This window comes from Amblyraja radiata, chromosome 18 (genome assembly GCF_010909765.2).
Source record: "Amblyraja radiata isolate CabotCenter1 chromosome 18, sAmbRad1.1.pri, whole genome shotgun sequence".
Classification (NCBI taxonomy): domain Eukaryota; kingdom Metazoa; phylum Chordata; class Chondrichthyes; order Rajiformes; family Rajidae; genus Amblyraja; species Amblyraja radiata.
Genome location: NC_045973.1, coordinates 5,816,002 through 6,104,359, shown reverse-complemented (window position 1 = coordinate 6,104,359; position 288,358 = coordinate 5,816,002). Strand labels below are relative to the sequence as shown.

At 45.4% G+C, this 288,358-nt stretch overlaps 5 protein-coding genes and 2 long non-coding RNA genes across 8 annotated transcripts; 3 read left to right on the top strand and 4 right to left on the bottom strand.

The window, feature by feature from the left end:
• Positions 1-1,283: 1,283 nt before the first annotated feature.
• On the top strand, positions 1,284-17,528 carry thoc7 (THO complex 7). The gene is made up of 8 exons (XM_033036648.1): positions 1,284-1,394; positions 5,928-6,045; positions 10,152-10,279; positions 11,737-11,823; positions 12,440-12,497; positions 13,163-13,229; positions 13,319-13,388; positions 16,889-17,528. Exons 1-8 carry the CDS (start codon positions 1,379-1,381, stop codon positions 16,954-16,956), a joined length of 612 nt encoding a protein of 203 aa, XP_032892539.1. The 5' UTR covers positions 1,284-1,378; the 3' UTR covers positions 16,957-17,528.
• LOC116983079 lies at positions 15,682-31,541 on the bottom strand. Its single transcript, XR_004414603.1, has 3 exons — positions 31,502-31,541; positions 30,877-30,879; positions 15,682-15,867 (listed from the first exon to the last, which is right to left on the bottom strand). It is a non-coding gene; the product is annotated as an uncharacterized LOC116983079 (long non-coding RNA).
• c18h3orf49 (chromosome 18 C3orf49 homolog) lies at positions 19,676-27,041 on the bottom strand. Its single transcript, XM_033036647.1, has 5 exons — positions 26,664-27,041; positions 25,324-25,772; positions 21,730-21,860; positions 21,007-21,120; positions 19,676-20,010 (listed from the first exon to the last, which is right to left on the bottom strand). The coding sequence occupies exons 1-5, from the start codon at positions 26,783-26,785 to the stop codon at positions 19,819-19,821; spliced, it is 1,008 nt and encodes a 335-aa protein (XP_032892538.1). The 5' UTR covers positions 26,786-27,041; the 3' UTR covers positions 19,676-19,818.
• Positions 31,542-32,158: 617 nt separating the features above from the next.
• On the top strand, positions 32,159-37,657 carry LOC116983561 (cadherin-related family member 3-like). Its single transcript, XM_033037347.1, has 4 exons — positions 32,159-32,240; positions 32,758-32,960; positions 34,714-34,879; positions 37,611-37,657. The coding sequence occupies exons 1-4, from the start codon at positions 32,159-32,161 to the stop codon at positions 37,655-37,657; spliced, it is 498 nt and encodes a 165-aa protein (XP_032893238.1).
• Positions 37,658-61,538: 23,881 nt separating this feature from the next.
• LOC116983533 lies at positions 61,539-65,646 on the top strand. The gene is made up of 3 exons (XR_004414724.1): positions 61,539-61,569; positions 64,262-64,310; positions 65,341-65,646. It is a non-coding gene; the product is annotated as an uncharacterized LOC116983533 (long non-coding RNA).
• Positions 65,647-79,228: 13,582 nt separating this feature from the next.
• Positions 79,229-96,460, bottom strand: sntn (sentan, cilia apical structure protein). Its single transcript, XM_033037346.1, has 4 exons — positions 96,450-96,460; positions 95,227-95,267; positions 87,128-87,267; positions 79,229-79,387 (listed from the first exon to the last, which is right to left on the bottom strand). Exons 1-4 carry the CDS (start codon positions 96,458-96,460, stop codon positions 79,229-79,231), a joined length of 351 nt encoding a protein of 116 aa, XP_032893237.1.
• Positions 96,461-113,610: 17,150 nt separating this feature from the next.
• Positions 113,611-271,676, bottom strand: synpr (synaptoporin). 2 transcript variants are annotated; one of them, XM_033036645.1, is made up of 6 exons: positions 271,563-271,676; positions 271,303-271,368; positions 146,136-146,260; positions 138,432-138,630; positions 121,985-122,176; positions 113,611-115,744 (listed from the first exon to the last, which is right to left on the bottom strand). In XM_033036645.1, exons 1-6 carry the CDS (start codon positions 271,578-271,580, stop codon positions 115,424-115,426), a joined length of 921 nt encoding a protein of 306 aa, XP_032892536.1. In that variant the 5' UTR covers positions 271,581-271,676; the 3' UTR covers positions 113,611-115,423. The 2 variants fall into 2 exon arrangements, with proteins under 2 accessions (XP_032892536.1, XP_032892537.1); XM_033036646.1 differs by lacking the exons at positions 271,303-271,368; positions 271,563-271,676 and adding an exon at positions 169,244-169,744.
• Between the last annotated feature and the right edge of the window lie 16,682 nt (positions 271,677-288,358).

Here is a 288,358-nt window from a genome sequence, read left to right as displayed (position 1 = left end):
AAAACTGTACACAATGCTCCAGGTGTGGTCTCACTAGGGCTCTGTACAACTGCAGAAGGAATGTCTGTGCAGAACATGATGCCAAGACCAACTCTTATCTGCCTGCACCGAATGCACCCCCCCCCCCCCCTTCATTCCCTGCACATCAATGTACCCATGGAAAAATCTCTAAATGGCACTCTCGTAACTGCCTCCACTACCAACCCTGGCAGCGCATTCCAGCAATTCACCTGTGTAAAAAAGACTTGATCTTGCCATGTTTCATGATATTCACACGCTGGGCTCCGGCATGACTAATAGCGCTGTTTTTGCAAGTCCCTCTTTTTGCTCGCCTATCACACATCATTAAAGGACACAAGTGTTGGAGTAATTCAGCGGCTCAGGCAGCATCTCTGGAGAACATGGATAGGTGATGTTTCGGGTCGGGACTCTTCTTCAGGCATCACCTATCCAAATCTTCCCTCTCTCCCTTCCCCACCTCTTCTCCCCAATTCCCGGGAGGGCGGGAATGTCATATGTTGATAGAATGGAGCGGCTGGGCATGTATACTCTGGAATTTGGTAGGATGAGAGGGCATCTTATTGAAACATACAAGATTATTAAGAGTTTGGACACGCTAGAGGAAACATGTTCCCGATGTTGGGGGAGTCCAGAACCAGGGGCCACTGTTTAGGTATAAGGGCTAAGCCATTTAGAACAGAGATGAGAAAAAACTTTTTCACACAGAGGGTTGTGAATCTGTGGAATTCTCTGCCTCAAAGGCAGTGGAGGCCAATTCTCTGGATGCTTTCAAGAGAACGTTAGATAGAGCTCTTAAAGATAGCGGAGTGAAGGGATATGGGGAGAAGGCAGGAACGGGGTACTGATTGTGGATGATCAGCCATGATCACAGTAAATGGCGGTGCTGGCTCGAAGGGCCGAATGGCCTACTCCTGCACCTATTGTCTATAACCCCTTGACCTCACCAACGCCCCACCTCTCCCCCACTTTCATTACTTCCTTCCAAACCCACCGCTCCCCCTCTCCACACCACCCCTCTTCCCTTCCCTTCTCTTGTCATTCCCATACCATCCCTCCCAATCCGTCATTACCTCCTCTAACCCATGCTCTCATCCCCCACCCTCTAGAGCCCTATCCTCAACCCCCATCCTGTAAAGCAGCCACCCTCTCACCTCCATCCACTCACTACTATGTGCCTCCCTCCCTCCTCACACCTCATAATTCATCCCTCCCCTCACCTAATAATCCCATCCTCACTCCTTCCCTATTGCCTCCCTCCTCATCCCCCCTCCCCTTATTCACCCTCCCCCCCTCACTCCCCTCCCCCCTTCACTCCTCCCCTCTCTCCCGCGTTGTATTCTGGACCACACGACCCATCATGTCGGCGACAGACGGTAAGGAGTTGTTGTCCCGCCTCTTCTCCTCTATTTCTCTCTCTCACTCCCCTCTCTCCCCTCTCACTCTCCCCTCTCTCACTCTCCCCTCCCACACTCCCCAACTCCCCCCTTTCATTTCTTCTCTCCCCGCTGCTCCGACCAGGCCCCGGCCGCAGCCTCGGCCTCGATTTGTGTTCGGGGCCGGGGCCGCGGTGTCCGGGAGCTGTCGCTGCCCTGGGTCCAAGCGGCCGCCCTGTAGACACGGGGACAGAGGGAGGGAGGTGTGTGTGTGAGTGAGGAGTAAGGGATAGGAGGGTGAAGGGAGGTGAGTGATGGATAGGAGGGAGGAGGTGAGTGAGGGAGTGAGGGGTGTGTGTGTGAGTGAGTGGATAGGAGGGCGAAGGGAGGTGAGTGATGGATAGGAGTGAGGAGGGAGGAGGTGATAGGGAGTGAGGGGTGTGTGTGTGAGTGAGGAGTAAGGGATAGGAGGGCGAAGGGAGATGAGTGATGGATAGGAGTGAGGAGGAGGTGAGTGGAGAGGATGAGGGATAGGAAGGAGTGAAGGGATAGGAGGGAACGAGGGGTGGAGGTGGGAGGAGTGGGGGATAGGGGCAGTGAGGGGGTGGGTGAGGTAAAGTGAGTGTGGGATAGGAGTGAGTGAGGGGTGGAGGTAGGCATGAGTTCGTGAACATAGTCGTGGAAGGTCGTCGGAGTTCGTAGATGACCACAATCTTGATTTTTTTTTTAGGTCCTTTAAACTCGGCAGAGGTTTTGAAATAAGTGGGACAGGCCCTTTAGATTCCCAATGGTGTCAACTTCAGACACAATCCTTGCTTCTGAGCAAAGGTGTTTTTATTCCAGCGCTTGTATAATACAATTGAACTTTAAAATTGTGTCTCCCTTGATTTAAGAAAAAATGGATATGCGACATCTTTCGAAGTTCATCCTATTTGTAATTTTTACTGGTCTTTTAAGTTTTCGACATTTATAAAAAATTGTCTTCGCATAAGCTGTTTTATTTAACCACCTTCCCAAAAAAGATTTCATTTATTTTTTAAGTAGATATATCCATCTGCTGGGGCGGCACAGTGGCGCAGCGGTAGAGTTGCTGCCTTACAGCGCCAGAGACCCGGGTTCGATCCTGGCCTCAGGTGCTGTCTGTATGTAGTTTGTATGTTCTCCCTGTGACCGAGTGGGTTTTCTCCGGGTTCTCCGGTTTCCTCCCACACTCCAAACACGTACAGATTGTAGGTTCATTGGCTTCAGTTAAATTGTCCCTAGTGTGTAGGATAGCGCTAGTATATGGGGATCACTGGTTGGCCAAAGGGCCTGTTTCCACGCTGTATCTCTAAACTAAACTAAATAAATATTAATGGATTTAAAATAGAAATTGGGTCAATTAAAAAAATATCTTTCATACGGAAAAGAAATATAAAAAATATTTAATTTTTGTAAGAAAGACATCATGAGTTGACCGAACCTTTCAATCATAAGATCATAAGTGATAGGAGAAGAATTAGGCCATTCGGCCCATCAAGCCTACTCCGCCATTCAATCATGGCTGATCTATCTCCCTCTAAGATCTTTGCTCCTAACCCCATTCTCCTGCTTTCTTCCCATAACCTCTGACACCAGTAATAATCAATGTGATCATGTTACCGCTGCGTTTTAAACTAATTATGCCAAGAATAAAATAATTGTTTTGAAAATAACATTGTGTGCTTGAATGATCGATGTCATATTCATAATGATGCATATGTATTGATGAGAAATTACTTTAAATAAAGAAAAGGTGCAAATGATTATAAATGCATTGTTTCAGTTTAGTTTATTGTCATGCATACCAAGGTACAGTGAAAAGCTTTTGTTGCGTGCTAACCAGTCAGCGGAAAGACAATACGTGATTGTAATCGAGCCATTTACAGTGTATAGATACAAAATGAGGGAATGACGTTTAGTGCAAGGTAAAGCCAGCAAATTCCGATCAAGGATAATCCGAGGGTCACCAAAGAGGTAGATAGTAGTTCATGACCGATCTCTGCTTGTGATAGGATTATTAATCCTGGCTAAATTGGACCAGTCAGGACTTCAAAAAGGGCTTCAGATTCAGGGCTTGCTGGGAGATTTGGTCAAATTGGGAATGCTCTCTGCAGAGCTGGGGCAAGCTGCGAGAGGTGCCAGAGAGTCTGGAGCATAGATACAATTCATATGCAAAAAGGCAGGGAACCTCCAAGCCTTGTCAATCTGATACCAAATGCATAGAATGGATTGTGTGGTTGCAAACTAGATATACATTTTGTAAATAGGTTGTATATATTGTTGCAGAATCTGACTCTGCTGGATGTTATAGAAACGTACAAAATTCTTAAGGGGCTGGACAGGCTAGATGCAGGAAGATTGTTCCCGATGTTGGGGAAGTCCAGAACAAGGGGTCACAGTTTAAGGATAAGCGGTAAATCTTTTAGGACCGAGATGAGAAAAACATTTTTCACACAGAGTGGTGAATCTGTGGAATTCTCTGCCACAGAAGGTAGTTGAGGCCAGTTCATTGGCTATATTTAAGAGGGAGTTAGATGTGGCCCTTGTGGCGAATGGGATCAGGGGGTATGGAGAGAAGGCAAGGTACAGGATACTGAGTTGGATGATCAGCCATGATCATATTGAATGGCGGTGCAGGCTCGAAGGGCCGAATGGCCTACTCCTGCACCTATTTTCTATGTTTATTGGATGGGGTGTTAAGCAAAGATCCTATAGCGGAGCAAGATAGATCACTCCTGCTAAATGCAATGGGAACGTGGGCCTTTTTTTCATCCATTTTAGTAACCCGACCCAACTCGCAGTGTAATCAACGTTGCAGGGGAACAGTTTGTATTAATAAATTATAATTCTGAAAATGAGGAGAAGATTTTTACCAAAGAACTTTTATTTTTACGAGGATGTGTCTGTAACCGGCTTCCGTCTCCGCACTAGTATTCTATGGGATCTTTGGTGCGGAGACGGAAGCCGGTTACGGAAATGGGTCCTTAAATTACCCATGAATCTGCCCATGGCCGTACTACGTCTTTTTCGTCGAGCGATCTATCTTGCTTGCTATAGGGAGGTTTCACGGCAGTCTGGTCACGACCCATGACCCGTACTGTTGCTAGGCTACTCCAAATGGATTACACGCGATGAACTGCAGGTAGGCACTTACCATTGTTTCCAGCGTAGCGGGCCCGTTAAAACCCGCTGAAATTGTCAATTTTTGCGCTGTAAATAATTATGGAAATCGGGATAAGCATGTGAGACATTTATCCTACTTCAGAATTCCAAAAGTGAGGAGAAATGACGGTAGATAAAAACGAGAGCTGAAGGGACAACAACAGACAGAGTGCTTGGCGGACATTGGCCGTTTGCTCACTGCATTTCATCAAGTAAGGCATTATTTGTGTTTTTTCTTGATTCCTTTGGCATCTAAAAAGTTTCAGAAGTGATAAATCTGGCTGTAATTTTTTTAAATCGCCATGGTTCTCGTGGGTTTTTACATACAAAATGAAAACGCATCTGAAGAAAAATTTACAGCCAGATTTATCACTTCTGAGAATTTTTAGATACCAAAGGAATCAAGAAAAAACACAAATAATGCCTAACTTGATGAAATGCAGTGAACAAACGCGATAATTTCCAATATTTTCAATGTTTACCAAGCACTTTAGCTGCTGTAGTCCCTTCAGTTTTCGCTTCATTTCGCTTCACGTTTGGAATTCTGAAGTTGGGTACATGTCTCTCACACTTACCCCGACTCCCACAATTTTTTTCAGCGCATAAATTCAACATTTTGGCGGTTTTTAACAGGTAGGAAAGTACGCGTTTCTAGCATTAATAACATATACCGGAAGTGACGGATGTCTTCCAGTTGGATTTAGCGGCTCCGTGCGTCGAGCCCTATGACCCAGTGACCTTTCGTGCAACCACCCTATAGGATCTTTGGTGTTAAGCCTTGTCTGAGAGCTCTGTAAATCAGGGTAAATGTTTCAATAGTTGACTTTATCTCGAAGTCCGTTATGAATACAATGTATTGAGCTGTTGTATTATTGTGGTAGGGAACCGTCTGTTATGTATGGGGCTAATCGATATCTGTAATTGGATAATTGTAAGACAACCCCCTGTGTGGTTCGGTCCTCGGGTTCATGGGGCATATAAAAGGCCGTGATCACGAGGCTCAAGATCGATCTTCTGGAGTGTCTCTGTCTGCGCGAGGCCTAGAGGGCTTGAACAGACAGACGCAGGGATCGAACCCGCGGTGTTTGATCTGTGGCGCGCTTTTGGTGAAACAAACGTTAGTTATTTCAAGTGCTTGATTCAGTGTTTTTACTGAAACTAGACTGGGGGGGAGCTCAGAAACGAGCAATTATCAGGATGATACCGTTGCCTAATAACACCTGGGAAGTGCAAGCACATTTGAGTGCATTTAATCCTATTAAATTGGGTAATGCATTAAGCTTAAATGGAACCAATGTGATCAGAAAACAAGTGAATGTTATCACCCTGCGTAAAATAATTATCTTTCAGATGAAGTGATACGTAAGCGGCTTCTGATAGATGGAGATGGTGCTGGAGATGACCGGAGAATTAACCTGCTTCTGAAAAGCTTCATTAAATGGTGTAATTCTGGATCTCAAGAGGAGGGGTACGACATTAGTTTTAATTACGTTGCACATCCTTATCTGCCATTAGTGGAAGGATCACAAAGGAAGAGGTTATATTGTAATGTGTTAGAAACAATTTGTATAATTTTTTGCTGTAATCATATTTATCATAGATAATGATCTGTATCCTTTCATTAACTAATTTTAAATGTGTTTTAGGTCGATTAAATAAAGTTAATAATTAGACCTTTTGTTTTCATCGTGTAGTTATATAATAATTATCATTTCTGGAGCATTTGGACTGGTATATTTTATATTACAAGTACATTTGGGCATTTGCACAGGTACATGGATAGGACAGGTTTAGAGGGATTTGGGTCAAATGCAGGCGGGAGGGATTTATATAGTTGGGGCATGTCGGTCGGGGTGGGCAGGCTGCGACGAATGAAGCTTTGCTCAAATATGCTCCTAAGCTGCTGTAAAGTTGAAGAGGCAGTCACATTTCATGGGTTATAACTAGCCCCTTGATTCAAAGTTGAGTCTTGGGGGCAAAGTGAGAAGTCAGGGGCGGCACGGTGGCACAACGATAGAGTTGATGCCTTCCAGCACCAGAGACCCGGGTTCGATCCTGACTACGGGTGCTGTCTGTACGGAGTTTGTACATTCTCCCCGTGACACGCGTGGGTTTTCTCCGGTTTCCTCCCACACTCTAAAGACGTACAGGTTTGCAGGTTAATTGGCTTTGGTAAAATTGTAAATAGTCCCTAGTGTGTAGGATGGTGTTAATGTTTGGGGATCGCTGGCTGGCACGGACCCGGTGGGCCGAAGGGCCTGTTTCGGTGCTGTATCTCTAAACTACTTAAGCCCTTGAAAGGGGGGGTTGCAATGATTTTTGTATCTGATTCCAATGCCATCAGAAATTATTGTACTTAGACCTAGTGTTATTGAGTATTTTAATTCTGTAACTCAGAGCTGATCATTAAGATTAGGCATCGGAAATTTAACATAATGCCAGTTAAGGCTATTTCTTTGTATTGGTGGCGATGGCATAACTGAAGTGACAACGTCACGCCAACACTTCTACATACCAATGTTGTGACTAGGGCCATTGGAACTACATTGGAAATCACTGCATGGGATTACATAGGATTGCAGGATATTCGTTCCAACCATTCTACGTGTTTCACGTTTAGAGATACAGGTGCACAACCTTTTATTCGAAAGCCTTGGGACCAGACACTTTTCGTAATTCAGAATTTGTCGGTCTTCGGAATGGAAATTTTTTAGCGTAGATTTTAATGGCTGGCTCAGTGGTAGAGTGCTCGGCTCATATCCGCAAGGTCGCGAGTTTGCGCCTTGATCCCGGCAGTTACTCGGTCGCGAGTTTGCGTCTTCAATGTAGTTTTTTCTAGCAGAATAAATGTCTGTATGAAATGCAGTGTAGGAGAGGTGTACTGACTGTGTGGGCAGAACTTTGGAAGTGATTGCCCACCAGTCTAAAAAGCCGCTGTGTCTCCCTGTCCCTGGGATAGCAAGGGGCGATCAAACAGCACAATACCCTCCTCCCCCTCCAACTCCAGAGGAATCCGCTCCCCGATGGGCCGCTACGGCGACAAGTGGCAGTTCGCCCACAACCCGAGCTGCGCCCCCTCATCCGCCACCCCAAGAACAAGACGTACCTTGCACACCATCAGCTTCTGCCCCTACGTGTTCCTCTGGAGTTGGAGCGGGGCTGGGCTGGAGTTGCTGCTGGCTGTGGGTCTCTGGGATCTCCGTGCTTGCAGTGGGTCTGGGGGTCGGTGTCCCGTTGGTCCTGACGTCTCCGGCCACCCCCCTGGACAGGAGCTGAGACTGGGAACTGTACCGCCCTTGCCCCCTCCCTCTGCAACTGCAAACAACCCCACTCTCCTGCAAGGGCGGTACAGTTCCCGGAGGATGGCAGGTGGCCGGAGACGTCAGGACCAACAGGAACCCGCTCCCCGATGGGCCCCTACGACGCCCCGAGCTGCGCCCCGTCATCCGCAACCCAGGTTCCTCTGTAGTTGGAGCGGGGCTGGGCTGGGCTGCTGTTGGCTGTGGGTCTCTGGGATCTCCGTGCTTGCAGTGGGCCTGGGGGCCGGTGTCCCGATGAGGGGGCGCAGCTCGGGGAACGGCTTCTGGTGGTCCTGACGTCTCCGGCCAGTTTGCAGTTTTCCTCTGGAGTTGGAACGGGGCTGGGCTGGGCTGCTGCTGGCTGTGGGTCTCTGGGATCTCCATGCTTGCGGTGGGCCTGGGGGTCGGTGTCCCGTTGGTCCTGACGTCTCCGGTGACTGGCACGGTCCTGCTCAAAGATCCTATAGCGGAGCTATAAGATCTTTGGTCCTGCTGGCATCGCCGACTTGAAGACAGTGCAAAGCCCCCGCGCCGGTGCAATGGGCGGGGAGCTGGAGAGGGGAGGGAAGGGGTCACACACATGGCCGGGAAGCAGAGGGGTGTAGGTGGGGTGATACTGAAGGGAGCGACAATCTGCTGCTGCCTGCCCCGCTGAGTTAAAAAGTTCCCACGCAAGACTCACGAAACACTGTGTATCGTGAGTCTACCGTGGGAACTTTTTAACTCAGCGGGCAGGCAGCAGCATATTGTCAATTATTAACCCTCCCGCGCAATATACCCTCACCTTCTCTTTTATGAATGGGGATTTAGTTCCCCTTTCTTCGAGGACCGACCGGAGGTTCCGCTGTCACCTCTGCGGGCCGCCCTCGGTGAACGTTTTCAAGGACCTTTCTTCAAGGACCGAAAAAATGGCCGCTATTCGGAGGTTTTCGTTATTTGGATCTTCGGATAAAAGGTTGTGCACCTGTACAAGCATGAGAAGAGGCCCTTTGACATACCGAGTCCTTGCTGACCACCGATCACCCCGTTCACACCAAAGATAGACACAAAAAGCTGGAGTAACTCTCAGTGGGACAGGCAGCATCTCTGGAGAGAAGGAATGGGTGACGTTTCAGGGTGAGACCTCTCTTCAGACAATATTTCATAAGGAGGTTATATATGGCTATAATTGTGACATTTGGTGCATATATTTTTTTCATATGGATCAGTAGTTTTAATTAATTTATACAAAACAGACTTTAATCTGAGGAAGGGTCTCGACCCGAAACATCACCCATTCCTTCTCTCCAGAGATGCTGTCCGTCCCACTGAGTTACTCCAGCATTTTGTGTCTATCTTCAGTTTAAACCAGCATCTGCAGTTCCTTCCCACGCAACCCGTTCAAACCTGTTCTATGTTATCCCAATTTCGCATGCACTCCCTAAATGCTGGGGACAATTTACAGTGGCCAACTAACCAACAAACCCACACATCTTTGGGATGTGAGAGGAAACGGAGGAAACCCATGCAATTACAGGGAGAACGTGCAAACTCCACACAGGCAGCACCCAAGGCCAGTACTCCCGTCACCTGGCAATCACCCCCTTCCGCCCTCACTGAATTCCACCTATCACTGGCCAGGCTCTTTTTCCTGTCTCTTTTTCAGCTTTCTCTCTCCCTATTCCAAACAATCTGAAGAAGGATCCCAACCAGAAACGTCACCTGTCCATTCCCTCCCCAGATGCAGCCCGACCCACTGCGTTCCTCCAGCATTTTGTGTTTTGCTCAAGATTCCTGCATCTGCAGTCCCTAAGTTGAGCCTCCATCTATTATCTCAGCTGTTCACTAACAAAACCTACTGAGCCACACAGAGGTCTATCCTCGAGTTTTACTTTAGACTTTAGAGCTACAGCGTGCTAGTAGGCCCTTCGGCCCACTTTGTCCACGTCGACCTGCAATCACCCCATGCACTAGCATAATCCACATATTAGGGACAATTTGGAGTTTGTACCGAAGCCAATTTACACAAGCCTATTAACCTACAAACCTGCATGTCTTTGGAGTTTGGGCGGAAACCGGAGCGCCTGGAGAAAACCAACAGGCAGAACGTATAAACTCTGTACAGACAGCGCCCGTAGCCAGGATTGAACCTGGGTCTCTGGCGCTGTGAGGCTGCAGCTCTACCACTGCGTCACTGTGGTGCCCCCTAAAAGCTTATTTGATGAAGCTTATGTTCCTGCAGCTGATCCCGATGAAAATGGACAGTTGCTTTACAATCTTTACTTCTGTTCTTCAGGTATAGCCAGCACCAGCGGATGCTTGGCACCTTGGGCCAGTGCGAGTTTTCGATGGGAAAAACATTACTCGTGTATGATATGAACCTGAGGGAAATGCTCAACTATGAGAAAATATCTAAAGACATAGGTAAGAAAAAAAAGACCATTAAAATGGTAACATAAACATGCTGATCAACATTTAGTTACTGCTTGGATATATGGGTTGGTGCTGAATTAAACTGTATCCTTCAGTTCAGTTTAGTTTATTGTCACGTGTACCTTTATATAAATGTCACGTGACATTTATAACAAGAGGAATCGAATATAGGAGCAAAGAGGTCCTTCTGCAGTTGTACAGAGCCCTAGTGAGACCACACCTGGAGTATTGTATGCAGTCTAGGTCCCCTAATTTGAGGAAGGACATTCTTGCTATTGAGGGAGTGCAGCGTAGGTTTACAAGGTTAATTCCTGGGATGGCGGGACTGTCATATGCTGAGAGAATGGGGCAGCTGGGCTTGTACACTCTGGAGTTTAGAAGGATGAGAGGAGATCTGATTGAAACATATAAGACTGTTAAGGGCTTGGACACGTTAGAGGCAGGAAACATGTTCCCGATGTTGGGGGAGTCCAGAACCAGGGGCCACAGTTTAAGAATAAGGGGTAAGCCATTTAGAACGGAGAAGATGAAACACTTTTTCTCACAGAGAGTGGTGAGTCTGTGGAATTCTTTGCCTCAGAGGGCGGTGGAGGCAGGTTCTCTGGATGCTTTCAAGAGAGAGCTAGATAGTGCTCTTAAAAATAGAGGAGTCAAGGGATATGGGGGGAAAGCAGGAACGGGGTACTGATTGGGGATGATCAGTCATGATTACATTGACTGGCGGTGCTGCCTCGAAGGGCCGAATGGCCTACTCCTGCACCTATTGCCTATTGTGACGTCATAAGCTGCTAACTGCCAGTGCAGATGGAAGAAATATTTGTCAAACTGGGGTGTTTGTAAAGTTTAAAATGTGAATGACTTGTAAAATATACCATCAATCTGAACGAAACTTGATACAACACACCACAGGACAATGGTGAGTAAGGTGGCCCAAAATCTGTAGCGCTATTGTGTACCGTTTTGGCATAATTTCAGGACATCACAGACAAACAGACAGACAGACAGACACAGTCAGACAAACAAACAAGATGAGAGTTTTAGAGATAGATAGATAGAACCACAATTTTATGTTTTTATCTATCTATCTATCTATCTATCTATCTATCTATCTATCTATCTATCTATCTATCTATCGAATTTCAGAGTGTGAATCTTTCCTTATGATAAAGCATTATTCATCACTACTTTAGAACTTTCGCCTATAAAAGTTTATCTGGCATGCATCAGGGATTGTATAGTTAGTGAAAGCTCAAAGGAAGTGCCAAGAATGTCTAAAGAAAATATCCTGCCAACAAGTACACTGTGTCCTAATACTTCATGGTTAAAGAGTAACTGCTCTTATTTTATTATAACATTGACTGCCACAGAAGCTATTTTTTTGTGAGCAAAATAATTTATGTACATGAAATTTATTTTGATGCTTACCGAGGAATCTGTGTCACTTTCAGAAAGTAACATCTCAGCTGCTCACGACAAGATAACAGAATGTAAAAAACAGATTCAACAAGCAAAGCGAATTCGGAAAAATCGTCAAGGTAATATTTCTTAAACAATTCAAAATAAATTGGCGGAATGAAACAAAATGGCTTGGTGTTATCAAATGAGAGCGTGCACATGAATAACATAACGGGGTGTCAGTTTAATAGAAACTTTTTAGAATGGCTTGGATCATGCTGATGAAAAACATGACAGACTGGTATTGATGTGGGGTGGCACAGCGGTAGAGTTGCTACCATACAGCGTTAGAGACCAGGGTTCAATTCCGACTCACGGTGCTGTCTCTGTGGAGTTTGTACGTTCTCCCTGTGACCACATGGGTTTTCTCCTGGTGCTCTGGTTCCTTCCCACATTCCAAAGAAGGTTTGTAGGTTTAGTGGACTTGTGTAAATTGCCCCTAGTGTATAGGATAGGATGTGAAATTGGAATAACATAGAACTGGTGTAAGGGTGATCGTTGGTCGGCGCGGACTCGGGGTTTCCACGCTGTATCTGGCTGAACTAATATGCTGGAGAAAAAGGATGATTGATGCTTCGGGTCAGGGCCCTACTTCAGACGTTATTGTGAACTGAATGAGCAATAATCAGATAATTGTTTTTCATTTTTTTTACTTAAGCATCCCTTTTCAAATATTTTTGCGTTGTGCTTTTACAGAATATGATGCATTAGCAAAAGTGATCCAACAGCATCCTGATAGACATGAAACTTTACAGTAAGTGCTTTTCAATTGTGTTTTCAAATGTAAAGCAGAGTAACAAAAGTAATCACTAGTTCTGAAATTTTGGTAAATGGAATATGCATGGGAAGGCAGCAATTGGCCATGTAGACATTTGACTTGACTTGACTTAACAATGAGTAGTCCAATAATCAGTGGCTAAATGGGGGCACAGTGGCACAGAGGTAGAGTTGCTGCCTTACAGTGCCAGAGACCCGGGTTCAATTCTGACTACGGGTGCTGTTTATACTGTGCTGTGTCATGCGTGGGTTTTCTCTGGGTGCTCCGGTTTCCTCCCACGCTCCAAAGACTTACAGTTTTGTAGGTTAATTGACTGTGGTAAAATTGCCCGAATGTATGCTAGTGTGATTGTTGATCGGCGCGGGCTCGGTGGGCCGAAGGGCCTGTTCCACACTGTATCTCTAAAGTCTACTGGGGAGACCACCAGGGAACAGTTGTGCTGTTATGGAGCTGACAATTGCACGGACCATCATGCCAAGAACTTAATCGAGGACAATCAAAGATGGGAGGACAAGCCACGACCAGGGTGAAAGAGCAATGTGGAGAAAAAACATTTTAAACATTTCACTGTTAATCTCGGAACATGTTAAAAAGTCTTAAGAAAATGTTGTTCCTTGCTAAGTATTATGATTAATTTCTAGGCAATTGGATGCCCTGGGTAAGGAACTCGAACATCTTTCTCATATTAAAGAAAATGTTGAAGATAAGGTAATGTTATGCTCTGAGCACACCTTTCATGCTTTTTAAAAAAAAATCCCTCGAATTAGCATTTCTAACTACAATTCTGTTAATACTAGCTTGAATTGAGAAGAAAACAGTTCCACGTTCTACTCAGCACGATTCATGAACTACAGCAAACACTGGAAAGTAAGTTATCGCCTGTGTGTACACAAATGAATTTGTTCAATGCAGGTGGAATCCGTCATGTGATATTCAATATCTCGTAGCCAGAAACATGTGTTCAGTTTGGATGCAAATGGTCTGTACAGTAAACCCTTGTTTATACAAACATCTTCCTAACGGAATTTGGTTATTACGGACTGTCTCTTTAAGAACACCGCCGAGGCTATTGAAATTGACACGGCAATAAAATCGGCAAGGCATTGAGATCGGCAAGGCATTGAAATTGGCAAAGCATTGAAATCGGCAAGGCATTGATATTGGCAAGGCATTGAGATCGGCAAGGCATTGAGATCGGCAAGGCATTGAGATCGGCAAGGCATTGAGATCGGCAAGGCATTGAGATCGGCAAGGCATTGAGATCGGCAAGGCATTGAGATCGGCAAGGCATTGAGATCGGCAAGGCATTGAGATCGGCAAGGCAATGAGATCGGCAAGGCATTGAGATCGGCAAGGCATTGAGATTGGGAAGGCATTGAGATCGGCAAGGCATTGAGATCGGCAAGGCATTGACATTGACAAGGCATTGAGATAGGCAAGGCATTGAGATCGGCAAGGCGTTGACATTGGCAAGGCATTGAGATCGGCAAGGCATTGAGATCGGCAAGGCATTGACATTGACAAGGCGTTGAAATCGAAACAGCACTGAAATCAACAATCGCTTTGATCGACACTTAACTGTGTTGAACAATGTAACAAAGAGCCCTTAGTATTTTTAGTTTATAGTAACAAAAAGTACATTTTTAGCTGTTTAAAACAAAATGCATTTGGAAACAACCTATTGTTTCACGGAATGACCGCCAGGTGAGTGGAGCGAGTTATAGTGGACAATCGGTAGTAACGGACACCATTTCCCCACCAATGGTCCGTTATAACGAGGGTTTACTGTAGTATTCAGACTGACTGCGTACCCTTTGTACATAGTGTGGTAAAACGTAGCGTGGATTGTTAAGCTCAGGGATAGAAAGTTGAGGATTGTGTAGCCGTAAGAAGCGGTGCGGAGGGGGAGATTTTGTGACGTCTTTGTCCCATAATCATGTGTTTTATTGTCACATGAACGCAATACACGCAGATTGTCATATGTCCCAAAACAAAACAATGACATTCATATTTGTAGCAGCACATTGAATATATAAATGTAGCACTCAGTAGATAGCATAATAAACATGAAATTCGATACATTTAAAAAATCCACCCATAATAGTTCAGTTTAGTTTATTGTCACGTGTACCGAGGTACTGTGAAAAGCTTTAGCACCTAAATAGCATCCATTCAGATAATGAAGGGAGTGGACCAAACCTTGTTGACTTCTCCATATAAAGAAAATGTCCACGCAAGTTATTTCAAGTATTTATGAAGTGTTTAACGGCGCTTCATTGTCACGTGTACACTGCAGTGAAATACTTTTTGCATCGCTGACACATGCCCAGGATGCTATATTTGAGCGGCGTTTGCAAAACTCCAAAGTGCGGTCCACTCCCTGGATGTACTGGAGCAGCTCCTGCACCAGCCGAGGCCCAGGTTGCTGCAGGGCCTCCTCCGTCACCCTCGAACGGCTCGGCCCACCGACTGACATCCCTCTCCACGCCCGCCCGCCCGAGTCCAGGCAGCACAACCCACATTTAATCGCTGATATGGGACATTGAAGGAAATAACACTCCCTTAACACCTGAACAGGAGATATGCCTTTTGATTTTTTTAAATCTGTGTGTCGCTGGAATGAGCTTTGGTAGACAAGGCCAAAGAGTACAGAATAGCGGGTGCAGAATAGGTGGCGCAGCGGTATAGTTACTGCCTTACAGTGCCTGAAACCCGGGTTCCATCCTGGCTACAGTGCTGTCTGTGTGGAGTTTGTACGTTCTCCCCGTGACCTGTGGGCTTTCTCTGAGATCTTCGCTTTCCTCCCACACTCCAAAGACGTACAGGTTTGTAGGTTAATTGGCTTGGTGTATAAATGTAAATTGTCCCTAGTGTGTGTAGGGTAGTGTTAATGTGCGGGGATCGCTGGTCGTGGCGACTCAGTGGGCCGAAGAGCCTGTTTCCGCGCTGTATCTCTAACCTAAACTAAACAAAAACTAAACAACTGTGATTTGGAGGTCGACACAAAATGCTGGAGTAACTCACCGGGTGAGGCAGCATCTCTGGAGAATGGGTGACGTTTCAGATCGAGACCCTTCTTCAGACCCGAAACGTCACCCATTCCTTCTCTCCAGAGATGCCACCTCACCCGCTGAGTTACTCCAGCATTTTGTGCCTACCTTCAATTTTAACCAGCATCTGTAGTTCTTTCTTACACAAACTATGATTTGGATGCAGGTGAGTATTTTGGGGTTCAGTGCCTCTGTTGGTTGTTCTAAAGTTTCAGTCTGAGCATTTTACACGAGAAAGTTAATAGATTGAACGCTAGAGTCGGGAAAGTACATAGGCTCTTGAACAATACACAAAACTAACCTCAAACCATGAATATCTATGGGTTGTCTTTGAAACATAGACATAGAAACATAGAAAATAGATGCAGGAGTAGGCCATTCGGCCCTTCGAGCCTGCACCGCCATTCAATATGATCATGGCTGATCATTAAACTCAGTATCCTGTACCTGCCTTCTCTCCATACCCCCTGATCCCTTTTGCCACATCTAACTCCCTCTTAAATATAGCCAATGAACTGGCCTCAACTACCTTCTGTGGCAGAGAATTCCAGAGACTCACCACTCTCTGCGTGAAAAATGTTTTTCTCATCTCGGTCCTAAAGGATTTCCCCTTTATCCTTAAACTGTGACCCCTTGTCCTGGACTTCCCCAACATCGGGAACAATCTTCCTGCATCTAGCCTGTCCAACCCCCTAAGAATTTTGTAAGTTTCTATAAGATCCCCCCTCAATATTCTAAATTCTAGCGAGTACAAGCTGAGTCGAACCAGTCTTTCTTCATATGAAAGTCCTGACATCCCAGGAATCAGTCTGGTGAACCTTCTCTGTACTCCCTCTAAGGCAAGAATGTCTTTCCTCAGATTTGGAGACCAAAACTGTACACAATACTCCAGGTGTGGTCTCACCAATACCTTGTACAACTGCAGTAGAACCTCCCTGCTCCGATACTCAAATCCTGGTTGTACTAAAGACTACATTTTTTTTACTAGTATTGTGCTTATTAATTTATTGATTTTTTTTGTTATGTATTATCTGTGTATTGTGTTTACAGGCCGGTTATGCTGCTGTAAGTTAGATTTGTCGGGGTGCCAGGAGTTATGGGGAGAAGGCAGGAGAATGGGGTTAGGAGGGAGAGATAGATCAGCCATGATTGAATGGCGGAGTAGACTGACTTGATGGGCCTAATTCTGCTCCGATCACTAAAACAAAATGTGATTGTTCCGTTGTCAGTACATACGACTATTAAGCACTCTTTGTTTCTCGTTACAGTGTATGAAAAGTAACACTATTTGTAATATGGCTTTGTATTCTCATCTAGGTGATGAAAAAATGTCAGACGGTGAAGATTCTCCGGAAACACGGATGGAGATTCAAAATGGACACTAGTGAAGCTGTGGGGTTCAGTATTATAACGACATGTTATTTTATTATGGGGGGAAACATTTCATACCCTACCCTAAAATCCCCGAAGCTTTCAACATCCAAATAGGTAAAGAAATCGCACTGACTTTGTTCACTAATAAAATGATTTTTGGAACTAAATGTGGGAAATAAATATCAAAAACGTAACACATTAACTTACAGTGGAAATTTTACATTCTGTCCATTATTTTTGTGACGTACATTGAAAGTAAAAAGATAGTCGGTGTAAATGGGAATGAAATTATTATTCAGAAGAAAATCAGAATTTTTCCAAATGAGAAAGACACTTTTCTATTTTCTGTATATCTGACTTTGTTTGTTTTACCAGGTTTCTTAGTAAACCTGCGTGAACTGAAAGTTGAACCAGCTAGCGTTTATTTGCAGAAGTTCGCAGGTGCTGCGGAGACGATAGTGTGGTTCGCCCGGTAGAAACTACATCTTTTTTACTGTGTCGTCTAAAGAGTGGCCTGCTTCAAGTATTTTGTGTTGTGATAACGTTCGATAATAAAGGTCTTATGTTTTTTTAAAGAAAAAAACACACTTTGCATTGTCCTTTGTTTCTCTACTCATTATGGGCATTAGTATTCATGAAAGGAACATTAGGTAATGGGTAGAACTGGCGGCCTGCCTATAACTGACTGTGTTGCCTCTCTGTATTTATAATGCAGTCATTGTCAGAGCAATGCAAGTCATTTTGTAAGCATTGTTTGCGTCGTTTTATGTAGATGAACATGATAAAGTGGAACATAGCATTAAGTTTTTTTTAATACGGCTATTCAGCTATTAGTTTAGTTTAGGGATACAGTGCGGAAACGGCCCCTTCGACCCACCGAGTCCGTGCCGGCCAGCGATCCCTGTACACCAGTTGGCACAGCAGTAGAGTTGCTGCCTTACAGCGACAGAAACCCGGGTTCGATCCTGACTATGGGTGCTGTCTGTATGGAGTTTGTACGTTCTCCCAGTGACCTGTGTGGGTTTTCTCCGGGATCATAGAGTGATACAGTGTGGAAACAGGCCCTTCGGCTCAACTTGCCCACGCCGGCCAACATATCCCAGCTACACAGGTCCCACCTGTCTGCATTTGGCCATATCCCTCCAAACCTGTCCTATCCATGCACCTGTCTAACTGTTTCTTAAACATTGGGTTAGTTCCAGCCTCAACTACCTCCTTTGGCAGCTTATTCCATACACCCACCACCACGTGTGAAAATGTTACTCCTCAGATTCCTATTAAATCTTTTTCCCTTCACCTTAAACCTATGTCCTCTGGTCCTCGATTCACCTACTCTGAGCAAGAGACTCTGTGCATCTGCCTGTCATGATTTTATACACCTCTATAAGATCACCCCTAACCCTCCTGTGCTCCAGGGAATAGTCTCAGCCTACTCAACCTCTCCCTTTAGCTCAGACCCTCTAGTCCTGGCAACATCCTCGTAAATCTTCACTGTACCCTTTCCAGTTTGACAATATCTTTCCTATAATATGAAGCCGAAAACTGAACACAATATTCTAAACACGGCCTCCCAACTTCTATAATCATCCGATCTCTGGATCTCCGGTTTCCTCCCACACTCCAAAGATGTACAGGTTTGTAGGTTAATTGGCTTGGTATAATTTCAAATTGTCCCTAGTGTGTAGGATGGTGTTAGTGTGCGGGGCCCACTGGTTGGCGCGGACTTGGTGGGCCGAAGGGCCTGTTTCCGCGCTTTATCTCTAAACTAAACTAGCACTATCCTGCGCATCAGGGACAATTTACAATTATACCAAACCAATTAACCTACAAACCTGTACATCATTGGAGTGTGGGAGGAAACCGGATCACCCGGAGAAAACCCACGCAGTAACAGGCAAACGTACAAACTCCGTACAGGCAGCACCCGTAGTTGGGATCGAACCCGGGTCTCTAGCGCTGTAAGGCTTGATTCAACAATGCAATCATTGCCAATTTTGTTTTGCTTAAACGACAAAATAAAGCACATTTCATGATAAATCAAAAAATTAAATGTCAGGCAAAAATGTGTTGATCTCAGGGTTCATAAGATCATAAGTGTTATATGAGCAGAATTAGGCCATTCGGTCCATCAAGTCTACTCCGCCATTCAAACATGGATGATCTATCTCTCCCTCCTAACCCCATTCTCTTGCCTTCTCCCCATAACCTCTGACACCCGCACTAATCAAGAATCTTATCTATCTCTGCTTTAAATATATCTCCACTGACTTGGCCTCCACAGCCTCCTCTGGCAAAGAATCCCACAGATTCACCAACTTCTGACTAAATAAATTCCTCCCCATCTCCTTCCTAAAAGAATGTTCTTTAATTCTGAGGCTATGACCTCTAGTCCTAGACTCTCCCACTAGTGGAAAAATCTTCTCCACAACCACTCTATCCAAGCCTACTTCTCCAGTAATTATGGTGGCATAAGTCTCATTTGACGTTGAGCGCTTAGCGGCACTCCGAGAGGAGGTACCGGAACGTTCCGCCGGGGGTGTCGAGGCACCGGCCCGCAAGGTCGGCCTCGGAAGTCGGCAATAGGAACGGCTCTGCCGGCTCCGGATTTCTAGATCCTCGGCCGCAGGGGGCAGATTCCACCCGCCGATCGGCCGCGGAAGTCCCGATGAGGTCGAGAACGGCCGCCTCACCCGGCATAGGCGCCACATTTTCGGGTGTACATCTGGGAGGGGGGGGGGGGGATTTTAAGCGCTTTCTCTTAATTTTGTCTGGATTACAGGAGATCCCAGACCACCAGATGCCGGAAAACCTGGCGGGTGGAACTGTAGAGAAATTTACATCCACAAACATGTTACAAAAATGAAGAAGCTGATTTAGCAGCAGCATCCACACATCAAACACTTCTTCCATTTGTACTTCCGGGCACTCTTCCTGGAAACCCGCTGAAACTGTTTGGACGATTGTAGGATTTCATCTCCTAGATATTCGCACTGCTGGAGTTCTGCGTGCCTTTGAGCCAACAATTGCATTGACTTTTCGGAGACCGTTTCTATTAAATCGTTTACCTGCTTGGGGAAAAAAAAAAGTTTTAAAGATATTCCTTGACAAGAGGAATAATTATCTTATGCTATCTATGATTGCATGGATCTACTGGGTGTATATTCACTGGAAGTTAGAAGGATGAGAGGAGATCTTATAGAAACATATAAAATACTTAAGGGATTGGACAGGCTAGATGCAGGAAAAAATGGTCCCCATGTTGAGGGAGTCCAGAACCAGGGGTCACGGTTTAAAAATAAGGGGTAGGCCATTTAAGACTGAGATGAGGAAAAACCTTTTCAGCCAGAGTTGTGAATCTGGAATTCTCTGCCACTGAAGGCAGTGGAGGTCATTTCTCTGGATGTTTTCAGGAGAGAGTTAGATATAGCTCTTAGGCTAATGGAATCGAGGGATATGGGGAGAAAGCAAGAACGGGGTACTGATTTTGGATGGCCAGACATGATCATATTGAATGATGCTGCTGGCTCGAAGGGCCAAATGGCCTACTCCTGCACCTATTTTCTATGTTTCTATGAACTTGAATGATATGTTTCTATGATATGTGAATGCATGAAATGGCCTGAGGGTCCAATATCAGTTTGCATATTAGTGGTACTGCGCCAGAGATCAGGGTTCGATCCCGACTACGGGTGCTGTCTGTACGGAGTTTGTACGTTCTCCCCTTGACCTGCGTGGGTTTTCCCCGGGTGCTCCGGTTTCCCCCCACACTCCAAAGACGTGCAGGTTTGAAGGTTATTTGGCTTTGGTAAAGAATTGTAAATTGTCTCTAGTGTGCAGGATAGTGCTAGTGTACAGGGTGATCGCTGGTAGGCGCGGGGCCACGGGGCCTGTTTCTCTATCTCTAAAGTCTAAAGTCAGATATCCTGGACGAATGGTCTGGAATAAATGTCAGTGACAGGTTGTAGTCTTGACACAGGTGGCAGGCAAAACCAATGGCAGCAGAAGCTCTTGGTCATCAGCTTATGGCTCTGTGAAAATGACTAATTAATGCATTTGCTTACTTGGGCTTGAAGCTTTTCTACTGTTAAAAAAGAATGTCGCCTCTTTTGAACCGCATCATTTTTCTTTTTCTTCTTGAATATTTTTAGGTGCTGTCTTTTGCTTGCGTCGACTACCTGAAAGGAAATGAGCGTTAATTTGTTGTTCTGAGGGGTATTTGTTAAAAGGATATATATTTTTAAGGCCTGGATTCCATGTAAATAAGCGAGTTCGGTATTCCGACTGCGCATGCCCAGGTCATAGGTCATTCGCGATAACCATTCTTGTCAGCTGTGCTGCTGCATGTATACAGACCTGCGTTTCATCCGTAGTCGGGATCGAACCTGGGACTCTGGCGCTGCAAGCGCTGTTGAACTGTACTGGATGGTCCCCATCCCCTCCCGAGTGTCCCATCCCTGTCCGGGGTCGGCCTGAGATGTCCGGGGTGACCCAGGACTGACGGTACACCGGCCTGGAGCAATGGCGGCCCAGGCTCACAGCCAGCGCGGAGAATAAGCCCTAACTCCAGCTCAACTCTGCCTGTCCCATCGGGTTATCCGACAGCCCTGGACTGATGGGACACCGGCCCGGAGCAGTGGAGTCAGCGCTTCCTCTCCGCGCCGGCTGTAAGCCTGGGCAGTCACTGTTCCAGGCCGAGAATGTTTATCGCAAGTGACCTTTGACAAATCCCATGATTCCTTGCGTTTTTCGGAATACCGAACTCGCTTATTGCAAACTGTTCAAACCTTTTGCTGATCAGTGGAGAGGCTTGTCACAGAGACTCGACGGGACATGCGCCGAGATCTCACAATCAGGTTGTTGCCGATAAGACTCGCTGTTTCATCCTCCACAACATCCACATCAACTTGGATTCTTGCTGCAAAGAAAGTTGCCTCAGATTTATACATTTCTGGTAAATAATCTATGGTCCATTGACCAGTGTACGTATTTCTTTTAAGCTGTCCAAGAAATTTGGGTTAAAATATTGCATAAACTTCGCACTGATTTCACACAGGTGTATGGAATAAGTTGCCAGAGGGCGGCACGGTGGTGCATCGGTAGAGTTGCCACCTTACAGCGCCAGAAAACCGGGTTCCACCCTGACAACGGGTGCTGCCTGTACAGAGTTTGTACGTTCTCCCCGTGACCTGCGTGGGTTTCCTCTGAGATCTTCGGTTTCCTCCCACACTCCAAAGACGTGCAGGTTTGCAGGATAATTGGCTTGGTGTAAATGTAAAAATTGTCCCTAGTGGTGTTAATATGTGGGGATTGTTGGTCGGTGCGGACTCGGTGGGCCGAAGGGCCTGTTTCCGCAATGTATCTATAAAACTAAAAACTAAAGGAGATGGACCCAAAATGCCGGTGTCACTCAGTGGGGCCGGTAACATCTCTGGACAAAAGGAATGGATGACGGTGGCAGTGCAGGCTCGAAGGGCCGAATGGCCTACTCCTGCACCTATTTTCTATGACGTTTCGGGTCGAGACCCTTCTTGAGTCTGAAGAAGGGTCTCTCGACCCGAAACGTTACCCATTCCTTCTACCCAGAGATGCTGCCTGTCCCTGCTGAGTTACTCCGGCATTTTGTGTCTTTCTTTGGTGTAAACCAGCATCTGCAGTTCCTTCCTTCACTATGCAGATTTCCTAGTGTGTAAGCCTGCCACCTGGTGGCTTTAGATCAGAACTGCAGATCACAAACAGCCCTGAGAATTTGTGCAGGAAGGAACCACATATGCTGGTTTAAACTGAAGATGGACACAAAATGCTGAAGCAACTCAGCGGGGCAGGCAGCATCTCTGGAAAGAAGGAATGGGTGACGTTTCGAGTCGAGACCCTTCTTCAGACACCCTGAGAATTTGTACTACTTGCAGTTCAGTTCCCAAGAGGAAAAGATTGCCATTTTTGCTCCGGATTCCAGCATCTAGTCCTTTCTTACACATTTGAGCTAGACTTGGTGCTTCAATTGTATTTGAAAACCATAGATGAACATGACAATGATCTGCCATCAGTCTAGTCTTGTTTAGATCGGGTAGAAGCACAGTGTCTTTTACCCAGAGTAGGGGAATCGAGGACCAGAGGACATAGGTTCAATGTGAAGGGGAAAAGAGGGTGGTAGGTGCACAGAACAAGCTGCCAGATGAGGTAGTTGTTGAGGCTGGGACTATCCCACTGTTTAAGAAAAAGTTGGACAGGCACATGGATAGGACAGGTTTGGAGGGATATGGACCAAACACAGGCAAGTGGGACTAGTGTAGATGGGACATTGTTGGCCGGTGTGGGCAAGTTGGGCCGAAGGGCCTGTTTCCACACTGTATTAATCTATGACTATGACAGTGTGGAAGGATGACTCTTTTGGCCCATCGAGTCCGCATCGACCACCAATCACCCGTACATTTGTTCCATCCTACACAAACCGGAGCATCTGGAGAAAACCCACGCGGTCACAGGGAGAAACTCAGGAACAGACAGCATCCGCAGTCAGGATCGAACCCCCGTCTCTGGCGTTGTAAGGCAGCGACTCCATTGCACCACTGTGCCGCCATGCTAGTAGAATTTCAGAATACCTTTTAAATGTAAACAGAAATTTGAACAGTTTTACCTAGATCTTTAAAAATAACTTCTTCACTTTGCACAGGCGTGACGCCATAAGGGACGAAAAACATAGAAACATAGAAAATAGGCGCAGGAGGAGGCCATTCGGCCCTTCGAGCCAGCACCACCATTCATTGTGATCATGGCTGATCGTCCCCTATCAATAACCCGTGCCTGCCTTCTCCCCATATCCCTTGACTCCACTAGCCCCTAGAGCTCTATCTTAACTCTCTCTTAAATCCATCCAGTGACTTGGCCTCCACTGCCCTCTGTGGCAGGGAATTCCACAAATTCACAACTCTCTGGGTGAAAAAGTTTTTTCTCGCCTCAGTCTTAAATGGCCTCCCTTTTATTCTAAGACTGTGGCCCCTGGTTCTGGACTCGCCCCACATTGGGAACATTTTTCCTGCATCTAGCTTGTCCAGTCCTTTTATAATTGTATATGTTTCTTTAAAGCTTGACATCACGTGTATTTCTGGTCGCCCACATTACAGGAAGCTTGCGGTGGCTTTGGAGAGGGTGCAGAAAGAAAAGGTTTTACCAGAATGCCGCCTGGATTCGGGAATATTAGCACCAAGGAGAGTTTGGACAGACTTGGATCGTTTTGTCTGGAGGTTGAGGAGAGACCTGATGGATGTGATATAAAGTCATGAGAGGCAGAGATGGAGCACACAGTCAGAACATTTTTCCCCAGGGTGAAAATGTCAAAGACATGATAGCATCGCTTTAAGGAGAGGGGCAAAGTTCAAAGGAGGTGTGTAAGCTAGTTTCCTTCAACAGAGGGTACTGAATGCCTAGACCACGCTGCCACAGGGGGTGGTGGAGGCAGGTACAATGGTGGTGTGTAAGAGGCTTTTAGACAGGCACATGGAAAGACAATAGACAAAAGGTGTAGGAGTAGGTCATTTGGCCCTTTGAACCATTCACTGTGATCATGGCTGATCATCCACATTCAGTACCCCATTCCTGCCTTCTCACCATATCCCCTCACTCCGCTATCTTTAAGAGCTCTATCTAACTCTCTCTTGAAAGCATCCAGAGAATTGGCCTCCACTGCCTTCCGAGGCAGACAATTCCACAGATTCACAACTCTCTGGGTAAAAAAGTTGTTCCTCATCTCCGTTCTAACTGGCCGACCCCTTATTCTTAAACGGTGGCCCCCTGATTCTGGACTCCCCCAACATCGGGAACATAATGGATGGTGGGATATAGATCACGTGCTGGCAGATGAGATTAGTTTATCTCGGCGTCATGTTTGGCACAAACATTTTGGGCCAAAGGGCCTGTTCCTGTGCTGTACTGGGCAGCACGGTGGCGCAGCGGTAGAGTTGCCGCCTTGCAGCGCTTGCAGCGCCGGAGACCCGGGTTCGATCCCGACCACGGGTGCCGTCTGTACGGAGTTTGTTTGTTCCCTCCGTTACCTGCGTGGGCTTTGTCTGAGACCTTCGATTTCCTCCCACACTCCAAAGACGTACAGGTTTGTAGGTTAATTGGATTGGTATAAAAGTATAAATTCTCTCTAGTGTAGGGTAGTGTTGGTGTGCGGGGATCGCTGGTCGGTGCGGATTCGGTGGGCTGATGGGCCTGTTTCCGCGCTGTATCTCTAAACTGAACTCAAACAAAAGTGAACTAAAACACAGAATTTAAACCTCTTTGCAGAATATCCAGCATGTGACAGCTTGAAATATCATATTTACATTATCTGACCATGGAACCAATTCAGTTCCTATTTTAATTGCCCGAATACAAACCTGTTTTTTGTAGTTTCGCCTTGAACGTTGCAAATATCTTATTTGCCAGCTGTTTGACCTGGGTGGTGGGCGGGCTGTTGCCTCTGGTTCTGAATGAGTACGAGCGATTATTCTGGAGGCAGTTTGGTGCTTCCTCCGCCAGGAACTCCTGCGGAGAGTCAGTCATCCTGCTCATCCTCAGAAAACCATCACATTTCACCGGAAATCGCGAGACCTTTCTGTTCCTCAAAGCACTTATCCCGTAACTCCTTTCCATCTTCTTGTTAAAAGTCTTGCACTGTTTCTGCTGGCAGCGATGGGCGGCAAATCTTCCTATTATTTTTCGCACTTTACTGATGAAACCTTTCTTCTTGCCTTCACTGAATTCCGAGCCACTCTCTGTGGTAAAGTCGCCCTCGGGTGTGTAAACTGTAGACTTGACTAGTTTGGCGGAGGCATCCTTCAGCCACCTACACCAGGCAGTAAACAGAAGTGATTCAGAGTCATGTTACTCTCACAAACATCCGACCTCTCCGGCCATCTTTGATCGGACTTTACTGGACTTTATCTTGCACTAAACATTATAACCAAAGATCCTATAGCAGGCAAGATAGATCACTCGACGAAAAAGACATAGTACGGTCATGGGCAGATTCATGGGTACTTTTCGGCCCCATTTCCGTAATCGGCTTCCGTCTTCGCACCAAAGATCCCACAGGATACTAGGGCGGAGACGGAAGCCGGTTACGGAAACATCCTCGTAAAAATAAAAGCTATTTGGTAAAAATCTTCTCCTCGTTTTCAGAATTTTAATTTATTAACACAAACTGTTCTCCCGCAACGTTGATTACACTGCGAGTCTGAATAAACTAATCTAATTTGCCTGGACATGATCCATAACGCTGCCACACAAAGCTGGAGTAACTCAGCGGGTCAGGCAGCATCTCTGGAGAAAAGGAATAGGTGACGTTCATAAATTAATAAGTGATAGGAGCATACTTAGACCATTCGGCCCATCACGCCTACTCCCCCATTCAATCATGGCTGATCTACAGTATCTCTCCCTCCTAACCCCCTTCTCCTGCCTTCTCCCCATAACCTCTGACACCCGTACTAATCAAGAATCTATCTGTCTCTGCCTTAAAAATATCCACTGGCGTGGCCTCCACAGCCGTCTGTGGCAAAGAATTTCACAGATTCACCACCCTCTCACTGAAGAAATTCATCCTCATCTCCTCCCTAAAGGAACGTCCTTTTATTCTGAGACTATGGCCTCTGGTCCTAGACTCTCCCACTAGTGGAAACATCCTTTCTGCATCCACCCTATCCACGCCTTTCGCGGTTGGGGTCTGGAGACTCACCTGACTATTCCTTTATCTCTGTATTGAAGTTGTTCTGTTTCTCCTTGGACTAATCGGTCGCAGCCTGGATCTCGATGACAAACTCGTTGAAAGGGAAAGCGGCCCCTGAGGTTCCTCGGCATGCTTGTGACGAGGCAAATGGAGTATAACTGTAAACAAGCAATGCGCAGGAAGGAACTGCGGACGCTGGTTTAAACCGAAGCCAGACACAAAAAGCTGGAGTAACTCAGCGGGACAGGCGGCGTCTCTGGAGAGAAGGAACGGGCGACGTTTCGGGTCGAAACAACTTCTCCAGAACTAGCAATGGTGGTCTCAGACGCAGTCCCTGTGTTTGATGCTCAACTCTATGGGAAAACGGATAAATAGCTCAGCACAGCCCACATCGTCTTTGTACAGTGGCGACGGTCTCCGCAGTCATTTATGGAATAGGCCAGATTGATTCACTTGTATTCGTGAAGTGCATCACAGACGCACGGCAGGAAGACCAGGCGGATGACCAGGCGGATGACAAACCCAACACTTCCTTGTGAAATTCCCCAAGGAACTGCAAGGAAGGCAACTGATACGGAAGGCAGAGTGAGCAACATAAACACATTTTATCTTCTCAGAAGAGCGTAGGCAAAAACAATGCACTAGAATTTGCTGTGTGAAATCACCAAATCTCACATTGCAAATATATACGTAGACATATAGGGGGGTTGCACGTAAGGTCATCGGGTCAAAGGGCGTGACGCACGGAGCAGCTCAGTCCATGTGGAGGACATGGCAGCTTCTGGCACACACTGTTAACACACGGAACGCATACCTTCTAACCTGTTAAAATCCGCCGAAATTGTCATTTTTTGCCCTATAAATATTTGTGGGTGCTGTCATTGAAAGTGGGAAGGTATCAGTATCTTTGCTCTGAACCCGAGCACCAAGGTGTAAGCGGCCAAAGGATCGCATCCCTCGGGACAGCCCCCGCTCTCCCGCCGGGGTCAGCGCTGTCCGGCCACGACCACCCACCGCCCTGTCTCCATCTGTGGGCCGCACTGTCACGGGGCTGTGGGTCGGCAGCGCCCGCACACGGGGCCGGGTGGAGCGGGGCTGGGGTGGAGCAGGGCCAAGTGGTGTTGGGCCACGGCTCCGGGCAACGTCAGCTGCAGCAGAGTTGGGGACGGTCTGCTCCCTCCGCCCACCCAGAGTCACTGACCGTGCTGCACCGACACCCTGACCTCTTCCTCCCCCCCTCCCCACCCACCCCCCGACCACCACCACCTCCTCCTCCTCCTCCTCCTCCTCCTCCTCCTCCTCCTCCTCCTCCTCCTCCTCCTCCTCCTCCTCCTCCTCCTCCTCCTCCTCCTCCTCCTCCTCCTCCTCCTCCCCCTCCTCCTCCTCCTCCTCCTCCTCCTCCTCCTCCTCCTCCTCCTCCCCCACCCCCCGACCACCTCCTCCTCCTCCTCCTCCTCCTCCTCCTCCTCCTCCTCCTCCTCCTCCTCCTCCTCCTCCTCCTCCTCCTCCTCCTCCTCCTCCTCCTCCTCCTCCTCTGCCTTGCCCTCCTTCTCCTCGTCCTCCTCCTCCTCCTCCTCCTCCTCCTCCTCCTCCTCCTCCTCCTCCTCCCCACCCCCCCCTACCACCTCCTCCTCCTCCTCCTCCTCCTCCTCCTCCTCCTCCTCCTCCTCCTCCTCCTCCTCTTCCACCTCCTCCTCCTCCTCCTACTCCTCCTCCTCCTCCTCCTCCTCCTCCACCTCCTCCTCCTCCTCCTCCTCCTCCTCCTCCTCCTCCTCCTCCTCCTCCTCCTCCTCCTCCCACCCCTGGCCGCGGGGATAGACGGCCCGGGGTCCGCGTGCGTGCAGCCAGTCCGGATGCTGGGCCAGAAGAAGGGCCAGTCGTGCCGCCAGCCATAGTAAATGCTTACCTACAGTTCACCGCGTGTACTCCAGTTGGCGTTGCGTGGGAACATTACGGGTCACGGGTCGTGACCTCGACTGCGTGCAACCTCCCAATACGTCGAATGTAGGTTTGGGTAACTTGGTTTCTCTTGTAAACTTTCCTCTCCGAGCAGTTACAGAGTCGAGAAGCATTAAGCTGCCATGTGAGTTACCACAAAACACTTCGCACTCACTAGATATCACTTTTTACAAAATTGGTTGCTATTGAGATATTAATTAAATCACATTTGAATAATAAAAACATATAGTCACAGCATTTGGCCCATCCCGGCAATGCCGACCAAGATGTCGACTAAGCTAGTCCCATTTGCTTGTGATCTGGCTTTAATTTGGATTGAATTACTCCATGGTTTAACTTGGCATCAAGTCTGGCACAGAATGATCGGGCAAATGCACAACCTATTGCCCAGAGTAGGGGAATCGAGAAGCAGAGGACATAGGTTTAAGGTGAGGAGGGAAAGATTTAATAGGAACCTGAGAGGCAACTTTTTTTTAGTTTAGTTTAGTTTTGTTTTAGTTTTAGTTTAGAGATACAGAGTGGAAACAGGCCCTTCGGCCCACCGGGTCCATGCCGACCAGCAATCCCCGCACATTATCACTATCCTACACACACTAGTGACAATGTACAGCTATACCAAGCCAATTAACCTATAAACCTGCACGTCTTTGGAGTGTGGGAGGAAACCGGAGCACCCGGAGAAAACCCACGTGGTCACGGGGAGAAGGTACAAACTCCATACAGACAGGACCCGTAGTCGGGATCGAACCCGGGTCTCTGGCGCTGTAAGGCAGCAGTAACTCTACCGCTGCGCCACCGTTACATAAAGTGCGGTGGGTGAATGGAACGAGCTGCTGGAGGAGGTAGTTGAGGCAGGTACTATCATAACGTTTTAGAGACATTTGGACAGGTACATGGATAGGACACGTTGACAATAGACAATAGGTGCAGGAGTAGACCATTCGGCCCTTCGAGCCAGCACCGCCATTCAATGAGATCATGGCTGATCATCCCCAATCAGTACCCCGTTCCTGCCTTCTCCCCATATCCCCTGACTCCGCTATTTTTAAGAGCCTTATCTAGCTCTCTCTTTAAAGCATCCGGAGAACCTTCCTCCACCACCCTCTGAGGCAGAGAATTCCACAGACTCACCACTCTCTGTGAGAAAAAGTGTTTCCTCGTCTCCGTTCTAAATGGCTTACTCCTTATTCTTAAACGGTGGCCCCTGGTTCTGGACTCCCCCAACATCGGGAACATGTTTCCTGCCTCTAGCCTTGAGAGGGATAGGGGCCAAACGCGGGCAGGTGGGACGAGCGTAGATGGGACATGTTGGTCGGTGTGGGCAACTATGGAAATTTGTTATTATCCGAGATTAATTTCTTATTCAGCAGATGGCAGTAGAGACTGACAGTAAGTGTTCATATCGCGTCCACACACAAGGTTAGAAGGTGTCTGTCTTGTCGCTTCTTGTGCGTGTTGGTGGAATGATTGGTGAAAACAAGGCCGCGATGTCAACGCTCTTTCCTTGACCCCAGCAGTAATTTAAAATACCATTACAGCAATATCATGTGTATTAATGATCATAATTCACAGAAAGATTACACTAGATATAATTTATGGTCTGCATTTTATCCATCTTTAGTTTAGTTTAGAGATACAGTGCGGAAACAGGCCCTTCGGCCCATCGGGTCCACGCCGACCAGCGATCCCCGCCCATTAACACTATCCTACACACACTAGGGGCAATTTTTACATTTACACCAAGCCAATTAACCTGCAAACCTGCACGTCTTTGGAGTGCGGGAGGAAACCGAAGATCTCGGGGAAAACCCACGCAGGCCACGGGGAGAACGGACAAACTCCACACAGACAGCACCCAGAGTCGGGATCCAACCCTAAACATTCGAAACACTAAACATTAATAATAATAAAACATTAATGATAAAACACCATTGATCAAGCATGTGAACCAACAAAATACCAGATCAAATGGAGGCTACAGATTTTTGGCTGTTGAGTAGATGCTGTTCAGGTTCCTATTACATTTTTTCCCCTTCACCTAGAATTGTCTTGAAATACATTGGAAGAAGCTGTGTCAAATGTGTTGTTATAATTATTTAGGCAGGGGCTGCAGCTGAAGGCATTGATACAGGTGAGAGGGTCATATTTCTCAACACGCTGAACACACCACTCTGAGGGTAAGCTAGAACTGTGAGTGAAAGCCAACTCATAGACAGAGCTTGCCTCCGACAGCCAAATCATTCACGCATTCAGAGGGTGTAACCATCTATTGTTTGTGCTCGATGCCAGGAAACGACGCAACCTTTAAATTCCAAACAAATCAAACAGCCTTCAGGACAGTAGCTAAACTGATCAAACTTCCTACACACTGATTTTGAAGAAAATGTGGAGAGATTTGTTTGTCTTCTTTTTATTCAAATCGTTAGCAGGTCAGCATTTACCATTTATTAAATATTGCCTCCTGTTCTCAGTTTGCAAATGTTAGTCATAGTTATATTACCAATGGCTATATTACCAACGGAGTGTACAATGTTTGAGTGTAATGGCAAATCATCTGAATAATCTACTTACAGCAGAAATAGATAGTTAATATTTAAGTGTTGGAAGGAACTGCAGATGCTGGTTTAAACCGAAGATACACACAAAAAACTGGAGTAACTCAGCGGGACAGGCAGCATCTCTCGAGAGAAGGAATGGGTGACGTTTCGGGTTGAGACCCTTCTTCAGACTGGACATCTTTAGTTTATAGTTTAAGTTACATGAGGGGGAACTTCTTTACTCAGAGAGTGGTAGCTGTGTGGGATGAGCATCCAGTGGAAGTGGTGGAGGCAGGTTCGATTTTATAATTTAAAAATAAATTGGATAGGTATATGGACGGGAAAAGAAACAGAAACATAGAAAATAGGTGCAGGAGTAGGCCATTCGGCCCTTCGAGCCTGCACCGCCATTCAATATGATCATGGCTGATCATCCAACTCAGTCTCCTGTACCTGCCTTCTCTCCATACCCCCTGATCCCTTTAGCCACAAGGGCCACATCTAACTCCCTCTTAAATATAGCCAATGAACTGGCCTCAACTACCTTCTGTGGCAGAGAATTCCAGAGATTCACCACTCTCTGTGCGAAAAATGTTTTCCTCATCTCGGTCCTAAAAGATTTCCCCCTTATCCTTAAACTGTGACCCCTTGTTCTGGACTTCCCCAACATCGGGAACAATCTTCCTGCATCTAGCCTGTCCAACCCCTTAAGAATTTTGTAAGTTTCTATAAGAATCCCCCTCAATCTTCTAAATTCTAGCGAGTACAAGCCGAGTCTATCCAGTCTTTCTTCATATGAAAGTCCTGACATCCCAGGAATCAGTCTGGTGAGCCTGCTCTGTACTCCCTCTATGGCAAGAATGTCTTTCCTCAGATTCCTCAGAAAAGGATGGAGGGTTATGGTCTGAGTGCAGGTAGATGGGACTAGGTGAGAGTAAGTGTTCGGCACGGACTAGAAGGGCCGAGATGGCCTGTTTCCGTACTGTAATTGTTATATGGTTATAGTTTATGCGGCACGGTGGCGCAGCGTTAGCGTTGCTGCGTTATAGCGCCAGAGATCCGGGTTCGATCCTGACTGCGGGCGCCGCCTGTATGGAATGTTTACCTTCTCCCCATGACCTGCGTGGGTTTTCTCTGGGTGCTTCGGTTTCTTCCCACACTCCAAAATTGTACAGGTTTGTCGGTTAATTGGCTTGGTATAATTGTAAATTATCCCTAGTGTGTGTAGAACGGTGTTAGTGTGCGGGATTCGCTGGTCGGCGTGAACTCGGTGGGCGAAGGGCCCGTTTCTGCGCTGTATCTCTAAACTAAACTGAAAACTAAACAAAGATATTTAGTTCAGTTTAGTTTGAAGATACGGTGCAAACCTGCAACCCTGTACGTCTTTGGAGTGTGGCAAGGAAACCGAAGATCTCTGTGAAAATCCACGCGGGTCACGGGGAGAACGTACAAACTCCGTATCCGTACAAAGTCCGGATCGAACCCGGGACTCTGGCGCTGTAAGGCAGCAGCTCTACCGCTGCGCCACCCTGCCGCCTGTCTATATACTTGTCCATATACTGTAGCTGCTTTGAATCTTGACTTGTACCTCTCTTTCATTCATCCAGGTACACTGGGCGCACCAACTATCTCAGGTGTGAACCCACTCAACCTTGAGATCAGGGAGGATACGGCCGTGCATCACCTGCTCACCACCATCACCACTGCGGTGTCACCAGGGGATCACTTAGTCGGTGGCCCAATCATCATTAACGCTGATCCAGCGGAATATCCATTTGAAATCATTCCAAATGCAACAAATATGTGGGATGTAAGTTTTAGAGAAAGTCTTCTGTAAACTTGCTTGTATACCAAATGTTTTTGTTTAGTTTGGAGATACAGCGCGGGAACAGGCCCATCGAGTCCGCACCGACCAGCGATCCCCCGCACACTAACACTACCCTACTGCACACTCTAAAGACAATTAGATTAGATTAGATTAGATTATTTAATGACCACACAGTCAAGCTGGTGGAATTCAGGTTCAGTACAGGATGTTACAAGGTAGGCTGATTCCCGTCAAACATAACATAAAACACAACATCATACAATATACAGTACATGCATGGGGAGGATATGTGCTATTATCATAGTGTGTTCAGAATTCGGATTGCGTGTGGGTAAGAACTGTTTTTAAATCGAGATGTCTTGGCGGGCAGTGAGCTGTAGCGCCTTCCTGATGGCAGCAGGTGGAAGATGTGGTGAGCTGGGTGGGAGGGATCAGAGATGATTTTCTTCACCCTTGACATGGACCGTTTGTGATGGAGTGATTCTATTGGTGGAAGGGGAGTGCTGATGATTTTGGATGCTTTATTAACTATGCGTTGTAATTTATTACGGGAGCGAGTGTCTAAACTGCTGAACCAGACTGTAATTGATGAAGTGAGCATGCTTTGGATGATGGCTGTGTAGAATCGGATTAGGAGGTGTTTCCTTACTCTAAACTTGTTGAGCTGGCGGAGGAAGAAGAGTCTTTGGTTGGCTTTTTTGTAGATGTGATTTGAATTGATTTTCCATTTGAGGTTATTGCTTATGTGAGTGCCAATAAATTTGAATGAGTCAGTGGTGGATATGGGTTCGCCTGAGATGTGTAGGGGGGTCTTGGGTTGTGCCTTACGTCTGAGATCAATGATGAGTTCGTGTGTTTTGATGTGTTGAGTAAGAGGTTATTATCTGTGCACCAAGTGACTGCTTTGTGTGTTTGAGTGCGGTATTCTGTTTCATATCAAGCCAATTAACCTACAAACCTGTACGTCTTTGGAGTGTTGGAGGAAACCAGAGCACCTGGAGAAAACCCACGTGGTCACGGGGAGAACGTACAAACTCCGTACGGACAAGTAGCCGTAGTGGGGATCGAACCGCGGGTCACTGGTGCTGTGAGGGAACAACTCTACCGCTGCCCCACCGTGCCGCCCTTAAACAATGCCAGAACCTCTCCACAGATCTGTACAATTTCATGCTTTAAGTAACAAGAATGTACTGCTAATGTAGATGTAGATGGGACCAGTTTAGCCGGGACATTGTTGGTCAGTGTGTGCAAGCTGGGCTGAAGGGCCTGTTTCCACGCTGTATCACTCTATGACTAATGTCTGAAGGAGGGCCCCAACTCGAAACATCAACTGCCCATGTTTTCCAAGGATGTTATTACTCCAGCACTTTGCCCCTTTTTTTTGTTAGAATGCCTTAACCTGTTTGTGTTGCCTTTCAGTAACTTAGCAATAAATTTATATTTGTTCAAAATATTTCCAAATTGTAGAAAGGTGGAACTGCAGATGCTGGTTTAGAAAGAAAGACACAACGTGCTGGAGTAACCCAGAGGGTCAGTCAGTATAGGTGACGCTTTGGTTCTGAAGACCCAAAACGTCACCTATCCATGTTCTCCAGAGTTGTTGCCTGACCCGGCTGAGCTACTCCAGCACTGTGTGACTTACATTCACAAATGTTACCTGAAGAAAGTAGGTTTCTGAAGGCAGTTTTCATTTACTTACTTCTATTGATTACGATGCTTTTAATCTTTGTAACAGCTGGTGACAACAAACAATCCAAAACTAGACTTTGAAAGTACAAGTCGATTCACTCTTCAGCTGCTGGTGAGGGACCAGAAGGGTAGCTCAGCCTCTCAGACCATCATAGTGAAGGTTCTCGATGTAAACGAGCCGCCCGTATTTCTGGGAACGTTGGCCACTCAAGGTACGTTGGTATTTCAAGCAGGTCTCGCATTGTACACCTCACGCTGCCTCGGCAAGACCAGCAACAGAATCAAAGGACCGGTCTCACCCCCGGTCACTCCCTCTTCTCCCCTCTCCCCTCGGGCAAAAGGTACAGAAGTGTGAAAACGCACACCTCCAGTTTCTTCCCAGCTGTTATCAGGCAACTGAACCGTCCTCTCACCAACTAGAGAGTGGTCTTGACATCCCAACTAACTCATTGGAGACTCTTGGACTATCTTTAATCTGACTTTACTGGACTTTATCTTTCATTCAACGTTATTCCCTTTGTCATGTATCTGTACACTGTAGACGGCTCAATTGTAATCATGTATTGTCTTTCCACTGACTGGTTAGCACATGACAAATGCTTTTCACTGTACCTCGGTACACGTGACAAGAAACTAAACAAAAGTAATTCAACTCCACTAATCCTATATTCACCAACAGATATCAACTCCAAATCTCCCAATAAATAAGAGCTAAACTATGTAACGATCCACTAACCTTGCCTCACTGTGGACAGCTTGACTGTAATCATGTCTAGTCTTTCTGCTGACTGGAATTAACCTGCAAACCTGTATGTCTTTGGAGTGTGGGAGGAAACCGGAGATCCCGGAGATAATCCATGCGGTCACGGTGAGAATGTGCAAACTCCATACAGACAGCGCCCGCTGTCAGGATCGAACCCGGGTCTCTGGCACTGTGAGGCAGCAACTCTACCGCTGCGCCACCGTGGCATTTGGTTGTGCTATTAATTGAAAAAAATAATAATTCTGCCTTTCAAAGCTACAAGCAATAACCAGACATTCGTGAAAAATATTTATCAGATAGGCATGAAGATGCAAAAATGCTTCTTGAACAGATTATTAGCCGGTTATTTAGTGCGAGCCATGTTTAGCACAGGAGCGAGTGATTACTGCAAGAGATATCTGTGGCGTTTCCTAGCAACACTTTACAGAATGCTTCAGATTACGACTCGGAGCATTCATTTGTCCATTAGCTTCACCAGAGAATGAGACTGGCTTGAAAATACCAACACTGCTTCCTCGTGAACCAGCTAAATGAATGCTATGTAACTCTAGTTGAAATCAAAAATATCTCCTGGGGATCAAAATAATGGAAGGGTTATCATTATGATAGATGGTGCACGATCGCAGCCCAGATCAGCCCATCCATGTCAATCCCTCCCGCACAAACGTCAAATTCTGTTACTAGAGGCATGAAACAGTGTTACATGCATGGGCTGACACCCTACATGGTACAAGAACCAGATTCAAGCAGATGAAACATTTGCCTATTAATAGTCATAGAGTGATACAGTGTGGAAACAGGCTCCTCAGCCCAACTTGCCCACACCGACCAACATGTCCCAGCTGCACTAGTCCCATCTGCCCGCGTTTGGCCCGTATCCCTCTAAACCTGTCCTATCCATGTACCGGTACAAATGTCCAAATATACTATATACTAAATATAAATAAACTTAAATACTTTTATACTTAATAACTGAACTTGTTTTTTCATCATATACTTATAAATAATGATTTCTGAAGTATATTTGGGCATTTGGACAGATATATTTTATATTATAAAATCAGGAATAATGATAAATAATTTACTTATAAATAAATTACAATATGATGGAAAAAAGTAAGTCCAGTTATTAACCTTATTCAATTGACATAAAACACATTTAAAATTAATAATTGAAAGGATATGGGTCATTAACTATAATATGATAGTCCCTGTCTCAACTACCTCCTCCGGCAGCTCGTTCCATACACCCACCACCCTTTGTGCAAAAGAATATGTGTAAATTTGTGTAAAAGTCTCCCCATTTTCCAGGTTTGATTATAATTTTTAACCGATCGTTAAAGTGCATTGTTCTTTCGGGCTACTATAATATCACACAAATCATAAACATTTCATTGTAAAGAACTTGGATTTCGAATTTTAGAGCTTAACAATATTTTTTTAAACATTGTGTCTCTACCATTTTCTCTGGCAGTATTTTGCAAATACCTACCAGCCTCTGTGTGAAAATACCTGCCTATCAGACTGCTGCACCCCGGCCACTCCCTCTTCCCCACTCTCCCATCGGGCAAAAGGTACGGAAGTGTGAAAACGCACACCTCCAGATTCAGGGCCAGTTTCTTCCCAGCTGTTATCAGGCAACTGAATCATCCTACCACAACCAGAGAGCAGTGCTGAACTACTATCTACCTCTTTGGTGACCTTGAGATTATCCTTGATTGGATTTTGCTGGGTTTAGAAACATACAAACATAGAAAATAGGTGCAGGAGGAGGCCATTTGGCCCTTCAATCCACTTGCACTAAACATTAGTCCCTTATCATGTATCCAGACAATGTAAACGGCTCGATTGTAATCATGTATTGTCTTTCCACTGACTGGTTAGCACGCAACAAAAGCTTTTCACTGTGCCTCGGCACACGTGACAATAAACTAAACTGAAACTGAAACTTTAATTATTCGCCCTCTAGATCCGAGAATAAAGTTTAAAATTTTGTTATTAAACACTGCGATTCTGAATTTTGAAACCTAATCAATTTTGCAGTTGCTGAAATTTATGTTTCGGAAGATACACCTGTCAACACGATAATATACAAAGTTTCGGCAAAAGATCCAGACCAAAATGATGCTTTGCAGGTATGTCTGTGGTTTATTTATTTAAAAGGGTTCTTATTGTTGAAGAATACTTGCAGTCAGTGATGAAACACCATTTCATCGACCACAAGTGACGAAGGGTCCCGCCCCGAGACCTCACCTCTCCATCTGCTCCAGAGATGCTGCCTGACCCACTGAGTTATCCCAGCACTTCACAGGTTCATAAGTTGCTGAAGCAGAATTATTCAATTTGGCCCATCAAGTCTACTCCGCCATTCAATCATGGCTGATCTACCTCTCCCTCTCAACCCCATTCTCCTGCCTTCTCCCCATAACCTCTGACATCAGACGCTCATCATATCTTGGTGCCCTTTTGTGTGAAGCAGCACCTGCAGCTCCTTGCATCAACATTACATCGATCATTGCCTTGTTGTGCATGGGCAACATGCTTCTATAGTAACTGCAGGGAACAAGTTCTCACCGCACTGATGTGCCATTTCCATGTTGTCTCTAAACTCCTGGGGTGTGTTGGAGTGAGCTTGTTAATTTAGAGCCATGTTATTAACACGCTATAAACACGCATCCACTCATGCAACTGGATAGACTTGGCTTATACTCGCTAGAATTTAGGAGATTGAGAGGGGATCTTATAGAAACGTACAAAATTCTTATGGGGTTGGACAGGCTAGATGCAGGAAGATTGTTCCCGATGTTGGGGATGTCCAGGACAAGGGGTCACAGCTTAAGGATAAGGGGGAAATCCTTTAGGACCGAGATGAGAAGAAACATTTTCACACAGAGAGTGGTGAATCTCTGGAACTCTCTGCCACAGAGGGTAGTTGAGGCCAGTTCATTGGCTACATTTAAGAGGGAGTTAGATGTGGCCCTTGTGGCTAAAGGGATCAGGGGGTATGGAGAGAAGGCAGGTACGGGATACTGAGTTGGATGATCAGCCATGATCATATTGAATGGCGGTGCAGGCTCGAAGGGCCGAATGGCCTACTCCTGCACCTATTTTCTATGTATCTATGTATCTATGCAACCCCACGTCTTTCGGGCCACGGAGGAGGAATTTCCCGCCAGCCGACAGTCTTGGTGCTAAACCCCCCCAAAAAAGATGCAAAGTGCTGGAGTAACTCAACGGATCAGACAACATCTCTGGAGAACATGGATAGGCGATGTTTCAGGTCTGGACCCTTCTTCAGACTGATTGGATTCATGGAACTTTATTTGTCCCACATACAACTGCACTGTAAGAGTTTTTCTGCTTTTGCAACACGTGCGGGCACCGCCATTTCTTTGCACCGTTCTTCAAAGTCCAATGTCCGGTCGACCCATGTGCTCGATGTACTGGAGAAGTTCGTTGCAAACCGACGTCCCTCTCCTCTCCTCTCCTCGCCTGGCCATCTTCGTGTCCCTGGGGCGACCAGCAGCCGACCTTTATGGCGCTGGAGACATTGCCCCGGTTCACCCTCCTTACTCCTCATGTCCGACGTTCCAGTTCACTCCCGGTTACGCCGACCAACAAGCCTTCAGGTGAGGTCCCATTGACTGACGAGTCTTCAGGCGGGCCCCAGCGAGCTATGTGGTGGAGAGAAAGCTGGAGGAGTAGGGGCCGGACAAAGCCTGGCAGGTAGATACAGGTGAGGTGGGGTTTTTGGAATTGGAAGATGGTTGACAAAACATCCATCTACTAGTGTAGATGGGGCAACATGCCGACCAAGATGCCCCTTCCACACGAGTCCCACCTGCCCACGTTTGACTCCAATCCCTCTAAACCATTGCTCTGTTCACAATATGTTTAACACATGTAGCGCACTATGATGTATCTTTACTAAAGAAATTAAGTGTATGTTTTTCAATTTTATTTTCAAACATTTTAACTGCTGTTATTATTTTCAACAGTATTCACTCACAGGCAGCAATGACTTCCAGATAGATGTCACAGGCTCAATATTTGTAGAGAAGACACTAGATTACGAAAGTGCATCGAAGAGGTAAATCAAACACATGTCAGCGTATTTGCTTATATTTGCATTCCTCATACACTCAGCACCCTTTGCTTCCATCCCCTTTGTGTAAATGAAAGAAAAAAACAAAACAAAACAATTAAAAATGTGCCTGGAACGAGCTGCCCGGAGGAAGTGGTTGAGGCATGGACTATTGCAATGATTAAGTAACAATTGGACAGTTACATGGATGAGACAGGTTTGTTGGGATATGGGCCAAATGCAGGCAGGTTGGACTAGTGTCAATGGGACACGTTGGCCAGTGTGGGCAAGTTGGGCCGAAGGGCCTGTTTGCATGCTTCATGATTCATAAACAATAAAAGAGGCTAAAGAGAATAAAATAATAAAAGAGAATAAATGTTCTCCGAGCATCTTATCATATTTTTTATAACCTCATTGGAGTGCTTCATAGTCTGTTATTAACAGTGAAAGTGCAGTCTCAGTAGTTAGGAGAAATATCAGGCAATTGTAAGAAGCAAAATTCATTAACTCTAATGCATCTTTTAACTTTATTGTCGCTGAGGGGCAATAATGGTTCAGAAACATGTTGTCTTCTTTGGTTGCAAGTAGATCGCATGATGGTTTTATGCTTCAATAACTGTGAAGAAGGTTCAGGCAGCATCTCTGGAGATCATGGATAGGGAACGTTTCTGGGGGGGGGGGTGCGGAAAATCAGAAGAGGGGTGGAGGTGGGACAAAGTTTGGCAAGTGATAGGTGGATAAAGGGTGGCACAGTGGCACAGTTGCTGCCTAACATCACTTACAGCACCAGAGACTCCAGTTCGATCCTGACCACGAACCGAGTTAGTCTGTACCGAGTTAGTACGTTCTCCCTGTGACCACGTGGGTTTTCTTTGGGTGCTCCGGTTTGCTCCCACACTCCAAAGACGTACAGGTTTGTCGGTAAATTGGCTTCCACAAATTGTAAAATGTCCCTAGTGTGTGGCATATTTCTAGTGTGCGGGTGATCGCTGGTCGGCGCGGACTTGGTGGGCTGAAGGGCCTTTTACTACGCTGTATTTCTAAAGTCGAAAGTCTACAGTAAAATTGAGGAGGTTTGATTGGCAGATGGTTGGACAAAGGCCAGAGATGAAAGGATAAAATGGTGTGAGATAAGAAGAGAAGGGGAAAAGAGGTGTGAAATGTGAAGCTGGATGAAAGGATAGAGGTGGAAGGGAACAGGGGGAAGGAGAAAGGGGACGGGATTGTGGGAGAAATGGGTGCGCAAAATAAAGGAAAATCTGTGAGGAAATTCACTAAATGCAAGAATAAGGAGTGAATAAATATTCTCACATTCACTAAAAACCTGACTGAGTCAGACTGAAGATTAACACAAAAAGCTGGAGTAACTCGGCAGGACAGGCAGTATCTCTGGAGAGAAGGAATGGGCGACGTTTCGGGTCGAGACCCTTCTTCAGACTCAAAGTTCATTTGATTCACAGCTTAGAATGAGAGTCGTGGTCTTTCCCTCGCCATCTTGCAGTCACGTCCAGGCATCTGGGGTTTTATAGTCCTGCCCCCCTCCCCAGGGAAGGGGCGTTACCTTCATCGCTGTGATTGACAGGCGAGTGGATCTCAAGATTTTTTAAACATTCATAACTTTTCTATTTTTCATCGATCGGAAAAATCCTCGGGGCTGCCTCAGCGGAGTGGGACTGTGAGTAAGATGGCCAAAAATCATAGCACTATATGGTAGCGGTTTTTCTAAAATTAATATACAACGCAAACAGGAAGTGGTCAAGATGAGAATATTAATTATATAGATGTATATAAATATTTAATTATGAGACTTTTAATTATATATACACGCACGCACGCACACACATACGCACACACGCACACACACGCACACACCCACGCACGCACACACCCACCCACCCACGCACGCACACACCCACGCACGCACACACACACACCCACGCACGCACACACACAAACACACACATGCGCGCAACACACACACCCACGCACATACTGTACACACAAAAAACAAACAGCAAACAAATAAGGAACTGCAGATGCTGGTTTATACTGAAGGTAGACACAAAGTGCTGGAGTTACTCAGTGGGTCAGTGACTCTGGAGTATCTTCTGTACTGTTGTATGTTCTATATATTCACACCTACCTTGATATTCTTCTGCGATACTAATTATCATGCACAGTTTATTAGCGGCATTTATTTTAAACTAACACCAGTCTTTGCAATTTGAAGCTATTCAGTGGAGGTGAAGGTGAACGATTCGAGTGGTCTCTTCATTATTGGAACGGTGAAGATATTTGTCACTGACGTCAATGACAACAGTCCAGTACTATCTTGCACGTAAGTGTCAATACTTATTTGATCTGTAATATATATTAAGGGTAGTTTGTGGTGGTCCCACTGCCCATACCCTTCATACATCCAAGTTTTACCACGTTCTCACCCATGAAATTAATAATCGAGGGCAGCACGGTGGCGCAGCTATAGAGTAGCGTTTACAGCACCGGAGAACCGGGTTCGATCCTGACGACGGGTTGTTTGTATGGAATTTGTACGTTCTCCCTGTGACCACATAGGTTCTCTCCGAGATCTTCAGTTTCCTCCCACACTCCAAAGACGAGCATGTTTGTAGGTTAATTGGCTTGGTATAATTGTAAATTGTCCCCAGTGTGTTTAGGATAGTGTTAATGTGCGAGGATCGCTGGTTGGTGTGGGCTCGATGGGCCGAAGGGCCTCTCCAAAACTGAAGCCAAAACCAAATTGGAAAGCATGGAGTGGTTTCCAGCTTTATTTCTGAGTTGGGACGGAAAGAACCTGTGATGGAATGAATCCCATGTTGAATTTCCGATTGCTTCCTTAAAGCCCTGTCCCACGGTACGAGTTCATTCCAAGAGCTCTCCCGAGTTAAAAAAAAATCAAACTTGTGGAGAATGAACGTGGCGGGCACGTCAGAGCTCGCGGATGTCTCTTAGCGCTAACGGCAGGTGCTTGGGAAGACTCGCTAACGGCAGGTAAGCACGGGAAGACTCGTCCACGAGCCCCGAGTACCGACGAGTGGCCATTACCATAAATGGGACAAGGCTTTTAGCTGGAGTGGCTTCAGTTAAAAATGATTGGCTCAGCTATTTCACAAGTGAATGTACTTCAATATTTAAATCTCTGCCACTAAACATTATGCTGTAAAGCCTAAATCATCAGAATTCCCAGTTTGTTATGTTTTAAAGACAGATTAAATAGGGCCCCATTAACTTTAACACCACATTAAGTTGTTACTGTTATTCCACAAATGAAATGTAGTGTTTATTTAATAAATTCCTTAATTAGTTTTTATATCATTGACAAGCTTTATTACATCACTAACCTTTCAAAGATTTTATGCAGAATTCATTGTTGAATGTTGTTTTACCGGTTAATTTAACTTCATGTTAGTTTAATTTACTGATAACATGCGGACAAGAATAGTTTGCCTAATTTCCAATAAATTTCCAAACTGTTAGTCATCTTCAGCATCGAACAAATGGCCTTTGCACAGTTTATTTCTGAAAATATTTAGTGCATAAATAGGGCTACCAGATGTTTAAGTTTAGTTTAGTTTAGAGATACAGCACAGAAACAGCCCATTGACCCACTAAGTCCGCGCCGACCAGCGATCCCCACACATTAACACTATCCAACACACACTAGGGACAATTTACAAACTTTCCGTAGCCAATTAAACTACATACCTGTACATCTTTGGAATGTGGGAGGAAACCGTAGCTCTCGGGGAAAACCCACGCGGTCACAGGGAGAACGTACAAACTCCATACAGACAGCGCCCGTGGTCAGGATCGAACCTGGGTCTCTGGCGCTGCAAGGCAGTAACCATTAACGCTGCACCACCGCGCCGTTTTGTTGATGACCGGCACAATCATTGTGCATTTTGAATCTGGTTTAAGAATACTTTTACGGAATTTTGTTGAAAAATCTGCATGTTTTGCACTACTTCGGTTCAACTAAGATCATTTTGCACAGTTTCAAGAGTCTAACTAATGGCAAAGAAACTGAACTGAAAGAAGATTCCAACTCAGGAACGACAGCAATTATAGACTTGGATGAAGAGCTGGCAGTAGGGACAACTATTGCCACCTGCACAGCCACAGACGCTGATGTGAAGAGCAAAATCACCTTCCAGCTTGACCCTGCAAACACTTATTTCACCATTGATAGAGGTAAGTTTCTCTGCACTTGAAGAAAGTCTTCAACATTAATGCGTAGGAAGTAACAGGGATGTCATACTGAAGCTCTTTAAGGCGCTGGTAAGGCCGCATTTGGAATATTGTGAGCAATTTTGGGCAACATGTCTGAGGAAGGATGTGCTGGCTCTGGAGAGGGTCTAGAGGAGGTTTACAAGAATGATCCCAGGAATGAGTGGGTTAACCTATGATGAGCGTTTGTTGGCACTGGGCCTGTACTCGCTGGAGTTTGGAAGAATGAGGGGGGACCTCATTGAAACATACAGAATAGTGAAAGGCTTGGATAGAGTGGATGTGGAGAGGATGTTTCCACCAGTGGAGAGTCTCGGACTAGAGTTCATAGCCTCAGAATTAAAGGACGTTCTTTTAGGAAGGAGATGAGGAGAAATTTCTTTAGTCAGAGGGTGGTGAATCTGTGGAATTCTTTGCCACAGAAGGCTGTGGAGGCCAAGTCAGTGGATATTTTTAAGGCAGAGATAGATAGTTTATTGATTAGTACAGGGGTCAGAGGTTATGGGGAGAAGGCAGGAGAATGAGATTAGGAGGGAGAGATAGATCATCCATGATTGAATGGTGGAATAGAAAATGGAGGGATATGGGTTAGATGCAGACTGATGAGTTATCTGTGTTATCTGCCTGCAAATTACAGCAATTTGTAGACATTAGACTTTGGACTTTAGAGACACTGTGTGGAAAATAGACATTTTTATTTGTTTCGACTCATCGCCGACCAGCGACCCCCGTACACTAGCATGATCCTGCACACTACGAAATATTTACAATTTTACCGAAGCCAATTACAAACCTGTACGTCTTTGGAGTGTGGGAGGAAACCGGGACACCCGGAGAAAGCCCACGCAGGTCACGGGGAGAATGTACAAACTCCGTACAGACAGCGGCCGTAGTCAGGATCGAACCCGGGTCTCTGTAAAGGGCCTGTCCCACTTTCATGTCCTAATTCACAACCTTTTTTACTCGTGGACATTTTTCATCAAGTTGAAAAAAACGCCCCGACCTACTTGATGCCACGAGTACCCACGACTAGCATCATGACCTGCTACGACCTACCTACGACCTCCTACGACCTCGTGAAGACCATGCTGCGAGTATGAGTCAAGGGCAAACTCGGCAGAGGTCGTGAATTAGGTCGTGAAAGTGGGACAGGCCCTTAAGGAGCAACGTTACTGCTGCACCACCGTGCCTTTGCTATTGCTGTTTGACAATGAAAGCTCTTCTTCTGGAAGCTCTCTCCACAGGCTGTCACAGCCTAATGTCAGCCACATAAATGGTGGGAACTAGTTGTTACAAGCCTTTGTTCTTTATTTCTATGAAGCCGTCAGGTTGGGGTTTATATTTGTAAAATCACCCTCGAGGTATCTCACTTCCATCCACTTGCTGTATCTAAGGTGTCAAAGCTTAAGGTGTCAAATTAATAATTAACAAATCCAAAGTAACTATTTTTAGAGGGCTTGCAGACCTTAAAGGATTAGATAACTTTAGCTTAGCTTAGAGATACAGGGCAGAAACAGGCCCTTCGGCCCACCGAGTCCGCACCGACCAGCGATCACCCCGTATGCTAGCATTATCCTACAAACACACTAGGGACAAATTTTACAATTTTACCGAGGCCAATTGACCTGCAAACCTGGAGCGTGGGAGGAAACCGAAGATCTCAGAGAGAAAACTCACGGGGAGAACGTGCAAACTCCGTTCTGACAGCACCCGTAGTCAGGATCAAATTCCCGGGTCTCTGGCGCTGTGAGGCAGCAGCTCTACCGCTGCGCCACCGTACCGAGCATCGTCGGTTTGCGGGGCGGGCCAGTAGCATGCAACGTGTCTGTGATCATATCCGGCATGCCTATCAAGGCCGATGTAGCCTCATCTTTCTTCATCTTCCAGATACAGGGACTGTGATTATCTTCACACAAGTGGATCGGGACCAGAACGGGTTTCAGGCAGTTCAGACATTCTCCGCTGAAGCCTGTGATCAAGGCCTGAAGTGTGCGAAAATTCCAGTCAGAACAAACATCCTTCCAATTAATGACAATGTTCCATCGTGCGACCCGACTGTGTACAGGTAATTACTTTACACCAGCAGTTCATAAGTTCCAGGAGCAGAATTAGGCCATTCGGCCCATCAGGTCTACTCTGCCATTCAATCGCGGCTGATCTATCTTGCCCTCTCCACCCTGTTCTCCTGCCTTCTCCCCGTAACCCATCGCCCCACTTACTAATCAAGAATCACCAGTAGATCAAAGCGCAGGAGTAACTCAGCGGGTCAGACAACATCCCTGGAGTACGTAGAGAGGTTGGGACCCAACTCCAGCTCGAGAAGGGTCCCAACCCGAAACGTCCCCTACCCATGTCCTCCAGAGAAGCTGCCTGACCCGCTGAGTAACTCCAGCACTCTGTGGCCTTTTGTGTATCCCTGTGTCATTTGCAAACTTTCGAATCACGCCATCTCCTCTCACGTTAAGATTGTTAGTGTATAGCTAATGTCCCAGCAGAGTTTTAAGATACATTTGGTCTACTGTGTAATGCCGACAATGCTGACTCTACGCCTACCCAATATCTGTTTTTTTTCTATAATTTCCTTTTAGAGTTTCATTTCCTGAAGCGGTCCTTCGGGAGACAGTGGTTGCTACGTTAATCTGTTCCGACTCTGACGTCCCAACAGACACGTTGTCATATGTTCCCATTAGTGGGTCCCTTGGCCCTGGAAGTATCTTTGTGCAAAAACCTGGGGCTGCTAATGTTATACAGGTAAGGCCTCACTTAATTAGTTTGCAGTGGCTAACCTCGCATTGTGTCTTGTTACTGGAGTGGGTGATTTTATTAAACTCACTCTGTTACAGTTCCAACTAGGGAACTTCAAAATCCCATGGCGAAGGCACGCAGAAAATTAAATGACCTGAAATATTAAAAGAAAAACACTGAATATGCATTTCGTATCGCATAGGAAGGAACTGCAGATGCTGGTTTGAACCGAAGAAAAAACAAAAATGCTGGAGTAACCCAGTGGGTCAGGCAGCATCTCTGGAGAGAAGGAATGGGTGACGTTTCGGATGGAGACCCTTCTTCAGATTGAGAGTCAGGGGAGAGGGAAACGAGATATATATTACATATTTCATTTCATTTTGCATCACATTTCATATGACTATCCATTCACTCTGAGTGTGCAGCTCCACAATCATCTTTATCCCCTGGATCTATCAGAGTTTGATGAAGTTTAATTTGGTTCTAATCGAAACATTACATTGTGTTTCGACAGTTTTATTGCCAATTACTTTAGTACATAGGACATGGGGTCTTTTTTTGTTCTTTTTCTGCCAGAATCATAAATCATGAAATTTTGGCTCGATAAAAAGATGTATTCATTTCTAAAGTGGTTTTAATTATGCCTTATCCTTCCATAAATATGATACCAGCAGGTTTTACAACAGATTAAATAATGGCCTTTGTTATTGAATGCCAAAACCAAACTCAAATTATTTAAAAATTATTCTTAAGCAAACATTGCTGATTTTCTTTCGTGAAGAACATTAGTGTCACTAGAACAGGTTGACGTTTATTGATATTCTGCATTCATTATTGTTATTACCAAGACTAGTTTTAACTAGGTTTATTTCATTACCTGGTGAGGCACGGTGGCGCAGCTGGTAGACCCGCTACCTCACAGCGCCAGAGACCCAGGTTCAATCCTGACCTTGGGTGCTGTCTGTGTGGAGTTCCGACGTTCTCCCTGTGACCGCGTGGGTTTTCTCCGGGTGCTCCGGTTTTAACCCACCATCTAAGTACAGGAATAGCTACTTCCCCACAGCCATCAGGCTATTAAACTTGGCTCAGACAAAACTCTGAACATTAATAGCCCATTATTTGTTTATTTGCACTTCATCAGTTTATTTATTCATGTGTGTATATATTTATATAATGGTATATGGACACACTGATCTGTTCTGTATTCATGCCTACTATGTTCTGTTGTGCTGAAGCAAAGCAAGAATTTAATTGTCCTATCAGGGACACATGACAATAAACTCTCTTCAATCTTGAATCTTGACTTGTGGATTTACAGGTTAAATGGCTTTGGTGCGTAGGGCGTGGATGCGTAAGTGGGATAACGCACAACTAATGTGATCGATAGTCGATGGTCGAATAAAACTGATTGATTGATTGATTGATCGATAGTCGATGGTCGGTGTGGACTCGGTGGGCTGAAGAGCCTGTCTCCACGCTGTATCTTTCCATCAACGTCACCTATTCCTTTTCTCCAGAGATGCTGCCTGACCCGTTGAGTTACTCCAGCGTTTTGTCTCTATCTTCGGTTTAAACCAGCACCTGCAGTTCATTCCTACGCAATTCATTCAGTACATGGATGTAAGCATTGCAAATGCTTTGGTGAGATTCTAACCCAAATTCCATCGTCAATGGTGCAGTATTGTGTTGTAATTATATATGAAGCAATTTCTGACCTGATACCTTGGTTTCCAGGTTGGGACCAAGGACTTGGATTATGAAGATGTTGCCATCGCTGCTGTGGGTTACACATACACAATGTTGATAGCAGTGTCCGATTCCAACACTTCCACTCACACCGGTGAGAGATGTCCTTTCTTTATATACACCTGACGTTGCGAATCAATGTTTAATCATGCAATCGGGAAGATTTTGTTGAAGGACAATGTTTCCCGAAATAATGAATGCAACATGACTGAAGAGAATGAAAAATACAATTCATATACCTTGACTATTCCACTTTAGTGTTGTTTTGATGATGAGTTTGGGAATGGGCTTTGGGACAAATTGGTCGGTGTGGGCAAGTTGGGCCAAAGGGCCTGTTTCCACACTGTGTATCTGTGTGACTTTATTAATTTAAATTGTAGATCCATGATCCATGGGTTTTGTATTCCAGACACCAAACGGTTTCCTGCACATCCATTGAGATAAGCGCAAAGTAGATTTTGATTTTAGTTGAGAGATAAACAGACACTTCGGCCCACCGAGCCCGCACTGACCAGTGACATGGGCCAATGTGGATCAATGTCGGCATGGACTCGGTGGGCCGAAGGGCCTGTTGCCGTGCTGAATCTCTAACAGAAACACGCAAACCAAAGTACGTTCAGTGTGAAAGTTGAGAAGCTGATGCCAGTGAATCACTGCCCCCCCTGTGGGGCTCACTATTACAGTCAACATACAATTACAAATTTGGTGCAAACTTCAATCTTTCAGCTGCTATTCCTGTTGTTAAAAAAAACAACAAAAATACAGGTCTTGTTGAACGATGTGAAGCCATGTTCTTAACAGGTTTCAAAGACATAATTACTGTTAAACCATGACTTTAACCGTGACTTTGCCCCTGAAAACAGCTATTACTTCTCTCCAGAGATGCTGCCTGTCCCGCTGAGTTACTCCAGCTTTTTATGTCTATCTTTTGTATACGCAGAGTCCGATTTCTTCAAAGCCACTATTTTAAAAAATCACACGGCTTTTTAAACAGGGTAAACCCCTCGTTTATTGAAACATAGAAACATAGAAAATAGGTGCAGGAGGAGGCCCTTCGGCCCTTCGAGCCAGCACCGCTATTCATTGTGATCATGGCTGATCGTCCCCTATCAATAACCCGTGCCTGCCTTCTCCCCATATCCCTTGACTCCACCAGCCCCTAGAGCTCTATCTAACTCTCTCTTAAATCCATCCAGTCACTTGGCCTCCACTGCCCTCTGTGGCAGGGAATTCCATAAATTCACAACTCTCTGGGTGAAAAAGTTTTTTCTCGCCTCAGTCTTAAATGACCTCCCCTTTATTCTAAGAGTTATAACAGACCATAGGGGTGTAAAGTTGCCTGTTATTGCCGATTGTCCACTATAACTAAGTAAGGGGTTATCATAGTATAAGGTGATAACATCATGAGAGGAATAGATCAGATAGAGGCACAGAGTCTCTTGCCCAGAGTGGGGGAATCCAGAACATAGGTTAAAGGTGAAGGGGAAAAGATTTTACAGGAATCTGAGGGGTATCGTTTCCATGCAATGAGTGTATGAAACGAGCTATTGGAGGAGGTAGTTGAGGCTGGGATTATCGCAATGTTTAAGAAGCAATTAGACAGGTACATGGATAGGACAGCTGAGAGGGATACCTGCCAAATGGAGGCAGGTGGGACTAGTGTAGATTGGACGTGTTGGTCAGTGCGGGCAAGCTGGGCTGAAGGGCCTGTTTCTTCATTTCGGCCCCGAAACGTTGCCTATTTTCTTCGCTCCATAGATGCTGTCTCGCCTGCTGAGTTTCTCCAGCATTTTTGTCTACCTTTGATTTTCCAGCATCTGCAGTTCCTTCTTAAATAAAAGCTTGAATCTCACCAGATTCCAGCTCGGATTTTAGTGGTGATTCATTCATCTCTTTTATTTGCATTTGGTGTTTACAGTTCCATTTGTCGATGTGAATGCATTGACTATTTAAACCAGAAAACAAATGTTTCTGATAATTATTTCTATCTGGCTACAGAGTCATCATAAGCCATCGATTTAAGATATCGACCAGCTCTGTAATCCCAAATTGAAATTCTTTCTCACTTTAGCTGCCGTGCGGTCTGTGAGAAGATGGAATAGTTCGATTATACACTTCTTCTTATTAGACGTGAGACCAGAACATGACATTTGGAAGAGAATAACCTTTTGGTGAATGTTTTCTTCTGCAGCAACAGCCACAGTGATTGTGGAGATCACTCCCGTGAATGACTTTAGTCCGGTCTTTGAGATGAATCCCTATCGTTTCAATGTCTTTGAAACGGAACCAAGTGAGTTCTTATCCTTTGCCACCGCGGGAGATGTAACGACTGTTGTGCAATATCGACCATCTTAGACAATAGACATGCACATGCACACACACACTCACACTCACACCTACACACATGCGCACACACATGCGCACACACACACACACACACACATATACATTTTCATACACATGCACACACAAACGCGGGCACACACGCTCACACCTACACACATGTGTACGCACACGCATGCGCGCACACACACTCACTCTCGTATGCACTCACTCTCACACTCTCACACACACACACTCTCATCCACTTCATGTGTAGGAAAGGTTTAGAGGTATATGTGCTAAACGTGGGCAAGTGGGACTAGTATAGATGGGCCATCTGTGCCAGCATGGGCACGTTGGGCTGAAGGGCCTGCTACTGTGCTGTATGACTCTACGTCAGCAGTGAATATGTGTGAACCGACTCCATCTTGTCACGTCTTGTGCATTCTGGATGCTGAGTTTGTTTTACTTTGTCTTTTTATGAACAGCGAAACACAAGGTTGGGAGAGTTATTGCCACAGATAATGACTTTCCACTGAACGCCGTGACTTACAAAATAATCTCCGGGGACAAGCAGGTCATCAGGCGCTTCTGGATTGACCCGGAAGAAGGAATCCTAGAGCTAATAACACACTTAGACTATGAATCTGCCAAAGAATACACCCTCACCATCGAGGCAGTGGATAGCGATCCAACTCAGCCCAAAACTGCAGTTACCCAGGTGAAAGTATTATTTATTTTCTACCGTTATACGAACATTGGAAAAGACTTAATAGTTAAACTTAGAAACAATGTATTATTAATGTTTTTCTAGTTAAGTATCTCCATTAATGTTAAAGCTCTGTCCCACGGTACGAGTTCATTCCAAGAGCTCTCTCGAGTTTAAAAAAAATCAAACTCGTGGTAAGCACGGAGAATGAACGTAGCGGGTACGTCGGAGCTCGGGGACGTCTCATAGCGCTAACGGCAGGTACTCGGGAAGACTCGCTAACGGCAGGTAAGCATGGGAAGACTCGTGAAGATTTTTCAACATGTTGAAAAATGTCCACGAGAGCCCCGAGTACCGACGAGTGGCAATGAACGTAAATCTCCGAGTTCGAATCCGGGCAAACTCAGGAGAACTCTTGGAATGAACTCGTACCGTGGGACAGGGCTTTTACATATGTGGTAGAGTTGCTGCCTCACAGCGTCAGAAACCCAGGTTCGATACTGATCTCGGGTGCTGTCTGTGTGGAGTTTGCACGTTCTCCCCCTGACCACGTGGGTTTCCTCCAGGTCGTCAGTTTTAGTTTAGTTTGAAGATACAATGTGGAAACGGGTCCAACGGCCCACCGTGTCCACGCCGACCAGCAATTACCCGTCCACGAGTTCTCTCCTGCACACACCAGGGACAATTTACAGAAGCCAATTAACCTACAAACCTACATGCCTTTGGAATGTGGGAGGAAACCGCAGCGCCTGGAGAAAACGCTCACGGTCACGGGGAGAACGTACAAACTCCGTTTAGACAGCACCCGTAGTCAGGATCGAACCCGTGTCTCTGGTGCTGTAAGGCAGCAACTCCACCTCTGCGCCACCGTGCTCAAGATTCCCTTTCATGTCGCAAAGACGTGCGGATTTGTTGGGTTAATTGCCCTCCGTAAATTGCCCCTCGTGTGTAGGGAGTGGATGCGAATGTGTGATATCATAGAACTAGCGTAAGCGGGTGATCGATGGTCAGCGTGGACTCGGTGGGCCGAAGGGCCTGTTTCTGTGCCTTATCCTTCAATTAATCAATCAAGTGTTTGCTCTGACTTTACCTCTGGGATAATATAAATGCAAATATGCATTTCCGAATATTGATTGCATGATGTTTAAAAAAAGGCATGAGCAAGGACCTTGATCTGACCGTTGCAAGAATAAATCGAATGTCAGCCTTTGGACACCTAAGGGTACACGTACATAGTTCCTTGCTAGGCAACGCAGATAGAGAGGGTGGTGAAGAAGGCATAACATGTGCTTTTAGAATGGCAGTATACAGTATTTTGCTGAGGCCACAATACTGGGATATTGTGTGCGGTTCTGGTCTCTTTTGCTAAAAATATAATATAATATAAACTGGTGTAGAGAGAGTGTAGTGACAGTGTACATTCACAACTGGTTTCTGAAACATCTGATGTGCAGAAGATATTTACCAGGGTTTCGGCCCGAAACGTTGCCTATTTCCTTCGCTCCATAGATGCTGCTGCACCCGCTGAGCTACCTTTACCAGGATGCTGCCTGGATTAGAGGGCATTGTGGCGCCACCTGGTGGTCAGACCACTTACTGTCGAACCCGCCATCCAATCTTCCTTAACTATGGTGTAATTTTGTTCTCCTCTATCACGCCAACTCTTAGCTGCCTTTGCTCCAGAGAAAACAGACCCTGCCTATCCAATCGCTCATTGTAAATCAACCCTCCAGTTCAGGCAACATCCTTGTGGATTCTTCGACACTGGCTCTTGCTTAAGGGCCTGTCCCACGAGCATGCGACTGCATGCGGCACGCGCGACCAAACCGGAACCGGGGGCCGCGCGGAGGTCGAGTGATGCTGTACGAGTTGACGTGAAGCTCGAGCAAAGTCCGCGGGAAGTTCGCGCGTGACGTACGGTGTCAAGACGCTGCACATGCCCGTCGAGGCGGTGCGTACGGCCTCAATGCGGCTGCGGATCAGTTTTTCGGAGCCCCGTGCGATGTCAGGACCAGCTCCGCACAACTCCATTTGGCTCCGGAGATCGAAAGGGGACCGGCTCAAGCGACCACGTTAGGTCACGCTTGCCGCATGCAGTCGCATGCTCGTGGGACAGGCCCTTAAATCACCTCTCTGATGTGGAGGCCAGAACTGAACGCAGTGCTCCAAACCTGGTCTAACCAATGTCATGTACAATTGTAACATGGCATCCCCACGCTTGTACTCAATGCATTCAAAACCACCCCATTATATCATTGACTAACACTTATTCATTTATTTATTAATAAATGTGAAAGGATTTCTCTCAACACTAAAGTACAATCATGCATAAATGAATCTGTTCTGCTTCATAGATTTTCCTTCCCTTGTGCATTGTAAGTGCTCTCTATTCTGAAGAACAGAGTGGTCCTGAAAAGGCTCGATCATATCAAAGGAACTTCAATGAACGTAATGTTTGCGGACTTCACGACAGTCATTTTTGTGAAAAGCCCTCTGCTCATTGTACGCAGAGTGATAAGTGATGTTGTCATCTTTGTAAGATAGGTCAAAAAGTCAAGAGAAGAGACGCAAGGAACTGCAGATGGTGATTTGCAACAAAAAAGCCACAAAGTGCTGGAGTAACTCAGCGAGTCAGGCAGCATCTCTGGAGAACATGGATAGGCGACGGTTTGAGTTGGGGTCTGCGGAAGGGTCCCGAACTGAAACATCACCTATCCATGTCCTCCTGAGATGGTGCCTGACCCACTGAGTTACTCCAGCACTTTGTGTTAAAAAATCTAACTCTTTACAAACATTTAATTCTTTTGACAGAATGCAAATAAATTCAATGCTTAGTTTAGTTTAGTTTTAAGACACAGTGCGGAAACAGGCCCTTTGGCCCACCGTGTCCGCACTGGCCAGCAACCCTCGCACACTAACACTACCCTACACATATTTATACCAAGTCAATTAACCTACAAACCTGTACGTCTTTGGAGTGTGGGAGGAAACCGAAGATCTCAGAGAAAACCCACGCAGGTCACTGGGAGAACGTACAAACTCCATACAGACAGCACCCGCAGTCGGGATCGAACCCAGGTCTCTGGCGCTGTGAGGCAGTAACTCTACTGCTGTGCCACCTTGCCGCCCATATCTTTCACTGAAAGCGTTTTCATTGTTTCCAGAAAGAATTCAAGTGCAGAAATAATTCAACTGCCTCCTAATACGATTTTCCTGCCTTCTCCCCATAACCTTTGTCATCTATACTAATCAAGAATTTGTCTATCTCTGCCTTAAAAATATCCACTGACTTGGCCTCCACAGTCCTCCGTGGCAATGAGTTCCACAGATTCACCACCCTCTAACTAAAGAAGTTCCTCCTCACCTCCTTTCCAAATGAGTGCCCTTTAATTCTGAGGCTATGACCCCTGGTCAAAGACTCTCCCACCAGTGGAAACATCCTTTCCACATCCACTCTATTTATGCCTTTCATTATTCTGTAAATTTCAATGAGGTTTCCCCTCAACCTTCTAAACTCAATCTTCGGATAAACCAGCATCTGCAGTTCCTTATGTCTGACACATTTTATCCTACATTTTTTTAGATTTCATTCTGATCTTTGGGTTTTCTGAATAAGCCATTAGTGGTATAGCAGCAGATTTAGACTGGCTTCTGATATCAAATTTATTTCCTCTCGCTCTCTGTGTGATGAATGGTGTGTTCAGCTGGGATACCTGTGAAGGTGGATAAGGGGGGGGGGGGGGATTTTCAGATATAGCCCAACACTATCCACCTTGGAATGAAATATTAATATGACACTGATTATAACCCTCGGGCATTCTTCGTTATATCATTTACAGGGAAGGGTAGATATTCACATTCACGAACAAAACCCACAGCTTTTTGTGTGTTGAAACATTTAGACAGGTACGTGGATAGGATAGGTTTAGAGGGATATAGGCCAAATGCAGGCCAGTGAGTCTAGTGTAGATGCGGGCAAGTTGGACCTATTTCCACGCTGTATCACTCTTTACAAGGTTTGCTGCATTCTTTTTCCTTATTAATCTCTTGTCAAAGAGTCATAGTCATGAGTGATATAACGTGGAAACAGGCCCCTCGGCCCAACTTGCCCACACCGTCCAACATGTCCCACCTACACTAGTTCCACCTGCCTGCGTTTGGTCCATATCCCTCCAAACCTGTCCTATCCTTGTACCCGTCTAACTGCTTCTTAAATGTTAGGATGGTCCCAGCCTCAACTACCTCCTCTGGCAGCTTGTTCCATACACCCATCACCCTTTGTGTGAAAAAGTTACCCCTCAAATTAACCATATAACCATATAACCATATAACAATTACAGCACGGAAACAGGCCATCTCGACCCTTCTAGTCCGTGCCGAACACGTATTCTTCCCTAGTCCCATATACCTGCGCTCAGACCATAACCCTCCATTCCTTTCCCATCCATATAAATATCCAATTTATTTTTAAATGATAAAAACGAACCTGCCTCCACCACCTTCACTGGAAGCTCATTCCACACAGCCACCACTCTCTGAGTAAAGAAGTTCCCCCTCATGTTACCCCTAAACTTCTGTCCCTTAATTCTCAAGTCATGTCCCCTTGTTTGAATCTTCCCTACTCTCAGTGGGAAAAGCTTATCCACGTCAACGCTGTCTATCCCTCTCATCATTTTAAAGACCTCTATCAAGTCCCCCCTTAACCTTCTGCGCTCCAAAGAATAAAGCCCTAACTTGTTCAACCTTTCTCTGTAACCTAGTTGCTGAAATCTTTTCCCCTTCACCTTGGACCTATGTCCTCTGGTCCTACTCCAGGCCAGAGACTCTGTGCACCTACCATTGTACTACCATTGCATTGTATTTCTTATTCCATTTTTAAAATGTCCCTTGTTAGGTCATCATCAATATAATAGAGGAAAACGATGAGAAACCTGTTTGTCTTCCACGTACATACGAAGCAACAATTCTTGATACTATTGCCGTTGGAACTAACATCAATAGCTTCCGACTGAGCTGTCAAGATAGAGATTCCAGCTACAATGAATCACGGTTTCAGATCATATCCGGTATGTATATTACTTTAAATTACCGCACATGACTTAATATTTGCAGAACAGGTTGATGTGCAGAATTATTTTCTTATGAAACATTCAGCAGCAAACATAAAAAGAAAAAGTTCGCGAGAGTCCTGAGTTCCATCCTGACCCCGGATGCTGTCTTTGTGTGGAGTTTGCACGTTCACCCTGTGACCACGTGGGTTTTCTCCGGCTGCTCCGGTTTCCTCCCACATCCCAAAGATGTGCAGGTTTGTAGGTTAATTGGCTTTGGTAAATTGCCCCTAGTGCAGTGGATGGGAAGGTGGGACAACATGGAACTAGTGTGCGGATGATCGATGGCCAGCATGGACTCGATGGGCCAAAGGGCCTATTTCCATGCTGTAGTTCAAAACTTAACTAAACTAGACTCAAAGAATATTTTCAACAAAGCACAAAGTTCTGGAGGAACTCCACGGGTCAGGCAGCATCTGTGGAGGAAATGGACAGATGATGTTATAGTCGTACAGCGTGGAAACAGGCCAACTTGCCCATGCCAACCAACATGCTCATTCACACTAGTCCCACTTGCATGCATTTGGCCCATTTCTTTTTAAAACTATCCTATCCAGATACCTGTCCAAATGTTTTTTAACCATTATGATTCAACCTGATTCAATGACCTCCTCTGGCAGGTGGGTACAATCACAGCATTGAACAGACACTTGGACAGGTCCACGGATAGGAAATGTTTAGAAGGATAGGGTAGAGGCAAGTGGGATGAGCTTGGTCAGGGCCCTTCTCCAGCACTTTGTGTTTTGCTTAAGATGCCAGCATCTGGAGTTATTTCATAAGTCATAGGATCAGAATTAGGCCATTCGACCATTAAGTCTACTCCGCCATTCAATCATGGCTGATCTATCTTTCCCTCTCAACCCCATTCTACTGCCTTCTCCCCGTAACCCCTGACACCCGTGCTAATCAAGAATTTACCAATCTCTACCTTGATAATATCCATTGACTTGTGGCCTCCACAGCCGTCTGTGGCAATGAATTCCACAGATTCACCACCCTCTGACTGAAGAAATTCCTCCTCATCTCCTTCCTAAAGGAACATCCTTTTATTCTGAGGCTGTGGCATCTGGTCCTAGACTCTCCCACTAGGGGAAACATCCTCTCCACGCCCACTCTATGCAGGCCTTTCACTATTCGCTACGTTTCAATCTGTCATTTGGTTCTGAAACCGCGATGTTTTATTGCGGACCATTTTTCGTGCAGGAAATGTGAACAACCATTTTGGTTTTGACCCTGTCCGAGGATCTAACACCCCTAAACTGATCGTCACGGCTCCTTTTGACTTTGTGGGACAAGCAGACATTCAACACCAGTACCACCTCATCGTCAATATTATCGATGACAATATTAATAAAGTCAAACCAAGGACAGGGACAGTGCTGATCGACATTACTGTGGTTGAGACCAGAACGACAGCGCCTACAACAACATCTTATTACGTAAGTGGCTTATTTTGTAAAATAACCCAGATTAGTTCCATACATGCTGTCTCACCTGCTGAGTTTCTCCAACATTTTTGTCTACCTTCGATTTTCTAGCATCTACAGTTCCTTCTTAAACAGATTAGTTCCCCTTCGCTTTGTCATTACAATGTGTGTTATTACTAGTTCAATTCAGATGGATGTGTGTGTGGTGTTTAGTTAAGTCAAACCAGGGCAGGACTTACACAGGAAATTATATTATTGAAACATACAAGATTATTAAGGGCTTGGACACGCTAGATGCGGGAAACATGTCCCCGATGTTGGGGGAGTCCAGAACCAGGGTCCACAGTTGAAGAATAAGAGGTAGGCCATTTAGAACAGAGATGAGGAAAAACCTTTTCACCCAGAGAGTTGTGAATCTGTGGAATTCTCTGCCTCAGAAGACAGTGGAGGCCGTTTCTCTGGATGCTTTCAAGAGTGAGTTCGATAGAGCTCTAAAAGATAGCGGAGTCAAGGGATATGGGGAGAAGGCAGTACTGATTGTGGATGATCAGCGATGATCACAGTGAATGGCGGTGCTGGCTCGAAGGGCCGAAAGGCCTACTCCTGCACCTATTGTCTATTGTCTATTGGCCCTAGGGTGTGTTGTAGAACAGGGAGATCTATGGGTTCAGGTACATTGTTCCATGAAATGGGTGGCTGGGTTGTGAAGAGGGCATTTGGCACGTTTGCCTTCGTTGCTCAGGGTATTGGGTACAGGAGTTGGGATGGCTGGTACGTTGGTCAGGCCATGTACCGAGTGCCATGTACAGTTCTGGTCACACTACTGTAGGAAGGATGGCATTGAACTAGACAGTGTACAAACACAACACAAGAATCTGGAGGGTTTGAATTATAAGGAGAGGCTGGATAGGCGATGATTTTTTCCCCTGTAGTGCAGGAGGCTGAGGGATGACCTTATCGAGGTTTATAAAACCCAGAAGGGCAATGATGAGGTGAAGCGCGCAGCCTTTTCCCCAGGGTAGGGGGGGGTCTAAAACAAAAGATTTAAAAGGGATCTGAGGGATATATTTTTCATGAAGAGAGTGGCTTGTATATGGAACAAGCTGCTGGAGGACATGCGAGAGCTGCATACATTTACAACATTTAACAGACACTTGGACAGGTACATGTGTAGGAAATGTTTAGAAGGATAGGGTACAGGTAAGTGAGCCGAGCTCGGTTAGACAACTTGGTCAGCTTGGATGAGTAGGGCCGAAGGGTCTGCTTCCATGATGCATAGCTCCATGACTCTACAACAAGCCATGGTATTGGTGTCAGACTCTAGAAACCTAGTGCAGGGTGATTAATTGCCGATAGTTTCTACTAGTGGGAGAGTCTAGGACCAGAGGTCACAGCCTCAGAATAAAAGGATGTACCTTTAGAAAGGAGTTGAGGAGGAATTTCTTTAGTCAGAGGGAGGTGAATCTGTGGAATTCTTTGCCACAGACGGCTGTAGAGGCCAAGTCAGTGGATATTTTTAAGGCGGAGATTGACAGATTCTTGATTAGTAAGGGTGTCTAGGGTTATGTGGAGAAGGCAGGAGAATGGGGTTAAGAAGGAAAGACAGATTAGCCATGATTGAATGGGGGAGTAGACGATGGGCTAACTGCTCCTATGATTTATGAATTTATGAAATAATTCCAGATGCTGGAATCTTCAGCCAAGCACAAAGTGCTGGAGGTCCCAACTTGTTTTGTGTCGACCTTCGGTGTAAACCAGCATCTGCAGTTCCTTCCTGCATAATGAATGTCTCGCCTTCTTTAAACAGAAAAGAAAAGGACTGATTATAGTTGAGAATGCGGTGAATAGTTACCATGGGACAGACTGGTATGTTCCGTTCATCATCACACTGCTGGTGATCATGCTGGCTATCCTCTTGGCCTTGGTGCTCTATCTTATCCTGACCCGCACTAAGTGCATCCAATGCTGCCGAAAAGCATGCGCCAAAAAGCCCAAGCCACCTCCACCGCCACCCCCAAAGAGGTGAGTCCTTTAAAATTCATTACATTGAAATCATTTCATAGCTGTTGCATTGTGCGTTGTGTTAATATAAGGACTGTGTTTCACTTGTAGATGTATTAACATTTCCGCTTGGTGACGCCATCAAGGGACAGATTTTAACTGTCGTTGGTTAACTTGTGGACGCTAGCCAGTGTCCGCTCCACTGTGTAACCATCTTAATCAGCAGACACCGTGGTGAAAGTGGCCACTTACAGCAGAGGGGATGGGAGCTGATCATGTTCATAAGATCATAAGTGATAGAAGCAGAATTAGGCCATTCGGCCCTTCAAGTCTACTCCGCCATTCAATCATGGCTGATCTATCTCTCCCTGCCTTCTCCCCGTAACCCCTGACACCCGTCCCTGCATCTTTCACTGTCTCTTCGTATTTGTCTTCCAACAACATTGTCAGATGTTTTGTAATCTGTGCCGGACAGCCACTGGCCTCACAATGCCACAGAGCCCGGGTTCGATCCCGACCTGTCTGTGCGGAGTTTGCATGATCTCCCTGTGACCGTGTGAGTTTCCTCCGGGTTCTCTGGCTTCTTCCCGCATCGTAAAATTTGTCGGTTAATCGGCCCTCTGTCAGTTGCCCCGAGTGTGTAAGGAGTGGATGAGAAAGTGGGATATCTTAGATCTAGCATAGTTAGTTAGTTTAGTTTAGTTTATTGCCACGTGTACCGAGGTACAGTGAAAAGCTTTTGTTGCGTGCTAACCAGTCAGCGGAAAGAATGTACACAATTACAGTGGAGCCGTCCGCAATGTACAGGTACACGATAAAGGGTATAACGTTTAGTGCAAGATAAAGTCCAGTAAAATCTGATTAAAGATAGTCTGAGGTAGACAAAAATGCTGGAGGAACTCAGCGGGTGAGGCAGCATCTATGGAGGGAAGGAATAGCAACATTTCTGGCCGAGACCCATTTTCAGATGTCTTAACCCGAAACCTCGCCTATTCCTTCTCTCCATAGATGCGGCCTCATCCGCTGAGTTCCTCCAGCAATTTTTGTCGACCTTCGATTTCCCCAGCATCTGCAGTTCTTTCTTAAAGATAGTCTGATGGTCTCCAATGAGGTAGAAGATAGCTCAGGACTGTTGGCTAATTGATAGGATGGTTCAGTTGCCGGATAACAGCTGGGGGGAAAAACGTGCGGGTTTGCAGGTTAATGGTCCTCTGTAAATTGTCCCCTAGTGAGCGGGGAGTGGATGGGAAAGTGGGAACTAGTGTGAACGGGCGATTGATAGTTAGCGTAGACTCGATGGGCTGAAGGGCCTGTCTCTATGCTGTAACTGTAAACCAAAAACGAAACTATCCCTTTTAATTACCTTCCTGTCTGTTACTTTTACAGAGTGAAGATTTACGTGCCAGGTGTGTATCTTTTATGATAAATAAAACCCAGATGTTATTTATGCAAGTAATCCTATTTAATGAAGATAGACAAAAGTGCTGGAGAAACTCAGCGGGTGAGGCAGCATCTATGGAGCGAAGGAATAGGTGACGTTTCGGGTTGAGACCCGAAGGGTCTCGACCCGAAACGTCACCTATTCCTTCGCTCCATAGATGCTGCCTCACCCGCTGAGTTTCTCCAGCATTTTTGTCAACCTTCAATTTTTCCAGCATCTGCAGTTCCTTCTTAAATGATGTTGGTTTTGACAGGTTTTTTCTTTTTTTTTTCATTTCCTTAGAACCTAAAAGAAAGGTGGAAGTAGTGACGGTAAGTGTAAAATTTACCAACTGCGCAGAATGTCGACTCTTCGGCCCAACTTGCCCATGCTGACCAAAATGCCTCGTCTACACTAGTCCCACCTGTCCTCGTCTGGCCCATAACCCTCTGAATCTTTCCTATCCATCTACCTGTCCAAATGTATTTCGTCTGATGGAAGATTTTCGTTTCCCCATCCAGGATAGAGCAAATCTAGAGAGACTGTAGGAAACCAAATAGCAAATGACCAGATTGCTGCCCCGATTAGAGGGTTTCAACTCTCGGGAGAGGCGGGATTGGTTTCTCTGGAGTGTCGCACTTTGAGGGAAGACTTGATGGAAGTAGATACAATCATGAAAGCCTGTGGCCCCTGGTTCCAGAACCAGGGGCCACAGTCTTAGAATAAAGGGGAGGTCATTTAAGACTGAGGTGAGAAAAAACTTTTTCACCCAGATCGTTGTGAATTTGTGGAATTCCCTGCCACAGAGGGCAGTGGAGGCCAAGTCACTGGATGGATTTAAGAGAGAGTTAGATAGAGCTCTAGGGGCTAGTGGAGTCAAAGGATATGGGGAGAAGGCAGGCACGGGTTATTGATTGGGGACGATCAGTCATGATCACAATGAATGGCGGTGCTGGCTCTAAGGGCAAAATGGTCTCCTCCTGCACTTATTTTTCTATCTTTCTATGTTTCTATGAGAGGCACAGATAGGGTAGACAGTCAGAACGTTTTTCCCAGGGTAGCAATGTCCAACACTAGAGGACGTAGCTATATCGTGAGAGGGGCAAAGGTTAATGGGGATGTGCGGGGCAAGTTATTTTTTACACAGAGAGTGTTGTGGGCCTGGATCGCTCTGCCATGGGTGGTGGTGGAGGCAGACACGAGAGTGGCGTTTAAGAGGCATTTGGATAGACACATGGAAGTGCAGGGAAAAGAGGGATATGGGTCATGTACAGGCACATGGGGATCAGTTTAACTTGGCATCATGTTCGGCACAAACATGGTGGGCCGAATGGCCTATTCCTGTGCTGTACTGTTCTATTGTGGCGGCCTCTGGTGGTGGGCCACGCACAATACATAGCTGTGATGGTACACAAAATTGCTGGGGAAACTCAGCGGGTGCAGCAGCATCTATGGAGCGAAGGAAATAGGCGACGTTTCGGGCCGAAACCTTTCTTCATAGCTGTGATGTATCTGTAATATAAATGCCAGTGCCCCTTGTGGCCAAATGTGCCTGTGCCTCGTGATTGAGGTCAGGTGACCTTCGAGAAGTTTTCGCTGGCTGTTCAGATTAAATCTTACTTACAAGATGTCGGACGTGTAATCATTGTTAAGTGGTAAATAAAACAAAAAAACATGATTTGCGATGGATACTTTTTTGATTATAGTTACATGACTGATCATGCAAAAAATATATCCAAATTTCATGAATTTCATATCTAAATTCCATAAATATGGTTTGTTCAGATGTAATATTTTGTAACCTGTGGCAACCAGAACAGTCCAGCACGGTGAAGGAAGATTGTAAGCTTGGCACTGATGCACTGGCTAAATCTTTCACACAGTGCAAACTATATCTCATCAATAAGTACAGGAAAGATAGACTCATAGTGCTGGAGTAACTCAGCGGCTCAGGCAGCATCTCTGGAGGAAAGGAATAGGTGGCATTTCAGGTTGAGACCCCTCTACTGTCTGAAGAAGGGTCTCGACCCAAAACATCACCTATTCAGACCGAAGAAGGGTCTGGAAGTTCTCTGGAAGCTTTCAAGAGAGAGCTAGATAGGGCTCTTAAAGATAGCGGAGTCAGGGGATACGCAGCCCAGATATTGTTTTGATTTTTTTTTCTAGTTTAGGGGGTTTTGTTTTTCTCCTTTTTCTCTCTTTTTTTTTTTCTTTTTATCTTTTTGTTTTTATATAGACAAGTTTTCTTTTGAACACTTAACTATATTTACATAGAGACTGGGGGGTCTATACCCAATGTGTATTTTGACATTGGACTCATATTTAGGTTATACTTGTTATTAATGTAATCCTGATCCCTATGTTATGTTTATCTTTTTTTTTTTTGCTTTTTTTTTCCTTTGAAAAAAAATTAATAAAAAATTAATTAAAAAAATAATTTAACAAAAAGATTTTAAAAGAAAAGAAAGAAAGGGGTTTTGGGGAGGAGGCAGGAATGTGGTACTGATTGGGGATGATCAGCCATGATCACATTGAATGGCTCGAAGGGTCGAATGGCCTACTCCTGCACCTATTGTCTATTGTCTATTGAACTGAAACATCAATTTCTCCAGAGATGCTGCCTGACCCGCTGAGTTACCCCAGCACTTTGTCTCTATCTTCGGAGTAAACCAGCACCTGCAGTTCCTTCCTGCACCATTGGTAAAGGGAGTCGGCAGCAAGGTTACCTGGCAGACTTGGACTCACGGAGCTAAAACGCGTAAATGACTTTTTAAACTACTACCTTTACGGTGTCAGTGTGGAGAAGAGATTGTTATCTTGTCAACTCTACTCTAACATTAGCAATGCCTCCATCGGCTGCCAACTACTGATCACAACAGCCCGCACAGAGGATGTGAGCTCTCAATTATTTTAAGGTTATTATAGAGATTGGAAAGAACTGCAGACTAAAAGGTCACACAAGCAAAGTAAATATTATCAGCTTTTTAAATTTGATTAAATGCAACTTATGTTCACTCTTCCCAGGAAGTGACTAAGTACGACGCTGTTTTCGATGGGCAAGCTGTTGATCCAGGTAATGCCGTATAAAATACTTGTTATTAATGTAATCATAGTCATAGGGTCATTCAATATGGAAGCAGGCCCTTCGGCCCAACTTGCCCATGCTGACCAAGATGCCTCATCCACACTGGTCCCACCTGCCCTCGTTAGGCCCATAACCCTCTGAAGCCTTCCTATCCGTGTACCTGTCCCAATGTATTTTGTCTGAAGAATTGTCCCTAGTGTGTAGGATAGTGCTAGTGCTGGAGTACGGGGTGATCGCTGGTCGTGTGACGAAGGGCCTGTTTCTGCACTGTATCTCCGAAGTAAAGTTTAAAGTAAAGCTAGATTTTAAAAACCAAGGAGCTGAAACATCGCCTATCCATTCTCTGCCCAGAAATGGGCAGTTCTTCTGACAATGTTGTGTGTTTTGCTCATGATCCCAGCATCTGCAGTTCCTTGCATTTACATCCATCACTGTTAGGCTTGCCAAATTCAGTCATACAGTATTTTACTTCAGGTGGATAGACACAAACTGCTGGAGTAACGCAACGGGAAAGGCAGCATCTCTGGAGAAAAGGAATAGTTGACGATTCGGGTCGAGACCCTCAGTTATGGGGCTGTCCCACTGTACGAGCGAATTCAAGAGTTTCAAGGAATTCTCCCGAGTTTCCCCTGATTCGAACTTGGAGAATTACGGTAATGGCCACTCATAGGTACTCGGGGCTGTCATGGACATTTTTCAACATGTTGAAAAATCTTCACGAGTCTTCACAAGCTTAGCGCGTTTCCCGAGTACCTGCCATTAGCGTTACGAGCCGCTAAGAGACGTCCTGAGCTCCGACGTACCCGCTACGTATATTCTACGTGCTTACCACGAGTTCGATTTTTTTTAACTCGGGAGAGTTCTTGAATTACCTCGTACAGTGGGACAGGGCCTTTACTCCAACATTTTGTGTCTATCTTCGGTGTAAACCAGCATCTGCTGTTCCTCTTACACATGTTTATTCCGGTGTTGCAATGCATTTTGCTTAGTCCAGATGACCTTTGCTTGTCTTCTTCAGTGACCGGAAGGTTGTACAAGTTCAACACCGCGACGGGGGCCAGGAAATGGAAGGAAGACAAAGAACCAGAGGCGATAAAAGAGAACACAGCGCCAACGGAGATTGTCCAGCCTGTAAAACCCCCTTCGCCAAAGTAAAGAGAAATGATTACACAGAGTGAGAAGGGGCGTTACAAATAAGTGTGTTTCTTTGTACTGAATCAACATTTGAATGCTTGTTAGAGAGTTTGGTGAACAATTTACAATCAGAATGTAGAACATAGAACAATACAGCACAGGCAGACACAACATGCTGGAGTAACTCAGCGGGACGGGCAGCATCTCCGGAGAAAAGGGATAGGTGACGTTTCAGGTAGAGACCCTTCTTCAGACAAATGAGTCTGCAGAGGTGTCTCACCCTACAACATCATCCATCCCTTTTCTCCAGAGGTGTTGCCTGCCCCGCTGAGTTACTTTGTGTCTATCTCCGGTGTAAACCAGCATCTGCAGTTCCTTCCTAGCATGAGAACAGGCCCTTCAGCCCACAGTGACTGTGCCGAACAGGACTGTGCCGAGATCATTTCTTATCTGCCTACACACAATCTATATCCCTCCATTCCCTGCATATCCAGGTGCCTGTCCAAAAGCCTCTAAAACGCCACTATCGTATCTGCCTCCACCACCTCCCCCAGCAGCGCGTTCCAGGCACCCACCACCCTGCCCCACACACCTCCTTCAAGCTTTGCCCCTCTCACCTTAAAGGTAGAATGTTTCAGAAAGAACTGCAGATGCTGGAAAAATCGAAGGTAGACAACAATGCTGGATGGAGGAACTCAGCGGGTGAGGCAGCATCTATGGAGATGTGATTTTTTTCATCCTGATGAAAAAGGTTCTGACTGTCCACCTTATCTATTCCTCTCATAATTTAATACTGTAATTTTCAAAGACAACAAACATTCAGAATGTGTTAGAGTTTTATATTTTTTAATTAAAAATGTTTGGATTTTGAAATGTGATTAAAATCACTGATTTGTGTCTAATGTGCAACCAAAATATACAGAGATTATATAAAATGTTAACATTCAATCTTTAAATATATTATAAAACCACAATTTTGCTGTAATGTCGACGGCTGCTTTGCAATTAATCAAAAATTTAATATTTAAAGTGTTTCACAGGGCAATGAAGATAATGATAGCTTTAATGAATAAATAATAAAGCAATTTTCTTGTCACTCCTTGATTTAACCAAATTAGTGGGCCATTTATACAATCCATGCTATCGTTCCATCAAGTCATAACCTGTAGAGTCATCGTCTTAGAGTTATTCAGCAAGGAAACAGGCCCTTCGGCCCAACTTTCCATGTCAATCAAGATGCTCCTTGACTGAGGTGAGAAAAAACTTTTTCTCCCAGAGAGTTGTGAATTTGTGGAATTCCCTGCCACAGAGGGCAGTGGAGGCCAAGTCACTGGATGGATTTAAGAGAGAGTTAGATAGAGCTCTAGGGGCTAGTGGAGTCAAGGGATATGGGGAGAAGGCAGGCACGGGTTATTGATAGGGGACGATCAGCCATCGAAGGGCCGAATGGCCTCCTCCTGCACCTATTTTCTATGTTTCTATCTATGTATGCTAGAACCACCTGCCCATGTTTGGCCCATATCCCTTTACACATTTTCTATACACATACCTGCCCAAATGTCTTTTAAATGTTAGATAGACACAAAATGCTGGAGTAACTGGGCGGGACAGGCAGCATCACTGGAGAGAAGGAATGGGTGACGTTCAGTCTGAAGAAGGGTCTCGACCCGAAACGCACCAATTCCTTCGCTCCAGAGATGCTGCCTGTCCCGCTGGGTTACTCCAGCTTTTTTGTGTCTTTCTTCGATTTAAACCAGCATCTGCAGTTCTTTCCTACAAGTCTTTTAAATGTTGTTATACTACCTGACTCAGCTACCTCCAATAGGCAATAGACAATAGGTGCAGGAGTAGGCCATTTGGCCCTTCGAGCCAATGGCAGTTTTGTGGCAGTTTGTTCCATTTGCCTCCAGTGGCAGTCTGTTCCATATATACTACTCTGGGTAAAAGACGCAGATTTGGTTTAAATCCCTTGCTGGAGTTGGATGCATTTACTTACCTAAAGAAGGGTCCAAAACGACCCAAAACGTTGCCTATCCATTTTCTCCAGAGATGCTGCCTGACCCACTGAGTTACTCCAGCACTTTGTGTTCTTTGTGTAAAATCACAGCATCTGCAGTTCCTCATGCCTCTTGGCATGTGGCAGAACTATAAATATAAGATGCTTAGCCCCTGTTAAAATACCATTCTATAAATCGTAGATTGAGATCTGAGGTTCAGATTTAGTTGCCAGAAATAGAAATGATGACACAGACAAATAATAAGACAGGCATTGATACAGCCATGTTTGTATTCCTTGATGCCATTTCGATCAACAATGGCTGTTTTAATATCTCCTTATTTAGGGGGTAAAAACCTCATTGTCCTTCACTGTAAGCTCTTCATCTGCAAAGTAATTTTCCATCTTGGTCGATACTTCAAACCTTATTTCTGAAAAGATGGAGCTATTTCCATTACAGTCTGTTCGTGGTGTGAGTGTCTTTGGTTTTCCTCCACAACAAATGATGGCGAGTGCAGGCTTAGCACCAGGCCCGACAGTGGGGCAGCTGGTAGAGTTGCTGCCTCACAGCACCAGAGACCCGGGTAGCATCCTGACCTCGGGAGCTGTACGCTCTCCCCGTGACCGCGTGGGTTTAGTCCAAGTGCTCCTGTTCCCAACTACATCCCAAAGACGTGCGGGTTTATAGGTTAACTGGCCCTCAGTAAATTGCCCCTAGTTTGTAGGAAGGGTGGATTAAAGATCAGCTGCCAGAAGACTAAAACCATGCAGACTGGAGACCAGCAGCCAATAGACCAACTGATAATCAATGGGGAATCGGTGGAAAACGCCACCATATTTACCCATCATAGCAGCATGTTCACAGTAGATGGAGATTTGGAGGTCGACAACAACTCCCGAACTGGTAAAGCTGCATCAGTCTTCAGACGAATGCAGCCAATATGGTCTAGTGGTGGGATATCCAAGATGCTGAACGTCAAGCTCTTCCTGTCCGTAGTCCTCCCTACGGCCCTCTATGCCAATGACATGGAAAGTCAACGTGAAGATGAAAAATAAATTGGATGAATCCAACAACGCTGCTTGAGGAAGATCCTGAAGACCAGCTGCAGAGACCACATCACAAACGAGGAGATCTACCGTGAAACTGCAACAAAGCCTCTCAGCCAGGACATAGAGGGACGCAGGATGAAATCTGCAGGACATGTACTCAGAATGTCACCAGAACGTGCACCTATGATAGTAATGACATGGCAACCTGACGGAAGAAGGAAAAGATGCCGACCAAAACTCACATGGAGGTGAACATTCCAGAAGGATTTGGAAGCCCGGGACGCAAGCCTAACGAGGGTGGAAGACATCGCTCATGACCGAACTGAATGGCGAAAGCTTGCTGCCCAATGCACTCAACTGTGTGGCAGGAACTAAGTCTAAGTAAGTAAGTGTAGGAAGTGGATAGAAAGAAGGATAACATAGAACTAGTGTGAACTGGTGATCGATGGTTGGCTCGGACTCTGTGGGCTGAAGGGCCTGTTTCCACTTTGTATCTTTCCTTCATTCAATTCAAACCATTGAAATGTGCAAACTTTGACATCATTTTTTTTAATGAAACACCAAGGATACCCTAGGTTGAAACAGAGAAGCAAGAGAGCTCAGGGATGAAGTCAGTCAAGTACTGACTCCTACATCTACATCGATTTCCAACCCCCTTCTTGTTAGAACTCAATTCCTGAAGTGAGTGAAACGAAGAGAAAAAAATGGGCGAAACACCAAACGTTGTAGTAACTCAATGGGTCGGGCAAACACCTGTAGAGGGACTGTATCTGAACCCTTCTTCCGACCTCTGGCCGAGAAAAAATCATACATTATTGATTGTGCACGCCGGGTTCACTGCATTCGTCGAAACAGGGCAGGCCACGTGAAGGTTGCAATCTTCCATCCCACACTAGGGACAATTTACATTTATACCAAGCCAATTAACCTACAAACCTGTACGTCTTCGGAGTGTGGGAGGAAACCGTAGATCATGAAGAAAACCCCACGCAGGTCACCAGGAGAACGTACAAACTCCGTACAGACAGCACCCGTGGTCAAGATCCAACCGGGTCTCTGGTGCTGTGAGGTAGCAGTTCTACCGCTGCGCCAAATCAAAGTTGCACCAAATCAAAGCCACGTAACTGAGTGTGAACCTGCAGTATTTTTGTCTATTTCTACTACAACATTTAACAGGGGCGGTCATGGTGGCGCAGCGGTAGAGTTGCTGCCTTACAGCGAAGGCAGCACCGGAGACCCGGGTTCAATCCCGACTACGGGTGCTGTCCGTACGGAGTTTGTGCATTCTCCCCGTGACCTGCGTGGGTTTTCTCCGAGATCTTCGGTTTCCTCCCACGTACAGGTTTGTAGGTTAATGGGCTTGGTAAATGGAAAGAATTGTCCCTGGTGGGTGTAGGACAGTGTTAATGTGCGGGGATCGCTGGTCGGCGTGGATCCGGTGGGCCGAAGGGCCTGTTTCCGCGCTGTATCTCTAAACTAAACTAAACTACATACGACAAAGTCACACAGGGAAATGGCAGCTTGCAGTCACTTCATCAGATCTTATCTCCAATATTAGTTCCCGTTGATGTTTAATCATTCAGCAGCTTTGCATTCTGTGTTGAATCATTAGGATGTAATTATGGCCAAGGGCTGATACAAAAAAATAATGGAGTCAATTGTAAATCTGTCCACCTGGCGTGAAGCAAATAGTCGCAGTTAATAAAAAAAAACGAAAATAATCTTAAAGTCTGGAGGGAACAGTTGAAATTAACCTCATTATCACAGGCAGGGCAATCTTAGCAAATGGCTTAATTGGTATTTAACAAGGTATTTATTTAGGTGACACAAATTCACAGGGTGCAAAAAGTCTATAGAAATAGTTTGAAAGGTCAGTATTAATTGTAGACTTTGTAATCTACCGAGGGTCATCCTATCACTTTATTTCTGGCCATAAGCTATTAATTAAGATCCCTATTTATTTCAAATATTAATTTTATTAAGAATATACAAATAATACACAAAACGTAAACACATGGTGGCACAGCAGTAGAGTTGCTGCCTTATAGCGTCAGAGACCTTGCCCACGGGTGCTGTCTGTACGGAGTTTGCACGTTCTCCCATGTGACCGTGTGGGTGGTCTCCGGCTGCTCCGGTTTTTGCTCCCACATTTGAAAGACGTGCAGGTTTGTCAGTTAATTGGCTTCTGTAAATTGTCCCTAGTGTGTGTGGGATAGGACTAGTGTGTGGGGTGATCGCTGGTCACCGTGGACTCGGTGGGCTAAAGGAAATGTTTCCGCGCTGTATCTCTGAACTGAACTAAACTGAACCCAAAAAAAAGGTGCGCCTAAACTCTGCGCACATTCTCTGCGTCTATACATGCAATACTGTCATACCCAATGCTAACCTATTTTAAAACATGGCTAGAAGTCATGGGTTTAAGATGAGAGGGTAAAGATTTAATATGAACCTAAGTTCAAGTTCAAGTTCGTTACATTTATTGTCACATTCACCAATTGGTGCAGTCAAATTTGAGTTACCTACAGCCACATAAATAAAATAAACACAACACTGTAGAATTTAACATAAATCAAATGTGTTCCTATTGCATTTTCACACAGGGAGGTGGGTAAATGGAATGAGCGGATGAAAAGAAAGTTTAGTCAGACACTATAACAGAATTTAATAGATTCTTGTCAGTTATGTATTGCCTTTTTCACATCCACCACAGCCTGTTTTTCACTTAAACCTCTCTACTCCAGAACACCGTTTCTCTCTGTACTTTCCTATCACCCACCTAAACGTTTTCCTGCATTGTCTTGCCTCAAACATCTCCCTAGTTCTGATGGAAGATCATTCATAGTTTCATAAGTGATAGGAGCAGAATTAGGCCATTCGGCCCATAATAATAATAATAATAATATATCTTTTATTGTCATTGCACGTCAGTGCAACGAGATTTAGTGTGCAGCTCCACTGATGTCCAGGAAAGGTAAATAAATACAATACATAAATAAACAAGCTGGATTGATTGACGTGACCATCTGAGGGAGACTGTCCAAAGGGGGTGGGTGGGCAGTCTCCATCAAGTCTACACCGCAATTCAATCATGGCTCATCTATCTCTCCCTCTCAACCCCATTCTCCTGCCTTAGAAACAGAAACATATAGAAAATAGGTGCAGGAGTAGACCATTCGGCCATTCGAGCCAGCGCCGCCATTCAATGTGATCATGGCTGATCATCCAGAATCAGTATCCTGTTCCTGCTTTCTCCTCATAATCCCTTGATTCTGTTAGCCCTAAGAGCTCTATCTATCTCTCTCTTGAATATATCCAACCTTCTCCCCATAACCACTGACGCCCGTACTAATCAAGAATCTGTCAATCTGCACCTAAAATATACGCAATGACTTGGCCTCCACAGCCGTCTGTGGCAGTGAATTCAACAGATTCACTGCCCTCTGACTAAAGACCCAACTGATTATTTCCGTTCTTCTATCCAACATGATATTTATGTTCATTCAATTTTCACAATGGGATGATTCAATCTATCCACCTCCCTTTCTCGTTTACACACTCACTCTCTCTATCAACACACTCCCCCCTCCCTCTAGGTATTACTCTCATCCACCATCAAGCCGCTGTTATTTCCCCCGCATCTTTCATAAGCACCCCACAGACAGCCGTCTGTTACTACCATTGTTTGCTCTCCTCCCACCTCCTTCTGTTAGCATCATGGAGTCATACAGCGTGGAATCAGGCCCTTCACACCCATCTAAGCTAGTCCCCATTTGCCTGCCTTTGGTACATATCCCTCTAAACCTTTCCTATCCATGAACCTGTCATAATTACAATCATAATCATACTTTATTAGCCAAGTATGTTTTGCAACGTACGAGGAATTTCATTTGCCATACAGTCATACCAATCAAAAGCAGCAGAACACACCAAATACATTTTTAACATAAACATCCACCACATTGACCCCTCCACATTCCTCACTGTGATAGAAGGCGAAAAAAATTAAATCTCTCCCTTCTTTGTCCTCCAGTGGTCGGGGACCTCTAACCTTTTGTTGACGGGACGATCTTACTCCCGTAGCCGGTGACGGGCCTCCTCGTCGGGGCGATCAAGCTCCTGCATCGGGGGGGAATCTCAGCTCCCTCGCGCCGGTCGATCTACCCCGGATCAGGGCTAGTCGAACATCATGCATATTTTGGAGCTTCCCGACGTCGGTCTCAACCCGAGACTGCGAGCTCCTTGATGTTAAAGTCCGCAGGCCGCAGTTGGAGTGTCGATCCCAGGCAGGGGATCAGCTCCGATGGTAAGTCCACGCCCCGCGGTGAGGCTCAAAGTCAGTCTCGAGCAACACCGCCAGCTCCATGATGTTAGGCCGCAGATAGACCGGAGATACGGTCCGGAAAACAATCGCATCTCCGGCAAGGTAAGAAGGAGGTCCAATTGTCTTTAATAACACCGGCACCAATTACCTCCTCTGGCAGATCGTTCCATATACTCTCCACCCTCTGGGTGAAAAAAGTTCCCCCTCAGGTTAATATTAAATCTTTCCCCTCTCACTGTAAATCTATGTCTTCTGATTCTTGATTGCCCAGGTAAAAGACTCACTCTATCAATTCCCCTCAAGATTTTGTACACCTCCATAAGATCACCCCTCAGCCTCCTGCACTCCAAGGAAAATCTTTGAATGCGAGACTTCCCTCCACTCTGAATGCAAGTTCACGACATTAAAGGCGGCAAGGTGGTGCAGCGGTGAAGTTAGACAATAGACAATACGTGCAGGAGTAGGCCATTTGGCCCTTTGAGCCAGTACTGTGATCATGGCTGATCATCCACAATGATCCACAATTGCTGCCTTACAGCAGTTACAGCGCCAGAGACCTGGGTTCGATCCTGGCTGCGGGTGCCGGTCAGTATGGAGTTTGTACGTTCTCAGGTTAATTGGCTTGGTTCCTATCACTTATGACCTTAGGATCTGTTCACAACCTTCACGTGGTCCACCCTGTTTCGACGAATGCAATCAACCTGGTGTGCACAATCAAACAAGATCAAATAGAACAAGTTGTCCTCCAACTTTAGGCTGTGCACGCCATACGCAAGAAGAAGAGAAGAAGCTCTGTTCTCGTAATTTCCTTTGGTTCCTCAACAATGTTCACTCCTCCCCCAAGTCACTCTTGACTTTCCAAAGCAGGAAGAACCATGATGGCATGCCGTTGACCATGGCATTAGTTTTGCGTGTGCAAACTGCAAATAATCCTGCAGCATTTGATCGTGAGTGCGCGTTTGGATATTTTTGATTACATCATGAGGCTCAAGCAAACAACAGATGTAAATGATGATATTTTGAAAGTCAATGATCGGATACTGCCATTTATCACCAGGAAACAGATTTCAACGAAGTACATTCATGTTATTTGTTTTCTCTTAATAACTATGGTGAGCTGTTGGAAGCCTGTAGTATAGTTTGCTGGTGCGTAGTTGAACAAAAGGCGGCCCCTCCTGTTTTGGCAGCCGTGTTCGTTAATGAAGGTTTTAACGCTACAATGCTCTTTTTGTTGACAGAATAATTGGAGGAGACTTGAAGTGGATGCTGTGCTGTAGGTTCAATGCAGCTGTCTGCAATGAAAGTTTGTACAGTAACGTACACACATGCCATTCGGGCTTTGTTGTATGAAGAAAGGCTAGGTAGGCTTGCATGTGTATTAATAAGTCAACCACGTGGTACACAGAACGCAAAGGACGGTGGGGATCTAAGGACACCTCGAAGGTAGACAAAAGTGCTGGAGAAACTCAGCGGGTGCAGCAGCATCTACGGAGTGAAGGAAATAGGCAACGTTTCGGGCCGAAACCCTTCTTCTAAGGACACTTCAGAGGGCGGTGGAAGCAGGTTGTCTGGATACTTTCAAGGGAGAGCTAGATCGGGCTCTTAAAGATAGCGGAGTCAGGGGATATGGGAAGAAGGCAGGAACAGGGTACTGATTGGGGATGATCAGCCATGATCACATTGAATGGCGGGGCTGGCTCGAAGGGCCGAATGGCCTACTCCTGCCTATTGTCTATTGTCTACACAGAACTTAAGATAGTTTGGGCCCAACTTTGGTATTGGGATTTGGTATTTGGTTTATTTTTGCCACGTGTATCGAGTTCAGTTTTAGCAATACGATGTGGAAACAGACTCTTCGGCCCACTGCGTCCACGCTGACCAACGGTCACCCTGCACACTAGCACTGTCCTGCACTCGAGGGACAATGGGGAGGAAACTATAGCACCCGGAGAAACCCACACGGTCCCAGGGATAACATGCAAACTCCGTACAGACAGCACCCGTAGTCAGGATTGAACCTGGGTCTCTGGCGCTGTAAGGCAGCAACTCTACCGCTGCACCGCCACACCAGGTTTTCTTTAAGACTACATTCAGATGTAATACAAGTGTCCTGTGGCTGTAGTTTCCTCACAGTTACTGGGTTATTTGGGCATAAAACAGCAGATTAACCAGCTACTGGAATCGTTCTGTTACAAAACTGGCAGCTACCAAGTTAATGCCTGCACTTTCCAACACAAGACAATTTTTAGGGACTTGCAAGAAAGCATATTAGAACACAATGATCTGGCAGTGAGAAAGATTATTGACGTGAAACTTGAACTATGTCTCTCTCCACGGATGCTGCCAGACCTGCTGTACATTAAACATGCAGGTACAGCAGGCAGTGAAGAAACCTAATGGCATGTTGGCCTTCATAATGAGAGGAGTTGAGTATAGGAGCAAAGAGGTCCTTCTGCAGTTGTACAGGGCCCTGGTGAGACCACACCTGGAGTATTGTGTGGCGTTTTGGTCTCCTAATTTGAGGAAGGACATTCTTGCTATTGAGGGAGTGCAGCGTAGGTTCACGAGGTTAATTCCCGGGATGGTGGGACTGTCATATGTTGATAGAATGGAATGACTAGGCTTGTATACACTGGAATTTAGAAGGATGAGAGGATATCTTATAGAAACATATAAAATTATGAAGGGATTGGACAAGCTAGATGCAGGAAACATGTTCCGATGTTGGGGGAGTACAGAACCAGGGGCCACAGTTTAAGAATAAGGGGTAGGCCATTTAGAACTGAGACGAGGAAAAACTTTTTCTCTCAGAGAGTTGTGAATTTGTGGAATTCTCTGCCACAGAAGGCAGTGGAGGCCAACTCACTGGCTGCTTTCAAAAGAGAGTTAAGGGCCTGTCCCACTTTCACGACCTAATTCACGACCTTTTTTACTCGTGGACATTTTTCATCAGGCTAGAAAAACGCCCCGACCGACTTGATGCCATGAGTACCTACGACTAGCATCACGACCTACCTACGACCTCCCTATGACCTCCCACGACCTCCTACGACCTGATGACGACCATGCTGCGAGTACGAGTCAAGGGCAAACTCGGCAGAGGTCGTGAATTAGGTCGTGAAAGTGGGACAGGGCTGGCGGAATCAGGGGATATGGGGAGAAGGCAGGAATGGGGTAATGATTGTGGATGATCAGCCATGATCACATTGAATGGCGGTGCTGGCTCGAAGGGCCTCCTCCTGCACCTATATTCTATGTATCTATGCTTCTACATTTTGGATATTTTCTGGGGATTTTTCGGTTTGCAGTTATTGCGATATGTACGCAGTTGTGGCCGTTCATGAATAATCTATTGAATGTAAGACCGGTGTAAGGTTTGGGGGACAGGACTGCTGGTGCTATTTTATATTTTACTTTAAGTATTCCAGCCGCCAAGCCGGACTGGTGATCATTATCCTGCTGTAGTCCCGCAGGAAACACGGAGACTGGTTTTCAACATCTTCACAGCTAATTATAAGACTCTTTAACCCAGGCACACGTCAGGCATATAGTCGAAACGTTCAGACTTCTAAAAATGTGCAATACTTTCCTAAAGTGATGTTCTGCAATAAATAGATGGCACGGTGGCGCAGCGGTAGAGTTGCTGCCTTACAGCGCCAGAGACCCGGGTTCGATTCTGACTACGGAGTTTGTACGTTCTCCCCGTCACCTGCGTGGGTTTTCTCCAAGAACTTCGGTTTCCTCCCACACTCAAAAGGCGTACAGGTTTGTAGGTTAATTGGCTTGGTATATATGTAAACTGTCCCTAGTACTGTCCCAACGTATCTTGTACTTCCGGTGGCGCTGGCGTCAGCTGCCTCCACCTACAGCCCAGTATCTTTTTGTTTTTTTGTTTATTTAGTTATGTAAAAGTGTGTTTTTTTGTGTTTTTTTTGTGTTTTGATGTGGGGGAAGAGGGCACGGTGCGGGGGATACCGTCCTTCAGCCGCTTCCTGGTGAAGACGCAACTTTTATTCGAGTCGCGTCCTCGCCCCCCCCCCCCCCCCCACCACCAGCGGCCTACCTACTGGATTGGCGTGGACTTTCCTGCGACCAGAGCTCCAGCAGCGGCGGGACAGCGCTGATACATCGCGAGGCTGGCGATGCCTTACCGGGGATCGCCGTCAGGAGCCCGGAGTGCTGGACCTGCTGCACCGACATCATGGAGCTGCGGTTTGCGGAGCTCCCAACGCGGGCGGCGCTGATCAACAACGCGGGGTCCTGCGACTCCGCCCGGCTCGGCCTGCGGACTCGGGAGCTGCGGACTCCGGCTGCGGGAGGCGGCTGATCAGGAGGTCCGGGCCGCTGAGGAGGAGGATGTTCACCGTCGGGGTTCGGCGTCGGCATTCCACCAGCCCGGCGTGAGGGCCTGAACATCGGGCCGCCCGGGGCGGCGACTGCGGGTGCTAGGAAGGCCTCGACCACGAGTGAAAATCTGGGAAGAACGGAGGGGAGGCTGGCTGGACTATGGTGCCTTCCTCACCTTGGTGCCACTGTGTTATGTTGTGTCGTGGACTTTCAGTGTTTGTGCTTTTTTTTAAATTCTATTTTATTTTTAATATGTTTTATTATTTATTATTATTATTTATTTATTTTTATTTTTATGATACTGCCTGTAAGGGAAATTCATTTCGTTGTCTCTAACTGAGACAATGACAATAAATTTGAATACAATACAATACAATACAATAGTACGTGTAGGATAGTGTTAGTATGCGGTGATCGCTGGTCGGCGCGGACACAATGGGCCAAAGGGCCTGTTTCCACGCTGTATCTCTAAACTAAACTGAACTAAATTGTGGGTACGTCAAACCCGTTTAGTTCAGGTTTTGGTTTAGGATCAGGTTTATTATTGTCATATGTACCATGGGATGGATCAATCAGATCGGTTAATACTATACAATCAAGCCACACTCAACGTACAATAGATAGAGCAAAGGGGAAAGCAGGCAGTGCGCATTTGAGATTGTCTTTGTCAATAAGGTTTAAAGTTAGGTTGTGGTTTAGGTTTATTATCGTCACGTGTGCTGAGGTACAGGGAAAGGATTTGCTTCGCATGCTATCCAAACCGATCAGATATACCATCCACTGGTTCAATCAAGTCAAACTCAAGTACAATGGATGGAGCAAAGGAGAAGATACAGAGTGAATGAATGAATGAATGAATTTATTGGCCAAGTATTTACATACAAGGAATTTGCCTTGGTGCTCCGCCCACAAGTGACAACATGACATACAGTGACAGTTAGGAATGGTGCATAAAACATTAAACATTGTTGCAGGATACAGTTCTCAGCATGGTTGGTGGTGCATCAGTTCCAGAGACAAAGACCAATGTCTGCAATGGGATAGAGGTGAATCGGACAGCACCCCAGCTAATGGAAGAACCTTTCAGAAGCCTGATAACAGAGGGGATGAGGCTGTTCCGGAGTCTGGTGGTGCACGCTTCTCCTCTCTGGTACTATTCGAGTTAGGGTATAATGGATTGTGATCTATCCATTGAACTTTCTTTCAAATAAAATTTTCTTTATGTTACATCTTCATGCATGCACTGCTAGATTATTTATTCTTAATAGTGTTTCGTTTCTATTTTTATATTTGGAATCCAATGTGCTCCAATACATGCTTAAATAATGCTAATTTTATTAAAAAGCAAAGTTTTTAAACTTGTGTCTTTGAAAAAAAAGTCAGGCACAAAATGACACAAAAATAGTTACTGAAAACTGCAGTCTCATCGATTCAACCAGATGAGGTCTTTACATAACCATAACATGTGCGTCACGTTGGCGCAGCGGTTGAGTTGCTGCCTTACAGTGCTTACAGCTTATAGACCCGGGTTCGATCCTGACTACGGGTGCTGTCTATACGGAGTATGTACGTTCTCCCCGTGACCTGCGTGGGTTTTCTCCGAGATCTTCAGTTTCCTTCCACACTCCAAAGACGTACAGTTTGTAAGTGATTTGGCTTGGTGTAATGCCCCTGTCCCACTTAGGAAACCTGAACGGAAACCTCTGGAGACTTTGCGCCCCACCCAAGGTTTCCGTGCGGTTCCCGGAGGTTGCAGGTGGTTGCTGGAGGTTGCAGGTAGTGGAAGCAGGTAGGGAGACTGGCAAAAACCTCCGGGAACCGCACGGAAACCTTGGGTGGGGCGCAAAGTCTCCACGGGTTTCCGTTCAGGTTTCCTAAGTGGGACAGGGGCATTAGTGTAAATTGTCCCTAGTGTGCGTAGGATGGTGTTAATGTGCGCGGATCGTGGTGGAGCAGACTCAGTGGGCCGAAGGGCCTGTTTCCGCACTGTATCTCTAAACTAAACTAAGCTAAACTATCATCTGGAGTTAAAGGTAAACTGTTTGAATGAAAGTTATGTCATTGTTTCACTGTTACAGATCGTATCTCATGCATCTGATCTGACATGATGGTTAGACTTGTCAAAAGAATCATGAAATCTTCAAAGCCCAGCCTGGCGTCTTTGTATTCTTCAAGATCAGACAGAATTTCTTTGTATTTTGGTTTCAGTTCTTGGCCCTAAGGAAAAAAAAAATAGAATCAGGCATTTCATATTTCTGTAATTTCTATTTGCAGTTCCACTTTATCTTTTACTGTCTGAAGAAGGGTCTCGAACTGAAAGGTCACCTATTCCTTTTCTCCAGAGATGCTGCCGGACTGGCTGAGTTACTCCAGCATTTTGTGTCTATCTCTACTTTATCACCCTCTGCTGAGGATGTATTGCACAATGACATCAGCCTCGGCAATCAGATTTACATTTGGTGCCTCTTCCGGCAACTGAACCATCGTGTCACCAGCTAGCGGGCAGTCCAACCACCTCGCAGGAAGACCCTCAGACTATCTTTGATTGGACTTTACTGGGCTTTTATCTTGCACTCAATGTTATTCCATTTATCCTGTATCTGTACACAGTGAATGGCTGGATTTTTAATGTGTTGAAGAAGGAACTGCAGATGCTGGAAAATCGAAGGTAGCCAAAATTGCTGGAGAAACTCAGCGGGTGCGGCAGCATCTATGGAGCGAAGGAAATAGGCAACGTTTCAGGACGAAACGTTGCCTATTTCCTTCGCTCCATAGATGCTGCCGCACTCGCTGAGTTTCTCCAGCAATTTTGTCTACCTTTGTTATGCCCCTGTCCCACTTTGGAAACCTGAACGGAAACCTCTGGAGACTTTGCGCCCCACCCAAGGCTTCCGTGCGGTTCCCGGAGGTTCCCGGAGGTTTTTGTCAGTCTCCCTACCTGCTTCCACTACCTGCAACCTCCAGCAACCACCTGCAACCTCCGGGAACCGCACGGAAACCTTGGGTGGGGCGCAAAGTCTCCAGAGGTTTCCGTTCAGGTTTCCTAAGTGGGACAGGGGCATTAGTGTGTTCAATCTCTCCGCTGACTGGTTAGCTCGCGACAAAAATGTTGTTGGCTGTACCTCGGTACACGTGACAATAAACTAAACTAAACTAAACTAAACTACTTCCTAAGAAGATTGAGGGGATTCTGAATGTCAACGAATACTCTATTGAACTTCTAGTGGTGTATGGTCGTGAGTATATTGACTGGTTGCATCAGAGCCTGGTTCGGTAACGCAAACACCCAGGAACAAGGAGATTACAGAGAGCGGTAGACATTGCCCCGTCCATCAGAGGTACCGACCTCCCCACTGTCGAAGGAATCTATAGGAGGTGCAGCTTCAGAAAGGCAGCCAGCATCATCATGGACCCACACCACTCTGGCAATGCTCCCATTTCACTCCTATCCTCAGGGGAAAAAAGGTTCAGGAGTCTGAAAACCTGCCTCACTACACTTGAGAAAAAGAAGATTCTTCTGCAACTTAGATTGCATCTTAGATATTGGATCTTAGATATATATACATATAAAACTATAAAAGGGCTGGGGACGATCAGCCATGATCGCAATGACTGACGGTGCTGGCTCGAAGGGCCGAATGGCCTCCTCCTGCACCTATTTTCTATGTTTCTATGTTTCTAGATCTTAATATCATTAAAGGGCAGAGGTAGAGTTGTTGCCTAATGCCCCTGTCCCACTTAGGAAACCTGAACGGAAACCTCTGGAGACTTTGTGCCCCACCCAAGGTTTCCGTGCGGTTCTCGGAGGTTTTTGTCAGTCTCCCTACCTGCTTCCACTACCTGCAACCTCCGGCGACCACCTGCAACCTCCGGGAACCGCACGGAAACCTTGGGTGGGGCGCAAAGTCTCCAGATGTTTCCATTCAGGTTTCCTAAGTGGGACAGGGGCATTACAGAGCCAGGTGTTTTCTTGTCCCAGGTATGACACTGACCACAGGTGCTGTCCGTACGGAGTTTGTACATTTTTCCCTGTGACCTTAAACATAAATCTCAAATGCTTCAGACGGTTTTTAAATGATATTTTGATTTGCCGATGTTTTAATCTGTCTCTAGTTCATCTTCCTGCTCTCCTGACAATTCCTTCACATACACGCTGCATGCAGCAGGCATTCATCAGGCCATTCCCTGACCTCTCACCTCTGCAATGATCCATTTGTTGTCAGGAGTTAAAGACGAACCTGGGCCATCAATTATGACAAATGAAATTTAACGTGGTGGTGAGTGGAATTTGTCTTTTAAAGTTCATTCAAAAATATGTTTGCACTTATGAAATTGAATATAACAAACATCACCTTCGGATGTTCTCATTCAGATGAAGATAAATTGGATTTGGCCCAGCGATCACTGTACATATATAATTCATCCAAGGCCTCGCCTGCACAGAGCCAACACATCAACATTGTGCTGCCAGCCAACTCACCCACAGAGTATTATCGACAATGACTACCGCCAGATAATGCTTAGGCCAAACGCAAAATGTTGGACCAACTCAGCGGCTCAGGCAGCATCTCTGGAGAAAAGGGATAGGTGACGTTTTGGGTCGGGGCCCTTCTTGAGACGAACCCGAAACGTCGCCGATCCATGGTCTCCAGAGATGCTGCCTGACCCGCTGGGTTACTCCAGCACTCTGTGCCTTTCCTTGGAACTCTCTCCCTGAGTGGGGGAAGGAGACAGAGTCTCTCACATCATTTAAGAAATATCTCAACAAATGCTTGGGTTGGCAAAAGGCCGCAGACCAAATGTCCATTGTATCTATCTTTGGTGTAACCCAGCATAGAGTCATAGAGTGATAAAGTATGGAAACAGGCCCTTCGACCCAACTTGCCCATACCGGCCAACAATGTCCCAGCTACACTAGTCCCACCTGCCTGCGTCTAATGGTTGGAAAGGATTAGGTAGGCTGGGGCCTATTTAGTTTAGTTTAGTTTAGAGATTTAGTGCGGTAACAGGCCCTTCGGCCCACTGAGTCCGTACCGACCAGCGACCCCCGCACACTTTTTCACACGAGACTTGTGAGTCTGTGAAATTCTCTGCCTCAGAAGGTGGTGGAGGCAGGTTCTCTGGATACTTTCAGGAGAGAGCTAGATAGGGCTCTTAAAAATAGCAGAGTCAGGGGATATGGGGAGAAGGCAGGAACGGGGTACTGATTGGGGATGATCAGCCATGATCACATTGAATGGCGGTGTTGGCTCGAAGGGCCGAATGGCCTACTCCTGCACCTATTGTCTATTGTTTATTGTCTATTAACACTCACCTACACACACCAGGGATCATTTACAGTTTTACCGAGCCAAATAACCTACAAACCTGCTTAGGAGTGTGGAAGGAAACCGAAGATCTCAGAGAGAAACCACGCAGGTCACGGGGAGAACATACAAACTCTGTACAGACAGCACCCGTAGTCGGGATCAAACCCGGGTCTCTGGCATTGTAAGGCAGCAACTCTACCGATAGGACGACAGATGGCTCAATGGGCTAAGTGTTCGGCTGGCAACTGGAAGGTAGCCGGTTCGAATCCCGCTTGGAGTGCATACTGTCGTTGTGTCCTTGGGCAAGACACTTCACCCACCTTTGCCTGTGTGTGAATGTGTGTGAATGTGTGTGAGTGATTGGTGGTGTTCGGAGGGGCTGTAGGCGCAGATTGGCAGCCACGCTTCTGTCAGTCTGCCCCAGGGCAGCTGTGGCTACAGAAGTAGCTTACCACCACCGAGTGTGACTGAGGAGTGAATGAATAATGCGATGTAAAGCGCCTTGAGTATTAGAAAGGCGCTATATAAATCCCATCCATTATTATTATTATTACCGATGCACCACCGTGCTGTATGTCTCTAAGAACAGTGCTATGAGCTGTGCTCAAATGTTGACTAAAATTGTTAACAAGTAAATTCACATCACGAAATTGAAACCAAAATCTGAGCCGGTTGCTTGGTAAAATAGTGGATGCTTCTCGGTAAAAGAAAGGATGAAAAAAATATATTTTATACAGGTTAATCATTGATTCATTGTAAGAATTGACAATTTTCCATTGCGTGACTTTTCGATGAATCTCATTAATTATGCCATTAGAAAGATGGATGATAATTGATTTATGCTAAGGCTTTTTGAACAAAAAATAGTTGAAAAACATTATAATTGGATTCTTTCTCGATTTTCAGTCTTGTAATTGCTTTGAAAGGCTCATAACGTGAAGAGGATTGTGAAATGCGGGAGGTGCCGCACGATGGCACGCTCGCTAAAACGGTCTGTCTCGTCCTTCTAGTCTTTTGTTGCTTTTAGTCTGTTGTTAAATGTATGTTTTATGCCCCGTGTCCCACTTAGGAAACCTGAACGGAAACCTCTGGAGACTTTGCGCCCCACCCAAGGTTTCCGTGCGGTGGTTGCCAGAGGTTGCAGGTAGTGGAAGCAGGTAGGGAGACTGACAAAAACCTCCGGGAACTGCACGGAAACCTTGGGTGGGGCGCAAAGTCTCCAGAGGTTTCCGTTCAAGTTTCCTAAGTGGGACAGGGGCATTAGTGTATCTTCAGTTTTGTATTATGTGGAGGGTGGGGGTGGGGGGGGAGGTGGGGGGGCGAGAAACGTAATCTCTTTCCGTATCGTATCTCCGTCCGCACCGTGGCCTAACTTCGAGGAGCTGGTGGCCTCTTGCTGGGTATCGGCTGGTAGCTTCAACGGCCAGAGCCTGTGGACGTAACATCGTGAAGCTCGCGGTCCCTTTGTCAGGGACCGACTTCGGGAGCTCCAACCGCGGGAGCTTCGACTCCCCCGATCACGAGATCTTCGATCGCCCGCTGCGAGAGCTTCGATCGCCCACTGCGAGAGCTTCGCTCGCCCACTGCGAGAGCTTCGATCGCCCAACTGTGGATGGTTCGACTGCCCCAACCACGGGAGAAAAGGAGGGAAGACTATACTGTGGTGGATGTTCAGGTTAATTTTTAAGTAGTTGTGTGTCCTGTTGTTTTTATTGTATGACTGTATGCAAATCAAATTCCTTGGATGTCCTTACATACTTGGCTAATAAATTCTTTGTATCTTGTATTTGCATCATTCCAAACAAAATGGAAGGTTAATAACAACACTGACTGTTCTTTCTTTAAGAAGGAACTGCAGATGCTGGAAAAACCGAAGGTAGATAAAAATGCTGGAGAAACTCAGCGGGCGGGGCAGCGTCTATGGAGCGAAGTAATGGGTGACATTCATTGACTCTCCAATTTCAGGTAGTCCTTGCTTTCTCCCTCTTTCCCCTCCCCTTCCCAGCTCTCCCACTGTCTCCGTCTCTTCCTTTCTTCTTCCCGCCCCCACCACCCCCACATCAGTCTGAAGAAGGGTCTCGACCCGAAACGTCACCTATTCCTTCGCTCCATAAATGCTGCTTCACCCGCTGAGTTTCTCCAGCATTTTTGCCCACCTTCAACTGTTCTTTCTTGGTCTATTTTAAAATGACATCAAAAATAATTCATTTATGTAGTGCCTTTGGCAGCAGCGGGCCTTGTCTAAGTACATTACCATAAATAAACGACTCTATTAAGTGCCTCACCATTGTAATGCTGCGTACAGCGATCTCACACAAATTGATTTTTTAAATGATTGATTGAAAGATATAACATGGCAACAGGCCCACCAAGTCCATGGGAGAAGTGTCTCGACCTGAAACGTCACCTGTTCCTTTACTCCAGAGATACTCTCTGACCCGTTGAGTTACTCCAGCATTTTGTGTCTATCTTCTGATCATCGATCACCCGTTTACACTAGGTTTATGCTCTCCTACCAAGCCCGGCGCACCAAGGGTGATTTAGAGAGGGCCAATTAACCTACACACAAACGTCTTTGGGATCTGGGGGGAATCCAGAGCACCTGGAGGAAACCCACGTGGTCACAGGGCAAACTCCACACACAGACAGCATCTGAGGTCAGGATCGAACACGGGTCTCTGGTGCTGTGAGGCAGCAGCTCCACCCACCGCACCACTAGCTTACAGCGCCAGAGACCCGACGACCAGCGACCACAGGGAGAACATGCAAACTCCGTACAGACAGCACCCATAGTCAGGATCAAACCCGGGTCTCTGGCGCTGTAAGGCAGCAACTCTACCGCTGCACCACCGTGCCACCCTAACTCCAGGTCTCTGCCATAAAATGTTTATACAATATATAATTCATACAAATTGTGAGTGGTGAATGATCTAGCTATGCATCATCTCTCATGCGTTAAAAATGTTTGATGAATATTTATATGGTAGATTTGATTTTACTCCTCTGGTTAAACAATATTCACTTTGTGATTGCAATGCAAATAGTCAGTTAATGATCTCCCTCATAGGAAGGAAATGAGACCTCCGAGACCTGTGAATGGAAGACCAGTTTTGATTGAAGAGAAATGAACACCAGTACATGGTTGGCAGATCAACTTCCCTCCTGGGATAAATAAAGTTCTATCGCATCATAGAAACATAGAAAAAAAAGATGCAGGAGTAGGCCATTCGGCCCTTCGAGCCAGCACCGCCATTCAATATGATCATGGCTGATCATCCACAATCAGTACAGTACAGGGGTTCCTGCCTTTTCCCCAAAATCCTTTGATTCCGTTAGCCCCAAAGCGCCAAATCTAACTCTCTCTTGAAAACATCCAGTGAATTGGCCTCCACTGCCTTCTGTGGCAGAGAATTCCACAGATTCACAACTCTCTGGGTGAAAAAGTTTTTCCTCATCTCAGTCCCAAATGGCCTACCCCTTATTCTTAAACTGTGGCCCCTGGTCCTGGATTGTATCATATCGTATCATAGGGAGAGAGAAATGACTGGGGTACGTTTTAGTATTCTTTCTGACGTCACGAGAATGCAGACTTTCCCTGTACACTGGAGGAAGTCAACCAATAACACGGAGGCACAAGGGACTCAGCGAGTCAAGTCAAACATAGACAATAGGTGCAGGAGTAGGCCATTCGGCCCTTCGAGCCTGCACCGCCATTCAATATGATCATGGCTGATCATCCAACTCAGTATCCTGTACCTGCCTTCTCTCCATACCCCCTGATCCTTTTAGCCACAAGGGCCACATCTAACTCCCTCTTAAATATAGCCAATGAACTGGCCTCAACTACCTTCTGTGGCGGAGAATTCCAGAGATTCACCACTCTCTGTGTGAAAAATGTTTTCCTCATCTCGGTCCTAAAAGATTTCCCCCTTATCCTTAAACTGTGACCACTTGTTCTGGACTTCCCCAACATCGGGAACAATCTTCCTGCATCTAGCCTGCCCAACCCCTTAAGAATTTTGTACGCTTCTATAAGATCCCCCCTCAATCTTCTAAATTCTAGCGAGTACAAACCGAGTCTATCCAGTCTTTCTTCATATGAAAGTCCTGACATCCCAGGAATCAGTCTGGTGAACCTTCTCTGCACTCCCTCTATGGCAAGAATGTCTTTCCTCAGATTAGGAGACCAAAACTGTACACAATACTCCAGGTGTGGTCTCACCAAGACCCTGTACAACTGCAGTAGAACCTCCCTGCTCCTATACTCAAATCCTTTTGCTATGAATGCTAACATACCATTCGCCTTCTTCACTGCCTGCTGCACCTGCATGCCTACTTTTAATGACTGGTGTACCATGACACCCAGGTCTCGTTGCATCTCCCCCTTTCCTAATCAGCCACTTTATTGTCACGTCGTGTGAGAAGTCACAGTGAAATTCTTGCGTGCCCAAGGTATGCAAATAGTTGCTACATAAAGGACACCGACAAAGTTACAAAGTATCCCCGTGCCAGTTCCCCTTTTGTTCTCTCCCCCCCTCCCCCTCCCCCCTCCCCCCCCTCCTCACGACGGTTCCCCCCACGCTGGGTCTGCCTTAGTTCCCATTATTTTATATATGAAACAATTCATTTAACATTAGGATTTTCTTACCTTTATGAAACTCTGAAAATGGGTTGAAAGTAAATCTTTAGCCTGGCCTTTGCTGAGTTTGCCATCTGCAGCAGTGTGATTATTAAATACTATCACTATGGTAGCAACAGATTTCTCGAGTTCTGTGCACTTTCTTAACGCTGCAAATAATCAAGAACACACAGTTTTTAATTTTGTGTGCGTTGTTATCTACATTAGATTAATTACAGAATTTAACATTTATGAATGATCTGACTTACTGAGATATGACTATATGGAAATTCTCCCATGGAAATTTAAAGTGTCCTTACTTTCTTTTTCTTTCTTTTCTAGGGTCTACTTTCTTACTTCACTTCCTTCTCTAACTTCTTTTCTAAGGGGCTTTCTTTTCCCAACAATTGCACTTCACGACTCTTGCGCACCTTCTTTACTTTCCTTACTTCTATCTTTTTCTTAAAGCTTAAAAAAAAATGAAGCGGTACAAAAAATGTATTAAGATATATGTGTTGTGTGTTATTGTAATTTACCGTACTTCTAATTAAAAAAAAATTTAAAAAAAATTTAAAGTGTTTTTCAAAACAGTAACAATAATATTGTCTGAAGAAGGGTCTCAACCCAAAACATCACCTTTTCCTTTTCTCCAGAGATGCTGCCTGACCCGCTGAGGTACTCCAACATTTTGGGTCTATCTTCGGTTTAAACCAGCAACTACACAGTTCCTTCCTACACAACAGTAATATCAGTTCAGGTAACATCTAATGCCCCTGTCCCACTTAGGAAACCAGAACGGAAACCTCTGGAGACTTTGCGCCCCACCCAAGGTTTCCGTGCGGTTCCCGGAGGTTTTTGTCAGTCTCCCTACCTGGTTCCACTACCTGGAACCTCCGGCAACCACCTGCAACCTCCGGTAACCGCATAAAGCATCACCTATCTGTGTTCTCCAGAGATGCTGCCTGACCCGTTGAGTTACTCCAGTCCTTCTTGTAAACTAACATCGCCAGTTCTTCTAAAATATTTTATTTTCTGACTAACAATTGCTGACTAGCAAACCGAACACAGAAAACACTGAATTACAGATAACACCACTGCTGAAGATAATGGGTTATGGACACTTTTCCAAAATCCTACAACAGTTTTCTCCGACTGGTTAGGATGCAAATAAAAGCGTTTTCGCTGTACCTTGGTACACACGACAATAATCTAAACTAAAGGACACAGAGTGCTGGAGTAACTCAGCGGGTCAGGCAGCATCTCAGGAGAACATGGATAGGTGATGTTTCACAGAGTGCTGGAGTAACTCAGCGGGTCAGGCAGCATCTCAGGAGAACATGGATAGGTGACGTTTCGGGCAGGACGCTTCTTCAGACTGATTGTAGCTGTGGGGGAGGAAAGAAAACTGGGAGAGAGGAGAGGCAGGACAAAGTGTGGCAGGTAATAGGTGTACACAGGTGAGGTGGGGGGGGGGGGGGGGTTGATAGGCTTTTAGTTTAGTTCAGTTCAGTTTATCGTCAGGTGTACTGAGGTACAGTGAAAAGCTTTTGTTGCGTGCTAACCAGTCAGTGGAAAATCAAAACATGATTACAATCGAGCCATTTACAGTGTACAGATGCATGATAAGGGAATAACGTTTAGTGCAAGGTAAAGCCAGCAAAGTCTGATCGAGGATAGTCCGAGGGTCTCGGATAGTAATTCAGGACTGCTTTCTGGTTGTGGTAGGATGGTTCAGTTGCCTGATAACAGCTGGGAAGAAACTGTCCCTGAATCTGGAGGTGTGCGTTACATTGTTTTATTTCAATTTAATTCCAGAGATTTCCTACATTTACCTTATAGACAATAGACAATAGGTGCTGGAGTAGGACATTCGACCCTTCGAGCCAGTGTAATAACAAGTGTAATAAAACAAAGCACTTATATGTTGGCTCGACACTGCATGAAGCCCTGACCTACTTGTGATGTTCCTTTAAGCTTTCCCATACATTAAACTGTGTCTTCATAATGTGATCCTAATTGGAAAGGAGTGTTGTGTGATGTGTCTGCTTAGCAACAGTATTGCAGATACTAAGGGTGTGGGTTTTACAATCGCAGCGTGAAGTCGTAATATGTAAACAGTTTGTTTTAAAGTCTAACATCACCTAGTCCACATGTAAATGCATTGTCTATTCGTGCTGTCTCTGCCTTCATTCATTTATGAAGAAATTACTTTAGACTTTGGAGACACAGTGCGGAAACAGGCCTTTCGGCCCACCGAGTCCACGCCGACCAGCGATCCCCGAACATTAACACTATCCTACACGCACTAGGGACAATTACACACACACGCCAAGCCGATCAACCTACAAACCTGCACGTTTTTGGAGTGTGGGAGGAAACCGGAGCATCCAGGGAAAACCCACGCAGTCACAGAGAAAACGTACAAACTCCCTACAGACAGAACCCGTAGTGAGGCTGAAGGGCCTGTTGTTATGCTGTATCTCTAAAGTCTACATTTGGTAGTCCTGGCATTAAGTAACCATAGGGATATTTTCACACAAAGGGTGGTGGGTGTATGGAACAAGCTGCCAGAGCAGGTAGTTGAGGCTGGGACTATCCCATCGTTTAAGAAACAGTTAGACAGATACATGAGTAGGACAGGTTTGGAGGGTTATGGAGCAAGCGCAGGCAGGTGGGACTAGTGTAGCTGGGACATTGTTAGCCGGTGTGGGCAAGTTGGGCCAAGGGGCCTGTTTCCACACTGCATCACTCTATGACTCTATGATCCCATAACAGATGGGGGAGGAGTTGTACAGTTTGATAGCCACAGGGAAAAGAGCTGCATACTGCAATTAGCAATCAACAGACGCACAACCCCGAGGCAGCCTTCATTGTTGCGGGTGACTTCAATCACTCTAACCTGAAGACTGTACTCCCCAAATTCCACCAACATGTCTCCTTCCCCACTAGAGTAGACAAGACACTGGACAAAGTCTACACCAACATGGCTGAAGCTTACAAAGCCATCCCCCTCCCCCACCTTGGTCAGTCTGATCACGTCTCATTGTTCCTGCTCCCTAAGTACTCCCCACTCATCAGACGGGTTAAACCAACTGTGAGGACAGTTAAAGTCTGGTCAGAGGAAGCGGACTTCACACTTCAGCAGTGTTTTGGAAACACTGACTGGAAGGCGTTTGCAGCCCAGGCCACCCTTGACTCCCACACGGACATTGATTCCTACACATCGTCTGTTCTGGACTTTATAAACTCCACCATCAATAGTGTCACCTCCCTCAAACAGGTGACCATATTCCCGAATCAGAAGCCATGGATGAACAGCGAGGTCAGGCTACTGCTGAAAGCACGGGACACCGCTTTCAGGTCAGGCGATGCTCGAGCCTACAGTTCAGCCAGGGCTAACCTGAAGAGGGGCATCAAGAAGGCCAAGCACTGCCATAAGCTCAGGATTGAGGAGCACTTCAACAACAACTCCGACCCCCGACGCATGTGGCAAGGCATCCAGGCCATCACGGACTATAGACCCTCCAACACCACCCTCACATCCAGCGACGCCTCCTTCCTTGAGGAGCTTAATCACTTCTATGGCCGCTTCGACAGGGACAATCTAGAGACAGCCATCAAGGCTGTGCTCCCTGCCAATCACCAACCCCTCACACTCACCCCCTACGACGTATTTGTGGCACTGAGTAGGACTAATGCACGTAAGGCTGCTGGCCCTGACGGCATCCCCGGGCGCGTGCTCAGGGCCTGTGCTGCGCTGCTGACAGACGTCTGGACTGACATCTTCAACCTGTCACTTGCCCAAGCAGTTGTCCCCACGTGCCTTAAAACCACCTCCATCGTGCCAGTGCCAAAACACTCCACTGCGGCTAGCCTCAACGACTTCCGCCCAGTTGCACTTACCCCCATCATCACCAAGTGCTTCGAGAGGCTGGTCCTGGCACACCTCAAAAGCTGCCTACCCCCCACCTGGATCCCTATCAGTTTGCCTACCGCAAGAACAGGAGTACGGAGGATGCCATCTCAACGGCACTTCACTCCGCCCTCTCCCACCTCGACAACAGAGACACTTACGTAAGAATGCTGTTCATCGATTACAGCTCAGCATTCAACACCATTATACCATCAAAACTGATCACCAAACTCGGTAACCTGGGCATCGACCCCTCCCTCTGCAACTGGATACTGGACTTTCTAACCAACTGACCCCAGTCTGTTAGGTTAGACAAGCACACCTCTTCAACCCTCACCCTGAACACTGGCGTTCCACAGGGCTGTGTGCTGAGCCCCCTCCTCTACTCCCTCTTCACCTATGACTGCACACCTGTACATGGTACTAACACCATCATCAAGTATGCAGATGATACAACGGTGATTGGCCTCATCAGCAACAACGATGAGTCGGCCTACAGGGAGGAGGTCCAGCACTTAGCAGCACGGTGCGCTGACAACAACCTGGCCCTAACTCCAAGAAGATCAAGGAGCTCATTGTAGACTTCAGGAAGTCCAGGGGCGGCACGCACACCCCCATCCACATTAACGGGACGGAGGTGGAACGTGTTTCTAGCTTCAGGTTCCTGGGAGTCAACATCTCCGATGACCTCTCTTGGACCCACAATACCTCAACTCTGATCAAGAAGGCTCACCAGCGTCTCTTCTTCCTGAGGAGACTGAAGAAGGTCCATCTGTCTCCTCAGATCCTGGTGAACTTCTACCGCTGCACCATCGAGAGCATCCTTACCAACTGCATCACAGTATGGTATGGCAACTGCTCTGTCTCCGACCGGAAGGCATTGCAGAGGGTGGTGAAAATTGCCCAACGCATCACCGGTTCCTCGCTCCCCTCCATTGAGTCTGTCCAAAGCAAGCGTTGTCTGCGGAGGGCGCTCAGCATCGCCAAGGACTGCTCTCACCCCAACCATGGACTGTTTACCCCTCCTACCATCCGGGAGGCGCTACAGGTCTCTCCGTTGCCGGACCAGCAGGTCCAGGAACAGCTTCTTCCCGGCGGCTGTCACTCTACTCAACAACGTACCTCGGTGACTGCCAATCACCCCCCCCCCCCCCCCCCCCCCCCCCCCCGGACACTTATTATTATTTATTCAAATCATTTGCTCTGTCGCTCTTCCAGGGAGATGCTAAATGCATTTCGTTGTCTCTGCACTGTACACTGACAATGACAATTAAAATTGAATCTGAATCTGAATCTGAAGAAGGATCTGTTGTGGCGTTCTGTGCTGTATCTTGATGGAAACCAGTCTCATGCTGATGGTGCTCCTCAGGTTGACCAGTGTGTCACGGAGGGAGTGAACTGTATTGTCACAGTTTGAGGAGCATCCTCCCCTCCAAGACCCACCTCCCCATGAATCCAACTCCACCAGTGTCTTTTCCAAAGCTTAAACTTGCAATTGCATGACATTCATTATAAATATGTAGGTAAACGTCAGATATCCAATTGGAAGTTCTCAAGCAAACCCACGCATCTGAACTTGGTGACCACAATTTCACAGCCAATTTGTGACTCAAACGGTTCTAACAATTGAATAAGATTTAAGAAATGCTTCCTATTCGCTGCAACCATACATTTTTTCGCATTAGTTCGGGGTGAAGGAACATCGCTTCCTTGTATACATGACTCATGTTTAAATTGCACTTAATTCAAGAGCTGTAGAAAAGGCATAAATGTAGTAGGCAAACTTCAAATTGCATTTTGTTTATTTGAACATGTCAGAACCATGCCTCAAGGCGGCACTTCTTTAGACATCTTTCTTCCATTTCAGTACACGTACCATTTTCCTTGGTTTAATGTCAAGCATTATTGGGTTTGTCACCATTATATCCTCGCAGTGTACAATCTCGTGCTACTGTCCCTTTCAGTGCCACTTGATTAGCCACACCATATCCCATCAGGATCCCTGGAGATTTTAACACTAAAAGGCCAACGACCTACCTTTACGGCATACCGTGCGAGCTCAGGTCTGACACAATCATTTCTGTGTGGTTACAAAAGAGGCACCAAGTGCTGGAGTATACTAATCTAAAATAACGTCTAGCACGCAGAGTGGGGTGGCACGGTGGCGCAGCGGTAGAGTTGCTGCCTTACAGAGCCAGAGAACCCGGGTTCGATCCTGACTACGGGTGCTTTCTGTATGGAGTTTGTACGTTCTCACCGTGACCACGTGGGTTTTCTCCGGGTGCTCCGGTTTCCTCCCGCACTCCAAAGACGTACAGGTTTGTAGGGTAATCGGCTTCCGTAAAATTGTAAATTGTCCCCAGTGTGTAGGGTAATGCTAGTGTACGGGGAAGTCTGGTCAGCGCGGACTCTGTGGTCTATAGGGCCTGTATCTGCGTTGTACCTCTAACCTAGACTAAACTAAACTAAGAGTGTTGGTGGAACTCAGCGGGTTAGGCGGCATCTCTGGAGAACATGGATAGGTGATGTTTCAGGTCAGGACCCTTCTTCAAGTTTGTGTCACAGCTTCACGAGTTATAGGAGTAGAATTAGGCCATTTGGCCCATCGCATCTACTCCGCCATTCAATCATGGCTGATTCCCTCCTAATCCCATTATCCTGCCTTCTCCCCATAACCCTTTACACCTGTTTAAATCAAGAATCTGACTAACCTCTACCTTAAATATATCCACTGACTTGACCTCCACAGCCTCTGTGGCAATGAGTTCCACAGATTCACCACCCTCTGACTAACAAAGTTCCTCCTCACCTCCTTTATAAAAGAGCGCCCTTTAATTCTGAGGCTATGACCTCTGGTCCTGGAGTCTCCCACCAGTGGAAACATCCTCTCCACATCCACTCTATCTATGCCTTTCATTATTCTGTAAGTTTCAATGAGGTACCCCCTCATCCTTCTAAACTCCAGCGAGTCAAGTGACCTTTTTTTGTGAACCAGCACCTGTCGTTCCTTGTTTCACACAGTTTGCTTAGTTTGACCTCGTACAAAAGAGTTGTCAGAAATTATTCCCTGAATTCTCAGAAGAGTCAAATGAACATTCCAATTCACTTAAGAAGGGTCCTGACCCGAAACGTCATCCGTCGGGGCCTTTGAGCCCTCCGCAGTCACCGCTACGGGCGGCCCGATGTTCAGGCTCTCTCGCCGGGATGATCGGAACTCCGACGCCGGAACGGAGAACACTCTCAGCGGCTTGGAGTTTCAGAATGGGCCGCTTCCTACCGCGGCTCCCAAAGTCCACAGGCCGAGCTGGATGGAGCTCCAACACTGGCGACTCCCGGTAAAGGGTCCCAGGGCTTCGCGATGTTCGAGTCAGAGCCGCCCGCGGCTAGAAGCTCCGCAAATCACAGCTCCGCGATGTTAAAGCAGCAGGCCCAACACTCCAGCACTTTGTGTCTTTTTTTGTAAAGCAGCATCTGCGGTTCCTCGTTCCCCCTTTCTAAATTATTTGCAGTGCTCTCTTCATACCGGGATCACAGAAATAAATTAAAAAGTACATTTTTTTTCTTTCTCTGCAATCATTAATCCATGATCTTTAATGGTTCTGGTGTAGTTGGAGGTGATGATTAGTCAGTGAATTATATGGATTTAGAATCTTAGTATGATGAAGCTTTTTTAATTTATTTTAGGTTAGTTTGGAGATACAGCACAGAAACAGGCCCTTCGGCCCACCGAGTTGTTGCCAACCAGCGATCCCAGCACACTAACACTATCCTACACACACTTCTTCCGGCGACAATCAGTGGGAGCCATCACTAGTCGCAATAGATGATGGTGGTAGCAGAATTAGCTCAGGATACTTCCAGTCCCCAGCCCCACGATGTGGACGCTTCTGCTATGGGGACCCTACACACACAAGGAACAATTCACAATTATACCAGGACAATAAGCCTACAAACCTGTATGCCTTTGAAGTGTGGGAGGAAATCGGTGATCCCGGAGAAAACTCACACAGGTCACGGGGAGAACGTACAAACTCCGTATAGACAGCACCTGTAATTAGGATCGGACCAGGGTCTCTGTTGCTGTAAGGCAGCAACTCTACTGCTGTGCCACCATGCCACCTTTTCTGAAAGGCTGAAGAATTTGCCCACGTTGGCATGTGAACAGCGTGGGTTTTAGTGACACGTCAGACTCCAGAGGACACAAACACATACTCACTTTTCACGGAGCCCAGCTGCTTCTCCACCGAAGTCCTGCAACTGCGAACAGGAAAATGATCTGAGTTTTAGTAAAAATACAATGACACAAAGTGCTGAAGTATCTCAGCGGGTCAGGCAGCATCTCTGGAGAACGTGGACAGGTGACGATTCGGGTCTGGACCCTCTTTCAGACTGGTTGTAGGGGATGGAGGAAAGCTAGAGGAGAGGAGGGGCGGGACAACGCGTGGCAGTAAGAGGTGAACACGGGCCAGGGGGCTTCTCGATAGGCAGGCGGTTGGACAAAGGCCAGAGATGAGAAGAAAAGGTGTGAGACAGAAGGATTGAAGATTTGCGAATTGTGAAGCCAGAGGAAGGAATGTGGGGGAAGGGGGAGGGGGAGGGGGAGAGAGAGGGGAGGGGAGGGGGAGAGAGAGGGGAGGGGAGGGGGAGGGAGAGGGGAGGGGGGGGGGAGGGGGAGGGGGGGGGGGCGGGAGGGGGGGGGGGGGGGGGGGGAGGGGGGGGGGAGGGGGAGGCGGTGGGGGGGGAGGGGTGGGAGGGGGAGGGGGAGGGGGAGGGGGAGGGGGAGGGGGAGAGGGAGGGGGAGGGGGAGGGGAGAGGGAGGGGGAGGGGGAGAGGGAGAGGGAGGGGGAGAAATAGGTGCAAATCGAGGTGGGGCATCGTGGAGGTGGTGGGGGAAGAACATTTTTCAGGTATATATGTGAGGAGGAACTAGCTGGCAGTGCAAGTTAAATAGGTAAATACAAACGTTGTAAAGACAAGATTACCATACAGCATATTTTAGTTTAGTTTAGTTTATTGTCACATGTACCGAGGAACAGTGAAAAACTTTTTTGTTGGGTGCCATCCAGCGGAAAGACGACACATGATTACAATCAAGCTGTCCACAGTACACAGATACAGGATAAAAGGATAAACATTTAGCCAGTTGCCACTTTGTGCAAGAAGAATAAAACTCTAATGCAACTCAATAATACATTTCAGAGTTTTTGCTGAGCAAATGTGGTCAAATTCAATGAAGTAATTAGATGCAGCTCTGTAAAGAGAAGAAGGCAGGTATTAAATCTGAAGAAGGGTTCCAACTCGAAACATTACCTCATCCAGTTTAACACCATACCTTTCGGGAGCAGATACATCGGTAAATTTATTATGAAATATTTTTATTATGACATATTGTTACCTTAATAAAGTTTGCGATTAATGAAGAAAAATCTGAAATCTTACCATTTTAGCATCTTGATAGCAGCTCGATTCTGTCTATAGATGTGGCTTCTTCCGCGTATATTACCTCAGGCTTCACTGCAGTTGTTGGTACGAAAACTCGTGGCACTTAACGCCTCACGTTACAATGGCCCTTATGCACGCCACTGCAGTAAATTACTGCAAGACTTCCCCTGAATGAAATGTTTGCAGAAGTAGTTTGCAGGTTGGCTTTGAAAGGATGACAAGTCATGATTAATATTGGTGAAGTTACTAACGCAAGTTCCTGTTGACCACCTCTGCTCGGGGTAACAAATCCATCACCGTCAACGCTTGGACAATGAATGGGAAACGTCTATTCACCGTGAGGCACAAATATAGTCAAATCCATCACCGTGGCACTGCAGGTAGAGCCGCAAACTCTCAGCGCCAGGAACCCTGGTTCGATCCTGACCTTGGGTGCTATCTGTGTGGAGTTTGCACGTTCTCCCTATGACCCCGTGAGTTTCAGTTCAGTTCAGGTTAGTTTAGTTTATTGTCACGTGTACCGAGGTACAGTGAAAAGCTTTCGTTGCGTGCTATCCAGTCAGCAGAAAGACAATACTCGAGTACAATCGAGCCATTTACAGTGTACAGATACATGATATGGGAATAACGTTTAGTGTACGGTAAAGCCAGCAAAGTCCGATCAAAGATAGTCCGTGGATCATCTGCGGTTGTTCCGGTTGTACCGGTGTCCTCTCACATTCCAAAGACGTGCGGGTTTGTAGGTTAATTCGCCTCCGTAAATTGTGTGCAGGGAGTGGATGAGAAAGTGGGATAACATAGAACGGGGATGGGAAAGGTTTAGAGGTATAGGGACCGGGCGTGGGCAGGTTGGACTAGTGTAGATGGGGGCATCTTGGTCAGCATGGGCGAGTTGGACGAAGGGCATGTTTCTAGGCTGTAGGATTCTCTCACTGTGACAACTAGTGTGAATGGGCGATCGATGGTCGGTGTGGTCTCCGTGTGCCCAGGGGTGGTTTTCATCAAAGATAGAACAAAGTGCTGGAGGAACTCAGCGGATCAGGCAGCATCTGCGGAGATAATGATAGGTGATGTTTTGGGTCAGGAGCCTTCTTCAACCTGTCTCATCGTTGTATCGCTCAAGTATGATACGGCATGGTGGCGCTGCAGCAGAGTTGCTGCCTTCAGGCCCTGTCCCACTTTCCAGAGTTACTCACAAACTCTCCCGAGTTTTCCCTTTGATTCGAACTCGGGGAATGTCGGGTAATGTCGGTAGCGAGCTCGTAGGAACCCGATGGAGTCCGTAGATGTTTCGTCGCGGCCCGTAATGCCAGCCGTAGGAACTCGGGGCATCAGGTAAGCCGGAACTTTTTTTCAACATGTTGCAAAATGTCCACGAGTTTAAAAAATAGCCACGAGTACCTACGAAGGGCTATTACCGTAATTCTCTGAGTTCGAATCAAGGGGAAACTCGGGAGAGTTCGTGAGTAACTCGGGAAAATGGGACAGGGGCTTTACAGCGCTTGCAGTGCCGGAGACCCGGGTTCGATCCCGACTACGGGTGCTGTCTGTATGGAGTTTGTACGTTCTCCCCATGACCTCATGGGTTTGCTCCGAGATCTTCGGCTTCCCTCCACACTCTGAAGACGTACAGCTTTGTAGGCTAATTGGCTTGGTGTGTGTGTAAATTGTCCCTAGCGTGTGTAGGATAGTGTTAATGTGCGGGGATCGCTAGTCGCTGCGGATTCAGTGGGCCGAAGGGCCTGTTCCCGCACTGAATCTCTACACTAAATTAAACTCTACTATATGGAAAATGATGATCTCGTGTAATGTCTTGTGGTCAACAACAAATATTGAAGGCCATTCCATCCAGCTTCATTAAGGAGCATCTTAGTTTTACAATGTTTAGTTTTTACAGTGTGGAAACAGGCCCAACTTGCCCACACCAAAGAACATGTCCCATCTACATTAGTCCCACCTGCCTACATTTGGTCCATATCACTCTAAACCTACCCAAACATGTACCTGTCCAAATGTTTCTTAAACGTTGGGATAGTCCCAGCCTCAACTACTTCCTCCGGCAGCTCGTTCCATACACCCACCACCCTTTGTGTTAAAAAGCTACCCCTCAGGTTCTTATTAAATCCTTCCCCCCTCGCCGTAAACTTATGTCCTCTGGTCCTCGATTCACCTACTCTGGGCAAGAGATTCTGTGCGTTTACCCAATCTATTCCTCTCATGATTTTATCACGTATTGAAAGGGATCTTGGTTTCATGTTCTGGGCAGACTGATCAGTATTGGAGTCACGTGCGTTTTACGCCCGGATTCCTGTGAGAAGTTTGAGTGTCTCAATCGCCTTCATTTTCTCAGGCTTTCTCCTGTTGCTTCTTGTCTGTCTGCTGTAAGTAGATATGAGAAAGCTGATGAACTGATCCATGTGCAGGAAGGAACAGTAGATGCTGCTTTACACCGAAGATAGACACAAAATTGCTAGAGTAACTCAGCGGGACCGGGCGGCATCTCTGAAGAAAAAGGACTAGGTGACGTTTTGGGACGAGGCCCTTCTTCAGTCAATGCTGTTGGCTGGCAGCTCAGGCCTCATTGAAACGAGCTGTAAGCCCTGATATGGGGACTAAAGGCCACAGCACATCCATTGGCACAGTCCAAATTCTCCCATCTATCCGCTGTGGGCAAGCCCTCATCTCCAGGGCAGTGGGACTAAAAATCCAATTTTAAATAGGTCTCACTTGAGTCGTTAAATTATTGCCACCTCATTGTAGAAATAAATTTTCAACAATCACATTGCTAGTGATTAAATATCCCTAACGTAGAATGTCTTGTTGACAATCTGTTCAATCTTTTATCTTTACATAAACCCCCTGTTTGGACTCATTGATAGATGGCTGTCAAAGTGGCATGTTGGTGCATGCATTTTGGCATTGCTCTGTGTAAGTGTTTGTGTGAACAAGCAAACAGATCAGAATCAGAGTCACATAAGGTTTATTGTTGATACTGAGTGAAGAATCACTGCCCATTATGTACTTCTTCAGGTTGCCCCGAATGTTTTAATGACTCCATTTAACAAATTGACAGCTAAGTACATAAGGTATGTTAATGCACAAAGGGCTGGAATGCTGGCCGACACGGTGGCGCAGCGGTAGAGTTGCTGTGTTACAGCGCCAGAGACCCAGGGTTCGATCCCGACCACGGGTGCTGTCTGTACGGAGTTTGTACGTTCTCCCCGTGACCGCGTGGGTTTTCTCCGGGAGACCTCGTTTCCTCCCACACTCCAAAGACGTGCAGGTTTGTAGGTTAATTGGCTTTGGTAAAATTGTAAACTCTCCTGAGGGTGTGTAGGATAGTGTTAATTGTGCGGGGATCACTGGTCGGCGCGGACTCGGTGGGCTGAAGCGTCTGTTTCCGCGCTGTATCTCTAAACTGAACTATTCCATGTCCCACTTGCCCAACTGGTCAAGATCCTGCTGTAATCTTCTCGGTCTCAAAACCACTTGCTTTGATGCCTTCTGCAACCATGGCCATTAAACTGATGATTCTTGGAGATAATCTTGAACAACGGCAGAAGTGAAATTAGTTCAAACAACCAATAAGTGGTCAACCCATGTCACATCTTGCCCAATATTCGTTCACATTGTCAGCATTAAAAGTTAATATCCAAGATACTTCTGAAGGCTTTGTAAAGTAAGTTTTAATATCTTAGCAAACAGTATATACTGGAGATCAGTTTCTGGAACATATTGGTAATTAAATTTTCATTATAATCTTTCATTGTTAACAATGAATTATTTGTTAGGCGCTTTATTCTGAAGATTTTTTTGGCCTTCACATAACGGCATGCACTTTGATAAGCATCAACATCCATAAGCCAGGTTATTAGAATAATTTTAATTGTTCGTGTAAAATCAAAATAATTCAAAATAGATTGAAAATAGTTGAGTGATAACCATTGCCAATTACATGTGACAATTCATGGACACTTCTATTAGAATCTCGTTCTTTCACTTCATACAGAACTCATATATAATATATCAAACCATACTGGATAATTTAGGAGATTCCGTGCAGTTTGCATTCCTTGGAGATGTGCCAACAGGGCCATGCCCATCTCGTTATTTCACTGCTGCTTCTACTCCTCTAAAGTTCTTCCTGGGCTTTGATCAACATGCGGAAACCTCTAAACAGAAAGATGGTTTTTAATGCGCTGATCAAAGTTATCCAGCTTAGTTCTGGGCCTTTTGTATCAGATCTACGGTGTTAGTTTCTAGAACTTTGATCAGTGAGTTACAAACCATCTTCCTACAATGCATTCAGAAAGTATTCAGACCCCTTCACTTTTTCACATTTTGCTACGTTACAGCCTTATTTTAAAATGGATTCAATTATTTTATTTTGATCATCTAGCTACACATTATACCCCAGAATGAAAAAGTCAAGACAGGTGTTTAGAAATGTTTGCAAAGTAATTAAAAATAAATAACTGAAATATCACATTTACATAATTATTCAGACCCTTTGCTATGACACTTAAAATTGAGCTTAGGTTCATCCTGTTTCCACTCATTATCCTTGAGATGTTTCTACAACTTGATTGGAGTCTACCAGTGGTAAATTAAATTGATTGGACATGATTTGGAAAGGCACACACCTGTCTATATAAGGTCCCACAGTTGACAGTGCATGTCAGAGCAAAAACCAAGCCATGAAGACAAAGGAATTGTCCGTAGACCTCCGAGACAGGATTGTGTCGAGACCCAGATCTATGGAAGGGTATAAAACAATTTCTGCAGCATTGCAGGTCCCGAAGAGCACAGTGGTCTCCGTCATTCTTAAATGGAAGAACTTTGGAACCACCAGGACTCTTCATAGAGCTGGCCGCCCGGCCAAACTGAGCAATCGGGATAGAAGTGCCTTGGTCAGGGAGGTGACCAAGAACCCGATGGTCACTCTGACAGAGCTCCAGAGTTCCTCTGTGGAGTTGGGAGGACCTTCCAGAAGGACAACTTTATCTGCAGCACTCCACCAATCAGGCCTTATGGTAGAGTGGCCAGACGGAAGCCACTCCTCAGTAAAAGGCACGTGACAGCCCGTTTGGAGTTTGTCAAAAGGCACCTAAAGGACTCTCAGACCATGAGAAACAAGATTCTCTGGTCTGATGAAACCAAGATTGAACTCTTTGGCCTGATTGAACAGGGAAAGTGCTTAAAAATGCTTAAAGTCCTCTTCATGTGTTATAATAATAATTTGTCATAAGGAATGTTGAAACTGAGCCTGTGTAAATGATGCTCACTGCAGTCAGCTTTAGTCTGATTCTGTTGTCTGGTGTCAAAGGACAAGTAGCAATGTTACAAGATTTTGAGATTTTAAAAATCAAGTCTTTAATTTATCCCATCAGATAAAGCATAAAAATAAGTTTAATTTGACACCTAATTCACTTTCATATCTTCAGTATTATAAAAGTTATGGCCATTTTCATACTCGGAAATTGGCATCTTGTTCCCTATTGCTTTTTCATTGACTTAACACAAAAGCTGTGATCGAGAACATTTAAAAGCCGATAACTTTCTTAAAATTTAAGAGAACTGAAGGAAATGTCAGTTATTATAGATTGTAGCATTCTGAAACAAATATGAAACAATCTTACTTAGATGACTTGAAATTAAAGCATATAATTAGTTAGTTACTTAATTGTAGCTAATTACAAAATTCAATTACTAGATCTAAACATCTATCCATTTCTTAAGAATAGATTAACATTTTTAAATAGCCTAAGTGTCCAAATAACATTCACACAAGAATTCAGAATATAACATGATTTTTAAATCTCATTGTCATGGGTTTATAGGCCAAATGGAAGGAATTTAATGTTTAATACCTGTAAATTAATGGCCATTTAAATCAGCTTGCGAGTGGGATTTTCTGGAACGGGACCATTTGGAACGTTCAGGCTGTGGTGAATTTAGTCCCCCATATCGGCAGCAAATACACTGCCGGTTCTTCGGGGGGAAAAATCACCGTTTCGCAACTTAAAATGTGAATTAAATACATCTTAAGAAACACTTTTATACATAAAAATAAACTACTTTATTTTACCTGGTCCTCCATAAAATCCGTCCCAGTTGTCGGCATTGACGGCTTCAGAAGCTGATTTTAAAATCATACCAGCGATTAACTTGTCGGGTGAATTTTTTTAAACAACACACAGAACAGCCGTAGGAACGATTCTTTAGCAACATCTTGCACTCCAACAAAATATAATTCAGGTCGGGAAAAAACCCCGTTTTAACCCCGCTCCCCCCTCAAACGCGCCAAAATCACGCACACGGCCAGTGGCAGAATTGCAGCGCCGCTGAAGGTAAGTTTTGTAACATACCTAACAAATGGTGATCGTAAAACAATAAAATAAGGTCGAAAGGGTAACAGGACATTTGCTTATCTGTAATAGTGTGGAATTGGGCTGTGTTTACTCTGCTGTGTCTTTCGGGAGGTACACGGTGTATATTTGTTATAAGACCATTTGGAAGAAGGAACAGTTCTAAAATGCCTTCCGCAATTTAAAAAAAGCATCAGTGGAAAACTCTGTATATTCGTAGATGAATCTTTGTTCATTGAGCAATCTCCCAGTGGTCTCTGCATTTGGTGCTCTTAAATAAAGTCTTGGCCGATCTTTGTGTTGTGTTTTAAAGTTTTCTTTAACACCACCAAACCCCACATGAGAGAAATTATGTAAATTGTAACAAGGGCCAACGTTATTCCAACTCTCAATTTTATTGAATGCACTGTTTTGATTGTAATCGCCTTAATATAATAGGCAACGATTTGGGTTGAGACCCTTCTTCAGTCTGAAGAAGGGTCTCAACCTGAAACGTTGCCTATTTCCTTCGCTCCGTAGATGCTGCCTCACCCGCTGAGTTTCTCCAGCATTTTTGTCTACCTTCGATTTTCCAGCAACTGCAGTTCCTTCTTAAACCTTTAATATAATAAACTATTTCAATGCCCCATGTCAGCGCCATAAAGGAAATGTTCTAAATGTTAAGAATTACTTTGTGCTGAGTCTTTGGCAATGATGTCCATCTTCATCACACACCTTTGGCATTGAATCCATGACAGACTCATTGTGTTTGGACTTGACACCAATGGTGTGAGGCACATGCTTTTTTTTTTATATGGTTAGGCTTTATTTGAACCCATTCATGAGGTGAAGTGTTGAGTGAACGGCGATCAAACCGGGGTCCCTGGCGCTGTAAGGCAGCAACTCTACCGCTGTGCTGCCCGTGAGCAGCCATGATTGATTGTCGGTGTAGGCTCGATGGGCCGAATGGCCTGATTCTGCTCCTCTGCCCTTATGAACACATAGTTTCTTTACCACTCTGTCTACTTGACACAAACACCAACTCACAATTGGATACCGGGTAATTTCAACGCCTTGTGTTGCTAGGCAACGAGGTCATGATCCGAAAAAAATGCTGTGAATTTTATGTTCATATCCCAAAGACTGAGCAGGATAATATTTCACACCACACTCTCTATAAAATGTAAATCCCAAATGCGTTCCTTCATCAATTAGTTTGGCATCGTTTTGCTTGGACCATGTGCAGTAAAAATGTCCTTCAATCTGACTTCAAAATGATCTCTGTATCTGTTAGGCTTTATTCCAGTTGCTGCATTAATCATTTGGCTAATATCACCATTTCCAAATAATTTACCTCGTTTTGTATTAATTTTAGATAGTGGGCTCTGGCCTTTTGGGGGCATGATAACACTGATATGAAGCAGCTTTATTGGAAAGTAGTGTTGTAATTATTGTGAGGCCGTCGTTCCCACGCAGCAGTGAGATATCGCCGTCAAAGGATAGCTTAGCTTTGCAGTTGATAATTAATATTCTAAAGCAGGGGATCATTTATCACAGAAGAACACAGGCATAGAAGTGTTGGAAGCAGGATTCCCATCCCATCCCATGCCAGGGGACTTAAGCTGCTGTTATTCTTCCTCCGCACAGTTCGTAATAACCAACCTGATCTCCCAGCACTTCAACTCCCCCTCCCATTCCGAATCCGACCTTTCTGTCCTGGGCCTCCTCCACGGCCAGAGTGAGTCCCACCGCAAATTGGAGGAGCAGCACCTCATATTCCGCTTGGGCAGTTTACGGTATGAACATTGACTTCTCCAATTTCAGGTAGTCCTCGCTTTCTCCCTCCTTCCCCTCCCCTTCCCAGCTCCCCCACAGCCCACTGGATCCGCCTCTTCCTTTCTTCGTCCCGCCCCCCCCCCCCCCTCCTATACATCAGTCTGAAGAAGGGTCTCAACCCGAAACGTCACCTATTCCTTCGCTCCATAGATGCTGCTTCACCCGCTGAGTTTCTCCAGCATTTCTGCCATTATTCTTAGTGTTTATTAAAGCACGTAATTAGAATGTGGGTTCTGATTATTACGTCTTCCTGCGGTGGTGGTGACCCAGGAAGTCCCTTGTTAATTTTAGTTTTTAGTTTTAGAGATACAGCGCGGACACAGGCCCTTCGGCCCGCCGAGTCGGGGCCGAACAGCGATCCTCGCTCACTAACACTATCCTACACACACTAGGAACAATTTATATTCATACCAAGCCAATTAACCTACAAACCCGTACGTCTTTGGAGTGTGGGAGGAAACCGAAGATCTTGGACAAAACCCACGCAGGTCACGGGGAGAACGGACAAACTCCGTACAGACAGTGCCTGTAGTCGGGAACCATCCCAGGTCTCTGGCGTTGTAAGTCAGCAACTCTACCACTGCGTGCGAAACCATGCCGCCCTTTATTATTCTAGATCCGATCAAGGATAGTCCGAGGGTCACCCAAGAGGTAGATAGTAGTTGAGGTAGATAGTAGTTTAGCACTGATCTCTGGTTGTGGTAGGATGAGTTATGCCCTCTACTCTTTGACATTTTCACCCTCTGTCCTGACTGTCTACGCTATCTGTGCCTCTCAGCATTGTATATGGGGTTGGGAGATTGCAACCTTCACGTGGTCCACCCTGTTTCAACGAATACAATCAACCTGGCGTGCACAATGAAATAACATCAAATAGAACAAGTAGTCCGACAACTTTAGGCTGTGCACGCCATACGCAAGAGGAAGAAGCAGTGTATATGCTGGCCACACCAATGAGTGTGTGGATGGCAGGAGGAAGTATTTGGGTTCTTCATACCATCCCATGGCTTTAGTTCACATTTCTGCAGCCAACCAACAAATCTCTTGAGTTCAGTTTCACGAACTTGGTGTTTGAATTGGTCATCCAGTGTTTATATATCAATGTTGTGTTGCATCAATGTGTGTGGTAGGTTACAGCAAGTACATACAACATGGCACATGGATATGGAGGGACAGCACAGCAACAGGCCCTTCGGCCCACAATGTCCATGCCCAACATGGTGACGTTAAACTGTGCCAAGTTAAGGGTGGCTCAGTGGCTCTGCGGTAGAGTTGCTGCTTTACAGCGTCAGAGACCCGGGTTCGATCCTGACAACAGGTGCTTTCTGTACGGAGATTGTACGTTCTCCCCGTGACCACGTGGGTTTTCTCCAGGTGCTCCAGTTTCCTTCCACACTTGAAAGATGTACAGGTGTGTAGGTTAATTGACTTCTGAAAATTGTAAATTGTCCCTCGTGTGTAGGATAATGCTGGTTACAGTACGATCACAGGTCGGCACGGACTCAGTGGGCCGAAGGGCCTGTTTCCTACGCTGTTTCCCTGCAGTCGAAATTCCAAAATAGAGTCTAAACCAAACTTGATCCATATTCCTCCATTCCCTAAAATAAGAATGTTTAGGAAAGAACTGCAGGTGCTGGTTTAAATCAAAGGTAGACACAAAATGCTGGAGTAACTCAGCAGGACAGGCAGCATCTCTGGAGAGAAGGAATGGGTGACGTTTCGGGTCGAGACCCTTCTTCAGACTGATGAGTAAGGATGTCGTGGTGTTCTTGGCACATATAACAATTACACTCTCTTGACTTGAAATGGGGATGGAAGACCAGCTGCCCAGCTGCCCTGAGGTCATGTAGCTCATTTTGTAAATAAGATTACAGGGTCTGAATGCAAACTAAATTAATTATGCTAAAAATAATGAATTGCCTGCAGACACCAAGTTGAATGGTAGTCTATTAGCTAATCAAATCCAATTATTCTGATGCTAGAGGAAATGTGTAGGAAGAAACTGCAGATGCTGGTTTAACCATATAACCATATAACAATTACAGCACGGAAACAGGCCATCTCGGCCCTTCTAGTCCGTGCCGAACACTTACTCTCACCTAGTCCCATTTACCTGCACTCAGACCCTCCATTCCTTTCCCGTCCATATACCTATCCAATTTATTTTTAAATGATAAAATTGAACCTGCCTCCACCACTTCGACTGGAAGCTCATTCCACGCAGCTACAACTCTCTTGAGTAAAGAAGTTCCACATGGAAGTTTAAAGCGAAGATATCTGTGGACACAAAATGCCGGACAGGCTAGTTCCTCCAGCATTTCACAATCACAATAATACTTTATTAGCCAAGTATGTTTTGCAACATATGAGGAATTTCATTTGCCAAGTCATTTTGTGTCTATTTTCATGGTAGAACGTGATTTACCTTCGGGTAGGAAGGGTTTAGAGGACTATAGGACAATTGCAAGCAATTAAGTCCAGCCCAGTATGTTGGCATAGACAAAATGGGCCGAAGGGCCTGTTTCCATGCTGTCCTGATCAATGGCTCTATAGAAAACAAAAACAAAACATCTGAGATGAATCCTACGTGAATTATAGAAGGCATAAGCATTCTTAGTTGATGGAGTTGTGATTATATCAAGTTCTGAAGTGAGTTGATGAAGGTGGTATTGTTCCTAGTCGCCATAGATCACAGTCTTGTGAAATACTGGTGCTGACATCTTGCTCAGTGACCCCACTTTGACCCAGCTATAGAAAGAAGGTGATTTAGTTTAGTTTTAGAGATACAGCAGGGAAACATTCCCGTCAGCTCACCGAGTCCATGCCGACCATCGATCACCTGTCCACACTACTTCTATGTTAAGTAAGTCATAACCATAAGTCATAGGAGCAGAATTAGGCCATTCGGCCCGTCGAGTCTACTCTGCCATTCAATCATGGCTGATCTATCTTTCCCTCTCGTCCCCATTCTCCTGCCTGTTATGCCACTTTCACATCCACTCCCTACACACTGGGGGCAATTTTACAGAGGGCCAACTAGCCTACAGACCCAAATGTCTATGGGATGTGGGAGGAAACCGGAGAACCCAGAGGAAACCCACCTGGTCATGGGGAGAACGTGCAAACTCCACACAGACAGCACCTGAGGGCAGGATCGAACCAGTGGTGCTGTTCCACTGTGCCGCCCAATCCTTGAGGACTGAGCATGCTGATCTGTGCAAATGCTGCTGGTCCCTCAACGACCCAATTCACTCGCCTTGAAGAAGGTGGCAACACAGAGGGAGCGCGTGGGTGAGGAACCAACTTCAATGCCTCATTGACTTGGACGGATGGGCCAACTTGTCACTTGGTTTTTGGCCTGGTAACTTCCATTGCAGCAACTTCCAGAACTGCCAGCATCTGAACCAAGAGATACTGTAGTTCCTCCAAAAGTCAAAGCATTCCTAGTTGGAAGACCAGTTCACCGTAGGTTCACAAGGCTAATTCCTGGGACGGCGGGACTGTTATATGTTGAGAGAATGCAACGGCTGGGCTTGTATACGCTGGCGTTTAGAAGGTTGAGATATTGAAACATATAAGATTATTGAGGGTTTGGACACGCTAGAGGCAGGGAACATGTTCCCAATGTTGGGGGAGTCCAGAACCAGGGGCCACAGTTTAAGAATAAGGGGTAAGCCATTTCGAACGGAGACGAGGAAACACTTTTTCACACAGAGTTGTGAGTCTGTGGAATTCTCTGCCTCAGAGGGCGGTGGAGGTTGGTTCTCTGGATACTTTCAAGAGAGAGCTAGATAGGGCTCTTAAAGATAGCGGAGTCAGGGGATATGGGGAGAAGGCAGGAACGGGGTACTGATTGGGGATGATCAGCCATGATCACATTGAATGGTCTACTCCTGCACCTATTGTCTATTGACCACTTTGGTTGACCACAAAGGGTTATCTTCAACTGTGTGTCCTAGGCAGCTTGTATGAAATGGAGTATTCAATACAGTATTTAACACATCACTGTAGAAGAACAAGGAAGAAAGATACAGTTATAGCGTCTTACAGCATGGAAACAGGCCCTTCAGCCCAACCTGCCCAAACTCGCCAACAGGTCCCAACTACACTAGTCTCACATGAATGTGTTTGGCCCGTATCCCTCCAAACCTGTCCTATCCGTGTACCTGTCTAAATGTTTCTTAAACGTTGCGATGGTACCAGCCTCAACTACCACCTCCGGCAGCTCGTTCCATACCCCCGCCACCCTCTGTGGGAAAAAGTTATGAGCCACAGTGTATTCAATCATTTTGTTCAAGTGTACTCTGGCCCAGGCTGGAGCTGTCGTTGCAGAACTAACAGCCGTTTGTTGTGACAGTAACCACGGGAAGCCTAGTTTTGCTGGGCATGAAGTAAGAGTCTGGGTGGGAGGGAGGGGCAGTCATTCCCATGACAAATAGATTTGTGTTTAAACTCCGTAGTCCTCACAATCCAAATATTGGATTGGAAATGGATTCGACAGCAATCAGCCAGATATCAGTTTCAGTTTAATTCATTGTCACGTGTACCGAGGTACAGTGAAAAGCTTTTGTTTGGTTTAGTTTAGTTTAGAGATACGGCGTGGAAACAGGCCCTTCGGCCCACCGTGTCCAAACTGACCAGCGATCCCCGCATATTATCATTATCCTGCACATACTAGGGACAATGTTTACGCTTACACCAAGCCAATTCACCTACAAACCTGTACGTCTTTGGAGTGGAGTTGTGTGCTGTCCAGTCAGCAATAGACAATAGATGCAGGAGTAGGCCATTCGGCAATTCAAGCCAACACCATCCTTCAATATGATCACGGCTGATCATCCACAATCAGTACCCTGTTCCTGCCTTCTCCCCTTATCCCCTGACTCCGCTGTCTTTAAGAGCTCTCTCTAATTCTCTCTTGAAAGCATCCAGAGAATTAGCCTCCACTGCCTTCTGAGGCAGAGAATTCCATGGATTCACAACCCTCTGTGCGAAAAAGTTTTTCCTCATCTCCGTTCTAAATGGCTTACCCCTTATTCTTAAACTGTGGCCCCTGGTTCTGGACCAGCAGGAAGACAATACATGATTACAATCAGGTACTGATTTTGGATGATCAGCCAATGATCACATTGAATGGCCGGTGCAGGCTCGAAAGGCCGAATGGCCTACTCCTGCACCTGTTGTCTATGTATCTATGCAATCGAGCCATTTACAGTGTATAGATACATGATAAGGGAATAACATTTAGTGCAAGGTAACTTAGCATGATAGAGTCATACAGCACGGAAAAGGGCCATTCGGCCCAACTCGTTCAACCAACCAAGATGCCCCACCCTATAAATTCCCCTCATGATTTTATGTACTGACAGTTTAGTTTAGTTTATTGTCTCGTGTACTGAGGTACAGTGAAAAGCTTTTGTTCTGTGCTAACCAGTCAGCAAAAAGACAATACATGATTACAATCGAACCATCCACAGTGATAAAGAGAATAATGTTTAGTTTAGTATTACAGCGTGGAAACAGACCCTTCGGCCCACCAAGTCCCCGCCGACCAACGATCACTCGTACACTAGTTCTACATTCGGGGCAATTTACAGACCACGCACTAGGGACAACTGACAGAAGCCAATTAACCTACAAACCGGCACCTCTTTGGAATGTGTGAAGGAACTGGAGCACCCGGAGAAAACCCACGTAGTCACAGGGAGAACGTGCAAACTCCGCACAGACAGCACCCGTAATCAGGATCAAACCCAGGTCTCTGGCGCTGTAAGGCAGCAATTCTACCGCTGCACCACCATGCCGCCCTGTTTTTAGATATTGAGGGATTTAAAGATGTTGGTGTTTGGTGAGTTCTGAAGAAGGGTGTTTGACCTGAAATATTAATTTCCTCAGTATACAGATGCTGCCTGGCCTGCTGAATTCTTCCAGCAGGACTAGAGGTCACAGCCTCAGAATTAAAGGACGTTCCTTTAGGAAGGAGATGAGGAGGAATTTCTTTAGTCAGAGGGTGGTGAATCTGTGGAATTCATTGCCACAGAAGGCTGTGGAGGCCGAGTCAGTGGCATTGTAAGGCAGAGATGGATTCTTGATTAGTACGGATGTCATTACTACTAGTACGGAGAAACGGAGAAAATATGAGCAGGAGTAGGCTTTCAGCCTCTCGAGCCAGCATCGCCGTTCAATATGATCATGGTTGATCATCCAAAATCAGTACCCCCTTCCTGCTTTTTCCCCATATCCCTTGATTCCGTTAGCCCTAAGAGCTACATCTAACTCTCTCTTGAAAACATCCAGTGAATTGGTCCCTGTGGCAGAGAATTCCACAGATTCACAACTCTCTGAATGAAAAAGTTTTTCCTCATCTCAGTCCTAAATGGCCTACCCCTTATTCTTAAGGGAGAAGGCAGGAGAATGGGGTTAGCAGGGAGAGATAGATCAGCCATGATTGAATGGCGGAGTAGACTTGATGGGCCGAATGACCTAATTCTGCTCCTATCATGGTGGCCGATTAGGAAAAGGGGAGATGCAGCGAGACCTGGGTGTCATGGTACACCAGTCATTGAAAGTAGGCATGCAGGTGCAGCAGGCAGTGAAAAAAGCGAATGGTATGTTGGCTTTCATAGCAAAAGGATTTGAGTATAGGAGCAGGGAGGTTCTACTGCAGTTGTACAGGGTCTTGGTGAGACCACACCTGGAGTATTGCGTACAGTTTTGGTCTCCAAATCTGAGGAAGGACATTATTGCCATAGAGGGAGTGCAGAGAAGGTTCACCAGACTGATTCCTGGGATGTCAGGACTGTCTTATGAAGAAAGACTGGATAGACTTGGTTTATACTCTCTAGAATTTAGGAGATTGAGAGGGGATCTTATAGAAACTTACAAAATTCTTAAGGGGTTGGACAGGCTAGATGCAGGAAGATTGCTCCCGATGTTGGGGAAGTCCAGGACAAGGGGTCACAGCTTAAGGATAAGGGGGAAATCCTTTAGGACCGAGATGAGAAGAAACTTTTTCACACAGAGTGGTGAATCTCTGGAACTCTCTGCCACAGAGGGTAGTTGAGGCCAGTTCATTGGCTATATTTAAGAGGGAGTTAGATGTGGCCCTTGTGGCTAAAGGGATCAGGGGGTATGGAGAGAAGGCAGGTACGGGATACTGAGTTGGATGATCAGCCATGATCATATTGAATGGCGGTGCAGGCTCGAAGGGCCGAATGGCCTACTCCTGCACCTATTTTCTATGTATCTATGTATCACTTATGACCTTATTGCCTGTTTTTATCCCGGATTTCTGGCATCTGCAGTTGACATTATTTTGGTGTTTGTTTTTCACCCCACAGTACAGGCCACCCAGTTTCCAGCAGTCTTACAATAGCGTTTCTTAGCTGCCAGCCCAAGTCACAAACACAATACCTCGGAGGCACAAGAGACTGCAGAAACAGAGTATCTTCACTTGAATGCAGTATTGTACTTTAATTTGATAATATAGTTGAAATCACAATGTATGCTACTCACAGCGAACAAAGAAATCACATCCAGATACAATGAACATCAAACAATAATACTGCTGCTTGACACCAAGATTAAGCATTAGCCAAGTAAACAGTTCAGCTTTTTGTTAAAAAAAACTGAATCTAAAGGTTTTGATGAGAGCAACACAAAACTTGTCATTTTTAGTTTAAAAATTTGTATGAAATTATTTCATAAAAATCCCATTTTAGCCAAATACTTTCTTTTTTTTCTCTCTTGGATTATTAAAATGTTAATCGGACACAAACTCAACAATGTCACTGGTTTAAACTCTTGTTTAGTTGAGGCAACTTTGGTTCTGGGCAGTGTGTAATAGTGTTAGAAGAAGCTTTAACATTCTGCTAATTGTTAAACAATTTGTTCTGGTGCAGAGGAAAATAGTGATGTTACACTTGTTGAAATGTATTACCACACAAGAGGCCATTTTAAGCTATTGAGCCTGAGGCAGATGGAAGAAGCAATAATAGTCTACTCCCACCGTCGATCACAACCTATCACAGTTCATAAGTCAAAGGAGTAGAATCAGGCCCATTCGGCCCATCGCGTCTACTCCGCCATTCAATCATGGCCCATCTATCTTTCCCTCTCAACCACATTCTCCTCTCTTCTCTCCACAACCCTTGACTCCCGTACTAATCAGGAATCTGTCCGTCTCTGCTGTGAAAACACCCACTGATATTCTGTGGTTCGTCATTCAAGCATTGTTCAAATACGGTGAAGGCATCTGCCTCAACCATCCTCTCAGATGAAGTAGGGTCTGAATTTTCGGTCTGAAGAAGGGTTTCGGCCCGAAACGTTGCCTATTTCCTTCGCTCCATAGATGCTGCCGCACCCGCTGAGTTTCTCCAGCAATTTTGTCTACCACCTTTTCAGATGGTGTATTCCAAACCCCTTCCTTTTGTCCTCAATATTCCTCTGTTCCCTCCATTCACTACCTTAAGCCTCCTGATTTATAACCCCTCTATGCAGCGATATAGGCCTCTCCAGTTCAATCATTGTGGACCTTACATTGCTGTCGAGAGTATACTGAACTCTCCGAGTCCATTTATGTCCCAAGTGGCAGATCGCCTGTACGGGCTGATGTGATTCCAACCAGTGATGTGGTGTATCTAGGCCCAGCGTGAACATGGTCAGCAAGGTGGGTCTCCAGAACCAAACAGATTTAAGGATTGTACAGTTAACAACACATTGACTGAGAATGAAAAGTCAATTAAAGAGACTGAATTTAACTAAAATCAGGTACAAAAAAAACAGAATACAAGATTAGCCTAATAAAAAATTAAAACAAAATCTATATCCTCTCACTTTTAGAATCTGACTGAGTTATGCTCCATCCCTGGAAAAAAAGATCATTCTAGGGTTAGGGGTGGAGACAGCATAGTGATACTGAGATTAATTAATGCTTTATTGTTACAGGGGAACCCACTGACGTCATAGTGTGGAAACAGGCCCAACTTTCCCACATATGTCCCAGCTACACTAGTCCCACCTACCCCGCGTTTGGTCCATATCCCTCCAAACCTGTCCTATCCATGTAGATGTGATGTGAATCCTGACAGCAAGTTTAGCTTGTGTAAAATACAGCATGGCTACAATGTGTAACACAGTGTAAATGTGTGCTGTTTGTGCCGGGCGAAACTCAAAGTGCTACATTTCAGTTTGAAACAGTTTGTTCCCCATTGTAACGTTGCCCCTCATCTATAGCTGCTGTGTCGTTCTTGTGTAGATAATTTTGAGCACCATTGCGAACTCCACGGATGATAGACACAACATGCCGGACGGGGTAACTGAATGGGTCAGGCAGCATCTCCGGAGAAAGGAATAGGTTGAGATTCTTCATCGACCTGAAACGTCACCTATTCCTTTTCTCCAGAGATACTGCCTGGCCCGCTGAGTCACTCCAGCATTTTGTGTCTAGCTTCGGAGTAAACCAGCATCTGCAGTTCCGTCTTACACACGAGGAACTTCACGATTGTTTTGACTGTAAATATGGTCCATTAGGATCTGGTACGACACGACACATATCGCTAGGACGTGCGGATCATTAAGATTGTCCTGTGTAAATCATGCAACTGATTATAGAGGTTTGCCAACTGATTTACATTGTTTGATCAATGGTTTGGTCACATACACTAGAGATTACGTTGAATACATTCACACACCTACTTTCAACATAAGCACGATACCTCAGAAACTAAACGTTGGAAAGACAGTAAGGAACAATAGTCGCGTTGTGCTTTAATATCTGTAGCTAGTGCCAAAAGATCTATGTAATATATTAACACTTCTACACACATATATAAATCCAGTACTTCTATAACCACTGCTTCATTAATGTGGTAACACAGACACTACATTGCTAGCAGTTACATAACTGACTGCACCAAGGATTCACCAGATGGTCTAACTGTGGCAAGCTGCAGAAGTCGGCTGTATCTTTCATTCATAAAAATTAAGCCATTTCCATCGTAAAGTTCTCAATAGTTTAGGATTGTCAGATGCAGTCATTTTAACCACTGCAGTGAATTAGAAGATAGTACAAATACACGCTTGCATGCTGGATAAAACCACATTTACAAATTCCTTACTCATAAATAAACAAAAATATATTTTCAATTCAAACATGTAAAGACTTACTTTTTTTAACAAAATGCATTCATTAAAAGTGAACATACAAAGATAAGTCTTATTCTACTGTAAACATATTTGTTCTACTGACATCACATAAGGTGCCTTTAAGTATCACCACATCAAAGTAGGCCACGGAGTGGAAAAGGTACAATAATTTTCATGCATAAGCTATTTTTAAGTACAATGCAATGTATTTTTAACAGTCAGCAAGGGGAACATGAACTTCTCACCCAAATGCAACTAGATTCATTCAACTTGACCTCGGTTTGCTTTGGGATAGTCTACCACAGACGGCAGGAATGAACAGCGAACAAGCAAAGCACAGCTTGTGCGTGTTAACAGGTTTCACCATTTCAGTACAACATTTAAAAAAAGTGACGATCACCACAGAGGTATTTGGTAAAGCGGAGTTTACCCATTGTAACAATCAATACTCAAATCACCATATTAATATTTGAACACCTGGACACCATTATTCACAGATATTTGAAACCACCATCACTTTCTACTGATATTTCTCAATACCGATATGAATGCCATTTTTTGTGAATGGACTCTAACTGAAGACTTGGCACATGGAGGTCTGGGATTATAAGCACACCAACATGGCACTGGGGGGAGGGGGGGTTACATTTGATTTGTGAAAGAGGTTGGAGGAGGCTGTTGGTTGTAGCCACCCTGGCTGTAACCTCCAATTTGACCGTAAGATGCTTGTTGGCCAAAGCCTGGTTGCTGTCCGTAGCCAGGCTGTTGGTTGTATCCGGCAGTTTGACCAAAGCTCTCTTGATCGCTTGAACCCTGGCTGTAAGGTTGGTTGAATCCAGTCGGGGCGGGCTGCTTCTCCATGGTGCTTTGGGAGTGTCGTGGGCCTGATGCGTGCCAACCCGTCTCCTTAAAGACAAACCAAATGTTGCCAGCCCACAGGATGAAGTTAAGAAATCCAAACACCTGGGGAAGCAAGAGGACATCAGTTTAGTTTAGTCCGATTTTTAGTTTAGTTCAGTTTAGAGGCACAGGTGCGGTATCAGGCCCTTCGGCCCACCATGTCCGCACCAACCAGCGATCCCAGCACATTAACACTATCCTAGAGACAATTAACCTACAGACCTGTACATCTTTGGAGTGTGGGAGGAAACCGAAGATCTCAGAGAAAACCCTCGCGGTCACAGGGAGAACGTACAAACTCCGTACAGACAGCACCCATAATCGGGATTGAACCCAGGTCTCTTACAACTCTACCACCGAGCTACAGTGACATCCTATATGTTCTAAGATGTTTCATTTCCCATCAGGAATGATATTTCTTGCATCAAAACATGGCGCCTCTTGTATGTAGGCTCAGTGGGCTACTCCTCTACAGTTTGCTATTCGGGCTATGCTGTTGTCAGGTAACAGTGGTGCAGCAGTAGAGGTGCTGCCTCATAGCACCAGAGACCTGTCTGTATGGAGTGCTGTCTGTACGTAGTTTGCACGTTCTCCCTGTGACCACGTGGGCTTTCCCCGGGTGCTCCGGTTTCCTCCCACATTCCAAAGACGTGCAGGTTTGTAGGTCAATTGGCCTCTGTAAATTTTCCCTCGAGCGTTGGATAGAACCAGTGTCGGGGGTGATTGTTGGGGCAGCGCGGACTCGGTGGGCCGAAGGGCCAGTTTCCACGCTGTGTCTCTTACACAAAACTAAACTAAACGAGAGCGCAGTCCTGAGCTACTGCCTACCTTGGTGACCCTCGGATTATTGTTGATCAGACTTTACTGGACTTAAGGGCCTGTCCCACGAGCATGCGACTCCATGCGGCAAGCGGTCCCGACATCGCGCGGGGCTCCGAAAAACTGACCGTGTTCAAAAATTCCGCACGGCAACGGCCTGCCGGCCCGCAGCCGCCTCGACACCATACGCACCGCCTCCACGGGAGTGCGCAGCATCTTGACGCCGTACGCAGCGTCTTGACGCCGTACGTCACTCGCGAACTTCCCGCGGACTTCGCTCGAACTTCACGTCACTCACTCGACCTCCGCGCGGCCCCCGTTTCCGGTTTGGTTGCGCTTGCCGCATGCAGGTCGCATGCTCCTGGGACAGGCCCTTTAATCTTGCACTAATCAATATTCACATTATTCCCTTTATCATGCATCTGTACACTGTGAATGGCTCCATTCTCATCATGTACAATCTTCACGCCGACTGGTTAGCACGCAACAAAAGCTTTTCACTGTACCTCGGTACACGTGGCAATATAAGCTAAACTGAACTAAACAAAGCTTAGTTATGGCAACACTCTACAGGACAGTTTGTAAAATAATAATTTTGCAGTGCATTTGCACGTGACAATAAAGCACCTTTCAACCATTTGGGCAGGAACCGTCCACACCAACCGTCGATCACCCGCTCACACTAGTTCTACGCGAAGGTACACAAAATTGCTGGGGAAACTCAGCGGGTGCAGCAGCATCTATGGAGCGAAGGAAGTCTTCTTCAGTCTGAAGAAGGGTTTCGGCCCGAAACGTCGCCCATTTCCTTCGCTCCATAGATGCTGCTGCACCCGCTGAGTTTCCCCAGCAATTTTGTGTACCTTCGATATTCCAGCATCTGCAGTTCCCTTTTGAACACTAGTTCTACGCGATCCCACTTTCGCATCCACTCCCGACACTCTAGGGGGCGAAATAACGAGGCCAATTAACCTGCAAACCCGCACGTCTTTGGGATGTGGGAAGAAACTGGAGCATCCGGAGGAAACCCACGCGGTCACAGGGAGAACGTGCAAACTCCACACAAACAGCAGCCGAGGTCGGGATCGAACCCGGGTCTCACGCGCTGTGAGGCAGCAGCTCTACCAGCTGCCCCACCGCGCCACCCACCAACCTGTAATTGCTATTATTAAGTCATCAACAAAATCAGACCTTCGAAGACAACCAAAAAAACCCAGAGATCAGCAGGAAAACAGTCGTGTCTTTAGAAATTACTCCCGCTATGTACATACCGTAGGTGTATGTGACCTTTAGAACCATTTATCATCATACTACTTAGCAAGTTGAAATGACAAACATAATGTTATGTGCCCCAGCATAATTATCTTTAGTAATTGAACCAATATAATTGCTTATTATCATTCCCACCACATCCCTACATTGCATTCTTGTTGCCTTGTTATTCAGTCAAAAGTGTAAGCTTAATCTTTGGGTAAAAGTATGTGAATTATTGAAATTATTGAATGCTTTGGAGAGGAAGATTGCCATTCTATTGCGTTATTGGTGATCTGTATTCTGCCGCAAAAGAAGCATGATTTATCAATCCCGTTCTGTCTCTTGCCCGTGTTCATTTATCACCGGCCATGTTCTGTCCTGCCCTTCCTCTCTTCCAGCTTTCAGTCCCACCCTCCCTGCATTCAGTCTGAAGAAGGGTCCCGACCCGAAACCAAAACATCACCTGTCCATGTTCTCCAGGGGTGTTGCCTGACCCGCTGAGTTGCTCCAGCTTTTTGTGTCTCACCCAGAGGCACGAATCTAGCTTTGTCATGTCAAATAAACGCAGAAATTAACGCTGTTATTCGTAAGGATTAATTTTACGTGCTTTAATAGAAGGACTTAATAAACAAAAATATGTAGTATTGAGAATACTGCGGCTTGGGGTAATGAACCTGGGTTGTGCAGTGGCACAGCAGTAGAGCTGCTGCCTCACAGCGCCAGAAACATGGGTTCGATCCAGTCTACGGAGTTTGCACGTTCTCCCCGTGACCTGCGTGGGTTTCCTCTGGGTGCTCCGGTTTCCTCCCACATACCAAAGACGTGCGGGTTTGTATGTCAATTGGCTTCCCCAGTGTGTGTAGGATGGAGCTAGTGTACAGGGTGATCGCTGGTCGGTGAGGACTCGATGGGCCGAAGGGCCTGTTTCCATTCTGTATCTCCATTTATTATTGTGCAAATTAGTGTTGGCTTTTTCTTCTCACCTGCCTCACCTTCATATTTTTCTCATCGATTTTTCGCTGAGTTGTGTTCATTTGCCAGCTTGATATTTAATATTACCTATCACCACAAACCAGTAATGCTATTTGATTCAGGACAAATAAATCTCAAGCACATCGCAGCAGTGGGAAATAATTGCTTTTGATTAATGGAGCTTATTATAAAGCTTACTAATCTTTTGCACATTAAAGGAATTGTGTTGGACTGTTGTACTGCGAGTTGAACTGTATATTTCTTTGTCTGGAGAATAATACCAGCTTTGACAGCAATTAAAAAGTTATTTTACCTGTAATTTGCAACTGTGTACCTTCGAAACTGAGTGGATTTGAAATAATGCATTTTGAAACGAAGGCCCTTTAATCGTCCCCGTAAATTAGTCTTGCAAACAAACAATGATATCAAAGGCACCTAAACACTGCGTGCATGTACTGCACACGTAACATGAATTCGATATTCTGATCTGTTCTGAATGCTTAGTTTCATTTTAGGTCATTGTCACGTGTACCGAGGTACAGCGAAAAGCTTTTTGTCGCGTGCTAACCAGTCAGCAGAAAGCCTGTACATGATTACAATCGTGCCGTCCACAGTGTACAAGGTGTGTAGGAAGAAGGGTCACGACCCAAAACGTCACCCATTCCTTCTATCCACACATGCTGCATGTCCCGCTGAGTTACTCCAGCATTTTGTGTCTATCTTCAGTGTCCACAGTGTACAGGTACATGGCAAAGGGAATAATGTTTAGTGCAAGATAAAGTCCAGTAAAGTCCAATTTAAGAAAGTCCGAGAGTCTCCAATGAGGTCGATGGGAGGGTAGGTTCGCTCTCTGGTTGTGGTAGGATGGTTCAGTTGCCTGAAAACAGCTGGGAAGAAACTGTCCCTGAATCTGGAGGTGTGCGTTTTCACACTTCTGTACCTCTTGCCTGATGGGAGAGGGGGGAAGAGGGAGTGGCCAGGGTGCGACTCGTCCTTGGTTATGCTGCTGGCCTTGCTGAGCCAGCGTGAGGTATAAATGAAGTCAATGGAAGGGAAGTTGGCTTGTGTGATGGTCTGGGCTGCGACCACAATTGTCTGCAATTAGATATCTGACAAATGTGTGTGGTGTTAGAATTCAAGTTGACTTAGTAAACAGTGGGGTCTAATAATTTTTGTGACTGCACCATTCTGTGATGTTGTCTAAGATCATAGATAGTTTCTTTAAACTGCATCCGAGATTGTCCCCAATAGGACAATTATTTCTTTCAAGAAAGCATTGGATCGATCAAATTGAACTAGCAAGGTACAACTTTTTGCTGTTTAAGAAGGAACTGCAGATGCTGGAAAATCGTAGGCACACAAAAATGCTGGAGAAACTCAGCGGGTGCAGCAGCATCTATGGAGCGAAGGAAATAGGCAACGTTTCGGGCCGAAACCCTTGGGTTTCGGCCCGAAACGTTGCCTATTTCCCAAGGGATTCGGCCTGAAAGGTTGCCTATTTCCCCAAGGGATTCGGCCTGAAATGTTGCCTATTTCCCCAAGGGATTCGGCCTGAAACGTTGCCTATTTCCCCAAGGGATTCGGCCTGAAACGTTGCCTATTCCCTTCGCTCCATAGATGCTGCTGCACCCGCTGAGTTTCTCCAGCATTTTTGTGTACCTACAACTTTTTGCTTCTCAGTTCTTAGTTTCGCTTAGTTTAGTTCAGAGGTACAACGGGGAAACAGGCCCATCGGCACACCGAGTCCACACCGCACATTAACACTAAAATGGTGTACAGGTGCACCGGTGGACAATTTTACATTGACACCAAGCCAATTAACCTACAAACCCGCACGTCTTTGGAGTGTGGGAGGAAGCAGAAGATCTCGGAGAAAACCCACGCAGGTCTTGGGGAGAACGTACAAACTCCGTACAGACAAGTACCCGTAGTCAGGATGGAACCCGGGCCTCAGGCGCTGTAAGGCAGCAGCATAACCGCTGTGCCCCGTGCTGCCCGTAGCTCTCCGGCTATTATACGGGCTGCATTGTCACTGTCTGAGAGGGGCAGATGGTTGGGGTTGGAAGTGGATTTTGAAGAACCAGCAAGTTATTTTTAGATGATCCATATAACCATATAACAATTACAGCACGGAAACAGGCCATCTCGGCCCTAAGAGTCTGTGCCGAACAATTATTTTCCCCTAGTCCCATCTACCTGCACTCAGACCATAACCCTCCATTCCCTCCAGATCCCACTGCTCTGAGCTAGCTATGTTTAGTTCCGCATTTTCTGCCCCGAAGGACTCTGGGATTTGGGACGCTACTTCACGGAGGATGCAGGCATGGGCAATCCCTTTACCTCCTGTCGGCCCAAGAAATGGCGGCACAGTGGCGCAACGGAAGAGTTGCTGCCTTACTGCACCAGGGACCTGGGTTCAATCCTCACTACAGGTGCTGTCTGTACGGAGTGTGTATATTCTCCCCGTGACCGCGTGGGTTTTCTCTGAGATCTTTCCTCCCACACTCCAAAATTGGCTTGGTATAATTGTAAATTGTCCCCAGTGTACATAGGATTGTGTTAGTTTGCGGGGATCGCTGGTCGGTGCGGACTCGGTGGGCCAAAGGGGCCTGTTTCCGCGCTGTATCTCTAAACTAAACATTAGCAGATCACTATGTCCCTCAGCCAAATCAGCATTCCTTTAAAATCAACAAAAATGCTTCCACCAGCATTTTTGTCTACCTTTGACTTTCCAGCATCTGCAGTTCCTTCTTAAACATATCCCTTTAAGATAAGTTCAGTGTAGCTTATTGTCACATGTACCGAGGTATAGTGAAAAGCTTTTGTTGCGTGCTATCCAGTCAGCAGAAACAGTACATTATTACAATCGAGCCATTGACAGTGTATAGATACATGATAAGGGAATAATTTGTTTAAGAAAGAACTGCAGATGCTGGAAAAATTGAAGGTAGACAAAAATGCTGGAGAATCTCAGCATAAGGGAATAACGTTCAGTGCAAGGTAACATAGAAACCTAGAAAATAGGTGCAGGAGTAGGCCATTCGGCCCTTCGAGCCTGCACCGCCATTCAATATGATCATGGCTGATCATCCAACTCAGTATCCTGTACCTGCCTTCTCTCCATACCCCCTGATCCCTTTAGCCAAGCCAGCAAAATCCGATCAAGGATTGCCCGAGGTTACCAAAGAGGTAGATAGTAGTTGAGGGCTGCTCTCTGGTTGTGGTAGAAGAGATAGATATTAGTACCAGTAGTCTACTCACAACAGAGGTGTTTAATCCTGACATTGCTGGGTCTCGGACAGGTAAGCATTTGTTGCCTTGCAGTTTGCAAGCCGACATTAGTAAAAGCACTTCATCAGGGTCCGTGGCAAACTTGACGTCCGAGAGACCCTTTGCCCAAGCCGACGATCCTACAAGCCACAGGAACGAGAAGACCACAGTCACAATGAAATCCTGAAAAAGATTTTTAAAACAATCACTCATACAGTTGCATCATTTTGCTGTGAAGGCACACAATAATTGCACATTGTCAGAGAGACATACAACGTGGAAACATAGAAACATAGAAAATAGGTGCAGGAGTAGGCCATTCGGCCCTTCGAGCCTGCACCGCCATTCAATATGATCATGGCTGATCATCCAACTCAGTATCCTGTGCCTGCCTTCTCTCCATATCCCCTGATCCCTTTAGCCACAACATGCCCCATCTATTTTCCGGGGTTACGTCCGTGGGGTTAGAAAGGGAATACGCCCTGTCCACGGACACCCTGGGAGAGTTCCGGGACCGCTGGGCTCCGCAGGGTGTTGAATGCATCCTTGACAATGAGTGTAAAGATAGCTGTATAGTAGTTTATTAAGGATATTTGTTTTGTATTGGATTATGGTGGTGGTGTTCTGGTTTGTTTTATTGTGTGTAATATTATTTTTTAATAATTTATACATTTTTTGAATAATTAAAAAAACGAAACAAAAAAAACCATGCCCCATCTAAGATAGACACAAGAAGCTGGAGGGACTAATCGGGTCAGGCAGCATCTCTGGAAAATGGAATGGGTGATGTTTCGGGTTGAGATCCTCCTTCAGACTGTGAGTCTGGGGAGGGGGAAATGACAGATATGAAAAGGGAACATATGAATGAAAGATATGTTAAAGAACACAAAACCAGCAACAAATATTGAGGATCGGCGGACGCCACAATGATCCATGTTTGGCTGTGGAAAGGTGACAATGAGTGATCCCAAGCATGTCCCATCTATACTAGTCCCACCTGCCTGCACTTGTCAATTGGGGAAGCTCCTATGCCAAAATATCTATTCATTATAACCATATAACCATATAACAATTACAGCACGGAAACAGGCCATCTCGGCCCTTCTAGTCCGTGCCGAACACTTACTCTCCCCTAGTTCCATAACAACTATGACAGAATTTAATATACATTTGGACAGGTTAATGAACAGGAAAGGTTTAGAGGGATATGGGCCAAACATGGGCTGGTGGGACTAGTGTAGATGGGGCAAGTTGGGCAAGTTGGGCTGAAGGGCCTGTTTCCATGCTGTCTGACTCCTGTGACTCTATGACATTAGGTTAAACATTTAACTAACTCTGAATATATTGAATTCTTTAGAATTGATGTAATCTCATACAAATAAAACAATTAATAACTTTGGAATAATATGCAAAACCGACATTGGATAGAATTCACTACGTTCTACCAAATTAGATGATTAATAACAACAGTTCCCAGTTTACAACAGTCATAGTCGATAGAAAATTACAGAGAAATGGAGAGAGATTATATTATACAAATTACTCGAATCAAGAGAGTTGGCAAGTATAAGATCAATTAGGAAAATTGATCCAGCAAGTACATGATCAATTGAGAAAAAGACATAAATGCGCAAATACCAGATGAAATATGGGAGGAAAGCCTCAAACTTATACATAGGTGCTCAAACAATGTTGGACACTGCCTTATATAGTTCAATATTATACATAGACTTCACTACTCCAAGGCAAAAATACACAGTATATATCCAAATGTTTCTCCTACTTGTCACTCCTCAGATGCTACTCTTTTTCATAACTTTGTATCCTGCCCCAAACTCACCTCTTTCTGGTCTGATATATTTAAGAATATCTCAGACATTGTTAACATCCCATTAAACCCAGAGCCCTTATTAATCATATTTGGGGTATCAAGACAACTCACAACTGCTCAACGACAATTCCTCTCCTACTGTCTCATTACGGCAAAGAAACTACTGCTCATGTCATGGAAAAAAACAACAGCTCCCAATTCCCGAATGTGGCTTCATGACTTGACCAGTACGTTACATTTAGAAAGAATTAGATATGTTCTAAAGGATAGAGTCAACCAATTTAATAAAATCTGGCAGGTACACAAAATTGCTGGGGAAACTCAGCGGGCAACCATTTCTGGCAACCATTTATGTCATTTCTTGCATAGAAGAATATTGACACATAACACAAACCTATCTACACTCTAAACCATCCATTTTAATGAAATTCTGTGTAAGGGATAGAAGACACGAGAGTTAGAAGCTTTAAGGGCCTGTCCCGCATGGGCGTCATTTGCACGTCACGCAGATGGCACGCGAACATTTTGTACATTCCAAAATCCTGGGGCGCCGCGCGCGACTGTGTTTCACTGCCTACGTCACCATGCACATGCGCGCGTAATGCGCACCATGCACGCATCACGTGCGCGGCGACGCGTAAATGATGTCGCATAAATGACACGCAAATGATGCCCAAGTGGGACAGGCCCTTCAGAAACAAGAATCCTCACAAAACATTATTCCACCGAACTGCTCCTTATGTACTGTAGTCACATTCCGCATTTATGTATTTATTTATTTTAATTTGTATTATTCACCTTTTTTCTTTTCACCCAATATTTATTTATTTATTTATTTATATTTGTAATGGTGTTTTTATAAACATGCCCGTCCATATTGTTTGTATAATACTCAAATGTTCTGTTTTGATATGTACATTTGGAAGAAATGAGCTTGGATATGGCAACGTAATCTGTACCCAGTTTTTGATGGCTCAATAAAATGTATTTTAAAAAAAAGAAAAAAGAGTGTTTTATTGTCATATGTCCCAATAAAATTCTTATTTGCAGCAGCACAACAGAATATGTAAACATAGTACACTGTAAACAATATTATAAAGGAGAAAACAAGTTGAGTGTGTGTATGTGCATATATATATATACACACACACATACTCAACATATATATACATATATATTGGGGAGTCCTGAACCAGGAGTCACAGTTTAAGAATAAAGGGTAGGCCATTTAGGACTGAGATGAGGAAAAATGTTTTCACCCAGAGAGTTGTGAATCTGTGGAATTCTCTGCCACAGAAGGCAGTGGAGGCCAATTCACTGGATGTATTCAAGAGAGTTAGATTTAGCTCTTAGGGCTAACGGAATCAAGGGATATGGGGAGAAAGCAGGAACTGATTTTGGATGATCAGCCATGAACATATTGAATGGCGGTGCTGGCTCGAAGGGCAGAATAGCCTACTGCACATATTTTCTGCATATATACATATATATATATGCACACACAGATATATATACACATATAAAACAAACAATAATAGTGCAAAAGGATAAAATCAATTCCCCCAAGTCCATGTAGTTCAGAGCTTATTGGTTTTAGTTATTGATAGCCTGACAGCTGTTGGGAAGAAGCTGTTCCTGAACCTGGACGTTACAGTTTTCAGGCTCCTGTACCTTCCTCCTGATTTGTATTACAGTCTTGAATACGCATTTAAAACAAACCAACAGAAAGTGGCCAGCCTGGATTCTGTCAGTCAGTTTTCCCCAGGATAATGAGTGTAATTGGCACTCTGGTGATTGTGTGCTAATCCTTTCCAGCTGGGCTTAATCGATGCAAACATGCAGATGTGTGGTAATTACAGTCCGTGATGTATTTGCCATCAGTGGGACAAAACAACGTATGTGGTGCTCAGTCCTCTGACAATCACCTTCATTATTAGGTTGTCAGTAACTGTTAAGTCTCAGCCAAATTCTCAATGTCCTGTATATTATTGCTCATGAAACAGACTGGCACTGTAGAAGTGTGCGATGAAGGAACAAGAGGCGAATGCACAAACCTATTCTTGGATGCAAACTGATCCTTCATAAGGGCAACATGTCAATAGACAATAGACAATAGGTGCAGGAGTCGGCCGTTCGGCCCTTCGAGCCAGCACCGCCATTCAATGTGATCATGGCTGATCATCCCCAATCAGTACCCCGTTCCTGCCTTCTCCCCATATCCCCTGACTCTGCAATTTTTAAGAGCCATATCTAGCTCTCTCTTGAAAGCATCCAGAGAACCTGCCACCACCGCCCTCTGAGGCAGAGAATTCCACAGACTCACCACTCTCTGTGAGAAAAAGTGTTTCCTCGTCTCTGTTCTTAATGGCTTATTCCTTATTCTTAAACTGTGGCCCCTGGTTCTGGACTCCCCCAACATCGGGAACATGTTTCCTGCCTCTAGCATGTCCAAGCCCTTAACAATCTTATATGTTTCAATCCAAGCCCTTAACAATCTTATATGTCTCTTTTCATGTCATGCCATGTACACACGGGAACCGTTCTATATCTACCGTCTGCAGAACCGACTCATAAAATCCTCAGATAAACACAAAAAGCAGTGGGACCGGCAGCATTGGGTCACCTATCTCCTTTTCTCCAGAAACACAGTGTTATATTTTTTGCTGCAGAGCCTTAAATGATCCAGAGTTGGAAGCACAGTTTAAAATATTTTTCAGCCTCCATACCAAATCCTCAAACCTGGCATTAAATTGCCCGCCCCTACAAATGTTAACGACTTTCCTAGTCCTCGTAGTTAAAGCCCTGTCCCACGGTACGAGTTCATTCCAAGAGCTCTCCCGAGTTTGCCCTGATTCGAACTCGGAGATTTACGGTAATGGCCACTCGTCGGTACTCGGGGCTCTCGTGGACATTTTTCATCATGTTGAAACATCTTCACGAGTCTTCCCTTCCTTACCTGCCGTTAGCGAGTCTTCCCGAATACCTGCCGTTAGCGTTAAGAGACGTCCCCGAGCTCCGACGTACCCGCTACGTTCATTCTCCGTGCTTACCACGAGTTTGATTTTTTTTAAACTCGGGAGAGCTCTCGGAATGAACTCGCACCGTGGGACAGGGCTTTTAACTGTTTTTTTTGCAAAAAGATGATCCTTTGGAGCATTGAGAGCAATTAGGTAAATTTGCTATTGAAGGAAAACTATTTGCAGTCAGCTCACTACATTGCTGGTAATGTTTGTGCCAACTGTATCTCTCAAGGACAAGGATATTTACCAGCTTGGTCCATTATTAATAGGAATAATGAAAGGATTTCACTCTTGTTGTGGCCATCATCTGGGAAATCAGTGACATCTCCAAGATAGACACAAAATGTTGGAGTAACTCAGGCAGCATCTCTGGATAGAAGGAATGGGTGATATTTCGGGTCGACACCCATCTTAAGACACATAGTGCTGGGGTAACTCAGCGGGACAGGCAGCATCTCTGGATAGAAGGAATGGGTGGTATTTCGGGTCCAGACCCTTCTTAAGATACGTAGTGCTGGAGCAACTCAGCGGGTCAAAAAAAAAGAAGCAGGTCAGGCAGCATCTTTGGAGAACATGGATAGGTGACGTTTTGGGTCGAGAACCTTCTTCAGATATCTCAAATATTCTTGGAATAAGAAAGAACTGCAGATGATGGTTTATACCAAAGGTAGGTATAAAATGCAGGAGTAACTCAGTGGATCGGGCAGCATCTCTGGAGAACATGGATAGGTGATGCTCGAAGTATGAAGAATGGTCCCGACTTGTAATCTCACCTATCCATGTGCTCCAGAGATGCTGCCTGACCCGTTGAATCATTCCAGCACTTTGTGTCTATCCAAAATATTCTTACTCCCTCTGCAGAAAATGAAGCCAATGTTTTTTTATAAATCTTTAGCTCGTAGAGTAGTAGAAAGCCAGGTTTAGTTTTCTAGTTTAATATCCACAAGTACATCTAAGTAAACTCTGACATAAAATTGTTTAAGAAGGAACTGCAGATGCTGGAAAATCGAAGGTACACTAAAATGCTGGAGGAACTCAGCGGGTGCAGCAGCATCTATGGAGCGAAGGAAATAGGCAACGTTTCGGGACGAAACGTTGCCTATTTCCTTCGCTCCATAGATGCTGCTGCACCCGCTGAGTTTCTCCAGCATTTTTGTGTACCTCTGACATAAAATTCATGTCTTGAGCTGAAAGGCAGGGAGATTCATTTCCTCGCTATATTCTCATTAAACTAGCTTTCTTTGCAAATTTAAAGGAATATATATTTATCGTTGTTAAAATATATTATATTTTGCTTCCAATCCCCTGTTGACAAATCTTGATTTTTGTTTGTAATATACTGCAAAGAGCACATTAGTGGTGTTCTCATTATAAGCCAAGCACCTTGGGATATAGCCTTGGATGTAAATGATAATGTGAAGCAGAAGGTCACAAGAGCAAGCCAGCAATGTAAAGTCTGGCTGGCCAATCATTTGCAACAGTGATATTCCCTACACGTGGCTAAATATCTGGTCGTCTCCGATGTCTAACCTCTGCACACTCAAAACCCCAGGAGAAATCTACATCCCTCCAACTACAGTACAGCCCGGTGGCGCAGCGGTAGAGTCGCTGCCTTACAGCGCCAGAGACCCGGGTTTGATCACAACTACGGGTGCTGTCTGTGCGGAGATTGAATGTTCTCCTTATCACCCCCATGGGTTTCCTCCGGGTGCTCCGGTTTCCTCCCACATTCTAAATTTGTGCAGGTTTGTAAGTTAATTATCTTCTGCACTATAAAACCCCAGATGCCTGGACGTGACTCTGGAAGATCGCGAGGGAGAGGCCACAACTGTGATTCTAAGCTGTGAATCAACTGAACTGTGAGTCTGCAATGTACGTGCAATAAATGATTTGTTAGCCCTTAATGACAATGCAATTAGTTGTTTGGCCTGCCCTGCCTGTGCTTGAAACTGCAATGCAAAATTGGAAATGAAATTACAATGCCATGAGTTGTTTGACCTGCCCTGCCCGTGCTTGAAACTGCAATGCAAAATTGAAACTGAAATAACAATGCAATGAGCTGTTTGGCCTGCCCTGTGCTTGAAATGGATTGACTTGACTTGAAATGAATTGACTTCACGACTTGACATGACTTGAAATGGATTGTTGGCCCTGCACTCACTGTGCTTGACTTGACTCACAACACAACACCCATGCTAGCACTCCAGAAGCGCACCCCCCCCCCCTCCCCAGCAATATTGGAATTGGTGCAGAGGTGGAATATTGTGTTGGGGGACCAGCCCTCCCATTTGAAGCTGGGACCCAACGGGTCCCACTTAGTCTAGTACTAACTAAACTTTTACTGATATTTATATATTTATATATTTAAGCAATATTATGTCTACTGAACATAGCAGTTGGTTTGAAACACTGGTATTGAAACTACCCTCACCCCTCTCTGCCTATCTATTCGCAGTCTTGTTCTAGGATTCTAGATGACAGAAGTCCCAGATGAAGTGGCGATGACGGAAAAATATACGGTGGAAGTCTAGATGACGGGAAAAAAATACGCCTGCGGGCCGGATGATTTCGGGTTACGGGCCGGATTCGGCCCGTGGGCCGTAGGTTGCCGACCTCTGCTTTAGACAGCACGGAAATAGGCTCTTCAACCCACCAAGACTGTGCTGACCAGCGATCCCCATGTACACTAACACTATCCTGCACACTGGGGTTAATTTACAATTTTTCTACTGAAGCCAATTAACCTACAAACCTGCATGTCTTGGGATGTGGGAGGAAACCGGCGCAGGTGGAGAAAACCCACGCGGTCACAGCGAGAACGTGCAAACTCTGCACAGACAGCAGGTCAAACCCAGGTCTCTGGCACTGTGAGGCAGCTCTGCCGATGTGCCACTGTGCCGCCCTGCTATATTATAGGATAATATTATGTGGAATTATATATTATAGGATAGTATTTTGTGGAATTATATCGAACGCAGTATTGTGTGGAATGATATAGACTATCGTGGAGTTGTATAGAATATTGTGTTATGAGGAATTCTAAATTATATAGTAGTATTAATTGGCATAACATTTTATAATAATTTTCATTCCATTTATTAAAAAGTGAAATTATATAACATAGGAAGCAGTATAAGGACCTTTTGCAGGCTGGAAATGTCAAAGACTAGATGGCATAACTTTAAGATGAGAGTAGCAGTGTTTAAAGGAGATGTGGGAGTCAAGTTCTTTACACAGGAGCCTGGAACGCGCTGCCAGGGTTGGTAGTGGAGGCAGATACGATAGTGGCGTTTAAGCGGCTTTTGGATATGCTTATATCCATGTAAGATAACCTAACCAGTTAGGTCGGGGGGAGTTCCCCCCGCCACGGGTACCGTGTAATCCCGTGCTACCTGCTCCATGGTCGGATAGTCGGCGACTAAACCGTCTCCCCCACCTGGTTTGCCAGGTGAGGAGGGGGCTGTGGACCCCCAGCAGGACCAAAAACAAGACCTGTCAAAGGGCGGATGAGCTTCTAGTGAGCCAGTGGCCATCAGTAGAAGTTGCGATCACTGTCGTACATAGCATTGTAAAGAACGATGATAAAGCACACACACACACCACCAAAATCCTGTACTTCCAGCGGCGGAAGTCCGCAGGAACTGGAGGACAGAGATGTGTGGTGCGTCCGTCGCCGTTCCTGTCGGAAACCGGCACCACTGCGTCGCTAATGTTTTCAACGCTGATGATGATGACATGGATACGCAGGGAGCGGGGGGACATGGATCACGTACAGGCAGAGGAGATTAGTTTATCTTGGCATCATGTTCGGCACAGATATTGTGGCCGTCCCGATCTTCAATCTTGCTCCACTTGAGTCTGAACGTTGACATCCACAGCTTCAGGGCTCAACTGAAATGAATCTCGAGTGGGCAATAAATACAGTGTGTGTCTCTTAAATCTCATCTTTCAAACACATTTCATAATCCCCAATTCCCTGTGTTCCCTTTGTTCTGTTGCTTTCTAACTGTGTAACTCAATATCTACAGCCACCGTATTTCTCTATTTCTCGCACCCTGCCTCTCCTCCATTTTCATTCTCTTTGTTGACTGCACCTTCTCGCTTCTACACATTTCTCGCTCCGGCCAGGCCAGCAGCATAATCAAGGACCAGTCACACCCACCGCTCACTCCCTCCTCTCCCCTCTCCCCTCTCCCATCAGGCAAGAGGTACAAAACTGTGGCAACGCACACCTCCAGATTCAGAGACACTTTCTTCCCAGCTGTTGTCAGGCAACTGAACCATCCTATCACCACCTAGACAGTGGCCCTGATCTACCACCTACCTCATTGGAGACTCTCAGACTATCTTTAATCAAACCTTCTTGCATTAAACATTATTCCCTTTATCCTGTGGACAACTTGATTATAATCACGTATAGTCTTTCCGCTGACTGGATAGCATGCAACAAAAAAGCTTTTTACTTTACCTTGTTGCATGTGACAACTAACTAAACTTAACTAAACTAACCAGGGTGGGACAGTGGCGCAGCGGTAGAATTGTTGCCTTACAGCGCCAGATACCCGGGTTCGATCCTGACTACGGGTGCTGTCTGTACGAAGTTTGTACGTTCTCCCTGTGACCTGCGTGGGTTTTCTCCGCGTGCTCCAGCTTCCTCCCACACTCCAAAGAGGTACAGGTTTATAGGTTAATTGGTTCCTGTAAATCGTACATTGTCCCTAGTGTGGAGGATAGCGCTAGTGCTGGTCGGCACGGACTCGGTGGGCCGAAGGGCCTGTTCCCATGCTGTATCTCTAAAGTCTAAATCTAAAATCTAAATCTAAAACTAAAAGATGGTAAATCTTTCCAGAAAAATAATGGCTGTTGTTTCAATAATATTCTCCAGTGACTAATGTTGGATGATATACTTGGGCAGCTAGACTGCAACGCTACATAACATGCCTACCAGTAGAAATACAACCCAGCCGACTACTTCAATGCAGCGAGTACAGAAATGAAACCAGACAAGAAAGAAATGCCCGAGGTTTATGGAGCTCAACGCTACAAGACAACATGTCTACTTCAGTTACAATTGGATTTTCAGTGCAAAATAATAAGAAGCGAGTTTGTTTATACACAATATATCAATGCATGTATAATTTATGCTGTGGGATAAGATGAAGCTTTCTTTAACCGGAGAGTCTTTGATGAAATTTAAAGCAGGAGACTATAATATTCACACCACCTCCAGTGAAAGGGATTAAACGCAATCACGGATGAACATCAGAAGAGTTCACACAACAGGAACAAGGGATTTGATGAAACACCACCATTAACTCAAGCTCACAACATCTATAATGAAATGCACTTACCTACTGCTTGGTCTGATTTATCATATCCACCTCATCAGCCTTCTGTGGTGCATTATTATGAAACTCTTACTTTCTTAGCAAAAAAACTCTTTTAGATTCCTCGTTTCATTTCGACCCATTACATGTAAAGTTTCCTTGAAATTGGATGTCTTCCTACTGCACAATATTGTGTCGTTAATCTCTGCTTTAATCTCGATTAGACCAACGTGAGGATGTTTTGTTGTAGAGGACAAATGTTTTTTCTTATAGTTTTAAGTTTCCTTTATGATTTAGAGTGGAATTTGCATCACTGAGTTTGATGGAGTCTACAAGTTGTATATTTAGTGGCTATTTACCTTGTTGTTGGGTACCAAACCATTCTACAATCCTCACATACCCTTCCTCATCTGTGGAAGCTAATTCCAACTATCGATAGTACTGAGTACTATGTTGTATACTGTATCTGTGGTGCTGCTGTTAGTAAGAATTCCATTGTTCCGTTTCGGGACATACGACGATAAAACATGCTTGGTTCTTCACTCATGAAATTCCCATTGCTAGCACAATCTTTCTGTCTATGGATAATAGTGGCTTTGTTTTCCCCATGTGATTATTTTGCTCTGTTCACTCTTCTTTCAGACTAGCCCCATTATCCCCTCGCCTCTATCCTTCACCTCCAAGCTCGAAAGGGCACAGAGGATGTCGCCAGGACTTGAGGGACTGAGCTATAGGGAGAGATTGAGCAGGCTAGTAGTACTCCTGCCTGCATTTGGACCCTATCCCTCTAAACCTGTCCTATCCATGTACCTGTTTAAATGTTAATTAAACGTTGTGATAGTACCTGCCTCAACTAACTCCTCCGGCATACACCCACCACCCTTTGTATGCATAAGTTGTTCCTCAGGTTCCCATTACATCTTTCTCCCCCTCCCCCCCCCCCCCCCCCCCCCCCCCCGCTCACCTCGGTACTCCTACACTGGGCAAAAGACTATCTTATTCCTTTCATGATTTTGTACACCTCTATAAGATCACCCCTCATCCTCCTGCATTCCAAGGAATATAATCTGCTCAACATCTCCCTACAGCCCAGGCCCTCGAGCCCATGAACAAAAATCACGATGCTTTCGATAAAATACGTAGAAACTGTAAATTGTTCGTAATGTGTAGGATAGTGTTCGCTGGTTGGCACCGACTCGGCGGGCCGAAGGGCCTGTTTCCGCGCTGTATCTCTAAAACTAAAAACTAAAATTACAAGGGACTTCCTGGGTCACCAACACCACAGAAAGATGTAATAATCAGAAGAAATACAACCCACATTCTAATTACGTGCTTTAAAAAACACTAGGAATAATGGCAGGTAGACAGAAATGCTGGAGAAACTCAGCGGGGTGAGGCAGCATCTATGGAGCGAAGGAATAGGTGACGTTTCGGGTCGAGACCCTTCTTCAGACTGATGTGGGGGTGGGGGGTGGGAAGAAGAAAGGAAGAGGCGGGAACAGTGGGCTGTGGGAGAGCTGGGTAGGGGAGGGGAAGGAGGGAGAAAGCAAGGACTACCTGAAATTGGAGAAGTCAATGTTCATACTGCTGGGGTGTAAACTGCCCAAGCAAAATATGAGGTGCTGCTCCTCCAATTTGCGGTGGGACTCACTCTGGCCATGGAAGAGGCCCAGGACAGAAAGGTCGGATTCGGAAAGGGAGGGGGAGTTCAAGTGCTGGGCCACCGGGTGATAAGGTTGGTTAATGCGAAACGAGCGGAGGTCAGATAAAAGGTAACTGCCAAAAGAATATGAGTTGATTTGTGTTTTTTATACATACGATTATTGTGGTTTGCAATTCACTGTCAGAAATGTAGGAGCATCCAGATTCATAATTAATATAGTTGAATACATAAACGGAGTGGAGAAAATAGAAAGCTTGAAGTAAAAAGCCCGGGATTGACATTTATTACAGTTCTACAAAGAAAAATGTAAACAATGCCGTCTGAATGGATTCCCACTGGGCCGTGTAATTTTGAAGCACCATTCTTCATTACAGGCCGGCGAATGCACCTGTCTAGAAGATTTAAGGGCCTGTCCCACTTGGGCAGCATCTTCAGCGACAGCCTGAGAAACGGTTGTCGCGTCGTGGTCGGGACGTGACGCGGGGTGACGCATGTGGTGGCGCGCGGTGTCTCCCTGTCGCCCCTGGATTTTGGAATGTTCAAAATCTCCAGGCGACATCTGGGTGTCTTATCTTGTCGTGCGCCCTGTCACACGCTGACGTGCGCTGTCCTGCGGGTGGCGCCCGGTGACGCTGACGTTAAATAAACAATTATTAAGTTATTAGATCTTAGATTTATTGTAGATAAGTTCATTTCCAATTATACTTCAATGTAACCTTCTTGTGTTGTGAAGGCGGGTGACGCAGAGTGTCGTAGCGTGACGTGAAGGTGACACGGCGTGTCGTACAACTTGACGGTTTTTAAGCCGTCAGTCGCTGACGTTCGCAGTCGCCGAAAAAAATCGCAAAGTGGGACAGGCCCTTTAAAGTTGGCGGAGATCTGATAGAAGTCTATAAAATTCTTCGAGGCTTGGATAGAGTTGATGTGGAGAGGATGGTTCCACCAGTGGGTGAGTCTAGGACTAGAGGTCCGATCTTCAGAATTAAAGGACGTTCTTTTAGGAAGGAATTTCTTTGTCAGAGGGTGGTGGATCTGTGGAGTTCTTTGCCAGAGAGGCCAAGTCTCTGGATATAATTAAGGCAAAGATAGATAGATTCTTGATTAGTTCGGGTGTCAAGGGTTACGGGGAGAAGGCAGGAGAATGGGGTTAAGAGCGAGAGATAGATAAGTCATGATTGAATGGCAGAATAGACATGATGGGCTGAATGGCCTAATTCTGCCCCAATCACATAATCTTATGATCTTATGAAAGCTATGAGAGGGGTAGACAGTCACAGCCTTTCCCTCTGGGTGAAAATGTCAAAGACTAGAAGGCGGAGTTATTCCAGCATTTTGTGTCTATCTTCAGTGTAAACCAGCATCTGCTAGGCACAGGCTAGAAGGCATGGCTTTGAGATGAGAGGAACAGAGCTTAATGGTGATGCGCGAGACAATTTTTTTGTCACTGGGGGTGGTGAGTGCCTGGAACATGCTGCTGGGGTGTAGGAAGAGGCGGACGCAACAGGGGCATTTAGGAGGCTTTTGGAAAGGCACAAGGACATGCAGGGAATGGATGGATATGGATCATGTGCAGGCGGAGGAGATTGGCTTAACTTGACATCATATTTGGCATGGACATTACTCCTGTGCTGTACTGTCCTATGAAGATAGACACAAAAAGCTGGAGTAACTCAGCGGGACAGCCAACATCCCTGGAGAAAAGGAATAGGCGACGTTTCGGGTCGAGGCTCTTCTTCAGACTGAGAGTCAGGGGAGATGGATCCATGGGATATGAAAAGGTACACGGAGCACATTAATGCAAGATATGCCAAAGTACAGATCGCGAACCAAGCTGTTCCATGAATATTCTTATAAACAACATTTATTTTCTAAACTCTCATGATTCTTTAATTGTCAATTATTGCTGACTAATCCTTGTAGGTTGTTAAGATTCATAAGCTTTACAAAGCAAGTTAATGTCTTTAATGCGGGGGGGGGAAAAATCATAAATTCACTGAATTTTGCAGAAAAGGATGGATAATTACAGGACACGAGATGACATGTGATTGAAATAAACACTGCGTCCACTTACATTCCGCAACGTAACCTTTTTTTCATAATTACAACATTGACTGTAGTTTAAAGCAACTGATAGGAGAGAGAATACTACTCAGGATTCACGCTGACAGCAAATGCAGGCTTTCTCTGTATAATTATTTTTAATGCCTGTCATATAATCAAATTATATGTTAATTCCGTGCTATTTGTGTGACACGGATTTGAAGAGAACTGTGCCGCACTCTGTGCAGAGTCAGTGCGCCTTTCTTTCACGTTTAGTTTAGTATAGTTTAGAGATACAGCGCGGAAACAGGCCCTTCAGCCCACCGAGTCTGCCCCGACCCCGCACACTAACATCATCCTACACACAGTAGGGACAAATTAGATTTTTTTTTTTTTTACCAAAGCCAATTATCCTGCAAACCTGCACGTCTTTGGAGTGTGGGAGAAAACCCACGCAGGTCACGTGGAGAACGTGCAAACTCCGTACAGACAGCATTCGTGGTCAGCATCGAACCCACGGAAAATCCCATGTCCACGCTCGCAAAGGGAGAAAGGGATAATTCCAGAGTCTGCCAATTTAAAATGGAGATGGAGATCCATGGATTTGGATTGGAGGAACAGCAACTCCTATTTCACTTGGGCAGCTTACAACCCAGCGGTATGAACATTGACTTTTCTAACTTCAAGTAACCCTTGCTTTCCCACTCTCTCCATCTCTCCGACCAGGTTGACCGTCCTTCTGATTACATTTTGCCTTTGTATGCTTTGTTGTCACCTTCCCCGAACTAACAATGATCTATTCTACATTTTCCTTGAGCTTCGTCCCCTTTGATGTCTCCTTTACACACCATACCCTTCCATATCTCTGTGCCTCCCTCTCCCCTGACTCTCATTCTGAAGGGAATTCTCTGTCTTCGGTGGAGGCAGGTTCTCTGGATACTTTCAAGAGAGAGCTAAATAGTGCTCTTAAAAATAGTGGAGTCAGAGGATATGGGGAGAAGGCAGGAATAGGGTACTGATTGGGGATGATCAGCCATGATCACATTGAATGGCGGTGCTGGCTCGAAGGGCCGAATGGCCTACTCCTGCACCTATTGTCTATTGTATCAACCTGAAATGTCACTAATTCCTTCTCTCCAGAGATGCTGCCTGTCCCGCTGAGTTACTCCAGCATTTTGTGTCTATCTCTAGTTGTTGGTAGGATGGTTCTGTTGCCTGATAACAACTGGGAAGAAACTGTCCCTGAATCTGGAGGTGTGCGTTTTCACACTTCTGTACCTTTTGCCTGATGGGAGAGGGGTGAAGAGGGAGTGGCCAGGGTGCGACTCGTCCTTGATGATGCTGCTGGCCTTGCCGAGGCAGCGTGCAGAGTAAAATAAGGTATCCACAATGGAAATCAGGATTCATCAGATGCACCTAGGTCAAGGAACTGCAGATGCTGGTTAATACAGAAAAGGATATAAAGTGCTGGAGTAACTCAGCAGGTCAGGCAGCACCTCTGGAAAAATATGGATGAGTGACGTTTCGGGTCGAGACCCTTGTTCAGAATCTATGTTCTCCAGAGATGCTGCCTGACTTGCTGTTGGGTCCTTTTGTCCATCAGATCCATTTGCATGTTTGCACGTTCTCCCTGAGACCGCATGGGGTCCATCCTGGTCCTCTGGTTTCCTCCCTTGTGCTAAAGATGTGTTGGTTTGCAGGTTAATTGGCCCCTGTAAATTGTCCCCGGTGTGTAGGGAGTGGATGCGAAAGTGGGATAGCACAGAACTAGTGTGAACGTGTGGTCGATGGATGGCGGGGACTGGATGGGCAGAAGGACCTGTTTCTTGCTGTCTCTTTCAATTCATCTAATTTAATTAATGTCACGTGTACTGAGGTACAGCGAAAAGCTTTGTTGTTGCGTGATACCCAGTCAGCGGAAAGACTGTACATGACAGTGTCTGAAGAAGGGTTCCCACCCGAAACATCACCCATCCTTTTTCTCTGGCGATGGTGCCTGACCCGCTGATTCTGAAGAAGGGTCTCGACCCGAAACGTCACCTTTTCCTTCGCTCCATAGATGCTGCCTCACCCGCTGAGTTTCTCCTGCATTTTTATCTACCTTCGATTTATCCAGCATCTGCAGTTCCTTCTTATGCCCCTGTCCCACTTAGGAAACCTGAACCGAAACCTCGGGAGACTTTGCGCCCCGCCCAAGGTTTCCGTGCGGTTCCCGGAGGTTGCAGGTGGTTGCTGGAGGTTGCAGGTAGTGGAAGCAGGTAGGGAGACTGACAAAAACCTCCGGGAACCGCATGGAAACCTTGGGTGGGGCACAAAGTCTCCAGAGGTTTACGTTCAGGTTTCCTAAGTGGGACAGGGGCATTAGACGCTGAGGTGTAAACCTTCGGTGTAAACCAGCATCTGCACTTCCTTCCTACACATGATTGCGTTCAAGATATGAAGACACACAATAAAGGGAACGAGATTTCCTGGAACGTTAAGTCCAGTGAAGTCCGATTAAAGATAGTCAAGGCCATTCAATCACGGTACTGAAGAATAAAAGAGAAATACTACTTACAACCAGGGGCCCTCTGTTGTTTTCACGGTACTTATTCTGAAAGAAGATGTAGACCACGGTGGCAGCCAGTGAGTAGAGGAAAGCAAAGACAGCAATGGTCACAAAGAACTCCGCGGATGAGGAATAGTCTCCTGCCAGAAAAAGCCTCTCCTGCTTCTTCTCCTCACAAGTAGGGGCATCGAAGTACACTTGGTGCAACCTGTAAGTAGATGTGACGACATTAGCAGAACCAGACTTCGCATTTCTGAGCATGGTTTTCTTTATAATGATGGTTTTTTTCCTGTAGAAAACAAGTTTTTCTTATCCGGAGATGTGTTATTGTCACATGGTGAAAGGAAGTACCCTTGGAAAGGAGTTGAGGAGGAACTTCTTTAGTCAGAGGGTGGTGAATCTGTGGAATTCACTGCCACAGATGGCCATGGAGGCCAAGGCATTGGGTATTTTTAAAGTGGAGATTAACAGGTTCTTAGTTTAGTTTAGTTTAGTTACAGATACAGCATGGAAGCAGGACATTTGGCCCACTGAGTCCGCGCCGCCCAGCGATCCCCGCACACTAACACTATCCTACACACACTAGGGACAATTTACAATTTTACCAAGCCAGTTAACCTACAAACCTGTTTAAGAAGGAACTGCAAATGCTGGAAAATCGAAGGTAGACAAAAAAGCTGGAGAAACTCAGCGGGTGAGGCAGCATCTATGGAGCAAAGGAAATAGGCAACGTTTCGGGCTGAAAAAGAGTTTCGGCCTGAAACGTTGCCTATTTCCTTCGCTCCATAGACGCTGCCTCACCCGCTGAGTTTCTCCAGTATTTTTGTCAACCTACAAACCTGTACGTCTTTGGAGTGTGGGAGGAAACTGGAGCAGCCGGAGAAAACCCACGCAAGTCATGCGGAGAACGTACAAACTCTGGACAGACAGCGCCCGTAGTCAGGATCAAACCCGGGTCTCTGGCGCAATTGATTGACAGATGGGTGGACAGAGGCCAGAGATGAAGAGCAGACAAAAGGGCTGGAGATGAAAAGCCAATCTGGGGAGCAGCTAGAACAACAGCGCCGTGCAGGAAAATAGTCTCTAAACTTTGATAGTCCTCACCTCCCAACAGCAACGTTTTCGGGTTAATTGGCTTGGTAAAATAGCCTCATCCTTCTAAACTCCAGAGTATACAAATACTTAGTTGGGAAAAATACTTTTCAGGAGAATTTTGTGCTCATTAGGCTTGGAGTGGTGATGACACTGACTGGATGGTTTTATAACAGAAAATTCGACCAAGTTCGGGCTTACGTAGGAAGACTACAAAATAACATTTCTTCTGAAGGCACAAGATTATGAAATCATAATTCTAGCCCAAAGACTTGCCTTCTTGCAAACCTGCCCTTTGTAGTTTTTATCTCCAGAAATCTCTGCCTAAAATCAAAACAGAAAAGATAGTGAATGACAAAAATGCTGGAGAAACTCAGCGGGTGAGCCAGCATCTATGGAGCGAAGGAAATAGGCAACGTTTCGGGCCGAAACACTTCTTCAGACAAAATATGTATTTACTTATTTATCTTCCACTGCTGAGCTAGTTCCCTCTCATATATACCTGCAAAGACTGGCACATAATCGTCTCGTGCCAAAGAATAATTCATTCTCAGTTGCTGCCAGATTTCTATCTCAAATTGCCATATTTTGTTTCCAATTATTAAGTAGCACTTTCTTGTATACTCATTTATATACTCATTTTACTTCCACTATTCATCATGATTTGTATTAAGATAAAGTGGCAACATAAATAGTAGGCTTTTGTCTTCTTTTAGATAAAAGCTCGGCACTGACAAAAATTTATTCGAGGTTAATATTTTATATTCCAGGTGAGTGCTAACCATTCAAAACTGTAAATCATTGTTAGTTCAGATCACTGCTGCAAGATTGGCCTAGCTAGGAAGAGGATACAATAGTAGAATATTGTTTGAATTATTAAGACACAGGTCATACTCTGAAGATAGAATGTGGAGGAAGGAACCGCAGATGCTGGTTTACACTGAAGATAGACATAAAATGCAACATCTCCAGAGAGAAGGAATGGGTGACGTTTAGGGTCGAGAGCCTTCTTCAGTCTGAAACGTCACCCATTCCTTCTCGCCAGAGATGCTGCCTGACCCGCTGAGTTACTCCAGGTTTTTGTGTCTATCTTCGGTTTAAACCAGCATTAGTAGTTCCCTCCTACATAACAGCTTCTTTCCATCATTTGAACATACCACTCATATGCAAGGGATGAATTCTAGATCTTCCAACCTACCTCAACGTGGTCCTTGTTTTTTTTTTAAATTACCTGCACTTTCTTTGTAGCTGTAATACTATAATCTGCATCCTATTTCTTTCCCCTCTCTTCCACTATCTTGATGTACTGATGTGTAGTATGATTAGCCTGGACAGCAGCAAACAAAGTGTTTCACTGTATGTCAGTGTACTTGACAATAATACTCATAATAGACCAAACTAGTAAACAAGTGACGAGATAGACTAGTGCTGAGGTAGGTTAGTCAGCTGCCTCCCTGCCTGCTCTCGACCCAAACCATCACCCATTCCTCCCCAGAGATGCTGTCTGTCTCGCTGAGTTACTCCAGCATTTTGTGTCTATCTTCCGTTTAAACCAACATCTGCATTTACTTCCCACAAGAAAGGTTAGTCAGCATCTCTGGATAAAAAGGATTGGTGCCATTTTGGGTCTGGACCCTCCTTCAGACTGCTTGTGGGGGTTTTGTGAAGGGGGGGGCATTCTTGACATTCAGACTGATGAAGGTTCTCGACCCGAGACGTCGCCTATTCCTTCGCTCCATGCATGCTGCCTCACCCGCTGAGTTTTTCCAGCATTTTTGTCTACCTTCGATTTAAAGCAATGGATCGTTTCTAGGGCAGTAGTAGGAAAATCATTTTATGAAAGGGAAACGAGTGGCCCAAGTGAATTGCGAGATGTTTGATGTGAATCGCATTCAGAAATCTGTCATGTGTTGTGTACCATTAGCTGGTAATTAACTTGTTGCTTCTATTTTTACTGCGGTTCATTGTCATGTCTCCAGGCTGTGACATCTCACAAACAGCAACAGAATGGAATAAAGGTTGATTTCAGAGCATATAGGTAGTGCCAGACAGACACCAGTGGCACTGACACAACACAGCCTGACAGCATCTTCAGTCTGGGGACCATCATGGTACGGAAACAGAGAAACATAGAAAAATAGGTGCAGGAATAGGCCATTCGGCCCTACGAGCCAGCACCGCCATTCACTGTGATCATGGCTGATCATCTAAAATCAGTACCCAGTTCCTGCTTTTCCCCCCCATATCCCTTGATTCCTCCTAAGAGGAAATGTGGAAAGATTATGTAAATCCCCAAACTGAAATGTAAATAACCTTCATGAAACTATCATCAAATGGCGCAGCTGGTGGAGCTGCTGCCTCACGGTGCTGGAGTTCCGGGTTCGATCTTGACCTCGGCTGCTGTCTGTGTGGAGTTTGCACGTTTTCCCTGTGACTGCGTGGGTTTCCTCCGAGTGCTCTGGTTTAGTTTGGTTCAGTTTAGTTTGGAGACACAGCGCGTGAACAGGCCCTTCGGCCCACCCAGTCTGCCTCGAGTACCTGGGGGAGGGGGTGGTTTGGGGTGGGAAGGGACGGGTTGATCAGGGAGTTACGGAGGGAACGGTCTCTGCGGAAAGCAGAAAGGGGTGGAGATGGGAAGATGTAGAGGGCCGGTAGAGGGATCGCGATGGAGGTGGGAAAAATATCGGAGGATTATGTGTTGTATGCGACGGCTGATGGGGTGGAAGGTGGGGACAAGGGGGACTCTGTCCCTGTTATGAATGGGAGGGGGAGGGGGAGCAAGAGCGGAGCTGCGGGATATCGAGGAGACTCTGGTGAGAGCCTCATCTACAATGGAAGCGGGATACTCCCGTTCCCTAAAGAATGAGAACATCTCCGATGACCTGGTATGGAACACCTCACCTTGGGCGCAGATGCGGCATAGACAGAGGAATTGGGAGTAGGGGATGGAGTCTCTACAGGAAGCAGGGTGGGAAGAAGTGTGGTTGAGATAGCTGTGGAAGTCAGTGGGTTTATTGTGAAGTGAAGAAGGGTTTTGGCCTGAAACGTTGCCTATTTCCTTCGCTCCATAGATGCTGCTGCACCTGCTGAGTTTCTCCAGCTTTTTTGTGTACCAACGGGTTTATAATAGCTGTCAGTTCCATCGAGGGCACAGCTCCAAGCTGTATATTAGCTGGTTGGCCACCCAATATGTCTACAGTCTCCATCCCTGGTCTCTTGTGCAGGAAGGAACTGCAGATGCCGATTTAAACTGTAGACAGACACAAAATGTCCGCAAATTCTCCCTGTGGCCACGCGGGTTTCCTCCGGGGTGCTCCGGTTTCCTCCCACACAATAAAAACGTGCGGGTTTGTAGGCCAATTGGCCTCTGTAAAAAAAAAATAATAATTGCCCCTAGTGTGTAGGGCGGGGATGAGAAAGTGGGATAAAATGGAACTAGTGTGAGCAGGTGATCCATGGTCAGTGTGGATTTGATGGGTCGAAGGACCTGTTTCCATGCTGTATCTCTAAACTAAACATCTGACATGCCTGAACTCAATTTGTCAATAGCGGAACTCACTAAATATACAGATCCATCTAGATATCAATTTCTCTTTGCACCAAACGGATTGAATTCTTTAGCTGTTGACACTGACAGTGTGAGTAGTGTGTTCTGAACCTTATCTGGATTACAGCCAGCATATAAATGCCATGTAAAGATGATATAACTTAGATAATTACAAGCATTCTTAATCACCACGTACTATGTTGAACATCACTCACAGCAAGGCTAGGGACAAAGGCCTGGTAGTTGCCATGGTTACAGCCACCAGAAGACAAACCCATCGTAAAACCAACATAGAGCAAAGGAATGTAAACTGATTTAATAACTGATTTATATACACACATTTACATGATGCATTTCTCATTAGCATGAAAGGCAAACAGCAACTATTTGTCGCAGTACTTCCAGCGTGTGGATCGGACTTGGGACTTGTTCAGGGCGGGGGTCAGGGGTTACGGGGAGAAGGCAGGAGAATGGGGCTGGGAGGGAAAGATAGATCAGCCATGATTGAATGGCCGGGTAGACCTCATGGGTTGAAAGGCTCAATTCTGCACCTATAGAAACATAGAAAATAGGTGCAGGAGTGGGCCATTCAGCCCTTCAAGCCAGCACCGCCGTTCAATATGATCATGGCGGGTCCCCGGTGGGAGACCGCTTTTCGGAGTCATTTAAACCCCGCAACGGCAACTTCTCCCGCCGGAATCGCGGGGTTTAAATGACTCAGAGCGGGGCCTAACATCGCCCCGTGCAGCTTAAACAGCCACGGGACTTACCATCGCCCACCGGGGGCTTTAACATCGGGAGCCCCAGTCGTCTCGATGCTGCAGTTGGACTGCTGGAAGAACAAAGGAGAAGGACAAAGGGAAGAGATAAGACTTTTGCCTTCCGTCACAGTGAGGAGGTGTTGGAGACTCACTGTGATGGAAGGCAAAATTGTGTCAATTGTGTTAAGTGTGGGTCTTGGTTTTTTGTTGTTGTAATGTCATGACTGCAGGAATGAAAATTCGTTCAAACCTTGTCTGTTTGAATGACCATAAAAGGCATTCTATTCTAATTTGTGGCCGACTTACTGTTACTGATTCATCAATTCCAATTTTCACAAGGGTGGATCATTCTGTCGCTGCCAAGTTCAACTTTGAAGGGTTTTAAAAAAATATAAGACTAGGATCCTACGATTCACAGGGGACTCTGTTAGATCTTTTAGAGTGCAGCTGCATAATATTCCACTATTTCCGCCATATCCGAACATTTTTACTGATGGTAGAGCTGAGGAGTCGTGAAAAGTTTATAAAGAGGAGATCAAAGGAGAGTTTGGAGTTTAGAGATTCCGTGTGGAAATAGGCCCTTCGGCCCATCAACTACGAGCTTGACCATCGATCACCTTTACGCTCTGTCAATCCCTGCACACTAGGGGCAATTAACCCACAAACCTGCAGGTTTTTGGAGTGTGGGGTGAAACCGGAGCACCTGGAGACAACTCACACGGTCACAGGGAGAAGGCACAAACTCCGTACAGACAGCACCCATAGTCGGGATCGAACCCGGGCCTCAGGCAGCAACTCTACCGCTGCGCCAGCGTGCATGAAACATTTTATGGAAATACTCCACTGGACGCTAGTAATCGCACAATTTACAAGATTAGGTTTAAGAATAACCAATGTGCCTATCCAAAATCCTCACGAATACCACTGTCATATCTACCTCCACCACCACCCCTGGCAGCACGTTCCAGGTACCCACCACCCTCTGTCTTAAAAAAAAACATGCTCCGCACATCTCCTTAAAACTTTTCCCCTCTCACCCTGAAGCGATGCCCTCTAGTCATTGACACTTCCAACCAGGGGAAAATGTTTCTGACTGAACGTGACCTGAATATTGTGAGAACATGACCTGAATATTGACCTTCCAATACGCAGGAGCAGGAGGCTTGCCCGTGACAGGAGATCTTATTTATTTGGCAGTCCAGTCCTTGGAGCAGAGCTAACTTCGTCATTCCATAAACACACTGGGCAGAATCCAGGCACCGGTCCTCAAGTCCTACGTCTGAGATGAGGTGAGTCAAATGTGAGTCAACGTGACTTCCCACAGTGCCATTGGGCCCTTCATTGGAGCCAGCATCTACAAGCTGATGTGGACCCAGTCTGGTCCCCATTGTCTGAGTGGGATTGTCAGTTTCGAATGGAAAAGGTGAAGGTGAGTAAGTGTTTGAAATAGACAATGGGTGCAGGAGTAGAGGCCATTCAGCCCTTCGAGCCAGCACCGCCATTCAATGTGATCATGGCTGGTCATCCCCAATCAGTACCTCGTTCCTGCCTTCTCCCCATATCCCATGACTCCGCTATCTTTAAGAGCCCTATCTAGCTCTCTCTTGAAAGCATCCAGAGAACCGGCCTCCACTGCCCTCTGAGGCAGAGAATTCCACAGACTCACAACTCTCTGTGAGAAAAAGTGTTTCCTCGTCTCCGTTCTAAATGGCTTACTCCTTATTCTTAAACTGTGGCCCCTGGTTCTGGACTCCCCCAACATCGGGAACATGTTTTCTGCCTCTAGCGTGTCCAAACCCTTAATAATCTCATATGTTTCAATGAGATGCCCTCTCATCCTTCTAAACTCCAGAGTAAACAAGCCCAGCCGCTCCATTCTCTCAGCATATGACAGTCCCGCCATCCCGGGCGCTGTCTGTACGGAGTTTGGACGTTCTCCCCATGACCTGCGTGGGTTTTCTCAAAGATCTTCAGTTTCCACCCACACACCAAAGACGTATAGGTTTGGAGGCTAATTGGCTTGTTATAAGTGTAAATTGTCCCTAGTGTGTTAGTGTGCGGGGATCGCTGGTCAGTGCGGACTCGGTGGGCCGAAGGGCCTGTTTCCACGCTGTATCTCTAAACTGCAATGTGCAAACTCCACACAGACAGTGCCCAGGGTCAGGATCGAACCAGTTGGTCTGGCGCTGTGAGGCAGCAGCTCTACCAGCTGTATCATTGTGCCCCCCATATGTCTGACCGATGCAAGATTAAATAATTTCTACAATGCATCATGAGACTCAACATAGTAAGAATGGTGGGAAAAAAACATACCTGAAAGGATATGAAAATCCTATCTCGATGTTGAGGTTACTATCCGATTTGTTGGCACAGTCCACACTGACTTTCAGTGCCCCCGAGTATCCGCCACATGTTGCAAATGCAAAGATTGCAAAAATCTGCCGGGAGAAAGGAAAAGACATTTCACCTATTGTGGCAAGTTGTTGTGATCTTTCAACCATTAGAGCAGAATGAAATGCTCTTAGTCAAGAGCTGCCAGCCCTGATTTGTTCTCGCCCTTTACAGGTATATTTCTCCCCCACCTCTGCGTTCAGTCTGAAGAAGGGTTCCGACCCGAAACGCCCCCTATTCATTTTCTCCAGAGATGCTGCCTGACTCGTTGAGTTCTTCCAGCACTTTGTGTCTATCTTTGGTATAGTTCCTTCCTACATATCGTAGTCCAGAATGTTTTATTATCATATATACCAACAAAGATTTAAAATACTCTTTGTGACAAACGCATTCTTGGACAGTAAATCATTCTTTACCATCTCTGCTCTTCAACGTATCAAGGATTTAAAATATTTTTAAAGGCAACTAGAGAAAAAACGTATTTAAATTGCAGCTTGATTTCGCGAGTTCATGACAGATTTTGATTATATTCATTTGATTTTCGTCATCATTGACAGGCACTTTGGAAGTGGGTGCAATCTTGCAGCAGAGTGAACAATGATGCCACTGTAGAATCGCCTGCGGTAGCAATGACCCCCGAGAAAATGGCTAACATTCCACTTGTCTTTTTCATTTTGATATGGTGGCGCAGCGGTAGAGCTGCTGTCTTACAGCGCCAGAGACCCGGGTTCGATCCCGGCTACGGGTGCTGTCTGTACGGAGTTTGTACGCTTTCCCCGTGACCTGCGTGGGTTTTCTCCGAGATCTTCGGTTTCCTCCCACACTCCAAAGACGTACAGGTTTGTAGGTTAATTGGCTTTGTGTAAATGTAGACAATAGACGATAGGCAGTAGGTGCAGGAGTAAGCCATTCAGCCCCTCGAGCCAGCACTGCCATTCAATGAGATCATGGCTGATCATCCACAATCAGTATCCCGTTCCTGCCTTCTCCCCATATCCCCCGACTCAGCTATCTTTAAGAGCCCCATCTAATTGTTCCTAGTGTAAAATTGTCCCTAGTGTGTGTAGGATAGTGTTAATGTGCGGGGATCGCTGGTCAGTGTGGGCCCGATGGGCCGAAGGGCCTGTTTCCTCGCTGTATCTCAAAACGAAACTAAATTAGGGAAGTCATCAAGGCATCTAGGGTGCATGTTTGCATGCTTCCCCCAGTGCCTCAAATGAAGAAGGCTTTCAGAGCTTTGATCTTTGGCAAATTCCTAATTCCTCAAGAAAGCGATGTGATACGATTTGAACTTTATTTATCCCAGGAGGGATATCATTCTGCCAGGAGTCATGAAACACAACAAGGTACATGAAACATGAAATCAAAGCGATGAGTGGAAAGGATTGGGGATGCGCAAAGGTTGGGGGGTGTGGGGGTGGGGGGGGGGGGGAGTCAGTCTACCCCACGACAGAAGGGGGAGGAGTTGTCCAGTTTGATAGCCACAGGGAAGAAGGATCTCCTGTGGCGTTCTGTGCTGCATCTTGGTGGAACCAGTCTGTTGCTGAAGGTGCTCCTCAGGTTGACCAGTGTGTCATGGAGGGGGTGAGCTGTATTGTCCAGGATGCTCCGCAGTTTGAGGAACATCTTCCCCTCCAAGACCAACCTCCCGTGAATCCAACTCCACCCCCAGGATGGAGCCAGCCTTCCTGATGAGCTTGTTAATCCTGTTTGTGCAATGTTCACACCAATTTTAGTCAGGAATGGTCCCCGCTTGTCTACTTATCAATAGAAGATTACTCTCAAAAGTTAGCGTGCTTATTAACACAGTTCATCACATTCTACACATGAGAAGCAATCCTCTCTAATGTACCATCTTTACAGCTAATGTGGTATAAAAAAACCCACAAGATATATATATATGTAAAAATACCAAATTATCTTATGGGGATATAATATTATGTATTCCCAAGCAAACTGTGATAGAAGATGTTCTTCCATAAAATGGTTACTGTTAAGAGATTTCAAATAAGAAATAACTCAAAAATATCTCCAGAAATTGCACTACAAAGTGAATAACGTTATCATTGTTGACATAATTTACTGTAACATAACATCTTTATGATGGCAGTTGGTGGCTGATCTAAGAGGCATTTAAAAGACATCCCATGGCCTGCTAGAATAGAAAGAGATAGGCTCAAAATGCTGGAGTAACTTAGAGGGTAAGGCAGCATCTCTGGAGAAAATGGATTGGTGACGTTTCGGGTTGGGTCTGAACTGGTGTCCCGACCTGAAACGTCACTTATCCATTTTCACCAGAGATGGTGCCTGACGCGCAGAGTTACTCCAGCATTTTGTGGCTGTCCTTGGTATAAACCAGCATCTGCAGTTCCTTGTCAAAGAGGACTCTCTCGAACATCTACAGGTGCACAGTAGAGAGCATGCTGACCGGTTGCATCGTGGCTTGGTTCGGCAACCTGAGCGTCCAGGAGCGGAAAAGGATGCAGAAAGTTGTGACCACTGCCCAGTCCATCATCGGCTCCGACCTCCCCACCATTGAAGGGATCTATCGCAGTCGCTGCTGCAAAAAGGGCAACCAACATCATCAAGAGCCCACACCATCCTGGCCACGCACTCGTCTCTCCGCTACCATCGGGCAGAAGGTACTGGAGCCTGAAATCTGTTACATCCAGGTTCAGGAACAGCTTGTTCCCCACAGCCATCAGGCCATTAAACTTGCCAACAAACAGACTCTGAACTGTCACAGATTTTTGCGCTGTATCTGCTTGTTTATGTGTATATTGAACTGAACTGTTCTATATTTTTGCTTACAATATTCTGTCGTGCTGCAGCAAGCAAGAATTTCATTGTCCTATCTGGAACACATGACAATAAACTCTCTTGACCTGACTTGACTTATCATTACACTCGAGGACAGAGAGCGGATTGGCAAGCACAGGATTATACATCCATGAACTGGCAGGAAACGAGGAGAATATCAAGACCCATCTCAATACACACCAGGGTACACAAAAATGCTGGAGAAACTCAGCGGGTGCAGCAGCATCTATGGAGCGAAGGAAATAGACAACGTTTCGGGCCGAAACCCTAGAAGGAAATAGACAACGTTTCGGGCCGAAACCCTAGAAGGGTTTCGGCCCGAAACGTTGCCTATTTCCTTCGCTCCATAGATGCTGCTGCACCCGCTGAGTTTCTCCAGCTTTTTTGTGTACCTTCGATTTTCCAGCATCTGCAGTTCCTTCTTAAACTCAATACACACCAGGTTCACTGAGTGAAGGGAAGGTTTTCTAACCAACACATACTCCAGTTGCTTGCTTGCAAACGTTGTAGGCCAATCTATGGTGCCCCCTTTATTTGAGGAAGCCCTACCCTTCCGACAAACCCCACAGAACACTTATTTCTTGCCTCCTCTCCCCGAGAAAACAAATGAACATTGTTATTTGGGATGACAACATTCATTACTTGTCTCATGCAGCAGTGAGCTGCTAATTGACTGATCGACTGCCATCTGTTGCAACCTGGAATGACTAGGAGGCAGCGAAATTCAAGGCCACCGTCACCTCCAAAGCCACCAGCAATGAAGTATATGTACACTCCAACAGTGAAGTATATTTCATAATCATAATCATACTTTATTAGCCAAGTATGTTTTGCAACATAGATACATAGAAAATAGGTGCAGGAGTAGGCCATTCGGCCCTTCGAGCCTGCACCGCCATTCAATATGATCATGGCTGATCATCCAACTCAGTATCCTGTACCTGCCTTCTCTCCATACCCCCTGATCCCTTTAGCCACAAGGGCCACATCTAACTCCCTCTTAAATATAGTCAATGGACTGGCCTCAACTACCTTCTGTGGCAGAGAGTTCCAGAGATTCACCACTCTCTGTGTGAAAAATGTTTTTCTCATCTCGGTCTTAAAGGATTTCCCCCTTATCCTTAAGCTGTGACCCCTTGTCCTGGACTTCCCCAACATCGGGAACAATCTTCCTGCATCTAGCCTGTCCAACCCCTTAAGAATTTTGTAAGTTTCTATAAGATCCCCCCTCAATCTCCTAAATTCTAGCGAGCAACATACGAGGAATTTCATTTGCCATACAGTCATACCAATAAAAAGCAACAAACACACAAAATACATTTTTAACATGAACATCCACCACAGTGACTCCTCCACATTCATCACTGTGATTGATGGAAGGCAAAAAAAAGTTCAATCTCTCCCTTCTTTGTCCTCCAGCAGTCGGGGACCTCTAACCTTTCGTTGACGGGACGATCTTACTTCCGTAGCCGGAGGCGGGCCTCCTCGTTGGGGTGATCAAGCTCCTGCATTGGGAGGGGGGGGGGGGAATCTCAGCTCCCCTCTGCCGGTCGATCTACCGCGGGTCGGGGCTGGTCAAACATCGTGCGACTTTTGGAACCTCCCAACGTCGGTCTCAACCCGAGACTGCGAGCTCCTTGATGTTAAAGTCCGCAGGCCACGGTTGGAGTGTCGATCCCGAGCAAGGAATCGGCTCCGATGGTAAGTCCACGCCCCCGCGATGGGGCTCAAAGTCAGTCTCGAGCAAGGCCGCCAGCTCCACGATGTTAGGCCGCAGAGCGACCGGAGATACGATCCGGAAAACAATCACATCTCCGGCAAGGTAAGGGATTGAAATAAGGCTTCCCCCGACCCCCCACTCACCCCCCTCATAAAACAAACCAGAGAACATTAATCACATACTGTTAAAACACACTAAAAATAGCAAAAAAGAGACAAAAAGAACAGAGAGACTGTGGACGAGGTTGCCATCGAAGTACCACCTGGTATGTACACTCCACACTCCAACAGTGAAGTATATGTACACTCCAAAAATGAAGTATACATGCATATTCCAACAGTGAAGTGTATATGTACGCTCCAACAATGATGTGTACATTCACGTCCTTGCTGGAGAGTACATATACTCTAATAATGAAGTATCCATGTCTACTCTAACCTTGAAGTGTATAAGTATTAAAAAAGAATTAAAAACTGACAAAAAATATTGGATCAGGCACCATCTCTGGAGAACATGAATAGTTGACGTTTCGGGTCGGGACACTTCTTCAGCCAATAGGGTGATTTCACGAAAGGTCACTGGATCATAGATCCTCACCCACGTGACCGCAAAATCCAACTGGGGTACAAGCGTCACTTCCGGTACATGTTATTGATGCTGAAAACGCGCACTTTCACACCCGTTAAAAACCGCGAAAACGGCCCGTTTTTGAGCTGTAAATAACTGTGCCAGTCGGGGTGACCGTGAGACACAATTATCTTACTTTACAGTCCAGAAGATAAAGAAAAACGAAGGTAAATACAAGAGGGATCTGAAGGGGCAACAACAGCAGAAGTGGTTAGCGGGCATTCGCCGTGGAGATATAAAGATCGGAAATATCGGGAATTATCACGTTTGCGCGCTGCATTTTATCAAAAGTGGCATTATTGACGTTTTATCTTTATTCATTTGTTATATGAAAAGTTTTAAAAGTGAAAAATCCATCAGTAAAATTGCAAAATCGCCCATGGTTCTCAGGTGGGTTTTAACATGCAAAATGAAAACGCTTCTGAAGCTACATTTACCATTTAAATAACCGTAAACTATCAATGCGTTTTGAAATAAATTTTACTCAGATGCAACCTAAGGAATGGGATAATTGTCAGCTGTTAATTGGACAATAATAATAATAAAATGTCCTGATTTTGTCCAATTAACAGCTGACAATTATCCCATTCCTTAGCTTGCATCTGAGTAAAATTTATTTCAAAACGCATTGATAGTTTACGATTATTTAAATGGTAAATGGAGCTTCAGAAGCGTTTTCATTTTGCATGTTAAAACCCACCTGAGAACCATGGGCGATTTTGCAATTTTACTGATGGATTTTTCACTTTTAAAACTTTTCATATAACAAATGAATAAAGATAAAACGTCAATAATGCCACTTTTGATAAAATGCAGCGAGCAAACGTGATAATTCCCGATATTTTTTATCTTTATATCTCCACGGCGAATGTCCGCTAACCACTTCCGCTGTTGTTGCCCCTTCAGCTCCCTCTTGTATTTACCTTTATACCGTTTTTCTTTATCTTCTGGACTGTAAAGTTAGATAACTGTGTCTCACAGTCACCCCGACTGGCACAGTTATTTACAGCTCAAAAACGGGCCGTTTTCACGTTTTTTAACGGGTGTGAAAGTATGCGTTTTCAGCATCAATAACATGTACCGGAAGTGACGCTTGTACCCCAGTTGGATTTTGCGGTCACGTGGGTGAGGATCTATGATCCAGTGACCTTTCGTGAAATCACCCTATTCACCAGAGATCCATGTCCTTGAGAGAGGTTGACTGCGTCATTGAGTTACTACAGCACTTGGCACTCTACACATTTTTCAGTCAGACACCGACATCCCATATCCACACGCTGGAGATATCTTCCTGGTTTTTACCCACAGCCCCAATACTCTCCAGCTTTTAAGACCCTTCCTTGCAGCAAGTGTTTGATCACTATTGCTCACCTCTTTGCCCAAGCACCTCATTTCCCCTGTGCTTCCGCAAAAGCACCCTTCCCAGTTTCAGTTTAGTTTATTGTCACGTGTACCGAGGTACAGTGAAAAGCTTTTGTTGCTTGCTAACCAGTCGGCGGGAAGGACTATTCACGATTACCATCGAGCCATTCACAGTGTACAGATACATGATCAGAGAATAATATATAGTGCAAAGTAATGCCAGCAAAGTCCGATCAAAAATGACAAATCCAATGCCCCCAGGTCTAGGTAGTTCAGAGCCTATTTGGAGGTTGTAGTGTTTAATAGCCTGATGGCTGTGGGGAAGTAGCTGTTCCTGAACCTGGACGTTACAGTTTTCAGGCTCCTGTACTGTACCTTTGTCCCGATGGCAGGGGTGAGATGAGTGTGTGGCCAGGGTGGAGTGGGTCTCTGATGATGCCGGCTGCCTTTTTGAGGCATCGACTCCTGTAGATCCCTTCGAAGGTGGGGAGGTCAGTAACCGTGGAGGTAATCAGCCTGAAGAACGGTCCCGACCCGAACCGTCGTCCATCCATTCCCTCCACATCCATGCCCTTCTGCTCTTTGTGTTTTGCTCAATGTCCCATGTTAAGTATATTAAGCACCAAGCAAAAAAGTATGTAAAAGGAATTGCAGATGCTGGTTTACACCGAAGATAGGCGCAAAATGCTGGAGTAAGTGGGTCAGGCAGCGTCTGTGGAGAACTTGGATAGATAATGTTTCTGGTCGGGACCCTGAGACTGATTGTTGGGGGGGGGGGGGGAGAAATTTTGGAAGACATTTAAGCATGTTAAGAAAGTAACGGTTTATATTATGCAATATTTAAGAGCCACATTGAAAAAAAAAGCTCTGAATATCCCAACCATGCTGTTGTAAATTGGAATTTATGTAACTCAGCAGCCAATTCTGAGCGTTTAAGAAGGAACTGCAGATGCTGGAAAATCGAAGGTACACAAAAAAGCTGGAGAAACTCAGCGGGTGCAGCAGCATCTATGGAGCGAAGGAAATAGGCAACGTTTCGGGCCGAAACGTTGTCTATTTCCTTCTAGGGTTTCGGCCCGAAACGTTGTCTATTTCCTTCGCTCCATAGATGCTGCTGCACCCGCTGAGTTTCTCCAGCTTTTTTGTGTACCAGCTAATTCTGAGCGTTTTTTCTTGTGAATCGGTGGAGGGAGGAAGATGACCACACCACAGGGACCAGTCAGAAGTGACAGCTCAATTAAGGGCCATCTCGCAGGTTAAATTGAACGCAATCAATCAGAGAAAGATTGAAAAATATAAACCCAGGAAAAGGCACAAGTCAATCAAATGACAAAGGAAAGGAAAGATGTATTAAAATAGTGTGCGTGAGACCTCAGTGTAAGCAGTTCTGGATTTCTACCATCAGATGTTATCAAATCAGCTGCGCGTCTAATATTTAATGCTTTCATTACGGGAACAGTTTCTGGTTTTTTTAAAATCAAGAGTGCAGCTCCTCTGCATAATATATAGGAAATAATGTTGTGAAAATGACTAGCTTGCTAAAAAAAATCATTTATACAGGGCAAAGAAACTGTTACATTTTATCAAATTAAATCGTGTAATGAATGTTGTACAGAAACACGCAGTGTTCCTATTCCCCGGCAGAGCTGTAATTGTGTTGAAAAATGTATCGCAACTACCCCATCCATCAATCTCAATCCCAATAAATAAGTAATAATTTGTGGTTCTGCAGAGTTTATGATAGGCTGAATCAAAATTCAAGTGATTCTCACCAAGAGGTTCTCTGCCCAAGATTCACAAGAAATTGCAGAGTTGTGGGTGTAGCCCAGTCCGTCACACGCGTTAAACTTCCCACCATTGACTCCGTCTGCACCTCACGCTGCCTCGGGAGAAGCAGCCAACATAATCGAGGACCTTTTTCACTCCGTCATTCCCCTGCTGCCCTCAGCCAGAAGGTACAGAAGCATGAAAGTGTACACCAGACCCTGGAACATCTAATAATAATAATAATGGATGGGATTTATATAGCGCCTTTCTAATACTCAAGGCGCTTTACATCACATTATTCATTCACTCCTCAGTCACACTCGGTGGTGGTAAGCTACTTCTGTAGCCACAGCTGCCCTGGGGCAGACTGACGGAAGCGTGGCTGCCAATCTGCGCCTACGGCCCCTCCGACCACCACCAATCACTCACACACATTCACACACATTCACACACATTCACACACAGGCAAAGGTGGGTGAAGTGTCTTGCCCAAGGACACAACGACAGTATGCACTCCAAGCAGGATTCGAACCGGCTACCTTCCGGTTGCCAGCCGAACACTTAGCCCATTGTGCCATCTGTCGTCCAAATCTCTCTCTCTCTCGCTCCCTCTGTCTCTCTCCGTTATCAGGCTTCTGAATGGTCCTTCCATAAACTAGGATTTAGTCCCAATCTTCCATTTTAACTTAATCCAGACATTGAACTTTTTCTCTGGAACAGTTACGCTCCCAATGCTGGAAAATGTATAATCTGCACTCTGGTATGTTTTATCTTTGCTCTACCTGTTGTACTTGAGTATCGGGGGAAAAAAACAAAAAATGCTGGAGTAATTCAGTCGGCTGGCATCATTTCTGTAGGACATGGATTGGTGACGTTTCAGGTCGGCACCCTTCTTCACATACAATATTTGTATTGCCTTCTTATTAATATCGATTATATATATAATATCCGATTTGTTTGGTTAGCACCTGAACAAAAATATTTTTCCCTGTATCTTCATCCACGTGATGTTAATTAAGCAATACCTGGCGGTTTGAATTACTCCTGTAGTATCTTTAAGGATTTTCTAAAAAGGAAAGGTCGGATAAATCAATAATTGTGAGGGGCTGAGAAGGTCAAAGTGAATCATAAGATTCACCATCGGGATAGTAGAGAGTGAAATGGAAATGATACCGTGCTTGGAGACGTGTGGGGAGGGTGAGAACAAGAAGGTGAGATGAGTTGTACAGTTGTAGAGTTGTACAGAGCCCTAGTGAGACCACACCTGGAGTATTGTGTACAGTTTTGGTCCCCTAATTTGAGGAAGGACATTCTTGCTATTGAGGGAGTGCAGCGCAGGTTTACAAGGTTAATTCCCGGGATGGCGGGACTGTCATATGCTGAGAGAATGGAGCGGCTGGGCTTGTATACTCTGGAGTTTAGAAGGATGAGAGGAGATCTAATTGAAATGTATAAGATTGTTAAGGGCTTGGACACGCTAGAGGCAGGAAACATGTTCCCGATGTTAGGGGAGTCCAGAACCAGGGGGTCACAGTTGAAGAATAAGGAGTAAGCCATTTAGAACGGAGACGAGGAAACACTTTTTCTCACAGAGAGTGGTGAGTCTGTGGAATTCTCTGCCTCAGAGGGCGGTGGAGGCAGGTTCTCTGGATGCTTTCAAGAGGGAGCTAGATAGGGCTCTTAAAAATAGCGGGGATATGTCAGGGGATATGGGGAGAATGCAGGAACGGGGTACTGATTGGGGATGATCAGCCATGATCACATTGGATGGCGGTGCTGGCTCGAACGGCCAAATGGCCTACTCTTGCACCTATTGTCTATTGAGTGGTGTTCGGAGCTTGGGATGGGATAGATGAGGGATGATATAGAATGAAAGGGGCAAAGGAGATGTGCAGGGCTATTTTTCTTTACACAAAGGGTGGTGGGTGCCTGGAAGGGGTGGTGGTGGAGGCAGATAGGAGCGTGGTGTTTGGTTCGGATACAGCTCCATCCAAGACCACAGGAAATTGCAGAGAATTATGGACGCAGCCCAGACCATCACACCAACCAACCTCCCTTCCGTTGACTCCATTTATACCTCGGCAAGGCCAGCAGCATCATCAAGGACAAGTCGCACCCCGGCCACTCCCTCTTCTTCCCTCTCCCATCAGGCAAAAGGTACAGAAGTGTGAAAACGCACACCTCCTGATTCAGGGACAGTTTCTTACCGGCTGTTATCAGGCAACTAAATCAACTTACCACAACCAGAGAGCAGTCCTGATCCATCATCTACCTACCTCATTGGTGACCTTCGGACTATCCTTTAAGAAAGAACTGCAGATGCTGGAACAATCAAAGGTAGACAAGAATGCTGGAGAAACTCAGCGGGTGAGGCTGCATCTAAGTAGTCTTTCCAGGTGCAGCAGAGGTTCACCTGCACCTCCTCCAACCTCATCTATTGCATCCGCTGCTCTAGGTGTCAGCTGCTCTACATTGGTGAGACCAAGCGTAGGCTTGGCGATCACTTCGCCCAACACCGCTCAGTTCGCAATAACCAACCTGATCTCTCGTTGGCTCAGCACTTCAACTCCCCCTCCCATTCCGAATCCAATCTTTCTGTCCAGGGCCTCCTCCATTGCCAGAGTGAGTCCCACTGTAAATTGGAGGAGCAGCACCTCATATTTCGCTTGGGTAGTTTACACCCCAGCGGTATGAACATTGACCTCCAATTTCAGGTAGTCCTTGCTTTCTCCCTCTTTCCCCTCCCCTTCCCAGCTATCCCTCAGCCCACTGTCTCCGCCTCTTCCTTTCTTCTTCCTGCCCCCTCCATCCTCATCAGTCTGAAGAAGGGTCCCAACCCGAAACGTCACCCATTCCTTCGCTCCATAGATGCTGCCTCACCTGCTGAGTTTCTCCAGCATTTTTGTCTACCCTCGGACTATCCTTGATTGGACTTTGCTGGCTTTACCTTGCACTCAACGTTATTCCCTTATCATGTATCTATACACTGTGAATGGCTCGATTGTAATCATGTATTGTCTTTCCACTGAGTGGACAGCACGCAACAAAAACTTTTCACTGTACCTCGGTACACGTGACAATAACTAAATTAGATAGGCAGGTGGATATGCAGGAAATGGAGGCATATTGATCATGCAGGCGGAGGAGGTTAGTTTAACCTGGCATCATGTACAGCATAGACATTGTGGGCTGAAGGGCCTGTTCCTGTGCTGTACTCTTCTGTGTTCCACATGTTCTAAGAACAGTTTGACATCGCTAGGAAGGGTAAAGATTGGCAGTTTCCTTGTGGGTTGTTTTGATGAAATCAAGCTCAGTGCGTGCGGCAAAGGCAACCATTGCAACAATGACAAGAAAAACGGTGTATCATAGTCTGCTCTCAGTCTCTGCCCCTCTCTCTCTGCCCTCACCCTCTACCCCCCCCCCCCCCCCCTCCCTCTCTAGACACACCTGCGAGTTGAGGGCTATGCATCAGTGTATAGGGCGGGGATGTGGTAAAAGGAGCTAATTAATGATATTAATATAATATCAAGGGGGGTGGTTAGTGTGTGTGTGACACCGCAGGCTGCCCCCCCCCCCCCCCCCCCCCCCCCCCCGCTGCAACCACGTGTTGAGGGGACGGGACCCGACGGGTCCCACTTGGTCTAGTTTTGCAATAAAACTACACGTGTGGCACGGTGGCGCAGTGGTAGACTTGCTGCTTTACAGTGTTTACAGCGCCAGAGAGCTGGGTTCAATCCTGACTAAGGGTGCTGTCTGTGCGGAGTTTGTACGTTCTCCCTGTGACCTGCGTGGGTTTTCTCTGAGATCTCCGGTTTCCTCCCACACTCCAAAAAAAAAAGACGTCAAGTCAAGTTTTATTCGTCACTTGCACATAAAGTGCAGTGAATTGAGTTTGTACAGGTTTGTAGGCTAATTGGTTTGGTATAAATGTAAACATTGTCCCTTGTGTAGGATAGTGTTGATGTGCGGGGATCGCTGGTCGGCGCGGACGTGGTGGGCCGAAGGGCCTGTTTCCGTGCTGTATCTCTAAACTAAACACACAGTGTACTATCACAATGTTTAAGAAACATTTAGACAGGTTGTGTTTAAGAAAGAAACTGCAGATGCTGGAAAAATCAAAGGTCGACAAAAAATCTGGATAAACTCAGCGGGTGAAGGTATAGGCAACGTGTTGGGTCGAGACCCTTCTTCAGACTGATTTAGACAGGTCGGGTAGGTTTATTGGAACATGGGCCAAATGCAGGCTGGTGGAACTAATGTTGGTCAGCTTGTGCAAGTTAGGCCGAAGGGCCTGTTTCCATGCTGTATAACTCTATAACAAAGCCAAATTATGCTCAGTGTTCACTATGACGTAGCAACAAATAGGCAAAACAGCTCCAGGTCATTTCTATAAATGAAATTGGAATTAAACACTAATCATTTTCCCAATCTGCTATTCAAGATTTTAATAAATAAAATTTATTACATCATTTATGTTGTCTAAAGACTAAATTTGATTATTTTACTTCGGATCATCGATCTTCATCTCTAGTATAATGCATGGGTTGCACAAGTTATGATCCTAGTGATAAAAATCATTGTGGTTAATGATTGTGTCTTCAAAGTACAGTCATTACTCAAATGATTTCAAATAAAGTTTGAACGCAGCACATTAATGCATAGTTTTATTTCCATTTCCATATTGTCACGCCCAGCACACCAAAACATCTATATTGATTTAGAGATACAGAGTGGAAACAGGCCCTTCGGCCCACCGAGACAGTCCGCACCAATCATTGATCACCCGTTCATTAGTTCTGTTATTCCAGTTTAGCATCATAAACACTAGGGGCAATTTACAGAAGCCAATTAACCTACAAACCTGCACCTCTCTGGAATGTGGGAGGAAACTGGAGCACCCGGAGAAAACCCATGTGGTCACAGGGAGAACAAATAGCTGACAATGCCTATAGTCAGGAACGAAACCGGGACTCTGGCGCTTTAAGGCAGCAACACTCCTGCCAATAGACAATAGACAATAGGTGCAGGAGTAGGCCATTCGGCCCTTCGAGCCAGCACCGCCATTCACTGTGATCATGGCTGATCATCCCCAATCAGTACCCCGTTACTGCCTTCTCCCCATATCCCCTGACTCCGCTATCTTTAAGAGCCCTATCTAGCTCTTGGCACATCCCTCTGTCCATGTGCCACTGTGATGCCAATTGCACCCTTTACCTATCTTCATAAGTAATGAATGTGTTGGCAACATCTTATAAAAAATGGGCATCGTTGCAAAAAGAGCATTTTGATAATATTATGTTTCTGAAGTCTGCAGCTGCTTGTGCTTTTATTAAAAGGAGAATTACGCTAACTATGAATATCCCGTTCTACTCACAACCTTTATAGATGCTTGAATGGTATTTCTTTCGGTCAAACATGTTGACTCAACAGTCTGAAGAAGGGTTTCGACCTGAAACATTGCCTATTTCCTTCGCTCCATAGTTGCTGCCTCACCCGCTGAGTTTCTCCAGCATTTTTGTCTACCTTCGATTTTCCAGCATCTGCAGTTCCTTCTTAAACGACCCAACATCTTTCATAGTTTTTGAAAAATAGACATTATTCATTCTTGATACATAAGTGGAATCGTAAAAATATTTATCTGAAGTGGTTGGTAGTTGGTAGATTCTTAAGGTGGAAAAGTACAACAAAGCCTTAAAAGTACTGAATTTATATTCATTGCAAGTGGCAATAGAATAAATAACTGAGATAAATTAAATACATCTTCATTCAGCAAAAGATCAATTAATAGACATCCATATATATTTTTTTGTCTGGTACAATGTACAGACTTTAACGTTTGTTTGAATGCATTAAATAAGCTAGGAAAAAATAAACACTTGAATTTTTTATGAAACAATAAATCACCGGTGGAACTCAGCGGGTCAGGCAGAACTTGTCTATCCATTTCCCTCCAAAGATGGTGCCTGACCCGTTGAGTTCCTCCAGCACTTTGTGTTTCGCTCAACGTTCCAGCATCTGCAGTCTCTTGTGTATCCTTGAATTTTTTAAATGGTTTTCATCTCCTGAATAGGAGATTCTCTGAAGACAATAAAGCCGTTCTGATGTCCAGCATAACAGATAATTTGGACACAGCAAGATGTTACAAAGAGTAATGTGGTTATACTGTCATAGAGTCATACAGCATGGAACCAGCCCGTTTGGACTAACTTGCCCACGCTGACCAACATGGTCCATCTACACTAGTCCCACATGCCTGGCCCATATCCCTCTAAACCTTTCCCATCCGTGTACATGTCCAAATGTATTTTACATGTTGTTATAGTACCTGCCTCAACTACCTCGTCTGACAGCTTGTTCCATATGTCCACCACCCTCTGTATGTTATCCATTTGGTACAAAGCTTTGCAGACATTGCAACAAAGTTGGATGACTAACAGGGACCACCACTGCTAGTCCTCCACCCCACCTCCCTCTCCCCCCCCCCCCCCCCCCCCCCCCCACACCTATATCTTTTAGTCTTGCATTTACCTTCCTTACTATCAAAATTCTTGATATGTTATAATGGTTATTCAGTAAATAGACACAAAATGATGGAGTAACCCAACAAAATGATGGATCAGGCAGCATCTCTGGAAAAAGAATAGGTCCTTGTAGACCTATATAGATGGGAGATGGTCGGTGTGGGCAGGTTGGGCTGAAGGGAAACCTATTCCTTTTCTCCAGAGATGCTGCCTGACCTGTTACTCCACCATTTTGTGTCCATCTTCGGTATAAACTAACATCAGAAGATCCTTCCTACCTACAGGGGCTCCTTCCTACAGGGGCTCATGGATGTATTCCCGTGGGCAGATTTGCAATGAATAATGGAACTACTTCACTATGTTCGATGTGGTAGAGGACTTCTCGGTAGCCTGATGTGCCTAATCATCCTTGGACAATTACTGATCACTGATCTAACGTTTCCACTGGTGTGGCATCTCAGACGCTGTTATATGCTCCACAGGATGTCATTATTTCCATTGATTCCATTCTCTCAAAGCCATTACTGGCCACATAATCGTGTAGCTAAAATACAAAGAAACATATCTCAATAATTCATGATAGCTATCTAAGTATCTGAACCAGTTTACATTCTGTCCAGGAAAATCCTTTTAAGCCACAAATCTTGAACATTCATTTTGTGCCCGCTATCAGTTCCAATTAAGAAGTCAGTTTTCACGCTTAATTCACATTTTTCTCACAATTTTAAACACATTATTTAATATCTTATAAAGGCGCAAGGAACTGCAGGTGCCGGGATTCTGAGTTGCAGATGGGGAAAGATATCCTGAGAGGGAGAGATAGAGCAGCCAGGATTGAATGGCAGAGTAGACTTGATGGGCCGAATGGTCTAATTCTGCTCGTATAATTATGGATCTATGAAAAACATAAAGTGCTGGAGTAACTCAGCGGGTCAGGCAGCATCTGCGGAAGGAATGGTTCAGCGACGTTTCGGGTCGAGACCCTTCTTCAGTGCAAAGAATGGTCCCCACCTGAAACGTTGCCTGTCCTTTCCTTCCACAGATGCCGCCTGACTCGTTGAGATCCTCCACAACTTTGTTAATAATATGTTCACGTCTTGACTTATTTTTCCATATTTTAAAAAATAATACACCTAGAACTGACAATCATTTTCTCTTAAAAGCATTATGTAACCAAGCTTGATGGCAGTTGCTATGTTTTCGTGGAATAATCTGCATAATACTTGGTGCACGGTGTTCTGCATGGTGCCTCAACCAATCATTTTCTGAACTAAATGTAACAGTTGCAAATCTTGACAAATGTATTCTGCACCGTGCCAGATATGATGATTAACATGGTCGAGATGCACATTTGTGAACGGCCTCTGCCCATAATTTCTTCCTCTTATGTGCTAAAAGCAGGCATTAGACTCTGATGTCATTGAAATTGATAAGTGGTAGGCGGCCATTTGCAAAGATATCAGAGTTGAAGAATTACAGATTTATGCACTTTGACTATTTTCTATAATTTATGTACCATTACAAGTAGTATTCATGTTAACAGATCGTCAGAATGTTTGCATACCACGCGTTACAAGCAGTTTTAGATGCAGATTAAAGTCGGTATTTTAATTGTAAAAGTGGAAGACATTTTTTATTGTTGAATTCTGTTCAATAAACTGTGTTGGGAATTTCAATGCACCTACATCTGAAAATAACATGGAAAATTGCGGAATTCTGCATTTAAGAGTGGAGAGACATTTAGGGGTGGCACAGTGGCGCAGCGGTGGAGTTTCTGCCTTTGGGGCTGTCCCACTTGGGCGACCTAATCCGCGAGTTAAGAAGGGGGGGGGGGGGGGGGGAGAAGGAGTGGAGACTTTTAAGAAGTTTATTAAAGTTTGACGGGCATTTAACCTACCGGTCGGTTTTCCTTGGTCCTGAAAACTCCAATGTGCCAATCAAAATGCCCAGTCAGCGAAGGAGATTGCCTACGGCTGCCCTCGACTGCCTGTAACTAAATAGCGACCCTACTCCACTGCACTACGAGTCAAAAAGAACCATGCCAACCAAATATTACTCCCGGAAAAATTTTCATCATGCTGAAAAAAGTTCCGTGACCTAGCTGAGGGTACGAGTATTCGGGAACTTCCCTCGAGTATGAAGGAGAGTTCCAGCGACCTCATAGGACCACGTGTCGACCATGCTGCGAGTTTGAAGGTCGAAGACACTCTTCTAACCTCGCAGATTAGGTCGCCCAAGTGGGACAGCCCCTTTACATCGTCAGAGACCTGGGTTCGATCCTGACCTCGGGTGCTGCCGATACGGAGTTTGTATGTTCTCCCCGTGACTGTGTGGGTTTTCTCCGGGTGCTCTGATTTCAGCCCACGCTCCAAAGACCTGAAAGTTTGTAGGTTAATTTGCTTCTGGTAAATTGCCCCTAGTGTGTAGGATAGAACCAGTGAATGGGTGAACGCTGGTCGGCACGGACTCGGTGGGCCAAAGGGCCTGTTTCCACTCTGCATCGATAAACTAAACTAAATCAAACATTTAGCATTGTGATCAAAAGGGAAATGCAGATGCTGGAATATCGAAGGTACACAAAAGTGCTGGGGAAACTCAGCGGGTGCAGCAGCATCTATGGGGTGAAGGAAATAGGCGACGTTTCGGGCCGAAACCCTTCTTCAGACTGAAGCGTAGATGGGGCATGGTTGGTGTGGACATGTTGGGATGAAGGGCCTATTTCTACACTGTATGACTATGTCTCTATTGCTAGTTGTGGGAATTATTTTATTTTATCAGTTCATTGTGATGCTGTTTTTGACAAATTCCACTGGAATTGTAAATGCAAAATATGACCAGTCAAGAGGAGATACCACTTAAGCTGGAGAGAGTGCAGACAAGATTTATGAGGATGTTGCCAGGACTTTGGGGGGGGGTCTGAGCTATAGGGAGAGGTTAAACAAGCTAGGACTCTATTCCTTGGAACGCAGGAGGATGAGGGGTGATCTTATTACAAAATTATGAGAGGAACAAATCGGGAAGACACACTAAGACTATTTCCCAGTGTAGGGGATTCAAGAACCAGAGGACATAAGTTTAAGGTGAGGGGGGAAATATTTCATAGGAACCTGAGTGGTAACCTTTTCCACACAGAGCGTGGAGCGTGTATGGAACGAGCTGCCAGAGGAGTTACTTGTGGCAGGCACTATATCAGCGTTTAAGAAAGATTTAGACAGGTGCGTGGATAGGACAAATTTGGAGGGATATGGGTCAAACGCAGGCAGGTGGGACTAGCGTAGATGGGGCATGGTTGGCGTGGGCATGTTGGGATGAAGGGCCTGTTTCTACACTGTATGACTATGTCTCTATTGCTAGTTGTGGGAATTATTTTATTTTACCAGTTCAATTGCAGTTCAATTTGTCAAGGAAAGAGCGTTGACATCGCGGCCCTGTTTCCACCGATCTTTCCACCACCACGCACAAGAAGCGACAAGACAGACACCATTGAATACAGATGCCGGGAAGTGTGGTCAACTCTGGCTGAGCAACTTCTAACCTTGTGTGTGGACTCGATAAGAAGAATTACTGTCCCAATTGTTAAATGGCTGGGAGGTATTTATGGACAGATTTAGTGAGATTTATAGGACTGATATTAGTTGCCTTCGCTTTGTGGCTTCTTCCCAAATTAATTATTTGACACTGCAGTTGCAGTTAGCATGGAAGAGGCGATGAGACTGCTGTGCCTGGCTGTCTCAGCCTGAGGAGTGAAGTCAGCACTTACTTTATTGATGAATGTGCATGAGGAAAAGTAGCTAACAAGCTGAGAAGTGCGTCGGAAGGAACTGCAGATAGACACAAGATGCTGGAGTAACTCAGCGGGACAGGCTGCATCTCTGGAAAGAAGCAATGGGTGACGTTTCGGGTCGAGACTCTGCTTCAGACTGACAATGTTTCGGGTCGTGACCCTTCATCAGTCTGAGGAAGGGTCTCGACCCGAAACATCACCCATTCCTTCTCTCCAGAGATGCTGCCTGTCCTGCTGAGATACTCCAGCATTTTGTGTCCAATTTTGTGAGAGAATACAGAAACTGTTCAAAAAAGAAACCAGTTTTTCAAACCTTACTTCATTGTGTTCTGCACCAATCCAGCATCTACTTTCATTGGTGATCAATCCTCACCTTGATCTAAAGGTCTATTTTTGAGATGTAGTGGGCAAGATGTGCGGGGCAAGTTTTTTTACACAGAGGGTGGTGGATGTCTGGAACGTGCGATCAGGGGTGGGTGGTGGAGGTTGAGACAATGGTGGCATTTAACAGACTTTTAGATCGGCACATGGATATGCAGGGAATAGAGGGGTATGCTTCATGTGTGGACACATCAGAATTGGTCTAGGCATCATGTTTAGCACTGACATTGTGGGCTGAAGGGCAGGTTCCTGTCTTGTACTGTTCTATGTTCTATAAGCCGAGTTGATATGTATGAAATGTAACAAAGAAATATATAAACGTCAATGATGGTCCTTTGAGAGAATGGAGCAGCTGGGCTTGTACACTCTGGAGTTTAGAAGGATGAGAGGGTATCTCATTGAAACATATAAGATTGTTAAGGGTTTGGACACGCTAGAGGCAGGAAACATGTTCCCGATGTTGGGGAAGACCAGAACCAGGGGCCACAGTTTAAGAATAAGGAGTAAGCCATTTAGAACGGAGACGAGGAAACACTTTTTCTCACAGAGAGTTGTGAGTCTGTGGAATTCTCTGCCTCAGAGGGCGGTGGAGGCAGGTTCTCTGGCTGATCAATAGACTGGTTGAGAGGGATATGGGCAAAACTCAAACAGGTGGGACTAGTGTAGGTGGGGCATGTTGGCCGGCATGGGCAAGTTGGGCTGAAGGGTCTGTTTTCACACTGTATCTATGGATCTATAAGTGTCAAGTACCAAGTAGAGGGATGCAGTGGCAGATGTGGTTTAATGATATCATGAGTAGTCAAAGTCAGTGAATGCATCTCCAGATGCCTGTGTCAGGCGTCATTAGCCTGAGACATCACATCCCCAGCCCCTGCCACACCCACACACAATCTTAAGGGCCAGTCCCACTTACGCGATTTTCTCGGCGACTGCCGGCATCCGTCATAGTCGCAGCAGGTTTCCAAAAATGTTCAACATGTTGAAAATCCAGCGGCGACCAGAATAAGGTACGACTCTTTGGGCGACTACTCACGACTATACAGGCGTCACGTGTCGACATGTCGCGGGGTGGTGAGTAGTAAGAACCAAGTGGTAAGAAACACCAGAGTACATAGGGTTGTGGTGAGGGAGGGGAAGATTTACAAGGAACATGAGGGGCAATTATTATTTTTCACAAAGGGTTATTCGGAACGAGCCGCTGGAGGCAGTTGTTGAAGCAGGTACTGACTGTCACAACATTTAAGAAACATTTAGACAGGTACATGGAGAGAGTAAGTTTAGAGGGAAAATAGACACAAAATGCTGGAATAACTCAGCGAGTAAGGCAGGATCTATGGAGAAAAGGAACGGGTGACGTTTCAGGTCGAGACCCATCACCAGACCCAAAGCATCACCTATTCCTTTTCTCCAGAGATGCTGTCTGGCCCGCTGAGTTACTCCGGCATTTTGTGTCTGTCTTCGGTGTAAACCAGTTCCTTCTTGCACATAAGCTTTGAGGGATATGGGTGAAACGCAGGCGGATGGGACTAGTGTAGATGGGACATGTTGGTTGGCATGGGCAAGTTGTGGCGATGGGCCTGTGTCTGTGCTGTTTGAGTCTATGTCTCTGCAACATACATGCCACGTAAATTACAGATGATGACCCAGTTCCAAAGAGAGCACCTATCCACCTCGGCACCTATCCACCCACCTCAACACCCAATGGCATCGCCAATGCCAACTCTCCCACCATTATAAACTTAATTAGGTCAACTGCACAAATAGCCACAACAGTAGACAGAGGCCAAGTATTCTGCTGAAGATAATTCACCCCTTGACATTCCAAAACCTCTCCACCAACAGACATAAGCCAGGAATGTCAAGAAATATTCAAAGTGCTGGAGTAACTCAGCGGCTCGGGCAGCATTTTGGGAGAACATGAATAGGTGACATTTCAGGTTGGGACCTTTCTTCAGCCTGAAGAAGAGTCACAAGAGTCACGACACGTCATCTATCCAAGTTCTCCAGAGCTGCTACCTGACCCACTGAGTTACTCCAGTAAACCAGCATCTGCTGTTCCTTGTGTCTCTAAGTCATGAAATACTGTTCAGGAGCATAAATGAGCATTGTGCTGATGGCATTCAAGAAGCACAAATCCACCTGAGGACGAAACAGTCCATAGATCTCCTTCAGTTTCCCCACACCACAGTTATATTTTGACTGCAATCTATACAGTATATCTTCGGTTTAAACCGGTGCCTGCAGTTCCTTCTTCCACTGTGAAATCTCAGCAAGGTATGTCTACTTTGAAGAAGTTCTCCTCCTCTCTCTGACTTAACCAGTCTGAAGAAGGGTCTCGACCCGATACATCACAATACTTTCAAGAGAGAGCTAGATAAGGCTCTTAAATACAGCGGAGTCGGGGGATATGGGGAGAAGGCAGGAACGGGGTACTGATTGGGGATGATCAGCCATGATCACATTGGCTCGAAGGGCCGAATGGCCTACTCCTGTACCTATTGTCTATTGTCTAATATCACCCATTCCTTCTCTTCAGAGATGCTGCCTGTCCCGCTGAGTTACTCCACCTTTTTGTGTCTATCCTCGGTTTAAACCAGCATCTGCAGTTCCTTCCTACGTATACTGTATATAAGATGCCCTGCAGTATCGCATCAACATTTCTTTGATAGCACCCCCTTCCCCTTTGCCTCGCCCCCACCCTCCCTCTTTCATCCAGACTCACATCTCCCCTATTGTCTTTCCACCTCCAACCAACACTGTTGTGACACAAGCTTCCTTCTAGTTCTTCTCTTCCACCCACCTTGCAGTCTCTCTCTCTCTCATCTCATGATTGTACCCAAGGCTTTCTCAGTGACTGTAACATCCCCTCCTGCATTGGTCACCTTCAACCGCCAACTGGAGACCCAACAGCAAGAAGAACTCGTCAGTCCCGGCTCAAAAAGCTTCCTCAATTGCAACTTCTCAAGGGAATTAAGAACATGTTTCAAATACTGTCCTTGTTAACGAAACCCATGTCTCACGACTGAAAGACATAGTCAACGTGCAATATAAATACATATAAATTATGTTTTCCTGTGGTTTAATAATTTAATATAATACATTTTTGCCAACCACAACTCAAAACCCATAGAAGAGTCATTTGATTTTTTTCTATTCGGTTGGAGGGCATGTATATTTCTCAGTATACAATTAATCTGGCCCAATGTTATGGCTTCGAATGGTTTACTAAGTGCAGTTTGAACTATCAGGAGATTTATTGATTTACATTGAAAGATTTACCATATTCAAAAATTATTTTTATTCCTCTTCTCAGTTATAATCCCTATGACAAAATAGCTATGAACTGTCACTTTTTTTGCAAATCTCATCAAATGATTGTCAAAAATAGACTGCTGCATGCAATAGTTTCTTGTACTTATAACATGCTTGCAATTTGCATTTCACTGCAAATCCATGTCAATAGCTACGGAAAGAAATTCAGTAAATATAATTGTCCTGCCTACTAATTGCACAAATGCCTCACACTCCAGACGCCCGACGCCATCTAGATACATTTGTAAGTAATGTCAGTGTTTCATCAGAAAAAATTAAAATTCGCTTACATAAAAATCTTGGGTGGCCTAACATCGTTAACCCTTGGTAAATCTAGTGAAAACACCGACCCTGATGTATCTCTTTCTGATATTGTTTTAAAAAACTCAGCATCAAGGGATTCTATAATTCCTTCTGTGTCAGTGATATTTATGGAGCAACATTCAATAAGAATCAAACAAAGATGCACAGTAGCAAAATACAGGTTGATACAAAAAGTAACAAGCTTCAATATATTATACCCTATTTATAAATAGGAAGGAAAATGTCAAAAACATTTACCAAAGTCAAAAGGAAACAATTTTAACTTATTCAAATATCCAATCGTGCTAAATACTTTCTCCAAATTGTTACATATTAAAAACCTGTTTTTCTAATTTAGATAACAAAATGTTTAATTAAAGTTACATTGCTCACTTAATTTGTCAAAAACAAACAAAAGAAATCCTTTACTTACCGGAGCAAATATCACCATACACATTTACAGAAAAATATATAATCCAATATCACTCCACAAACAAACAGGTTCTGGCTCATGCTAAAATGAATGGTTTGGATATCCTTCAACCAGATCGTAGCTCACGCACTCACTTAATGGATAAAGGGAGGGGAAAAGAGAAAAGCAACTCGTGAGACAGAGACAGAGGGAGATTCTGGCAGAGCAGGTGCTGCCTCAGTTGTATTTGTTCAGGGCAGTACAGTCACATTAGACAAAATGCTGCATTCTGACTGGTGGGATCTGAGTCTGCAAAATAAAATGGGCTGACTTTCCGGAAAAACCCCCACAAAAGCTCTTGACAGCTGATAAAGTTGATAAAAAAAAAAAAAAAAAACAGGACGGTGGTGGATTCTCATAGTTTAGTCCACATCAGCTATTTCCCTCGGAGAACTTTCCTTGCTTCAAAGCAAAAGTAACTCGAATGTTTCCAGCGCATCTAAAATTATCCTTGCGACAGGGTCGATTTCATTTTATTTTTTCGGAAAATGTCTGATGGCTGGTTGGCAAGTAATTTATTCAGCATGAAATATTCACATTAATCTCTGAGTGCCTGCTGCACTTATAATACACAATTATCAAAGGGGCCGGTGCTATTAAAAGAATGTTGGACAGGAAAGGGAAGGGAAAACAGAATATATCAAGAAAGACGGTAGAATGCACCCCTTGGTGTCAGAACTACCAGACAAATACCAATTATTTCTACAGATACCCTATCATAAGTCTTTAGTGGCAGGATATCAAACTTTTAAGTGAACGATTCTGGAGTGTATATTTATTTTCAACATATGTAAGAAGTAACTGCAGATGCTGGTTTATATCGAATATAGATACAAAACGCTGGAGTAACTCAGCGGGACAGGCAGCATCTCTGGATAGAAGGAATGGGTGACTTCTTCATCAGTCTGAAGAAGGGTCTCAACCCTAAACGTAACCCATTCCTTCTATCCAGAGATGCTGCCTGTCCAGCTGAGTCACTCCAGCATTTTGTATCTAGTTTCAACATTATTACACATTTTAATTTCTCATCTGTACCAACTCCATCTTCAGTTGCTGTTTTTTGAATTTCATTTCAAATTTTGGACCTCAGGATTGATCTCGAAAATCTGTGCATTGTATCCTGTCATTGACACCACTAATTCCTGTCACTGGGGAAGAAGAAACAGTTCCCACAGAAGAATGCGGGGAACGTTAGCATTATATTGTAGTTACTGCAGGAAAGTGGCCAACCAGTTCCAAATTAGTCTGAAGTCGGCCCTCACAGTAAAAAAGACACAAAAAGAGCTGGAGTAACTCAGCGGGTCAGGCAGCATCTCTGGTGAGGTTTCGGGTTGGGACCCTTCTTCAGACTGATTGTGTGGAGGGGAAGAAAACTGGAGGGGTAGCTCTTATACATTTGCAGTTCCTAGGAAGCATCAACATGTTGCATCCTCATTCATTCACCAAGCCAACTTAATGTCTCTTCGGCAAAACAAGTGGAGACGAGCAACACAGAAGCATAGAAACTAGGTTCTGGAGTAGGCCATTCGGCCCTTTGTGCCAGCACCGCCATTCAATATGATCATCCAAAATCAGCACCCCGTTCCTGCCTTCTCCCCATATCCCTTGATTCCGCTAGCCCGAAGAGCTAACTCTAATTCTCTCTTGAATACATCCAGTGAATTGGCCTCCACTGCCTTCTGTGGCAGAGAATTCCACACATTCACACAACTCTCTGGGTGAAAAAGTTTTTCCTCATCTCAGTCCTAAATGGCCTACCCTTTATTCTTAACTAGGCGACCGTTTGTGCTTGGCCGGTCAAGGTCTGCTGGAACTCCTGGTTGCCGACCATTTTAGCTCCCCCTCCCATTCCCAAACCGACTTTTCAGTCCTGGGCCTCCTCCATTGCCAGAGTGAGGCCACACGCAAACTGGAGGAACCGCGCCTCATATTCCGCTTGGGGTAGCTTACAACCCAGCGGTATCAACATTGAATTCTCCAATTCAAGGCATCCAAACACTTTCCCGCCCTCTCTTCCCCCACCCCCTTTTTATTCCACCTCCCTGTGCCTCACCTGGACTCACACCTATTCCTCTCCCCCCCCCCCCCCCCCTCGCCTACCACCCACATTCCATCCTCCAGCTTCACAATTTGCAACTCTTCAATACTTTTGTCTCACACCTTCTGTCTTTTCATCTGTGGCATTTGTTCAACCATCTGCCTATCCACCCCCCCCCCCCCCCATCTGTATCCACCTATCACTTGCCAGCCTTTGTCCTGCCCTTCCTCTCTTCCAGCTTTCTAACCTTTTAATGCTTTTTAAAGCTTTTTAATGATTGCTGACCATTTTAACTTTCCCTCCCATTTCCATACCGAACTTTCAGTCCTGGGACTTCTCGGCCACACGCAAACTGGGGAACAGCACCCTATATTCCTCTTGGGAAACTTACTACCCAACGGTAGGGACATTGAATTCCCCAATTTTAGGTACCGCCCACACCCCACCTCCTTGCCCAACCCCCCCCCCCCGCCCCACCCGGGTGTCTAACCCACTTCTCCCACTATCCCTCCACCCCATCTAGACTAGGAAGACATTTTGGGCCATTATTACAAGCCATTGTGAGCTTCGCCGTTCCTGAGGTCATCTGTTTCTGGTCTTGATTTGTTCTGGCCTTTTCACGCCTCTAGTTTATACCCCCCCCCACACAACAACCACCTCATCTTTCAGTGTGAGGAAGGGTTCTGACCTGCAACCCCACCTATTATTTTTCTCCAGAGATGCTGCCAGACCCACTGGGTCACTCCAGCTCTTTGCATCTATCTTCGGTGTAAACCAGCGTCTGCAGTTCCTTCCTAGTATTTGCATAATTTATTCGACCATGGGGCCCTGACATAATTTTATGCCTCTCTTGATCTCAGCCTTCACCATAATATTACTGAAGCCACTCGTATTTCTATATTTAAAAATAAATAAACTAATTTCAATATCGAACCCATTTACTTTGCATTGCAGACATTTTCTGGCATATGTAAGTATGTTTTTATTTTGTTATTTCTGGTTTACTGTCTGTCGGGTGAATAATTTATTTGCTAATTCCAGCAGGAGTTAACTTCCTGCTTAAAGTTTGGTTTTCTGGAGCGGTCCCAAACCTGTCAATTATAATCCTGAATCACCAAGTTTTAAACGCCTTGCCGGCACTAACGAGCTAACTCTGTCATTAACGGCAACCTCAAGTGCAAGACTTCCGACGTGAACCGAGAGGCTGTTGAAGAATAGCCTCGTCTACCATCAAGGCATTAAAACCACTGACATTTTATCACTTGGCTTCCAACTCACTTCAACATTCCCAACAAGCAGTTCTCTTGATGTACCAGCCGCTTGCAGTGTGAAAAGAGTGCACACAAGTACAGGTTGGGTTCAATTGTGCCATTTTGGTCCGAACTTTAGCATTCAAAGTATGTTACAAATATGCAGAGTTGAAAGATGTTCCCTTCTCTCCCATTTGCTCTATTTATTGTACTTGAGTTTGACTTCATTGTATTTACGTACAGTGTTTTTTTTAGAGATACAGCGCGGAAAACAGGCCCTTCGGCCCACCGAGTCCGTGCCGACCAGCGATCCTCGCACACATTAACACTGTCCTACACACACTTGGGACAATTTACACATCCACCAAGCCAATTAACCTACAAATCTGTACGTCTCTGGAGTGCGGGAGGAAACCGAAGATCTCGTAGAACATCCACGCGGTCACGGGGAGAACGTACAAACTCCGTTCAGGCAGCACCCGTGGTCGGAATCAAACCTGGGTCCCCCGCGCTGCAAGCGCTGTAAGTCAGCAACTCTACCGCTGCGCCACCGTGCCGTCCGTATATTTGATCTGTTTGGACAGCAGATCAAAGCTTCTCACTGTACCTCAGTACACGTGGCAATAACAAGCACAAACATAAACTCAGCTTAACATGCAGTACCAATTATCTACAGAAGAGTCCCGACCCAAAACGTCACCTATCCATGTTCTCCAGAGATTCTGCCAGACCCGCTGAGTTACTCCAGCATTTTGTGTCCTTCTTTGCTTCAAACTATGCTGCCCCCCGCAGCCAACAATGGACCATTGTGCACTCCACCTTTCCTTGATCATCATTGCTTTTTGCATATCTTTCATTCATTTGTTATATTTACCGTCTATATTTTGTGTCTATCTTCGGTGTAAACCGGCATCTGCAGTTCCTTCCTACACAAAAACGTCACCTATCCATGTTCTCCAGAGATGCTGCCTGACCCGCTGAGTAACTCCTGAGTAACTATGTCTCTTTCATCACTTACTTGAGGATTACCTGTGGATTATTTGTGGATTATTTCCTTTTGCCGTTTTTTTGTGTGACCATTCTACAATGGGTTATGGCATTCTGTAGCGGGTTTAGGTTTCAAGAGGCTGCAGAGAGCGCTGTGCCAATAGATGAGGATTCTTTGATGCCTTCAAGGCTTCAGCGCTGCTGGCTTTACTGAGATACAGGTTGCTTGCACGCGCTTCCATGAAGTACAGTGTGACTAGACACAGAGGCCACACACGGCAGAGCAAGCTGTTGGCAGTGTCATTGAGATGATTAGGACAAGGGTTCACAGCATGGTGCCATGTCATTCTAGATGGTTGACAGAGGAAAGATATCAGTTAAATGAGGATAGCTTCGTTGAAATGTACCTTCAGCTCCCGATTTGATCTCAGAAGTAGGGGATGCCCTGGTTCAATTATACAGAGTCCCGGTGAGGCCAAATCAGGAATATCATGTAAAGGGCCTGTCCCACTTGCCGATTTTATCGGCGACTGCCGGCATCATTGACTGACGTATCAGGTCACCAGAAAATTCGCGGCGTGATGACATATGACGCGCGGTGTTTTTTCCAAGTATCGCAACATTTTTTTTTGTCGCCACTGAAAAATTTGAAATGTTCAAAATCTTTTGGCGGCATTGACAAGACGCCGGCAGTTGCCGAAAAAAATCGCCAAGTAGGACAGGCCCTTAACATGTCAGATCACCCTGCCGTAGAAGATATTTCCAAGAACATGGAAAAGTTCTATGGGATTTGGAGAGGATGCTCCACTAGTCTCGGAGCAGAAACCATAGCCTCAGAATAAAAGGATGTACCTTTAGATAGATGAGGAGGAATTTCTTTAGCCATAAGGTGGTGAATCTGTGGAACGCGTCGCCACGGATGGCAGTGGAGGCCAGGTCATTGGGTATTTTTAAGGTGCAGTATGAGAGATTCTTGATTAGAGAAGGCAGGAGAATATGGTTGAGGGTGAAATATTGATCAGCCATGATTGAATGGCGGAGTAGAATGGGCCGAATGGCCTAATTCTGTACCTATAACTTATGTGGGGTGCCCTATGGCCAACAATGTCTTTGCAGAATATGATATCTAGATAAATTAAAATAGACACAAAAAGCTGGAGTAACTCAGCGAGACAGGCACCATCTCTGGAGAGAAGGAATGGGTGACGTTTCAGGTCGAGACCCTCGACCCGAAACGTCACCCATTCCTTCTCTCCAGAGATGCTGCCTGTCCCGCTGAGTAACTCCAGCTTTTTGTGCCTATCCAAAAGCCTCTTAAACACCACTATCGTATCTGCCTCCACCACCACCCCTGGCAGCACGTTCCAGGCACCCACCAACCCTCTGGGTAAAGAACTTGCCCCGCACATCTCCTTTAAATTTTGCCCCTCTCATCTTAAAGCTATGCCCTCTCGTCTTTGACATTTCCACTTCGGGGAAAAAGTTCTGTCTGTCAGCTCTCATCTTTATATCTTCGGTACAGGGGGTGTGGTTTATTAGGGTTAGGAGGGAGAGATAGATCAGCCATGATTGAATGGTGGGAGTAGACTTGATGGGCCGAATGCCTTAATTCTGCTCCTATCACTTATGAATTTGATGAATGAATGAATGAATAAGTTTATCGGCCAAGTATATACACATACAAGGAATTTGCCTTGGTGCTCCACTCGTAAGTAACAACACGACATACTGTAACAATTAAGAATGACACAATTAATTATAAAATATTATAGTTTAAACATGCAAATGAAATAAAATATCAGAGCAAAAGGAGGCTACAGATTTTTGGTTATTGAATAGAGCCACTACTTGTGGAGAAAAAGCTTTTTTTATGTCCGGCTGTGGCAGCTTTGACAGTCCGGAGTCGCCTTCCAGAGGGAAGTGATTCAAAGTGTTTGTGGCCAGGGTGAGAGGGGTCAGAGATGATCTTGCCCGCTCGCTTCCTGGCCCTTGCAGTGTACAGTTCGTCAATGGAGGGAAGGTTGCAGCCTACAACCTTCTCAGCTGATCGGACGATTCGCTGCAGCCTCCAGATGTCGTGCTTGGTGGCTGAGCCAAACCAGACCATGATGGAGAAGGTGAGGACAGATTCTACGATGGCCGTATAGAATTGGACCATCATTGCCTGCGGCAGATTGGCTTCACGGGGAACTCAAAGTATTAATTGTACTCAAAGCATTAATTATATTCCAGTAGAGATACAACCTGCCTGCAATATTTTAATATCTTTTTATTAATATTCTGTGTATAACTTCCTTCTTCCCGTTTAACATAATCTTCTCATGATCCACATTCCCCATGATGACAGATACAAAGTACTGATTTAAAATAACAGTCATATCCCACTGCCACTGTCTGAACTTTTCCCATTGAGTCTTTAATGGAACTTAGGTTTGTCTTTTATGAACCAACATTTTACAATTTATATATTCCTAAATTGTTTTAGGTTTCAACGCAGGGTTGCAGGTCTACCTCTCTTCAGAACCTCTCCATGCTTCCTTCTACATTCATCTCCCGCCTTGGTTTTTAATGACACCATACTTTGACAATTGGCTGGGTCGACCACGGTGGTGCAGCGGTAGAGTCGCTGCCTGACAGCGCTCGCAGCGCCGGAGACCCGGGTTCGATCCCGACCGCGGGCGCTGTCTGTACAGAGGTTGTACATTCTTCCCGTGACCAGCGTGGGTTTTCTCCGAGATCTTCAGTTTCCTCCCACACTCCAAGGGCGGGCAGGTTTGTAGGCTAATTGGCTTGGGTTTGTGTACTTGGTATAAGTGTAAATAGTCGCTAGTTGTGTAGGCTTGTGTTAATGTGCGGGGATCACTGGTCGGTGCGGACTTGGTGGGCCGAAGGGCCTGTTTCCGTGCTGTATCTCTAAACAAAAAAACTCATCATATAAATCTTTTTCTATTTGTCAAGTTTTTTTATGTAGTGCACCAGACAGGTTACATTAGTTATTACGTACCACGTTTGCCCCTGAAATGAATCTAGTTTTACCTTTAAATCCCTTTTCCATGTGTTCAATGGTACTTTGTTTGTCACAGATACTAAGGGAGAGTAAAATAATTTTTTGTAAGGCAGCAGAGTTGCAGCCTAAAAGCCCTGTCCCACTGTACGAGGTCATTCAAGAGTTCTCCCCGAGTTTGCCCTGATTCGAACTCGGAGATTTACGGTAATGGCCACTCGTCGGTACTCGGGGCTGTCGTGGACATTTTTCAACATGTTGAAAAATCTTCCCGAGTCTTCCCGAGCTTACCTGCCGTTAGCGAGTCCTCCCGAGTACCTGCCGTTAGCGTTACAAGCCGCTGAGAGACGTCCCCGAGCTCCGACGTACCCGCTACGTTCATTCTACGTGCTTACCACGAGTTTGATTTTATTTTTAAACTCGGGAGAGCTCTTGGAATGAACTCGTACGGTGGGACAGGGCCATTACAGCGTATTCAGTGCCAGACATCATGGTTCGATCCCGACTACGGGTGCTGTCTGTGCCACGAAGGATGCAACCTAGTGCCACGAAGGAAAGAACTGGCACGTGCACAGTGACTGCTATCACTGAACTGACACAAAGTTCTTTCTCTCAGTTGAGTTCCTTTGTGTCATTTTGTTGTTCCTGCCTGACGCACAGCGTTTTCTTTTGTTTAATGAGCTGGATGCACCGATAGCTCCAAATCAAAACGTGAATTGTGTGTAATGAGGTGTAAACCCTCGCTGTTAGTGAAATGTTAGTTATTTCCTGCATTCTTTTTTTTAATTTCCGATTTGACACGTTACGCCCTGTTGCCAGTCCTGGTGAAGGATCATCAATCAACCTGTAACACTAGCTCCACGTCCACTCCTCCTCCCTCCATATCTCCCCCCCCCTCTTGTCTCCTTTTCATCTCAAGCCTTTGTCCACCCATCATACAACCAACCACCCTCACCTGTATCCACCTATCACTTGCCAGGCCTTTTCCTGCACCTACCTCTCTCTCCCAGCTCCACCCCCCCCCCCCCCCTCCCCCGCTCCCTCCCCCAACTCTAATCAGTCTGAAGAAGGGTCCAGACCTGAAATGTCATCTATCCATGTCCTCCGGCGGCGACTGTGGAGGCCTCAATAGGCCCGACTATGGGTGGACAAGAGGATGGGGACTGGACTTTGTGCCTTCCCCCACAGTGGGAATCACTGTGGGGGGATGTTTTGGTGTTGAATTTCTTTATTTCTTTATGAATACTGTGTTGTATTTTTATTAGTGTGCTGCAAGGACATCAGAATTTCCCCTGAATAAGGGGATTAATAAAGTATTTATCTATCTTATCTCCAGAGATAGAAACATAGAAACATAGAAATATAGGTGCAGGAGTAGGCCATTCGGCCCTTCAAGCCTGCACCGCCATTCAATATGATCATGGCTGATCATCCAACTCAGTATCCCATACCTGCCTTCTCTCCATACCCCCTGATCCCTTTAGCCACAAGGGCCACATCTAACTCCCTCTTAAATATAGCCAATGAACTGGCCTCAACTACCTTCTGTGGCAGAGAGTTCCACAGATTCACCACTCTCTGTGTAACCTGATGAAACCTGATCCGCTGAGTTACTCCAGCACGCGGGCAGCACGGTGTCACGACTGCCTCACAGCGCCAGAGACCCGTGTTCGATCTGACTACGGGTGCTGTCTGTGCAGAGTTTGTACGTTCTCCCCGTGACCTGCGTGGGTTTTCTCCGGAGAGCTCCGGTTTCCTCCCACACTCCAAAGACATACAGGTGTTGTAGGTTAATTGGCTTTGGTAAATTGTAAATTGTCCCTGGTGTGTGTGGTATAGTGTTAGTGTGCGAGGATCGCTGGGCGCCGCACACTCGGTGGGCCAAAGCGCCTGTTTCCACGCTGTATCTCTAAACTAAACTAAACTCAACTAAGCACTTTGTGTTTTTCCCAGTGAACCAGCATCTGCAGTTCCTCGTCTCTCTGTCAGGATTATATTTCCAAGTTAAGTATGGAATGTTGACTTGAGGGGAAAGTTGGAGCTGATGACATCTTGTTTAGTGGCAGAAGAAGCTACAGACTTAAGAAACATAGAAACATAGAATAATAGGTGCAGGGGTAGGCCATTCGGCCCTTCGAGCCACATGATATGATCACTCATGATCGTGTCATGTCATGATATGACCATTCAATCTGATCACGGCTGATCATCCAAAATCAGTACCCCGTTCCTGCTTTCTCCTCGTATCCCTTGATTCCTTTAGCCCTAAGAGCAATATCTAACTCTCTAATCCAAATCTAACTCTAAAAAGAGATGCTGTCAAAGAAAGTCGTGACCAGAGTGCTGGGCGACCCGGAGCTATCACTCAGCTGACAAGAACATGATTTGTTTTGTAGATGACACACATTGCAATCAAGATACACGGGCGGGGAAGAAATAATATTTAAAGGTGATAGACTGGGTGTCAATCACATAGGCCGCTTTATCCTAAGTTTTTAAACGTTGTCAGAGGCTCTCACGTGAATGCTCCAATATACTCCTGATGTACCTTTAGACTCTCGACTTTAGAGATACAATCGGGAACAGGCCCTTCAGCGCACCGCGTCCGCGCCGACCAACGATCCCCGCACACTAACACTGTCCTACACACCGGGGACAATTTACAATTTAACCGAAGCCTAATTAAACGCACAAACCTGCACGTCTTTGGAGGTGTGGGAGGAAACCGGAGCAGCCGGAGCAAACCTACGCGGTCACAGAAAGAACGTGCAAACTCCACACAGGCAGCACCCGGGGTCAGGATCGAACTTGGGCCTCTGGCGTTGTGCGGCAGCAGCTCTACCCGCTGCACCGCCGTACCACCCTTGTTGTGTATTGGAGTGGATGCATCATAACATAAGGAGCCACAAATGGAATGATTGCAATCGCCAATGAACATCTTCTGACCCTATTAAGGAGCAGTTGAAGGTGGTTGGGATTTAGAATTGGCCAACGTTGTTGAAGCAGAGATATTTGGCTTCCAAGGAACAAAACCAATTTGCTTTGTGCTGGACAATCACTCAATGTTATTCGCTTTATCATGTATCTGTACACTGTGGACGGCTCGATTGTAAACATGTATTGTCCTTCCGCTGACTGGTTAGCAAGCGACAAAAAGCTTTTCACTGTACCTCAGTACACGTGACAATAATCTAAAATAAACTAAACTTAGTCATCGAAGAACCTTCCTATGAACTGAATTCAAATTGACCACAGCTTCTGGGCACCACATTTAGTTAAATCTGATCTTGATGTCAAGTGCGTTCCTTTCACCACCCTATTACTGTTTAATGGAAAGTAATATAAAGGATTCATTTTAAGTTCATTTTCATAAGTGATAGGGGCAGAGTTAAGTCCATCAAGTCTACTCTGTCATTGAATCGTGGCTGATCCATCTCCCCCTCCCAACCCCATTCTCCTGCCTTCTCCCCATAACCCCTGACACCCGCACTAATCAAGAATCTATCTATCTCTGCCTTATAAATGTCCATTGACTTGGCCTTCATAGCCGTCCATAGATTCGCCACCCAGATGCAAGGATACATGATTCTGGCATAACTTACACTAGCCCCTCTCAGTGGATGGAAAGTGAAACAGACCAAAGTTCTAATGAAGGTAGACAAAAATGCTGGAGAAACTCAGCAGGTGAGGCAGCAACTATGGAGCGACGGAATAGGTGACGTTTCGGGTCAAGACCCTTCATCAGACTGATGTGGGGTGGGGGGGGGGAGGGAAGAAGAAAGGAAGATGCGGAGACAGTGGGCTGTTGGAGAGCTGAGAAGGGGAGGAGAAAGAGGGAGAAAGCAAGGACTACCCGAAATTGGAGAAGTCAATGTTCATACCGCTGGGGTGTAGACTACCCAGGCGAAATACGAGCTGTCAGCTGCTCTACATCGGAGAGACCAAGCGTAAGCTTGGTGATCGCTTCGCCCAACAAAAACATTGACAAAGTTGTTATGAAGCAACTTTGAACTGAAACCTTGACTCTGTTTCTCTTCAACAGACGCAGCTAAGTGCTTCCAGCTTCTCGTTTGATTTCAAATCTTCAGCATCGGCAGATTATTAATTTTCTTTGATAAATGTAGTTATTAGTGGGTCTGGGCTGGTTGATAAGATCACCAATGGCATTGTCCATCACTTGGCATCGTATGAGGACAGGTCGTGGTGGTGATGATTCAGAATTAGTCAGGTTGGATATCCTCATTTTATTCACAGAATCTAAGGATCATTATCCATTTTGCACATGGTGGGTTGATTGAGGATAGATGTTGGGTACATAATGGTTACATTTTGCACACACTGGGGTATACTCAGCATAGATGTTGGGTGTGTAAGAATATGGGAACATTATCCATTTTGCACAAAGTTGAGTAGATTCCAGCATCGTTGGGAGATAAACCGGAGCAGACTTGATGGGCCGAATGGCCTAATTCTGCTCCTATGTATTAAAAGGGGTCCTTCTGCAGATAGGAGCAAAGAGGTCCTTCTGCAGTTGTACAGAGCCCTAGTGAAACCACGCCTGGAGTATTGTGTGCAGTTTTGGTCTCCAAATTTGAGGAAGGACATTCTTGCTATTGAAGGAGTGCAGTGTAGGTTAACAAGGTTAATTCCCGGGATGGCGGGACTGTCATATGTTGATAGAATGGAGCGGCTGGGCTTGTATACTCTGGAATTTAGGAAGAGAGGGGATCTTATTGAAACATGTAAGATTATTAAGGGTTTGGACACGCTAGAGGCAGGAAACATGTTCCCAATGTTGGGGGAGTCCAGAAACAGGGGCCACAGTTTAAGAATAAGGGGTAAGCCATTTAGAACGAAGATGAGGAAAAGCTTTTTCACACAGAGGGTAGTGAACCTGTGGAATTCTGTGCCTCAGAAGGCAGTGGAGGCCAATTCTCTGGATGCTTTCAAGAGAGAGTTAGATAGAACTCTTAAAGATAGTGGAGTCAAGGGATATGAGGAGAAGGCAGGAACGGTATATTGAGTGTGGATTATCAGCCATGATCACAGTGAATGGCGGTGCTGGCTCGAAGGGCCGAATGGCCTACTCCTGCACCTATTGTCTATTGTCTTGTGGTTCAGGATCCCGTGTCTCCACCTCGATAACTGATAGGCCGTTGGGAACCATAGTGTTTGCAGCTATCAGTGCATTAAACTGTTCCTCGTGTGACTGCAACAGTGTGACTTGGCTCAAATGGCAGAGGTGAATTCAGATTCAGATTCAGATTCAGATTCAGATTCAGATTCAGATTCAGATTCAGATTCAGATTCAGATTCAGATTCAATTTTAATTGTCATTGTCAGTGTACAGTACAGAGACAACGAAATGCATTTAGCATCTCCCTGGAAGAGCGACATAGCAAATGATTTGAATAAATAATAATAAGTGTCCGGGGGAGGGGGGGGGAGGGTGATTGGCAGTCACCGAGGTACGTTGTTGAGTAGAGTGACAGCCGCCGGGAAGAAGCTGTTCCTGGACCTGCTGGTTCGGCAACGGAGAGACTTGTAGCGCCTCCCGGATGGTAGGAGGGTAAACAGTCCATGGTTGGGGTGAGAGCAGTCCTTGGCGATGCTGAGCGCCCTCCGCAGACAACGCTTGCTTTGGACAGACTCAATGGAGGGGAGCGAGGAACCGGTGATGCGTTGGGCAATTTTCACCACCCTCTGCAGTGCTTTCCAGCCGGAGACAGAGCAGTTGCCATACCATACTGTGATGCAGTTGGTAAGGATGCTCTCGATGGTGCAGCGGTAGAAGTTCACCAGGATCTGAGGAGACAGATGGACCTTCTTCAGTCTCCTCAGGAAGAAGAGACGCTGGTGAGCCTTCTTGATCAGAGTTGAGGTATTGTGGGTCCAAGAGAGGTCATCGGAGATGTTGACTCCCAGGAACCTGAAGCTAGAAACACGTTCCACCTCCGTCCCGTTAATGTGGATGGGGGTGTGCGTGCCGCCCCTGGACTTCCTGAAGTCTACAATGAGCTCCTTGGTCTTCTTGGAGTTAAGGGCCAGGTTGTTGTCAGTGCACCATGCTGCTAAGTGCTGGACCTGGAGATCTTGGAATCTTGTGCAAAACTCAAGCAAACCACTGCGGGTCGGGCAGCCACTATGGAGGGAATGGATACGCAACGTTTCGAGTGGGGTCTCTTCTTCTTCTGGTTTCTCCAGCTGTGCGAACATCGTGGGATAAATTATCTTCTTGACAATTCTGCCTAACGATGGCTGCAAATGTTTCAATCAGTGGAACAAATTGCTGTTATATATCATATTCATAGCTCGTTTTTTTTGTGTGGTAACTTAAGCCTGCAATTTAACAAGTACATTGTTTTAGTTTCTTGACTTCAGGTCCTCCAGGGCAAACATTACAACCTAGATGAGGTGAATCAAATCAAATTAAGCAGCTCCATTCAGTCAAAAAGCAGCGGAAAGAATGTAATTGACAAGATGGTAGTCTGAGAAGCGATTGCTCAGAAGATATGAAGTGTTCATAAGTGATAGGAGCAGAATTAGGCCATTCGTCCCATTGTCTACTCCGCCATTCAATCATGTCTAATCTATCTCTCCCTCCTAACCCCCATTCTCCTGCCTTCTCCCCATAACCTTTGACACCCGTACTAATTTCATGATTCATTCTTCCTGTATTTTATGTTTTTGTGGCAGATCAATTTCCCTCCTGGGATAAATAAAGTTCTATCGTGTCATAATCAAGAATCTATCTATCTCTGCTTTAAAAATATCCATTGACAGCCTCCACTGCCTTTGGGTGGCAAAGAATTCCACAGATTCACCAGGCTGTGACTGAAGTGGCAGATTAATAAGTGGCTTATGACAGATACGAGATAAAGTGAATCACGCGGTGAAAGTCATGGAAACAGCGTGAGTTTGCTGTCAAAAAGGCTGCAGAGAGCCTTTAGTTTTAAGATAGCAAGATTTGGATCTTATACTCTCATTATTAAAACATTTGGAATGCAAGACACAAAGAGTGTCTAGGAGTGCTGGAGTAACTCAGCAGGTGAGGCAGCATCTATGGAGAAGAAGGGTCTTGACCCAAAATTTCACCTATTGCTTTTCGCCGGAGATGCTGCCTGACCCGCTGAGTTACTCCAGCATTTTGGGTCCATCTCTGGAGAACATGGATAGGTGACGTCTCGGGTCCAAAGAAGGGTCCTGACCCAAAAACGTCGCCTATCCATGTTCTCCAGAGATGGTGCCTGATCTGCTGAGTTACTCCAGCGCTTTGCCCCTTTTTCTTGTAAACCAGCATCTGCATTATGTCTACATTTACAATGCAAGATTTGAACACAATTGAATTGAATTGAATTGAATTGAATTGAATACCTTTATTGTCATTCATACCTTACGGTCTGAACAAAATTTCGTGCCTACAGTCATACATACAATAATACAATAATAAACAACAATAAACACAAATTAACATCCACCACAGTGTGTCCTCCAAGCACCTCCTCACTGTGGTGGAGGCAAAAATCTTAGGGCTTACTGTCTCTTCCCTCCTCTTCTCCCTCTGCGCTGAGGCGATTCCCCACCGGGCGATGGTACAAACAGTCCCGCGGCTCACCGAACCCCGCAAATGGGCCGGCTCAAACACCGCGGCCCGGGGTGGTCGAAGCTGCCGCCCTCCAGTCCAGCACACGCAGCCGCTGGCCCGCGGCTGAACCCCGGACACAGGTCACCGCCGCCAGAACGCCGTTCCAGCCACCGGAGCACCGTTCCAGCCCCTAGCCGGATCGCCCTCACGTGAGTGCCGTTCCACCTCGGGCTGGGCCGCTCCGACGGGAGCGCCGTTCCACCTCGGGCTGGGCCGCTCCGACGGGAGCGCCGTTCCACCCTCGGGCTGGGCTGCTCCGACGGGAGCGTCACAGCCCCTCACGAGAGAGTCTCAGCCCCTCGTCAGGCCACCCTCACGGGAGCGAGCCCAGGGCGAGTCCTGACAGGCTCTGCCTCCGGAGCCTCGAGGTCGCCAGCTCCGCCATTAGGCCACAGCGCAGACGGAGGCAGAGAAGGGGGATACGACAAAAAGTCGTATTCCCCCGAAGGGAGAGACAGCAAGCCCCGTTTCAACCCCCCCCCCCCACATAAACACAACACAGCTTAAAAACCAAAAACGTAACTACACAAAACGAAAAAAAAACAACACAAAAAAGTAAAGACAAACGGACTGCAGGCGAGCCGCAGCCGTTCCCAGCGCCGCCACTTCCGGTTCGCATGATATTATATATTAGATTAGATTAGATTAGATTATTTAATGACCACACAGTCAAGCTGGTGGAATTCAGGTTCAGTACAGGATGTTACAAGGTAGGCTGATTCCCGTCAAACATAACATAAATCACAACATCATACAATATACAGTACATGCATGGGGAGGATATGTGCTGTTGTCATAGTGTGTTCAGAATTCGGATTGCGTGTGGGTAAGAACTGTTTTTAAATCGAGATGTCTTGGCGGGCAGTGAGCTGTAGCGCCTTCCTGATGGCAGCAGGTGGAAGATGTGGTGAGCTGGGTGGGAGGGATCAGAGATGATTTTCTTCACCCTTGACACGGACCGTTTGTGATGGAGTGATTCTATTGATGCAAGATATTAAACACAACATCAAACAAGCTCCAAACAATAACAGTCTATTATTACAAATGCACATTATCTGTTTATTTATTGTGTGTATATATGGTCTATGGTATATAGACACACTGAACTTTTATCTCCTGTTCTGTATTATCTTTACATATTCTGTTGTGCTGCAGCAAGCAAGAATTTCATTGTCCTATCTGGGACACTTGACAATAAAACTCTCTTGACTCTTGACGTGACTGAATCTCAGCTTAAAATATTGACTCTTCATCGTGGTATGATGAAGATCCTACTGGCATGAAAATCCCACTCACATTTAGATGCTTCCATCCAAAAGTCAGAAAATTCCAGTCACATTTAGACCCTGTAAATAAGTGGCGCATCTCTGAAGTAGTCTGGCAGAAGAAATATACTAATTGAAGTTAGCATGGTCTGGCTACTTAATCATGGAAAGCTCGCTGTAACAAAACCGATAGATACAGGGTTGGCAAGATGATCATTTTATGGGCCAAGATAAATGGGGAGTTATACACACATGCCCAGGAGATAAGTCGTCTATCCTGCAAGCACAAAATCCCAGGAATACCGGTTCATTACCATTGATTAAAAAAGGGGAAATAATATTGTTCTGGCTGCAAAATCAGTCTCATCTAATCTCATTTGTGGATTAAATTGAAACATAGCCCATAAAATTTCAAACATGCTTCATCAATAAGTTGTTATTATTATTTATTGACTCAACTGACTATATAGTCTCTTTTCTTTCACCCCTAAATTCTGAATTGTAAGATTTTGTTAGTTTCGTTTTGTGTTGAGTTGAGTTTAGAGATACAGTGTAAAAGCAGGCCCTTCAGCCCATCGAGTCTACGCCGACCAATGGTCACCCGTTTACACTAGTTCTATGTTATCCCAGTTTCACATCCTACACACTGGTGGCAATATACACAAGCCGATCTACCTGCAAAATCTGCTTGTTTTTGGAATGTGGGAGGAAACCAGCGCACCCAGAGAAAACCCACGCGGTCACGGGGAGAACGTCCAAACTCGGTGCAGACTGTGCCCACAGTCAGGATCGAACCCGGGTCTCTGCTGTTGTAAGGCAGCACCTCTACGACTGCACCACTGTGCTGGCCCACCTCTTTCTCTCAGCATGCCAGAAAAGCCAGCTGTAACAAAACCGGTAGATACAAGTTCACAAGATTTTCATTTGATGGGACTAGATAAATGGGGAGTTATGCACACATGCCCAGGGGCAGTGTCGTGCATCCCGCAAACACACTTCCCCAGTTCTCCCTGTGACTGCATGGGTTTCCTCCCGGTGCTCCGGTTTCCTCCCACATCCCAGAGACATTTGAGTTTGTTGGTTAATTGGCCTTTGCAAAATTGCCCCTAGTGTGCAGGGAGTGGATGTGAAAGTGGGATAACATAAACTAGTGTGAACTCAGTGGGGCGAAGGGCCTCTTTCCATGCTGTACCTTGGTACACATGACAATAAACTAAACTGAAACTCAACTTCTGCATTATATTTCAGAAAGCGGGAATTTTCACAAAGTGGCAATAGTGGAGTATTTCATCTCTCACACTTGTAATTTCCATTTTTGTCCAATGGTTCTTGTAAATAAAATGTTTAAATCTATAGATTGAGTTCATTTGTGGTTTTATTGGCTCATAGTTGGAGACCCATTCTTCCATTGTTGGACGTTGGAACGGAGACGAGGAAACACATTTTCACACAGAGAGTGGTGAGTCTGTGGAATTCTCTGCCTCAGAGGGCTGTGGAGGCCAGTTCTCTGGATACTTTCAAGAGAGAGCTAGATAGGGCTCTTAAAAATAGCGGAGTCAGGGGATATGGGGAGAAGGCAGGAACGGGGTACTGATTGGGGATGATCAGCCATGATCACATTGAATGGCAGTGCTGGCTCGAAGGGCCGAATGGCCTACTCCTGCACCTATTGTCTATTGGTTTTAATTTAGTTTAATTAGTTTAGTTCAATGTAGTTTATTGTCACATGTACCGAGATACAATGAAAAGTTGTTTTGCTCGATGCTAACCAGTCAGCGGAAAGACGACACATGATTGCAATCGATCCATTCACAGTGGACAGAAGCATGAATACGGAATAACGTTTAGTGCAAGTTAAAGCCAGCAAAGTCTGATCAAGGATAGTCCAAGGGTAGATAGTAGTTCATGACTGTTCTCTGATGGTGGTAGATGATTCAGTTGCCTGGTAACAGCCGGGAAGAAACTGTCCCTGAATCTGGAGGTGTGCGTTTTCACACTTCTGTACCTTTTGCCTGATGGGAGAGGGGAGAAGAGGGAGTGGCCGGGGTGTGACTCGTTCTTCATTACGCTGCTGGCCTTGCCGAGGCAGCGCGAGGTGTAAATGGAGTCGATGGAAGGGAGGTTGGTTTGTGCATTGGTCAGAGGCTGCATTTTTCTTCTCTTGGTAAAAGATAAGCTTTCTTGCGTACACATTAAGGGTTGCCGACCAATACCACAGCCGAGCTTAACTTCTCTGTAGATCGTTTTATGATTCTGCTTATCGAAAGAGCAAAGAGCTCCAACCAATTACAACTCAAAAGTCACGACATTTTCAATCTGTTATTAGAAAGCCTCGGATGGATTTAATATTTTAAGCATTTGATAATAAAACTATGGAGTACTAAGGAGTTTCGCAGAAAATTCAAAAGTTCTTACAAGGCTCAGTGTTCAATGTTCTGATGGCTCATTGAATTATGTATTAACTTGATGCGATTTAAAATTCCAGAACACATTATACTCTGTTTGCAGATTAAAAACAAACTCTCGTGGCGCAGAGTAATGTGGCAATTAATTCTGTGGATTTGCTTTGTTGACCAAATATTAAAGTGCAACCAAAATAAAAAATTCAAAATGGGGGCTTAATGGTTTAAACTGTGAAAATGGGCTACCCTTGTTCAATATGCACAATGACACTGTTCATTAAGGTAGCTATAACTGATGCATTTTTCTGGATCAAGGGCATTACCAGGCATAACATTCCTTCACATACCAGGCGCAGCGGTAGAGTTGCTGCCTTACATCGAATGCAGCGCCGGAGACCCTGGTTCAATCCCGACTATGGGTGCTGTCTGTATGGAGTTTGTTCGTTCTCCCCGTGACCTGCGTGGGTTTTCTCCGAGATCTCCGGTTTCCTCCCCCACTCCAAAGACGTACAGGTATGTAGTTTAATTGGCTTGGTAAATGTAAAAATTGTCCCGAGTGTGTGTCGGATGGTGTTAATATGTGGGGATCGCTGGTCGGAGCGGACCCGGTGGGCCGAAGGGCCTGTTTCCGTGCTGTATTTCTAAACTAAACAAATACTGCTTCAGAGGGGCCTTTTTAAGCCGAGCAAGAAAGGTTTCAAGAAAGGTTTCCCTCTCCCCTGACTAGTCTGAAGAAGGCTCTCGACCCGAAACATCACCCATTCCATCTCTCCAGAGATGCTGCCTGTCCCGCTGAGTTACTCCAGCTTTTGTGTCTATCTTTGGTTTAAACCAACATCTGCAGTTCCCTCCTACACATACTCAAACATCCTCAATATCGAGTCATACAACACAGAAACTGTCCATGGGGGAAAGGAATTCTCCAGAGATGCTGCCTGACCTGCAATTTGTGTCTATCTTTAGTGTAATATGGGATTCACGCGAGGTGGGTCTTGGAGGGGAGGATGTTCCTCAAACTGTGGAGCCTCCTGGACAATACAGCTCACCCCCTCCGTGACACACTGATCAACCTGAGGAGCACCTTCAGCAACAGACTGGTTCCACCAAGATGCAGCACAGAACGCCACAGGAGATCCTTCTTCCCTGTGGCTATCGAACTGTACAACTCCTCCCCCTTCTGTCGTGGGGTAGACTGAGACTGACTCCCCTCCCCTCCCCCCCACCCACCCCCTCCCCCCACCCTCCCCCCCCACCCACCCCCTCCCCCCCACCCACCCCCTCCCCCCTCTCCAATCTTTGCACATCCCCAAACCTTTAATTTCACGTATCTTGTGTTTTTATGACTGCTGGCAGATCAATTTCCCTCCTGGGATAAATAAAGTTCTATCATATCGTATGATAAAGAATAAAAATGCTTATTCACTTATTTGCACAGCTTTTACATTTTAATTGGCAGTTTAATGAAACTAGAACCCTGAGGTTTTGTGCGATCAACAAGAAAGTAAATCTGCAAAACTATCTAATTATCACCAGCCTTCAACAATATTGGGGAGCCTCCAACAATAATGACATTAGTTCAGCGTGCAAAGGTATCTATTTGGATATCTTCTTCTCACTAAGTCAATTATGTTATTGTGAAACATTTCAGATTTATGATAAAATTATTCAAAAAGGTTCATGGAAAAACTTAATAATTAAGTTATCCAGTGTCTGTTTTAAGAAGCTTTGCTTCCAAAGGATAATTGCTTTCAAATGGCAAAATGCACAGGAAAGGGGCTCTCCCACTTGGGCGTTAGTTGCGCGTCATTTACGCGAAATCATTAACCGTCACGACGCATGCATGGCGCGTGGTGAGACGTGGTGGCATACGCAGTGACCCGCGGTCTCGTGCGGCGCCCCAAGATCTTGGGATTCTCAGAATCCTCGCGTGCCACCTGCGTGACACGCAAATGACACCCAAGTGGGACAGACCCTTTACTGAGGTGCTGGCTTCCCATTCCTGAGTGTCCACTGCTACAATGAGACAGGTTCACATTATACGTGTGTTCAGACAGATCGTACTATACATCAACCCAGTGAGTTGTGGGCGGCACGGTGGCGCAGCGGTGGAGCTGCTACCTTACACCGCCAGAGACCCGGGTTCAATCCTGACCACTGGTGTTGTCTGTCGAAGGTTTGTACGTTCTCCCTGTGACTGCGTGGGTTTTCTCCGGGTGCTCCGGTTTCCGCCTGCACTCCAAGGACATACAGTTTTGCAGGGTAATTGGTGTGTGGGATATCCCTAGTGTGTGGGGTAGTGTAAGTGCGGGGGGATCGCTGGTCGGCGTGGACTCGATGGGCCGAAGGGCCCGTTTCTGCGCTTCTTCTTATTATCGAGTCCACACACACGCTCAGAAGTTGTTCCGCCAGAGCTGAACACGCTCTTCTGGGTGAGATGCTGACTGCATTTCGTTGTCTCTGTACTGTACACTGCACAATGACAATAAAGATTGAATCTGAATCTGCATACAATGGTGTCTGTCTTGTCGCTTCTTGTGCGTATTGTGCGTGGTGGTGGAAACAGGGCCGCGAGGTGAACCCTCTTTCCTTGACCCCTCTGCGCTGTATCTCTTAACTAAACTAAACTGGTGGAGATCGATGGAAATGTCTTGGATTGCTACCTGATCTTCTCAACGTGCATCAAGCTGGACATCTCATGGTGGACATGTCTGATGGGGCCACCATCGTTGCCTCCCTCAGTCTGTCCAACTTGGTTCAATGTATCTCACCAGAACGCTTGCATCTCTCAATGCTTCCTCCCACATGGGACCGGACTGATGTTGCCATCGAGTTTGCCTGGATACTCATCTGTGCGTAGCATGCCTGGAGTGATTGCCTCGGTCGAAGCAATCTTCATGATCCTGTCACAGCTGAAGCAGTCTCATCTTTTGCACTGTACGACACCCAATTATGTGCGTGACATTTAGTTTTATGTCCGCCCAGATGAAATCCACATATTCCTTCTCCCTCTCGATTCCTTTCACAGAGCATGTCCCCAGTCTCCCAGCTGCCTTTGATTCAACAGAACTCAACTCTGGAATTCAATTACTGGAGATTGATGGATTATTTCTCAAGCACGTTTTGTATTAACTCTCAAGTTAAGCTGAAATGTTTCTGCTTGCATTTGGTGTCGATACATCTACTGAGTAGATCTCACCCAACATCCATGTCGCTTGGCACCAGGTAGATTGTCTTCACCTGCACCTATCTTCCACTCTGCCTCTGCACAGCTCCCCAACTCCATGGAGTTTAGTCTACATGCAGAGTAGACTCGATGGGCCGAATAGCCTACTTCTGCTCCCATGACTTAGGAGTTCAGTTTATTGTCAGGTCATTGAGTTATAGAGTGATACAGCGTTTAAACAGGCCCTTCGGCCCAACTTGCCCACATCGACCAACATGCCCCAGATGCACAGGTCCCACCTGCCCGCGTTTGGTCCATATCCCTCCAAACCTGTCCTATCCATGTACCTGTCTAACTGTTTCTCAAATGTTGGGATAGTCCCAGCCTCAACTACCTCCTCTGACAGCTTGTTCCATACACCCACCACCCTTTGAGTGAAAAAGTTACCCCTCAGATTTTGATTAAATCTTTTCCCCTTCACCTTAAACCTATGACATCTGGTCCTTGATTCCCCTACTCTGGGCAGGAGACTCTGTGCATCTACCCGATCTATTCCTCTCATGATTTTAATCATTATTCTCATGATACACCTCAATAAGATTTTATACACCTCAATAATGTGTCCTGAGGTACAGTGACATTTTTTGTTGTTGCGTGCTAACCAGTCAGCGGAAAGACTATAAATGATTACAATTGAGCCGTCCAGAGTATACAGATACATGATTGAGGGAATAATGTTTAGTGCGAAGTAAAGTCCAGTAAGGTTCGATTAAAGCATGTCCGAGGGTCGCCAATGAGGTAGATAGTAGCTCAGGCCCACTCTCTAGTTGTTGGTAGGATGGGTCCCTACCGGTAAAGATCGCCAACAAGTTCCTGCCACATCAGGGGTGGCATGGAGGCGCAGCGGTAGAGTTGCTGCCTTACAGCGCCAGAGGCCCAGGTTCGATCCTGACTACAGGCAGTGCCTGTACGGAGTTTGCATGTTCTCTCTGTGACTGTGTGGGTTTCCTCTGGGTGCTCCATTCCCTCCCACACTCCAAGGACGTACGGTCTAGGTTAATTGGCTTTGGTTAAAATTGTACATTTTTCCCAGTGTGTGGAATAGAGTTAGTGTATGGTGCGATCGTTGGTTGGCGCAGACTCGATGGGCCGAAGGGCCAGTTTCCTCGCTGTATCTCTAAAGTCTAAAGTGTAAATCTATGGTTCAGACCACGAGGCTATTAAAAAGCCATAATTGTGGTGATTAGTTTTGATATCTAATTATCATTCAGCTGTTCCTTTTGCTCTCTCTGAACTCCACGTCCACAGCTGGACAACCTACTTCATGGAAGAAAACTTTATATCATGACATATTAATGACTAATCTGGCTCAGTGACAAATAGCTGACAGTTACTCCATTTTGAGCGACACTTGAATACATCCCACTACTGCTAACACAACAACTATATTCTTCTGTTAAAAATAAACAGGAGTGTCTGGAATCATTCGCTGGTCCGCACCAATTTGATTAGTCCGGGTGTCAGGGGTTATGGGGAGAAGGCAGGAGAATGGGGTTGAGAGGGAAAGATTGATCAGCCATGCTTGAATGGCAGAGTAGACTCGATGGGCCGAATGGCCCAATTCTGCTGCTAGAACTTAGTTTAGTTTAGTTTAGAGATACAGCACGGAAAAAGGCTTTTAGGCCCAACGAGTCTGCACCGACCAGCGATCCCCGCACATTAACAATATCCTACACACACACATACACACTAGGGACAATTTTACATTGACACCAAGCCAATTAACCTACAAACCTGCACGTCCTTGGAGTGTGGGAGGAAACCAACGATCTCGGAGAAAACCCACGCAGGACAGGGGGAGAACGTACAAACTCCGTACAGACAGCACCCGTAGTCAGGATCAAACCCGGGTCTCCGGCGCTGTAAGGGCAGCAACTCTAGCGCTGCGCCACCGTGCCGCCCAAATTATGAATTTACGAACTTTGGGAGGAAACTGAGTAAAGATTTCAAGTCAATGACATTTCGTCCGAATTGATGACCAATGGAGGATTTTGTGGCACTGTAGCAGCGGGTTGACGTAGAACGAGTGTGAATGGGTGATCGATGATCGGTGTGGACCCGGTGGGCTGACTGGCCTGTATCCACCTTGTATCACCACACGAAAATGGACACAAAGGGAGTGGAGAGACACGGACGCTACTGAAGACCAGCGATAAATCCCACTACTACCACAGTTTGTGTTAGCGGCACGATGGCGCAGCTGGTAGAGCTGCTGTCTCAACGCACCAGAGACTCAGGTTCGACGCTGACACCTCAGGTGCTGTCTGTGTGGAGTTTGCACATTCTCCCCATGACCATGTGGATCTCCTCCCACATCCCAAAGTTGTGCGGGTTTTGGAGGGTTCATTGGTTCCGCATCCACACCCTGATGTGTAAAGAGTGGATGAGAACGTGGGATAGCATTGAACTGGTGTGAATGTGGGATCGATCGATCGATGGTCGGCGTGGACTCGGTGGGCCGAATGGCCTGATTCCATGATGTATCTTCAAATCAATCAAAAAGTGGAGTGGCTCCAAGACTGTACTGAGTAAAGCAACAGCCAGAGCTAAATATGAAAGCAACCACAATCCATTTGTACTTGATAAATGTGGACATTGATGTATCAATGTTTAAGTTGCAGCTTCAATCACTGATGCCACAGATTTTGCACCATATAAGTAATGATTTTATTTTCTCTCCTCAGAAAGCCGTCTGATGGGAAGACCAAATAATTTGTCCTCTCACAGTGGTTCAGATATGAAAGTGATATTCAAACTTGAAATGACTGAAACTAGGCATCTGGGGAAATAGATACAATGCCTATTAATAGGTCAATTATTCTGCACTTGCTGAATGGCAGTTCTATTGAACATATCTTTTCTCCATTACACTCGTTGAAATTCCAAGGCATTTTATTTTTCATCAACAAATTGCATTGTCATATAGAATTTTCACCTCAGATTTCAATAAGATTTTAATTTTGCATTTCATGAGTGTTACAGAATCTAGAGCTCACAAATGTTAATAAACACAAAGTATTAAATAATGCAATCTGACTCGTCACATATAGCCATATAACCATATAACAATTACAGCACGGAAACAGGCCATCTCGACCCTTCTAGTCCGTGCTGAACACGTATTCTCCCCTAATCCCATATACCTGCGCTCAGACCATAACCCTCCATTCCTTTCCCGTCACATATAGAAAATGATGGAGACACTAGGAACTGCAGATGAAAGAATAGTCATGAAGTCACACAGTGTGGAAACAGGCCCTTCGGCCCAACTTGCCCATACTGACCAACATGTCCCATCTATACCAGTGCCACCTGCCGTCGTATTGGTCCATATCCCTCCACACCTGTCCTATCCATGTACCTGTCTATAAGTTTCTGAAGCGTTGCGATAGTCCCCGCCTCAACTACCTCCTCCAGCAGCTTGTTCCATACACCCACCACCCTCGAGAACACAAGTGCTGGAGGAACTCAGCAGGTCGGGCGGCATCCGTGGTGACGTCAATGAATAGGTGACGTTTTGGGTCGGGGTGGTTGAGTTTCAGGTGTGTCACTCTGAGGAAGGGCCGTGACCCTGAAGGACACCGATCCATTCCCTCCACAGATGCTGCCTGGCCCCGCTGGGTCCCTGCAACACCTTGCGTTATGTAGAAAATGATTGATCATTGTGGCCCTAACATTAACCTCGGAACACCAGGTGAATACCATGAGCAGATGCTCAAATCTAAAATAAGACAGAAAGTAATGGAACTTCTCAGTGGGCCAGTTAGCAACATAGCAAAGTTAACATTTCAGATTCACGATCTTTAATCAAAATATTTCAAGCTTAGATTAGTTTAGAGATAGTTTAGCGTGGAAACAGGCCCTTCAGCCAACCGACCACCCCGTACAATAGACAATAGACAATAGGAACAGATGCAGGCCATTCGTCCCTTCGAGCCGGCACTGCCTATCCTTTTTGTTAATATATATATCTTATTGGAAACACCTGTACAAACAAACTTGACAGTTCTACACCTCTAGCACAGCTTTTGACATTTTACAAACAGAACATTATGTTGAAAAGAGAAGAAAGATAAGAGAAAGGAAAGAGAAAAATGAAAAGAAGAAGAAAAAAGAGGAGATGTGTCCGTCGATCCACCCATGTGCCCGCTCACCCAGCCCTGCGATCAATTTCGAATTTGATTTCTGCCATTGTATTGCTCAAGAAATTCAATAAAAGGAGACTATATTTTAAAAACATTGTTCCGGTTTGGCATTGCCACCGCCATTCAATGTGATCATGGCTGATCATCCCCAATCAGTACCCCGTTCCTGCCTTCTCCCCATATCCCCTGACTCCGCTATCTTTAAGAGCCCTATCTAGCTCTCTCTTGTAAGTATCCAGAGAATCGGCCTCCACTTCCACTGAGGGAGAGAATTCCACAGACTCACAAATCTCGGTGTGAAAAAGTGTTTCCTCGTCTCCCTTCTAAATAACCATATAACCATATAACAATTACAGCACGGAAACAGGCCATCTCGGCCCTACAAGTCCGTGCCGAACAACTTTTTTCCCTTTAGTCCCACCTGCCTGCACTCATACCATAACCCTCCATTCCCTTCTCATCCATATGCCTATCCAATTTATTTTTAAATGATACCAACGAACCTGCCGCTACCACTTCCACTGGAAGCTCATTCCACACCGCTACCACTCTCTGAGTAAAGAAGTTCCCCCTCATGTTACCCCTAAACTTCTGTCCCTTAATTCTGAAGTCATGCCTTACCCCTTATTCTTAAACAGTGGCCCCTGGTTCTGGACTCCCCCAACATCGGGAACATGTTTCCTGCCTCTAGCGTGTCCAAACCCTTAATAATCTCATATGTTTCAATAAGATCCAACTCTCTGTGTGAACTCACTAGCTTTAACCTACACACTAGGGACAATTTACAGAAGCCAATTAACCTACAAACCTGCACGTCTTTGGAGTGTGTGTGGAAAGCGGAGCACCCGAAGAAAACACACCAAGGGCATGGTGAGAACATGCAAACTCCATGTAGACAGCAGCCGTGGTTAGGATATCTGGCGTTGTAAGGCAGCAACTCTACTGCTGCGCCACCGTGCCACCCTGCGATTTGTAGAAAATGATTGATCAGTGTGGCCCTAATATTAACTTCAGAGCAATAACCGAAAATCAAGAGCGGATGCTATCATTTAAAATAAGATAGAAAGTGCTGGGGATTTTCAGTGGGTCTGGAAGTAACATGCACCCATGAGCAAAGTTAACATTTCAGATTGATGAACTTTAATCAAAATATTTCACGTTCTGAACATTAGTACTCGTAACCAGAAATGGCATAAACATTCTTTTTTTTTCATGACCTTAACTAATGAAACTTTAGTTCTACTTGTTAGTTATGGTGCTAGTAACTAGTGTCATGGCCAGGTCATTTCTACAACACTTGGATAAGTAAGTAAGTAAGTTTATTGGCCAAGTATTCACATACAAGGAATTTGCCTTGGTGCTCCGCCCACAAGTAACAACATGACATACAGTGACAGTTACGAATGACTCAGAAAACACTAAACATTAATAATAATAAAACATTAATGATAAAATACCATTGATCAAGCATGTGAACCAACAAAATACCTGATCAAAGGGAGGCTACAGATTTTTGGCTGTTGAGTAGAGCAACTACTCGTGGATAAAAACGGTTTTTATGTCTGGCTGTGGCAGCTTTGATAGTCCGGAGTTGATTTCCAGAGGGAAGTGATTCAAAGAGTTTGTGGCCAAGGTGAGAGGGGTCAGAGATGATCTTGCCCGCTCGCTTCCTGGCCCTTGCAGTGTACAGTAGATTGTTACCACCATCTCATCAGAGACTCACATCATCATTTCAAATCCACCAGGAAAATGGTCCGTTAAAAAATCAGGAGATTGATTAAAGATTGTAAGACAGAGCATGGAGACAGGCCCTTCGGCCCACTGAAGATAGACACAACGTGCTGGAGTAACTCAGCGGGTCAGGCAGAATCTCTGGGGCAAAAGGATGGGTGAGGTTTCGGGTCGGGACCCATCTTCAGTCTGAAAGTAGAGGGGAGGGAACTGGAGGTAAGAAAAGGCCAGAACAAAGCAGGTCTGGCAACAGATGCACAGAGGGGGAGCAGTGAGAGAGGGGCTCGTCAGACAGAGAGAGGAGGAGGACTTCTTCAAAGTAGGCACAGCTTGAGGAGATTTCGCAGTGGAGCAGATGAAAAATGTAGAAAGGGACAATTTTACAGAGGGCCAATTAACCTACAAACCCCACACATCCTTAGAATGTGGGAGGAAACCAGAGCACCCGGAGAAAACTCACAGGGAGAAAAGGAATGTGCAAACTCCATGCAGGCAGCATCCGAGGTCAGGATGGAACCTATGTCACTGGCTCTGTGAGGTAGCAGCTCTACCAGCAGCTACCACATTATCGCCCTTAAGTAAGTTGATCTCTTCAGAACGTTGAACTTCACAAATATAGCCTTATTAAAAATGCAGACTGGTCTCAAATTTTCTCTATTTCTGTCGAGTCTCGGCCAAATTAACCTACTTGCACTGCTGTTGAGGGTTCTATTTAGGGCTAATTTGCAAGCCACACTGTGTCCAGAGCGGGGTGGAGAGATTTTGTCAATGCCATCCTCATTTTAATGACATGGCTTTGACATGGAATTGAAAATATTTCCGTCACAAAGCCATAATAATATTAACCAGTAAATACTTTGTCCCCATTTCCACCAAATCGTATTTGATATCATTTCATTGAAAGCAGATGGTAGGCATTACTATTCAAGTGGAAAATAAGTAATTAAGTCCGTAATTAAAGGGTGGAGCTGGGGCAAACAATGTAATTATCTTCCACTGAGCTCAACAGCTCTGCGGTAGGTCAGAATTACGCATATACTGTCGGCAAGTGTCATTTGTAGTCCCCCTTCCATGTCGGCGAAGATGAGGCATTAAATTGCCGATCCTCTCAAGATTCAAGATTCAAGATTCAAGAGAGTTTATTGTCATGTGTCCCTGATAGGACAACAAAATTCTTGCTTTGCTTCAGCACAACAGAACATAGTAGGCATTGACTACAAAACAGATCAGTGTGTCCATATACCATTATATAAATATATACGCACATCAATAAATAAACTGATAAAGTGCAAATAACAAATAATGGGCTATTAATGTTCAGAGTTTTGTCCGAGCCAAGTTTAATAGCCTGATGGCTGTGGGGAAGTAACTATTCCTGAACCTGGTCGTTGCAGATTTCAGGCTCCTGTACCTTCTACCTGAAGGTAGCAGGGAGATGAGTGTGTGGCCAGGATGGTGTGGGTCCTTGATGATACTGCCAGCCTTTTTGAGGCAGCGACTGCGATAGATCCCCTCGATTGAAGGGAGGTCAGAGCCGATGATGGACTGGGCAGTGTTTATTACTTTTTGTAGTCTTTTCCTCTCCAGGGCGTTCAAGTTGCCGAACCGAGCCACGGAGCAACCGGTCAGCATGCTCTCTACTGTGCACCTGTAGAAGTTAGAGAGAGTCCTCCTTGACAAACCGACTCTCCGTAATCTTCTCAGGAAGTAGAGGCGCTGATGTGCTTTCTTAATAATTGCATCAGGTGAATAGAAAAGTTCCCACAGCTCCGGTTTAAAAGAGGGGAGTGAAACTTGCTTTGATTTGCTGGTTAATTGTTTCTTCTCAAACACAACACTGAAGAAAATGATCAGAGTGATGGGCCTGTCCCACTTAGGTGACTCTTTAGGCGACTGCCAGGGACTAGTATTAATGGAATTCACCTATGGCACCTGGCGACAACCTACGACAACCGACACATCAAAATTGTTGCCAATGTCGGCGAAAAAATGTCAACATGTTGAAAATGTTGTGGCATTCGCCCAAAATATCACCTAAGTTGGACAGGCCCATTATAGAGTCATGAAGTCTTACAACATGGGAACAGGCCCTTCGGCCCAGCTTGCCTACACCGGTTAACATGTCCCATCTACCCTCGTCCCACCTGCCTGCATTTGGCCCATATCCTTCCAAACCTTTCCTATCCATGTTTCCTAAATGTTGTGATAGTACCTGCCTCACCTATCTCCTCCGGCAGCTCGTTCCATACACCCACCACCCTTTGTGTGTACCAGTTACCCCTCAGATTCCGATAAAATCTTTCCCCCCTCAGCTTGAACCTGTGACCTCTGGTTCTCGATTTCCCCTACTCTGGGCCAGAGCCTTTGTATGTTTACCCGATCTATTCCTCTCATGATTTTGTACACCTCTATAAGATCCCCCCTCATCCTCCTACGCTCCAAGGAATAGAGTCCCAGCCTGGTCAACCTGCCCAACCTCTCCCTGTACCTCAGGCCCTCGAGTCCTGGCAATCTTCTCAGCTCCCTTTCCAGCTTGATTATTTGGTCATTAACCTAATGTCTATGGTGGACAAAAATGCTGGAGAAACTCAGCGGGTGAGGCAGCATCTATGGAGCGAAGGAATAGGTGACGTTTCGGGTCGAGACCTCATTGTCTATGGCCATTCTGTCCTCACACGCACTACACTGTTCCTACACTATAATATTAGCTACACTTCAAGGCTAATGACACTGTGGGGGCTATTCGTTACTTTAGTTTATTGTCACGTGTACCGAGGTACAGTAAAAAGCTTTTTGTTGCGTGCTAACGAGTCAGCAGAAAGACTATACATGATCACAATCGAGCCGTCCACAGTGCACAGATACAGGATAAAGGGAATAGCGTTTAGTGCAGGATAAAGTCCAGTAAAGTTCGAGAGAAGTTAGTGTGAGGGTCTCCAATGAGGTAGATAGTAGCTCAGGACTCTTCTCTCATTGGTAGACAAAAATGCTGGAGAAACTCAGCGCCTGAGGCAGCATCTATGGAGCGAAGGAAATAGGCAACGTTTCGGGTCGAAAACCCTTCTTCAGTTCTCTCGTTGTTGGTAGGATAGTTCAGTTGCCCGATAACAGCTGGGAAGAAACTGTCCCTGACTTTGGAAGTGTGCGTATTCGCACTTCTGTACCTTTTGCCTGAGAAGAGAGGGGAGAAGAGGGAGTGAGACTAGTCATTGATTATGCTGGTGGCCTTGCCGAGGCAGTGTGAAGTGTAGATTAAGTTAAGGGAGGTTGCTTTGCATAATGGTCTGGGCTTGAAAGGAGATGAGGAGGAATTTCTTTAGCCAGAAGGCGGTGAATCTTTGGAATTTATTGCCACAGACAACAGTGGAGGTCAAGTCAATGGGTATTTTTAAAGTGGAGATTGATGGGTTCTTGATTAGTAATGCCCCTGTCCCACTTAGGAAACCTGAATGGAAATCTATGGAGTTTTTGTGTCCCACCAAGGTTTCCGTGCGGTTCCTGGAGGTTTTTGTCAGTCTCCCTACCTGCTTCCACTACCTGCAACCTCCGGCAACCACCTGCAACCTCCGGGAACCGCACGGAAACCTTGGGTGGGGCGCAAAGTCTCCAGAGATTTCCGTTCAGGTTTCCTAAGTGGGACAGGGGGCATTAGGGTGTCAAAGGTTAGGGGGTGAAGGCAGAAGAATGGGGTCGACAGAGGAAAAATAGATCAGCCATGATTGGATGGTGGAGTAGACTCGATGGGTCGAATGGCCTAATTCTGCTCCTTTGATGAATGAACTTATAAACCAAATCTCTGCCCGCCATCTAAGATTCCGACAGCGTATACGACTGTTAGTGTCCATGTCAGCCACAGATTTTGTAGATAAACGCTGCTTCCAAAGTCACAGAGTGGGTCTGAACCTCTTTGCCAAGTTACGGTCCATTAAGCCACACCATTCTGTGATGCATAAAAAATGTATTGCATTTTAATTGGGACTAGTATAAATGAACACAGCACTCTAAATGCATCTCTAATTACAATCCTCAGGGTGAATCATGTCGTGTAAAACGGAGTCTAATTATGCACCGCACCCTGCAGATTAAGTATATGAGTTTTGTCATTAGTCTAAACTATTTTGAACAATTTATTTCAGGCCTTCAGGTAAGGCGATATCTCTTTATGCATCACAAGCATGCATGTTACAGAGCTATGGTTTCACCAGATCGCACAGTATGTATTTGTTCCCCTTTGTTATGTAGCTATACGCTGTGAATGGCTCGATTCGAACTATTCTATACTAACCATGTATAGTCTTTCCGCTGACCGGATAGTACGCAACAAAATATATTTTCACTGTCCCTAGGTACATGTGACAATGTACCTTATAATATGTCACATGTGATGTGACAATAAACGTGACAATAGACCCGGGTTCGATCTCGACCCTGGGTGCTGTCTATGTGGAGTTTGCACGTTCTCTCCGTGGGTTTCCTCCTGGTGCTCGGGTTTCCACCCAGGCGGGTTTGTAGGTCAATTATAGGTTAATTGGCCCCCTGTGGATTACCCCTGAAATGGGATCACATAGAACTAGTGTGAGCGGGTGAGCAATGGACAGCATGGACTTGATGGGCCGAGGGGCCTGTTTCCAAGCGGTGCCTCTAAAAATGAACTAAACTAAACTGAACTATCTGTAAACATCACCGAATAAAGTTAAAAATAGGTGCTTTGTCCTTTACATGAAAATAATCATTTTAGTTTTGTATGTTCATCAAGTCAAATTTCACACAAGCTTCTGAAAGGCTGTAACCATGATTCCTGGATTGTAAGCGGCCTTTATGGGCGACTATTTGCATATCTTGGCCCGGTACACAAGCGAAGAATTTAACTGTGACATCACATGTGACAATAAAATGTTTAATTCAATTTATTTCTCATGTTCTCCCTCCTTTCGGTCATCTATAACATAGAAACATAGACAATAGGTGCCTTTCGGCCCTTCAAGCCAGCACCGCCATTCAATATGATCACGGCTGATCATCCAAAATCAGTACCCCGTTCCTGCTTTCTCCCCACATCCCTTGATTCTGTTAGCCCCAAGAGCTAAATCTAACTCTCTTGAAAACATCCAGTGAATAGGCCTCCACTGCCTTCTGTGGCAGAGATTTCCACAGATTCACAACTCTCTGGGTGAAAAAGTTTTTCCTCATCTCAGACCTAAATGGCGTACCCCTTATTCTTAAACTGTGACCCCTGGTTCTGGACTTTAACTCTGTGTCGCCCGCTGCCTCGGAAAAAGCAGCCAACATAATCAAAAACCTTTTCTACCCTGATGTCATTCCTTCTTCTACGCCCCGCTCCTGGGGCAGATGATACTGAGGCTTGAAAGCTTGTAGCACCAGGCTCAGGAACTGCTCCTTATTGATGAAGAAGCTGGTGAAAAGTCTCAACGCAAAACGTCATCTATTCCTTTTCTCCAGAGGAGCTGCTTGGCCCGATGAGTTGCTCCAGCATTTCGCCCAAGGTTTCCGTGCGGTTCCCGGAGGTTCCCGGAGGTTTTTGTCAGTCTCCCTACCTGCTTCCACTACCTGCAACCTCCGGCAACCACCTGCAACCTCCGGGAACCTCACGGAAACCTTGGGTGGGGCGCAAAGTCTCCAGGAGTTTCCGTTCAGGTTTCCTAAGTGGGACAGGGGCTTTACAGTGCCTGAGACTCTGGTTCGACCCTGACTACGGGTGCTGACTGTACTGAGTTTCTCCCTGTGATCACGTGGGTTTTCTCCGGATGCTCCTGTTTCTTGCGGCACTTCTACGAGTTACAGTCTTGTAGGTTAATTGGCCTCTGTAAATTGTCCCTAGAGTGTAGGATAGAATTAGTGCACGGGGTGACTATTTGTTGGTGTGCTGAAGTGCTTGTTTCCGTGCTGTATCTCTAAACTAAATTATAATGCTGAGAACTATCAGGCCATGAGAACATGCTCTGGTTTTCTCCCGCAAATGGTGGTGAGTGCATGGAACGAGCTGCCGGAGGAGGTAGTTGGGGCAGGTAGACACAGAATGCTGGAGTAACTCAGCGGGACAGGCAGCATCTCTGGAGAGAAGGAATGGGTGACGTTTCGGGTCGAGACCCTTCGTCAGACTGATCTGATTGCAGGGACTATCTTAAGTTTAAGAAGCAATTAGACAGGTACATGGATAGGACAGGTTTGGAGGGATATGGACCAAATGCAGACAGGTGGATCTAGCGAATCTGGGACATGTTGGGCAGTGTGGGCAAGTTGGGCCAAAGGGCCTGTTTCCACACATAACTCCATGACTATGACTCTATTAGGCAATTAGCAACAGGGGCTGATACAGCTATACTGTATTTCAAAAAATCATACAACTCTATACCCATAGGTATTAAAATGGTATATAAACAGAAACATTATTATGCCCTCAAAATTACACTCCATTCAAACTTGTAAAGGTCTCTTTGTTCCTTTATTGCTGTTGAGTCTAAATCCATGGAACCACATTCCTAATAGTATAATTTAACCTAATACATATATTTTTTTTTAAAGCCTTAGAAGATCTGCAGTGGAAAAAGATCCACAGCTCAACAGCTGATAACTCTCATCATTACGGTTCCCTTCTTCACAGCGGGATCATTAGTCTGTCACTCTGATTTCATGAAATTCATGAAGCACAAGACTGCTTAGTAGTTCCTTGATGAGGTGTCAATCTAGGTTCTTGCACCGTAATCTGGAGGACAGAATGCATGCCGTCTGTTTGAAATAGAGAAACACAGAGAGTGGGTGCAGGAGTAGGCCATTCGGCCCTTCGAGCCAGCGTCGCCATTCTATATGATCACGGCTGATCATCCAGAATCAGTACCCCGTTCCTGCTTTCTCCCCATATCCCTCGATTCCGTTAGGCCTAAGAGCTCTATCTAAAGGGGCTGTCCCACTTGGGTGACCTAATTGGCGAGTTTAGAAGAGTTTAGGAATCAAGCTGAAGATAGACGCAAAATAGACACAAAATGCTGGAGTAATGGCCCTGTCCCACGGTACGAGTTCATTCCAAGAGCTCTCCCGAGTTTTCCCTGATTCAAACTCGGAGATTTACGGTAATGGCCGCTCATCGGTACTCGGGGCTCTCGTGGACATTTTTCAACACGTTGAAAAATCTTCACGAGTCTTCCCGTGCTTACCTGCCGTTAGCGAGTCTTCCCGAGTACCTGCCGTTAGCGTTACGAGCCGCTAAGAGACGTCCCCGAGGGCCATAACTCAGCGAGACAGGCATCATCTCTGCAGTTGCTGTTATCAGGCAATCTTTGATCAGACTTTACTGGCTTTACCTTGCACTGAACATTATACCCTTATCATGCATCTGTACACTGTGAATGTGTTGATTGTAATCATGTCAAGAGTGTTTAATTGTCATGTGTCCCAGATAGAACAATGAGATTCTTACGTGCTGCAGCACAACAGAATATGTAAACATAATAAATAATATAACAAAAACTCAGAAAAAAGAACAAACAATAACAGTGCAATAATAATAATAGTCTACAGTAGTTCAGAGCTTATGAGGTTGTAGTGTTTAATAGCCCGATGGCTGTGGGGAAGTAGCTGTTCCTGAACCTGGACGTTACAGTGTCTCAGGCTCCTGTACCTTCTTCCCGATGGCAACGGTGAGATGAGTGTGTGGCCAGGATGGTGTGGGTCTCTGATGATGTTGGCAGCATTTTTGAGGCAGCGACTGCGATAGATCCCTTCGACGGTGGGGAGGTCAGAGCCGATGATGGACTGGGCAGTGTTTACAACTTTTTGCAGTCTTTTCCGCTCCTAGATGTTCAAGTTGCCGAACCAAGCCACAATACAACCAGTCAGTATGCTCTCTACTGTGCACCTGTAGAAATTCAAGAGAATCCTCTTTGACATACCGAATCTCCGTATGTAGACTTCTCAGGATGTAGAGGCGCTGATGTGCTTTCTTTATAATTGCATCAGTGTGCTGGGCCCAGGAAAGATCTTCGGAAATATGCACGCCCAGGAATTTGAAGCTCTTGACCATCTCCACCATCGTCCCATTGATATAAACAGGATTGTGGGTCCTCATCCTTCCTCTTCCAAAGTCCACACTCAGTTCCTTAGTTTTACTGATGTTGAGAGCCAGGTTGTTGTGCTGGCACCATTTGGTCAGTCGGTCAATCTCACTTCTATACTCTGACTCATCAGTATCTTCAGTATAAACCAGCACTTGCAGTTCCTTCCTGCACATTACATCAGCCTGCCTCCCTCATCTTCTCCATTAAAGAGCTAATATCTTTGCATTTTAATCTATTCCTTATTCTGACTTCATCTCTTTATGTCCCGTTGTGTAATGGTGAAGCAGCACAGTTTGCTTTGTGCAGGGAACCCGACTGTTTTATTAAATAGGGAATTTCAAGTTTTTGACTCAGGTCATCTTAATAATATTAATTTCCCCAAGTGGTTTTAAATACCTCATTCTTTCCTGACCCACTTGCTTCCAGCAAAATATAATAATTCGGTATCATTTACAGTTCATTCTAATTTATTTCCACCATTACTGACTTTCTGGAACTTGCAAGTACAAATTATAAGTTTATTCTTAGCCGAGGCATTGTGGGTTAAATCCTAAATTTATTATTATCCAGGCTAATTTGCAAAAACGTTTCACAGCTCAAATCACTGCCAAAAATGATAAAGCACGCTGCTCTTATTAGAGGTTTGCTTCTATTTAATATCTTTATGCTAGGTCCAAACTGAATTAGTATGAAGGAAGGAACTGCAGATGCTGGATTAAACCAAAGATGGACACAAATAGCTGGAGTAACTCAGCGGGTCAGGCAGCATCTCTGAAAAAATAGGAATGCTTGGGTGTGTGGCGCCATCTGGTGGTTAGGCCAGTGATAGAACGAGCCCTCGTTAGTAGAACGGGAAACGGGCACGCGACTGCGTTTGGCGGGAAGATGACGTCATGAGTCACGGGGGTGCCCAACTGCAACTGCAGGGACTCATTAAGTGCTGACTCTCAGCGCGCGCGTCTGACTGTATCTGCCAATAAAGATCACTTTGTTCTCAAACGTGCGTCTCGCCATATTGGTGACCCCGACGATCCAAAACTGTTCTTTTGGATTCTCACGATGCACGCAGCCGACAAGCTACCTCAGCAACCCGAAGCAGCCGACATCCCGGCTCAACAGAATGCCGTTTCTCTCAAGCTGCCCGTGTTCTGGGCATCGCAGCCCCAGGTGCGGTTCCAAGGAAGCTGAGGCCCAGTTCCATGTTCGACGCATTACGGCCGACGACACAAAGTATTATCTCGCTATAGGTGCCGTTTTGGGTCGAGACCCTTCTTCAGACCGAGTCAGGGGAATAGGAAACGAGAGATATAGACGGTGATATAGAGAGATAGAGAGCAAATGAATGAAAGATATGCAAAAATGTAATGATGATAAAGGAACCAGGGCATTGTTAGCTGTGGGCTAGGTGAAAATGAGTTGCAGACAATGTGACTCAACGATCTGGATTTGATCTGGATTTCGCAGTGATAATCTATGGATGTCTCTGATTGCTTCAAGGACTTTGGGCCTTTTTGCACTAATATTGGGTTTTTACAACATAGATTGTAGAACTACAGCCCACAATGTTTGTGCCGAACATGTTGCCATCGGATCTCATCTGCTTGTACATGATCCATTTCCCTCTAATCCCTGCACTTCCATGTGCCTATCCAAAAGCCTCTTAAATGCCACTATCGTATCTGCCTCCACCACCACCCCTGGCAATGTGTTCCAGGCCCCCACCACTCTCTACGTAAAAAACCTGCCCCGCACATGTCCATTAAACTTTCCCCCTCTCACATTATAGCTACGCCCTCTAGTGGACATTGCCATTCTGGGGGAAAAGGTTCTGACTGTCTACCCTATCTATGCCTCTCGTGATTTTATATACTTCTATTAATTAGTATATTTTTATTTTATGTTATTCATAAGTATTGTGTTTACAGACTGCTGCAGGTAAGGATTTCTTGGTCTCGTTGTCAGTATACATGACAATTAAACACTCTCGACTCTTGATGTGAGTTCCATGCAAACCCTGTTCAACGTATATTTTGTTTGCACTTTTCTGCACAATGCCTATGGACTTCTTTACAGTGATTAACAATATACAGTCTAAAGCTACCTTGCACCACCACCAATGCAACTGGGATTGATGTGATCTTAGCTAAGATCACGTTGCCTCTTAAACTGAAGGACATTCAGGCTGAAATATCCCAACTAACACAAACAGCAATGAAATAAAGAAGTGCGTTTGAATATTTATGGTCATAGTCAAAGACTCGTTCAGCACGGAAGCAGGCCCTCAGCCCAACTTGCCCCATCTATACTAGTCCCACCTGTTAGGCCCATTCCTCTCTAAACATTTCCTATCCTTGTACCTGACCAAATGTCTTTTAAATGTTGTTAATGTATCATAGAAACATAGAAAATAGGTGCAGGAGTTGGCCATTCGGCCCTACGAGCCAGCACCATCATTCAATATGATCATGGCTGATCATCTAAAATCAGTACCCCGTTCCTGCTTTCTCCCCATATCCCTTGATTCCGTTAGCCCCAAGAACTATATCTAACTCTCTCTTGAAAACATCCAGTGAATTGGCCTCCACTGCCTTCTGTGGCAGAGATTTCCACAGATTCACAACTCTCTGGGTGAATAAGTTTTTCCTCAACTCAGTCCTAAATGGCTTGTCCCTTATTCTTAAACCGTGACCCCTGGTTCTGGACTCCTCCAACATCAGGAACATTTTTACTGCATCTAGCCTGTCCAATCCCTTAAGAATTTTATATGTTTCTATGAGATCCCCTCTCATTCTTCTAAATTCCAGCGAATTTCAGCCCAGTCGATCCATTCTTGCCTCTACTACCTCTTGTGGCAGCTCGTTCCATATACTCACTACCCTCTGTGTAAAAACATTACTTCTCAGGTTCCCATTAAGTCTTTCACCCCACCCCCCCTCCCCCTCACCCATCTTAATAATATCAATACATACAAGAAGCTGGAGTAACGCAATGGGACAGGCAGCATCTCTGGAGAGATGGAATGGGTGATCTTTCAGGTCGAGACCCTTCTTCAGAATAGTCAGGGGAAAGGGAAACAATGTTTACAAATACACAGGACTAGATGTTAAAAGTCCAAAGTGCCAAATATCAATTTACTCCGTCGCGGTGGTGATGAGAGCCTTCTGCACTCACCTATGCTCCTCCGATGTTGAGAAAGGCTAGGCAGACACGTCATTGGGGTTATCAAGTGGGTACCTACTTTCATCGACGTTTCGCTGATTGAACCCACGACGTCTCCAGTAGGCTCAGCGGTGCATTCTGGCGTCCCAGAACCACCCCCCTCTGCATCTGTCTAGTCGGTTATTTGGGAGAGCCACTTTGCCACCCATGATGTTTCTTTGATGGCCTGGCGTAGGGTCTTGTCCGCTGATCCCCAGCTCCTTCATCAGTCTTAAGGTAGACGTTGCCACGAATCCTCGACATCCGACTTCTACCAGGCAGATCTTAGCTCTCCAGCCCCGCTGTTCTGCCTCCGCTGCAAGTTCTGTATATCGCAGTTTCTTTCTTTCGAAGGCTTTCTGCACACCATCCTCCCAAGGGACTGTGAGCTCCACAAAATACACCATGCGCTGAGAGTTCGACCAGAGCACAAGATCAGGCCTCAAGTTGGTGATATACACACGATGATGTAGTGAGATGAAGAACAAAGAATGAAAGATAAGCAAAAAGACATTTGCTATTGTTAGCTGTTTTGTTGGGTGTAAACGAGAAGCTGGTGCGACTTGGGTGGGGGAGGGATGGAGAGAGAGGGATTGCCAGTGTTACTTGAAGTTAGAGAAATCAATATTCATACCACTGGGCGGTACCCTGCCCAAGCGAAATATGAGATGCTGTCCCTCCAATTACTAAAATATCTGAGCACGATAAGATCGCTGATGGTTAACCATCCTTGCTCTAGACATGTGCATGAATGCCCAGTTTCCTTGCAAGTCACCAATCTAGTGAAGATTGTAAATTTGCAGGAATCTGATGAAGCCGTTCCATAATTTTCATGCTCAGTTACATCTGTGTTGACGTCAGAATTTGCCGATTTATTCAGTGAGTTCTGTTCGCCTCGCCTTAACAATTTCAACAAAACCCAGCCCATCGTCTTTTCTTCCATTTTGAGGCCATTTAGTTTAGTTTAGTTTAGAGATACAGCGCAGAAACAGGCCCTTCGGCCCACTGAGTCCGCGCTGGTCAGCGATCGCCCGTACACCAGTTCTATCCCACACACTAGGGACAATTTACAGAAATTAACGAATCCCACGGGTCTGCAAATAGGCGAGATTGAAACCGGAGCGCCTGGAGAAAACCTGGAGATCACAGAGAGAACATACAAACTCCGTACGGACAGCACCCGTTGTCAGGATCGCATCTGGAGCTCTGGCGCTGTGAGGCAGCAACTCTACCACTGTGCCGGTGTGTGGCCCATTAGTACAGATGACCCAAGGTATAACAGTCCATGGGTGAGGGGGGGGGGAATGGGGTCTATTGTTGCCGATTGTGCGTAATAACCGAATAAAAGGGTTACATTTGTACAGTATTGTGAAAACAGCCAACAAGCATACATTAAATAAGACACACAATAAACTGGAAAGGATGCAAAATACATAATTCTTTAAACATTGTATATGATTTTTAAAGAGTTAACGTATTATAATTTAATTTACCTCTGTTGCTGATATAAACAAACATATCAATTACAACAGATTTTGTCTGCTATAACCGCTATATATACATCTGTAATAACAAGGGTAAACTGTCCTATAATATATATTTTTAATAGTTGCAAAATAATGAGTGCATCTTCATGCCCCTGAACCTGAAAGTTGGGTTGAGGGTTGACACGGAATGCTGGAGTAACACAGAGGGATAGGCAGCATCTCTGGAGAGAGGGAATGGGAGTGAGAAGGAAGAAATGTTGCTGCTTGACCCGCTGAGTTACTCCAGCATTTTGTGTCTATCTTCGGTGTAAACCAGCATAGGCAGTTGCTTACTAGACAGTTGGGCCGAGGGGCCTGTTTCCACACTCTATGACTCTATTTCCCTGTATTGATTGCCACAGCTAACTCTTGTTCTGCAGTGTGTACCTGGAGCAGTGTGTTGGAAAAGGTTGCCCCTCGAGTTCCTGTTAAATGCTGCTCCTTTCACCTTACACCTGTGACCTTGTTGCAGCGCAGTTGTAAACACAACACCCGTCACACACTGCCTGAGGAGAATCATTCATCTGCCGAGACTGGAGCCTTTACTGGGTATCTCCCACACATGAAAGTTGAAATCACAAAACAACTTCACTCAAAGACTTGTGCGGAGTTTGTACGTTCTCTCTGTGAAGGTGTGTGTTTTCTCCGGGTGGTCTGGTTTCCTGTCACATTCCGTGCAGGTTTGTAGGTTAATTGGCTTTGGTAAAATGGCAAATTGCCCCTCGTGTGTAGGCTAGTGTTAGTGTGCGGGGTGATCGCTAGTCAGCCCGGACTCGGTGGGCCAAAGGTCTGTTAACGCGCTGTATTCATAAGCTAAAAAATAAACATTCTTGCATAGGCAGGCAGCATGAATAAGACAGCGAGAAAAGGCAGATGAAATATCTCGAACAGCCTAGAAATGGCTAAATCTGCTAAAACTGTCATAGCAAAGACTGATTATCAATCACATCTAAACAACATAAATATTAATTCATGGATCCTAATATTAGATGGTATCTATATCTGTCACAGAGTAATTATAAATATTATATTGGATGAGGAAATATGTTAGTGAGAAGTGTGTCCTAAGTTGACAGGGATGATCATCGGGACACCAACCTTTCCAAAGAAATTATAGAATATGAATGTTTCTTCAGCTGTACTATAACAGGTACATTACACCATTTATCACAGTACCAAATGCATTAGACACAACACTACGTTTAAACTATGGCAAATACAAGGTTAATTCCCGGGATGGCGGGACTGTCATATGCTGAGAGAATGGAGCGGCTGGGCTTGTACACTCTGGAGTTTAGAAGGATGAGAGGATATCTTATTGAAACATATAAGATTTTAAAGTGTTTGGACACGTTCGAGGCAGGAAACATGTTCCCGATGTTGGGGGAGTCCAGAACCAGGGGCCACAGTTTAAGAGTAAGGGGTAAGCCATTTAGAACGGAGTCGAGGAAACACTTTTTCTCACAGAGAGTTGTGAGTCTGTGGAATTCTCTGCCTCAGAGGGCGGTGGATGCCGGTTCTCTGGATACTTTCAAGAGAGAGCTAGATAGGGCTCTTAAAGATAGCGGTCAGGGGATATGGGGAGAAGGCAGGAACGGGGTACTGATTGGGGATGATCAGCCATGATCACATTGAATGGCGGTGCTGGCTCGAAGGGCCGAATGGCCTACTCCTGCACCTATTGTCTATTGCCAAATATACTCTAGCTATCTCCAAGGAAGGATTAGATACCTCCATGTCTGAAGAAGGGTCTCGACCCGAAACGTCACCCATTCCTTCTCCCCCGAGACGCTGCCTGTCCCGCTGAGTTACTCCAGCTTTTTGTGTCTATCTTCGGTTTAAAACCAGCATCTGCAGTTCCTTCCAACACATACCTCCATGCAATCTTCTTTCTCAGCCTTCAATGGCAAAGCAGTGCAGCACAAAACACGAGTTAGTTTTGCCATGTTGCCTAGTATTAAACACAACAACAAATACGCTCTGAACTGCAAAAGACTATATTATTATTGCACTATGTTTGTTATTTATTGAACTTATTTTTCTCTTCCCCCGTTATGTTCTATGTTTACATATTCACATATTCTGTTGTGCTGCAACAAGTAAAAATGTCCTTGTCCCATCCGGGACATATGACAATAAAACACTCTTGACTCTTGATTTGACTAATGTTATCTTTTATCAGATTATACCAGCTTTACCTTGCACTAAACATTATTCTCTTATCATGTATCTGTACACTGTGAATGGCTGGATTGTAATCATGTATTGTCTTTCCGCTGACTGGTTAGCACGCAACTAAAGCTTTTCACTGTACCTCGGTACACGTGACAATAAACTAAACAGCGCTGAAGAATAATAAAAGGGCCATCGTGAATTATAAAAGATTTAGGACTATTTCCCACATATCCTGCCACCAACACATACTAGCAACAAAGGTTCTTTAAGAGTTCCCCTCAGGATGAAGAAGGGTTTCGATCCGAAACGTCACCTATTCCTTTTCTCCTGAGAGTTTTTGCCTGTTCCGCTGAGTTGCTCCAGCATTTTGTGTCTATCTTTGGTTTAAACCAGCATCTGCAGTTCCTTCCTACACAAAACATCACCTATTGAGTTGCTGCCTGTTCCGCTGAGTTGCTCCAGCATTTTGTGTCTATCTTCTCAAAGAGATCTGCTGGTTTCCCCCATGAAGCATCAGTTATTTTATTTGTTTAGTTTAGAGATACAGCGTCTTCGGCCTACTGAGTCCGCACCGGCCAGCGATCCCCGAACACTAACATTATCCTCCACACACTAGGGACAATTTACAGTTATACCACAGACCTGAACATCTTTGGAATGTGGGAGGAAACCGAAGAGCTCGGAGTAAAGGCACGCAGGTCACGGGGAGAACGTACAAATACCGTGCAGACAGCGCCCGTAGTAAGGATCGAACCGGAGATCCTGGCGCTGTGAGGCAGCAACTCTACCGCTGCGCCACAGTAGGCATTATATTGCCAAAGACAACACAAGCTTCTTCCCCTCTGTTATCAGGCTTCTAGATAACTGTCATTCATAACTGTCACTGTATGTCATGTTGTTACTTGTGGGCGGAGCACCAAGGCAAATCCATGTATGTGAATACTTGGCCAATAAACTTACTTAATTATAAACTTACTTAGAAAGGTCCTTCCATTAAACTGTCCAATCCACGTCTGCACCATTGTGGACATTGGACTTTGTCTCTGGAACTGATGCACTACAATGATGAGAACGGTATCCCGCACCCTGTTTCTTCTCCTTTGCCCTATCCATTGAACTTGAGTTTGACTTGATTGTATTTATATGTAGTATATCTGATGTGCTTGGGTAGCATGAAAAACAAAGCTTTTCACTGTACCTCGTGACAATAATATACCTTATCCTTAACACTCTACTAGACATTAAATATTCTGGCACAATATTTGGACACAATATAGACATCCGTCTGTACATTGTCAACTTTTTCCTATTCAACTGGCTTCAATCCTTCTTCTTATTTCCACTGATGTCAATCACAAGACTGGTGAAAGTGTTTTATGTTTCTGCTTTTCCCATTGAGCGGACAACAAAATGTCACAGCTTTCTCTAAACGAACGTGATCGATCTTCTGGGGAATCTGAAGTAGCTTAGTTGCAGCCGGATAAACAGGAGACTTGCACAGCTTTTGAAAACGGATTCATCTCAAATATTCCTCTGGGGAATCCTACCATAGTCATATGAAAGCCCTGTTCTTTCACACTTTGGTGGCACAGCGGTAGAGTTGCTGCCTCACAGCGCCAGGGACCCGGGTTCAATCCCGACTATGGGTGCAGTCTGTACGGAGTTTGTACGTTCTCCCCGTGACCTGCGTGGCTTTTCTCCGGGTGCTCCGGTTTCCCGCCCACACTCCAAAGATGTACAGCTTTGCAGGTTAGTGGGCTGGGTATAAATGTAAATTGACGCTAGTGTGTGCAGGATAGTGCTAGTGTGCGGGGATCGCTGGTCGGTGCAGACCCGGTGGGCCGAAGGGCCTGTTTCCGCGCTGTATCTCTAAACTAAACTAAACTCAACTTGTCATGCCTGTGACAGGAAAATTGACAGCATTAGGATTCAGCAAAATAATATTCTGAGCTCTTCAGAGTGTTGTTGCTAATGATTCAGGAGATTTCATTCCTTCACGAGATATAAATGAATGAATGAATGAATAAGTTTATTGGCCAAGTATGTTCACATACAAGGAATTTGTCTCGGTGCTCCGCTCGCCAGCGACAACATGACATACATGGCATAAGCAGCCTTCCCTCTGATTAATGTGCATGGAGGCTCATGGTACAATTTCAGTGGGGTGACAGAAGACAGCACGAGGAAGCTGTCAGTCACATTAACACTGGTAAAGCTGCTGCCTCACAGCGCCAGAGACCCGGGTTCAATCCTGACCTCGGGTCCTGTCTGTGTGGAGTTTGCACGTTCTGCCCGTGATCATGTGGGTTTTCCGCGGGTGCTCGAGTTTCCTCCCACATCCTGGTGACTTTGTTGGTTCGTAGGTTAATTGGCCTCTGTAAATATGTAGGGAGTGGATGAGAAAGTGGGATAACATAGAGCTAGTGTGGACTGGCGACCGATGGTCGGTGTGGACTCAGTGGGACAAAATGGCCTGGTTCCATGCTGTATCTCTAAACTAAACCATGAAAAGGATTCTCCATTGACTATGATATCTTATAGAAACTTACAAAATTCTTAAGGGGTTGGACAGGCTAGATGCAGGAAGATTATTCCCGATGTTGGGGAAGTCCAGAACTAGGAGTCACAGTTTACGGATAAGAGGGAAGTCTTTTAGGACCGAGATGAGAAAATCATTTTTTACACAGAGAGTGGTGAATCTGTGGAATTCTCTGACACAGAAGGTAGTTGAGGCCACAGTTCATTGGCTATATTTAAGAGGGAGTTAGATGTGGCCCTTGTGGCTAAAGGGATCAGGGGGTATGGAGAGAAGGCAGGGATGGGATACTGAGTTGGATGATCAGCCAAGATCATATTGAATGGCGGTGCAGGCTCGAAGGGCCGAATGGCCTACTCCTGCACCTATTTTCTATGTTTCTATGATATCAGTTGCATAAAATATTTAGTTTGACATACAGACTTAGAGATGCAACATGGAAACTGACCCTTCAGCCCATCGAGTTCACAGACTATCGATCACCCGTTCACATTAGTTCTATGTTATACTGCTTTCTTATCCAATACTTTACATTGAAGGCAATTATTTTTTCACCACAGCCAGTTTCCATGCTGTATCTTTCAATCAATCTCGCTAGAATTTAGGAGATTGAGAGGGGATCTTATAGAAACTTACAAAATTCTTATGGGGTTGGACACGCTAGATGCAGGAAGATTGTTCCCGATGTTGGGGAAGTCCAGGACAAGGGGTCACAGCTTAAGGATAAGGGGGAAATCCTTTAGGACCGAGATGAGAAGAAACTTTTTCACACAGAGAGTGGTGAATCTCTGGAACTCTCTGCCACAGAGGGTAGTTGAGGCCAGTTCATTGGCTATATTTAAGAGGGAGTTAGATGTGGCCCTTGTGGCTAAAGGGATCAGGGGGTACGGAGAGAAGGCAGGGATGGGATACTGAGTTGGATGATCAGCCATGATCATATTGAATGGCGGTGCAGGCTCGAAGGGCCGAATGGCCTACTCCTGCACCTATTTTCTATGTATCTATGTATCAACTAATGACATTAACACAATAGACCAAAACACAAAGTGCTGGAGGAACTCAGCGGGTCAGGCAGCATCCAGGGAGGATATTTCCACACAGCCGTTGCATGACTTGCTGAGTTCCTCCAGCACTTTGCGTTTTGCTCACGATCCCGGCTTCTGCAGTTCCTTATGTCAACATAATAAACTAGCTTCTTTCACAGGAGATGTGCTGTTGTGTAAAAAGTTAACAAGTGCAAAGGCACCCTCTACTGAGGAGAGTTGGAACTGCAACACAGATTGCTTCATCATTATACTGAACATAATGTGTAGGAAGGAACCTCCCCATCGTAGTTCTCCAACTGTCCTCCTGATTAAATTTTACTTTGTATACCTCGTTGTCAACTTTCCCGAGCTAACGATGATCTATTCTACATTTTCCTTGATCTCTCATTTTCACGCCTTACCCTTCCATATCTCTCGATTTCCTCTCCCCTGACCCTCAGTCTGAAGAAGGGTCTCAACCCGAAACGTCACCTATTTCTCCCATCCAGAGTTACTCCAGCATTTTGTGTCTATCTTTACTGAACACAATCACTGTGTTAATGTGTAGGAAGATGCCGGTTTACACCGAAGATAGACACAAAATGCTGGAGTAACTCAGCGGGACAGGCAGCATCTTTGGAGAAAAGGAATAGGTGACGTTTCGGGTCGAGACCCTTCTTCAGACTGAGAGTCAGGGGAAAGGAAAACGAGAGATATAGACAGTGATATAGAGAGAGATAGAGAACAAATGAATGAAAGATGTACTCTGTTACGAAAATCTGGGTGCGTTTGATAAAAAAATAATTTTAATTCACTAATTTTCTCACAAAAGCCATGAAGAATTCTGTCAGGTTACAGTAAGGGCAGCTGAACATTAGAGTTTTGTAGAGATATTGGCAACATTCATTTCACCTTCCCAGCAAGGAGGCACATGTGGGTGAAGTCCATTTAGATCAAGGGTTCACAACCTGGGGTAAATTTATTGATTCTGGATTTGTACAGATTTTATTTTCCCCGATTATAATTTTAAAAAAATCTGAAGTTGAGAAGAAAATTTGAAGTAGGCCTATTTTGTGAAATAAATACTAATCTTTTTCCTTTCTACCGCTTTGGACTTAGCGATCTGTATTTTATATTTCTTAAGGGCCTGTTCCACTTAGGCGCCATTTGCGCGTCACGCAGTTGGCGCGCAAAGATTTTGTACGTCACAAAATCCTGGGGCGTGCGCGCGGCTGCCCAAGTCACCAAGCACCATGCTCGCGTAACGCACACCGTGCGCGCATAGTGCGTCGTGACGTTAAATGATGACGTGTAAATTACGCGCAAATGACGTCCAAGTTGGACAATTACCGTGTTGCCAATGTAGTCGTCGAATTCAGAGGAGAATAACCAGGAACAACTGGTCTGGTTGGTTCTGGTATCTGGTCATCATGAGTTATTCATAAATAAGTGAAATAATATTGCTATGTGCGATCATTATTGTTATTTGAACTTGAAATAATAATGTTAAAAACAGTATTTAAAAATTTACCCATTGTCGGCTGCTTTATTGTGGCGGAAGTGTAAACTATAATTACAGAACATAACAGGGTGGGGGTAAATTTACTTACGAATAGTTGCCGGGGTAAATTGGACGAAAACGTTTGGGAACCCTTGATTTAGATAGAGTCATAATTATAGAGTGTTACAGCGTGGAAACAAGCCCTTCATCCCAACTTGCCCACACCGGCCAACATGTCCCAGCTACACTAGTCCCACCTGCCCGCGTTTGGCCCATATCTCTCCAAACTGGTCCTATCCATAGAAACATAGAAAATAGGTGCAGGAGTAGGCCATTTGGCCCTTCGAGCCTGCACCGCCATTCAATATGATCATGGCTGATCCATGTACCTGTCTAACTGTTTTTCTTAAACGTTAGGATAGTCCCAACCTCAACTACCTCCTCTGGCAGCTTGTTCCTTACACCCACCACTCTTTGTGTGAAAAAGTTACCTATTAAATCTCCTATTAAATCTTTTCCCCTGCCTCAACTACCTCAACTAGATAATTTGGACATAAGGCCACGTGCCTTTAAAGAATATTATTTAACTGGTCAGAAAAGATAGTGCGGCAGTGGGGCTGTGGTAGAGTTGCTGCCTCACAGCGCCAGAGACCCGAGATCGATCCTGACTACGGGTGCTGTCTGTACGGAGTTTGTACGTTCTCCCCGTGACCACGTGGGTTTTCTCCAGGTGCTCCGATTTGCACCCACATTCCAAAGACGTGCAGGATTGTAGTTAATTGGCTTTAGTAATAATTGCAAATTGTCTCTAGTGTGCAGGGTCAGGTGCTGTTTGTATGGGGTCTGCATCTGCATGGATTATCTCCGGGTGCTCTGGTTTCCTCCCACCTCCCAAAGACGTGTGGATTTGTAGGTTAATTGGCCTAAGTTAATTGTCCCCTAGTGTGTAGAGCGTGGGTGAGAAAGCGGGATAACATAGAACTCAGTGGGCCGAAGGGTCAGTTTCCATGTCTCAATCAATCAGACACATACAGTAAACACACGTGGCATCATTTTTATTTCAATAACTGTACTGTCAAAGTAATCTCACACATTAAGAATCATATGTGTGGGAAGGAACTGCAGATGCTGGCTTAAATCGAAGATAGACACAGAATGCTGGAGTAACTCAGTGGGACAGGCAGCATCTCTGGAGAGAAGGAATGGGTGATGTTTCAGGTCGAGACCCTTCTTCAGACTTCGGCCCGAAATGTCACCCATTCCTTCTCTTCAGAAATGCTGCCTGTCCCGTTGAGTTACTCCAGCGTTTTGTGTTATTAAGAATCCTATTCTCAGTATTACAGTAAATACCAATACTGTTTTAAGTCACCAGAGGGTGCTGCCCTCTTTGCTTTTAATAAAAAATCAACTTTTAAAACATAGTGTAGAAACAAAGAACTGCAGATGCTGGTTTATTCCAAAGATAGACACACAGTGCTGGCGTAACACAGCGGGTCAGGCAGTATCTCTGGAGAAAATGGATGGGTCTGAAGAAGGGACTGTTGTAGCTGGGACATTGTTGGCCGGTGAGGGACTGTTTCCACACTGTATCGCTCTGTACTTCTATGCCTCTAAGGGTGCCGACCCGAAATGCCACCCGCCTTTTTCTCTAGCTGCTCACTGTACCTATGAGGTTGAGCAGCCAAGGCCTTAGGCAGCAGGTCCCTGTAACACCTTTAGTCAGAGGGTGGTGCATCTATGGAATTATTTGGCACAGATGGCTGTGGAGGCCAAGCCTGTGGATATTTTTAAGGCAGAGATAGATAGATTCTTGATTAGTACGGGTGTCAGGGGTTATGGGGAGAAGGCAGGAGAATGGGGTTAGGAGGGAGAGATAGATCAGCCATGATTGAATGGCAGAGTAGACTTGATGGGCCGAATGGCCTAATTCTGCTCCTATTCCTTATGACCTTATGGCCCTGAAGACCTTTTGCTGCTAATTGTTGCCAATGACCTTAGAAGAATGTTTAAATATCTCAGCCCATCAGAGATGTTAAATGGCTCAAAAATAATTAAATTGTAAATTACAATTGATTAGAATTCACTGTGTATACCACTGTGTTGTAAGCCACACAAGCAGAATATGAAGTGCTGTTCCTCCAGTCTGCGTACGGCATCACTCTGGCAATGGAGGAGGCTCAGGACGGGAAGGTCGGTAGGGGAATGGGAAGGGGAACTAAAGTGGCCTGAAGTTCCCTCTGGGTGGAGTGATGTGGACAGCTCGAGCACCTTTTATGTTACAGGTATACTATACAAGCAGGTATAATGTTCCCGATGTTGGGGGAGTCCAGAACCAGGGGTCATAGTTTAAGAATAAGGGGTAGGCCATTTAGGACTGAGATGAGGAAAAACTTTCACCCAGAGAGTTGTGAATCTGTGGAAGTCTCTGCCACAGAAGGCAGTGGAGGCCAATTCACTGGATGTTTTCAAGAGAGAATTAGATATAGCTCTTGGGGCTAATGGAATCAATGGATATGGGGAGAAAGCATGAGAGGGGGGGGGTATTGAGTTTGGTTGATCAGCCATGATCGTAATGAATGGCGGTGCTGGCTCGAAGGGCCGAATGACCTCCTCCTGCATCTATTTTCTATGTTACTTTGTTTATATTCTGTCACAAGTACACTTGACCATCAAACCATGAAAACACTCCAGTCTACCAGCTGTCAGGTACCATACAACCAGTAAGAACTGAACGGGAGGATTGCTGAAAGAGTACAGAGGGCGGCACAGTGGCGCAGCGGTAGAGTTGCTGCCTTACAGCGCCGGAGACCCTGGTTCGATCCTGACCACAGGTGCTGCCTGTACGGAGTTTGTACGTTCTCCCCGTGACCTTCGTGTGTTTCCTCCGCTTGCCTCCCACATTCCAAAGGCGGGCAGGTTTGTAGGTTAATTGGCCTCTGTAAATTGTCCCTAGTGTGTAGACTCCGACTAGTGTACGGGTGACCACTGGATGGCGTGGACTCGATGGGCCGAAGGGCCTGTTTCCAACCTGTATCTCTAAAAACTAAAACTGAAAAAATTGAAAAGCCAGAGAAATATATCATAGGTGCAGAAGTGGCTCAAGGTGCTTCAATTCAATTTCCCATTGTAAATAATATCCCCAGCATTACAGCATAGTGCTCCAGAATTAATTATGTAATTCTCCACCATACCACAACTTTGACCAAAAAATCAGTTTAAAAGGCTATCTATCTATCTATATGTAGAAAATGTAGATTTAACAATTTTTAAATGTAGCTTTAAGTAACATTGCATAATAAGTTAAGCAAAAACAGTCAATATTAATAAATGCCGTAGCATATTTTATTTCTGGTAGGTTGGAGATGACTGTTTGCTAGTAAATGGTTTAAATTGTCAAGATTTCTGGTCCAAAATGTCATATTATGTCAGCTAGGTATTGGACACTTGCTTATTGTATCAAGATGTGGTTAGATTGTAACTTATGGCCTGGCTTCTGCATGGACAAATTCTAAAGACGCTCAATTGACCTTGAAAGCTACGACAGAGATGTTTCGTTAATTTTGTGAGTGTTTTTACTAATTATCTAATTTTGTACATTTGCCAGCAATTAGCCAGTTTCATTGAGATTTTCTGGAATATATGGATTGCAGTAATATACAAATGCTAATCAATGCTGACACAAAGTCCTTGAACACTTAATACTAGCAATATCTATAACAATTTAGTTTAGAGATACAGCGCGGAATCGGGCCCTGCGGCCCACCGTGTTCCCACTGACTAATGATTTCCCAAACACTATCACCATCCTACACACACTAGGGATAATTTACACCAACACCAAGCCATTTGACCTACAAACCTGTGCCTCTTTGGAGTGTGGGAGGAAACCGAAGATCTCTGAGAAAACCCACGCAGGTCACTGGGAGAACGCACAGAGTCCGTACAGACAGCACCCGTAGTCAGGATCGAACCCGGGTCTCTGGCGCTGTAAGGCAGCTACTCTACCGCTGCACCACCGATATATTTTTGAGAACATATGTAATAATAGGATGTTATTAATTTTAATTATTTTGATTGGTTGAATAAGATTTTGGAGGACAAAATAATGCAAAAAAAAAAAGGGAATAATGTTGGGTGTGTTTGAGTAGGTTCCATTAAAAAAATGCTTGTCCCATATTAACCCTCAATACTCAAAACAGGGGGATCTTGTTGTAAAAATGAGAAAATACTGGAAACATTCAGTAGGTCAGGCTGTATCTGTCAGTAGAAGGATCTTGGCTCTGAAACATTGATTCACTTGTGAGTTGATGAAGCATCTTATGCACTGAAGCATTGATTCAGTCTGTAGAAGGGTCTCGACCCGAAACGCCACCCATTCCTTCTCTCCAGAGATGCTGCCTGTCCCGCTGAGTTACTCCAGCATTGTGTGTCCACCTTCAGTGTTCCCACCATTATCTGTGTCCACTTCAGATTTCCAGCATCTACAGATTTTTTTTTACATTGCCATTTGCAGCTAGACCTTGTTTTTGATGTTCGTGAGCTATAAATGAAAGGAAACAAATGCCAGGACTCATCATCAAGTAACAAGCAAGGCCCCTGGGTGGTAGGGCCAGGACTGGTCAAGCAAACATCCAGCACAGCCTATTCCCGATTTTCTAAAATATCACCAGGGTTTCAAGTGTCAGGAAAGTCCAGAGAGGAGGAAAATAATAATTTTACAGCACAATAATAAATAGTTCACTTCATAAATCTGTGCCAGCTCCTAAAATGAGTTATTCGGTCAGCATTTAAAAAAAAGACACAAAATACTGGAGTAACTCAGTGGGTCAGGCAGCATCTCTGGAGAACATGGATAGATGACGATTTGGGTCAGGACCCTTGTTTAGACTGATTGTGGTGGGGGTTGAGTGAGGGGGGGGGGGGGGGGGTAGAAATCTGGAGGAGGGGCCAGGACCCAAAGACTGGCAAACGATAGCTCCAGCACTTTGTGACTTTTTTTTGTCAACCAGCATCTGAAGTTCCTTGTTTCTACATTCAATTAGCACAGTTCCTCCGCTCTTTCGCTAATCCCTAAGATTTTCCAGATGGGCTGGATCGTATTTGCTCTTTGTTCATCGGCAGACCGAATTAGATTTATTCCGAAATGAAATGAATGGCTACATTTGGCTGAATGCCTGCTGGTGGTGCCAGCTGTCGAATGAGGAGGATTTCAGTGGATTTCACCTGCCCGCCGTTGTTGTGCTCTGTGGCACAGGAGGGTAGATGTTGAAAGCACCGACACACAGTCACAGGCAGGAGCTCTTCCCACCCACCAAACACACCTTTGTCAGGGTGGAGGTAGACAAAAATGCTGGAGAAACTCAGCGGGTGAGGCGGCATCTACGGAGCGAAGGAATAGGTGACGTTTAGGGTCGAGACCCTTTGTCAGGGTTGAGAGCACAGTGGGAGGGACCCTGTGGAAAAGCTTCAACCTAAACGGAAAAAAACATTCAGCTACAATTTGTTAAGACCCAAAAAAATGCCGGAGTAACTCTGAGGGATAGGCAGCATCTCTGGAGAGAGGGTAGACAAAAGTGCTGGAGAAACTCAGCGGGTGAGGCAGCATCTATGGGGCAAAGGAAATAGGCGACGTTTTGGGCTGAAACCCTTCTTCAGAGAGGGAATGGGGTCAAGACCCTTCTTCAGACTGAGCCTGAATGTTCAGTCTGAAGTACAGTAGAAGGGTCTCGGCCCAAAACATCACCCATTCCTTCTACCCAGAGATGCTGCCTTTCCCGCTGAGTTACTCCAGCATTTTGTGTCTAACTTCGGTCAAAGCCAGCATCTGCAGTTCCTTCCTACACATTTCGAGCTACAGTTCGTGATCTATATTTAAACACCACCTGAAGTCAGCCGGCAAAAATAAAACAAGTCGGCTTCAATGGGACGTTTTTTTCCCCTATTTATGTTTAATTTTGTTCCAAGCATTTCAACACAATTAGAACCAGGAGGTTGTTCTCTGCTGTAAGGCAAGACAGCAGAGCAGAATGAAAGACAGAGCATATAATCATGAATCAACAACTTACAAAGCACGCACAAAACGCTGCTTTTCTGTTCTGTGCAAACAATAATGAAGAGTGTCACAGCTTTCCACATTATAGACAATAGGTGCAGGAGTAGGCCATTCGGCCCTTCGAGCCAGCACCGCCATTCAATGTGATCATGGCTGATCATCCCCAATCAGTACCCCGTTCCTGCCTTCTCCCCATATCCCCCGACTCCGCTATCTTTAAGAGCCCTCTCTCCTGAAAGTATCCAGCGAACCGGCCTCCACCGCCCTCTGAAGCAGAGAATTCCACAGACTCACAACTCCCTGTGTGAAAAAGTGTTTCCCCATCTCCGTTCTGAATGGCTTACCCCTTATTCTTAAACTGTGGCCCCTGGTTCTGGATTCCCCCAACATCAGGAACATGTTTCCTGCCTCTAGCGTGTCCAAACCTTTCATAATCTTATATATTTCAATAAGAATCCCTCTCATCCTTCTTAATTCCAGAGTATACAAGCCCAGCCGCTCCATTCTCTCAGCATATGACAGTCCAGCCATTATATTCCATCCTCCACAATACTATCCATTCACTCAACTTGCCTATATCTCTGTGCAGCTTCTTTATGTTCTGTTTAGTTTAGTTTAGAGATACAGTGCTGAAATGGGCCCTTTGTCCCCACCAAGTCCACACCAACCAACGATCACCCCACACGCTAACACTATCCTACACACACTGGGGAATATTTACAATTCTTACCGAAGCCAATTAACCTACAAACCTGCACGTCTTCGGAGTGTGGTGGGAAACCTGAGCACCCAGAGAAAACCCACGTGGTCACAGGGAAATTGTACAAACTCTGTGGAGACAGCACCCGTAGTCAGGATCGATCCTGGGCCTCTGGCGCTGAAAGACTCTACCGCTGCGCCACCGTGCCCACGCTATTCACATTTCCACCATTCAGTGCTTGGAAACATGGCATTTGGTCCCCTCACCATACCTAGTCACCTGACCTTTCTGTCCTCGGGGTCTCCCCTATTGCCTAACCGAGGCCACACACAAACTGGAGGGACAGGTTCCGGTCGGCACGGTGGCGCAGCGCTAGAGTTGCTGCCTTACAGCTGCGGAGACCCAGGTTCGATCCTGACCTCGGGTGCTGTTTGTATGGAGTTTGTACGTTCTCCCTGTGACCCACGTGGGTTTCCTCCGGGGGCTCCAGTTTCCTCCCACACTCCAAAGATGTACACGTTTGTAGGTTAATTAATTGGCTTCAGTAAAATTGTAAATAGTCTCCAGTGTGTGTAGGATAGTGTATTGTGCAGATGCATTGTTTTCTCTGGAACACGGGAGTTTGCGGGGAGACTTAATGGAAGTTTATAAGATTATGAGAAGCATAGCGAGGATAGACAGGCAGACTTTTTTTCTGCGATGGAAATACTAGAGAGGGGAAAATTTTAAAGATGTGTGGGGTAACTTGTTTGTCGTTTTTAAATCGCTATTTATCTATTATTTATTTACTGCACAGTGGGTGGTGAGTGCCTGGAACATGGTGTTGGTAGTGGAGGCAGTCACGATTGTGGCATTTAAGAGACTTTTGGATAGGCACATGGATGTGCAGGGAATGGATGGATAAGGCAGATAAGAGTGGGTCTTGGCATCAAGTTCGGTACAGACATTGTGGGCCGAAGGGCCTGTTCCTGTTCCATGTTCCAAATCATGAGAGAAACAGATCAGGCAAGTGCACAGAGTCTGTTGCCCAGAGCAGGGGAATCAAGGACTAGAGAACATAGGTTTAAGGTGAAGGGGAAAAGATTGAATAGGAATCTGAGGGGTAACTTTTTCACACAAAGGGTGGTGGGGGGTATGGAACAAGCTGCCAGAGGAGGTAGTTGAGGCAGGGACTATCCCAACGTTTAAGAAACAGTTAGACAGATACATGGATAGGATAGGTTTGGAGGGATATGGGCCAAACGCAGGCAGGTGAGACTAGTGTAGCTGGGACATATTGACCAGTGTGTGCAAGTTGGGCCGAAGGGCCTGTCTCCACACTTTACACTCTATAAAGTCTCTCTACAGTTCTAACTCTGCTCAGTCCTATTCATATCTCTGCCACATGACTTTTCATGATAATTGGAACAATCCAAAGGCAGACTTGAAATAAGCACATCACACCAACAAAAAAAATCAATGAACATGCTTTGATTATACAACGCCAATAAGAATGGAATTGAAACATATTGTGTCTAAAGAGATTAGACTCCAGCCATTTCCTGCCTTTGGATCATAAACAGATAATTGCAGAATCTAATTGGAGCAGAAAAACCAGGGATCGAGGAGACACAGACACAAAAATAACAAAATCAATGTCATAGATTAAGGAACCTGTGCAGGAAGGAACTGTAGAAGATAGACACAAAATGCTGGAGTAACTCAGCGGGACAGGCAGCATCTCTGGATAGAAGTAAGGGGTGGCTTTTCGGGTCGAGACCCTTCTTCAGCCCCGAAACGTCACCTATTCCTTTTTCTCCAGAGATGCTGCCTGACCAGCTGAGTAACTCCAGCATTTTGTATCTATCTTCATCATAGATTAAGGAGACTAGACTAAAGGTAGAAAAAATCTTTTAATTTAATTTCTGGAGAACACGGATCCAACATCCCATACAGGATGCACAGTATTATATTGTTTCTTTATTGTCACATCTACCATGTACAGTTAATACATTTTTTGTGTGTGTCAAAATATTGGAGGGGGGAAAAAAAACCAATTACTGGTTGATTCATGGTCAACTCTCTGCTACCAAACCCAACCCTCCCTGGCTATACAGTGTATTGGCTCTAAACCGGCCAACTCACCATTAAATCAGTACATCAGCAAAAGAGGTGGCAAGGTGGCACATCGGTAGAGTTGCTGCCTTACAGCGCCAGAGACCCGGGTTCGATCCTGGCTACGGGTGCTGTCTGTATGGCGTTTTCTCTGGGTGCTCTAGTTTCCAAGGACGCCCAGGTCTGTAGGTTAATTGTTCAAATTGGCTTAGCTTAAATTGTAAATTGCCCCTGGTGTGTGTAGGATAGTGTAGGTCTGTGGGGATCGCTGGTCGGCATAGACTCGGTGGGCCGAAGGACCTGATTCTGTATCTCTGAAATAAATCTAAATATTGGGGGTGGTTTTGGTCTCCAAATTTATTCATGTGTGTATATATTTATATCATGGTTTTTTGGACACATTTATCTGTACTGTAGTAAATGCCTTACTATTTTTCTGTGTGCTTAAGCAAAGCAAGAATGTCATTGTCCTATACAGGGACACATGACAATAAACTCACTTGAACTTGAACTTGAACTCAATTCCCTGTCACCAAACCCAACACGTCCTGGCTATGGCCTTACTCTAAACCCTCCAGCTCACCACTGAATCAGTAAAACCAGCTTCATAACACAACCTCACAAATGCAGGTATACCAGCACCAGGGTTCAATACAATTCTTGTTCCTCTGATCTGCTCCCTCAACTCCTATCTCTTATCGTGTCTTATATGTACAACAGCACCAAAAAGGAGGTTATTCAGCCCAACGGGTCCATGCATAGAGTTAATTGGATGGGCAGTGGGCAGGTGCTATAGACCTGCACAGGAAGGTAGACGCTCCCGCCCTCACGAGTCTTGGGCAGATGGGGCTCGTCAGCCTGGGAAGACAGTCCATCTAGGAGAGGGAAAACTCTGATTTAAAACCTCCACTGCCTTGTGGCCGTATCCAGTCATGGAAAAGGCTCCAGGAGTAAACCTCAAGAAAATCCGGAGTCGGAGCCCCTAAGGCAGTTCGTCGTTGTCTACAACCTCGCTCTGGCAGCTCCTGCGACGGCGCTGGTGCCAAACTGTAACGGCCCTGCTGTTCCTATGGATCGATCAGCGACGTGGAGAGGGGGGACGTGCTGCATGGGCAACAGCCTGTCCTCCATATGACATCGCCCAGACTTGCATCCGACCAGGATACATCACCCATGGTCCGTCCTGACCGAGGGAGGTCTACTACTACTAACTGGATCAATGCAAACCAAGTATATATATTGTAACTAATGTTGCGAGACAGTTACCTTGTAGCCGTCTGAAGAAGGGTTTTGGCCCGAAACGTTGCCTATTTCCTGCGCTCCATAGATGCTGCTGCACCTGCTGAGTATCTCCAGCTTTTTTGTGTACCTTCGATTTTCCAGCATCTGCAGTTCCTTCTTAAACACCCTGTAGTTGTTGATTGGTTTAAATGTCTGGGTTGTTTGAATCCCCAAGGCCATGTTGCATTATTCATCTATGTTAGCTTCCTTCTCGAAGCCTTGCCAGATACAATGTATTTGGGATTAAGTTATTGGGTTGGGGAACTGTCAGTCATGTACTGTTGTAATCGACATGTGTTATTGGACTGTACAGAGACCACCTCCATGTGGTTCGGCCCCTCAAGGTTCGGGGACCTATAAAAGGTCCGTGGTCGATCTCCTGGAAGAGGATATGACCTTTTGGAGTGTCTCTGCTTGCACAAGGCTAGAAGGCTTGGCCAAGCAGATACAAGGATCGAACCCGCGGTGGTTTAGGTATCGTATTGGGGAATTTGTGTTGTGTTATCCAAAATGTAGTTGCTGCTCAAGTGCTTGATTCAATATTTTATTGGCTGAAACTAGACTGGGGGGGAGCTTAGAACGAGCTATTTACAATAACACCCATTTAACCCTCAGCTTAAATTTAACACTTACATTTATATCTTTGCCCCATACATTCCTAAACAACCCGATGCATTTTAATCATCTCTAAGAATATAGAAATGTAGGTTACTACAGAGCTTCTCTCATTTGTATGCTGCTTTCTTAAACAATCTGAATAATACACACATTTTTTAAATCATCAATTGTTTGGATTTTTAAATCCTGCTGTTGTTTTTGATTGATCACGGATTTCATGGATTCTACTTATAATGTAAAAGGATTAGCATGGCTTTCTGAAGATTAATTTGACTTCACTCAGATGCTAAACAGACCAACATCTTTGGTCGTCCAAGGTTCTCTTACTTTGCCATCCATATCCCTCCACCTAACTGGAAGTTGCCAGTTCTGAACTTTGATCAACTGGACTTTAAACAACTCCCACATGTTAGAAGGTAGACAAAAAGGCTGGAGAAACTCAGCGGGTGAGGCAGCATCTATGGAGCGAAGGAATGGGTGATGTTTCGGATTGAGACCCTTCTTCAGACTGATAGAAACATAGAAAATAGGTGCAGGAGTAGGCCATTTGGCCCTTCGAGCCTGCACCGCCATTCAATATGATCATGGCTGATCATCCAACTCAGTATCCTGTACCTGCCTTCTCTCCATACCCCCTGATCCCTTTAGCCACAAGGGCCACATCTAACTCCCTCTTAAATATAGCCAATGAACTGGCCTCAACTACCTTCTGTGGCAGAGAATTGAGACACATCAGTCTCAACCCGAAATGTCACCCATTCCTTCTCTCCAGAGATGTTGCCTGTCCCGCTGAGTTACTCCAGCATTTTGTGTCATCTTCAGTTTAAACCAACATCTGCAGTTCCTTCATACTCCGTACATTTGAAGTTTGTGTGGGAAATGTCGGCCTCATAATCCAGTCTGAGGCCGGGACCCCTCAAGAGAACCAATCGCGGTCCTGGTTATAAACTAGATGACCCATGGACCCATTGGGGTCCCCGTTGTGATGCCAGTCAAAATAGTGATCTGAAAACGGCGGTGGGCCCAGCACCCTCCCCCAACTGCTCAGGCGCGGCTGACGAGCCCAGCAAGTGGGAGTGCAGTGCCGTTCAGTGGCCTGCACTCTGATTGAAATGGTATGAAATTGCATTTGAATTTGGTGGCCTGCACTCTGCATGAAATGGCATTTCAAGGAATAGCTGTGAGTGAACTGCCAGCCCACCAGCCGCGAGTCAATCAACTGCCATCCCAACAGCCACGAGTCAATCAACTGCCAGCCCACCAACTGTGAGTGACTGAACTGCCAGCGCACCAGCCCTGAGTGAGTGAGCTGCCAGCCCACCAGCCCTGAGTGACTGAGCTGCCAGCCCACCAGCCCTGAGTGACTGAGCAGCCAGCCCACCAGGCCTGAGTGACTGAGCTGCCAGTCCAAGAATCCATTCGGCCTACAATGTCCATACTAGCCCTCTAGAAACAAGTCCCTTCAGCCCACAACACCGATACTAGCGCTCCAGAAAGCGCCCCCCCCCACTGGCCACCAATATTGGAATTGGTGCAGAGGTGGAATATTGCGTTGGGGACCAGCCCTCCCGTGTGAACATGGGACCCAACGGGTCCCACTTAGTCTAGTATATAGATACAGATGGCCACCCTTTTAGAGGCCAAACTTTTCTGATCCTAGGAATATAGACTCTACAGGTTTGGCATATTGATGAGTATATCAAACATGTTCTCCTATTGTAAACAATTTGAAACAATTAAAATTGGTTCTAGAAACTTCTTGGATGTCAGTGCTTGGCTCAATTTCAGAGTAGTTATCATGATGACAATAAATGTAGTCTCAAAACCATGATGGTTCATCAAATTACAGGATAAAACACAATACATAACACAGCTGTGTCGTTTTTGTCGTCCTCTTGACTTGGCATTGTTATCAATGATCGGTTTCCAATACTTGAAAGCAACTTGTGAATGAAATACAACACAAAGTGCTGGAGGAACTCAGTGGGTAACTCCCACACTTTGTGTCATTTTGGGTAAAGCAGCATCTGCAGTTCCTGCAATGAATAAAAAGCTATTCCGTGCCAAAATGACACCAAAACTGTAAGCCATGATTATAAAAAGAACTGTTCCTGTAGGAACTTAAGCACTGACTCGTATAGATAACAATGATAGGATTACAGTTTCAATTAATTTTTTTTCTTGGAAATTATTTGGAAATTAAGTGCTTCAAGGTTACCAGGATCATAGAGTCAATATTTTTCAAGCAGGTAATTCCATTCAAACTAAATTTCATTTCATTTGCAGCCCGGTGGTGCAGCTGGTCGAGCCACTGCCTCACAACGCCAGAGACCCGGGTTCGATCATGAACTCAAGCCCTGTCTGTGTGGAGTTTGCATGTTCTCCCTGCGACCGCTTGTGTTTCCCCTGGGTGTTCTGGTTTCCTCCCACATCCCAAAGATGTGCAGTTTGTGGGTTAATTGGCCATCTGTAAATTGCCCCTTGTGTGTAGGGAGTGGATGAGAATGTGGGATAACATAGAACTAGTGTGAACGGGTGATCGATGGTCAGTGTGGTCTCGGTGGGCCGAAGGGCCTGATTCCATGCTGTATCTCTCAAATAAAATTAAATTAATTGCCAACAATCTATCTTATATACAATCATGCATCATTCATGTTAAATACTTGGTTAAATGATCATCATGAGTCTCTCTAAATAGTCATTTTACCAGTCTTTCTGACTAGATTTATTGTAAGAAGATTAGCAGTTTATTGGGGTCAAGGGAAGAGTGTTCACGTCGTGGCCCTGTTTTCACCAATCTTTCCACCACCGCACACAAGACAGACACCATTGTGTGCAGATGCCGAGAAATGTGTTCAGCTCTGGCTGAGCAACTTCTAATCTTGTGTGGGGACTCGATAAGAAGAAGCAGTTTATTCAAACAGTTTCACCAAATTGTCCCTGTGTTTCCATGGCAATTTATTTATTTGTCATTAGTAAGGGTTTGTTGTACATCAATTGGTTGTTCTGCATTGGCTGTACATGGCTTTAACTACAGCCCATTACACAGCCCGTGTTGACTCAGCCTCGACAACTCTCTCTTTTTTTCAAAACCCAAGGACATTACCACGTGGTTTACTAACAGCTCCAATAAATAACAATTCTGATGTTTGCTTGTATCATTAAACATTATGATCTTTCAAAGACATGCCAAAAATTTAGTCCCCATGTGAATATTGAAGAACTCTGTGCCTGCCCCTGAAACCTGTTTCTGCTCTAGGCAACACTTTCTCGTGTATAAGAAGGAACTGCAGATGCTGGAAAATCGAAGGCACACAAAAATGCTGGAGAAACTCAGCGGGTGCAGCAGCATCTATGGAGAGAAGGAAATAGGCAACGTTTTGGGCCGAAACCCTTCTTCAGACTATTTTTACTGTGGCTGCCATATGATAGTGTACTTGTGGAAGAGGTCATTATTTGTGGAAGTAGTGAAGATAGACACAGAAAGCTGGAGTAACTCAGCAGATCAAAGGTTTTAAGGGTCTTTTATTGTCACGTGTACCAATTAAGGTACAGTGATACGCGAATTACCATGCAGCCATACGGAAAAAGCAACGACACACAGCTACATAAACGTTAACATAAACATCCACCACAGTGGATTCCCCACATTCCTCACTGTGATGGTAGGCAAAATAGTCCAATCTTCTTTCTCTTTTATTCTCCCGCGTCAGGGGCGGTCGAAATTCCCGTGATTGGAGTTCCCAAAGTCGGATTCTGACCAGAGACAGCGAGCTCCGTGTGTAAAGTCCGCAGGCTCCCACGGCTGGAGCTGCGGGTCGATCCCTGGCAAAGGGATTGCGAGCTCAACGAAGTTGAAGTCCCCTAGGCTCCCTGAGGTGGTGCTCTCAAAAGTTGGTCTCCAGCAAGGTCGGCAACTCCTCGATGTTAGTCCACAGTGTGGACAGAGATAAGATACAGAAGAAAAATAAGAAAAAAAAGAAGAAAAAAAGAAAAGAAAAAAAGAAAAAAAGAAATCGCATCTCCATCAAGGTAAGAAATTAGAAAAAGTTTCCCCCAACCCCCCCCACCACATAAAACAAGCTAAAGAACACTAAAAACCTAATTTAACACATACTATTAAAAAACTGAGAAGGAAGGGACAGACTGTTGGCGAGGCAGCATCTCTGAAGAAGGTCTCGACCCGAAATGTCACCTATTCCTTCTCTCCAGAGACACTGCCTGACCCACTGAGTTACTCCAGCTTTTTGTGCCTTTCTTCATTTTAAACCAGCATCTGCAGTTCCTTCCCACACAATTATTTCCCATTCTCAGTTATGGGTAATCATTTGTGGAGGAATTATTTCTTAGTGTCAGACAGAGGTGTTGGGTTTGAAAGAGCAGGAAGGAATTCGAAACATATTTTTTATTTTTTAAATTTTGCAAATATTATAAAGTGAAGTGAAAATTGCAAGAACAGATTTGATTTCAACAGAAGGTCTTTGTTTTGCTTTTTATTTTTTCTTATAATTTAAATAGTGTTGTGTCTTTTGCAGCTGTTTTAAATCGCTTGTGGCTTCTCGTTACCGCAGCAGATAGAACAAAATGCATTGCTGGTGTTTGACACAATCTAATCCCATTTTGATGCCTGGGCTGAAGAGCCATCGTGACAATGACTACAGGACAAGGAAGCTGCATGATGCGTCAGCTGACTCAGTAACCATAGCAACCCCTCGGGCTGCAACCTCAGATATCGCAATAAATTGATGCTTTAGCCCTCTGATCATTTGGCTGCTGCCGTATCCGAGGATGAGACAAATCATTTTATCCTTTTAAAAAAAAATCTAATTCACAACCGAAGCAGCAACACACAAAAGAAAGAGACATTTTTAAATTTGCACCTATTGTCTATTGTCTAAATATTCATATACTAAGCATTCGTTATCCAAGACTGTCTGATCAATAAACACAAGATATCTGGAGCAAACAATTGCTTGTATTGATTTATTCTTGAACCAATAATCATCAGAAATTCAGTTATAAAATATGTCTACACATGCAAAATGTTGAACCAATAATCATCAGAAATTCGGTTATAAAATATGTCTACACATTAAAATGGTCTCATCTAGACCAGCTATTATTAAGATGGACACAAAAAGCTGGATTAACTCAGCGGGACAGGCAGCATCTCTGGAGAAGAGGAATGGGTGACGTTTCGGGTCGAGACCCTTCTTACAGACTGATGTCAGGGTAGTGGGTGGGACAGAGATAAAATGTAGTCTGAGAGTACATCCCCTGACATCGCCCAGTCCCCTGACATCGCCCAGTCCCTTGACATCAGTCTGAAGAAGGGTCTCGACCCGAAACGTCACCCATTCCTTTTCTCACGAGATGCTGCCTGTCCCGCTGAGTTACTCCAGCTTTTTCTGCCCATCTTCGGTTCAAACCAGCATCTGCAGTTCCTTCTTACACATTATATTATTCAGACCCATAATTTCACTTTATGCTCTTCGACAAAAGATAGTCTCTGCCACTGACAGCTGTTATGTCAACATCCTGCTCCCTTCCAAAAATAATATCGATGACATGGATAAAAATGTAGGTTTCTGTAAAGAACATCAGACACGCCTGCAACGCTGCCTGTCAACACTCAGCTTTTGCTGGTTAAAAAAAAAGCAGACAGCAAAACAAGGCTATTCAGAGATGATTATTCATTCTCTTCCCCCTAATTCCCTTTCTATAGCAGTATTGGATATACATGTGCACCATCCAATCAGCAGATAAGATCATACAGCAAAAATATCGGAACATTTGAAACAAAATGAGAACATGCTGGAAATACTCCTCGGGGCAGATGTCATTTGCAATGAGAGGGATATGGCTAACATTTTAGATTGATGATCAGAATACCGATAAGATGCTGGGTTGTGGCAGCTGATCTTCTGGAGCCTTGCCAAAGCTTCATTGCCTCGATCAGTTTGCATTTAACGAATTGTATCTAGTTTATGGTCACAATAATGCACCATCTAGATCAAGGGTTCCCAACCTGGGGTAAATTTACCCTCATTTGTTGATTCTGGATTTGTACATATTTTTTTCTCATTGACAGACTGTGTTTGGTTCTGGTATCTGTTCATCATTAGTTGTTCATAAATAAGTGAAATAACATTGTACCAAAGAGGATAAATGCCTAAAATATCCTGATTTTAAATTGTCTGACAACAATCTTAGTGTCTGTAATAAGATAAAATATCTAGGGCATATTATTACAGAACAAATGACAGATGATGAGGATATTTATAGGCAACGACGCATGCTGTATGTACAGGCGAATATCCTCTTGCGTAAATTTGGTGCGTGTGCAGATGTGGTGAAGATGTCGCTATTTAGAGCATACTGCACACCACTCTACACTGCACACCTGTGGTCGAACTATTTAAAGACAAGTTTGCAGAGACTAAAGGTGGCATATAACGATGCCATGAGAACACTGCTAAGGCAACCTAGATGGTGTAGTGCCAGTAATATGTTTGTGGCTGCAGGAGTCAGTACTTTAGAAGCGATCCTAAGACACCACATGTATAAATTCATTTGCAGGATAAATGACTCTAAAAATGTGCTTATTGTGGCCTTGACAAACATAAGGGTTAGCACTACACGCTACGAATCCCAGTTGTGGAGACACTGGTATCGTTGTCTCGTTGTAGGGCATTGATCATCTTTTAATCTGGATTTTTAAATTAAGTATTGTGTTTAAAAAATATATAAATTATGATGTTTTTATAAGTGATATACCAAGATAAATACATATATTTATGATATTTGATATGCAATGCATTTTTAATGTAATGTTGCCCCTTGTCTGGACCTTGAATCCGTAATAAAGTATATTATTATTATGTGCTATTGAAATTGCCAGGGGTAAACGGGACGAAAAAGGTTGGGAACCCCTGGTCTAGATCCTACAAGTAGTATGTAGGAAGGAACTACATGTGCTGGTTTACCCCAAAGATAAACAAAAAATGCTGGAGTAACTCAGCGGGATAGGCAGCTTCTCTGGAGAAGGGTCTCGACCCAAAACGTCACCCACTCCTTCTCTCAAGAGATGCTGCCTCTCCCGCTGAGTAACTCCAGCATTTCTTGTCTGTCTCCTACAAGAGGAGAACCTGCAATGATTGGTGCCGGAGGGAAATGCCATGAAGGATGACTTGAAATGCTACGATTTTTCATTGAGAACAAGTGGGATGAAATAATAGGCAATGCCATAAAGGCCAAAACTGACGTAGCAAATCTCTTTATGAAGACGAATTAGGCATGATGATTCACACAGAGAGTCGTGAATCTGTGGAATTCTCTGCCACAGAAAGTAGTTGAGGCCAGTTCATTGGCTATATTTAAGAGGGAGTTAGATGCGGCCCTTGTGGCTAAAGGGATCAGGGGGTATGGAGAGACGGCAGGTACAGGATACTGTATTGGATGATCAGCCATGATCATATTGAATGGCGGTGCAGGCTCGAAGGGCCAAATGGCCTACTCCTGCACCTATTTTCTATGTTTCTATGATAATAAAGGCCATAGGATTGGGCAAATTTAAGAATCAGCTTCAGTTGTATAGAAAAATGCCACCATTGTCTTTTTAAGGGATGAGATAAAAATGCCACCTTCATTCCAAGTATGTTGTGATGAGATGAGGCCAAAAATATGATAGTGCTCACAAAATCATACTTGCTCTAGGTTTAGGTTTATTGTTGTGTTTGCTGAGGTACGGTGAAAAGCTTTGTCATGCATATTATTCAATCAAATCAGAAAATATTGTACATAACAACCAAACCAAACTCAAGCACAATAGGTGGAGCAAAGAAAAACATAGTGCACAATATAGTTTAGTTTAGAGATACAGCACGAATACAGGCCCTTCGGCCCACTGAGTCCATGCCAACCAGCGTACCCCGCACACTGACACTATCCTACACAGGCTAGGGATAATTTACATTTATACCAAGCCAATTAACCTACAAATTTGGAGTGTTTGGAGTGTAGGAGGAAATCGAAGATCTCAGAGAAAACCCATGTGATTATGGGGAGAACATGCAAACTCCGTACAGACAGCACCCGGGTCTCTGGCGCTGTAAATGCTGCAAGGCAGCAACTCTACCACTGCACCACCGTGGCACCCTTGTTCTCAGCATTGTCATATAATAGATCCAGAGACAAAGCCCAGTGTCCACTATAAGGTAGAGGAGAATCAGACATTACCCTAGCTTGTTCAGAAGCCTGATATTAAAGAAGAAGCTGTTCCTGAGTCTGGTGGTGCATGCTTTCAAGCTTCTGTACCTTCTGCCGGATGGAAGCTTGGGAGACGAATGAATGGCCGGGGTGGGCAAGTGTAGAAATGAAGAACTGCAGATGCTGGTTTACACTAAAGACATATACAAAGTGCTGGAGTAACTCAGCGGGTCAAACAGCATCTCTGGAGAAATTGGATGAGTGACGTTTCAGGTCGGGACCCTTCTTCAGACTTGATTATGTCGGCAGCTTTTCTGGGCAGCATGACGTGTAAATGGTGTGGAGTGTGCTTTTTGTGATGGACTGGGCTGCATCTACAATTCTGCAATGTCTTTCAGCCTAACGGGCCTGTCCCACTTACGCAACTTTTTCGGCGACTTGCCGGCACCCGTATTAGGTCGTTGCAGGTGGCAGAAAATTTTCAACACGTTTAAAATCCAGCGGCGATCAGAAAGATGCTACAACTCTTTGGGTGACTACTCACGGCCATACAGGCTTCTCCCTACGACATGTCACCTGTATGGTCGTGAGTCGTCTCCTCAGTCACCCAAAGAGTCGTAGCGTCTTTCTGGTCACCGCTGAATTTTCAACGTGTTGAAAATTTTCGACGACCTATGACGGACACCGGCCAGTCGCCGAAAAAGTCGCGCAAGTGTGACAGGCCAATTAGACAGAGTTGTTCCCAAACGATGCGGTGATTCAACCCCACAGAATGCCTTCTATGATGCCTCTGTATCCGTACTCTTGACATGAAAAGGAGGATCAATGGTCCGGTGAGCAGAAGATGTCATTACCAATAGACACTGATTTCAGCGATGTGCAATGTATGTCTTATTTCTAAATAAATCAGCCTGTTACAGGTTTGTTTCATTAAGATTCAACCAAAGGAATGCAGGTGATTGTGCATGCGTGGGTTTTAAAGATAACATCGATGATCAACATCGACTGCAGCAACAGAATTTTCCCATGTCACCTACTCAGGGATGTGATCAGCATATCAATTTACCAGCAGTCTGCAGATGCTGGTTTACATCAAAGATAGACACAAATTCATTGCCACAGAAGGCTGTGGAGGCCAAGGCAATGGGTATTTTTAAGGCAGATATGGATAGATTCTTGATTAGTATGGGCGTCAGGGGTTATGGGGAGAAGGCAGGGGAATGGGGTTGAGAGGGAAAGGTAGATCAGCCACGATTGAATGGCAGAGCAGACTTGATGGGCCAAATGGCCTAATTGTGCTCCTATCACATATGAATTTATGAAAGTGCTGGAATAATTCAGCAGGTAAGGCAGCATCTCTGGAGAAAAAGGATGGGTGATGTTTCAGGTCAGGACCCTTCTTCAGATCTTAAAGATTGTCTGAAGAAGGGTCCCGACTCGAAACGTCATCCATCCTTTTTCTCCAGAGATGCTGCCCGATCTGCTGAATTAGTAAAGCATTTTGTATCTAACTTGGCTTCATGTTCGGCACAGACATTGTGGATCGAAGGGGTCCCATTCCTCCACGGTTCTACGTTCTAAGAGCAGACCTCCGCTGTGGATGACACTGCTGTTGCCACGAATACCGTGCAAATAATTATTTGTCCAGGTCAGCCCACAAGTTAAGTACCTCAGTCCTCTACAAAACCCACAGCCCCTCATACTGAAAGGCTAACGTCTTTCAAAACAACCTCTCTGCCCCATCTTCAGGCTGTAGAGCATCGCTGTCCACAAAATTAATTTAATCATAGTTAAAAAGTTAATAGAGGAGCAGAGTCGCTGCGATCCCAGTTTCTCACTTTAAAAAAATGTATTATATTGTTTAGTGTACAATGTTTACATATTCCGTTGTGCTGCAGCAAGTAAGAATTTCATTGTTCTATCTGGGACAGATGTCAATAAAACACTCTTGATATATGAATATTCTTTGCCACAGATGGCTGTGGAGGCCAAGTCAATGGATATTTTTAAGGCAGAGATAGATAGATTCTTGATTAGTACAGTTGTGAGGAGTTATGGGGAGAAGGCAAGAGAATGGGGTTAGGAGGGAAGGATAGATCAGCCATGATTGAATGGCGGAGTAGACTTGATGGGCCGAATGACCTAATTCTACTCTGATCATAAGATCATAAGAGATAGCTTATGATCTTATGATCTTTTAGACAATAGGTGCAGGAGTTGGCCATTCGGCCCTTCGAGCCAGCACCGCCATTCTACATGATCATGGCTGATCATCCCCAATCAGTACCCTGTTCCTGCCTTCTCCCCTTATCCCCTGACTCTGCTATTTTTAAGAGCCCCATCAAGCTCTCTCTTGAAAGCATCCAGAGAACCTGCCTCCACTGCCCTGAGGCAGAGATCATGATCTCATGATCTTATGATCTTATGACTCTTAAAGAGTGCATTGTTAACACCAGGACATACACGGCACTCAGCGAGAATGAACGGCCCTTCTGTTCATTTTAAGTGCATGTTTCACTGGCCTGTTTTTCCAGCAGTGTCGGGGCGGTGACAAGTCCAAACACAAACTCCCATCACTGGCGCTTTTCTGCAGACTCACCCGCTGCCATTCTCAAGCATGCGATCACTTTGGGACTTTGGAGTATTGCGTTCAGTTTTGGTCACCCTGTTACTAGAAAGATGATGCCATTAAGCTGGAAAGAGGGGCAGAGAAGGTTTATGAAGCGGTTGCCAGAACTTGAATAATTGTGACATTGAAGGCTTATGAACACCAAGACTAATGGAGGGGAAGAGATGAATGAGAGGAATAGATAGGATGCATACACAAAGTCTTTTGTCCTAGAGCAGGGGAGTCAAAAACCAGAGGACATAAGTTTAAGGTGAGAGGGGAAAGATATAATAGGAACATGAGGGGCAACTTTTCCACACAGAGGAAGGTGGGTATGTGGCCAGAGCAGGTAGTTGAGGCAGGTATTGAAACAACATTTAAAAGACACTTGGCCAGGTGCATTAATAGGAAAGGTTTAGAGGGATATTTAGAGGGGTTTATTCCTTGGAGCGCAGGAGGCTGATCTTATAGAGGTGGATAAGATCATGAGGGCAATGCACAGGGTGAATGCACAGTCTTTTACCCAGAGTAAGGGAATCAACAACCAGCGAACATACTGAGGGTTTAAGGTGAGAGGAGAAAGATTTAATTGGAAACTGGAGGGCAGCTTGTTCACACAGAGAGTGGTAGGTAGAGGTGGTAGATGAGGCAGATACGACAAGGCCATTTAAAAGACACTTGGGCAGGTACAAGGATATGAAATGTTTAGAGTAATATGGGACAATCTCAAGGACACAAAATGCTGGAGTAACTCAGCGGGTCAGGCAGCATCTCTGGAGAAAAGGAATAGGTGACGTTTCGGGTCGGAACCCTTCTTCAGACTGACCTGCTGATTTACTCCAGCATTTTGTGTCTATCTTCGGTATGAAGCAACATCTGCAGTTCCTCCCTACACGTTGGGCAACCTCAGGCAGCTGGGACTAGCGTAGATGATGCATCTTGGTCAGCGTGGACAAGTTGGGCCGTAGAGCCCGTTTCCATGACTGTAGTTAAGTTTAGTTTAGAGTTTAAGAAGGAACTGCAGATGCTGGAAAATCAAAGGTACACAAAAATGCTGGAGAAACTCAGCGGGTGCAGCAGCATCTATGGAGCGAAGGAAATAGGCAACCTTTCGGTCCGAAACCCTTCTTTAGAGATACAGTGCAGAAACAGGCTCTTCGGCCCACCGAGTCCGTGCCGACCAGCGATCCCCGCACATTAACACTATCCTACACGTATGAGGGACAATTTACACACACACCCCAAGCCAATTAACCTACAAACCTGTACGTCTTCGGAGTGTGAGAGGAAACCGAAGGTCTGTGGGAAAACCCACACAGTCGCGGGGAGAACGTACAAACTCCGTACAGACAGCACCCGCAGTCGGGATCGAACCTGGTTCTCCGCGGCTGCAAGGCAGCAACTCTACCGGTGTGCCACTGTGCCGCCCACTCTACCAACTCTCCAGATCCAACTAATTCCAGTTTTAACAAATTTAACCTTCACACAAACGAGTGCAGGGAATTATTCTGATTAAGACCATGCGTTTCCTTGGAGACAAATCTTTCACTTGCTAGGCAACACTTGAAATGGGACGTGCAAGACTGATCTTCTTCCCTGGGTGGAGTGGTGCACTTTCTAAACCTTGTCTTTTGGTTCAGTAATTAATTTTATTTGTACTTTAGTATTTTCATTATCAGTCAAGAGACACCATTCTATGTTTCTATGTTTCTATTCTTTGTCAATGGTGCAACATTTGATTTCAAAACACAATAAAAGTTACGAGATTCTTCTGTACAAAATTCACTTAAAAACACTTTGTCTTTACATTATTCCTGCCATGGACACCATGGTCTGTGCTGCACTGTTCCATGTTCTATAAGACGTCAAATAAAATACAGAAAATGCTAGAGGCATTCAAAATGGCTGACGGCACGTATGGAAGGAGAAACAGATTTAATCTTTCAGTCCACAGACACTTCATTAGAATTAGCGAAGGCAGCAGACGAGTTAGTTTTGGTGGCAGCGAGATTACGGATGTGTAGGATTAAAAAAAAAAAAATATCTGTAATTGGACGAGATCACAATTGCCATGGTGATAAACTGTTGATGAAGAGAGTGTAGTTCTGGTAGCTGCATTGCAGGAAGGACGTGGAGACTGGAGGGGGTGCAGAGGAGATTTACCAGAATGCCGCATGGATTAAAGGCTATTAGCTATAAGGAGAGATTGGGCAAACTGGGATTGTTTTCTATGGAGCATCAGAGGCTGAGGGGTAACCCAAAATTATAGATAGTGTAGATAGTAGATAGACTGTAAGAACCTTCTTCACCCATAGTGGAAATGTCAAGAGCTGGAAGGCACAGCTTTAAGGTGAGGGGCAACGTTTGAAGGAGATGTGTGGGGCACGTGAGAAGGGAAAGTTACAGCTTGTATGAGAATAAGGAACACCTGGTATGAATCATCTTTGTTTGTACAACTACTTCAATAAAGAATCAATTAAACTGGAAATACCGACCGGAGGATCCGTTTTTTTATCGTCTGCGTAAGCTCACTCCTACCTGCCTATGTAGTAATGACAGTGGAAAGCTGGACATTGGAAAAGTTAGAAATTGCCATTACAAGTGGCCTTTTCAAAGGTTTTTTATATATGCACAGATATGCAATAGAGATATGACAATAGACAATAGGTGCAGGAGTAGGCCATTCGGCCCTTCGAGCCAGCACCACCATTCAATGTGATCATGGCTGATCATCCCCAATCGGTACCCCGTTCCTGCCTTCTCCCCATATCCCCTGACTCCGCTATTTTTAAGAGCCCTATCTAGCTCTCTTGAAAGTATCCAGAGAACCGGCCTCCACCGCCCTCCGAGGCAGAGAATTCCACAGACTCACCACTCTCTGTGAGAGAAAGTGTTTCCTCGTCTCCGTTCTAAATGGCTTACCCCTTATTCTTAAACTGTGGCCCCTGGTTCTGGACTCCCTCAACATCGGGAACATGGACCACGTGCAGGCAGAGGAGATTAGATTAATTTACCCTTGCATCATATTCGGCGTGGACATTGTGGACCGAAGGGCCTGTTCATTTACTGTACTTCCACATTCTTAAAGATAAATACATAATATTGAAAAAAATGTTTAGTATTTTTATTTCAAATTGAGCCAATACCCAGAAAGATGAATTTTGATGTGACGGCACGGTGGGGCAGCAGTAGAGTTGCCGCCTTCCAGCGCCAGAGACCCGGTTTCGATCCGGACTAGAGTTTCTATCTGTACATAGTTTGTATGTTCTCCCTGTGACCGCGTGGGCTTTCTCCGGGTGCTCCGGTTTCCTCCCACGTCCCAGAGATATACAGGTTTGTAGGTTCATTTGGCTTTGGTAAAAATTGTAAATTGCCCCTGGTTTGTAGTATAGTATTAGTGAACGGGGATCGCTGGTCGCCCCGGACTCAGTGGGCCGAAGGGCCCGTTTCCTCACTGCATTTTTCAACTAAGCTAAAAAAAATAAACGACATTCTTTAATGCTCACTCTATGATTTACATAATATTGATATTTAAGGCAAATGCTCCAAAATCCTGCTGAAATTGAGCAGAATCGCGGCTGCATTCTAAGACAACGAGACACTCGAATTTAAAATTCTGTTCTGTGTTTAAATCCCTGCAAGTCCTTGCATCTCCTTGTCTCAATAGCCTCCTCACAGAGGATTATCTTTCTATTCTATTCCTTCTCTATGGTATATCAATATTGTCTGTTCCAACTGATATAATCCTCCCCCCCCCCCCTCCCCACTGCCTGCCTGCCCTCCCTCCCCTCACCATTTGACCTGTTTTTACAAAATGTTAAATGGTCAGCTCGACATAGATTACAAGACCTACACCAAACCCAAACCAGTTAGGCGCAGACGAGGGCAATTGATCCAATTTGTGATTCCAGCTACCAAGACAGATGTGTACAGCAATTCGTTCTTCCCCCGCACAATTAAAGCATGGAACAATCTCCACCCTACTATAGTTACCCAACCAGATGCAACTAAATTTAAGATGGGTCTTTCTTCCCAAAACCCCTTTCTGGCTTAAGTCCTCCCTCCACCACCTCCAGTTTAAATTCCATTTGGAATATTTTGGAGAACCAAGAAAGCAAGAAACCCCTCCCAAAACTGAACACAATACTTCAGGTGTGGTCTCACTAGGGCCCTGTACAACTGCAGAAGAATATTTGTTATAGTTGAGGAGAGTTGTTGAACAGCTAAAGTCACTTACTGAAATCATTTAAATTCCTTCCCTCCAGAGATGCTGCCTGTCCGGCCGAGTTACTCCAGCATTTTGTGTCTATCTTCGGTTTACACCAGCATCTGCAGTTCCTTCCTACTCATTTAATCAAACTAACAGGTTGATCTGGGATGTGGAAATAGCGTAGGCATTTGTTGCACCTCAAACCAAAATTAAGCTGATTTAAAGTAAAAACAAGAAGTATTTTCACTCTATAATCTCCAGCAGCTACTTGGACATCATCTATTATTTTAAAGCAATCACAAGCGTAAATTATTAGTATGAAAATTGCCTGCTGTAGCTATCCATTAAACAGTAATTGTACAACAGTTGCCCAGGCAGTAGGCAGTAGGTTAAGTACCACATTAGGTATTAGTTTAAGCACCACATTGTATATCATCGCAGCTTCATGCTGTTATTCAGTAATCTTTCTCAATTATAGTAGAGTGGGGGATAGCATTATTGCAAGGCAGTGTAAACCCAATTTAGGATTTATCCCAAGTTAAACTAAACCATGAATATTTTAATTTTAAGGGAATTCATCTGACACTACTCTGAAGTAATGTTCTTTAGTTTAGTGATACAGCATGGGATCAGGCCATTCGGCCCACTGAGTCTACACCAACCAGCAATCCCCACACATTTACACTATCCGACACACACTAGAGACAATTTATATTTAAAACAAGCCAATTAGCCTACAAACCTGTATATCTTTGGAGTGTGGGAGAAAACCGAAGATCTCGGAGAAAACCCACGCAGGTCACGGGGAGAATATACAAACCGGGTACAGACATCACCTGTAGTCGGGATCGAACCCGGGTGTCTGGCGCTGTGAGGCAGCAACTCTACCACTGCGCCACCATGCACCCTTTAGTTTAGATTAGATTATTGTCACGTGTACAGATGTTCAATTAAAAGCTTTTGTTTTTGTGCTATCCAGTCAATGAAAAGACTACACATGACCAATCACAGATAAAGGGTGAAGAGTACAACACTTAGTACAACATTGAAGCCTATAGTCCGATTGAAGATAGGTCAAAAGTTTTCAATGAGGTGAATGGGAAGTCAGGACCGCTCTCTAGCTGATGAGGGGACGGTTCAGTTGCCAGATAACAGCTGGGAAGAAACTCTGAATCTGGAGATGTGCTTTTTCAGACTTCTGTACCTCTTGCCTAAGGACTGTGGGGAGAAGAGGGTGTGACTCGTCCTAGATTATGCTGGTGGCCTTGCCGAGGCAGTGTGAAATGTAGATGGAGTCATTGGAAGGGAGGTTGGTTTATCTGATGGTTTTCAAAGCCAAGTGTCATCAAGTAACGAAGGGTAGTTCCAGATGCACGGAACAACTGGACGATGTAAATCACAGCCATACTCCAGTCTGACAAATTGTAATTTAAAGGCAACTGCAAGTCTGATAAGGTGCCTCTGCAGGCTCTTGGATCACTTACTTGCTGGCAGCTTATCCATTGATAATGCAGTATGCAGTAACACAATATGCAATGGTCATAATCCATTCTCTCGGGGGCTGCCGAGAACAATGAGGAACCCGGCATGGGGGAGGCCACTGAGAACAAAGAGGGGTGTTCTCTATCTAAAGGGCGTCAAGTTGGGAAAAGGGGAAGTACAACGGGATCTGGGGGGTCCTTGTTCATCAGTCTATGAAAGTAAGCAGGCAGTGGAGAAAGCGAATGGCATGATGGCGTTTATAACAAGAGTCGTCGAGTATCGGAGCAAAGAGGTCCTTCTGCAGTTGTACAGAGCCCTAGTGAGACCACACCTGGAGTATTGTGTGCAGTTTTGGTCCCCTAATTTGAGGAAGGACATTCTTGCTATTGAGGGAGTGCAGCGTAGGTTTACAAGGTTAATTCCTGGGATGGCGGGACTGTCATATTAGAAACATAGAAACATAGAAACATAGAAATTAGGTGCAGGAGTAGGTCATTCGGCCCTTCGAGCCTGCACCGCCATTCAATATGATCATGGCTGATCATCCAACTCAGTATCCCGTACCTGCCTTCTCTCCATACCCTCTGATCCCCTTAGCCACAAGGGCCACATCTAACTCCCTCTTAAATATAGCCAATGAACTGGCCTCGACTACCCTCTGTGGCAGGGAGTTCCAGAGATTCACCACTCTCTGTGTTCTGGGAGAATGGAGCGGCTGGGCTTGTACACTCTGGAGTTTAGAAGGATCTTCTTGAAACATATAAGATTGTTAAGGGTTTGGATACGTTAGAGGCAGGAAACATGTTCCCGATGTTGGGGAGTCCAGAACCAGGGGCCACAGTTTAAAAATATGGGGTAAGCCATTTAGAACGGAGACGAGGAAACACTTTTTCTCACAGAGAGTTGTGAGTCCGTGGAATTCTCTGCCTCAGAGAGCGGTGGAGGCCAGTTCTCTGGATACTTTCAAGAGAGAGCTAGATAGGGCTTTTAAAGATAGCGGAGTCAGGGGATATGGGGAGAAGGCAGGAACGGGGTACTGATTGGGGATGATCAGCCATGATCACATTGAATGGCGGTGCTGGCTCGAAGGGTCGAATGGCCTACTCCTGCACCTATTGGGGACTGTAATTAATACTTTGTAACTGTCGGGGCTCTATACGCGGCGCCTCTTTGCATACGTTGCGTACGGTACGCAAAACAAACAAATCTGACTGTGGCATGTCACGTGAGAATAAAGTATCATTCATTCATAACCCAAGGGAAATATTAGGATGATATGTTTCTCTTACTGTGGTGTAGACAGTAATGTACGAGGCAAGTCTATAGCAAGTCACAATATCTTTAACTTGTGTGTATCACCTCTGCTTCCACTCATTCTCCCCATTAAGAAACAACGGCAAACTCTTTGCTAGTTCGTGGCACCGATACTTATGGGGTCCTTCACAGCCCCAGGATTTCCACAAAGCACTTAACTGGTGCAAAGTAATATAGTATATTACTGAATAAGGGTCCTGACCCGAAATGTCACCCTCCCATTTCTCCAGAGATGCTGCCTGACCCGCTGAGTTATTCCAGCACTCTGTGTCTAAATTTGGTGCAAACCAGCATCTGCAGCTCTTTGTTTCTGCAATATTGTCTATATGGTTGTTTTTATGAGGAACATAATAACCATTAGAGCCAACACAATCCCTCAGGCAATAAAGCAGCTAACTGTAACGGCCCAGTTAGAATTGTAAAGCCTAGAGACACAGCGAATAGCATGTTGTACGGTGCATTGTGGAAATACATGCTGAAATAATTGGATTTTATAGGACGGTGTTTTTGAGCGATAACCAAATCAAGGGAACGTTCTGAAGTTATGGGGCTGTCCTGCTGTACGAGCTAATTCAAGAGTTCTCTCAAGTTTCCCCTAATTCGAACGCTGAGAATTACGGTAATGGCCGCTCGTAGGTACTCGGGGCTCTCGTGGACATTTTCCAACATGTTGAAAAATCTTCACGAGTCTACCGGGTTTCCCGAGTACCTGCCGTTACGAGCCGCTAAGAGACTTCCCCGAACTCCGACGTACCCGCTACGTACATTCTACGTGCTTACCACGAGTTTGATTATTTTTTTTTAACTCGGGAGAGCTCTTGAATTACCTCGTACAGTGGGACAGGCCCTTTACTGTGAACTTCCCATCTGCTTTTCTCAGTCATCCATGTATCTCATTATGAGGCACACACAGTGGCATTCAATGGCATGCAACATGCATGTGGACCTGCGGCACGGTGGCGCAGCGGTAGAGTTGCTGCCTCACAGCACCAGAGACCCGGGTTCGATTCCGATTACCGGTCCCTGTGACCGCGTGGGTTTTCTCCGGGTGCGCTGGTCTCCACCCACATTCCAAAGGCGTCTAGGTTTGTAGGTTAATTGGCTTCGGTAAAATTGAAAATGATCCCAACAACACCGTCTTCTACAATCTCCCAGCCTGGCATTGGCTGCAAACTTCTAATTATCACCCCAGTCCAACCAACAGCAAGCAGCACTTACCTCACCTGACCCTCCTCAGATTGGCGTTACAACTCTCCGCGCCCACCCCACCCCCCCCCAGAATTGCAACCCCCATTCCTCAGACCAAGGCACCCCAACACTCTTTCTCCACTCTGCAGTGGTGTACAACGTGTGCTGTGATGGTCACAAGACGTGTACAATGCTTTGGCTTCTGTATACTGCAGATACATTGGATCCACCACACACTTCACCATCAATGCGTCTGATTAGGGGACAGCCCAGGCCAAGATCTTTTGCAATCTTTCAATTGTTGCTTCCTTGGTTATTTTATCTCAATCAAAGACTGCACTTCCAATAATGCAGCACAAAGCTCGTGTCTTATCAATGCTGTTATAGTATCTAAGGTAGGCACAAAATGCTGGAGAAACTTAGCGGGTGAGGCAGCATCTATGGAGAGAAGGAATGGGCGATGTTTCGTGTCGAGACACTTCCTCAGACCGAGTCTGATGAATGGTCTCAACCTGAAACATTGTCAGTCTGAAGCAGAGTCTCGACCCGAAACGTCACCCATTCGTCAGGGGAGGAGTTACGACAAAGAAAGAATGTAGGTGGAGACAGTGGGACTAGTGGGGAATTGGGAAGGGGGGGGGGGGGGGGGAGGAAGAGTGGGAACAAGGGCTACCTGAAGTTAGAGAAGTCAATGTTCATACTGCTGGGGTGTAAACTACCCAAGTGAAATATGAGGTGCTGTTCCTTCAAAATGCACTTGGAGGAAACCGGAGCACCCGGAGAAAACCCACAGGGAGAATGTGCAACCTATGTACAGAAAGGTCAGATTGGGAATGGGAGGGGGAGTTGAGGTGTTGGGCCACCGAGAGTTCAGCTTGGTTATAGTATCTGCCTCAAATACCTCCTCTGGCACCTCTTTCCATATCGTATCATGCTCCAAGTGAAAACGTTGCCCCTCAAGTTTGTATTAAACCTTGTCCCTATCATCTTAAACCTATGTCCTCTGGTTCGTGATCCCCCAGCTCTGGGTAAAAGACCTTATCTATCCCCTCATGATTATATGCACCCTCTATAAGATCACCCCACTGCCTCCTGAGCTCCAAGGAATATATAGTCTTTTTAATGTCTGCATTCCTGATTTTCCAAATGTCTCCAAATGCGGACTTATTTATGGACGTCAGGACAGGACAGCATGGATACGGGTTCATATCTTGGCAGCAAATCATGGACACAAGGTTAATATCTTAAAAAAGTCTTACCGCTCAGTCCAGCTAATTTCAAAATGGAGGCACAAGGAGAGGCTGATTTACAAAAAAAAACCACAAAGTGCTGGAGTAACTTAGTGGGTCAGGCAGCATCTCGAGAAGACGTGGTTTTGGGTTGGGAACCTTCCATGTTCTCCAGGGATGCTGCCTGATCTGCTCAGTTACTCCAGCACTTTGTGTACCTTTTTTAAAGTTATTTTTAAACTCAGGCTTCTGATCCCTAAAAAAACACAAGCGCAAGTTTCCTTGTTTAATTATCCCAGGGAAATCCATCCCATCATTGAAGGAATTTATTGCCCAGCCTCTCCGAACGTTGGCAGCTTAAAAGGAAACAACAAAATTCACAATGATAGCAATAACCAAATTACTATAACCTGTCATGTTATTCAGCAAGCTGGTAATATGCAGAGAAAAATGCAGAAATACAACAGCCATACCTGACTTCTCTAAGTATGTGCTGTCATTTTCTTCAACAAAGAACCAGTAATTTTTGACATGGAGCTTTTACACATAATTTTCACTGTAAAATCTATCAAACTGATCACTGCGTATCAGTAAACAGTGTATGAGTCTATAGTGCATTCATTTAGAACTCCTGTAGAAACACGTCTCTGGATCAGAATATTTAAGAAGGAACTGGAAAATCGAAGGTAGACAAAAATGCTGGAGAAACTCAGCAGGTGAGGCAGCATCTATGGAGCGAAGGAAATAGGCATAGTTTCGGGTCGAGACCCTTCCTCAGACTGATGTGAGGGTGGAGGGGAGGGGCAGGAAGAAGAAAGGAAGAGGCGGAGACAGTGGGCTGAAGGAGAGCTGGGAAGGGGAGGAGAAAACAGGGACTACCTGAAAATACCGCTGGGGTGTAAACTGCCCAAGCGAAATATGAGGTGCTGCTCCTCCAATTTACAGTGGGCCTCACTCTGGCCATGGAGGAGGCCCAGGACAGAAAGGTCGGATTCGGAATGGGGAGTTGAAGTGCTGAGCCACCGGGAGATCAGGTTGGTTATTTCGAACCGAGCGGAGATGTTGGGTGAAGCGATCGTCAAGCCTGCGCTTGGTCTCACTGATGTAGAACAGCTGACACTGAGAGCAGCGAATGCAAATAACTAATTTTCTATAGAACACAAAATGCTGGAGTAACTCCACATGTCAGGCAGCATCTCTGGAGAAGAAGGATCGCTAATAATTCACACGTCTGTGAGATTCATCACTCTTACTGCTTGTGATACCATTGATGCTGGATTCCAAACAAAAATGAACTAATTGCAACTCACCAGGAACGGGACCATCTAATTCATAGTCTACTCAATCTTTGTGGCAGATTTCATAAGTGACAGGGGTAGAATTAGGCCATTCGGCCCATCAAGTCTACTTCGCCATTCATTGATGGCTGATCTATCTCTCCCTCCTAACCCCATTCTCCTGCCTTCTCCCCATAACCTCCATCACCTGTACTAATCAAGAAATTTGTCTAAGAAAGCACCAAATGATGAGAGATCAAAGCCCCAATCAAATCATTAAAGGACACAAAGTGCTGAGTAACTCAGCGGGTCAGGCCACACCTCCGGAGAACATGGACTGGCGACGTTTTGGATCAGAACCGTTCATCAGACTGATTCAGTTAACTTTGGTATAAGCCAGTTCCTTCCGACACGATTCAATTAATCGTTTAATCTATTGATGCTTCCAGATCACAGGAGTATTTCCGGCATCCCTGATAAAGGCACTTTCCCAAAGGAAACAAAGTGTGAACAGCTATAAACCATGTGCTATCACTAATTTAGTTTGATAGCATGTTGACGTAATTATCCCCAGTATGCTTATATGGATTAAACACAGACCACCAGGGGGCGCCGGGGAGATGGCTGCCCTGCCGGCAGTCTGTTTGTCTCTTCCCTCTTTTGTTATTTTTTAGTTTGTTAAAAGTTTTGTTTTAATGTTCTTCGGTTTGTTTTATGTGGGGAGAGGGGGGAGGGGATTGGGGGGTAAACTTTTTTTCAAATTCTTACCTTGCCAGAGATGTGATTATTTTTCGGATCACATTCTCCGGGCTCTGCGGCCTACCATCGCTGGAGCTGGAGGCCTCCTCGGACTGTCGTGAGCCCCACCGCGGGGCGTGGACTTAACATTGGAGCTGATCCCTTGCCTGGGATCGCTCCCACCGCGACCACCGTGGAACCAACACCAAGGGCTCGCAGTCTCGGGTGAGGCAGAGTCGGGAGCTCCAACATCGCGGAAGGTTCACCAGCCCCGAGGCGAGGTTCGATCGCCCGGCGCGGGGGAGCTGACATCCCCCCCTGATGCGGGAGCTTGATCGCCTCGACGCGGAGGGCCCGGACGCCGCCGGCTACGGGAGTCAAGATCGTCCCGTCAACGGGGGCTCGAGGCCCCCGACCGAGGAAGAACTAAGGGAACTTTATTTCACCTCCATCACAGTGAGGAATGTGTAGGAGTCACTGTAGTGGATGTTCATGTTAAAATGTGTTTTTGAAGTGTTCTGTTACTTTTAATTGTATGACTGACCTGGCCAATGAAATTCCTCATATGTTGCAAAACATACTTGGCTAATAAAGTGTGATTCTGATTCTGATTACAGATTCTGGTCATTTTTACTCGAGCTTTAACAACTCATTTCCATGAATGTGCAATTTATTCTTTCTTATAGAGCGCCTGTTTCAGTGCTGCATCTCTAAACTCAACGAAAAGATCATTTCTAACAAGCAGCATTCAGAGTAATAGCCGACAAGCTAAAGCAGGCTCAGACTGGAGCTGCCAGAATCTGTTCATCTTCTCCACCATATGGAGAAAGATTTACTGTGATCCGTCCAAGGGTGAATTTGTTTGCAGAGAAAATGTAACCTTTCCCACCTGTTGCTTGACATTTCCAAACGCTGCCGAGATTATTCGACAGAAAATCTACCAGTGGGTGGTGAGATGGGCTCGAAACACACCAGCTGCACCAGAAAAACAGGGCAGGATAATGGGTCGCGATGAGTCAGAGGACAGGAGGGAGATTGATAATCTGACTGAACGATGCCAGGGCAACAGTCTTTCTCTCAACATTAGCAAGACCGTGGAGCTGAATGTTGATTATCAGAAGGGAAAAGCCAAAGACGGCACTGGGCCTGTACTCGCTGGAGTTTAGATGGATTGGGGGGGGGGGGGGGGCGGGGGGGAGAGAGACCTCATTGAATCTTACCGAATAGTGAAAGGCCTGGATACAGTTAATATGGAGAGGATGTTTCCACTAGTGGGAGAGTCCAGGACCAGAGGGCATCGCCTCAGAATTAAAGAAGGTTCCTTTAGGAAGGAGATCATAAGATCATGTGATAGGAGTAGAATTAGGCCATTCGGCCCATCAAATCTGCTCCACCATTCAATCATGGCTGATCCATCTCTCCCTCCGAACCCATTCTCCTCCCCATAACCTCTGACATCCATATGAAGAGGAATTTCTTCAGTCAGAGGGCGGTGAATCTGTGGAATTTTTTGCCACAGCAGGCTGTGGGGGCCAAGTCAATGGACATTTTTAAGGCAGAGGTAGATAGATTCTTGTTTAGTACACGTGTCAGGGTTATGGGGAGAAGGCAGGAGAATGGGTTTAAGAGGGAGAGATAGATCAGCAATGATTGAATGGCGGAGTAGACTTGATGGGCTGAAGGGCCTAATTCTGCCGCTTATGAAGTTATGAACGTATGAAGATCCATGAACCTATCTTCATCAACAGGACAGTGACAGAGTGGGTCAATAACTTCATGTTCCTGGGCATTCACACCTCTGAAGATCTGTCTTGGGCCCAGCACAAGGATGCAATCATAACAAACGTTGATCAATGCCTGAAGAAGTGTTCTGACCCGAAATGGCACCTATCCATGTTCTACAGAGATATTGCCTGACCCACTTAGTTACTCCAGCGCTTTGTGTCTTTTTTTTTGTGTAAGCAACATCTGCAGTTCCTTGCGTTGGCATCAATGTCTCGACTACCTCAGAAGATTGAGGATATTCGTCATGTTGGTGAACAATGTCTCAAACCTCTACAGGTGTATGAGAGAGAGGTTGCATCACAGCCTGCAGGGTCTGATAGCTTGAACGGCCAGGAACAAAGGAGGCTGCAGAGACTGGTGGACATTGCCCGATCCATCGCAGGTGTTGACCTCTGTGCCATTGAAGCGAGCTACAGGTAAACTCTACCACAAAAAGGTAGCGGATATCAACCAACCTTGGCCACGCTCGTAATTTGTTGCCACAATCAGGAAGGGGGAACAGGAGCCCGAGAACCGGGTATGCCAACAGGTCCAAGTGCTTTCCAAGGGTTCACCCCCCTGAAGGATCTTCTGACGTCGGAGTACCCCAGCAAAGTTCGATGGATTTTGCATATTGCACTATGTATTTGGTTTTACGAGTATTACTGATTTAATTTATTATATTATCGATCAATCATAGTCATGAAGTGAGACAGTGTGGAAACAGGCCCTTTGGCCCAACATTCTCACACCGGCCAACATGTCCCAGCTACACTAGTCGCACCTGCCTGAGTTTGGCCCATATCCCTCTAAACCTGTCCTATCCATGAACCCGATTAACTGTTTCATAAATGTCGGGATAGTCTGCCGGATCGTTCCATAAACCCACCACCCTTTTAGCAGATTATTGGATATTTATATGTTTTAGTTTAGATTAGAGGTACAGCAAGGAAACAGGCCCTTCTTCCCACAAGTCCATGCTGACCAGTGTGAGCAGTAACTATACCCTATACACACAAGGGACAATTTATAATTTTACCAAGCCAAAACTGTACGTCTTTGGAGTGCGGGAGGAAACCAGAGCACCCGGAGAAAACCCACGCTGGTCATGGGGAGAACGTGCAAACTCCGTATAGACAGCACCCTTATTCAGGATCAAACCTAGGTCTCTGGTGCTGTAAGGCTGTAACTCTACTGCTTCGCCACCGTGCTGTTAATGTGGCTAAAACGCTGTCACAAGTGAGATTGTTTCATTCCCGATGCATATGATAATTGCATATGACCTCGACTCAGATTTATTTTAACCCCAACAAGCCGGGAATATTTAATGTGGAATTGTAAATGTGGATTTCCCACCAATTTCACTCACAACCTGGAACCCCAACCAATTTCTGTCAAACCTCTTTAAAACCACAATATCTTATAGTTGGGATGTGTTGCCCCTTGCATGTGGTCCTTGAGATTTTGGTTAGGTGTCACAGGGAGCTTCCGTATCTTAAGAACTAAGGCTGGAATGGAAGTAACTCACCACCACTTTCTAAAAGTAGAAGGTAGACAAAAATGCTGGAGAAACTCAGCAGGTGCGGCAGCATCTACGGAGCGAAGGAGATAGGCAACGTTTCGGGCCGAAACCCTTCTTCAGACCGAGTTCAGTCTAAAAGTCGAAACAAGGAACTACGGATGCTGGTTCACACAAAGTGCTGGAGTGACTCAGCAAGTCAGGCAGCTCCTCTGGAGAACGTGGATAGGTGACGTTTCTGGACGGGACCCTTCTTCAAACTTTACGAAAAGCAAGAATGACTGGCCTGTCCAATGGCGTCCACACTACACAAAAGAATGATATGAGGGCGGGAGAATGGGGAAGAGAAGGAAAGATAGATCGGCCATGATTGAATGGCGGAGTAGACTCGATGGGTCGAATGGCCCAATTCTGCTCCCATGACTCATGAACCTATGAAATAAAAGCTTGAGTAAAATCCAAAATCATCCCGGAGTTATATTAAAATATTGAATAGCCTCTCAGCTTCTGGAAGATCACAGATTATACAAAATTAATTAGTATCACCGCAGGGCTGGATTTTAACACCAAAAACATAGGCGGCAAGTTGGGCTAAAAGTCAAAGTTTTGCAAACCTCAACAGCCTACTGCTGCAGTTTTAACAGGGCAGGCTTGTTATCATGCCAACTATTTTCATCTCCATCCTATTTATGCAGCAACTGGAATCCATGTAGTTTAATGAGCGACTGGACTGTAACTCATTACTGAATCCACAACATCTGATAACTGCCGGGTTATTTTTCCAACAAAATCTATTGAATGGATAAGAGTTATAGAATGCATATTAGGTGAGATGTGCGCTGACATTTCAGCTACTTGTTGGTGCTTTACACCACTGGTCAAATTCAAAGTTACCTCCAGAGACCTCGACTGAGAATTCATATTATGTAGCTAAAGTCAAGCTCAAGCTAATCACATAGACCAATACAGTACAGGAACAGGCCTTTTGACCCACAATGTTCCTGCTGAACACGATGCCTAGTTGGACTGATCTCATCTGCCTGCGCATGATCCATATCCCTCCATTTTCCATGGGCCTCTTAAACGCCATCATCCTAATTAAGTGAGAAGGGAGATTTCATGGCCTAACTATGGTGGCACAGAGGTGCAGCTGTAGAGTTGCTACCTTACAGCGCCAGAGACAGATCCGGGTTCAATCCTGACTGCGGGTGCTGAAGGAGTTTGTACGTTCTCCACGTGACCACTGGGGTTTCTCAGGGTGCTCCGGTTTCCCCCCCGACACTCCAAAGACGTACAGATTTGTAGGTTAATTTGGCTTCCATAAAAATTGTGAATTGACCCGAGTGTGTAAGACAGTGTTAATGTACGTACGGAGACCGCTGGTCGGCGCGGACTCGCTGGTCCGAAGGGCCCGTTTCCACGCTGTATTTCCAAACTGAATTAAAAATGGCTGGAAAGATTCAGAAATTAGATGACAAGAAGAAAATATATTTTCATATATTTTGACTGAGTCCAAGTCTTATTATTCATTACTCTTGTTAAAACCAGATCGCTGGTAGATTTACAATCTATCTCCAAACTACATTACTAATGTAATAATAATAATAATATATCTTTTATTGTCATTGCACGTCAGTGCAACGAGATTTAGTGTGCAGCTCCACTGATGTACAAGAAAGGTAAATAAATACAATACATAAATAAGCAAGCTGAATTGATTGACGTGACCATCTGAGGGAGACTGTCCAAAGGGGGTGGGTGGGGGGCACTCATTAGGGCCGGTTCAGAGCCGCTATAGCTCTTGGGATAAAACTGTTCCTGAGTCTAGAGGTTCGGGCGTAGAAGGCCTTGTAACGTCTGCTGGAGGGAAGTAGTTGAAACAGACCGTGGCAGGGGTGTGATGAGTCCTTATGGATGCTGAGGGCCTTCCTGAGGCACCGCGTGAGGTAGATATGGTATCAAGAGGAGGTATACCATTCCTAATGTGCATGCTCTGTAAGCTGCTGGTGACAAGGGAGGAGGGAGTGACCGGGGTTAGACTCGTCCTTCGGCTAAAGGTTTAGAGGGATATGGGCAAAATGCAGGCAAATGGACCAGTCCATTTTCACTCATTTAGCCCATATCCCTCTAAACCTTTTCAGAAGGACATAATAGGAGTAGAGTTAGGCCATTCGGCCCACGTCCATTCAATCACGGTTGATCTATCTCTCCCTCCTAACCCCATTCTCCTGCCTTCTCCCCATAACCTCTGACACCCGTACCAATCAAGAATCTACCCATCTCTACCTTAAAACATCCAATGACTTGGCCTCCAATGTCGGTGGATATTGTCGGTGGACTTTCCTATCCACGTCGGTTAATTTATGGTTTCACAAGGCACGGTGAAACATATAGAAACATAGACAATAGGTGCAGGAGTAGGCCATTCAGCCCTTCGAGCCAGCACCGCCATTCAATATGATCATGGCTGATCATCTAAAATCAGTACCCCGTTCCTGCTTTCACCCCATATCCCTTGATTCCATTAGCCCCAAGAGCTATATCTAACTCTCTCGTGAAAACATCCAGTGAATTGGCCTCCATTGCCTTCTGTGGCAGAGACTTCCACAGATTCACAACTCTCTGGGTGGAAAAGTTTTTTCCTCATCTCAGTCCTAAATGACCTAACCCTTATTCTTAAACTGTGACCCTGGTTCCGGACTCCCCCAACATGGGGAATATTTTTCCTGTGTTGCATTGAATTGACTGATGGCTTGTCACTGCCTACTTCCCTCCAAATTGAATCTAAATGAGAAAGGATTCTGAGAAGGATTAGCTGGCAGGAGCAGAGGAAGGTACCTTCAGAAACGAGATGAGGAGGAAAGTATTTTGTCAGAGGGTGGTGAATCTATGGAATACATTGTCACAGAAGGCTGTGGAGGCCAAGTCAATGGATATATTTAAAGTGGAGATTGATAGATTCTTGATTAGTATGGGTGTCAGAGACTATGGGGAGAAGGCAAGAGAATGGGAAAGATAGATCAGCCATGATTGAATGGCGAGGTAGACTTGATGGGCCGAATGGCCTAATTCTGCTCCTACAACATCAGAACTTATGAATTTATGAAAACCGTCAGGTTTGTACACATCCCCTGACATCAGTCTGACGAAGGGTCTCAACCCGAAACGCCACACATTCCTTCCCTCCAGAGATGTCGCCTGTCCCACTGACTTCTCTCTCCACATCACCGTCGATATCTCCCGTTTCCCTTATCCCCAACCAGTCCGAAGGAGGGGTCTCGACCCACAAGATAGACAGAAAAAAGCTGGAGTAACTCAGCGGGTCAGGCAGCATCTCTGGAGAAAAGGAGTAGGTGACGTTTCGGGTCTAAAAGAAGGGTCTCGACCATTCCTTCTCTCCCAGAGATGCTGCCTGTCCCGCTGAGTTACTCCAGCATTTCGTGTCTATCTTAGGTTTGTACACGGGTGGGCTCGAATCAAAATTAGCAGTCAAACTATATATTATTTTTCTCCCCATCATCTGCATCTTTCTTGCCTCAACATGTGTTGCGATGTATCAACAGGAAGAGAAGCTAGGTGCAAACAGTAAGTGTTACCTTGTTCAGCGCCACACCACAGAGAAACTTTTCTAATATGTTGTACGTTACTGAGGTGCCAGGATAACTATATTGGTCTTCCGTTGCTAACTCTGCACTGACGTCATGTTGAGACACAAAGGAGACTCTAGATCTGTAAATTTGGACACTTTTAATTTCTTCAGTTTCCTGATTTTTTTTAAATTATTTCTAAATGTTCATACTTGTATTTCTTCAAGAATCTATCCATTTTCTAAACATCTACAGGGATGGCGATGGAGTTGCTGCCCTTACAGCGACAGAGACCCGGGTTCGAAACTGCGGTCTGTGCAGCATTTGTACATTCTCCCCGTGGTCGCGTGGGTTTTCTCCAGGTGCTCCGGTTTCCACCCACACACCAAAGATGTGAAGGTTTGTGGGTTAATTGGCTTCAGTACAATAGAAAATTGTTCCTATTGCGTTGGACAGTGCTAGGGTACAGGGTGATCGCTGGTCGAACCGGACTCAATGGGCAGATAGGCCGGTTTCTGTGCTGCATCTCCAAGGCGTAAAAGTCTTCGTTAATCTGCAGGTACATTTAGCAACTCTTTGCATGGAGCTAACAACTCAGTTGGTCACACCTCCAAAAACAAAGAGAAGTTCACGAGGAAGACCTTTGTGAGAATGAGTCTCGTGCTAAGGGTCGCAGCCTCAGAATTAAAGGGCGTACTTTTAGGAAGGAGATGAGGAGAAGTCTCTTTCGTCAGAGATTGGTGAATTTATGGAATTCTTTGCCACAGAAGGCTGTGGAGGCCAAGTCAGTGGAAATATTTAAGGCAGAGATAGATAGATTCTTGATTAGTGCGGGTGTCAGGGGTTATGGGGAGAAGGCAGGAGAGTGGGGTTAGGAGAGAGAGATAGATCAGCCATGATTGAATGGCAGAGTAGACATGATGGGCCGAATGGTCCAATGCTACTCTTATCACATGACCTTATGATAGAAATGCTTTCATTGCCTTGAGTTGTTCCGGCATTTTATTTAACATTAAGAAACAGTTCTCAAAGGACACTCATTGTGGAATTAAATAATTCATATGCCCATGAACGACACAATAAAGGATAACAGTTCCCTCACAAAGGTGTTTAAGAAGGAATTTTAAATTGGAGAAGTCAATGTTTATGCCTCTGGGGTGCAAATTGCCCAAGCGGAATATGAGGTGCCGCTCCTCCAATTTCCGGTGGTGCTCACTCTGGCCATGGAGGAGGCCCAGGACAGAAAGGTCGGAATCGGAATGGGAGGGGGAGTTGAAGTGCTGAGCCACCAGGAGATCAGGTTGGTTATTGCGGACCGAGCTGAGGTGAACACCAGCAAAACCAAGGAACTGATTGTGGACTTTGGAAGGAGTAGGAGAGGGACCCACAGCCCCATTTATATCAACGGGTCGATGGTTGAAAGGGTCAAGAGCTTCAAATTCCTGGGCGTGCACATCTCTGAAGATCTTTCCTGGTCCGAGAACACTAATGCAATTATCAAGAAAGCTCATCAGCGCCTCTGAGCATTAATAACCCATTTTCTGTTATTTGCACTTTATCAGTTTATTTATTCACGTGTATATATATTTATATTATGGTATATGGACACACTTATCTGTTCTGTAGTAAATGCCTACTATGTTCTGTGTGCTGAAGCAAAGCAAGAATTTCATTGTCCTATACAGGGACACATGACAATAAATTCACTTGAACTTGAACTATTTCCTTCGCCCCATAGATGCTGCTGCACCCGCTGAGTTTCTCCAGCACTTTTGTCTATCCTCACAAAGGTACTGTGCCGTCATGGACACTAAACCACAAGGACACCTGTTAATAAAATCAGATTGAACAATGCCCACAGCATCCCTCTTATATCTATGCAATCAAGTTAGATATGAACAGCAAAACCGCCATGCATGGGAAGTTAAAATTACAGAATCAAAACTTAAATAAATAATTAACCAAATTCAAAGCAAATTGGAACATTAAATTAGATATAGTTTAAAAGGTCCCTTACAAGGCAAATACCAATGGAAACTCAAGGAATATGTTTATTTGGAAGCCACATTCAGTACAAAACCTCAGCAACATTTGAAGAGGCAAACTGCTGGAGTAACTCAGCCGGTCAGGCAGCATCTCTGGAGGACATGGATAGGTGACATGTCGGATCGAGACCTTTATTCGGGGTGAGGAAAGGTCCCGATCTGAAACGTCACCTATCCATGTCCTCCAGAGATGCTGCCTGACCCACTGAGTTACCCCGTGTCTTTTTAGTGCAAACAAGCATCTGCTGTTCCACACTCAGCAACATTTGACCTATTCTGAGCTTCTCCTTACGGACGGCTAGAGCCTTATTAATAAAATGAGTTGAAAGCTTGCAGGTTATTCTGTGGCCTTTTCAGAAGGTGTCTCTATGATTTAATGTGACATGAGGGTTCATTGTTTAATCCAAGTCACTGCATTACCTGTGGAAGATGACAGGTTGGGCAGGAGGATGCAGTAAAATGGAACACCAGGATTAATATTGTCAAATCAATGACCAAACATCAAGAGAAATCTTCTTGGTAGTTTAGTTTAGTTTAGTTCAGAGATAAAGCGTTGAAACAGGCCCTTCGGCCCACTCCGACCAATGATCACCCCGTACTCTAGTTAATACATGCTTTCAAGAGAGAGCTAGATAGGGCTCTTAAAGATAGCGGAGTCAGGGGATATGGGGAGAAGGCAGGAATGGGGTACTGATTGGGGATGATCAGCCATGATCACATTGAATGGCGGTGCTGGCTCGAAGGGCCAAATGGCCTACTCCTGCACCTATTGTCTATTGTCATTCCCGCACACTCGGGACAATTTACAGAAGTCACTTAACCTGCAAACCCATATAACCATATAACAATTACAGCACGGAAGCAGGCCATCTCGGCCCTTCTAGTCCGTGTCGAACACTTACTAACCCCGCATGTCTTTGGGGGGGGGGGAGGGGGGGGGGGGGGAGATGCGGGAGGAAACCGGGGCACATGGAGAAAATTCATGGGGTCACAGGGAGAACGTGCAAACTCTGTACAGACAGCACCCGTAGTCAGGATCGAACCCGGGTCTCTGGCGCTGCAAGGCAATAACTCTACCGCTGCGCCACCGTGCCACCCAGCCCAGTAAACAGTGTCATTTTCAAAATCCAATGTAGATCAGAGTAGGAACAGAGTCAATTCTGTTCACTAATCTCAAAGCCCACATCTGTGGAATATTTAATCCAACTGTTTGTTACCTTTCGTTTAGCGAGGTGACTCATGGACTGAATTATATAAAAAGCATATTGGCATTTAACCGGAATTAAATTTAATATAATCATCTATAACTCTGGACAGATATGAACTTTTCTGCCTACCCATAGTCAAAATTAACAGGCAAATCTTCCTTCAAAATCAAGTATGGTCTTTGTCAGACATTATCAAATGTTCTGTTGTATAATTTTAACAAGCTTAATTAGGACACAAATACATCGCTCATCAGAGGAAGACATTTAATAACCTTTTGCAACCAATTAAACATTCAAAGATATGATGCTCTCTTGCCATTTTAAATGAATCACTGTTTCCAAGCAAATAAATATTTTCTTTGATAATATTTTCTTAGTAAAGAATGTTTTGCAAAATGTTTAATGATCATAACAATCACAAACTATTTACTTACCCTCATGCACATTGAATTATATTCATTCACAAATTGGATACAGGGTTATTTATCTCAATGCTGTAGCAACTTTTGAGCTCTGCAAATATCATTTAATGCACAAAATACAGAATCTTTAGTTCATAAGTGAGCAGAATTAGGCCATTCGGCCCATCAAGTCTACTCTGCCATTCAATCATGGCTGATCTATCTTTCCCGATGTTGGGGAAGTCCAGAACAAGGGGTCACATTTTAAGGATAAGGGGGAAGTCTTTTAGGACCGAGATGAGAAAATCATTTTTCACACAGAGAGTGGTGAATCTGTGGAATTCTCTGCCACAGAAGGTAGTTGAGGCCAGTTCATTGGCTATATTTAAGAGGGAGTTAGATGTGGCCCTTGTGGCTAAAGGGATCAAGGGGTATGGATTGATTGATTGAATTGAATTCCTTTATTGTCATTCAGACCTTATGGTCTGAACGAAATTTCGTGCCTGCAGTCATACATACAATAATAAACAACACTAAACACAAATTAACATCCACCACAGTGTATCCTCCAAGCACCTCCTTACTGTGGTGGAGGCAAAAATCTTAGGGCTGCAGTCTCTTCCCTCCTCTTCTCCCTCTGCGCTGAGGCGATTCCCCACCGGGCGATGGCACAAACAGTCCCGCGGCTCACCGAGCTCCGCAAACGGGCCGGCTCAAACACCGCGGCCCGGGGTGGTCGAAGCTGCCGCCCTCCAGTCCAGCAGTCGCAGCCGCTGGCCCGCGGCTGAACCCAGGACTCAGGTCATAGCCGCCACAACGCCGTCCCAGCCACCGGAGCACCGTTCCAGCCCCAAATCGCCCTCACGCGAGTGCTGTTCCTCCCTCGAGCTGGGCCGCTCCGACGGGAGTGCCGTTCCTCCCCCGAGCTGGGCTGCTCCGACGGGAGCACCATTCCACCATCGGGCTGGGCCGCTCCGACGGGAGCGCCATTCCACCCTCGAGAGAAGGCAGCTACAGGATACTGAGTTGGATGATCAGCCATGATCATATTGAATGGCGGTGCAGGCTCGAAGGGCCGAATGGCCTACTCCTGCACCTATTTTCTATGTTTCTATGTTTCAACCCCATTCTCCTGCCTTTGCCCCATACTCCCTGACACCCATAACGATCAAGAATCTATCTATCTCTGCCTTAAAAATATCCGCTCACTTGGCCTCCACAGCCTTCTGCTACAAATGATTCTACAGATTCACCACTTTTTATTTAGTATTTATGACGTGTAGATATCAGATGAAACCAAATTAGTTTCAAGTAAATTTACATGATTACATTTAGAACTTTACACTCATGCTGCACTTGGATTTATAGATTCTTGATTGAAGAAGACTGATTGAAACTCATAGAAATCAACAAAAAGATATACGAGACTGTGGAAGTCTTAGAATGCATCAGTACGCGGGTGCATAGGGTGGTGCAGCGGTAGAGGTGCTGCCTTACAACGCCGGAGATCCGGGCTCAATCCTGACTAGGGGTGCTGCCTGTACGGAGTTTGCACTGTTCTCCCCGTGACTTTTCTCCGAGATCTTTGGTTCCTCCCACCCTCCAAAAATGTACAGATTTGTTGATAAATTGGCTTGATAAATGTAAAAACATTGGCGTGTGTAGGATAGCGTTAATATGTGGGGATCGCTGGTCAGTGCGGATCCGGTGGGCCGAAGGGCCTGTTTCCACGCTGTATCTCCAAACTAAACACACTGGAGCACCCCAGAAGAAACCCATGCAGTCACAGGGAGAACATGCAAACTCTGCACACAGACAGCACCGGAGGTCAGGATCGAACCCGGGTCTCTGATGCTGTGAGGCAGCGACAGTTTCCCGGAGGTTTTTGTCAGTCTCCCTACCGGCTTCCACTACCTGCAACCTCCGGCAACCACCTGCAACCTCCGGCAACCACCTACAACCTCCGGGAAACGCACGGAAACCTTGGGTGGGGCGCAAAGTCTCCAGAGATTTCCGTTCAGGTTTCCTAAGTGGGACAGGGGCATTACTGTGCGGGGATCGCTGGGTGGGCCGAAGGACCTGTTTCCGCACTGTATCTCTAAACTAAACTAAAAACTAAATCTCTGTAGGTGACATTTTGGGTCGAGGCCCGAAATGTCACCGATCCATGTACTCCAGACATGCTGTATGACCTGCTGAGTTACTCCAGCACTTTTACACTCGAGCATAACAATGTGAGATATATTCAATTTCATTAAGATATTACAAGGTTGTAATATATCTTGCCAGGAAGGTATTGGATTTAGATATTCTATTTTAAAATACACCCCGTGAATTTATGTTTAATATGTTTAAAATAGAAAAAGTGGAATAGCTCTTTGCAAGCTGTTGTTTCATCCTTATTTAGGAATCATTAATAATTTTCACCCACCCACTCAAACCCATTTGTGATCGCTGGGAACGTTTTCTGATAGGTGACAATAGTTACAGACAATGGTGTCTGAAGAAGGGTCTCAACCCGAAATGTCACCTATTCCTTTTCTCCACAGATGCTGCCTGACCTGCGGTGTTATTCCAGCACTTTGTGTCTATCTTTGCTTTAAACCAGAATCCGCAGTAACTTCCTACATAGACAAGGGCATTCCGGTAACATTCATACCACAAGAATGTTACCACCGTCAAACGCTGTTACCACCCCCCCCCCTCCCCAGGGTGGAATTATCAAATACCAGAAGGCATTGTTTTCAGGTGAGAGTGTCAAAGTTTAAAGGAGACTTGCATTACAAGTTTGATGCAGGTACTAAGGCCCGCAGTCATGGTGGCGCAGCGGTAGAATTACTGCCTTACAGCGAATGCAGCGCCGGAGACCCGGGTTCGATCCCGACTACCGGTGCTGTCTGTACAGAGTTTGTACGTTCTCCCGTGACCTGCGAGGGTTTTCTCCGAGATCTTCGGTTTCCTCCCACACTCCAAAGACCTACAGGCTTGTAGGTTAATTGGCTCGGTAAATGTAAAAATTACCCCCAGTGGGTGTAGGACAGTGTTAGTGTGCGGGGACCGCTGGTCGGCGCGGATCCGGTGGGCCAAAGGGCGTGTTTCCACGCTGTATCTCTAAACTAAACTAAAGATTACATTCGAAAGACATTTGGACAGGTACATGGATAGAAAAGGTTGAGAGGGATATGGGCCAAACACACACAGGTAGAACTAGCGTAGATGGGGCATCGTGGTCAGCATGGGGTAGTTGGGCCGAAGGGCCTGTTTCCAAGCTTTGTGACTATGATTTCTATGCATTAGAACCTCTAGATTCCTATGTGCTTCTGTTAATTTTCCATTGAATCTATATTCCCACCACAATCAGTCTGAAGAAGGATCCCGATCCAAAATGTCACATATCCGTATTCTCCAGAGAAGCTGCCTGGCCCCGCTGAGTTACTTCAGCATTTTGTATCTTTTTTTTAAAATATTCCAATTTATAGTGTTTTCTTTCAATGCCTTTCCAATTTAAATAGCACCAGAAAAATCCCTGCTTTAACAATGCTGACTGGATCTACGGTTACTAATTGGAGGAATTGCAATTTAAAATCCTTCTAAATGGTGTTGGACTATTCCAGATGTCTTTACTTTTCAATTCCATTTTATTCTGAGTCTTCCAGAGGTCAATTGAATTTACTCACCCGTGGACAGACACAAGAAGCTGGAGTAACTCAGCGGGACAGGCAGCATCTCTGGATTTAAGGAATGGGTGACGTTTCGGGTCAAGATCCTTCTTCAGACTGAAGAAGTTTGAAACATAGAAACATAGAAAATAGGTGCAGGAGTAGGCCATTGGGCCCTTCGAGCCTGCACCGCCATTCAATATGATCATGGCTGATCATCCAACTCAGTATCCTGTACCTGCCTTCTCTCCATACCCCCTGATCCCTTTAGCCACAAGGGCCACATCTAACTCCCTCTTAAATATAGCCAATGAACTGGCCTCAACTACCTTCTGTGACAGAGAATTCCAGAGATTCACCACTCTCTGTGTGAAAAATGTTTTTCTCATCTCGGTCCTAAAAGATTTCCCCCTTATCCTTAAACTGTGACCCCTTGCTCTGGACTTCCCCAACATCGGGAACAACCTTCCTGCATCTAGCCTGTCCAACCCCTTAAGAATTTTGTAAGTTTCTATAAGATCCCCCCTCAATCTTGTAAATTCTAGCGAGTACAAGCCGAGTCTATCCAGCCTTTCTTCGTATGAAAGTCCTGACATCCCAGGAATCAGTCTGGTGAACCTTCTCTGTACTCCCTCTATGGCAAGAATGTCTTTCCTCAGATTAGGAGACCAAAACTGTACGCAATACTCCAGGTGTGGTCTCACCAAGACCCTGTACAACTGCAGTAGAACCTCCCGGCTCCTATACTCAAATCCTTTTGCTATGAATGCTAACATACCATTCGCTTGCTTCACTGCCTGCTGCACCTGCATGCCTACTTTCAATGACTGGTGTACCATGACACGCAGGTCTCATTGCATCTCCCCTTTTCCTAATCGGCCACCATTCAGATAATAGTCTGCATTCCTGTTTTTGCCACCAAAGTGGATAACCTCACATTTATCCACATTATACTGAAGAAAGGTTTTGACCCGAAACGTCACCCATTCCACCTCTCCAGAGATGCTGCCTGTCCCGCTGAGTTACTCCAGCTTTTTGCGTCTATCTTCGGTTTAAACCAGTATCTGCAGTTCCTTCCTGCACAATGTGAGCCACAGACCATGCTCTAGGGAGCGCTCTGGGCCCACTGCGGGAGGCACCCCGGGGCACGGAGTTAGGGCAATGTCCATCGGCGGCAAAGGGTGGCGCCTTCATGGGCCATCGTCGAGGAGGTGTTGGAGAGGGTCAAGTCTGCACAATGGCCCACTGGAGGCCTTGCAACAGCCTGGGGCTCGACTAGATCGGTAGCCGTTCCAAGTGGTCAAATGCCTGGATCGGACATTGCCTACAGCAGCGATGGAGGACATCAACACATCTCCTGGCCAGGCCGACCCCTGCAACTCTGGCCCAGAGCCGCTGCCAGGACAACCTTTCTTGATCAGTACGGGTGTCAGAGGCTATGGGGAGAAGGCAGGGGAATGGGGTTTGGATGGAGAGATAGATCAGCCATGATTGGATGGCAGAGTAGATGGGCCGAATGGCCTAATTCTACTCCTGTTCTTTGTGACCTTAAGACAATGGGCCTTTATGGCCAAGATAAGACACTACATTTTTTAAATGTTTCGGACTTGAAGCGTACAAGATGGCACCTAAAACTCTTGTGTACTGGCTCAGTGATGTTTACGATCTTACACTTAGTATGATTGTGCCCAGTGTATAGCAGGATTGTCACTGAACTGTACATAAAGAAAATAATTTCACTGTGCATAGGTACATGTGACTATAAAATACAATTGCCTACAAGCCCAAAAAACAGACCAACGCTATTTAAATCCTTCAAATATAAATGCTTATTTTATAAAATATATATTTTCTTAACATCCAATATACTAATTGGTTTTCACAGCAGCCGACCCAAATGAACAGTGGTAGATAGACACAATAAGCTGCAGTAACTCAGCGGGTCAGGCAGCATCTCTGGAGAAAAGGAATAGGTGACGTTTCGGGTCGAGACCCTTCTTCAGGTCAGCGGTAGCTTCGTGAAATTGTCTGTGTCGTACCCAGAGTTCTGACGAGGAAAATATTGGTGGATGGTAATATCTCTATGCACCATAATAATGTTGAGATGCAAATATACTCATTACAGAACCACAATTAAATAGCATGCAAGCTGAAACCCATTGTTAAATTATGTAGATGTGTGCTGTCAAGTAGAAGTTTTCTGTCCAATATTTTAATGAAAGTGTTAGCTCGTTTAGTTTAAATGAACTAACACCTTTGCTGAAAGGAGCAGTCAGGGATAGGTCACTCTTGCTGGTTAATTCTATGTGTCATGTATGCGGGTTATGAAAAGATGATTCATCCAGATGCCATGGGCTTTAGCTTGCATTGTATTTATAGTTTCATAATGAATATGGTTGGCTTTCAACAACATTTTGAGCATAACATTATTGCCATTCATCAATTTCCCTAGTTTAACACATTATTTATCCACAAATCATGAACTATATACATGACAATGGATATTCCTTTATCTGCTCCACGAGTGCTTTATGGTTCTGGAAACAAAATTTGAATTGTTATTGTGTATATTGATTACTACAGGTGTCAGGGGTTATGGGGAGAAGGCATGAGAATGGGGTTAGGAGGGAGAGATAGAACAGCTACGAGTGTCTGAAGAAGGGTCTCGACCCGAAACGTCACCCATTCCTCCTCTCCAGAGATGCTGCCTGTCCCACTATGTTACACCTGCATTTTGTGTCTATTTTCGGTTTAAATCAGCACCTGCAGTTCCTTCCTACACACAGAACTGGAGGATTAGACTTGATTACTGGAGGAGTAGACTACAAAAAGTAGTAAACACAGCCCAGTCCATCATCGGCTCCGACCTTCCTTCCATCGAGGGGATTTATTTATCGCAGTCGCTGCCTCAAAAAGGCTGGCAGTATCATCAAAGACCCACACCATCCTGGCCTCACACTCATCTCCCCGCTACCTTCAGGTAGAAGGTACAGGAGCCTGAAGACTGCAACAACCAGGTTCAGGAATAGCTCCTTCCCCACAGCCATCAGGCTATTAAACCTGGCTCGGACAAAACTCTGATTATCAATAACCCATTATCTGTTATTTGTACTTTATCAGTTTATTTATTCATGTGTGTATATATTTATATTATGGTATATGGACACACTGATCAGTTTTGTAGTAAATGCCTACTATGTTCTGTGTGCTGAAGCAAAGCAAGAATTTAATTATCCTATCAGGGACACATGACAATAAACTCACTTGAACACTTGATTAGGAATGAGTAGGAATAAACAGGTCCCTGTTAGAATTGTGAGTGGAGTGCCGCAAGGCTTGGTGCTGTGACCACAACTATTTACAATATATATTAATGATTTAGATGATGGGATTAAAAGTAACACTAGCAAATTTGCAGATGACACAAAGCTGGGTGGCAGTGTGAACTGCAAAGAGGATGCTGGGAGGTTGCAGGATGACTTGGACAGGTTGAACGAGTGGGCAGATGCATGGCAGATGTAGTATAATGTAGATAAATGTGAGGTTATCCACTTTGGCAGCAAGAAAAAGGAGGCAGATTATCTCAATGGTGTCACATTAGGAAAAAGGGAAGTGCAATGGGACCTGGGTGCCCTTGTACACCAGTCACTGAAATTAAACATGCAGGTACAGCAGGCAGTGAAGAAAGCTAATGGCATGTTGGCCTTCATAACGAGAGGATTTGAATGTAGGAGTAAAGAAGTCCTTCTGCAGTTGTACAGGTCCCTATTGTGTACAGTTTTGGTCTCCTAATTTGAGGAAGAACATCCTTGCAATGGAGGCAGTGCAGCGTAGGTTCACAAGGTTAATCCCCGGGATGGAGGGACTGTCATATGAGCAAAGATTAGAAAGACTGGGATTGTATTCACTGGAATTTAGAAGGATGAGAGGATATCTTGTAGAAACATATAAAATTATAAAAGGACTGGACAAGCTCGATGCAAGAAAAATGTTCCCAATGTTGGGGGAGTCCAGAACCAGGGGCCGCAGTCCAAGAATAAAAGGGGAGGCCATTTAAAACTGAGATGAGAAAAAAAGTTTTCACCCAAGAGTTGTGAATTTGTGGAATTCTCTGCCACAGAAGGCAGTAGATGCCAATTCACTGGATGAATTTAAAAAAGAGTTAGATAGAGCTCTAGGGGCGAGCGGGATCAAGGGACATTGGGAGAAGGCAGGTTACTGATTGTGGATGATCAGCCATGATCACAATGAATGGCAGTGCTGGCTCAAAGGGATCCCACTTGGGCTATATAAAAAAATTATATATTTTTTTTCTCATCTATATCATTAAAAGTGTCATCTTGACCACTTCCTGTTTGCACTGTGCTTTGATTTTAGAAAAAACACTACCACATATGGCTGTGATTTTTTGGCCATCTTACTCAGAGTCCTCCTCCGCTGCGCAGGCCCTGAGGATTTTTCCCATCGATGAAAAATAAAAGACTTAGTGTTTAAAAAATCTTGAGATTCTCTCTCCTGTCAATCACTGCCATGAATGCCATGCTCCTTCCGGTGGGAGGGGGAAGGGACTATAAAACCTGGAAGGGTGGGTGCGGCTCAGTCTGTCTGCAAGATGGCGAGGGAGAGGTCACAACTCTCTGTCTGAACTGGGAAACTACAGAACACTGAGTATGAAATGTACTTGAATAAATGATTTTTTAGCCCTTAATGAGAATAAAATGAGTTGTTTGGCCTGCCCTGTGATTGAAACTGCAATGGCAATGGAAATGAAGTGAAAATGCAATGAGCTGTTTGGTTTGAGCCTGCCATGTGCTTGAAAGTGCGATGGCAATGGAAATGAAGTGAAAATGCAACGAGCTGTTTGGCTTGAGCTGCCCAGTGCTTGAAAGTGCAATACAATTGGAAATAAAATTAGTTGTTTGGCTTGCCTGAAACCGCTAATTCCGGCCCACAAGGCCCATATTAGCTGAGAAACCAGTCCCTTTTGCCCAAAATGGCCGTATTAGCCCAGGAGGAGCATTTTGGCCCAAAAGGTCCGTGTCAGGCCAGGAAAGGTCCAGAAAAAGTGCTTCACTGAGATTTCACTCCGATTTTTTAAAATAAAAAGAGCCCCTTCGGTCCATCAGGCCTGTACTAACCCAGGAGTCCCTTCGGTCCATCAGTAAGTATTCCCCCTGCAAGTATTAAACCTGACCCCAGTATTTTTCTCCCTCCCTTCATTTGCTCCCTGTGAGATTCAGGCTAGGATAGACTTTCCTCCTTCATTGCTGTGATCTCCAGAAAAAGATGAAAAATGTCTAAAATTGATTCTCCACCCTCTCCCCCTTCTCTCTCACGCACACACACACACAGTCTTTCACCCGTTTTGGGCAGAATTTCTGGAAGTTTCTGAGCTGCCAACCCACCAGGCCCGAGTGACTGAGCTGCCAGCCCAAGAATCCATTTGGCCCACAATATCCATACTAGCCCTCTGGGACCATCTGGAGACCAGTCCCCTCGGCCCACAACACCCATGCCAGCACTCCAGAAAGCCCATTGTTTACATGGTTCTATGGCAGTGTACTATGCCTACATATTCTTTTGTGCTGCTGCAAGTAAGAATCTCATTGTTCTATCTGGGACATATGACAATAAAACCCTCTTGATATACGAATAGAAATTATATAAATCGTTCCATATACCAATTTGATGACAGTGAGTGATTCATAATAAGGAATAAAAGTATAAAAGAGTGTACTGAATATGAACCTTAAAACACAAATCTTTTATTTCCTGTTTTGCAAATCAGAATAGTTTTAAGAGAATGCTGTATCTCCCCTATGGGGAAAAAAACAATAATTTCATACATAAATGGTAATATATATTTTTCCACTTGGTTTACAAAATATTTTATTCTCCATTTTAAAACCAGAAAGGGTTAATAACAGAATTATACAATTACATTTTCATGTGGTAAATAAATTAGATGTAGTTAGGAAGCAAATTAATGTCATTGAGTCATAAATCCGACAAGTCACGGCATACCCCACAAGACCAAAAAGTCCCACCACAAATGATATTATTCACACAACAATGAGAAGCTCTGGTTCCCAAATAACCTCTAGTGTAAAACGACAGAAGAGTAATATTGATAAGAGTTTTCAAAGTAGCAATATTCTTCCAAATTTTGAAATGTATATATATTTTTTATGGCAAATGAATCCAACCTGGGGATTCTCATTACGTCTGTACGTCAACAACAAATCGGTCCAGACCACAGCTCCAGGGCATGTTAACCATACTGCAAATAAATCACTGTTCACTGTCCTCCAAACATGCATCATTCTCTCCTGTAGTCTTCAGAAGGAATTAAAATACCTTCTGAAAACAAATATTATTAATTTACTAATTCCATAAATCATATCCTTTAACGTATCAGGTATGTAGGAAATGATCACATTTTATGGACAAATATATAATTCACAGCGATTCTAACATAATGTAATAAACAAAAACATTCCAAGTTCGTTTCCATACTGTTTGGGAATTTGAGGCTAAGAAAAACTATCAAAAATGCCTGGTTCGAAAGTCAAATCGTTTGATACATACAATTGCTTAACATCAGAGCAAACATGTAATATTAAATCGGTTGACAAATGATAACGTTTAACGTAAGTCTCATGTCTAGGTTCAAGAAATGCTTTTATTCCTATCACCGAAATCTAACGTCAAAAATCATTCTGGTTATCAATTACTGGCGCTTAATAATGTAATCTGGATTTTTGCAATTAAATGTGATTTAAAAATATATTTATATTATTTTGATGTACTAGTTCGATACAGCCATTCGCCACAGACCCCCGCCTGGAGCGACAAACTGGTGAGGGGAATGGGAGGCACCGCTTGCTTTGTATTAAATCGTTTCTCCTGCAAAAATCACAGGCGCGACTTCCAACCCAGCAGAATGAAACAGACATCTGCTTGTGTTTTGTTCTTTCTGGTGGCAAATTTCGCGCTGCATCCGACTTTAATCCAGACAAATAAAAAAATCAGAAAAACAAGTAGAAAGCAGTGCCGCCGCCGTCGTCTCAACCTCCTGAAATGTCACAAACTGTGTCTATTTCTCTGAAACTTACCCATTCCAGGAGGCGCAGAAAACACAGAGGTTCCTTCGCCACGCGAAACGTACCAGATGCTACAAGCTGGAGCAGAATAAAGTGCAAGCAATTAAAACATAAGAAACATTGAGAGAGGTTATAAACACACACATGGGGGAAACCTTCACATTATATATGAAGATATATATATATATTGGGGGTTTTTTGTGGTTGTTTTGTGGTTGTGGCAAATACAACTTGAGTTGAGAGGTGGTGGTGCGAGCCGAGCCGAGCCTTACCTGGTTGATGATGTCCATATTAGTACAGCTGGGGGGCTGAGCTGCTGATGTTGCGAGGTGTGGAGGATACAATGAGTTGCCGCTGTTCACAATGTAGCTTTCTGGCGGCTTCGGGCGCCGGCCGGAGATTGCCGGAGATTGCCGAAGACGGACAGCAGGGGGCAGCTCTCCTTCCCGTTGCTCCCTTCCGCCCTAGTAACAGAGCGGCCAGCGTTTCCTATTGGCCCCCGGCTCCCTCGTCTTTTTTCCCATTGGACGGTGGTAACCGACGCCTTTGTTGCCTAGCAACGCCAGGTGCGCGTCGCAAGGAGACCAGTGATGTGGGAGGAGTCAAAGTTCCTGGGCTAGAATTTGGCAGAAAGGGCCGAATGGCTCATATTAATTTTTTTTCCCCGTCAGGTTTATTTGGTTTAGTTTTAGAGATACAGCGCGGAAACAGGCCCTTCGGCCCACCTAGTCAGTGACGGTCACGGGGAGAACATACAAACTCCGTACAGACAGCACCCGTAGTTGGGATCGAACCTGGGTCTCCGGCGCTGCAAGCATTGTAAGGTGGCGACTCTACCGCTGCGCCACCGTGAATGCGGTGCAACGAAAAGCTTTTGTTGCGTTCTAAACAGTAAAAAGAAAAGACAACCAGATGATTGACACAAAAAAAACTGGAGTAACTCAGCGGGACAGGCAGCATCTCCGGGACAGTAGATGACAGATGGCGCAATGGGCTAACATATGGCGCAATGGGCTAAGTGTTCGGCTGGCGACCGGAAGGTAGCAGGTTCGAATCCCGCTTGGAGTGCATACTGTTGTTGTGTCCTTGGACAAGGCACTTCACCCACCTTTGCCTGTGTGTGAATGTGTGTGAGTGATTGGTGGTGGTCGGAGGGGCCGTAGGCGCAGATTGGCAGCCACGCTTCCGTCAGTCTGCCCCAGGGCAGCTGTGGCTACTGAAGTAGCTTACCACCACCGAGTGTGACTGAGGAGTGAAAGAATAATGCGATGTAAAGCGCCTTGAGTATTAGAAAGGCGCTATATAAATCCCATCCATTATTATTATTATTAGTAGGTCTGGGTCGAGACCCCTTCTTCGGACGGGTTAAGGATAAAGGAAACGAGAGATACAGACGGTGCTGTGGAAGAGATAAAGAACAAATGAACGAAAGATATGCAAAAAAGTAACGATGATAAAGGCAACAGGCCATAGTTGGCTGTTTGTTGGGTGAAAACGAGAAGCTGGTGCGTGTTGGGTGGGGGAAGGATGGTGAGAGAGGGAAAAGACAATACACGATTACAACTATGGGCGGCACGGCAGTAGAATTGCTGCCCTACAGCGCCAGAGACCCAGGTTCGATCCTGACTACAGGTGCTGTCTGCACGGCATTTGGACCTTCTCCCCGCGTGGGTTTTCTCCGAGATCTTTGGTTTCCTCCCACACTCCAAAGATGTACAGGTTTGTAGGCTTGCTATAAATGTAAATTGTCCCTAAGGTCCGAAGGTCGGACAGCTGGCCGGGCTGCCGACTGACCGACCGACGGGGCCACGGGCGAGGCGCTGCTGCTGCACTCCATGGGCTGCACTATGTCGGCGGGACTGGTGAGGCGGGGCCGGATCCGATGCTAAAACCCAACAGTCCCCTCAACCCGAGTAGTAGCAGTCAAATACGGGACAAGGACGGTTCCGTACAGGACAAACCAATTTCGCCCAATATACAGGATGTCCCGGCTAATACGGGACAGTTGGCAAGCCTATATCCAGGTAAGCCCCAGGCTGCAGCAGGGTCTCCTCTGTCACCCTCGACCGTGGCTCAGCCCGCGAACCGACGTCCCTCTCCTTGCCTCGCCCGATTGCCTCTGTGTCCCGGGGACACCTCCTGCAGCCGACCTTGAAGGTGCTGGGGGCATTGTGCCATCTGTCGGACGACAGATGGCACAATGGGCTAAGTGTTCGGCTGGCAACCGGAAGGTAGCCGGTTCGAATCCCGCTTGGAGTGCATACTGTCGTTGTGTCCTTGGGCAAGACACTTCACCCACCTTTGCCTGTGTGTGAATGTGTGTGAATGTGTGTGAGTGATTGGTGGTGGTCGGAGGGGCCGTAGGCGCAGATTGGCAGCCACGCTTCCATCAGTCTGCCCCAGGGCAGCTGTGGCTACAGAAGTAGCTTACCACCACCGAGTGTGACTGAGGAGTGAATGAATAATGCGATGTAAAGCGCCTTGAGTATTAGAAAGGCGCTATATAAATCCCATCCATTATTATTATTATTATTATTACCCCGCTCCCTCTCCCACCGGCCCTTGCTCCTTGCATCCATCATCATCGCCCGCAGCTCCCTCCTCCTCCTTGTCCACTCTCCGGTCTTCAGAGCTGAACTCGGCGGCTTCCGAGCTTCCCCCCTGCAGACCGTGGCTGCCGGGGCTTCCGTTGTCCGGTCCCCGGGTATCCTGGGCGGGATCCGGCTCCCTGGCACAATCCGGCTGCCTTATGCCGCTGGGCGGCACATGTCAGGAGTCGAGCAGCCCTGTGTACTGCCCCAGTGTAATCTACAATTCTTGCACCACAGTACGGTACTCCAATACATAGGTATGATTGTGCCTCTGTACAGTGAGATTTTACTGAATTGTATGCAAAACAAAGAATGAAATACCATTGAGCAAATAAACCATAAGTCTGATTCTATAATAGAAGTGGGCATTCATACACCTGTCCAAGGATCATATGAGTATCTGTGGACAGGCCGTGATATAGTGGTGTAGAAAGGAACTGCAGATGCTGGTTTACACCGAAGATAGGCACAAAATGCTGGAGTAACTCACCGGGACAGGCAGCAGCTGTGGGGAGAAGGAATGGGCGATTTTTCGGTCGAGACCCTTCTTCAGACTGAGTCAGTAACCCCTGCATTCCCTCTCTCCCTGTTCCTCGCCAACCCAAGTCGCACCGGCTTCTCGTTCTCACCCAACAAACAGCTAACAATGGCCTGTTTCCTTTATCATCATTACCTTTTTGCATATCTTTCATTCGTGGTGCTTTATCTCTCTACATCATCATCTAAATATCTCTCGTTTCCCTTTCCCCTGACTAGTCTAAAGAAGGGACTCAACCCGAAACGTCACCCATTCCTTCTCTCCGGAGATGCTGCCTGTCGCAGCTGAGCTACTCCGGCATTTAGAGTCTATCTTCCATGATTCTAGTGGCGATCTTTAAACCGTGGATTTATGAAACAGAATTGCATCAGGCTGCCAGAGGGAGCGCTGTGAGTGTGGCCCAATCAGTTGTGCACAGATGTGTGAAGCTGGTCACAGTTAAATTGTTTGCCTCAGCTCATTGGGCCCGTGGGAAATCAAAAGCAGCACTAGGTTCCTCCACAACGTTGGAAATTGGCTCGGTCCCTAAAGGTGTGGGGATTCTGGTTCACACAGGTCTGAATCACCCAAGAGGGAAAAACAAGGAACTGCAGACACTGGTTTACTAAATAAAAAATACACAGAATGCTGGAGTAACTCAGCGGGTCAGGCAGCATCAATGGAGACCACGGATAGGTTATGTTTTGGGTCAAGACCCTTCTTTGACCCTCATTTTATAACAGCTTTTTGTTGCATTTCTGATGCGTTTAGTTTAGTTTAGAGATACAGCACAGAAACAGGCCCTTCGGCCCACCCAGTCTGCGTCGGCCAGCGATCCCCGCACACTAACACTATCCCACACACGCTAGGGACAATTTACATTTATACCAGGCAAATTAACCTACAAACCTTTGGAGTGTGGGAGGAAAGCGAGGATCTTGGAGGAAACCCCAGGCAGGTCACAGGGAGAACGTACAAACTCCGTACAGACAAGCACCCGTAGTCGGGATCGAGCCCGGGTATCTGGCGCTGTGAGGCAGCAACTCTACCGCTGCGCCACCGTTCCAGAAGCTTGGTGTTGCAGGTTGGGACCCAATCTCGGCATGACTGCAATAGATTTGCATGCCTGCCACCAGGGGGCGCCGCACGATTGGCAGCCCCTGCCAACATTTTGTCTGTCTTTTTTGTCTTTTTTTGTTATTTTTAGTGTGTTTTAAAAGTTTGTTTAAAATGTTCTTTGGTTTGTTTTATGTGGGGTGTCGGGGGAAACTTTTTTCTTCAATCTCTCACCTTGCCGGATATGCGATTGTTTTCTGGATCGTATCTCCGGTCGCTCTGCGGCCTAACATCGTGGAGCTGGAGGCCTCGCTCGGGACCGACTTTGAGCCCCACCGTGGGGGCGTGGACTTGCCATCGGAGCCAATCCCTTGCCTGGGTTTTGCTCGCAGTCTCGGGTAGAGACCGTAGATGTCGGGAAGCTCCAACGACGCAGAAGGTTCGACCAGCCCTGACCCGGGGTCCGATCGCTTGACACGGGGACCTGAGATCCCCCCGAGTTTAGAGATACAAAGCGGAAACAGGCCCTTTGGCCCACCGGGTCCGCGCCGGCCAGCGATCCCCGCACATTAACACTATCCTACACCCACTAGGGACAATTTTTACATTTACCAAGCCAATTAATTTACAAACCTGTCCGTCTTTGGAGTGTGGGAGGAAACGGAAGATCTCGGAGAAAACTCACGGAGAGAACATACAAACTCCGTACAATTCTCCGGGTGCTCCGGTTTCCTCCCACACTCCAAAGACTTACAGGTTTTATAGATTAATTGGCTTCAGTAAAATTGAAAATTGTCCCGAGTGGGTAGGATAGTGTTAGTGATCGCTGGTCGGCGCGGACTCAGTGGTCTGATGGGCCTGTTTCCACTGCTATGTAGGAAGTCTAAAGTCTAAAGATTTCCAAGTCTATAATAATTTGTTGAATAAGAAGCCACTGATTATTCATTGCAAATGCAATGTCATTTGTCTGAAGAAGGGTCTCGACCCGAAACGTCACCCATTCCCCAGAGATGCTGCCTGTCCCGCTGAGTTTCTCCAGCATTTTGTGTCTATCTGCCATTTATCCCCCAGCACTTACTTGTTCTTGCATTTCCTGCAGCTATTTCCTGTACTTTCGATAATGCTCTGTAATTTTACATTAAGCCTCTCATCTAGCAGCTGGACCACTGACTGGTGTTTCAGCTCCATCATCCATACACGACCATTTGAACTAGAAATCCAAAATCAGTCGTCATTTTTAAATCTTTCACCCATTTCTACATGCATTCTGGCCAAATTGATAACTGCATATATTTTCATTGGAGACAGAAGAAACTGCAGGTGCTGGAAACTTTAGGCTTTAGGGATACAGTGCGGAAACAGACCCTTCAGCGCACCAAGCCCACGCTGACCAGCGATCACCCCAGACACTAACCTACACACACTAGGGACAATGTTTGCAACATGCTGATTTATTTTTAGTTGTCCACTGTATATCGTGTTGTTACTTGCGAGCAAAGCACCAAGGCAAATTCCTTGTATGTGTACATACTTGGCTAATTTATTCAATTCAATTCAATTCAATTCAAGCCAATTAACTTACAAACCTGCACGTCTTCAAGATTCAAGATTCAAAAGAGTTTATCGTCACGTGTCCCAGATAGGACAATGAAATTCTTGCTTTGCTTCAGCACAACAGAACATAGTAGGCATGAATACAGAACAGATCAGTGTGTCCATATACCATTATATAAATATATACACAGATGAATAAATAAACAGATAAAAGTGCAAATAAACAGATAATGGGTTATTAATGTTCAGAGTTTTGTTTGAGTTGAGTTTAATAGCCCGATGGCTGTGTCGAAGCAGCTATTCCTGAACCTGGACGTTGCAGTCTTCAGGCTCCTGTACCTTCTACCTGAAGGTAGCGGGGAGATGAGTGTGTGGCCAGGATGGTGTGGGTCCTTGATGATGCTGCCAGCCTTTTTGAGGCAGCGACTGCGATAGATCCCCTAGATTCCGCACTGTATCCCTAAAGCCTAAAGTTTCCACGTGTTATACTTCCGGTGGCGCTGGTGCCAGCTGCCTCCACCTTCAGCCCGGTATCTTTTTGTTTTTTCGTTTTTTTTGTTATGTTGAAGTGTGTTTTTTATGTTTTTTTTAATGTTTTAATGTGGGGGAAGAGGGTACGGTGCGGGGGATACCGTCCTTCGGTCGCTTCCTGGAGAGGACGTGAGTATTATTCGAGTCGCGTCCTCGCCCCCCCCAGCAGCCTACTTACTGGATTGGCGCGGCCTTTCCTGCCTGGACCGACCAGAGCTCCAGCAGCGGCGGGACAGCGCTGATACATCGCGGGGCTGGCGATGCCTTACCGGGGATCGCCGTCTGGAGCCCGGAGTGCTGGGCCTGCGGCACCGACATCCTGGAGCTGTGGTTCGCGGAACTCCCAACGCGGGCGGCGCTGACAAACATCGTGGGGTCCTGCGACTCTGCCCGGCTCGGCCTGCGGACTCGGGAGCTGTGGACTTTGGTGGGAAGCGGCTGTTTGGGAGGTCCGGGCCGCTGAGGAGGATTTTCACCGTCGGGGTTCGGCGTCGGCATTCCATCAGCCCGGCGAGAGGGTCTGAGCATCGGGCCGCCCGGGGTGGCGACTGCGGGTGCTCGGAAGGCCCTGACCACGGGTGAACATCTGGGAAGATCGGAGGGGAGGCTGGCTGGACTATGGTGCCTTCCTCACCAACTTTCTGTGTTTGTGCTTTTTTTAAATTTTTTATTCTATTTTATTTTTAATATGTTTTATTATTTATTATTTATTTATTTTTATGATACTGACTGTAAAGGGAAATTCATTTTGTTGTCTCTAATTGAGACAATGACAATAAATTTGAATACAATACAATACAAATGATAGGGAGGTCAGAGGCGATGATGGACTGGGCAGTGTTTACTACTTTTTGTAGTCTTTCCGCTCCTGGGCGCTCAAGTTGCCGAACCAAGCCACGATGCATCTGATCAGCATGCTCTCTACTGTGCACCTGTAGAAGTTAGAGAGAGTCTTCCTTGACATGACTTTGGAGTGTAGGTAGACACAAAAATCTGGAGTGACTCAGCGGGTCAGACAGAAGAGATTACGTTTTGGGTCGAGGCCCTTCTTCAGACTATGGGCCAGTGTGGGGGTCTGAAGAAGGGTCCTGCCCCCAAAACATCTCCTATCTACGTCCTCCAGTGATGCTGTGTGACTTGCTGAGTTACTCCAGCATTTTGTGTCTTTTTGGTTTGTAAACCAGCATCTGCAGTTTCTTGTTTCTGCAGGATATCATCCGTTTGTGTGTTATGGTCAGTTCACACAGAACTGCAGGTCAATGTTTGTGTCGTTTGGGCTCCCTAACTGATAATTACTGTGGTCTCTCAGCGGCAATAACTAGAGTACGGAAAGGGTCAGACTGCTTGCATTATTCATTGTGATTTTGTAGGCTCCTTCAGAGAGGAGTTCAACGTTACATAAGTAATGCTGACATTTCTTCTCACCACCACTCAGCAGGGAGTTAAGGCAATGAATATGGAACAAGGAACATCCTTCGAGCCTGAATGGCGGGAGCTTCGATCGCCCCACCTGCGGATGCTTCGATCGCCCCGACTGCGGGAGAAAAAGAGGAAGAAGGTAAATATGTATTATGTGGTTCACAAAGATTTCAATTGCAATAATTAGTTTGAAGGTAGAAACCCTTTTTGTTTAGTAATTTTACTGTAACTATTATGCAAGAAGACACGCAGTAATTAGAGATCAAATTATTTAATAATGGAAAATTAGACGGTGGTTAAATAAACTGATTAAATAAAGGCTGAAGGTGGTGACTGTTTGGAAATATTTAAATTTGAAGATTGCCCTGAAGCTGCTTCAAGTAAGAATTTCATTGTTCCGTTTCAGTACATATGATTATTAAACGCTTTTTCTCGAGTGTTTGAGAAATGTCACCTAATCATATACGAAACATGAAAAATGATTAGCAAACCACAAGGGCAGTACAGCAGAGGAACAAGTCCTTCAGCCCACAATGTCGGTGCTGAACCTGATGCCATGGTAAGCTAATCGCATCTGCCTGCACGTGATCCATATCCCTCCATTCCCTGCATATCCATGTGTCCAGTAGTGGCCTCCACCCCCACCTCTGGCAGCGCAATCCAGGCACTGTGTAATAATGTTTGCTCCACACATCTATCTATTATTATTATTATTATTATTATTATTATTATTATTATTATTATTATTATTATTATTATTATTATTATTATTATTATTATTATTATTATTATTATTATTATTATATTACTAAAACTCTCATCTTGTTTGTTTGTTTGTTTGTTTGTTTGTTTGTTTGTTTGTTTGTTTGTTTGTATATATACATTTGTTCCTGACACTCTGCAAAAGTGGTACAGGATAGCACTATAAATTTAGGCCCACCTTACTCACCATTGTCCTGCGATGTGAACTACCAAGTTTCATTCAGATTGATGTTATACTTTAGAAGTTATTGCCATTCTAACCTTTAAAAAGTTGCAGTCGCGCTCCCACTTGCCGGCCGTGCCTGCGCAGTTGGGGGAGGGTTTCCATGACCCGCGTCACAAGGGGGAGATCTGGCCTCACAACAGGAACCGGTCAGCCACGCTTGCACAGTTGGGGGCTATGGGTGAGTGGTGGAATATTGCGTCGGGGGACGGGGACCCAACGGTCTCCTTTAAACTTTTCCCCTCTCCCCTGATAGCTGTGCCTTCTGGTCTTTGATATTTGCACTCCGGAGAGAAGGTTTTAACTGTCTATCCTATCGATACTTCTCATAATTTTATCTTGTGCGATCAGGTCTCCCTATACCCGCTGATACTCCATAGAAAACAGTCCAAGTTTGCCTAACCTCTCCACATATCTATCCTATCTATGCCTCTCAATTATTAGGACCCCATTTAGTCATAATTTCTTTAAAATCTGACAGAAATCATAGCCATTGGGACCTTGTAAAATTAACCCCCACGTATCAATCTGGAGCAACGTAACATTTACATTGTAGTAACATTGATAACGTTTGGAGATAAATACTAAAGAAACACTAGAGGGCTTACTTACCCTGTTACAATGAAGACAAGCCCTACTATGTCATAACTGAATCAATAATAATGAAGTATATCATTTATCACACGTATAAAGGCCACAATGTAGTAATGCTTATCACTCCCTGTGGCTTGAATTTCTGCAAGGTATCATTTATAACTAATTGTTTATTAATTATACTTAGTGCAAGGATATTGAAGAGAATGGCTTGCTTTATCTGCACATGTTGAACAACAGGCACAAGGAACAGCAGATGCTGGTTTACAAAAAAAGACACAAAATGCTGGAGTAACTCAACGGGACAGGCAGCATCACTGGAGAACGTGGATGGGTGACGGGTCCGACCTGAAATGCCGCCTATCCATCCATTCCCTCCACAGATGCTGCCTGGCCCGCTAAGTTACTCCAGCTCTTAGTTTCTTGTATAACAGGAAATATCCAAAAGATTATATTAAATTAATGGAATATCATCCAAATATTCATTCCAGTCTTTTTAATGAAATCATGAGACCATTTGATAATGATAAATGAATGAGCCTTACATCTTTATCTTTCCGTTTTGCTTTTATTATAACTTTCCTCAGGTTTTTAAATGTTACCTGTGAGGATGCTACTTGCTGAGAGGTGATGTTTCGGGTCAGAACCCATCTTCAGACTGATTGGGGGGTGGGGTGCGGTGGAGCTGGAAGAGAGGTGGGAGTAGGATAAGGTCTGGAAAGCGTGCAGGAAGGAACTGCAGATGCTGGTTTACACCGGAGATAGATACAAAAAAGCTGGAGTAACTCAGTGGGTCAGATATCATCTCTGGAGAAAAGGAGTATGTGACGTTTCGGGTCTACAAGAAGGGTCTCGACCCGAAACATCACCTATTCCTTCTCTCCAGAGATGCTGCCTGACCCACTGAGTTACTGCAGCATTAAGGCCTGGCAAGTGATAGGTGGATACATGTGAGGGTTTTCTTGATTGAGGGATGGTTGAACAAAGGTCAGAGAGATGAAAGTGTGAGGTGAGATGAGATGAGGAACGAAGAGGTGCAAAATGTGAAGCCGGAGGAAGGAATCTAGGTGGGAGGGGGCAGGGGGAGGAGGAAGGGGAGAAATCTGTGTGAATCTAGGTGGTGCACAGGGAAGAGGGGGGGGGGATGGGAGGGTGAGAAGGGGAGTGTGTTTAGTTACCTGGAGAAAACAAATGTTCACGCCGTTAGGATGTAAGCTATCCATGCGGAATATGTGTTTTTTTAAGTTCAATTTAGTTTAGTTTAGAGACACAGCAAGGAAACAGGCCCTTCGGCCCACCAGGTCTGTGCCAACCAACAATTACCCATGCGCGAGTTCCACCCTAGACATGACGGATGAATTTACCGACGCCAATTAATCTACAAACCTGCACATCTTTGGGATGTGGGAGGAACGGAGAACAGGGAGAAAACCCACGCGGTCCACGGGAAGAACGTGCAAAGTACATGCAGACAGCACCCTTAGTCAAGATCGACCCTGGGTCTCTGGCGCTGTGAGGCAGCAGCTCTACCACTGCGCCACCATGCTGCCACTAAAGGTGTTGTTCACCCAGACAATGTGTGGCTTCACTCTTGTGGTACCAATCTCTGTGTCGTGTCTTTTAACCAGTTCTCCACCCATTCCAGGATATTACCCAGTGATCCCTTAAATGCCAAGATCTTACCATAAGTTTTTTCCATTCCCCCTGAGAATCCCCCATGGTCAAAACGGAGCACTTCTCATGATCATTCATATCCTTTTTAATGGCCTTATTCTCTGCAGTAGTTTAGTTTAGTTTAGAGATACAGCGCGGAAACGGGCTCCTCAGCCCACCGAGTCCGTGCCGACCAGCGGTCCCAGCACACTAAAGGGCCCGTCCCACGAGCATGCGACTCCATGCGGCAAGCGCGACCTAACGTGGTCGCTTGAGCCGTACGGCCTCGCGGGGCCGGTCCCACTTCGATCGCTGGAGCCGTATGGAGTTGTGCGGAGCTGGTCCCGACATCGCGCGGGGCTCCGAAAAACTGACCGTGTTCAAAAATTCCGCGCGACAACGGCCTGCCGGCCCGCAACCACCTCGACGCGGTACGCACCCCCTTGACACCGTACGTCACGCGCGAACTTCCCGCGGACTTCGCTCGAACTTCATGTCACTCAATCGACCGCCGCGCTGCCCCCGCTTCTGGTTTGGTCGCGCTTGCCGCATGCAGTCGCATGCTCGTGGGACAGGCCCTTAACGCTTTCCGGCACACACTGGGAACAATTTATTATTTCACCAAGACAATTAACCTACAAACCTGCACGTCTTTGGAGAGCGGGAGGAAACCGGAGCACACGGAGAAAATGCCAGTCACGGAGATTCGAGTCACATGCCAATATTTAGCTCTTGAAAAATAAAAAAACAAAAATTAGCATTGGTTCTTCTTATTTCCATAAACCTTGCACATCATGGTTAGATGATCAGTCTGAAGAAGGGTCTCGACCCAAAACGTCACCCATTCCTTCTCTCCAGAGATCCCGCATGGTTTGATAATCACTTTGCTGGGAAAGTGGAGGACTAAGCTTTTATGACCTCTCCGATTTCTATTTCTGAATTGTAAAGTGTAAGAAAACTTTTTCTCAATGTCATGTTATTTGTAAGCATCTCCTTTAAGTTGTTCCCCCCTCACTGCCTTACCTGTTATTCAGGCTAGTGCCTTTCATTACGGCTCATATCTCCAATGTGTCATGATGGGATTTGGGTATCTTAGCATTTTCTTGTTGAATTTCCCCTTGTGGTCAGATTAGCATGAACCGAAAAAAATTCATGAATAGCAATGTGACCTACTTACATCTTCAAAATTCATGCTCCCTGGTCTTCACAAGGGCAGACAAGGAAACCTGAGCCTGAAAATCTCGTCAGATGACGTTTTGTGTCGAGACCCGACATGTTGCCTATCCAAGGTAGACAAAAAATGCTGGAGTAACCCAGCGAGACAGGCAGTATCTCTGGAGAGAAGGAATGGGTGACGTTTCGTTTCGAGACCCTTCTTCAGACTGATGGTGTCGCCTGCCCATGTCCTCCAGAGATGCTGCCTGACCCGCTGAGTTACTCCAGCACTTTGTGTCCATCTTTGGAATAAACCAGCATTTGCAGTTCCTTTATATAAACCAGCATCTACAATTCCTTACTTCTTCCCGAACATCTTATTGTTTAACAAGCTGTCTGGTTTAGGAGGGATTAGGCTATAGTGAGAGATTGGACAAACTTGGATTATTTTCTCAACAATGCTGGAGGCTGATGGAAATATATAAAATGATAAGAGGTATAGATAAGGTAGACAGTCAGAACCTTTAAGGTAAGAGGGGCAAAGATTTGCGGGACGTTTTTTTACATGGGTGACTGGAACGAGCTGTCGGGTGTGGTTTAGTTTAGAGATACAGCGTGGAAACAGACCTTTCGGCCCACCGCATCTGTGCTGACCAACGATCCCCTCCCTCCCTCTTCCATCCCCCCCCCCCCCACCCACCACCGTACACTAACACTAACACTAACACTATCCTACATACTAGGCACCTGGAGAAAGCCCAAGTGGTCATGGAAAAATTGTACAAACTCTATACAGACAGCACCCGTAGTCAGGATCGAACCCGGGTCTCTGGCGCTGTAAAGCAGCAACTTTACCGCTGCTCCACCGTGCCACCCATCGGCCGACAGTGGTGGAGGCAGATATGACAGTGGTGTTTAAGAGGCTTTTTGACACGTACATGGATATGCCGGGTATGGAGAGGTATGGATCACGTGTGATCCCGACACCGGATTAGTGGGGAAAACCCATCTGGTCAAAAGGAGAAGGTCATAAGGTCATAAGTGATAGGAGTAGAATTAGGCCATTTGGCCCATTAAGTCTACTCCGCCATTCAAGCATGGCTGACCGATCTCTCCCTCCTAATCCCATTCTCCTGCCTTCTAAGAGCAGGCTATTTTAGACTGGGTATTGAGTAATGAGGAAGGGTTAGTTAGCAGTCTTGTTGTACGTGCCCCCTTGGGTGACCATAATATGGTTGAGTTCTTCATTAGGATGGAGAGTGACATTGTTAATTCAGAAACAATGGTTCTGAACTTAAAGAAAGGTAACTTTGAGGGTATGAGACGTGAATTGGCCAAGATTGACTGGCAATTAATTCTAAAAGGGTTGACGGTGGATATGCAATGGAAGACATTTAAAGACTGCATGGATGAACTACAAAAATTGTTCATCCCAGTTTGGCAAAAGAATAAATCAGGGAAGGTAGTGCATCCGTGGATAACAAGGGAAATCAGGGATAGTATCAAAGCGAAGGATGATGCGTACAAATTAGCCAGAAAAAGCAGCATACCGGAGGACTGGGAGAAATTCAGAGACCAGCAGAGGAGGACAAAGGGCTTAATTAGGAAAGGAAAAATAGATTATGAAAGAAAACTGGCAGGGAACATAAAAACCGACTGCAAAAGTTTTTACAGATATGTGAAAAGAAAGAGATTAGTTAAAACAAATGTAGGTCCCTTGCAGTCAGAAACGGGTGAGTTGATCATGGGGAACAAGGATATGGCGGACCAATTGAATAACTACTTTGGTTCCGTCTTCACTAAGGAAGACATAAATAATCTGCCGGAAATAGCAGGGGACCGCGGGTCAAAGGAGTTGGAGGAATTGAGTGAAATCCAGGTTAGCCGGGAAGTGGTGTTGGGTAAATTAAATGGATTAAAGGCCGATAAATCCCCAGGGCCAGATAGGCTGCATCCCAGAGTACTTAAGGAAGTAGCTCCAGAAATAGTGGATGCATTAGTAATTATCTTTCAAAACTCTTTAGATTCTGGAGTAGTTCCTGAGGATTGGCGGGTAGCAAACGTAACCCCACTTTTTAAGAAGGGAGGGAGAGAGAAAACGGGGAATTACAGACCAGTTAGTCTAACATCGGTAGTGGGGAGACTGCTAGAGTCAGTTATTAAAGATGGGATAGCAGCACATTTGGAAAGTGGTGAAATCATTGGACAAAGTCAGCATGGATTTACAAAAGGTAAATCATGTCTGACAAATCTTATAGAATTTTTCGAGGATGTAACTAGTAGCGTGGATAGGGGAGAACCAGTGGATGTGGTGTATCTGGACTTCCAGAAGGCTTTCGACAAGGTCCCACATAAGAGATTAGTTTACAAACTTAAAGCACACGGCATTGGGGGTTCAGTATTGATGTGGATAGAGAACTGGCTGGCAAACAGGAAGCAAAGAGTAGGAGTAAACGGGTCCTTTTCACAATGGCAGGCAGTGACTAGTGGGGTACCGCAAGGCTCAGTGCTGGGACCCCAGCTATTTACAATATATTTTAATGATCTGGATGAGGGAATTGAAGGCAATATCTCCAAGTTTGCGGATGACACTAAGCTGGGGGGCAGTGTTAGCTGTGAGGAGGATGCTAGGAGGCTGCAAGGTGACTTGGATAGGCTGGGTGAGTGGGCAAATGTTTGGCAGATGCAGTATAATGTGGATAAATGTGAGGTTATCCATTTTGGTGGCAAAAACAGGAAAGCAGACTATTATCTAAATGGTGGCCGACTAGGAAAAGGGGAGATGCAGCGAGACCTGGGTGTCATGGTACACCTGTCATTGAAAGTGGGCATGCAGGTGCAGCAGGCAGTGAAGAAAGCGAATGGTATGTTAGCTTTCATAGCAAAAGGATTTGAGTATAGGAGCAGGGAGGTTCTACTGCAGTTGTACAGGGTCTTGGTGAGACCACACCTGGAGTATTGCGTACAGTTTTGGTCTCCAAATCTGAGGAAGGACATTATTGCCATAGAGGGAGTGCAGAGAAGGTTCACCAGACTGATTCCTGGGATGTCAGGACTGTCTTATGAAGAAAGACTGGATAGACTTGGTTTATACTCTCTAGAATTTAGGAGATTGAGAGGGGATCTTATAGAAACTTACAAAATTCTTAAGGGGTTGGACAGGCTAGATGCAGGAAGATTGCTCCCGATGTTGGGGAAGTCCAGGACAAGGAGTCACAGCTTAAGGATAAGGGGGAAATCCTTTAAAACCGAGATGAGAAGAACTTTTTTCACACAGAGAGTGGTGAATCTCTGGAACTCCCTGCCACAGAGGGTAGTCGAGGCCAGTTCATTGGCTATATTTAAGAGGGAGTTAGATGTGGCCCTTGTGGCTAAGGGGATCAGAGGGTATGGAGAGAAGGCAGGTACGGGATACTGAGTTGGATGATCAGCCATGATCATATTGAATGGCGGTGCAGGCTCGAAGGGCCGAATGGCCTACTCCTGCACCTAATTTCTATGTTTCTATGTTTCTATGTTTCTCTCCATAACCACTGACACCTTTACTAATGAAGAATCTGTCTATCTCTGCCTTAAAAATATCCACTGACTTGACCTCCACAGCCTTCTGCAGCAATGACTTCCACAGATTCACCACCCTCTGACTAAAGACATTTCTTCTCATCTCCTTCCTAAAAGAACGTCTAAATCTGATGCTATAACCTCTAGTCCAAGATTCCTTCACTAGTGGAAACATCTTCTCCACATCCACTCTATCCAAGCCTTTCACTACTCAGTATGTTTCAATGAGGTCCCCCCTCATTCTTCTAAACTCCAGCGAGTGCGAACTTCACATAGTCAGCACCCGAGATCAGGATCGAACCTGAGTCTCTGGCGCCGTGAGGCAGTGGCTCTACCAGCTGCACCACTGCGCTGCCCAATTGCCAATATATCTGCCAACTCTCAGCTCGAACCAGCTGCGACTCCATGTGTCGAGTTTATCTTCTCATTTCAATAATAAATCATTGTCCTTTTAAACCAGCTAACTTTTAGAGCCCAGCACAGTAAAATCCATTTGCAATTGCAACACTCAATGGTTAGGGATGAATTTCTGGACAACAGTAATTGTGAAAGACAAGTTCCAAATGAAAGTACTCATCAGTTGGCATTTTTTAATTATCTAATATTTAAAATTCACTGCCTGGTTCATATCTATGAGGAAGCTTTCTTTTGGATCCAATATTTGGATTTAATAACCCTAACCCTGGTTTTATTCCAGCCTCAGCTGTCATTTATACTTCAAACTTCCACCAGATGGCAAGTTGTTGACCTCAGCTGGTGTAATGAGAAGAGGAAGGTTGGCTGGTTGGCAAAAGAGGTAAAAGTCAATGTTGTGCATCTGTTCCTGATGCTTCATCCTCTCCCTGGCTTGTCACAGTGGCAGATCGCATGTAGATGACTGACGTTGCATCCCATTACCCCAAAGAAACCCATGTGTGTGCCAATCGGGACAGGAAAGAAAAATCTAGACATTAGACTGCAGAGTTACAGCACTGAAACAGGCCCTTCAGCCCACCGAGTTCACGCCGGCCAGCGATCACCCCGCACACTAACACTATCCTACACACACTAGGGACAATTTACAATTTTACCGAAGCCAATTAACCTACAAACCTGTATGTCTTTGGAGTGTGGGAGGAAACCGGAGCACCCGGAGAAAACCGATAGTCACGGCAGGGAGGACATAGAAAGTCGGTACAGACAGCACCCGTGGTCAGGATTGAACCAAGGTCTCTGACACTAAGGCAGCAGCTCTACCACTAGTCCAAAGCTTGGTTTGGGAACAGCTCTGCCCAAAACCGCAAGAAATTGCAGAGACTTGTAGATGTCACCCAGTCCATCACACACACTAGACTTCCCACCATTGACTCCACCTATACTTCACGCTGTCTCAGGAAAGCAACCAACATAACCAAGATAGACACAAAAGGCTGGAGTAACTCAGCGGGACAGGCAGCATCTCTGGAGAGAAGG

What these genes read in the sequence shown, in the direction of transcription:
- LOC116983561 (XM_033037347.1), top strand. Translation starts at nt 32,159, where the DNA reads ATGCGGCACGGTGGCGCAGCGTTAGCGTTGCTGCGTTATAGCGCCAGA. An exon ending in ATGCAACAAATATGTGGGAT is followed by an intron (nt 32,961 to 34,713) that starts GTAAGTTTTAGA and finishes TCTTTGTAACAG; the next exon opens with CTGGTGACAACAAACAATCC. An exon ending in GGGAACGTTGGCCACTCAAG is followed by an intron (nt 34,880 to 37,610) that starts GTACGTTGGTAT and finishes TTATTGTTGAAG; the next exon opens with AATACTTGCAGTCAGTGATG.
- synpr (XM_033036645.1), bottom strand. An exon ending in TTCTGCGCCTCCTGGAATGG is followed by an intron (nt 146,261 to 271,302) that starts GTAAGTTTCAGA and finishes TTCTCCCGGCAG; the next exon opens with ATTTTTGCAATCTTTGCATT. An exon ending in CAGGATTAAACACCTCTGTT is followed by an intron (nt 115,745 to 121,984) that starts GTGAGTAGACTA and finishes TTGCTTCCCCAG; the next exon opens with GTGTTTGGATTTCTTAACTT.
- c18h3orf49 (XM_033036647.1), bottom strand. Translation starts at nt 26,785, where the DNA reads ATGCCGAGGAACCTCAGGGGCCGCTTTCCCTTTCAACGAGTTTGTCAT. An exon ending in AGAGATAAAGGAATAGTCAG is followed by an intron (nt 25,773 to 26,663) that starts GTGAGTCTCCAG and finishes TGCCTGGTGTAG; the next exon opens with GTGGCTGAAGGATGCCTCCG. An exon ending in TAGAAAAGCTTCAAGCCCAA is followed by an intron (nt 20,011 to 21,006) that starts GTAAGCAAATGC and finishes TTCCCCAAGCAG; the next exon opens with GTAAACGATTTAATAGAAAC.
- thoc7 (XM_033036648.1), top strand. An exon ending in AATTCGGAAAAATCGTCAAG is followed by an intron (nt 11,824 to 12,439) that starts GTAATATTTCTT and finishes GTGCTTTTACAG; the next exon opens with AATATGATGCATTAGCAAAA. An exon ending in AAGAAAATGTTGAAGATAAG is followed by an intron (nt 13,230 to 13,318) that starts GTAATGTTATGC and finishes TGTTAATACTAG; the next exon opens with CTTGAATTGAGAAGAAAACA.
- sntn (XM_033037346.1), bottom strand. An exon ending in GCAGCTGGGCTCCGTGAAAA is followed by an intron (nt 87,268 to 95,226) that starts GTGAGTATGTGT and finishes GATTATTTGCAG; the next exon opens with CGTTAAGAAAGTGCACAGAA. An exon ending in ATTTTCAGAGTTTCATAAAG is followed by an intron (nt 79,388 to 87,127) that starts GTAAGAAAATCC and finishes TTTTTTCCTTAG; the next exon opens with GGCCAAGAACTGAAACCAAA.